This window comes from Siniperca chuatsi, linkage group LG17 (assembly GCF_020085105.1).
Source record: "Siniperca chuatsi isolate FFG_IHB_CAS linkage group LG17, ASM2008510v1, whole genome shotgun sequence".
Classification (NCBI taxonomy): Eukaryota; Metazoa; Chordata; class Actinopteri; order Centrarchiformes; family Sinipercidae; genus Siniperca; species Siniperca chuatsi.
In genome coordinates, this window is record NC_058058.1 from 2,146,892 (window position 1) to 2,396,681 (window position 249,790).

At 41.2% G+C, this 249,790-nt stretch overlaps 15 protein-coding genes and 1 long non-coding RNA gene across 31 annotated transcripts; 3 read left to right on the forward strand and 13 right to left on the reverse strand.

The window, feature by feature from the left end:
• Window positions 1-26,075: 26,075 nt before the first annotated feature.
• On the reverse strand, window positions 26,076-29,785 carry LOC122864692 (uncharacterized membrane protein DDB_G0293934-like). 3 transcript variants are annotated; one of them, XM_044172304.1, is made up of 4 exons: window positions 29,520-29,785; window positions 26,947-27,019; window positions 26,835-26,852; window positions 26,076-26,747 (listed from the first exon to the last, which is right to left on the reverse strand). In XM_044172304.1, exons 2-4 carry the CDS (start codon window positions 26,984-26,986, stop codon window positions 26,209-26,211), a joined length of 597 nt encoding a protein of 198 aa, XP_044028239.1. In that variant the 5' UTR covers window positions 26,987-27,019; window positions 29,520-29,785; the 3' UTR covers window positions 26,076-26,208. The 3 variants fall into 3 exon arrangements, with proteins under 3 accessions (XP_044028239.1, XP_044028238.1, XP_044028237.1); XM_044172303.1 differs by having other exon boundaries at window positions 26,076-26,795; window positions 29,520-29,782; XM_044172302.1 differs by having other exon boundaries at window positions 26,076-26,852; window positions 29,520-29,783.
• Window positions 29,786-32,083: 2,298 nt separating this feature from the next.
• LOC122864691 (mucin-5AC-like) lies at window positions 32,084-36,655 on the reverse strand. Its single transcript, XM_044172300.1, has 2 exons — window positions 36,548-36,655; window positions 32,084-36,484 (listed from the first exon to the last, which is right to left on the reverse strand). Exon 2 carries the CDS (start codon window positions 35,739-35,741, stop codon window positions 33,111-33,113), a length of 2,631 nt encoding a protein of 876 aa, XP_044028235.1. The 5' UTR covers window positions 35,742-36,484; window positions 36,548-36,655; the 3' UTR covers window positions 32,084-33,110.
• A 13,376-nt stretch (window positions 36,656-50,031) lies between these two features.
• On the reverse strand, window positions 50,032-50,932 carry LOC122864693. Its single transcript, XR_006375280.1, has 3 exons — window positions 50,772-50,932; window positions 50,284-50,340; window positions 50,032-50,179 (listed from the first exon to the last, which is right to left on the reverse strand). It is a non-coding gene; the product is annotated as an uncharacterized LOC122864693 (long non-coding RNA).
• Window positions 50,933-55,318: 4,386 nt separating this feature from the next.
• On the reverse strand, window positions 55,319-59,646 carry LOC122864718 (mucin-7-like). Its single transcript, XM_044172329.1, has 6 exons — window positions 59,512-59,646; window positions 58,828-58,884; window positions 58,172-58,720; window positions 57,822-58,112; window positions 55,936-56,018; window positions 55,319-55,390 (listed from the first exon to the last, which is right to left on the reverse strand). Exons 2-6 carry the CDS (start codon window positions 58,865-58,867, stop codon window positions 55,319-55,321), a joined length of 1,035 nt encoding a protein of 344 aa, XP_044028264.1. The 5' UTR covers window positions 58,868-58,884; window positions 59,512-59,646.
• An 8,367-nt stretch (window positions 59,647-68,013) lies between these two features.
• Window positions 68,014-74,803, reverse strand: LOC122864690 (mucin-19-like). Its single transcript, XM_044172299.1, has 3 exons — window positions 74,669-74,803; window positions 73,984-74,040; window positions 68,014-73,876 (listed from the first exon to the last, which is right to left on the reverse strand). The coding sequence occupies exons 2-3, from the start codon at window positions 74,021-74,023 to the stop codon at window positions 68,049-68,051; spliced, it is 5,868 nt and encodes a 1,955-aa protein (XP_044028234.1). The 5' UTR covers window positions 74,024-74,040; window positions 74,669-74,803; the 3' UTR covers window positions 68,014-68,048.
• Window positions 74,804-100,435: 25,632 nt separating this feature from the next.
• LOC122864360 (E3 ubiquitin-protein ligase RING2-A-like) lies at window positions 100,436-109,574 on the forward strand. 4 transcript variants are annotated; one of them, XM_044171685.1, is made up of 8 exons: window positions 100,436-100,521; window positions 100,704-100,757; window positions 102,039-102,140; window positions 102,623-102,783; window positions 103,449-103,673; window positions 104,369-104,689; window positions 105,068-105,296; window positions 107,468-109,574. In XM_044171685.1, the coding sequence occupies exons 3-8, from the start codon at window positions 102,063-102,065 to the stop codon at window positions 107,648-107,650; spliced, it is 1,197 nt and encodes a 398-aa protein (XP_044027620.1). In that variant the 5' UTR covers window positions 100,436-100,521; window positions 100,704-100,757; window positions 102,039-102,062; the 3' UTR covers window positions 107,651-109,574. The 4 variants fall into 4 exon arrangements, with proteins under 4 accessions (XP_044027620.1, XP_044027622.1, XP_044027619.1 ...); XM_044171687.1 differs by having other exon boundaries at window positions 100,437-100,521; window positions 103,449-103,664; XM_044171684.1 differs by adding an exon at window positions 101,274-101,345 and having other exon boundaries at window positions 100,468-100,757.
• A 904-nt stretch (window positions 109,575-110,478) lies between these two features.
• rps18 (ribosomal protein S18) lies at window positions 110,479-116,641 on the reverse strand. The gene is made up of 7 exons (XM_044172570.1): window positions 116,624-116,641; window positions 115,254-115,349; window positions 113,901-113,999; window positions 113,628-113,714; window positions 112,680-112,781; window positions 111,070-111,161; window positions 110,479-110,606 (listed from the first exon to the last, which is right to left on the reverse strand). The coding sequence occupies exons 1-7, from the start codon at window positions 116,624-116,626 to the stop codon at window positions 110,531-110,533; spliced, it is 555 nt and encodes a 184-aa protein (XP_044028505.1). The 5' UTR covers window positions 116,627-116,641; the 3' UTR covers window positions 110,479-110,530.
• vps52 (VPS52 subunit of GARP complex) lies at window positions 115,381-133,038 on the forward strand. 2 transcript variants are annotated; one of them, XM_044172568.1, is made up of 20 exons: window positions 115,381-115,672; window positions 116,265-116,346; window positions 116,694-116,746; window positions 117,126-117,201; window positions 117,860-117,927; window positions 118,905-119,080; window positions 119,192-119,342; window positions 120,649-120,749; window positions 121,258-121,390; window positions 121,885-121,942; window positions 123,468-123,601; window positions 125,081-125,236; window positions 126,391-126,509; window positions 127,051-127,174; window positions 127,320-127,415; window positions 127,858-127,965; window positions 128,201-128,266; window positions 129,856-129,967; window positions 131,282-131,400; window positions 131,625-133,038. In XM_044172568.1, exons 1-20 carry the CDS (start codon window positions 115,577-115,579, stop codon window positions 131,769-131,771), a joined length of 2,175 nt encoding a protein of 724 aa, XP_044028503.1. In that variant the 5' UTR covers window positions 115,381-115,576; the 3' UTR covers window positions 131,772-133,038. The 2 variants fall into 2 exon arrangements, with proteins under 2 accessions (XP_044028503.1, XP_044028504.1); XM_044172569.1 differs by having other exon boundaries at window positions 116,268-116,346.
• Window positions 133,039-133,873: 835 nt separating this feature from the next.
• On the reverse strand, window positions 133,874-141,705 carry lgals17 (galectin 17). Its single transcript, XM_044172577.1, has 7 exons — window positions 141,561-141,705; window positions 140,445-140,488; window positions 137,921-138,286; window positions 136,858-136,948; window positions 135,835-136,013; window positions 134,471-134,518; window positions 133,874-134,340 (listed from the first exon to the last, which is right to left on the reverse strand). Exons 1-7 carry the CDS (start codon window positions 141,584-141,586, stop codon window positions 134,261-134,263), a joined length of 834 nt encoding a protein of 277 aa, XP_044028512.1. The 5' UTR covers window positions 141,587-141,705; the 3' UTR covers window positions 133,874-134,260.
• Window positions 141,706-143,046: 1,341 nt separating this feature from the next.
• LOC122864860 lies at window positions 143,047-154,418 on the forward strand. 2 transcript variants are annotated; one of them, XM_044172578.1, is made up of 5 exons: window positions 143,047-143,437; window positions 144,642-144,995; window positions 147,177-147,287; window positions 151,674-151,735; window positions 153,885-154,418. In XM_044172578.1, the coding sequence occupies exons 1-5, from the start codon at window positions 143,401-143,403 to the stop codon at window positions 154,029-154,031; spliced, it is 711 nt and encodes a 236-aa protein (XP_044028513.1). In that variant the 5' UTR covers window positions 143,047-143,400; the 3' UTR covers window positions 154,032-154,418. The 2 variants fall into 2 exon arrangements, with proteins under 2 accessions (XP_044028513.1, XP_044028514.1); XM_044172579.1 differs by lacking the exon at window positions 147,177-147,287 and having other exon boundaries at window positions 143,050-143,437.
• LOC122864858 lies at window positions 148,766-151,344 on the reverse strand. The gene is made up of 2 exons (XM_044172576.1): window positions 150,799-151,344; window positions 148,766-149,718 (listed from the first exon to the last, which is right to left on the reverse strand). The coding sequence occupies exons 1-2, from the start codon at window positions 151,135-151,137 to the stop codon at window positions 149,209-149,211; spliced, it is 849 nt and encodes a 282-aa protein (XP_044028511.1). The 5' UTR covers window positions 151,138-151,344; the 3' UTR covers window positions 148,766-149,208.
• A 199-nt stretch (window positions 154,419-154,617) lies between the features above and the next one.
• Window positions 154,618-162,977, reverse strand: LOC122864857. 4 transcript variants are annotated; one of them, XM_044172575.1, is made up of 8 exons: window positions 162,610-162,977; window positions 160,644-160,895; window positions 158,266-158,535; window positions 157,723-157,791; window positions 157,195-157,236; window positions 156,989-157,102; window positions 155,794-155,853; window positions 154,618-155,713 (listed from the first exon to the last, which is right to left on the reverse strand). In XM_044172575.1, the coding sequence occupies exons 1-8, from the start codon at window positions 162,944-162,946 to the stop codon at window positions 155,553-155,555; spliced, it is 1,305 nt and encodes a 434-aa protein (XP_044028510.1). In that variant the 5' UTR covers window positions 162,947-162,977; the 3' UTR covers window positions 154,618-155,552. The 4 variants fall into 4 exon arrangements, with proteins under 4 accessions (XP_044028510.1, XP_044028508.1, XP_044028507.1 ...); XM_044172573.1 differs by having other exon boundaries at window positions 162,604-162,977; XM_044172572.1 differs by having other exon boundaries at window positions 160,644-160,898; window positions 162,604-162,977.
• A 14,806-nt stretch (window positions 162,978-177,783) lies between these two features.
• LOC122864862 (hemicentin-2-like) lies at window positions 177,784-184,893 on the reverse strand. Of its 3 annotated transcripts, XM_044172584.1 has the most exons (8): window positions 184,714-184,893; window positions 183,670-183,948; window positions 182,436-182,669; window positions 180,795-180,899; window positions 179,959-180,024; window positions 178,586-178,654; window positions 178,415-178,483; window positions 177,784-178,126 (listed from the first exon to the last, which is right to left on the reverse strand). In XM_044172584.1, the coding sequence occupies exons 1-8, from the start codon at window positions 184,778-184,780 to the stop codon at window positions 178,041-178,043; spliced, it is 975 nt and encodes a 324-aa protein (XP_044028519.1). In that variant the 5' UTR covers window positions 184,781-184,893; the 3' UTR covers window positions 177,784-178,040. The 3 variants fall into 3 exon arrangements, with proteins under 3 accessions (XP_044028519.1, XP_044028520.1, XP_044028521.1); XM_044172585.1 differs by lacking the exon at window positions 178,415-178,483; XM_044172586.1 differs by lacking the exons at window positions 177,784-178,126; window positions 178,415-178,483; window positions 178,586-178,654; window positions 179,959-180,024; window positions 180,795-180,899 and adding an exon at window positions 180,920-181,606.
• Window positions 184,894-190,234: 5,341 nt separating this feature from the next.
• Window positions 190,235-228,709, reverse strand: LOC122864861 (myosin tail region-interacting protein MTI1-like). 3 transcript variants are annotated; one of them, XM_044172581.1, is made up of 8 exons: window positions 228,516-228,708; window positions 198,394-198,669; window positions 197,446-197,679; window positions 196,409-196,612; window positions 195,397-195,501; window positions 194,579-194,644; window positions 193,826-193,858; window positions 190,235-192,422 (listed from the first exon to the last, which is right to left on the reverse strand). In XM_044172581.1, exons 1-8 carry the CDS (start codon window positions 228,667-228,669, stop codon window positions 192,349-192,351), a joined length of 1,146 nt encoding a protein of 381 aa, XP_044028516.1. In that variant the 5' UTR covers window positions 228,670-228,708; the 3' UTR covers window positions 190,235-192,348. The 3 variants fall into 3 exon arrangements, with proteins under 3 accessions (XP_044028516.1, XP_044028517.1, XP_044028518.1); XM_044172582.1 differs by lacking the exon at window positions 228,516-228,708 and adding an exon at window positions 199,429-199,579; XM_044172583.1 differs by lacking the exons at window positions 190,235-192,422; window positions 193,826-193,858; window positions 194,579-194,644; ... (2 more) ...; window positions 197,446-197,679; window positions 198,394-198,669 and adding exons at window positions 222,837-223,441; window positions 224,091-224,144; window positions 224,601-224,663; ... (1 more) ...; window positions 226,682-226,900; window positions 227,408-227,683 and having other exon boundaries at window positions 228,516-228,709.
• Window positions 228,710-231,919: 3,210 nt separating this feature from the next.
• Window positions 231,920-240,128, reverse strand: LOC122864813. The gene is made up of 7 exons (XM_044172495.1): window positions 240,039-240,128; window positions 237,856-237,906; window positions 235,580-235,660; window positions 234,469-234,744; window positions 233,834-233,962; window positions 233,221-233,316; window positions 231,920-232,610 (listed from the first exon to the last, which is right to left on the reverse strand). The coding sequence occupies exons 3-7, from the start codon at window positions 235,644-235,646 to the stop codon at window positions 232,561-232,563; spliced, it is 618 nt and encodes a 205-aa protein (XP_044028430.1). The 5' UTR covers window positions 235,647-235,660; window positions 237,856-237,906; window positions 240,039-240,128; the 3' UTR covers window positions 231,920-232,560.
• Window positions 240,129-243,829: 3,701 nt separating this feature from the next.
• LOC122864812 (hemicentin-2-like) lies at window positions 243,830-247,766 on the reverse strand. Of its 2 annotated transcripts, XM_044172492.1 has the most exons (4): window positions 247,629-247,766; window positions 246,585-246,863; window positions 245,368-245,601; window positions 243,830-244,646 (listed from the first exon to the last, which is right to left on the reverse strand). In XM_044172492.1, exons 1-4 carry the CDS (start codon window positions 247,693-247,695, stop codon window positions 244,450-244,452), a joined length of 777 nt encoding a protein of 258 aa, XP_044028427.1. In that variant the 5' UTR covers window positions 247,696-247,766; the 3' UTR covers window positions 243,830-244,449. The 2 variants fall into 2 exon arrangements, with proteins under 2 accessions (XP_044028427.1, XP_044028429.1); XM_044172494.1 differs by lacking the exons at window positions 243,830-244,646; window positions 245,368-245,601 and adding an exon at window positions 245,709-245,826 and having other exon boundaries at window positions 247,629-247,758.
• Between the last annotated feature and the right edge of the window lie 2,024 nt (window positions 247,767-249,790).

Consider the following 249,790-nt stretch of genomic DNA (forward strand, 5'->3'; position numbering starts at 1 on the left):
CAGGAGTGACGGTCTCATACTGAAACCGTGAATCATCAAGGACACATCAGGCCTGACTGACAGATCTGCAGTCAGGCCTGATGTGCCGAATAGCTGCATCATTTCCTTTTTAAAAGTCAAACTAAAAGTTGTGGTTATTTCCATTATATCAACATTGTGATCATGAGATTATAAAGACAGAATACAGGCACCTGTGGATAGATTAATTGTGTTAATTGTTACTGTTGTAGGGGCTGCTGCACCTGCTGTGTCACAATCCTTACCGCCAGTTGTACTAGTTGATATTAGCGGTGACGAGCCATTATACAGCTGTGCTGCCAATCTGATGAACACGCTGTTGTGTTCAGGCTCGTTTAGCTAGAGCAAAGTCTACCTTTTTTTAATTTCAGGGTAATGGTAAAAGAACGAGGGGTAACGGCAGGGTGATATTAGCACGGCTTCATCAGCTTGTTGTGCAATGGCATGTTAATCTTTATTCTTTTAAGAAAAGCAGTAGCGTTGCTACTAGTGGCTCTCTGTTTGTGGACTGTTTGGTTTATATGTTTGCAATAATCTTGAGAAAGTGTCCTAATAATTAATTCTTATCTGCAACATAGTGTAAGATTATATATGCTTCTACTGGGGTCTGTTTTTAGAATATACACTGATGATACACAGCTTTATTTCCCCTAAAAACAATAAATATATGCATAAAATACATTCATAAGAGAATTCCGTGCTTTAGAGACACAAGCTCTTCTGCAGAAATAGACCAGTCACATGTCCAGTGGACAGCGGCACCCCAGGTACAATGACAGCACACTTTCTCCGGCAGCTGCACCCGCTGGAATTATGGCCACTACCAAAAAATAAAAGATCAACTTTGTATATAAAGGTGCTTTTGTGTGTGTGTGTGTGTGTGTGTGTGTGTGTGTGTAGCCACTGTGTAATACTAGGAGTCGTGACACATTGAGTGAGATGATTTAGTGACGTACTGTCACCATGACAACTTTGCCCACCATCTTAAAACAGTGGTTAAACTTAATTAACCATATTGGTGGTTTCTGACAGTCAATGTATTAACGCATCATTTTGACTGCAGACTTTATTCCAGTGGATCTCCATGGCAACATTACTAGAAGCTGAAACTGCAGGCCTCTACACAGTCAAAGTTAACATGCGGTGCTCTGCTGCGCTCCCACACAGTGACAGGTCAACAGGGCCCAAAGCTCGTACCTCCACTTCCTCTAACCCATGTCCTGTCTGACCGTCTACCTCTTCCCTACTAATGACGGCTCGTAGAGGAGTGCGAAGTGAATATCTCATTAACACAATTATACCAAAAATAATGAACTGGTGACTGTGTGTGTGGGCAGAAGCAGAGCAGAGGGCAGGCCGGACGCAGGCCGGGGACACATATGGTCCACAGTAGACAGGCGTATGGATACATATGCACACAGGCAAGCTGCCAACAGCTGCAATAAAGAGCCGAGCAGAAAGCAGCAGGCTGCAGAGGAGAACCGCGACGCTGCAAACACAAAGAGCTGCACACTCGTAAACAGAGTGAAATTGGTCGGATATAATGCAGCACATCCATGACGCGCACAGATGCTTTGAATTCTGGGAGAAAACACACTTAAACAACATTACTGGACTGAGATCCAGCTGCACACTTTACATACATTAAGGAGGACATTTGCTTTTTGTGACGCCAACTGACTAAGACACTTTATTAATATAAGGTTCGCTAAAGTAAGAAGTATGTAACTGCCTCAACTCAAGGTCCACTTTCTGTAAAGAGTGTAAGACTTTTCCGACACCTGTTTTTGGAGAAATGTTTTTTTAAAAGATACACAACACTTTCAGACTAGCTCTGTCTGGAAAGTTTTGGTAAGATATTGTTAGTCCTAAAATAAGTCTTTTCTCATTAAATACTTCCATTAAACCATAGTGAAAATCCCCCATTTGTGTAGCTTGTGTATTAGTTACACACTCACTCTCCTGTCAGGCTCTTGGAAGCGGTCAGAATGATTTTCTTTGGCAGACTGACAGATTATTCAGACCTCGGTCCGTCTATGCTTTTTGGCCGTATTTATTTTGTAGCCTCTAACTTTCTCTGTCATCACTGATTTTAAACGTGGATATAATCGATCTTGCTGCAGCTGCTGTCAATAACCTGTAGTTTTGTTTATTTTGTGACAATGTCGGGATCATTAAATAATGATTTTATCTGCAGTTCTGCAGCTTGGTCAACAACAAGAAAGAGAAAACTATGTAAATAAGAGCAACTATAGGCCTATCGTGAATTTGGCTGCATTAAAACAAAGTATCTGTGATCACTTTCCTCCTTCTCTGTGAAGACTTTTTAATATCCATTTACTGACTGTACATTACTGCCCTACCTTTAGATTTCAGAAGACTAGTTTTTGGTACATAAACACCAAGTCTAAAACAAATTATATCATCATCATAGCCCACGTTTATTTCCATCGCACCAAATTACGTCTTTGATGCGCAGATTTAACTACCTGCTTGGTTTTGAGCAAATATCTCACACACATTCAGACTTGATGAGGAAATACTTTTATGTTTGGTAAAAAGGAAAAACCTCCCAGACTCCATTAATCATAGAGTCCTGGTTCAAACCTCATGCACCTGCCCTGCTGAAGTGCACAGGGAATCTCCTCAGATTGCAGTGGTGCTGCTTTGTAGCCGATCCTGACCTCTGACCTCTTTACCGTTCCTTCAGAGTGAGATTTTAAAGGCAACGACAAACACGTTCTGGATCTTGATAAACGACAAGGGGGATTGACGTTTACAGCATGAAATTCTGACATGAACAGCACACACGCATACAACACACACATACACACATGCTATAAAGCCGGTTAATGGACAGCGAACACACAAACACACCAATGGTTCACAGGCCACATTGATGTGACAAATAAACTTGCTCTCAGCTCACAGAAACTATAAAACACCATTAAACATGATGTTTACTGTGACTTCCGGCTAATCAACATCGATTTTCTGAAGCAAGTTTCCATCAGAACAGAAACACTTCCATTACAACAAATCTGCGGATGCACAAAGACTCAGAGAGATTTCCTACAGATATTTCTGTCTGTCTACCTGCCAGACGCTCTGTCGTAACTGGACTTTTAGCCAGTTTTAGGCAACATTTTTACAATACGCTTTTTAGATTCTGGGTGTTTTTAATTATATGTTTTAATCGAATAAAGGATTTGAGTCATCGGACGTGGATTTTAAGTTGTTTTCAAGAACCGTTCATTGCGGTGACAATGTGACTCTTCTGTCCTCCAAACAGTGTCGGAGAAACAGATTTTTAACGAAACTGCTCCTTCAGTGTGTTTTGGTCCGGATGTTTTGGAGAGGAGGAGACCTCTGCAGATGGATGTCACCAACCTCAAGAAAGATAAACGTCATCTCTTCGATGTCGCAGGTGCACGGTCCAGAAGGACCACAGTCCAGATTTTGGTCTCGGACACTATCCTGTGGGATCCTGTGTCGCGTCTGCGGCCGTCCTCCTGCTCGACCCCCAACCCTCAGACTACCTGGTCAGAGGTGCTTATAAGAGGCTGGCAAAAGGGAAAACACCAGGTTGTGTCATCACCACCATTGCTCAACATTTCCAGTCGTTTTGCTGCCCTGCCCACTGAGGCCCCCGTTCACCTGCCGGATGTCCCTATGGTTGCCGCTCACAATGACCCCGGCCTGGGCTCGGGCCAAATTCGTACAGGAGCTCAGTCGACCTCAGTCTTTGTCTCGTCTGTTATCCATGAACATCAAACCAACATTACACTCATGCAAGCCCCCCTCCTCATGACATACTGTGAGTCCTAATTATCACCATTTCTCAAGCCACTCAACTGACAATATTAACTATCGCAGAGACTAAGAACTCCCCGAAGAGGATCACAGACATCTCCGAGAGCTACTGTGCAGAAGCACCAAGTCCCGCTGAGGCGTCTATTTATAAAAACTCTCAGTTCAAGTCAGGACACTGCGTGCTCACATGCTCAACTGTACCTGTCCAGGTCAGAAAGAGAACCAATAAGCATTTTTCAGAGAAAGTTCCAATTTAAGGTATGTTATATATCAACATGAATCTGTAACTCTACGGTTACTGTAAAAGCTCGCCCTTCTGACCATCAGATCTCTTCTAAACAAGTCATTTTTAATTAATGATCTTATTTGCACACAAGAACTAGATTTTTTTTTTTACTTTAAACTGAAACATGGTTGCATCAAGCAAGCGCTACTGCTGCCTGAAAAGACGAAGTGGAGGGGGAATAGCCACATTGTTCACAGAATCTTTTCAGGGCAAACAGTTATCTTTTGGTGACTTTGTGTCATTTGAATACCTATGTGCTCTCATTAAATGTTCTGCTAAGCTAATTATTGTCCCTTAAGGGACACTTTCAAGGACCTCATGCCAACTGTCAGACTCTGTAGATGATCTGCTCAATAATTTTAATTCCCAAATGGTAAATATCATGGATGACACTGCTCCAGTAAAAGTTTAGACATTCACCAACAAACAGAAAGCACCATGGAAACAAAATCCAACGGTTAAACTCCATAAAGAATGCCTCTCACATATAATACTAAAATATGCGAAGCAAGACAGCCTTTTTTCTCTAACGTAATCAGTAGATAAACAATACTCGTGTGCTATTTGCAACTGTCGAGAAGTTAACGAACTCTGGCCACAGTTGGAACCTGAACTTCTCTCTGTTAATAATTTTCAGGGGTAAAGGTGATGAAATCAGACGTAATATATCCTCTCAATTACTAACAACTCAACATTTGGAATTACTAGCAACAAAGAGAGGGGAACTCGGCTTTACGTCAGAATTTAGTTACGATAGATAATGAAACTCTGGAAAAAACACTACAGAATCTCAACTCTTCCACTTTTGCCGAAACAACTTTTCAAATCAGTTTTTCACCTCATGCTTAAAATTGTAAATGTATCGGTAGACTTCTGACATGGAGTTTAGGGTCTGAATTCCTTTTAAGTTAGCATCTGTTCCACTCGAACTGGAAAACACTTACAGTTCACATGTTCTTAAAAAAAGCAAAACCCTTAAATATTTGCACGCCCAAAAGGGGAAAAACACTCAATTAAATAAGTTATTTTCAAACAAACAATTTTACACTCACTTAAAATATTGTAATGCTACAAAAACTGATGAATTTACCTGACAATGTCAATGATTTCTTTCCTCAATGGTATGGGCATATGAAACTCTACAATGTAGAGGATATTTGGACTTGCACAATTTTGCAATCATTCAACAATGCCCTTAGGAAATGATCCTCTTCCATGATGCCAATAATCCCAACATTTTGCATGTCTGCATCCTCTGTAGCCTCCAGAAAAAGGACTAAAATAAGACCTTTAGGATCCAAGAGAGATCCAGCTTCAGTGTTGGTATACTGGAGTTTGACAGCTGACATCATTTTTTTATAAAGTTTCTAGACAAAATTATGTGAGACTAGTTTAAAAAAAAATCAACTTCAGTTATATGGACAGTTTGTTTTGTTGTTTTTTTCTGTGTTTTTTTGTAATTTGCAGATTTGTTTTTGTGCATGTGTTAATGTATTAATGTGTGTGGAAGGAGGAAGGGACTAATAACAGTAATTTGACTCATTACCTGTCATTGAGGGATCTCTGATTGTGTTACCCTCTGAATGCATCGGCTCATTAATACACACAGACACAGCTGTTAAGTGTGCTTGGGCAGTTTGATGGACAGCCACGTGTTATCAGAGTTTAAGGAGGACCTCATCACCACCACCGTGCTAATGGACCAGCTGGGGGTGAACCAATCACGCTAATGCACGAGCAACAAAGACCATACAGTAGCTGGAGGAAAAAACAGAAACGCAGTACAATACCCCGGCTTTGAACACTGTTTTCTACATCTGAAGAGGAAGAACACGCACATCCAGGAAGCTCATCAAATTTGATATTTAAGGCAAAAAGAATAATCCACCCAGTTTTAGGCACCATAAGCCCTTTTATTTTAAATACAATGTTTTAAAAACCAGTACAGAGAGTAAACAGAAAATTAATTTCTACTTGTGACCACTGTCACTCTTTTTTTTACCACTGCTTTCTACCAAATCAGTGTGCGTCTCTGTGGCTCCAATTCCCCCTTTTGGTGTTTGTTTATCTTTAAGCATATTGCTTCATCTATTTTGGACTGTGTTCTACATTCTCCTTTTTTCTCCCTGCTGAGTTGTATTACTTTTGCTACGACAGTGATCTAATAATAATGTTTCATCTTATTTTAGAGGAAAGCTCATCTCTGGATAGTGTTGAAGTTATGAGTGATCTGAAGTTAAATGACATATTATAAAGTAAACTATGTATTACACACAAATATACTGTATGTTTCTTTCAAAACTGGCCTTCCAGCTGTTTGGAATCACATTTATTTGAAATTAAAACAGAGATTGGCTCAGTCCAGTGTGTGTTTCTTAAAAATGCAGTTTGTGGATAATTTCACTTTTCGTCTCCTATCTGTGATACAGTTGCTGTCGTTGTAAGTTGCTCTGCCTGAAGCAACCCCCCCCCCCCCCGTTTCTATCATAAAAACATTCGTTCTGTCCATAAATCTGCTGGCTGTATTTTCATGTGGAACCAATGCAACAAGATTAAACTCGTCACACAACTTTTGTCAGTGGTGTGTAATGACTGTCACCTCTGCACCTCCTGATTATAATGGAAAGATGATCTTCAAAGGGAAAATTGTCGTGGGTGTGCAGGTCGCCAGGAATCTGCAGCTGGCCGAAGGGAGTCGCCACCTTCTACTTGTGCAGCTTAAAAAAATATCTAAAGGGCGGGAAAAAAAAACTGAAATCAGATTTTTTTTTTTTTTTCTTTTCCTTCAAACATCAAAGCAGTGAAACAAAATGGAAGCTCGACACACGAGTCAGAGTTAGAGCTGGTGTTTGAGCAGCAGTCCCAGGTCAACCTCATGTGCTAATTACTTCATTACCTTTTGCTGCAGAGAGCTGACGGTTCAGAGGAGGACAGAGTTTATCTTTCATGTAATTTGGCAGAGATTGAGAATGAAATTGCTCTATTGTTCTCATTAATGCTCCTTTATGCAACTCTGAGAGCTTCACAGGAAAATGACTTCTGTTTCTGCTCATTGGGTTGAGTTAGCTGGACAACGGTCTGTGAGTCTGATCAGGAAAATGTTGGATGTACACAAAATGTAACATGCTGTGCAGATGAATCTGAGATCCTGGTGGACTTGATTGTTTACGAAAACTAGAAAAGTGCGCTCGCCTCCAAGATTCCACAATTCTCTAAAATACGTAGAAACATAATAAATGTTTAGAAATCTGCAGCTGGATCTGCATCAAAATCAAGTCAGACAAGAGTTTGAAAGAGAAGGCATTAAAGAGATTCATACCGAGGCCACTGAAAGTTCTGGGTTCTGATTGGATGGAAGGTGTGAAGTAACAGGACAGTATAACCGGACACCTATGCGACTGGGGCTTAGTGGTAAAGCGGGTCGTCCACCCCAGCCCACATATTGAAGTGTCCTTGAGCAAGACACTGAACCCCAAATTGCTCCTGAGGGCTGTGCCTTTAGTGTGTGAATGATTTCCTTTCTTTGAACTGTTGGCACCTGCCATCAGTGTGTGAATGTGATTTGTAGTTGAAGCGCTTTGAGTAGTCGGAAAAGACTAGAAAGGCGTTATATAAGTACAGTCCATTTACCATCTCTGATGCAGGCGTTTGATTGCAGTTCCAAATGAATGTGCCAGTATTAAACTGTAGGTAAAGGCAGCAACAGGCTCAGTTAAAGAGCTTGGTGCTAGGGTTATTTGTGTAACCACACAGAACTACTGAAAAATAGCCTAAACAGCTTCTCAGTGAGAACCAGGTGAATTTGATTAGAAATGTGTTGCATATTTGAATCTGGAAGTCCAAATCAACACAGTAGCAGGAGGAAAGAGGACCTAAATAACGTTAGCTGTGGTGAAGCTGGTAGTCTGAGTCTGAGGGGACAACTGCAGGGGAAACAGGACCAGGGAGGAAATGCGACCAAACACGCACAGAAAATAAAAAGATGTGGAGAATTTAGTCACAGGTAAGACTGTAAAACCTTGTGGACTCCTTCCTGTGTAGCTCGGTGTTGCGTAACAACGCAACCGACAAGAATTCTGAGGCTCGTGAACAATTTTTTCTGATATTTGAAACAGAAAAGCAAGATCAAAATTAGCTATACGTGTAGATGAACGACCACTATTTTTAAGATGATTATACTGTACATATGGCCTTTTTTTGGTAATGCCATATGGTTTGTTGGCAAACCACCCTCCTGTTCGCGTCACGTGGTTCTTAGCCACCACGTCAGTCATTGCCGACTTCAAACCTGTTAGCTGCAATGTAATGAAAGGTGCAAATGTCACCACTGGAATGTTTTTGTGTTTATTCTCCCTAAACAGCCAATGTCCTGACGATACAGATGTTAGCTGTATGCTAGCTATGTGTGGAGGGCATGTTTGTGTGACAGCTCAGACTTCAGTTCTTTGATATTTTCCTCTGGTCTCTCTTCTTTTTCCTCTTTGTGCATTAATGAATCGGAGTTCAACAGGCCCAGGATATTTTAGAACAAAACAAAAAGAGTTCAGGCAAACAAGTGATCAGTGGTTGGTTGTCATGCCAACAAAGTCTGAGATTTGTTAAGGCTCCATTTTGAAATAAAGGCGCCAATAGCTAATTAATTGCTAGTTCATACACTTTGTTTTATGAGAAAGGTAGGTGCCTTTGGTGAGCACCTGGGTGCACTTACAGTTTGTTATTGAACTCAAAGACCAAAATAAGGATTAAGAATACAACACAGATTTTAAAACATGCTGCTAATTACCAGACTATCCTGTACAGTCTATTAGACTTACACACATGGCTGAGAAGCTCCTCGGTGGAGCAAATAAATTAAATCCAATCAACCTTTAAAAACTGGGCCTCAGGCTGTGGAGCAGCTTTAAATAATGCTTCAGTGTTGAGGATGATTGATGGCTGTGTTAGACCGAAGGATTTATTAAATCCATAATAGAGTTGATGTTGCGTCCATAATGAGCTTCCCTGCTTTTAAAAAATAACATCACGAGGAGCGGGGGGAGGGGCCGCACCAGCGCTGTCTTCATCTTTGCCATTTGACCTTCTACAGTAGCAGCGTTTCAGCTGCTCTAATCTTTTCATTTAACCTTTATTAGCTGCAGCTCTCGTGAAGCATGCATAAAAGCCTTTTGCATATGCTGCGCAGAAAAATTACAATCTGCTCTGTTAAAGCTGCAACTCACCAACGGCACAACATCAACACACAGCAGCAGATAAAGGTTTCGTGCATCTGAGTTGGGAAGAGGTTTCTTATCTGTTCCAAAAACAGAGAAATATGCTGCACAAGTAAAACTCATCGTGTGATTTAAATAATTTTTTAAATCACCCAGATTTCACTGGATTGATACATTTTTCAAACGTTGTCGTTTCCTGCTTCAAGAAGACGCCGATCACCACACTTCATGTCTCTAGTGATGATCACAGTGCAGAAATGCTTCCAGTGATAGAAAGAGAATAATGGTAAAATGAACAAAAAACAAAAGTGAAATTGAGCACATCACACATCCCCACCTAAATGTGACTGAACCGCCGTTTGGTTTTCTTTTTCCAACAATTCAACATGCTGCTCTGATTAATTGCCACAAAGTAAATGTATATTTGATCAATCAATAAATGACCTGCTAAGCTGAATTATAAAGATCCTGATCTCTTCATCAATTTAATTACTAGACAACGTTTTAAACATTCAGCTCACACATTAAATATGTGGCCTCTGTGTGATGTAGTGCTTCTGGTCATTTTCCCTGAAGCTTTAATATTCTGTTTCATAACTTTCATAACAAAATTTTTTCTGATGTTAGCAGAGGTGAGAAACTCTCAATAATACTATAATAATTGTTTGTTACAGTCTTTTGACAAACACAGGCTGAAGTAGAGACCAAAATATATTAGACACCATTACAAAGTTGCACTACGCAATGAGGTGATGATGATTATAGCATGAAAACATGAATAAATCCTCACAGCAATAAGAGCCTGAAAATGACCACTAAAAGTTACATATTTTATGAATCATGTCATTCTCCTTCTGTCCTGATAGATTATTAAACATGAAATATGTCTAAACGCTTGACATCACTGAAGATGAAGCTGGTTAAATACATGTTTCCTCCTCCAGAGCATCTTTTCTTTTCAGTCTCTTCTGTTAACAAAATTCCTTTGGTGAGGATAAAGTTGAACTTTAATTAACTTTCAAGAATCAAGTTTTGGAATTTGTGAACCGATTCAAGAAGCCCTACACTCTGGGTGCAGTACCCAACCTGTCCATTAGGAGGTACTGTTGCAGCACCACACACACACACACACACACACACACACACCTGTCTCCTACTGAATGAACTGTGCAGTCGTCTCAACTGTAAACAGCTACAGCCATCCGTCAGCTTACTTCTTCATTCATCCATTCATCCATTCATCCATCTATCCATCTTTTCATGCTTTCATCAGTTCTGCATCCATTCCTCTATTTATTCATCCAGTCAACCATCTGTTCATCTTTCCATACATCTGTCATCTTTTCATTCTTCAACCTACGTACTCACTGATCTGTTTTCAGATCATATTTCATCCATCTATTTATCCTCCATCTATTTATCCATCCATCCATCAATAATACCCCCCCTCAGAGTATGAGGTTTCCATCGAGGTAGCAGATGGCTGTTCACTGTTTGGCAAACCCTTCCCTTTCTTTTTAACACACACACTCACACACACACACACACACACACAGTGATGTGTGGACAACAATATGTGCTGTGTATAATAGGTCACACAGACACATGCTGCACCATTTTTGTTTGCATAAGTGTGTGTGTGTGTGTGTGTGTGTGTTGAGCTGGCAGTCGGACTGACTTTCACCTCCATCAGTGGATCTCCACCTGCAGCGTTCAGTAACCTTGACGTGACCAGACTCGTCATGCAGCTCCTCTGCAACATCCTGAGCAACTAAACATCCAACAGAATCACAACAGAAACAACAAACAACAAGCTGAGCGGTTAGTTAACAACTCCAGCCTCCCGCAGCAGCATCCCTCTCTCTCTTCCTCATCTGTCCCATCTTCCCATCTCTACTCCTGACTGTCGAGGAAACTGGAACACAATCAAAGCAGATAAAAAGATGAAACTTTAACCAAAATACTCCTCCTTGTCTTGAACTTTGAGTTAATGATACCTGTGATGTTGTTATTCTTTGAGCCTCTGGGGAGCAGGAACGTGATCTGGACGTTTCATTTAAATATGGTCTGTAGTTGTCGGGTTAGTTATCTTCCTCTGGACTAAACTGTCGGATGAAAGGACATACTGACATCGCCACAGGAACAACATAATCTATTTGAAAGATCACCGTGATGTATAAACTGTTTCATGGTCTATTTGTTGGGTGGAGTCTCTCAAATTCCAAAATGTTTCCATGGGGGAGCTGACGTTCCCTTGAACTTTTTATCGTAGAAACCTTGACATAGCTCGTTCAAGCCTCCACTGGATCATCGTATCTTCAACTGAGCAGAGAACCTTTGCCTCCCACCAGTGCAAGGCAGAGGGTAAAACAAACGCGCCCTCAACAACAGCTTGAAGTCTGTTTTGTTCTGAGGCCCAGGGCCTTTGGATCTTTGGGACCAACCCTGTCTCCAAGAAATTTCATTTACATACTTCTGAGAAAAACATGATGCTGCCTGAATTACATTTGTATCAACATAACAAGGAAACATTTTTAATTGGTTTACCTGCAAAGTCGCAAAATATCCATCCTGAATGGGTCTGCAAAATGTTCACTTGTAACGTATTTAAAGAGTAACTTAACACCAAATCTCTTTTTTTAGGTAATAAATTAAATATACAGTCACTTTATTACGCTATCTATTGAGCCTGATCCCATTTTATTGTGTTTCTTACAACAGAAGTTACTTTCTTTTTTCCTGAGAAGATCCAGTAAGGCCTGTCAGGGTTTGAATTTAAAGGGGGCGTGGTCAAGCTAAAACAGGGTATTAAGTTGCTCTTGGATTAGTTTTCCATGACAATATCAACTCTTAACAACTACAGCAAGTAACACTTGGTTAGAGTAAGATGGTAATATTATCAATATGGACACTGACTTGAAGCATGAGACATGACGTGTTTGACATTTAACTGAAACCAGCATCTTTGCCTAACCTGAGCCAAAGTGTTTTTGTTGCCTAAATTTAAAACAACACGTCCTCATACCTAAACGACAGAATAGGTTGATTGCCAATGACTCCCAAAATGACATATATGACCGTTCCCCAAAACAGCAACTGGCGTTAAACACGCGGTTAACGTCGTGAAACGGTCACAGTTTGGTTAGGTTTAGGAAATGAGGCACTAGAGGCACAATAAATGAAAATATGGCTCGTAATTAGCTGCTTGCACAGATGACCTACGTTTGTCCGGTCAGGACGGGCTGACTTAAGAGCGCTGCAGGGCTCGGAATGTGGTCTCTGGTTTGAAGTCCTGAACTTCCACCATCCACCCCAACTTCCATGTGGTAAAACAACGTAACGCTTAACGGAACATATTTCAGGCAGCAAATTACATTTCTTCAAAAAGGTAATTGGTAAAACCATTTAGTAGTATGTAAATCAATCAATGCATGGCTTGTGATGCAGCACATGGTGAATCAAATAGTTTAAAACAGGTTTTGCTTAAAATATGATGAACAATGCAGTGTATCCATGAACTGGCTGTAGAATGAATGTTGTGACTGCTGTGTTGAAAAGCAAAACCGACAGTTAAGTGAAAAATGTAAAACACGTACTGCCGCTGATCACCCTGCGGTTCAGTTTCTCTTACTGTAACTTCAACCTTCAACTTGTCTCAGGAAAACAAAGGAAAATAGAAAATCTTTCTTTGTTTTCTGAAGCTCACAGTGTTTCTGCTCATACCTCGCAGCAACAGATCAGTGTTTTCCAGCCTGTTGTAAACTCTGTGTGTTTCCTGCCCAGTCAGAGCGGCTGAGCGGTGGCAGGTGAAGCTGAGTAACCCGAAGAGATAACGGAGAGAGAGAGTGAGATCAGATCTGAGTCCTCATTGGTTCACAGTGTGTTTGAACGCTTCACTGCTGCCGGCATTTGTTTCTGCGCTGTCAGACATGTTGGTCTGCGTTGTTCCCGCCACTGCAGCCAACAGCACGACGCATTAGAAATAACCTTGGAAGGAAGAAACTGTGTGTGTGTGTGTGTGTGTGTGTCAGAGTTTATGTGCCTGTACAGTATTTCTGCCTTTTCCATGCCACAAAATCAAACGTCCTCATTGATTTGAATACATTCTGATCTTAACTGCTTCCCACCTCCCTGCTCTGCCCACATCTTTCTTAAAACCAGAACTCTTCTCTCTTTGGCGACAGGAAACATCAAAGAGGCCGGTTTGATGATTTCCGCCTTTCTCTTAACTCGACAGCGACAGATGCAAAGACCGAAGACCTCAAAAGAAAACAGGCCTGCAGCTGTTGGCACGGCAACCGGAAGGGCATAGCAAACGAAGGAGAAGGCGGCGAGATGAAGACCTCGTACTTCCAAAAGAAAAACACTTAAAAAGCTGCAGGTTTAGCTGATTTTCACACAAAAATAAAAAAAGAAGCCGAAAAAAGAAGAGAGAGATAAGAATAAATGACGGCGGTGAAGATGAAGGTTTTGTCAAAGGGCACAAAAGATGAAAAAAAAGATCAAGGTAAGAGTGAGAAGTGGAAATCAGCTCTCTAGGAATTAAGAGACAAACAGAGCTCTATTTTCACAGAGGTCAAAGTGGAGTGTAGGATGGATGACGAGGTCAGTGTCACCGTCAACAGGTTTCAGGTTCAGGTGAAAAGAAGTATAAACAATTACGAGTGTTAACATGTTTTAGAGGCAGAGATGTCTCAGCTGTTTGTTGCTGGTTGTATGAATAAAGCAGCAGCTGATGGAGGAGGCGGTGCAGCCCTGCAGTCTGACACTGAACAGCCTTTAATGTACAAACAGTGAGGGGATTTTCCATTTTGTTCTTAATCTTCTAAAAGCTTCTGGAAGAGCGGCCATGTTGGCTGCTTTTCAGTCAAAACACATGTTGCCAAAGCATATACTGTACATAAACAGAGCCAAGTAAATATGCAAAATATATGTAAATATGATATGCAGTAGATGAAATGAAACAACACGTTACTGGTCAGTGTGGAACCTTAGACCCGTTATTTAGTTAAGTTTTCAAATGAGCAATTCGTTACTGATAAGCTTTTACTGTGTTTCCCTGTTAAAAAGAAAATCCCCGACGCATTTGCAATGTTCCAGTTTCTTTCCTTCTTCTCGGAGGGTAGCTGTGTACTAGTGGAAGCCTTTACGTCATGGAAGTAAGTAACTAAGCATTGACCTAGTTAACTGGTTGCATGTTTTTTATTTTGTTTTATTTGTTTATTTAACAGGGACATTGAATAGTCATTGACTGACCCAGGGTTAGCTTAACAGCAAAATGTCAGCAGTCCCTGGGCAGGCAAATCCACAAAATAATTATGGCATCAAATGTTAAAATTCAGACAGGGGTACAGAGAATAAACATTGCATAATACTAAACTAAAGCACTTTCCATTTAAAACATTATATCATGCAAAAATGTTGAAACATACGTATACATAACATATGACATGTTGTATGAACTGGTTAGGAATGCATTGAGCCCCAAGACCCTCTTGATATATGTTTACTTGTGGTCAAACATAATCGAGCTGTAAAGGGGATATTGTGCCTGTCATTCCTGTTATTAGCCTGCAGAGTTACAGATTATGGGCTGTAGACTCGGCTATGCAATGACAGTAGAGTCAGTACGGTGTAGTCCCTCATTCGTCCAGGAGTGTTCCATCGTAGAAAAGGTTTCAGTCGTAGTCATCTGGACACTGATTTCAGAATCAAGACGTTTCGGCTCCCATCCGGAAGTCATTCTCAATTGTGAAAATGGTCTGGGAACTCAGAAATTTAAGCTACTCTGTTGCTTAAGCCCCGCCCTCAGGGAGAAGTCTTCCTGAGTCTCTGCTGTTTACCCTGCCTAGTTTCACCTGAAACTGACCTTCTTTTGTTTCCATGATGGCCCAGTAATCAGTAATCAGGCCTATTGTTTTCTTTCTCTTTCAAACCAACTCTTCTCTCCAGAGAGAGTTGGAGTTGGAGTCAAAGAAGCCATTTTTGTGGAAAAAAGAAAACCCCTCTTTAAACAGAAATGGTGGTCTGAGATTCAATTTACCAAACGTTTACCACAGTGTATTAACACCATGGTCAAGCCAATCATATGCTAATCAGGTACTTAACAGTGATGAGGGAGGTGCAGCCAGAAAAACTTTTTTCCCAGCTGTGAGTAGGTCTCTCATTTCATATTTGCACTGCATTGTGGGACAACAGTGTCCAGCAACAGCAAACTCAAAAATCAAGCAGATTTAGTCTGCATCCTCACATTTATGAGTATACAGTATGTTATTTTTTTCCAACGTAAACTTATACAGTCTCTGTCCCTCCTAGCCAATCAAAGTTCCTCTTTCCCTGACTGACATCTGATTGGATCACAGTTCATCAAATGAAGGAATGAAGAAGCTCTCAGAGTGCCATTTTGATTGAAGTGCTCCTCAGCAGCTCTGAAAATCATCTGAAGCCCATTCTGTCATTTCCAAAACAACCGCGAGTCTCTTACAACACCTCGTTATGTTTCGTTTGCTTTGGGGGGTTTTCTTCAGTTCTGAAGAGGTGACATTTTGGAGATTTCCATTCCATCAGCTATAAATTATTTCTTTGTTCCATCTTGTTCTTCAAAGAATAATGAAGCATGGAAGTGTAAAACACACACAGCAGTCTGAAAAAGGCTTTGAAGTGAATGAATCACTTCTCTGCATGTGGTCATGATAACAGTCAGTCTACACACAGCTACTTCTCAGTATGACTCATATATTCTGAAGCTGCTTTACAAGTTATTTATGTCCAAAATACATCGCAGTCTTGTCTTCGCTCTAATGTTTAGACAATATACAGTGTTGTGTATCAGCTTGTTCAGTTCTTCACTGAAACTATATGATGTTTACAATGAGTGAAATATTCAAACCCAAGACTCCATGTGGATTTATGTCGAAAGTGAAGCTGCTGCAGCAGAGTTCAAACATGCAGGGAACTCTGGGTAATGCTGCCCTCTGATGTACGTAACATCCAACTACAACTGATCAGTCATGTGACTCCTCCTGACTCATCAGGTTGTATTTTGTGGCTCAGACAGATCAGAGATCAGCAGACTTTAGGGCCCTGTTCTTCATACGTGGATAACCGAGTTTTCCAGATTAGAACATCGACAATTTCTGGATTTTTTGGTTCTTTGAAGCTGGTTTAAAATTGTGAAAGTGAACTTTTATCTTGTTGTATATTTTATCATATATAAGAATAGGTAACTCTCCATTATGAAAATGAAATTGTGATAATTACACCAACAGATCATAGTGATTTTACAAAAACCTGCATGTTTTCTTCTAAAATCATAATTATATCAGCACTCTTTCATTATAAATCTAAGAAAGCGAGTCATTTGTATCAGAAAATGACTTCATGTTTGGGCTTCACCATAAAACCTCACATGAGCCAGCTAACTGTCAATCAGAGAAGAACCAGAAAATCCAGACTCAAGTCAAATCGCCAATATTCTCATCTTACCCATATAAAGAGAACAAGTCCAGGGATGTGAAGAATGTGTGAGATGTAAACTAAACCTCACCTGCAGCCAAAGAGTTGGGTGGGTAGCTCCAGAATTCGTCACACCTGAAGTGTTTCAGTGTCATCGCCCCTGCTGATATATTATTTTCTTAAACATTTAGAAAAGCCTGTAAGCTGAATATTACGGTTGACAGCTCCTGTTATCAACACAAAACCACAGAGGATGACAAAGACTCAACGTAAATCCCTGGTTTGTTTTTCTATCATCCTTGATCATTTTCTGTTTATTGTTCATTTTCTGGTCAAATAAAGAAACACTTCACTGTCAACAAGACAAAAAGTCTGAAAATGGACAATTAGCAAAGGCCGTAGTGTTTATTTATCTAGTTTCACATCAACTTTTGCTGCTGCAGCAGTTGTTAATCTTCTTGGGCTCCAATCTAACTCAAAAGGATTACTTGTGACAAGCAACACATCACTATCCAGTGTTTAAAAATAAAAATATCATTGTTAACACATAAATTAGTTTGAGTTTCATTTCAATTTCAGTTGAAATTCAGCAGAGTATAAAAATAACATGAAATATAGTGTGTGCAGGTGGATGAAATACCCTGGAGAGGGGCTCATACATCACCCCTGTCAAAATAATATTGGCTGGCTGCCATTGTTCACTTAAAGGAGCCAACTCGTTCGCGATCGACACATCACTAAATGCCTCCGCCTCTCTGCCTCTGTTAAAGCTAAATGGAGGCTGTTAACCCCCGAAAACAAAGCACAGAGGACTACAGTTTAGACAAAGTAGCTTCAAAAAGTTTAAGAACCATTTTCACATCAGTTGCTGCATTCAAGTGTGTTAAACCTGATGACCCTCCCTGGTTTTCTGACGTCTCAGTTGAACCACACACCCTGTTGTTCCTTTTATGTTTGTAACAAGCAGCAGGGCAGCTGAGCACAACAAGGTCACCAAGACTGCTAGAAACAGGACTCCACCCAAAGTCACATTCTTGGAACACAGCTTCCCTCTAAAATATGGAAGCCTATGTGCCATGCCACAACTTGTTTTGGTTTGGAGTTTTTTCATTAGAGAAGGAAAAACTAATGGAGATTAGGTGACCAAGAGAAGCAGCAGTGATTTGCATGTGACAACCCACCAGCGCCAGACAATTATCAGCAAGGTGGCACAGGGTTTTCCTTTTTACATGGTCATAGATCAGCCTTTCTTTTTTTGGTAGTGTAATGTTACTGCATTTTGAGTTTGGCCAGACCGAGGCGGTGTCTCTGCACTGCACGGTGGATCACAGTGGATCTAAAGCGGTATGAAGAGTGAGTTGTTTTGGCATCCCACAGAAAAGGCATTTTGGGGAGAAAGTTAAACAGCAAAAACAAATATGGTCTCCTACACAATTGGAAGGGGAGGGTGAAGCGAAGGGTTTTCGGTTGGTTGCAATCTGCAACTTCACCGCTAAGTGCCACTAATTCCTGCACACTGGACCTTTTTAATTTCACTGTACAGTATATTACTTGACTTCATGAGCTGTTCTTTGTTCATGGCCTGGTCAGAGGGTTTTCTTTTTCTTTTTAGGTGTGGCACGTTCCCTCATAGAAAATAACATTTAGATTAAACCACAGCATGAGCGCAAATGGTTGAAATGATTTACCACAACCATAAATGTCCACTACATTGCATTGTCTGTTGATGGCTCAGTCTGATGGTAACCCCTTGTGGACAGTAACTGCATGAAATGAATTTCCTTATGTCCATAGTGCTAAACACTAGCTAGCTTCAGTGAAAGTAAAACACGCATCATAAGTCTGTGATGATGATGTTAGCATCCCAAACTGTAGTTCCTGTAAGGGAGCACCCACAAAGAAGCTACTCTAAAGAGAACTACCCCCAGGAGTGCCGAGGGGGGACAGGATGACTACCCCATGTGGCCTGACACACAGGTAATGACCGAAGCTAACAGAATATAAACCACGGGTACAGTTTGTGTATGTGGCAAGTTCTTCAAAAACCCTTGAAGATCCATCAAGTGGTGCAAAGCACAGGAGCAAAACCTGGTGAGATGCAGGAGGAGCCAGGCCCAGAGTCACCCCACAATGCCCAGAACCTCCAAGTGCCACAGGCTCCACCCCCAAGCACAAAGTCAGAACTCCGTCGGGTCAAGTGGCCAGCAAGTAGAGAGAGTGGCTCCAGTTCGATGAGGATGTGGAGGGGATCCTTGAAGCCACAGCCAAAGGTGATGTTGACCAACGACTCCAGCTCATGTCATCAATCGTCATCAACATCGCAGCCGAAAGGTAAAGGTTTGGCACTAAGGAGCAACATGTGGCCAGAAACCCTGAGGCTTTGCTGGCCAGTCGTTCTACAGGGCCCTCAAGCTCCTTGGCATCACAGGACTGCACAGTAAGAAAGTCATCAAAAACACCACAGAGGCTGCAGAGAAGGCATCCAGATGGCTATGGATCAAGAGGTGGGATCTGCGGATTATACAGGTCACTTGGACACAAGCCAGGGCCTGATCAACCCTGGGTGAGGGTGTATGATTGTTGAAAGACCCGAAACGCTGATGACTACTGGAACAAATATTTTATAAAGCTGAACAAAACACACTCACATTCTAACAAAAAGTATTTTTCTTATATTCTATCTGAAATTCGGAACCTCCATCCATCCATTATCTATACCCAGTGTGTTTGAACCTGGTCGGAAGAGTAACTAATTTCATTTAATTGTATTTTGTATGGTTAAAATGACTATTAAACAGACAAGATTACACAATTTTCTTTTTGTCTCCAGTGATAGAAAAAATACTCCTTATGTAAACCTTTACCAAATAAAAGTAGTGATAGGTTCCATTTGATTTTTACAGAGAAGCATTGTTGTAACCCCTCCGTGCTACACACATAGAATTGTATAAAAAAAGGCAAGCAAAATAAATGAATTATAAGCAGAACAAGATAGAATCAGAAACACTTGATTAATAGTACAACCTGAACCAGATTCAATATTTAAAAATGTTACAACATTTTTTAAAAAATGCATTAATTTCATGAGCTTCTTGTAACCGTAACGACTGCAAAGCAATGACAGCCATTCAGTAAAAGTCATGGTTTAAAACAAGTACAATGTTTACCCGTGAAGTGTGGCATAGGATGAAGTGTAAAATCTCATGTTGAGTTGGCACATATTTGTGTGACAGCTGAACAAAAACCATCAGTGGACCATAACTGTAGCTGTTCATCTGGCAACAAATCCAGACTGATGTTTTACTGGGCCACACCCTGCCACACCCTGGGGAACTGAACACTGAATCCAGGTAGACATGTTGCTAAGACATGTACCTTGTCCGTGCCTCTTAATTAAGTTGCAATCAGTAATATTTGAATATTTCAAAACAGGCAGAGCAAGACCAGCTGTGTGTAAATCCTGGGAATGCTCCCTGAGTTCCCTAGCGGCTCTGTGTATTTTCTGAAAACGGCCACATTACCAGGCCCCTGAATACTCCCTGGCTGTGTGCATTTCCTGAAAAATCCTGACACTCGCAGCCTCCTGATGTACCTGATGGCTCTGTATATTTGCTGGGAACACACCACACTCCATGGACCCACAACCTACCTGCCGGTTGTGTTTATTTGCTGGGAACACACTTTGAGTTGGGAATGCTTCACCCTACTAAGCCCCCAAGATACCCTCTATAACAATGTATTCACTGGTAATACTGCACTCTCCCAGGTCATCTGAACTGCCTGCTGGCTCTGTGTGTTTGCTGGAAATGTATGGAAGTTTTTATTGGACTTTATTATTTGTAACCCACAGAAGACAATCCACAAATGTGTACCATGATACACAAATATCTCACTACCCACAAATATGTATTTTTTTATTTGTGATGTGGAAAGTCACATCCACAAAAATACAGAGCGATTTGCAAATATGTATAACTTACTCTGTAAAAACATTTTTATTTTCACCTAAAATGCTGTACGTGGATATAACTTTACACATCACAGATAAAAAAGATACATATTTGTGGCTAGTGAGATATTTGTGTATCATGGTACACATTTGTGGCTTGTCTTCTGTGGGTTACAAATATTAAAGTCAATAAAAACTTCCATAGGAATGCTCCACAATATCAGGCATCCTGAACTCTCCCAGCCTGGCTTAAAGGTGCCCCGTGGAGTTTTCTTGTAAACAAACCAAAGGTTTTGTGTACATTCAGTGTTACACAACTGTGTCGAGTGCATTTCCTTCCTTATAAGCCGATTTATTTAGTATTTTAAATCCAGAATTGTTTACATCCATGCTTGCAGTCTTCTTCTTCTGTCTTTGCTGACTAAAACTCCACAACGAACCTTTACCTGCCCGGTAAGTCTGAACAACAAACTGGCTCTGTGTATTCTCTGGCAACGCTTCACTCTGCCAAACCACCTCCTGAACTACATGGCAGCCCTGTGTATTTACTGGGAAGGGTCAGACTCCCAGACCCTTTGAAGTACCTGCCGGATCTGAGTATTTTCTGGGAACACTCCATACTCTCAGGCCTGTTGGACTACCTGCTGACTCTGTATATTCTATGGCAACACATACACCAAAACACCTGTACTTCCTTTCGGCTCTGTGTATTCACTGACAACTTTCCACTCTCCCAGACACCCTGAACCCCTCGCCACAGCTGCACCGTGTCCTCTTATGTTGATAATCTGATAAGGGCTGGGATCGATGCCAGAGGCTTTTCTATTTGCTCTTTTTGTATCAATAAAAAATTTTATAAAATTCAAATAAAAGTGAATTAAACTTAAAAGCAAACCTCTTTAGACCTCTGTTTGTCTGGAAAGATTAAATGAGCATGTACACTCTTTTATTAGGAACAGATCAACACACTTAAACTTGGCACATGCCCAGAATGAAATAGTGTTTTGCTGCAGGGCTTCTTATTTTGTGTTCACCCTCCTGTGTGAAATGGCAATGGCAGTGTTTTTAGACTATTCCTTTTATCAGAGGAATCACTCACAAACTGCAGGAAATAGAGCTTCCAAATAAATAAAAGACATTGAAAGCCACAGTGACAGATTTATTGGCTAATAGACGTTATAAATAAGCAGAGTAAATCAGGTGCAAACACAGATCTATTACTGAACGGCCTACTTGGCACAGGCCCAGGGCCCCAGATCCAGAGCCACTGTTTGAAGCACCTGTGATTATTTCTCATTGGAAAGTCAATCAAACAACCACAAAGAGAAACAAAACAGCTACAAGGAAATGAAAAACGTGCTGACTTTTATCGAAACTGTTTGATCAAGTGGCTTCCAATCTCCATCATTATTAGCTTTTAAGAAAGAGGTTAAACTGTGGAGAAATGGATACAATTACAGTGGTGTGAAAAAGTGTTTGCCCCCTTCCTGATTTCTTTTTTATTTGCATGTTTGTCACACTTAAATGTTTCAGATCATCAAACAAATTTAAATATTAGTCAAAGATAACACAAGTCAACACAAAATGCAGTTTTTAAATGAAGGTTGTTATTATTAATGGAAAACAAAATCCAAACCTACATGGCCCTGTGTGAAAAAGTGATTGCCCTCTAAACCTAATAACTGGTTGGGCCACCCTTAGCAGCAACAACTGCAATCAAGCGTTTGCGATAACTTGCAATGAGTCTTTTACAGCGCTGTGGAGGAATTTTGGCCCACTCATCTATGCAGAATTGTTGTAATTCAGCCACATTGGAGGGTTTTCGAGCATGAACTGCCTTTTTAAGGTCATGCCACAGCATCTCAATAGGATTCAGGTCAGGACTTCGACTAGGCCACTCCAAAGTCTTCATTTTGTTCTTCTTCAGCCATTCAGAGGTGGACTTGCTGGTGTGTTTTAGATCGTTGTCCTGCTGCAGAACCCAAGTTCACTTCAGCTTGAGGTCACGAACAGATGGCCGGACATTCTCCTTCAGGAGTTTTTCTTAGACAGCAGAATTTCATGGTTCCATTTATCACAGCAAGTCTTCCAGGTCCTGAAGCAGCAAAACAGCCCCAGACCATCACACTACCACCACCATATTTTACTGTTGGTTTGATGTTCTTTTTCTGAAATGCGGTGTTTCTTTTACGCCAAATGTAATGGGAAACACACCTTCCAAAAAGTTCAGCTTTTGTCTCGTCAGTCCACAGAGTATTTTCCCAAAAGTCTTAGGGATCATCAAGATGTTTTCTGGCAAAAATGAGATGAGCCTTAATGTTGGTTTTGCTCAGCAGTGGTTTTCGTCTTGGAACTCTGCCATGCAGGCCGGTTGCAGGTTATGAACACTGACCTTAACTGAGGCAAGTGAGGTCTGCAGTTCTTTGGATGTTGTTGTGGGGTCTTTTGTGACCTCTTGGATGAGTCGTTGCTGCACTCTTGGGGTAATTTTGGTTGGCCGGCCACTCCTGGGAAGGTTCACCACTGTTCAATGTTTTCGCCATTTGTGGATAAAAACTCTCATTGTGGTTCGCTGGAGTCCCAAAGCTTTAGAAATGGCTTTATAACCTTTTCCAGACTGATAGATCTCAATTACTTAATATCTCATTTGTTCCTGAATTTCTTTGGATCTCAGCATGATGTCTAGCTTTTGAAGATCTTTTGGTCTACTTCACTTTGTCAGGCAGGTCCTATTTAAGTGATTTCTTGATTGAGAACAGGTGTGGCAGTAATCAGGCCTGGGTGAGGCTAGAGAAATTGAACTCAGGTGTGATAAACCACAGTTAAGATTTAAAAACTGCATTTTGTGTTTACTTGTGTTATCTTTGACTAATATTTAATTTTTTTTGATGATCTGAATCAAGAAGGGGGCAAACACTTTTTCACACCACTGTAGATACTTCTCTTGTCTTTTGAGTTTCAGGTTGAATGTTGGACTGTTCAGCTTTTTTGAATCAAAGGCTTTTTGTCTTTTTTCTCAAACCAAGCGGAAATATGGAAACCATCAGGATCTGAGCTTCTTAATTTGAAGAAATAGCAGACAGGAGAAGTATCTTTCATTAGTTTAGGATGGTTGTCAACTCCACCTGTGTTTGCTTCTTTCCAAACAATAAACTGCCTTGAATAAAAGGTTTTATTTTATTAAAGTTTAATTGATTTTATTTTCTCCTTGTTTCCATTTTAAATGTTGATCTCTTGCATTTCTTTACCTCATGAGAAGTCATTAGACTTGCTGTTGCCCTGCCCTACATTAGTATGGGTTTCTGTTAGAGTCATGTATGACATCATTCCTCCAGCATTGAATGTTGCTGCTCTTCACAGTCAGATACTGTAGAGCTTTCAATACAGTTCAGGCCTGATTGTCCACAGTAGGACTGTTTGTTTTGATCTTTTTGTTGCATATGTCTGGGCTCACCCTTAGTGACGCTGTGAGGAACTTGGAGTAAATCAAATGCTCCGTCATGTTAAAAAGAGCCAGTTGAGGTGGTTCAGCATCTGATCAGGACTCCTCCTGGACTTTCCAGCCACGTACAACTGGGAAGAGACCCTGGAGTGGACCCACAACTAGCTGGAGGTATTATCTGACCAAACACATCGGGAAAACCCAGCAGGAGCTGAAGGATGTAGCTGGGGAGAAGGACATCTGCGTTACCTTACTTAGTCTTCTGTCGCTGCGACCCAGATGCGGATAAGCAGTAAAAAATGGATGGATGGATCTGTAAAGCTGCCCTTTGGAGTTTTTTTGTTAGCAAAGTTCTGTTTACATTCAGTGTTACTCAGCAAAATGTATTGCGTGTATTTCTGAGGTCTAACAAACTTGTTGAATACATTTCCTTCCCCATAAAACATTTGAAAAGCTGCCACCTGTGCATCAGTGGAATATGAAACCATTGGCAAGAATGTGTCTTTTTAACTTATGTAAAGTGTCTCTGAAAAGAGCTCTATGAATGTATTATAATTATTAATTAATATATGAACCTTTGATGCATTAATTTGATTGTCAGGCGTTTGATTGTCTTTGTATCCTCATGGATGTTTTTTCTTTGTGTCTTGTCCCTTCTCACTCTGGTTCCTCTCCTCTCAAATCAGGGTCTACTGGCTTTTTCTAGACCTTTCAACTGCACACAGTCTTGTTTTGTTTTTCCAAGGTCAGGAACTGATGCTTAAAGTGAGACTGCGTCACTCTTGGAAGAAGAAATGAATTCCTTGTCTTCTTACAAGTGAAAAGTTGAATTCACTCTTGCTCAGTTCAACACACTCGAGGGTTTTGATGCTACAGTCTCACTTTGTCTGATAGGACCAGTAGCTTATGGTGGGTAATGTTAGCTAATGTTCGCAAACTTTAGACAGACATTACTTAGTCATTTTACAGAATTTTTAACTCTCCTCTGTTCTTGTGCTGTTAGTACTACGTTTGATTACTTACCATTATCCCACGTGTGACCACAATGGCTGGCAGCAATAGTTTCAAAGCTTTGAAGGTGCTGTGGATAAAATCATAAATGCTGAGCTTGCATGTCAGCAGATCCATCTCTACGTCAATTGAGAAAAATCTGTCCATTGATGAAGACTGTGTGATGTGGTTGAAAGCAGTGGAAAAAGCTTCAACCTGGACATTGACCTTGAAACAGTAATTTGCCAAAAAAATCTCCACTGAAATATTAACTTTGATGTTTAAGTTGTTGTTGGTTGGTTGTTTGCTTGTGTTATGGGAAGTCAATGAAATCTGATCAAACCACACCCACACAGTCCGGATGAAGCAGATTAGATGAGTTTTTTAATATAAAATCTTTTAATAAATATTTATTATATATTCTAAGTTCGTTTTTACCGTTCGTTTTTTAAAGACCTTAGAAATCGTGGTATTTCTTGATAATATGAAATATTCTAGAGTAAATAAGACACAATTACAATTAAAGTAATTATTGAAAAGTTTAAAGAATAACTTTGCAAAACCTTTATTGTAAACCATCTTTTCTTGAAAAGGTATGCAATTAGAGACAGAAAGTTGGCATCAAGTCTATATTAGACAGATTCACTCACCGGCATCTAAACCAGAACATTACAGAATCCTTCCAGTAGGCTACCGATGTTTGGATTAATTACAGACACTTCCAGGAGGGACACGAGTGATGGCATTTTAGAGATTAACAGTACAAACACACACCACGCTACATCCACACACAAACACGAAAATAAACTAGCATATTAACTAATTTAAGGCATCTAAAATCTTGATACAAATAAAATCACTTCATTTACGGGATAAGAACTGCACTTAACACCTTCAACAATATGAGCGAAGTACATGTGTCATCACAGCCACAACGACTGAAATGAGACTCATTTTGTTCATGAGGGCGGAGGAGGGGAGACCACCTGCTGCAGACGTTGTTTTTGTTGTTGGAGTTACTGTTGCTCTAGCTATGGTTGTTGCTCTAGCTGTGGTTGTTGGTGCGGCCGTGGTTGTTGGTGCGGCCGTGGTCGTGGTTGGTGGTGAGGCCGTGGTCGTGGTCGTGGTTGTTGGTGCGGCCGTGGTCGTGGTTGTTGGTGAGGCCGTGGTCGTGGTTGTTGGTGCGGCCGTGGTCGTGGTCGTGGTTGTTGGTGCGGCCGTGGTCGTGGTTGTTGGTGAGGCCGTGGTCGTGGTTGTTGGTGCGGCCGTGGTCGTGGTTGTTGGTGAGGCCGTGGTCGTGGTTGTTGGTGCGGCCGTGGTCGTGGTTGTTGGTGAGGCCGTGGTCGTGGTTGTTGGTGAGGCCGTGGTCGTGGTTGTTGGTGAGGCCGTGGTCGTGGTTGTTGGTGAGGCCGTGGTCGTGGTTGTTGGTGCGGCCGTGGTCGTGGGTTGTTGGTGAGGCCGTGGTCGTGGTTGTTGGTGCGGACGTGGTCGTGGTTGTTGGTGAGGCCGTGGTCGTGGTTGTTGGTGCGGCCGTGGTCGTGGTCGTGGTTGTTGGTGCGGCCGTGGTCGTGGTTGTTGGTGCGGACGTGGTCGTGGTTGTTGGTGCGGACGTGGTCGTGGTTGTTGGTGCGGCCGTGGTCGTGGTTGTTGGTGAGGCCGTGGTCGTGGTGGTCTGTGAGTTGCCAGAGGCTGTTTTGAGTAGAAAATGTTGGATCAGTTTCGCATTTAATCCTACATTTTAAACTCATTTAACAACTTTATTTGGAATGAAAGTTTCTCTTACCAACAAACAGAAGAAGGATGACACAAATCTTTGTAATCATGGTGATGCAGTTGTAGTTTCTCTTTTCTGCTCTCTGAAAAATAAAAGTGGCAATTTTCATCAAGTAAATGAAAAGCTGAAAATGGTTATTTGCATTTTAAACAGAGAAGTATAAGCTGACTGTAAAACTCTTAACTTAAATTGTTTGGTCATATTTTCGGCGCCTATGTCTTTCAATGAACTGCAAATAAAATAACATTTTAAAGCTGCTGAAGCAGTAATTAAAAGAAACACAACAAATAAAAGACCTCCAACCGCTCCTGCTTCTGCCCTGCTAGATAAAAGGTGAGGAATGATTGAATATTGACTACTATAATTTGTCTTCTTTGGCTGACTATTAATCAAGTCGATAATCATGGTCAATGATGAATAAGTAGGGTTGATCAGCATACTTGCCAACCTCCAGACATCATAGCCTCAATCAGGGGCCCAAACCTGACAGTATCTATGGATCTTCCCCCAGAAAATTGTCAATTTCAGAGAGGGTTTTCCTGCATTCTAGTGAATTTATCGCGTAGGCCTAATTTTGTTGTGAAATGTGGAGTCAGGAGGACGGGAGAGAAGGGGGCATTGGGACTCTCGGGACTGTCAACATTGCATGAAAAGTAAATTTAACAGAAAAACACATTGTTCAAAGACCTGCAGGATAATTTTATCTGTGTTGGTCATGTGGCTAATAATCTATCTATCTATCTATCTATCTATCTATCTATCTATCTATCTATCTATCTATCTATCTATCTATCTATCTATCTATCTATCTATCTATCTATCTATCTATCTGTACTTACTGATAAGACTACAAAGGCAATTCATCTTCTGACACCTTGGTAGCTAAATTAAGCTATTATGGTACTGTCTGATAAATAAGAGCTAGGATAAATACCAAGGCACTTTTTTTAGTGGCAGTTCTTGCATCACGTTATCGGTGAGCCTAATTAATCGAAAGGTGTGTGCAAGCCTTTGTCAACTAAAGTCACACAAACTGTGTGCTTTGGACTTTGTCCTGTGTGCAGCGAAAGCCTATTTAACATACAGCCTGTAATTATATTTTCATGAACAAGTGGCTATGAGGCTTCCTCTTATTTGTTGTGAGATAGATTTGAGAAGTGTTGGCAACCCTGTTTAATGGTAACCAAAAATGCAAAATAATGTTATATTAGCTACTAGATTTCAGCACTGAGATACAATTATATTCATGATTGACCTAAAAACATATGATTGGAAATCTTGACGTTTCAGAGGACAGACAGAGCGTCCCCGTAGCCATAGCAACCGCCTGCCTGTGTGCGCAGGCGCCAGAGGAGCGGGAGACGGTGCGCTGCTGCCTGAGGTTACTCTGAGCAGCATGCATGGGAGTAAATTACAATTCAATAGATTTGTGGATATTTCTTGATTTCCCCCTGATGGTCTGAATAACTCGCTGCGCCGCTGTCGTCTTTTCGTGCCGTTACAGATTAGTTTTTCACTAAGTGAGAAAAATGGACGTGTGTCGTGAGAGCGTGTGAAGAGGGTCAACGCGTGAGACTTGGCAGCTCCGAGCTTTCAGACAACTTTGCAATACTTTGATAGCTCTGAATACGAAGTGATAATAAATTGTTGTCAAGATAAACTTAAGTGATAACATCTTCTTTTCATTAAGTGTGAACACCTGTTCTTTTATGACGATTTGTGTTGAAACAACTTCCAGGCTTACATTTAACAATATTATAAATATGGTAGGTATTTTAATTTAAAATGTAAAAGAAATAGTTAAGTTTCTCAACCAAGGAGTCTCCATCCTACAAGGTTATCTTACTGTCCCGACAGATTTCTCAGATGTATTTACATTTTTTGATACATTTGTGATTAAAAAGTAATATGTTTAAATAATAATAGTGTTATGGCAAACTGTATTTGTATAGCACTTTTCATTCAATGCAGCTCACAGTGCTTCACATCAAATTGTAGGAAAATTATTTAAAGGGACAGTTCACCCCAAAATCAAAAATACATATTTCTCCTCTCACCTGTGGAGCTGTTTATCCATCTACATTGTTTTGGTGTGAGTTGCCGAGTTTTGGAGATATTGGGATATTGAGATATCTGCATTTTTTAAATACAATGGGACTATATGGCGCTGTGTGGTGCTCAAAACACCAAAAAAAATACATTTGAAAAACTCAACAGCAACGTCTCTTTCCAGAAATCCTCACCCGGTTACTCAAGATAATCTGTTGTGAGCAGTTTCATGTGGGAACTATCGGTAGAAAGAAAATAGTTCCTACATGAAACTGCTCACAACAAATCTGTCCTGACATATATTGCCAATTGAAAACTCTATTGGGATAAAAGGGTAAAGGTGCAATAAAATGTTGAGAAATCCAGCTTTAAATGCCCATAAACAAAGTCAAGTTTTCAAAATAAAATAGCACAAGTTACCACATAATTTAAAAAATTATTTCTAAATTCTTGCAATACTCATTGCAAAAAAAAAAACTCTTAAAAAAACAAACAAATTGCAATGCTTCATATTGGAGTAATATAGTACTTACAGGTTTATATTCTCTCTTGAATGTCGTCAACTGCTGTGAGTGAAGTTGTGATGTCCTCTGATTTCAGCTCCTCTTTTTATGAGCATTTACATGAGATGACGTCAGACTGAGGGCAAAGGAAAGAGAAATATGTTTAAGTACAGAGTAATGGTAACTCTCGTCATGGATGAGCAAGAACCTTTAAATTACTGGCTCTTTCTCTGCTTTTGTTCCACTGATGACTGACTCACGAACAGACAGAAGTCATTGTAAAAATGGTGAAGTAGAAAGGGGATGATAGTTACGACTTCCCTCCCAAAAAACCTGTTTGTTCACTTGGCGGGAAAACTGTCTGAAAGTTTCTGGCAAGAGTCAGAATAGTCAGTGACCACATCAAAAATCTTACATCGGTATAATCTCTTTATCACGTTCAAAAGCATCAGAGCATCAATCAATCACATTTTTGAAGTTCAGGGTTAATTTTTTACCTTGGAAATAGTAGTTTGACAAAAAAAAAAACAACCTTAGCACAGGGTCCATTTCCTTTCAATGTTCTGAGTAATAAATTACAATACAAATTGCATATAAAAGCTGTAATAAATTATTTATTCTAATACAACTTGCAAAGTAGTTGTAATTAATCCTTTTATTTTAAAAGAATGCTTAAAATATGCTTAATTTGTGTGTGTGTGTGGGGGGGAGAAAAGAAAACGTTAGAGTTATACACATACAGTATACATACAAGCATATACATAGATACAATATGTACTGTACAACTGTACATGTAGCCTATACATACATAAAATAGTTAATAAACAGAATGGTCTCTGTGGGGTCCTGGAGGCTTGAAAAACCTACATGTTGCATACATGCATACACTGATAGTTAACACGTTTTCTTAATCTTATGAGAATTGCTAATAAACAAAATAGTAAGCTGACAGTTGATTGTTATAATGTTGTTATTTTCATATTCAGAGGACATATCAGAGTGTCCTGGTAACACCTACCAGAACAATTGGAGACTGAATAGGAGACTGTTTACAGAACAACCATCCATCCTTCCATTATCTATACCAGTTTATCCGGTTCAGGGTTTGTAGCTGGTCACAATGGAGACCATTCCAGTCTTGCAACAGATTGTGCCTCCCACGTATTTTTATATTCCAGTCAGAGAGCTAAGAATCTGTTTTTCTGAAACATAAATCCCTGGGAAACTTGTAAAAAAAAAACCTTGATTAACAACATTTACTACAGTTTTGGAGATTTTGCCAGAGTCCAAACCAAAGTTTCAAAGAGATTTATTTTCAGGTATATGCATCTATATTTAGTTTTTTCACACCTAATATCACGTTTGCATTTTTCTTGTTAAGTGCAAAGCGAAGAATGTCCACATACTTTAGTGTAGTAATGTAATGCTCCAGTATACAGTAATATTTAATAATTTAATATTATATAAACGCCCCTGCACAAAGCTAGATTTATAACGAAATGGTTTTTCCAGTTTGGTGTGAAGAACTTGACTGGCCTGCACAGAGACCTGATCTCAGTCCCATCCAACACGTCTGGGATGAATTGGAATGCCGACTGTGAGCCAGACCTTATCACCAACATCAGTGAAGGATTTCACTAATGCTCATGTCTGAATGGTAGCAAATTCCTGCAGCAGTTCAACATCTGGTGGAAAGTGAAACCAGAAGAGCGGAGGCTGTTAAAGCAGCAGATTAATACCCATGGTTTTGTGTGTTCAACTATCCCATATGAATGTGTCCACATACTTTTGGCTATGTAGTGTATAGGGACAACTTAGACAGTTTGACATCATTGTATAACTTCTGGTACAAATGGTACAAAAGGTACAAACACATAGTTTAGTCTTCACTAAATGTTTTTTAGTTAAACTATCTTAACTTTGAAGTAAAACCAATGCTAATGGGGGGGGGGATGACCGGTTGAAGCTGTACTGGCTGGGGCAGGGCAGACCTTGGCCGCCGTGTCAAACCTGTTGCAGAACTGGTTGAATTCACTGCCCTTGTCCACATCACCCACTGCTGAAAGCTCAATGTCCTGACAGCAGATCTTCTCCTTTACAACAATGTGACTGGGATTACACCATCTATTGTTTACAAAAATCTGTTCAGTTGCAATGTAAGGAGGCCATCCCTTGTATACACTCCAACTTTTCTCCGAAATTGTATTCCTCGTGGGTCGGAAAACAGAATAATACTAAACACACTTAATATGCAACAAACAAACAAAAAGTTAGTGTCTACAGAGCTACAAGGACTTGCTGCTTTGTAAACTTCTGACATACTACTAGTCAAAGTGACATACTACCAAGATTTAGCAAATAACATAAGATAAGTTAAGCCTTTATTGATCCCCAAAGGGGAAAAACTGGTGTTGCAGTAGCAGAAGGATATAAATAAGTACAAACAAACAGAGAAAGTAAAAAATAATAAAAAAATTAGTGACAAAACATTATTAAGTGCGATAAGGCTATAAAACAGCAGTGGTGTATACCAAAAACCAACCAACTCAGAATTGGCATACGCCACTAGAAAACGAGTGACATACCATCAGCCATATTTCTATCTTGATGTCACTCACATGTTCTAGAACATGCAGTGGGTGTTTTTGGTATAATATTTTGATATTTTGAATAATTGTAAGCATAGCTACAATGAAAATATATACTGTATATATGTCATATATTTTATATTATAATAAAATTTGGAATTTGTATTTACTCATGAACTATCAAAACTCCTTTAAATTATTTATTGGTCAGAAAGTTTTGTTTTTATGGTACGGGTGCATATCTACCTTTACAACTTGTAAAGTTTGTGGTTCTCTTAGACATACATCCCACAGCTGTGCGCTATAGCACTGGAAACAGTTTTTTCTTTCAGATAGTATTTGTTGTTTATTGCGCTATACTTTCTGGAGCATTGTAGGGGTGTATGTTATTCAATAGATGCCAAGTCAACATGGCCTGACCTGACACTAGCAGTCAAATAAAATACCAGTGCGATGCTACAGAATAAATAAAAACATAAGTATACACGGGGTCTTTGCATTTGATGCTTTAATACTTTTAATAGATTTATATTAACATGCACAATAACTGCAGGACATTGCGTGGTGTTTTCATCCAGTGGACCGAAAAGCAGGAATGCAGTTGATTACCAAACCACCAAACTATGGCCTCACAATAGTTGAATCTCTTTGATTACATTACTAATAACAGCTGTTCATGTTGTGGCCACCACATGGCTAATAACTGATTCTGTGTGGATGTTAAGAGCAGAGAGGACTACCTGTATGTTAGCTAGTCATTAATTTGAGGAATAGAGTTGTTATTCAGTGTAATTCGTTAGTGTATCACAGAAAGTCTGTTTTACTAAATGTACAATCAGTACTGAGTATGAAAACCCATAATGTTACTCACAGTTAAAGCAAGTTCAAACTAACAGTCCAACCAAAAGTAGAGATATGATAAATAAAGTCATAATAAATTAGGTCTAGTTTAAATAGTCTCTTTAAATAAAATATATGGTGCATAAAGTGTCAAATGTTGCTGGTATTTAGTCACTTTCTTTCTGTTGAGTTCTTAATTCCAAAGAAGTGCTGTAACAACTGCTATGACTAAAAGGACACTACACGCTGCTGCTGCTGCTGCTGCTGCTGGTGCCGCTGCTGTTGTTCCTGGGGCCACTGTGGTTGTTACTGCATCAGCTGTGGTTGTTGTTGGGACATCTGGGGTTGTTGGTAGAGCAGGTTTGGTTGTTGTTGGGATACCTGTGGTTATTAATGTAGCAGCTGTGGTTGTTGTTAGGACAACTGTGGTTGTTGTTGGAGCAGCTCTGGTTGTTGTTGCTGCTGTTGTAGTGGTTGTTGTTGGAACAGCTGTGGATGTTGTTGGGGCAGCTGTTGTTGTTGGGGCAGTTGTGGTTGTTGTTGGAGCAGCTGTGGTTGATGTTGCTGGGACAGCTGTGGTTGTTGTTCTTGCAGTTGTGGTTGTTTTTTGAGCAGCTGTGGTTGTTGTTTGGGCCACTGTGGTTGTTCTTGCAGCAGATGTGGTGGTTGTTGTTGGGACAGCTGTGGATGTTGTTGGGGCAGCTGTTGTTGTTGTTGGAGCAGCTCTGATTGTTGTTGCTTCAGCTGTAGTTGTTGCCACTGCAGCTAAGATTGTTGTTGTCGCAGCTGTGGTTGTTGTAGCTGCGGCTGTAGTTGTTGTGGGGGCACCCGTGGTTGTTGTTGCTGCAGCAGTGGTTGTTGTTGGGGCAGTTGTGGTTGATGTTGCTGGGACAGCTGTGGTAGTTATTCTTGCAGCTGTGGTTGTTATTTGAGCAGCCGTGGTTGTTTTTTGAGCAGCTGTGGTTGTTGTTTGGGCCACTGTGGTTGTTCTTGCAGCAGACGTGGTTGTTGTCAATGCGGCTGTAATTGTTGTTGGGGCAGCTATGGTTGTTGTTGCTGCAGCTGTGGTTTTTGTGGGGGCATATGTGGTTGTTATTCGAACAGCTATGGTTAATGTTGGTGGGACAACTGTGGTAGTTGTTGGTGCAGCTGTGGTTGTTGTTGCAGCAACTGTGGTACTTGTTGGGACTGCTATGGTTGATGTTGGGGCAGTTGTGGTTGCTGTTGCTGCAGCTGTGGTTGTTAATCTTGCAGCTCTTGCTGTTGTTGGGGCAGCTGTGGTTGTTGTTCCTGTGGTTGTAGTTGTTTTTGTTTGGCTAGCTGTGGGTGTTGTTGCAGCAGCTCTGGTTGTTGTTGCTGCAGTTGTAGTTGTTGTTCGGGGACCTGTGGTTGTTGTTGCTGCATCTGTGGTTGTTTTTGGGGACACTGTGGTTGATGTTGCAGCAGCTCTTGTTAATGTTCGAACAGCTGTGTTTATTTGGGCGGCTGTGGTTTTTGTTGGGGCCGCTGTAGGTGTTGTTCGGTCACCAGTGGTTGTTGTCAGTGCAGCTGTGGATGTTGTTGGAGCAGCTGTGGTTGTTGTTGCAGCACCTGTGGTTGCTGTTGGGACTGCAATGGTTGTTGTTGGGGCAGTTGTGGTTGTTGTTCCTGCAGCTGTGCTTGCTGCTGTTGGGGCAGCTGTGGTTAATGTTGCTGGGACAGCTGTGGATGTTGTTGTGGAAGCTGTGGTTGTTGTTGGGGCCACTGTGGATATTGTTGCAGCAGCTGTCATTGTGGTCGCTGTGCCTGCAGTTCTTGTTGGGGCAGCTGTGGTTGTGGTTGATGCAGCTGTTGTTGTTGGGGCATTTCTGGTTGTTGGTAGAACAGCTGTGGTTGATGTTGCTGGGACTACTGTGGTTGTTCTTGCTGCAGCTGTGTTTGTTATTGCTGCAGCTGTGGTTGTTGTTGTTGGGGCAGCTGTGGTTTGTGGGGCCAGTGTGGTTGTTTTTGCAGAAGCTGTGGTTGTTGGTGGGGCAGTTTTGGTTGTTGCTGGGGCAGCTGTGGTTGTGGTTGCTGGGGCAGCTGTTGATGTTTTTGCTGGGACAACTGTGGTTGTTGTTGGGGCCAGTGTGGTTGATGTTGTTGGTATGGCTGTGGTTGTTGCTGCAACTGTGGCTGTTGTTTGAGCAGCTGTGGTTGTTTTTTGAGCAGCGGTGGTTATTGTTGGGGCCACTGTGGTTGTTGTTGCAGCAGCTGAGGTTGTTGTAACTGCGGCTGTAGTTGTTGTTGCAGCTGTGGTTGTTGTCGGGACTGCTATGGTTCTTGTTGCTGTGGTTGTGATTGTTGTTCCTGCAACTGTGTGTGTTGTTGATGCTGCAGCTGTGGTTTTTAGGGCCAATGTGGTTGTTGTTGCTTCACTTGTGGTTGTTGTTGTTGGGGCAGCTGTGGTTGTTGTTGCTGCAGCTGTGCTCGCTGCAGCTGTGGTTGTTGTCGCTGCCACTGTGGTTAATGTCGATGCAGCTGTGGTTGTTGTTGGAGCAGTTGTGGTTGATTTTGGGGCCAGTGTAGTTTTTGTTGCAGATTCTATGGTTGTCGTTGGTGTAGATGTGGTTGTTGTTGGGACAGTTGTGGTTGTTGTTGGGTCAGCTGTGGTTTTTGTTGTTGGGACATCTGTGGTTGTAATTGGGGTCACTGTGGTTGTTGTTGGAGCACCTGTGGTTGTTGTTGCAGCAACTGTGGTACTTGTTGGGACTGCTATGGTTGATGTTGGGGCAGTTGTGGATGTTGTTGTGGAAGCTGTGGTTGTTGTTGGGGCCACTGTGGATATTGTTGCAGCAGCTGTCATTGTGGTCGCTGTGCCTGCAGTTCTTGTTGGGGCAGCTGTGGTTGTGGTTGATGCAGCTGTTGTTGTTGGGGCATTTCTGGTTGTTGGTAGAACAGCTGTGGTTGATGTTGCTGGGACTACTGTGGTTGTTCTTGCTGCAGCTGTGTTTGTTATTGCTGCAGCTGTGGTTGTTGTTGTTGGGGCAGCTGTGGTTTGTGGGGCCAGTGTGGTTGTTTTTGCAGAAGCTGTGGTTGTTGGTGGGGCAGTTTTGGTTGTTGCTGGGGAAGCTGTGGTTGTGGTTGCTGGGGCAGCTGTTGATGTTTTTGCTGGGACAACTGTGGTTGTTGTTGGGGCCAGTGTGGTTGATGTTGTTGGTATGGCTGTGGTTGTTGCTGCAGTAGATGTTATTGTTGTTGTGGCAGCTGTGGTTGTTTTTGTTGGGGCAACTGTGGTTGATATTGCTGGGATGGCTGTGGTTGTTGCTGCAACTGTGGCTGTTGTTTGAGCAGCTGTGGTTGTTTTTTGAGCAGCGGTGGTTATTGTTGGGGCCACTGTGGTTGTTGTTGCAGCAGCTGAGGTTGTTGTAACTGCGGCTGTAGTTGTTGTTGTTGCAGCTGTGGTTGTTGTCGGGACTACTGTGGTTCTTGTTGCTGTAGTTGTGATTGTTGTTCCTGCAACTGTGTGTGTTGTTGATGCTGCAGCTGTGGTTTTTAGGGCCAATGTGGTTGTTGTTGCTTCACTTGTGGTTGTTGTTGTTGGGGCAGCTGTGGCTGATGTTGCAGCAGCTGTGGTTGATGTCGCTGTGGCTGTAGTTGTTGTTGGGGCACCTGTGGTTGTTGTTGCTGCAGCTGTGCTCGCTGCAGCTGTGGTTGTTGTCGCTGCCACTGTGGTTAATGTCGATGCAGCTGTGGTTGTTGTTGGAGCAGTTGTGGTTGATTTTGGGGCCAGTGTAGTTTTGTTGCAGATTCTATGGTTGTCGTTGGTGTAGATGTGGTTGTTGTTGGGACAGTTGTGGTTGTTGTTGGGTCAGCTGTGGTTTTTGTTGTTGGGACATCTGTGGTTGTAATTGGGGTCACTGTGGTTGTTGTTGGAGCACCTGTGGTTGTTGTTGCTGGGATGGCTGTGGTTGTTGCTGCAACTGTGGTTGTTGTTTGTGCAGCCGTGGTTGTTTTTTGAGCAGCTGTGGTTGTTGTTTGGGCCACTGTGGTTGTTTTTGCAGCAGATGTGGTTGTTGTCAATGCGGCTGTAATTGTTGTTGGGGCAGCTATGGTTGTTGTTGCTGCAGCTGTGGTTTTTGTGGGGGCATATGTGGTTGTTGTTCGAACAGCTATGGTTAATGTTGGTGGGACAACTGTGGTAGTTGTTGGTGCAGCTGTGGTTGTTGTTGCAGCAACTGTGGTACTTGTTGGGACTGCTATGGTTGATGTTGGGGCAGTTGTGGTTGCTGTTGCTGCAGCTGTGGTTGTTAATCTTGCAGCTCTTGCTGTTGTTGGGGCAGCTGTGGTTGTTGTTCCTGTGGTTGTAGTTGTTTTTGTTTGGCTAGCTGTGGGTGTTGTTGCAGCAGCTGTGGTTGTTGTCGCTGCAGTTGTAGTTGTTGTTCGGGGACCTGTGGTTGTTGTTGCTGCATCTGTGGTTGTTTTTGGGGACACTGTGGTTGATGTTGCAGCAGCTCTTGTTAATGTTCGAACAGCTGTGTTTTTTTGAGCGGCTGTGGTTTTTGTTGGGGCCGCTGTAGGTGTTGTTCGGTCACCAGTGGTTGTTGTCAGTGCAGCTGTGGATGTTGTTGGAGCAGCTGTGGTTGTTGTTGCAGCACCTGTGGTTGCTGTTGGGACTGCAATGGTTGTTGTTGGGGCAGTTGTGGTTGTTGTTCCTGCAGCTGTGCTTGCTGCTGTTGGGGCAGCTGTGGTTAATGTTGCTGGGACAGCTGTGGATGTTGTTGTGGAAGCTGTGGTTGTTGTTGGGGCCACTGTGGATATTGTTGCAGCAGCTGTCATTGTGGTCGCTGTGCCTGCAGTTCTTGTTGGGGCAGCTGTGGTTGTGGTTGATGCAGCTGTTGTTGTTGGGGCATTTCTGGTTGTTGGTAGAACAGCTGTGGTTGATGTTGCTGGGACTACTGTGGTTGTTCTTGCTGCAGCTGTGGTTGTTGTTGGGACTGCTATGGTTGATGTTGGGGCAGTTGTGGTTGTTATTGCTGCAGCTGTGGTTGTTGTTGTTGGGGCAGCTGTGGTTTGTGGGGCCAGTGTGGTTGTTTTTGCAGAAGCTGTGGTTGTTGGTGGGGCAGTTTTGGTTGTTGCTGGGGCAGCTGTGGTTGTGGTTGCTGGGGCAGCTGTTGATGTTTTTGCTGGGACAACTGTGGTTGTTGTTGGGGCCAGTGTGGTTGATGTTGTTGGTATGGCTGTGGTTGTTGCTGCAGTAGATGTTATTGTTGTTGTGGCAGCTGTGGTTGTTTTTGTTGGGGCAACGGTGGTTATTGTCGGGGCCACTGTGGTTGTTGCTGCAGCAGCTGAGGTTGTTGTAACTGCGGCTGTAGTTGTTGTTGTTGCAGCTGTGGTTGTGGTCAGGACTGCTGTGGTTCTTGTTGCTGTAGTTGTGATTGTTGTTCCTGCAACTGTGTGTGTTGTTGATGCTGCAGCTGTGGTTTTTAGGGCCAATGTGGTTGTTGTTGCTTCACTTGTGGTTGTTGTTGTTGGGGCAGCTGTGGTTGATGTTGCAGCAGCTGTGGTTGATGTCGCTGTGGCTGTAGTTGTTGTTGGGGCACCTGTGGTTGTTGTTGCTGCAGCTGTGCTCGCTGCAGCTGTGGTTGTTGTCGCTGCCACTGTGGTTAATGTCGATGCAGCTGTGGTTGTTGTTGGAGCAGTTGTGGTTGATTTTGGGGCCAGTGTAGTTTTTGTTGCAGATTCTATGGTTGTCGTTGGTGTAGATGTGGTTGTTGTTGGGACAGTTGTGGTTGTTGTTGGGTCAGCTGTGGTTTTTGTTGTTGGGACATCTGTGGTTGTAATTGGGGTCACTGTGGTTGTTGTTGGAGCACCTGTGGTTGATGTTGCTGGGATGGCTGTGGTTGTTGCTGCAACTGTGGTTGTTGTTTGTGCAGCCGTGGTTGTTTTTTGAGCAGCTGTGGTTGTTGTTTGGGCCACTGTGGTTTTGGTTGCTGCAGCTGTGGTTATTGTTGTTGGGGCCGCTGTCGTTGTTGGGGCCACTGTGGTTGTTGTTACAGAAGCTGTGAGTGTTGTTGGAACAGTTGTTGTTGTTGTTTCGGCAGCTTTGGTTGTTGTTGGGTCAGCTGTTGTACTTGGAGCAGCTGTGGTAGTTGACTGTTTAATGCAAGAGGCTGTTTTGCATTGAGAAAGATACATCAGAGTCACATTTAGATTTGTTTTGTCCTACTTTTCATGGATGATTTTCTTCAGTCAATTATTTTAACTTACCAACAACCAGAAGAAGGATGACATACCTCTTCATCATCATGTTGTCAACAGTCTCTTAGGTAAATGAAAAAATTAGCTCCAGTTCTCACTGAAAATTAGTAACATTACTCTCTAAGACATTTATTCATTAAACTCAGGTTATATAAGTTCAAACTTATATTTACAGCCTTTAGTGAACATAATTATTTATGTTATTCGTTAAACTCGTGTTTTTTAGGAGCATAGTTGTATTTACAGCCATCAGTGTACATCATTTCTTTAATTAATATTAAGAATGAATTATTAAAATGTTTTAACAGTTATAAATTTCTTGGAAAAAAGTTACATTTTACAATACTTTTTCCCAGTGAACCCTTTTAGCTGTACTGCCTGAGTAACTAAGTGATCGACAAGACACATACCTGCCTTCGTCTATTTCTTTTCATTGTTTAAATGGCAGTGTTTCTAAAATTATTATATATCATGTAGTTTTCGTATTGCCATCAAATGTATAACTTACAAAAACATTTTTATTATTTCTACATCAATATCTATCAACATTTCTGTAGATTTAAGATTATAATAATTAATAATTATTTTTTTCCAAGAAGAAAATCCACAAAATGCAGCTAAAATACAATAAAATATCTGTAACATTGGTGATAGCGAATAACCATTTAATTTCAGAGTAAAAGACAAACACTAATATAATTGAAACACTTACAGATTTTTCCACGGTTTGAATTGTCTCCACTGTGATTCCACCTTCTCTCTGTCCTTTGCTGTTTACTTAGTGGTGTCCACCAGTGAGAATACAGCAGCTTTGATAACAGCCCAAAGGGTAAGATGACATCAGAGACATAAATGAAATATATAAATATGTTTTTCAATTTGAATTGAAGGTGTGGCGTACCACGCAATGGCTTATTCATGCGCCTTTTACTAAATAAAGAAACTTGAGTGACAATTTTTGTAGACATGACATTGGATTCAGTTGTTGTGAGAGTATTTATTATTTCAAATTCGCCGTCCCACATTGTTTTGTATTACATTATTTACACATAAAGACCTGTTAAGTATGACATTCTGCACCTATGGACGAGGATGAATTTATTCTTGCCCGAGTGAGTAAGGGTGTGATCACCTTTACAGTTTTCTCTGGTCTAAATTACACCATATCAGTATGAATTGTGCTTTGTGTATTGTCTTTTTTGGGGTTAACAGAGCTTTATTGTGAGCGAGTAATAAAATGTGTGCCATTTTGCATCACACCATAAAAATACAACCATACCCTGGTCACATGCTATTTCTGGGTCTTGTTCTTTGCATAAATTGCCACAGGACTACAATGTCTCATTCACTTTATGCAAAAAAGGTAAAGAAGCTGGTGTGATAACAATGCTTATGTCTGTATTTTAAGACAACATACATGGCGAGATCATGCATGCTCCATACAGAAAGAACCCAGCTGGCCCGGTCAATCCTTGCTGTGAGGTAACAGTGCTGGGGCTGGTTTCACAAAGATATTTCTGACTGGTCTGTAGTGTTAGGCCAGTCTTAATATTGACAGCTCTGCTGCAGGTCTGCACTGTGTTTACATTTTATGCTATGCAAAGTTTTTTCTATTGGTAAGCGTCACTTAAAATGTCCTTATACTTGAATTCTTCCAGAAGGCAAACATTTTCTGCTGTTAATACGGTCAATCTTGTTTTTTAGTTTGAAAAAGGTCTTTATTTGGCCAGAATTCATAGCAAATTAGTTGTACTTAAGATAGTCAAAATCTAGACAGTTATGCGCAACAGATATAGACAAATTTAGACGTGAATTTAGACTGGCTGTTCGACTGGTGTAGATCTAACTAAGTGTATCTTTGTGAACCAGCCCCAGATCGATGAGCCCCCCTGATATTTTTGTCAGTTGCACTCTGGTGAATGGCCAGTTGCTAGACTGCTAGACAGTTTTGGTTTGTTTGCTCAGGCTTTGAGATAATGAAAAATTACATTTGAAGAATTCAACTGCAGCAACAGGTTTCATTAGAACGCTGATTTATAAGAACTATTTCCTCTGTGGAAATAAGTGCCAATGAAAACTGCGGACACAAATGTTGGCACAGAAGGTTACCCTTGCCACAAATATACTGTTCATAGAAGGACTTTCTGCCATATTTCCCACTTCAGTGAACACATTTCATAGATGCAAAAGCTATCACCCATTATCTCTACTACAATCTGAAGACTGAAAACAATTATTCCGTCCCTAACACATCTAGAATAAAGAGGTTTTATTTTGCAAAGATATAGGTACTTTCTAGATTATTAATCACTGTAATCACACGCATAATGACCTCCCTACATAGATACAGAAAAGTGAAATGCTCGGTCCTACCAGAAACAGTGAAACATTTTTGTTTTGGTGAAATCCTCAGAAAATTGCTTCAAATTCTACATAAAATTCTGCTACAGTCATTATCAAAGAATGCACGTCTCAAACATTTCAGCTACATAGACAGGGATTCCCATTATCACCTTGCTGTTTTTATTGATTTTTATTGAACCCCATTCTTCTGCAACACACTGAAACACAAACATTTCATTTCGTTATTCCATAGCATTATTCACTCCTACACCTCCATACCCATCACCATAGTCAATTCATTAACTACTTTAACACAATCTTTGGATAGCTGATTGGTCCAAATGTGTTGCTCTGCCTCTGGGAGCCAGCGAGGGGAATGTTGATATCGCAAAAAAGTTTTTACGCTTGGCTGAGGTGGAAAAGTTGGTGTATCAAGAAAAGCAACAAACTTAGTGAATCAGACTTAGCGAATAAATGACAATGTACATTAGTACTGAAGAGATGAAAGCATCTTCTGCAGTGGTTTCATGGCACCAACTGGAGAATTAGCTCCACCAACTGTTTATCTCTGAACCTACTCCTAATATTCACATAACAGTGATGGTGTCATGGTTTCGGGTTTGTGTTCAGCTTTTTCCTGTATTATTTTGTAGTATGCTGCCTCATGTGTCTTGTGTATTTTTACTTCCTGTCTTTGTTTGCTTTTCCCACCATTTTTGATTATCTGCCTCGCCCTGATTAATTTCACCTGTGTCTCGTCTTCTCCCCTTGCCTGAGTGTATTTAAGTCTGTGTACTGCCTTTGTTCTGTGTCAGTTTGTCTTGGTCATGTGCCTCACGTTCTTGTTGTCTCTACATGTGTTTGTTTCTCTACCTTGGTTATTTGAATTTTCTGCCTACTCCTTATTGGATGTGTTTCCCTGCGTTTGGACTGCTGTCTCCTGGGTTTGATCTCTACCTGCCTGACCACCCCCCTTCTGTTCATTAAATCATTATACTGCACATGTCTGCATTTGGGTCCATTTTGGGTTTTCCTTGTGTACCCTGTTTGGCACAAACGTGATAGATGGATGGAAATGTGTATTAATTAATTAATTACTTCATTCATTCATTCATTTCTTCTGCTGTAATTCAGTTAAAACTGGAACTACATTCGCATGGATGGAAAACTAACTGAAAATTAGTATTCATTAGTTTTTAAGACATATTAGTTAAACTCAGTTTTTGTGCTTACTTATATTTACAGCCATTAATGTACTACATTTAACTACCAAAAGTATTAACACTCATTGTTTGCTTTGTAAGAGGTAACAGATATTTTTGCCAACAAAATTATTCATGCTTTCCCCACCATGTTAGCTGTACCGCCTGGGTAACTACCTAAAATGTATCGACAAGACAGACACCTGCCTTCTAAAATTGTTTTTCATTGGTTAAATGGTTAATAAACAGGACTACAAGATGACATATCATGTAGTTTTCTTTTTGCCACCAATGTAGAACTGAATTTGCTTACTTCTACTACTTTATTATAAACATCATTCACTATAGCTTTGAGACAATACTTCGTCATTTGATCCTAAAAATAAACTCTCAAAATGATTTAAAAGAAAACACATTTGCGAGAAGTACAAGTAGAACACATTTTAGGAAAATATAATACAGGTATGACTGTAGACACACAATCACACACATAAGAAACAATCTACAGGATGCAGCTAAAATACAATAAAATGAATTAAATAACCGTAATATTATTGATAATGACTAACTAATATAATTTTCGAATAAATGACAAACACTAAAATTATATAACTGACACTAACACTTACAGATGTTGTCACAGTTTGAATTGCGTCCACTGTAGTGATTGCACCTGCTCCATGTCCTTTGCTATTTGCTTAGTGGTGTCCACCACTGAGAATACAGCAGCTATAATAACAGCCCAAAGCAGGTAAGATGATATCAGTCTTTACAAAGACATAGATGAAATATGTAAATATGTTTTTCAATTTGAATTGAAGGTGTGGCGTACCATGCAATGGCTTATTCATGCACCATTTTGGGTAATACTTGTGCTAAATGTGAATGTGATATTTGTTATTTCAAACTCATACACCCTACCAAACTGTTTTGTATGGCTTTATGTAAAAGTATGCAAAGTATGAAAGACTGGATTTCCTGTACCTATGGGAGAGAATGGATGTATTCTAGTATTAAGGGTATAAACAACTCTACAGTCTTTCTTCCTTGGTCTGATTTACACCATAACAAAATGAATTGTACTTGTACTTCATTATTGTCTGTTTGGGAACACACAGCCTTATTGTAAGCGACTAATAACAGTAAACATATATTCTTATTATTTATTGTGACTAACGTTACCAAATTATTAATTTCAGTCTCTATTTTTTTTTCTTGCAATCCTGGCATTTGGAACTGATGTTCAGTGCCCGTTCCATGCGGAGACGTATTGAAACACAATTATTTTGGGGGATTTTTTTTACAACATATCCCTTTTTAAGCCTCACCGTGAAAATGGTTTATGAACAACATTATCACACGCAGAACTTATGTTGCAACCTGGGTATCTTATCTTTTTTTTTCATTGAAAATTCTTAGTCTTCTTGAATGATGGACTTTTTGTTTGTGTTTAACAATTCTAAGAATAGTCACAATATACACACGGCAGTACCTCAGCCTTGGTTGCTGTTTATTTGTTAGTGGCACAGTACTGTTTTTAATGCTTATATAGTCTATTTTCTGTAATAGTTTTTGGTATACTTTACAGTCCTTGTAACCTATTTTTGCCTGTAATGACGAACGAATATTATTTTAATGTGTTTCATGAGATGCAAAACCAACATGGGCACTACCAGAAGCAAATATGAGTACAATGCATCATCATACAAAAGACAACAAAGTAAACTCTTGTTCTTTGTATTTCTCACTTTAATACTTTGAATACTTCACATGCCTACTAACATTCACATCCAGATGCAGGCTATTGAGCAATCACCACAATATGCTGCACAGTGTTTCCATCCAGTAAATACCTTACACTGTAATGCAATCAAATACAACAAAACAGAACTATGTATATTAAATAACTCTTTGTTTACATTAGACGTAAGAGTTGTTCATGTTGTTGTGTCCACTAACTATATATGGCTCTTATGGTTGTGTCGATTTTAATAGCAGTCAGTAAAAGTATCAATGTCTGTCTTATATAAGTATATAAGTATTTACAGCAAGTTTATCAGTGTACTTCATTAGTGGATGACATAAGTTCTGTTATCATAAAATTAATTTTGTGTTTGGAAGAAACACTTAAAGCATATTCAAATTTAAGAGATAAATTATAAAATCACAGGTATGGACATAATAAGTATAATAAATTAAAGCAAATCATTCAGTCTCTTTAAGATAAAGAGATAGTATACATATAAAATATAAGTTGCTATTAGTAAGTCTTTTGTTTCATTCCAATTCTTAATTCCAAAGAACTGCTGTAAGAAGTGCAATGACAAGAAGGAAACTTGTTTTGTTGATGACCGCAGAAGAGGCTATGATTGTTGTGGTTGCCGCTGGGGGAGCTGTGGTTGCCGCTGGGGCTACTGTGGTTGCTGCTGGGGCTACTGTGGTTGCTGCTGGGGCAGCTGTGGTTGCTGCTGGGGCTACTGTGGTTGCTGCTGGGGGAGCTGTGGTTGCTGCTGGGGCAGCTGTGGTTGCCGCTGGGGCTACTGTGGTTGCTGCTGGGGCTACTGTGGTTGCCGCTGGGGCAGCTGTGGTTGCCGCTGGGGCTACTGTGGTTGCTGCTGGGGCAGCTGTGGTTGCTCCTGGGGCAGCTGTGGTTGCCGCTTGGGCAGCTGTGGTTGCTCCTGGGGCAGCTGTGGTCGCCGCTGGGGCAGCTGTGGTCGCCCCTGGGGCTACTGTGGTTGCCGCTGGGGCAGCTGTGGTTGGCGCTGGGGCAGCTGTGGTTGCCGCTGGGGCAGCTGTGGTTGCCCCTGGGGCAGCTGTGGTTGCCGCTGGGGCAGCTGTGGTTGCCGCTGGGGCTGCTGTGGTTGCCCCTGGGGCAGCTGTGGTTGCCGCTGGGGCAGCTGTTGTTGCCGCTGGGGCAGCTGTGGTTGCCGCTGGGGCTGCTGTGGTTGCCGCTGGGGCAGCTGTGGTTGCCGCTGGGGCTGCTGTGGTTGCCCCTGGGGCAGCTGTGGTTGCCGCTGGGGCAGCTGTGGTTGCCGCTGGGGCAGCTGTTGTTGCCGCTGGGGCAGCTGTGGTTACCGCTGGAGCAGCTGTGGTTACCGCTGGAGCAGCTGTGGTTGCCGCTGGGGCTACTGTGGTTGCCGCTGGGGCAGCTGTGGTTACTGCTGGGGCAGCTGTGGTTACTGCTGGGGCAGCTGTGGTTGACATCTGTGCGTTGCCTGACGCTGTTCAGCAATATCATGTTTGGATCAGTATAACATTCAGACTTTGATTCCACATGTACAGTAATTTATACAGAATATTTTCTCGGGAATTTATTTCTTAAACTTACCAAGAAACAGAAGAATGATGATACAGATCTTCATCATCATTGTGGGAAGGTGCTTTGCTGTTTAAAAAGTATAATCATTGATTTCTGTTTGATTCAGTTTATTTTACGACAGTTGAATAGTATTTAGTTTTTGACATGACAAATCCGTATCTTAACTACTTGCTGATATTAACCGGCATCATTTTAAATTGCTGAAATACCAAAATGTAATGACACTAGCATACGTTGAAATAAATGTTATCCCTTTCATTATATTATCCACTGCTTCTTTAAGACAATAATAACTTTGTTAGCTGTAAATACAAACTACTATCATTTATTTAGAGTAAAATTATTGATTGGTTCTACGAATTTGGACTGTCATTTTGTTACCGTGAGCATCTACAATGTTTCTGTAATAAAACGGCTCTTTTGTGCATTAATCAAACATTTATGTTAAAAACGACTGTCAAAGACACACAATTATTAGAGCTTAAAAACTGTGGAATCTTTTCCAAATTTCCAAATTTTCTTCCCAAATAAATTGCACAAGGAGCACAAAGAACACTCTTCATATATTGCAACTGTAACACCAATGATAAAGAACAAAACTATAATTTAATAATTACTTTGTAATTGAAGACAGACGGAGAACACAACTTGCATTGATTGAAATTGAAAAAAAAGTCTTTATTAAAATACTTACAGATTTCGTCTGGCGTTGACTTGTCTTCACTGCAGTGACTGAAGAAGACCGTGATGCTCTCTGATTCCACGTGTTCAGTATCCTTTGCTGTTTACTCGTTGATGTACTCCACTAAACAGACAGCAACTTTTTATATCCACACAAAGAAGATAAGATGACATCATGCTCTTAACAAAGATGTAAAAGATTTGCATGAGTAATGTTTTTTTCCTCTGTTTAAGGTGTGGCCACGCCTTTTAATAGCTCAGTCATACGTATTTTATTGACATGTATGACATGTTTAGTGAGTAAAAACTGGTTAAGTGACGTTTTTAGAAACATGACGTTGGATGTAATATTTTGGTAAGGACAGCTTATGGCTTGTTTGTTGTTGTTGAATGTCAAGTATGAAAGACTGGAAGTACCGCACCTTTAGGAGAGGAGACCGACGCATTTCAGCTTGCTTCATCAGGCTCATCACAGAGAACCTTTAAATAGGGTAGGTATGATGCAGAAAAAAATTTGAAAAGGTAAAAAAAATATAAAAGACAAACAATCATATACATCCACAAACATATCAGCCAATGGGACACCCACACATAGATGGGCTGGGTCATGTGCTTCAAAACAATCATATTCACAAACTGGCAGAGAGACGCCATATTTGGTCCCTAAACAGGAGAAGTGCATGTAAGGGGTAGAGGAGGTCTGAACCCAAAGTGTGCCTATTTAATGTGGCGTACTTTAAAAACACATTCTACAAAGTGCTATGTATGTAAATATCAAATGTCTTCAAAATGGAAAAGCTAAGCTAACATATGATAAAAATAAAAAGATTTAACAAATTCATTAAAAAGATGGGAGAGGAGCCCCCCCCCCTCCGCGGGAAATAAACAGTTCGAGTAAAAATATCCAGAATGCTCCCCTCTTTTTTTCTGAGGAAGTTGACATTAGCACCTCTTTGGCTGGACGTAATAACCTAAATGAAATAAGATGAAATGCGATGTCGTACAATTCAACTTGAACATGAATGTGTTTCACGGCAATTTATCCAATAGTGGAGATATTTCAATAAATGCCAAAAATGTCAACCTTCTGCTGACACTAGAGGAAAAGTCAGAGGTACACCAAAGTCATTAGAAAACATGATCTATCAGTCTACGTTTGGGTCTACAGCCAAACATAGATAAACACATACAAAAACTGAACTCATTATTTATTATTGATTTGCTTTTCTCTTTGCTTTATTGCTGGCTTTTTTTTCGTTTTCCTTTAAAGCACTTTGCAACTTTGTTAGCAAAAGTGATACAAAAATAAAGTTTATCCAAGTTTATTTATTATCACGTGCCAAATTGTTTTCATTCAGGACCAGCAGTTAATGAGAAATTGCCAAACTGTTCAAAAATGCCTAATGTTGCGATGTCATTAAAGACGTCAAAGAATCTTCATTGATATTTTTTAACAATTGTAATAGTTACCCTATACATACTGCAGTGCCTCAGCCTTGGTAGCTGTTTATTTGTTAGTGGCACAGTACTGTTTTGAATGCATGTGTATATTATTTAGTGCAATGGCTCTTGGTATACTTTACAGTACTTTGTAGCCTATTTTTGCCTGTAATGACGAACGAAAATTATTTTAATGTGTTTCATGAGATGCAAAACCAACATGGGCACTACCAGAAGCAAATATGAGTACAATGCATCATCATACAAAAGACAACAAAGTAAACTCTTGTTCTTTGTATTTCTCACTTTAATACTTTGAATACTTCACATGCCTACTAACATTGACATCCAGATGCAGGCTATTGAGCAATCACCACAATATGCTGCACAGTGTTTCCATCCAGTAAATACCTTACACTGTAATGCAATCAAATACAACAAAACAGAACTATGTATATTAAATAACTCTTTGTTTACATTAGATGTAGAGCTGTTCATGTTGTTGTGTCCACTAACTATATATGGCTCTTATGGTTGTGTCGATTTTAATAGCAGTCAGTAAAAGTATCAATGTCTGTCTTAAAAGTATTTACAGCAAGTTTATCAGTGTACTTCATCAGTGGATGACAAAAGATCTGTTATCATAAAATTAATTTTGTGTTTGGAAGAAACACTTTAATGCATATTCAAATTTAAGAGATAAATTAGAAAATCACAGCTATGGACATAATAAATAAGTACAATAAATTAATTCAAATCATTCAGTCTCTTTAAGATAAAGAGATAGTATACATATAAAATATAAGTTGCTATTAGTAAGTCTTTTGTTTCATTCCAATTCTTAATTCCAAAGAACTGCTGTAAGAAGTGCAATGACAAGAAGGAAACTTGTTTTGTTGATGACCGCAGAAGAGGCTATGATTGTTGTGGTTGCTGCTGGGGCAGCTGTGGTTGCCGCTGGGGCAGCTGTGGTTGCACCTGGGGCAGCTGTGGATGCTCCTGGGGCTACTGTGGTTGCTGCTGGGGCTACTGTTGTTGCTCCTGGGGCAGCTGTGGTTGCAACTGCTGGGGCAGCTGTGGTTGCACCTGGGGGAGCTGTGGTTGCCGCTGGGGCAGCTGTGGTTACTGCTGGGGCTACTGTGGTTGCTGCTGGGGCAGCTGTGGTTGCTCCTGGGGCAGCTGTGGTTGCTACTGGGGCTACTGTTGTTGCTCCTGGTGCAGCTGTGGTTGCAACTGCTGGGGCAGCTGTGGTTGCTGCTGGGGCAGCTGTGGTTGCTCCTGGTGCAGCTGTGGTTGCTGCTGGGGCTGCTGTTGTTGCTCCTGGGGCAGCTGTGGTTACTGATGGGGCAGCTGTGGTTGCACCTGGGGCAGCTGTGGATGCTCCTGGGGAAGCTGTGGTTGCTGCTGGGGCAGCTGTGGTTGCTCCTGGGGCAGCTGTGGTTGCTACTGGGGCTACTGTTGTTGCTCCTGGGGCAGCTGTGGTTGCAACTGCTGGGGCAGCTGTGGTTGCTGCTGGGGGAGCTGTGGTTGCCGCTGGGGCTGCTGTTGTTACTGCTGGGGGAGCTGTGGTTTCTGCTGGGGCTGCTGTTGTTACTGCTGGGGCAGCTGTGGTTACTGCTGGGGCTACTGTGGTTACTGATGGGGCAGCTGTGGTTACTGATGGGGCAGCTGTGGTTACTGATGGGGCAGCTGTGGTTGCTGCTGGGGCTGCTGTGGTTACTGATGGGGCAGCTGTGGTTACTGATGGGGCAGCTGTGGTTGCTGCTGGGGCAGCTGTGGTTGCTCCTGGGGCAGCTGTGGTTACCGCTGGGGCAGCTGTGGTTACTGCTCCTGGTGCAGCTGTGGTTGCTGCTGGGGCTGCTGTTGTTACTGCTGGGGCAGCTGTGGTTACTGCTGGGGCAGCTGTGGTTGCTGCTGGGGCAGCTGTGGTTGCTGCTGGTGCAGCTGTGGTTGCTCCTGGTGCAGCTGTGGTTGCTGCTGGGGCTGCTGTTGTTACTGCTGGGGCAGCTGTGGTTGCTGCTGGGGCAGCTGTGGTTGACATCTGTGCATTGCCTGACGCTGTTCAGATATCATGTTTGGATCAGTATAATATTCAGACTTTGATTCCACATGTACAGTAATTTATACAGAATATTTTCTTGGGATTTATTTCTTAAACTTACCAACAAACAGAAGAAGGATGATACAGATCTTCATCATCATTGTGGGAAGGTGCTTTGCTGTTTAAAAAAGTATAATCGTTGATTTTTGTTTGTTCATTTATTCATTTATTTATTTATCATTTATTTAGAGTAAAATTATTGATTGGTTCTACGATTTTGGACTGTCATTTTGTTACCGTGATCATCTACAATGTTTCTGTAATAAAACGGCTCTTTTGTGCATTAATCAAACATTTATGTTAAAAACGACTGTCAAAGACACACAATAATTAGAGCTTAAAAACTGTGGAATCTTTTCCAAATTTTCTTCCCAAATAAATTGCACAAGGAGCACAAAGAACACTCTTCACATATTGTAACTGTAACACCAATGATAAAGAACAAAACTATAATTTAATAATTACTTTGTAATTGAAGACAGACGGAGAACATAACTTGATTGAACCATTGATTGAAATTGAAAAAAAAGTCATTATTAAAATACTTACAGATTTCGTCTGGCGTTGACTTGTCTTCACTGCAGTGACTGAAGAAGACCGTGATGCTCTCTGATTCCACGTGTTCAGTATCCTTTGCTGTTTGCTCGTTGATGTACTCCACTAAACAGACAGCAACTTTTTATATCCACACAAAGAAGATAAGATGACATCATGCTCTTAACAAAGACGTAAAAGTTTTGCATGAGTAATGTTTTTTTCCTCTGTTTAAGGTGTGGCCACGCCTTTTAATAGCTCAGTCATACATATTTTATTGACATGTATGACATGTTTAGAGAGTAAAAAAACTGGTTAAATGACTTTTTTAGAAACATGACGTTGGATGTAATATTTTGGTAAGGACAGCTTTTGGCTTGTTGTTTGTTGTTTTATGTCAAGTATGAAAGACTGGAAGTACCGCACCTTTAGGAGAGAATGTATTAACTTTAATGTGAGCGACCAGACTTTTTAAAGGTGTAATCACTTTTCTTTGGTCTGAATTACACCAGAATTAAATAAATTGCATTTTGTATCAAGTCCAAGTCCATCACTTTTCGATTGGACAGTTAGTAGTAGTAGTTTCTCATTTTGTGAAAAATCAACTTTGTGTTTGGTCACTTGTTGGTTTGAACATGATGAGGCCGCTTGGTAGTATCTGTCTGAAACACAGTTTTTGGCTGTGGGATTTGTCTGTTATCCTTCACGCTGTCCACCTTGGTACATGCCTTGCCATAGCAACCTCAGCCACATGGATTTGTTTTAATGTGGACTTTGAAATAATTATAATAATTATCTACATATTTATTTAATTTACATCTTAATCATGCATATTTTTTACATGGTAGTGAATATTTTTTGTAGCCTTAGATGCATCACGTATATCTTTTCATAGATTTAGATGGTATGGCTGATGGCTCTGCACACTTTGTTCCAATAATAAAGCCCATCTTTTGGTCCCTAGACTCTCATCAGGGTTACTGATTTTGAACTGTGAATTTATTTACTTAAACATTTTAATGCTTAGATAAGCCGCCTAGCTTGCGGCATCTTGTTTTTGATGGGGTCCTCACTAGAAGAATTAGTCTTGCAAAACTAGCAAGCTCATTTGCTTGTTGTTTTGCTCTGAAAAAACATCCACTGGGCATCAAGTGAGTCTGGCAGCTGAAAGTTGGACCAGCCGCAAATACATTAACAGTGGCTCCCAAACATTTTAAACCGTGGCACCCCTCCAAAATGACCCTACTTTTGGCCAGCTCAAGTTCAGGTGTTTGGATCGTGTTGAGGGCTTAGATTCATCAGCATTTCTTTGAGCTGTATTTACACTGACAAATCTTTTGTCAAAAATACCATAGAAGGGCTGGTACGAACAAGGAGATGAAAAGAAATCACAACATGGTTGGGTAACACAGGTTCAGCTTTTGAATTCATTCAAGTGGCACGTATTAGATATCTTTTGGTCCATTTCAGAATATTATGTATTCGATTATTGGTTAGAATTAGTGATGCATTAATGTGTTCATCACTTAAATGTTGCAGCTGGTGAAGGAGCTAAGTTTTATTGCTTTATATACTGCTTGGTAGTGTGAGAATTAATGAGAAGAAAAAGGAAGTTTAGCGTCCACCCACTCAGTGACACCGAACCCCCCTCCCTTGGTGGATGAACCACAGCTGACCTATGGAAAACAGTGGGACGGAGGGATGAAAAAGGGAGGGTCAATGGAGAGAAAAGGACTGGGGGGGCAGGACTCCGATAGCGAGGACGAACATGACAAGAAGAGAAGGGAGATGAATAATCAACTCCTCTGGACCATGGGTCATGATCCTGATGGATGGGTGGAGACTCCGATCCAGAGAGTGGCGGGTGTGCTTATAGGCCAATGTGAAGGACACCTGACTCCCACAGAGACGCCACAGGAGTCTAGACGTCTTCCAACATCTCATGGAAACCCCTATGATTTACGAGATAGAAAAAACAAGGTAAACTACACCCGGATGCCCCTACGCGTGGCCAGGAACGGCGCACCAGCTTATGTCCCTTCGCACATAGAGACATGGATGGATTGATGGGAAAACTGCCTCCTCTAGCTAGAGAAGCAGAAGACTGGATTGCAACGTTGGAAAGCCTCACAATGGGAGAAACTCTTTGTGCTGGAGATATGAGAGCCCTCCTGGGAAGAGCAGAGGGGGTACAGGTTGCAAACAAGTTACTTAAGATGGCAGGAATACGATCTGCGGATCCTGATCACAGGCCATTCAACACCTTCAGGAACCTACTGTGGGATACCTTAAGACAAGAATATCCAACTGACAGAAGCATAGAGGGAGTAGGAGATATCAAGATGAACCCTGGAGAAGCAATGCTGGAATATCTGAAGAGAGCAGCCAAACTGTGGGCACAACAAACAGGAGCCAGACATGATTCCAGCGACGCTATACAGGCTCTGTGGAAAATGCAGTGTGTGAAGGGGCTGCCGGAAGAAGTGCAGAAAGCCCTAGTGAGCGTGGTAGGACTCCAGAAAATTACTTACAAACTATGGGTGGAGAACCTCAGCTTGGGATTCACAGAACTACTGAAGGGGCCCGGGGACTAACGCAGGCCAGTTCTTCGCACCTATGACAGAACAAATGGTGGCTTGTGATATCAATGGCAAGACTTACTTGTTACTGGCGGACACTGGAGCCACTTACTCCTCTATAAACTTGCAGTTTCCGCTATCCTCCAGGAGCCTTGCCGTTTTTGGATTCTCAGGGAAGCTTCAGACACAGAATTTCACTGTACCATTGGCAGTGACACATGTAAGCTCCAAGCAGACACTCACTCATCAATTCCTATACGGCCCCGACTGCCCTGTGAACCTCCTCGGAAGAGATCTCCTCTCTAAAATATGCATGAATATATACTGCTGCCCAGATGGTCTCCATCTCTCGACCAACGATCTTCACCAGCCTTGCTATCGTCCATATTCCACGGTGCTACATCTGACTCCGCCTACATCCCCAGCGGAACCACAGACGCGGGTGTAGTGGAAGAGACTGCTCTCCAATGGCCCAGAATCCCCCTGAGTCCAGTACCAGTACATGTTCTGGCTGGATCGCAGCCGACTCCTTTCCCGGCTGGATCGCAGCAGCACCAATCCTTGGCCAATGCTGGATCACCATCACCTCTGTTTCCGGTGGGATCCCTGGAAGTCTCTGCTGTCTCGCAGCAACCTCCTCCGGTCCCTGCTGAGTCGCAGCAGCTCCTTGTTCCCAGCCCTGAAGTTCCCAAGCCGGCTCCCAATTCTGCTGCTCTGTCGCCGGCTCCCAGCCCTGCTGCCTCGCAGCAGCCTCCTCCGGTCCCTGCTGAGTCGCAGCAGCTCCTTGTTCCCAGCCCTGAAGTTCCCAAGCCGGCTCCCAGTTCTGCTGCTCTGTCGCCAGCTCCCAGCCCTGCTGCCTCGCAGCAGCCTCCTCTGGTCCCTGCTGAGTTGCAGCAGCTCCTTGTTCCCAAGCCGGCTCCCAGTCCAGCAGCCCAGAAGCTGGCTCCCAGTCCAGCGGCCCAGAGGCCGGCTCCCTGTCCCAAGGCTCCGTTGCTGGCTCCCTATCCCGAGGCTCAGTCGCCGGCCCCAGGTCCAGCCGCCTCGGTGCCATGCCTTATATGTCCAGCCGTCGCCGGCTCCCCGTTGCGAGGCCCCATCGCCGGCTCCCGGCCCTGTCGCCTCGGTGCCCTGCCTTGATGTCCCGCCGTCGCCGGCTCCACGCCCAGCTGCCCAGTCGCCGGCTCCACACCCTGGCGTCTAGTCGCCGGCTCCCTGTCCTGACGTCTCGTTGCCGGTCTCTGGCCCTACTGTACCGTCATTGGTCCCTGAGCTGATGGGCAGGCCACCAGAAGGATTCCAGCTGACTCCTTTCCCGGCTGGATCGCAGCAGCACCAATCCTTGGCCAATGCTGGATCACCATCACCTCTGTTTCCGATGGGATCTCAGCACAATGTGGAAGTCCCTGCTGGATTGCAGCAGCCTCCTCCAGTCCCTGCTGAGTTGCAGCAGCTCCTTGTCCCCAGCCCTGAAGTTCCCAAGCCGGCTCCCAGTCCTGCTGCTCTGTCGCCAGCTCCCAGCCCTGCTGCCTCGCAGCAGCCTCCTCTGGTCCCTGCTGAGTTGCAGCAGCTCCTTGTTCCCAAGCCGGCTCCCAGTCCAGCAGCCCAGAAGCTGGCTCCCAGTCCAGCGGCCCAGAGGCCGGCTCCCTGTCCCAAGGCTCCGTTGCTGGCTCCCTATCCCGAGGCTCCGTCGCCGGCTCCAGGTCCAGCCGCCTCGGTGCCATGCCTTATATGTCCAGCCGTCGCCGGCTCCCCGTTGCGAGGCCCCATCGCCGGCTCCCGGCCCTGTCGCCTCGGTGCCCTGCCTTGATGTCCCGCCGTCGCCGGCTCCATGCCCAGCTGCCCAGTCACCGGCTCCACACCCTGGCGTCTAGTCGCCGGCTCCCTGTCCTGATGTCTCGTTGCCGGTCTCTGGCCCTACTGTACCATCATTGGTCCCTGAGCTGATGGGCAGGCCACCAGAAGGATTCCGGCCTCCCGAAGGGTTCAGCGTCCGCCGCCGGCCTCCAGAGACTCTCGGTCCTCGCTTTGTTGGTCCTTCTTATTATTAATCTGACTCTGCAAAGTAAGGAGAAAATAGAGTTATCAAAGAAATGTAGTGTAGTAAAAAGTACAGTATTTTCATCTGAATTGTCCTGGAGTTGAGAAGAAGAAAGTAGCAGAAAATGAAAAATACTCAAAAAAGCAAATACAAGTACCTCAAAACTGTACTTAAGTACAGTACTTGATTGAATGCACTTAGTTACTTTCCACCACTGGTGATTGGTAAGGTGCTAGGGACCACTGCTCCACCTGACTGCACCAACAACAAGCGCTCTGTGCTCAAATTGGTCAGAGTCATGAACATGTCATAGAAGTAAAAAAAAATCCGGACTTTCCAGTCTTTGTGTTAAGGCATTGTGAGGCATTCCAGATGCTGCATCAATAACTGTCATCATTGAAGATAAAAACAGGAACAAGGAAATGTTTGTACTGAATGCTTATGTAAAATGTTCACTGTCAACATATTTCATTTGTTTTCAATCTTCTCCTGGTAACTAAAGGGCGATTAGCATTTAATCATTGAAAAACAAAAGCTAAACAACAGAAGACAGTCAGCTGACACTCATTTCAACAGCAAATGTCGATGGTGGACGTTCGTTCATGACCTGTGTGTGGATCTCAAGAATGGTCACGCTCATGTACCCTGTAATATTAGAATGCATACCTAGTTGTTAAAAATACCTAAAGTTTAAATTCCCAGATTATTCCCTAACTTCACATCTTGTTCCTATGTACCTTCATGTATGTACCAGTATGTACTGTAATGGTACACTGTTAGTACAAATAAAATACAAAATATATATACTATAGTAAAATACTTGGCCGAGAAAGCTGATTCTGGGACACACAAATTTCTTGGTTTGCAATGCAATGTGAGAAGTTCTGTTCTTGTTTGATGTTTTGACTCCTCCATCCTGCATTTTCTAACACCATGAGCTAAATGCTAACATCAGCATGTTAACATGCTCAAAATGATAATGCTAGCATGTTGATCTTAGAAGCAGAGTCGGGATTTCCGGGACAACTTCACCCACCTCCAAGGTGCATGGAAAAGGGAAAAACTCTGAAGAGGTCCAAACTCCAGCAACGCTTGTAGTATACAGAACAACTTTATCGTCAGACAAACACGTTTCGGCATGCTTCATCAGGCTCATCACAGAGAACCTTTAAATAGGGTAGGTATGAAGCAGAAAACTTATTGAAAAGGTAAAAAAAAATATAAAAGACAACCAGTCATATACATCCACAAACATATAAGCCAATGGGACACCCACACATAGATGGGTGATGATGTGAACTCATCGTTTATTATTAATTTGCATTTCTCTTTGCTTTACTGTTGGCTTTTTTCTATTTCCTTTAAAGCACTTAAAGCACTGTAACTTTGTTAGCAAAAGTGATACAAAAATAAAGTTTATCCAAGTTTATTTATTATCATGTGCCAAATTGTTTTCATTCAGGACCAGCAGTTAATGAGAAATTGCCAAACTGTTCAAAAATGCCTAATGTTGCGATGTCATTAAAGACGTCAAAGACTCTTCATTGATATTTTTAACAATTGTAATAGTTACACTATACATACTGCAGTGCCTCAGCCTTGGTAGCTGTTTATTTGTTAGTGGCACAGTACTGTTTTGAATGCATGTGTATATTATTTAGTGCAATGGCTCTTGGTATACTTTACAGTACTTTGTAGCCTATTTTTGCCTGTAATGACGAACGAAAATTATTTAAATGTGTTTCATGAGATACAAAACCAACATGGGCACTACCAGAAGCAAATATGAGTACAATGCATCTTCATACAAAAGACAACAAAGTAAACTCTTGTTCTTTGTATTTCTCACTTTAATACTTTGAATACTTTACATGCCTACTAACATTGACATCCAGATGCAGGCTATTGAGCAATCACCACAATATGCTGCACAGTGTTTCCATCCAGTAAATACCTTACACTGTAAAGCAATCAAATACAACAAAACAGAACTATGTATATTAAATAACTCTTTGTTTACATTAGACGTAAGAGTTGTTCATGTTGTTGTGTCCACTAACTATATATGGCTCTTATGGTTGTGTCGATTTTAATAGCAGTCAGTAAAAGTATCAATGTCTGTCTTAAAAGTATTTACAGCAAGTTTATCAGTGTACTTCATCAGTGGATGACAAAAGATCTGTTATCATAAAATTAATTTTGTGTTTGGAAGAAACACTTTAATGCATATTCAAATTTAAGAGATAAATTAGAAAATCACAGCTATGGACATAATAAATAAGTACAATAAATTAATTCAAATCATTCAGTCTCTTTAAGATAAAGAGATAGTATACATATAAAATATAAATTGCTATTAGTAAGTCTTTTGTTTCATTCCAATTCTTAATTCCAAAGAACTGCTGTAAGAAGTGCAATGACAAGAAGGAAACTTGTTTTGTTGATGACCGCAGAAGAGGCTATGATTGTTGTGGTTGCCGCTGGGGGAGCTGTGGTTGCCGCTGGGGCTACTGTGGTTGCCGCTGGGGCTACTGTGGTTGCCGCTGGGGCAGCTGTGGTTGCCGCTGGGGCTACTGTGGTTGCCGCTGGGGGAGCTGTGGTTGCCGCTGGGGCAGCTGTGGTTGCCGCTGGGGCTACTGTGGTTGCTGCTGGTGCTACTGTGGTTGCCGCTGGGGCAGCTGTGGTTGCCGCTGATGGGGCTACTGTGGTTGCCTGTGGCTGGGGCAGCTGTGGTTGCTCCTGGGGCAGCTGTGGTTGCCGCTGGGGCAGCTGTGGTTGCTCCTGGGGGCTGTGGTTGCTCCTGCTCCTGGGCAGCTGTGTTGCTGCTGGGGCTGGGGCAGCTGTGGTCGCTCCTGGGGCAGCTGTGGTTGCCGCTGGGGCAGCTGTGGTCGCCCCTGGGGCAGCTGTGGTCGCCCCTGGGGCTGCTGTGGTCGCCGCTGGGGCAGCTGTGGTCGCCGCTGGGGCAGCTGTGGTCGCCGCTGGGGCTGCTGTGGTTGCTGCTGGGGCTGCTGCCGCTGGGGCAGCTGTGGTTTGCGCTGGGGCAGCTGTGGTTACCGCTGGGGCAGCTGTGGTTGCCGCTGGGGCTACTGTGGTTGCCGCTGGGGCAGCTGTGGTTGCCGCTGGGGCTGCTGTGGTTGCCCCTGGGGCAGCTGTGGTTGCCGCTGGGGCAGCTGTGGTTGCCGCTGGGGCAGCTGTGGTTGCCGCTGGAGAAGCTGTGGTTACCGCTGGGGCAGCTGTGGTTGCCGCTGGGGCTACTGTGGTTGCCGCTGGGGCAGCTGTGGTTACTGCTGGGGCTGCTGTGGTTGCTGCTGGGGCAGCTGTGGTTGACATCTGTGCGTTGCCTGACGCTGTTCAGCAATATCATGTTTGGATCAGTATAACATTCAGACTTTGATTCCACATGTACAGTAATTTATACAGAATATTTTCTCGGGAATTTATTTCTTAAACTTACCAAGAAACAGAAGAATGATGATACAGATCTTCATCATCATTGTGGGAAGGTGCTTTGCTGTTTAAAAAAGTATAATCATTGATTTCTGTTTGATTCAGTTTATTTGCGACAGTTGAATAGTATTTAGTTTTTGACATGACAAATCCGTATCTTAACTACTTGCTGATATTAACCGGCATCATTTTAAATTGCTGAAATACCAAAATGTAATGACACTAGCATACGTTGAAATAAATGTTATCCCTTTCATTATATTATCCACTGCTTCTTTAAGACAATAATAACTTTGTTAGCTGTAAATACAAACTACTATCATTTATTTAGAGTAAAATTATTGATTGGTTCTACGAATTTGGACTGTCATTTTGTTACCGTGAGCATCTACAATGTTTCTGTAATAAAACGGCTCTTTTGTGCATTAATCAAACATTTATGTTAAAAACGACTGTCAAAGACACACAATTATTAGAGCTAAAAACTGTGGAATCTTTTCCAAATTTCCAAATTTTCTTCCCAAATAAATTGCACAAGGAGCACAAAGAACACTCTTCATATATTGCAACTGTAACACCAATGATAAAGAACAAAACTATAATTTAATAATTACTTTGTAATTGAAGACAGACGGAGAACACAACTTGCATTGATTGAAATTGAAAAAAAAGTCTTTATTAAAATACTTACAGATTTCGTCTGGCGTTGACTTGTCTTCACTGCAGTGACTGAAGAAGACCGTGATGCTCTCTGATTCCACGTGTTCAGTATCCTTTGCTGTTTGCTCGTTGATGTACTCCACTAAACAGACAGCAACTTTTTATATCCACACAAAGAAGATAAGATGACATCATGCTCTTAACAAAGATGTAAAAGATTTGCATGAGTAATGTTTTTTTCCTCTGTTTAAGGTGTGGCCACGCCTTTTAATAGCTCAGTCATACGTATTTTATTGACATGTATGACATGTTTAGTGAGTAAAAAAACTGGTTAAGTGACGTTTTTAGAAACATGACGTTGGATGTAATATTTTGGTAAGGACAGCTTATGGCTTGTTTGTTGTTGTTGAATGTCAAGTATGAAAGACTGGAAGTACCGCACCTTTAGGAGAGGAGACCGACGCATTTCAGCTTGGTTCATCAGGCTCATCACAGAGAACCTTTAAATAGGGTAGGTATGATGCAGAAAAAAATTTGAAAAGGTAAAAAAAATATAAAAGACAAACAATCATATACATCCACAAACATATCAGCCAATGGGACACCCACACATAGATGGGCTGGGTCATGTGGCTTCAAAACAATCATATTCACAAACTGGCAGAGAGACGCCATATTTGGTCCCTAAACAGGAGAAGTGCATGTAAGGGGTAGAGGAGGTCTGAACCCAAAGTGTGCCTATTTAATGTGGCGTACTTTAAAAACACATTCTACAAAGTGCTATGTATGTAAATATCAAATGTCTTCAAAATGGAAAAGCTAAGCTAACATATGATAAAAATAAAAAGATTTAACAAATTCATTAAAAAGATGGGAGAGGAGCCCCCCCCCCTCCGCGGGAAATAAACAGTTCGAGTAAAAATATCCAGAATGCTCCCCTCTTTTTTCTGAGGAAGTTGACATTAGCACCTCTTTGGCTGGACGTAATAACCTAAATGAAATAAGATGAAATGCGATGTCGTACAATTCAACTTGAACATGAATGTGTTTCACGGCAATTTATCCAATAGTGGAGATATTTCAATAAATGCCAAAAATGTCAACCTTCTGCTGACACTAGAGGAAAAGTCAGAGGTACAGCAAAGTCATTAGAAAACATGATCTATCAGTCTACGTTTGGGTCTACAGCCAAACATAGATAAACACATACAAAAACTGAACTCATTATTTATTATTGATTTGCTTTTCTCTTTGCTTTATTGCTGGCTTTTTTTTCGTTTTCCTTTAAAGCACTTTGCAACTTTGTTAGCAAAAGTGATACAAAAATAAAGTTTATCCAAGTTTATTTATTATCACGTGCCAAATTGTTTTCATTCAGGACCAGCAGTTAATGAGAAATTGCCAAACTGTTCAAAAATGCCTAATGTTGCGATGTCATTAAAGACGTCAAAGAATCTTCATTGATATTTTTTAACAATTGTAATAGTTACCCTATACATACTGCAGTGCCTCAGCCTTGGTAGCTGTTTATTTGTTAGTGGCACAGTACTGTTTTGAATGCATGTGTATATTATTTAGTGCAATGGCTCTTGGTATACTTTACAGTACTTTGTAGCCTATTTTTGCCTGTAATGACGAACGAAAATTATTTTAATGTGTTTCATGAGATGCAAAACCAACATGGGCACTACCAGAAGCAAATATGAGTACAATGCATCATCATACAAAAGACAACAAAGTAAACTCTTGTTCTTTGTATTTCTCACTTTAATACTTTGAATACTTCACATGCCTACTAACATTGACATCCAGATGCAGGCTATTGAGCAATCACCACAATATGCTGCACAGTGTTTCCATCCAGTAAATACCTTACACTGTAATGCAATCAAATACAACAAAACAGAACTATGTATATTAAATAACTCTTTGTTTACATTAGATGTAGAGCTGTTCATGTTGTTGTGTCCACTAACTATATATGGCTCTTATGGTTGTGTCGATTTTAATAGCAGTCAGTAAAAGTATCAATGTCTGTCTTAAAAGTATTTACAGCAAGTTTATCAGTGTACTTCATCAGTGGATGACAAAAGATCTGTTATCATAAAATTAATTTTGTGTTTGGAAGAAACACTTTAATGCATATTCAAATTTAAGAGATAAATTAGAAAATCACAGCTATGGACATAATAAATAAGTACAATAAATTAATTCAAATCATTCAGTCTCTTTAAGATAAAGAGATAGTATACATATAAAATATAAGTTGCTATTAGTAAGTCTTTTGTTTCATTCCAATTCTTAATTCCAAAGAACTGCTGTAAGAAGTGCAATGACAAGAAGGAAACTTGTTTTGTTGATGACCGCAGAAGAGGCTATGATTGTTGTGGTTGCTGCTGGGGCAGCTGTGGTTGCCGCTGGGGCAGCTGTGGTTGCACCTGGGGCAGCTGTGGATGCTCCTGGGGCTACTGTGGTTGCTGCTGGGGCAGCTGTGGTTGCTGCTGGGGCAGCTGTGGTTGCTACTGGGGCTACTGTTGTTGCTCCTGGGGCAGCTGTGGTTGCAACTGCTGGGGCAGCTGTGGTTGCACCTGGGGGAGCTGTGGTTGCCGCTGGGGCAGCTGTGGTTACTGCTGGGGCTACTGTGGTTGCTGCTGGGGCAGCTGTGGTTGCTCCTGGGGCAGCTGTGGTTGCTACTGGGGCTACTGTTGTTGCTCCTGGTGCAGCTGTGGTTGCAACTGCTGGGGCAGCTGTGGTTGCTCCTGGGGCAGCTGTGGTTGCTACTGGGGCTACTGTTGTTGCTCCTGGGGCAGCTGTGGTTGCAACTGCTGGGGCAGCTGTGGTTGCTGCTGGGGAGCTGTGGTTGCCGCTGGGGCAGCTGTGGTTACTGCTGGGGCTACTGCTGCTGGCTGTGGTTGCTGGGGCAGCTGTGGCTGGGGCTACTGTGGTTGCTCCTGGGCAGCTGCTGGGTTGGTTGCTGCTGGGGCAGCTGCAGCTGTGGTTGCTCCTGGGGCAGCTGTGGTTGCTCCTGGGGCAGCTGTGGTTGCTCCTGGGGCAGCTGTGGTTGCTACTGGGGCTAGCTGTGGTTGCTGCTGGGGCAGCTGTGGTTGCTGCTGGGGCAGCTGTGGTTGCTGCTGGGGCAGCTGTGGTTGCTGCTGGGGCAGCTGTGGTTGCTGCTGGGGCAGCTGTGGTTGCTGCTGGGGCAGCTGTGGTTACTGCTGGGGCAGCTGTGGTTTGACGTATGCATGTTTATAGTAAATGTAAAGACTTGAAGTACACTTAGAAAGAGAAGCTGATCTGCTTCGTTTCAAATAGGCTGTCAAAATTAAATAGAAAGCCATACTGCAATTCAGCTAAAAGCCATCATGATCAGCAAAATTAAAACAATATAAACAACAATTTGTATAAACGAGGACAATAATGCAGTTAACGAAATTAAGAAGCTTTTTAAAGGAAGCATTAAGGTAGTGGTTGACAGTTGTTATAATGGTACTTTAAAAACAACTAGCATGTATTATGTAAATATCAATTCTTAAAATGTTAAAAGTAGTAACTAGAAAAAAATTTAAAAATTACAAAAGTTAGAGAAACCCCTTCATACAAAATAAAGAATCGATACAAATATAGATTTGCTCTTTCTAGGAATCACCATCATGATGTCAATAACCTAAATGATATATGCATGTGTCATAACGAAGTAGAGTAAGTCAAGTTAAGAAATGAAAATTTGCTCATAATGTAAATCAAACTATCAATTACTAAAAGTCTTATTATGTGAATTTCTTCTAATGCTGGCTTGCAAAGAAATAAGACAACATATCACTAATCATAGTTACAGATCATTTAATAGTGCAATGTGGCTTCAGAGATAAAGCATTTGAAAGTAAAAATATGATTTAAAAGAAGTACCATATTCTGATATTTACAATTATTTTATCACGAATGTAGACTAATGTACTGATGATGGTATGTGCAGTATTAAGCAATTTCAATTATGGATTTAATGGTTATATCAACTACAGTGCCTACAGTTGCGTATGACATGATCAAAAGTGCTACTGTTTTGATCATTTAAAAATAGCATCCATCTTAAGTACTACCATAGCAATAGCACATATCTAAGTTCATAGAAACTAAACTAACTGCTTATAATAACCTAAATTTATACTTACTCATAATGCTTTATTTGTTACAAAATAACAAATTGACATTTCACAGTAATATTCAGTTGCCAAGACAATTAACAGATTAAAATTGCATGTCAATGCTAGTTGCGTACTAAATTATTGAATGTTAATTTGTAAATAAAGTACTGTATTCTAACTATTTACCAGTAATGTAAATTAGTGTGCAAGTATTGACATCATATGTAATATTTTTATCAGAACTTTATCCTTTAAGTATTTAAGTATTAATAAGATGACTAATGCAAAAAATTCTGTTGTTCTAAATAAATGTAGTTCAAAAATAAATGCATTAAATTAAGAAACAATTTAACAAAGCTTAGTTGTGTGTCTAAGTAACTATTTATCCAAACACTGATTCTTGATGTGGGGCTATTGATTGCTTTTGTGCTTTTGCTCTGCTGGTCCTCTTTCCGACTCTTGGACTGTTTGTCAAGCACATGTTTGGACTTTGACTATGTATTCTCTGGTTGTTACTTGGGGACTGTGGTTGCTGCTGCAGCTGTGGTTGCTACCTGGGGCAGCTGTGGGCTCTGGGCTTTGCTGTCGGTCAGCTTGGGTATTGCATGTTGTCAGGGCTGTGTGCACTGGAGTGGTTGCTTGCGGGAGCTGTTGTTGCTCTGGGGCAGCTGTGGTTTGTTACTTGGTTCTGGATTGGATCTCCTGGGCAGTTGCGCTGGGCCTTGGTTGGGGACTGTGTTCTTACTTGGTTGCTCTGGGGCGCTGTGTTCATGGGCAGCTGTGTTTACTCTGGTGCATGGCTGTTATTCTGTGGACTGTTTACTTGTGTGACTGTGGTAGATGGGAGCTGGTGCTACTGGGCTGATGGACTGTGTGGAGCTTGTTTTGGGCTGCTGTGGGCACTGTGGTTGCCCTGGGCGAGGCTGTGGTCTGGGGCACTGTGTTGCTCCTGGGGCAGGTCTGTGGGCTGCTGGTGCTGTTGTTGTTGCGCTGTGACTGCTGTTGGTTGCACTGTGGTTCTGCTGGTGCGCTGTGGCGGCTTTCTGTGAGCTGTGGTTCTGCCTGTGGTTACTGCTGGGGCATTGCTGCTGGTTGCTTGGGGCAGCTGTGGTTGCTCGGTCAGTGTTGCCTGGCAGTGGTTCGTGTGTCTTAGCGTTGTTACTGTGTGCAGCTGTGGTTGTGCTGGTGCTGGTCTGCAGCTGGTTACTTAGGACTTGGTTATGTGGCATGTATTCTGTAAGTTGTTGTTGGGCATGTTTTAACTGTTACTAGGCAGCGTTGTTAGTCATTGTGGAGCTGATTTGCTGTGATGATGTGTTCTGTCATGAGTTGCTTTGTGTATTTCTGTTTTGTGGTTGTACGACTGGGACTTAGTTGACTGTGGTCTTCAATTTAATCAAATGTTGTGTAAGAACAAAGACATGTCATAGAAACTTGATTAAGTACAATATTAATTAAATTCTTGATATCAAGGACACGATGAACTTCATTGATTGAAGTTCTTTAAAATATAACGTTGATATTCTTATTGATATGACTGATTGTTTATTGTGGTCAATTTTCTGTCATGTTTATCCGCATGTCATGCTGATGAATGTGCAATGCTTAAAGCTGTACACTGTCTGTAGTTTCGTTGTCTTATTGCTTCCATAAGACAGGACTTTTGTGACTGAGACATGAGAACTAAATGTAGACTTTAGAATGACTGGTTTATGTAGATGAATTGTTGTTGATCTCATGTAAGATACTGAATACTCGTTGGTATTTCTTATGTAACGAGAAGACTGTAAGTTTACTTTGGAGCTTGGTTAACAGTATGCTTGTTGTTTGTTTTTTGCATTATGTAACTACTTGTGAATTACACAAATTGACTTGATTGAGCATCTAGCTTTTAAGACTGTAAAGTTTCTGGTTGTATTTCTGTTAAGTTGCCTTTTTGCCATCATCAACTTTATGCAACTGTTGGAGTAATGGGTTAAATTTGGAATTTCATGATTTTGTCACTTAGTTTTACAGGAGGAATTTTGTTGTGACTTTGTGTCTGTAGTTACTGATGGCAGACTCTTTAAAATGCATCTTTGATGGACCTGAATTAACTGATTTACATTTTTTGTCTACAATTTTTAAAGATACTTTGCATTGTTGTTGCTATCAGTCACTCATTTTGATAACAGCAGTATGCTGTGTTGCCTCTGCAATAACTTTGGTTCATCTTGGTCCTGAAAGTGCAGCCTGTTACTGAAAAGTGGATCTGATTTTACTGTGACTAAGCGCTACTTTGGTCTGTTCTTAGGGGGCCAGGCTTAGTTACAGTCTTTGTGTATTTTACTGAAACATTTATAATGATTAGAGCAGAAAGGTTGAATGATACATGAGTGGAATTATAGTTGGCTAATCAGACTTTAGGTTGTTGGTGCCCTTGTCCATAAAGCCCACTTTGGATTGTTATGTGTGGATCGCTTAGGTGTTAATTGCACTGTATTTTTACTGTATAACAGCTGTATTGCTTTTGTCAATAGAAGTGTACTCATGCAGACTGAGGTACATTGAACTGTGTTGAACACTGGTGGAGATGATGGCTTAGCTAATGGAAGTTGGTGCATGTGCGATGGATTTGACCTGGCAGTAATGCCTTCTGGCCATGCGCATGATGTTGCTACTGTGGAGTGGTTAGCTTATTCATGGGATATTAACAAGCTGATGCTTCACATCTTAAACCTATACTTAGGTGGAAACAGTACTAAATCAGTATCCGATGGTTGGCAGCAGTCAGATAGATTCTTAGGCGATCTGATTTGATGAAAATGTACATAAGTAGAAAGCTGCTAGTGGACACTTAGGGATCTTCTGCTGGAAGATAGCTTGCCTAGAGTATGTAGTGTGTAAGAAGTTCACACTGTGAGCACTTAGATGACAGAATAAGTTAGGAGTAAACCATGAACCTGAATTTACGGATGTAAGACGTATAATACGATGCACCAGGACAAAAGAATTGCCCGAAGTAATTGAATCTGGACATGAATGCCCAATGAGTGATACATGATTACAAGCAAAGCTGGAGACCTGGTAATAGGAGACCCAGTGGAAGTACAAGGTGCATGGAAAGGGAAAAACTCTGAAGAGGTCCAAACTCCAGCAACGCTTGTAGTATACAGAACAACTTTATCGTCAGACAAACACGTTTCGGCATGCTTCATCAGGCTCATCACAGAGAACCTTTAAATAGGGTAGGTATGAAGCAGAAAACTTATTGAAAAGGTAAAAAAAAATATAAAAGACAACCAGTCATATACATCCACAAACATATAAGCCAATGGGACACCCACACATAGATGGGTGATGATGTGAACTCATCGTTTATTATTAATTTGCATTTCTCTTTGCTTTACTGTTGGCTTTTTTCTATTTCCTTTAAAGCACTTAAAGCACTGTAACTTTGTTAGCAAAAGTGATACAAAAATAAAGTTTATCCAAGTTTATTTATTATCATGTGCCAAATTGTTTTCATTCAGGACCAGCAGTTAATGAGAAATTGCCAAACTGTTCAAAAATGCCTAATGTTGCGATGTCATTAAAGACGTCAAAGACTCTTCATTGATATTTTTAACAATTGTAATAGTTACACTATACATACTGCAGTGCCTCAGCCTTGGTAGCTGTTTATTTGTTAGTGGCACAGTACTGTTTTGAATGCATGTGTATATTATTTAGTGCAATGGCTCTTGGTATACTTTACAGTACTTTGTAGCCTATTTTTGCCTGTAATGACGAACGAAAATTATTTAAATGTGTTTCATGAGATACAAAACCAACATGGGCACTACCAGAAGCAAATATGAGTACAATGCATCATCATACAAAAGACAACAAAGTAAACTCTTGTTCTTTGTATTTCTCACTTTAATACTTTGAATACTTTACATGCCTACTAACATTGACATCCAGATGCAGGCTATTGAGCAATCACCACAATATGCTGCACAGTGTTTCCATCCAGTAAATACCTTACACTGTAATGCAATCAAATACAACAAAACAGAACTATGTATATTAAATAACTCTTTGTTTACATTAGACGTAAGAGTTGTTCATGTTGTTGTGTCCACTAACTATATATGGCTCTTATGGTTGTGTCGATTTTAATAGCAGTCAGTAAAAGTATCAATGTCTGTCTTAAATCAAAAGTATTTACAGCAAGTTTATCAGTGTACTTCATTAGTGGATGACAAAAGATCTGTTATCATAAAATTAATTTTGTGTTTGGAAGAAACACTTTAATGCATATTCAAATTTAAGAGATAAATTACAAAATCACAGCTATGGACATAATAAATAAGTCAAATCATTCAGTCTCTTCAAGATAAATAGATAGTATACATATAAAATATAAGTTGCTATTAGTAAGTCTTTTGTTTCATTCCAATTCTTAATTCCAAAGAACTGCTGTAAGAAGTGCAATGACAAGAAGGAAACTTGTTTTGTTGATGACCGCAGAAGAGGCTATGATTGTTGTGGTTGCTGCTGGGGGAGCTGTGGTTGCACCTGGGGCAGCTGTGGATGCTCCTGGGGAAGCTGTGGTTGCTGCTGGGGGAGCTGTGGTTGCCGCTGGGGCAGCTGTGGTTGCTGCTGGGGCAGCTGTGGTTGCTGCTGGGGCAGCTGTGGTTGCTGCTGGGGCAGCTGTGGTTGCTCCTGGGGCAGCTGTGGTTGCTGCTGGGGCTACTGTTGTTGCTCCTGGGGCAGCTGTGGTTGAAACTGATGGGGCTGCTGTGGTTGTTGCTGGGGCAGCTGTGGTTGCTCCGGGTGCAGCTGTGGTTGCTGCTGGGGCTGCTGTTGTTGCTCCTGGGGCAGCTGTGGTTGCAACTGCTGGGGCTGCTGTGGTTGCTGCTGGGACAGCTGTGGTTGCTCCTGGTGCAGCTGTGGTTGCTGCTGGGGCTGCTGTTGTTACTGCTGGGGCAGCTGTGGTTACTGCTGGGGCTACTGTGGTTACTGATGGGGCAGCTGTGGTTGCTGCTGCTGGGGCTGCTGTGGTTACTGATGGGGCAGCTGTGGTTGCTGCTGGGGCTGCTGTTGTTACTGCTGGGGCAGCTGTGGTTACTGATGGGGCAGCTGTGGTTGCTGCTGGGGCAGCTGTGGTTGCTCCTGGGGCAGCTGTGGTTACTGCTGGGGCAGCTGTGGTTGCAACTGCTGGGGCAGTTGTGGTTGCTGCTGGGGCAGCTGTGGTTGCTCCTGGTGCAGCTGTGGTTGCTGCTGGGGCTGCTGTTGTTGCTCCTGGGCCAGCTGTGGTTACTGATGGGGCAGCTGTGGTTGCTGCTGGGGCAGCTGTGGTTGCTCCTGGGGCAGCTGTGGTTACTGCTGGGGCAGCTGTGGTTGCTCCTGGGGCAGCTGTGGTTGCTGCTGGGGCTGCTGTTGTTGCTCCTGGGGCAGCTGTGGTTGCAACTGCTGGGGCAGCTGTGGTTGCTCCTGGGGCTGCTGTGGTTACCGCTGGGGCAGCTGTGGTTGCTCCTGGTGCAGCTGTGGTTGCTGCTGGGGCTGCTGTTGTTACTGCTGGGGCAGCTGTGGTTACTGCTGGGGCAGCTGTGGTTGCTGCTGGGGCAGCTGTGGTTGCTGCTGGGGCAGCTGTGGTTGCTGCTGGGGCTGCTGTTGTTGCTCCTGGGGCAGGTGTGGTTGCAACTGCTGGGGCAGCTGTGGTTGCTGCTGGGGCAGCTGTGGTTGCTCCTGGTGCAGCTGTGGTTGCTCCTGGTGCAGCTGTGGTTGCTGCTGGGGCAGCTGTGGTTGCTCCTGGGGCAGCTGTGGTTACTGATGGGGCAGCTGTGGTTGCAACTGCTGGGGCAGCTGTGGTTGCTCCTGGTGCAGCTGTGGTTGCTGCTGGGGCTGCTGTTGTTGCTCCTGGGCCAGCTGTGGTTTCAACTGCTGGGCCAGCTGTGGTTTCAACTGCTGGGGCAGCTGTGGTTGCTCCTGGTGCAGCTGTGGTTGCTGCTGGTGCAGCTGTGGTTGCTGCTGGGGCTGCTGTTGTTTCTGCTGGGGCAGCTGTGGTTACTGCTGGGGCTACTGTGGTTACTGATGGGGCAGCTGTGGTTGCTGCTGGTGCAGCTGTGGTTGCTGCTGGGGCTGCTGTTGTTGCTGCTGGGGCAGCTGTGGTTACTGATGGGGCAGCTGTGGTTGCTGCTGGGGACGCTGTGTTTGCCGCTGGGGCTGCTGTGGTTGCTACTGGGGCAGCTGTGGTTGCAACTGCTGGGGCAGCTGTGGTTGCTGCTGGGGCAGCTGTGGTTGCTCCTGGTGCAGCTGTGGTTGCTCCTGGTGCAGCTGTGGTTGCTGCTGGGGCTGCTATGGTTACTGCTGGGGCAGCTGTGGTTACTGCTGGGGCTACTGTGGTTACTGATGGGGCAGCTGTGGTTGCTGCTGGGGCTGCTGTGGTTGCTCCTGGTGCAGCTGTGGTTGCTCCTGGGGCTGCTGTGGTTACCGCTGGGGCAGCTGTGGTTGCTCCTGGGGCAGCTGTGGTTGCCGCTGGGGCAGCTGTGGTTGCTGCTGGTGCAGCTGTGGTTGCTGCTGGGGCAGCTGTTGTTGCTGCTGGGGCTGCTGTTGTTGCTCCTGGGGCAGGTGTGGTTGCTGCTGGGGCAGCTGTGGTTGCTCCTGGTGCAGCTGTGGTTGCTCCTGGTGCAGCTGTGGTTGCTGCTGGGGCTGCTGTTGTTACTGCTGGGGCAGCTGTGGTTACTGATGGGGCAGCTGTGGTTGCTGCTGGGGCAGCTGTGGTTGCTCCTGGGGCAGCTGTGGTTACTGCTGGGGCAGCTGTGGTTGCTCCTGGGGCTGCTGTGGTTACTGATGGGGCAGCTGTGGTTGCAACTGCTGGGGCAGCTGTGGTTGCTGCTGGGGCAGCTGTGGTTGCTCCTGGTGCAGCTGTGGTTGCTGCTGGGGCTGCTGTGGTTACTGATGGGGCAGCTGTGGTTACTGCTGGGGCTACTGTGGTTACTGATGGGGCAGCTGTGGTTGCTGCTGGGGCTGCTGTGGTTACCGCTGGGGCAGCTGTGGTTGCTCCTGGGGCAGCTGTGGTTGCTGCTGGGGCAGCTGTGGTTGCTGCTGGTGCAGCTGTGGTTGCTGCTGGGGCTGCTGTTGTTGCTGCTGGGCCTGCTGTTGTTGCTCCTGGGGCAGGTGTGGTTGCAACTGCTGGGGCAGCTGTGGTTGCTGCTGGGGCAGCTGTGGTTGCTCCTGGTGCAGCTGTGGTTGCTCCTGGTGCAGCTGTGGTTGCTGCTGGGGCAGCTGTGGTTGCTCCTGGGGCAGCTGTGGTTACTGATGGGGCAGCTGTGGTTGCAACTGCTGGGGCAGCTGTGGTTGCTCCTGGTGCAGCTGTGGTTGCTGCTGGGGCTGCTGTTGTTGCTCCTGGGCCAGCTGTGGTTTCAACTGCTGGGCCAGCTGTGGTTTCAACTGCTGGGGCAGCTGTGGTTGCTCCTGGTGCAGCTGTGGTTGCTGCTGGTGCAGCTGTGGTTGCTGCTGGGGCTGCTGTTGTTTCTGCTGGGGCAGCTGTGGTTACTGCTGGGGCTACTGTGGTTACTGATGGGGCAGCTGTGGTTGCTGCTGGGGCTGCTGTGGTTGCTCCTGGTGCAGCTGTGGTTGCTCCTGGTGCAGCTGTGGTTGCTGCTGGGGCTGCTGTTGTTACTGCTGGGGCAGCTGTGGTTACTGCTGGGGCTGCTGTGGTTACTGATGGGGCAGCTGTGGTTGCTGCTGGGGCTGCTGTGGTTACTGATGGGGCAGCTGTGGTTGCTGCTGGGGCTGCTGTGGTTGCTCCTGGTGCAGCTGTGGTTGCTCCTGGGGCTGCTGTGGTTACCGCTGGGGCAGCTGTGGTTGCTCCTGGTGCAGCTGTGGTTGCTGCTGGGGCTGCTGTTGTTACTGCTGGGGCAGCTGTGGTTACTGATGGGGCAGCTGTGGTTGCTGCTGGGGCAGCTGTGGTTGCTGCTGGGGCTGCTGTTGTTGCTCCTGGGGCAGCTGTGGTTGCAACTGCTGGGGCAGCTGTGGTTGCTGCTGGGGCAGCTGTGGTTGCTCCTGGTGCAGCTGTGGTTGCTCCTGGTGCAGCTGTGGTTGCTGCTGGGGCTGCTGTGGTTACTGATGGGGCAGCTGTGGTTACTGCTGGGGCTACTGTGGTTACTGATGGGGCAGCTGTGGTTGCTGCTGGGGCAGCTGTGGTTACCGCTGGGGCAGCTGTGGTTGCTCCTGGGGCAGCTGTGGTTGCTGCTGGGGCAGCTGTGGTTGCTGCTGGTGCAGCTGTGGTTGCTGCTGGGGCTGCTGTTGTTGCTGCTGGGCCTGCTGTTGTTGCTCCTGGGGCAGGTGTGGTTGCAACTGCTGGGGCAGCTGTGGTTGCTGCTGGGGCAGCTGTGGTTGCTCCTGGTGCAGCTGTGGTTGCTCCTGGTGCAGCTGTGGTTGCTGCTGGGGCAGCTGTGGTTGCTCCTGGGGCAGCTGTGGTTACTGATGGGGCAGCTGTGGTTGCAACTGCTGGGGCAGCTGTGGTTGCTCCTGGTGCAGCTGTGGTTGCTGCTGGGGCTGCTGTTGTTGCTCCTGGGCCAGCTGTGGTTTCAACTGCTGGGCCAGCTGTGGTTTCAACTGCTGGGGCAGCTGTGGTTGCTCCTGGTGCAGCTGTGGTTGCTCCTGGTGCAGCTGTGGTTGCTGCTGGGGCTGCTGTTGTTTCTGCTGGGGCAGCTGTGGTTACTGCTGGGGCTGCTGTGGTTACTGATGGGGCAGCTGTGGTTGCTGCTGGGGCTGCTGTGGTTGCTCCTGGTGCAGCTGTGGTTGCTCCTGGTGCAGCTGTGGTTGCTGCTGGGGCTGCTGTTGTTACTGCTGGGGCAGCTGTGGTTGCTGCTGGGGCTGCTGTGGTTACTGATGGGGCAGCTGTGGTTGCTGCTGGGGCTGCTGTGGTTACTGATGGGGCAGCTGTGGTTGCTGCTGGGGAAGCTGTGGTTGCTCCTGGTGCAGCTGTGGTTGCTCCTGGGGCTGCTGTGGTTACCGCTGGGGCAGCTGTGGTTGCTCCTGGGGCAGCTGTGGTTGCTGCTGGTGCAGCTGTGGTTGCTGCTGGGGCTGCTGTTGTTGCTGCTGGGGCTGCTGTTGTTGCTCCTGGGGCAGCTGTGGTTGCTGCTGGGGCAGCTGTGGTTGCTCCTGGTGCAGCTGTGGTTGCTGCTGGGGCTGCTGTTGTTACTGCTGGGGCAGCTGTGGTTACTGATGGGGCAGCTGTGGTTGCTGCTGGGGCAGCTGTGGTTGCTGCTGGGGCAGCTGTGGTTGCTCCTGGGGCTGCTGTGGTTACTGATGGGGCAGCTGTGGTTGCAACTGCTGGGGCAGCTGTGTTTGCTGCTGGGGCAGCTGTGGTTGCTCCTGGTGCAGCTGTGGTTGCTGCTGGGGCTGCTGTTGTTGCTCCTGGGGCTGCTGTGGTTTCAACTGCTGGGGCCGCTGTGGTTGCCGCTGGGGCAGCTGTGGTTGCTCCTGGTGCAGCTGTGGTTGCTGCTGGTGCAGCTGTGGTTGCTGCTGGGGCTGCTGTTGTTACTGCTGGGGCAGCTATGGTTACTGCTGGGGCTGCTGTTGTTACTGCTGGGGCAGCTGTGGTTACTGCTGGGGCTACTGTGGTTACTGATGGGGCAGCTGTGGTTGCTGCTGGGGCTGCTGTGGTTGCTCCTGGTGCAGCTGTAGTTGCTCCTGGTGCAGCTGTGGTTGCTGCTGGGGCTGCTGTGGTTACTGATGGGGCAGCTGTGGTTGCTCCTGGGGCAGCTGTGGTTACTGATGGGGCAGCTGTGGTTGCTCCTGGGGCAGCTGTGGTTACTGCTGGGGCAGCTGTGGTTGCTCCTGGGGCAGCTGTGGTTGCTGCTTGGGCAGCTGTTGTTGCTCCTGGGGCAGCTGTGGTTTCTGCTTGGGCAGCTGTTGTTGCTCCTGGGGCAGCTGTGGTTGCTGCTGGGGCTGCTGTTGTTGCTGCTGGGGCAGCTGTGGTTGCTGCTGGGGCAGCTGTGGTTACTGCTGGGGCTACTGTGGTTGCTGCTGGGGCAGCTGTGGTTGCTGCTGGGGCAGCTGTGGTTGCTCCTGGGGCAGCTGTGGTTACTAATGAGGCAGCTGTGGTTGCTGCTGGGGCAGCTGTGGTTACCGCTGGAGCAGCTGTGGTTACCGCTGGAGCAGCTGTGGTTGCCGCTGGGGCTACTGTGGTTGCCGCTGGGGCAGCTGTGGTTACCGCTGGGGCTGCTGTGGTTACTGCTGGGGCAGCTGTGGTTGACATCTGTGCGTTGCCTGACGCTGTTCAGCAATATCATGTTTGGATCAGTATAACATTCAGACTTTGATTCCACATGTACAGTAATTTATACAGAATATTTTCTTGGGAATTTATTTCTTAAACTTACCAACAAACAGAAGAAGGATGATACAGATCTTCATCATCATTGTGGGAAGGTGCTTTGCTGTTTAAAAAAGTATAATTATTGATTTTTGTTTGATTCAGTTTATTTACGACAGTTGAATAGTATTTAGTTTTTGACATGACAAATCCGTATCTTAACTACTTGCTGATATTAACCGGCATCATTTTAAATTGCTGAAATACCAAAATGTAATGACACTAGCATACGTTGAAATAAATGTTACCCCTTTCATTATATTATCCACTGCTTCTTTAAGACAATAATAACTTTGTTAGCTGTAAATACAAACTACTATCATTTATTTAGAGTAAAATTATTGATTGGTTCTACGAATTTGGACTGTCATTTTGTTACCGTGAGCATCTACAATTTTTCTGTAATAAAACGGCTCTTTTGTGCATTAATCAAACATTTATGTTAAAAACGACTGTCAAAGACACACAATAATTAGAGCTTAAAAACTGTGGAATCTTTTCCAAATTTCCAAATTTTCTTCCCAAATAAATTGCACAAGGAGCACAAAGAACACTCTTCATATATTGCAACTGTAACACCAATGATAAAGAACAAAACTATAATTTAATAATTACTTTGTAATTGAAGACAGACGGAGAACACAACTTGCATTGATTGAAATTGAAAAAAAAGTCTTTATTAAAATACTTACAGATTTCGTCTGGCGTTGACTTGTCTTCACTGCAGTGACTGAAGAAGACCGTGATGCTCTCTGATTCCACGTGTTCAGTATCCTTTGCTGTTTGCTCGTTGATGTACTCCACTAAACAGACAGCAACTTTTTATATCCACACAAAGAAGATAAGATGACATCATGCTCTTAACAAAGATGTAAAAGAGTTGCATGAGTATTGTTTTTTTCCTCTGTTTAAGGTGTGGCCACGCCTTTTAATAGCTCAGTCATACATTTTTATTGAAATGAATGACATGTTTAGTGAGTAAAAAACTGGTTAAGGGACATTTTTAGAAACATGACGTTGGATGTAATATTTTGTGGGTTTGTGATGTTTTGAACATTTGTCTATTTTCCTGATAAAGAAAGCTCATGGCTTGTGTTTTTTTGTTTCACACTTATTTTATTTTATACTTACACTTGGAACTTAATTTATTTTCTGACCTGTTTTTATAGTTTTTATAGTGTATTGTATTATATTTTTTGCTAGTACTTCCTCCTGTGTACACTGACGTAAAGGCGAGCTGCTGTAACAAAGAGTTTCCCTTTCGGGTTCAATAAAGTATTTCTGATTCTGATTCTGATTATGTCAAGTATGAAAGACTGGAAGTACCACACCTTTAGGAGAGAATGTATTAACTTTAATGTGAGCGACCAGACTTTTTTAAGGTGTAATCACTTTTCTTTGGTCTGAATTACACCAGAATTATATAAATTGCATTTTGTATCAAAAAATAAATTGCATTTTGTATCAAGTTCAAGTCCATCACTTTTCGATTGGACAGTTAGTAGTAGTATTTTCTCACTTTTTGAAAAATCAACTTTGTGTTTGGTCACTTGTTGGTTTGAACATGATGAGGCCGCTTGGTAGTATCTGTCTGAAACACAGTTTTTGGCTGTGGGATTTGTCTGTTATCCTTCACGCTGTCCACCTTGGTACATGCCTTGCCATAGCAACCTCAGCCACATGGATTTGTTTTAATGTGGACTTTGAAATAATTATAATAATTATCTACATATTTATTCAATTTACATCTTAATCATGCATATTTTTTACATGGTAGTGAATATTTTTTGTAGCCTTAGATGCATCACGTATATCTTTTCATAGATTTAGATGGTATGGCTGATGGCTCTGCACACTTTGTTCCAATAATAAAGCCCATCTTTTGGTCCCTAGACTCTCATCAGGGTTACTGATTTTGAACTGTGAATTTATTTACTTAAACATTTTAATGCTTAGATAAGCCGCCTAGCTTGCGGCATCTTGTTTTTGATGGGGTCCTCACTAGAAGAATTAGTCTTGCAAAACTAGCAAGCTCATTTGCTTGTTGTTTTGCTCTGAAAAAACATCCACTGGGCATCAAGTGAGTCTGGCAGCTGAAAGTTGGACCAGCCGCAAATACATGAACAGTGGCTCCCAAACATTTTAAACCGTGGCACCCCTCCAAAATGACCCTACTTTTGGCCAGCTCAAGTTCAGGTGTTTGGATCGTGTTGAGGGCTTAGATTCATCAGCATTTCTTTGAGCTGTATTTACACTGACAAATCTTTTGTCAAAAATACCATAGAAGGGCTGGTACGAACAAGGAGATGAAAAGAAATCACAACATGGTTGGGTAACACAGGTGAACGCAGTATGTCTGGTTCAGCTTTTGAATTCATTCAAGTGGCATGTATTAGATATCTTTTGGTCCATTTCAGAATATTATGTATTCGATTATTGATTAGAATTAGTGATGCGTTAATATGTTCATCACTTAAATGTTGCAGCTGGTGAAGGAGCTAAGTTTTATTGCTTTATATACTGCTTGGTAGCTTGTGAATTTCCCCCCTTTGATCAATAAATAAATATCTTAACCTTTAATAATACATGCACATACATATACAATGTATTTATTGTTGATTATATTTTGTATTATTAATCTGACTCTGCAAAGTATGGAGCAACTAGAGTTATCAAAGAAATGTAGTGTAGTAAAGTAAAATAAAGTACAGTATTTTCCTCTGAATTGTCCTGGAGTTGAAGCAGAAAGTAGCAGAAAATTAAAAATACTCAAGCAAAGTACAAGTACCTCAAAACTGTACTTAAGTACAGTACTTGATTGAATGTACTTAGTTACTTTCCACCACTGGTGATTGGTAAGGTGCTAGGGACCACTGCTCCACCTGACTGCTCCACCTGACTGCTCCACCTGACTGCTCCAACAACAAATGTTTACATGATAAAAGTTTTGTCAGTGAAAGCGATGGCTTTGCAGACACTTCGAATAATGCGTTAAAATGTCACCTTAATCAGAAGTGGAGAGCAACTGAATACTTTTAGTCAAGTGCTGGTCTTAAGTACTTTTTTTAGATAGTTTTGCTTTACTAGTTAGTATGTTGTTTTGTGAGAGACTTTCTACTTTTCTTCCACTACATTTCAGCAGTAAATATTGTCCTTTCTAATCTAAGTACATTTATCCGATGGCTTTTTTCCCTCCAATCCTGTCTTTCAGTCTTTAAATATTTCAACATCAAAATGCATGCATGCCCAAAATTACATGACAACCTCTTTCACTTCGCAGTTCGTTGAATTACTAAAATGTTTTCTCTGGGTTCTGCTGATGTCCTCTACAGTAAATGAATGCGTTTCTCTTGCAGTTGTTCCTATGACATACTACAATAAACATAGTTTTTTAACACAACTTAAAAAAAGTGACAAGAAAGTGTCTGTGAATTTGTTGATACGTCACAGAACTACAAAATTACAATGACACCTGTTGGGTAAAAGGTTCAGTGTTGGTAAAAGAGGTTAAAGTTTCATTTACAGGAAAATGTTCCATTAGGTCTAAATATTGCAGTGAGACAAGACTTATTAGAAACATGTGGGTGTTTCCTTGATCTCACTGGTAGATAACAAACAGACTCAGAGTGTTTTTGTGCTTGTAAAAATATCCAACATAGCACTGGAGTCAATTATTTTGCATGTGTGACGATGCACACTGACAGTGACACACCTGTACACACCCAGTGCACAGAAATGTCCTTCAGGACTGGATGGTGAATTTCTGCATTAGGTTTTGTTGTCCATGTTGTTCTGGTGTCTATTTATAGTCTCAAGGAAATAAAGCTGTTGCTGTCATGGTATTTCCCCATCTTCACTACGTTTCATATAAATACGCAAATGCTGCATGACTTCAGCTCTTCTTGTTTGTCTTCTTTACCGGTCAACAATTCAGCGTCATACTCTCAACAAGTCAAAGGCATCTAAAATATTACTAGTAGAGATCCAAAGTTTCCAAAGATACCCAATATGTCAGGTTGATTTTGGGGGGACAAGTGTCTAAAATGATACAAAAGACAAAAAGACAAAATTTCCATTTGATGGAAAGGTGTAGCCATCAAAAACATGGTTGATCACGAGATCCATTTAGTAGTAGCTGTTCTGGAGCTTCTGATCTTATCCCACAATCTTCCTCAGCAGATAAGAGTTTGTCCAGATTAGATGGAATCATTTCCGTCTATTTATTTACAAGTAGTTAAACATCGAAAGATAAAACAAAATATAAAAACAAAAATTAAAACATTTGAGTAGGCATAAAAATATTATACAAATGCCAGTTTGTACAGGTGAGTTTGTAAAAGCTTTTTAAAGTTGATGTTGAGGGGGAGTTTGTTCCATAGCGTTGCAGCTAAAACAGTAAAAGCATGTCGTCGCCAACAGTCTGATCATATCTCACAACATGTATGCATGTACAAAATGAATTACAGCTCATGAACAAAGTTACCTTTCTGGAAATTCAAGAGATGTTTGTGCACTATCAACAGCTTGGGAAAGAGAAACAACAAAGATGGCTGCAATTAGTTTTTTCTTATTGTCAAATGTATGCTCCTTTTTCAATGCTGGAACTAGGGAACCTTTTTAGGAACCCTGCATTTTACCTACTTTGAGGAAGCTTTCTCATCCCCCTTTACTAATGCAATACTTCAAAATGCGAATAAAAATACGTTTATGGAAACACGGCTTGCCTGCTGTCTGCTGCTGAGCCGTTAGTGTACAGTGAGTTTTTCAAGCTTTTCTCTGACAACAGCTTCCTGCTGTGGCCGAAAGCGACGCTATGAGAGCGGTGAGAATGAACTGGAACAGTAAAGTTGTGGGCCGGACGGGTAAAAAATGAACCTTACATGGTTGAAGGCGGCCTATTAAAACATTTGGTTGAGATTAAGATTGTAGTCATGGTTAAAAGCAGGCTACATTAATTGTTGGTGTGAGATGGGATGGGAATTTGAGAAAATTCGAACACGCTACACTCTGACCCCCACACCCTTCCTGTTTCATTCTGTTCCTTTAATGTTTAACGTCCTTTAACATTCATTAAACAGCTAATATTACTAGTTACTTGATTCTTCATACAAAACACACTATTAACTCATTAAATATGCTACATTAGCTGTGAGACCTTGCACACCCAAACAGGTGCAGTTATTACGGCTGATTAGACATGCTCAGGAGTTATGCAGTGATGGAGATGTCAGTTGAGCCTCATCTGTACAAAACACGTCTTATAAAATAGTTCAAATCAGTTCAAATGAGCTCCACCTCTCCCAGCTCCATTATAATGCTGCTTACATCTTAATGCATCGATAACTTGACTGATGTAAAAAAAAAAAAAAATTCTCCTTTTTAAACTGTTTTTGGCAAGCCTCTGATCAAGAAAATAACAAGCTTTTTCAGGATTTCGTTGCAAAAGTGCAACAGCAAATATGACCACTTTAATTTGAACACAGTCCATATTATTAGTATGTATTGATATATATAAACTTTTTTTTTTATTTTGAAAATATCCCCCACACCATTAGACCAGCAGCAGCAGCCTGAACCGTTGATACAAGGCGGGATGCATCCATGCTTTCATCTTGTTTACGTCAGTTCTGACCCTGTACCCGAGAATGTCGCAGCAGAAAGCGAGACAGGCAACGTTTATCTTCTATTGCCCAGTTTTGGTGAGCCCCCCTGCCAATTGTAGCCTCAGTAGCTGACAGGAGTGGCACCCGGTGTGGTCTTCTGCTGCTGTAGCCCATCTGCTTCAAGGTTTGACATGTTGACCCTGTCTGCATGCCTAAATGTAAATGTATTGTCTGTAAACACTAACCCTACATGTATAACCCTTAACCTCAACCCTTAACCCTGTAACAGTGTATCCAGTATGTCCAGTATATAGACGCAAAATTGATGAATTTACTCATGACTCAATTTACTCGTGCATTTTTGCAACACTGAAACTAATCCCTTCCAAATCATGTGTATTATACATTTTTATCACTAAACATATTTAGAATAAAGGACAAAAATACTGCAGGTTAAATAGTTACTTGGAAAATAGTTGAAAATTGGTCGAAAAGAGAGAGCTGGCAGTGGGAGACAGTCATGTTGCTTGAACCTGGAATGTGGTATGTTTTACAGTATTGATATTTTCCCACCAAAAACGTTGCTACAACACAGTTTAGCGTCTGTGGTGTTGGGATATGTAATGTTCGTCTGCGCTCAGTCAGTGACAGGTACTACTAGACAGTTTTTAAAAGGTGTTGCAATGTCACATCTGTGGCTCTCTTCTCTTTTCAGGCACAAATTTGAGGTACTTGTACTTCAGAATCAGAATCAGAATCAGAAATCCTTTATTGATCCCCGTAGGGAAACTCTTTGTTACAGTAGCTCGCCTTTACGTCAGTGCACACAGGAGAAAACGATATTATACACTATAAACAGGTCAGAAATAAATTAAGTAACATGTTGGTATAAGTATAAGATAAACTAAGTGTCGAGTACCAAGTGGACTTGAGTATTTTCTTTTTTATGCACATTACAAGTTTTAATCACCTTCTTGTCCTGTTTCGGTGATTCTGAATGTGGCTGTTTCTGATAAACTGAAGGATGAAGTGTTCCTTTATGGGTTGAGAAACTTCTGTTTCTTAAACTAAATAAACTATTTAACATCTGCATAATAGATTCTTTTCATTTTGATACTTTAAGTACATTTTACTGATAATACTTCTGGTCCTTCACTTAAGTACAATTTTAAATGCAGGACTTTTACTTGTAACAGATTGTTTTCTAAAGTAAAAGTAGCAATACCACAATGTAAAAATATGGAAGCGTGTCTAAGACGAATGGATATTAAACTAGTGACTGAATGCAGCGCAGCTCAGCAGCCATCAGCTGACATGATTCACAGAGAAAAGGAAGCGGTGAGCTCTCCTGTAACCCAAAAAGTTTAGACATTGTTGCACAAACAGAATCATGAATTTTTGAAATAGTGAGTAAGTGATTCATTCAATTCTTATATGTACAGAAGTTTATATAAAATGAAGATAAAAGACTAAATATACAAGATAGAGAACATTTTTACAAATACATATATAAATTATTATAATATACTGTATACTGTATCAAATTGAATTATCCGCTAGCCTTTAATATATTATATTTTTAATTTTATATGACACTTTTCCGTCTATTTCACATTTATATGAACTATATAATAGTTTGTATAAATATATATACAGAGATAAATATAGTTTATTATATTTGTTCTACAAACTCTACATGTTCTTTTTTGATTCATTACTCATGAATAAAATTATATGAAATAAAATTATATATCTATAAGTCAGAGGTGAACGAAGTAGGCTACTCAGATCTTTTACTTTAAAGTATAAGTAAAGTCGTTGTAAAGGTATCAGTACCACAGCGTAGAAATACTGTTACAAGTAAAAGTCCTGTATTAAAAATGTTACTTATGTAAAAGTACAAAAGTATAAGCATCAGAATCTCCTTTAAAGTGTTAGGTGTGGCGTCAGGTGTGGCCCCATATAGTGCTTCGCACTTGCCGGCATCAGCTTCACTCCACCCTGCACTGATACGCCATGGGCCTCTACAAGTGTCATATTTGGTGTTAGGCGTAGCGTCAGACGTTGCTCAATAGCGCATACCTGACCATCGTATCTTCACTCAACACCACACCTAACTAGTTAGCTACGTTAGGTGGAGTGCACGTTGGGCAGGCAGGTACGTGTTTACAGAAACCTTCCAGCCCTCATTTCACTCCTGCAGCCAACGGGTTCAGCTGCCTCTGTGAAAACATGTGAAAATCAGCCTCGAAATCACCATAAACCAAGAAAACAACATGAAAACTAACCAAACATAAAGTAGAATTTAAATATAAAAGCAAGAATGTCTAAAAATACACAGAAATGACTCTTATATTGATTATATTTAATATTTATAGTTAAAAATAGTATAAGTCCATGATTGTTATTTTACAAATCAGTAGTCATGTTGTTTTTGCATGTAGATTGCCACATGGAAACATATGTGTTCGTCTCTTTGATTTCAGAAAGTTTAATGACAGGTTAAAAACATGTTGGTAAAGTTCCAAAAACAAATCTAATAACTTTTCACTTGAAATAGGTTAGATTTCATTTTTGGGTAAAAATCACATTTGAAAACCAAAATTGTGCCGAAAGAGCACAAAACCCAAGAAAACAACAATAACTGAAGTGAAATTTGAATACAAATGGTAACTATCTAAAAATATACAGGAAATACTTGACTCTATCTAAAGATATAAGTAACTTTCTCTTATACTGATAATACTGTTATCTAAATAAAAAAAGCGTTGCATATAATAACATACCAATCTCCTCACAACCTGCCTAAAAAATTAACTGTTCTTTAAGAACAGTATGAATGTATGAATGTGGGGGTGAATGTGATATGTAGTTAAAGCTTTGAGTAGTCAGAAAGACTAGAAAGGTCCATTTACCTGTCAACATTTACTGTGAAGTCGTATTCAGTAAAAAATGTCCTGAAGGAAACTCACATTGAGTTCACATCAGTGAACTCGCCTCCTCCCTCAGGGGATTTCATAACAATTTTGATATACTGCATAATGTGGCCAAAAGTATGACATATTTTAGTGTACTGTGTCTGCAATGATATTTTAGGCAACAGCGTGCGTCCAACTTTGTGCCAACAGTTTGTCTCTTTCCTGTTTCAACATGACAACACCCCTAAAGAAATGGTTTTTCCAGTTTGGTGTGAAGCACTTGACTGGCCTGCGCAGAGCCCTGATCTCAGCCCCATCCAACACATTTGGGATGAACTGGAGCGCCGACTGAAACCTCACCACCATCATCAGTGTTGGACCTCGCTGATGCTCTGGTGTCTGAATGGGAGCAAATCCCTGCCGCAGGTTCAACATCTGCTGGAAAGACAAACCAGAGGTGTGGAGGCTGTTAGAGCAGCACATTAAAACCCAATCAGGCCCAGCAGAGCGCTGGAGTCCCGTCGACTGCGTAAGTGAGGCTTGCAAATAAACTCCCTGTCAATCAACATATCGACAGTCCAGGTCCTTCTAAGCAAAATGAGCTGTCATGCTTGGTTGTCGCCCCCTCTTTGTGTGTCACTGTGGGGATCCAATCAATATGTGAGCATCAAAGTTTGGTTGTGTCCAAATCTACTTAATGGCAGAAGAGGATCGAAAGAGTTCACTGAATAGCTGCCTCTGTTTATTTATTCGTTATGATGCTTTTGTACATAATTCACATTCCAGATGTTGACCCCTGACCCCCGTGATGTCAGAAAGATTAGTGACATGTTTGATTTGAGTAAAAACAGGTGTAAAAGTTTCTCTGAGTAAATCTTTGTTGTTTTACATGATCAATTTTTGCCTATTTTATTTATTGGTTATGAGGCTGTTGTTGAGCTCATAGTTGGTGTCAGTTTCACCAAAAACCTCGCCGATGTCTCTGATTCGTCGTGTTGCGGTCCTGTAATCAGCTCTCATATCTGACACCTTCCGAATTCTAAAAGATTTTTTACATTTTGTAAATTTTTTCTAGGCGAACCTAAATTCTGCATGGATATATAATCTATCATAAATCTTGAATACAACCATTCACATCAAATTTTTCTATCTTTTCTAACAGTCCTGGTTATTCTGAAAAAGAAAATGTGCCATAAATCCATATTTGAAGCCAATGAGATTCTTTTTAAGTCGCTGCTAAAGACCCACCTCTTCTTGGCATTCACTCCTCGTTGAACTTGACACCTTGATTTCACTTTCTCTTGTGCTGCTGTTCTTTTAATATGTTTATTGTTTTCTTTTTATGTATTTGTTATTAACGTTTATGTTTGTTTATGTGGTATTTCAGCCGTGGTTGTTTTAAATGTGCTATAAAAATATATTTGACTTTGACTTTGACAGGCTGATGAATGTAAGTTGTGCAAAAACTCAGTTTCCGGCCTGGGACTGACAGCTGTCGCCACAGTGTCGTAATCACATGTTACACCATCACATATGGCTGAAATGATCGGGTGTCCACATATTTGTGACCATGTAGTGTATCTAAGGAAGGTTTGGTTGAACATAGAGCTTCAGAATCTGCCTCGTCTCCTCTTGTGTCACCTGTTTATTATCTGAAGGTGAGTTTAGTCAAATGTTTGGCTTTTAGCAACATCTAGTGAGATCAGCAGCATCTGCAAACCTGCCTCTTTCTCTACAACCCTTTTCTTGTTGTTTTTTACTTTTTTTACCAACTCTAAAGGCCATACAACTCTAAATAATCTGCATAAATAATTATCGATGGAAAAACTGCAACAGCACGTAGGCTGCATATTCAACTCCACCACAACTCAGCTAATGACTTTCATAACGCTCCATGTGCTGTATTTTGTATTCTATTCAATTTTTTACCTGATTGCTTTATTTATTTAGAGACTTGAATGTACAGAACTGATGCCAGTAAACATCTATAAGTGTTGATGTTTAGGCTCAGTGTAGTAGTTTTTCATAGTTTTGATCAAGTTTGCATTCTTGAAACTGTCACTTGGAGTGGCAAAAGCTGCACATTTCAACCATTTGACATTACTTTTAGATATATATTTGGACTTTTCTGCTTGTGTGCAAACTAGTTTTCACTCATTCTCAACAGCAACAGGACAATAAATTTACTAAAGACAGAGGTGAAGGAAGCACAATATTTTACTTAAGAAAAAGTAGAAATACCATAATGTAGAAATACTCTGTTACACGTAAAAATCCTGTATTCAGAATGTTACTTAAGTAAAAGTACAAAAGTATTAGCAGCAAAATATAGCCTACTTAAAGTACAAAAAGTAAAGGTACTCATTATGTGGAATAATAATAATTCAGAATAACATATATTATATTATCGGATTCTAATTATTGAGGCAATAATGTGTTCATCACTGTAATGTTGCATCTGGTAAATGTGGAGCTGATTTTTTACTAAATATGCTGCTGGGTAGCTTGTGAATTTCAGCAAGGGATCAATAAAGTCTCACCTTATAATAATACATCATAATTTATTTGTTGATTATATTTTGTATTATTAATCTGAATCTGCCAAGTAACCAGAGTTATCAAATGAATATGGTGCAATACGTTTCCCTCTGAATTGTAGTGGAGTAAAAGTATAATGTTGCAGAAAATGGAAATACTCAAGTAAAGTACAAGTACCTCAAAATTAAAGTACAGTACTTGAGTAAATGTACTTAGCTACTTTCCACCACCGACTAAAGAGCAACCTCACACCAATATGTAATCCTACTTGTGTCTTTATTTTGCTCCAAAACAAAAATATGTGGATGTATTAAAGTATTTTTACCAAATCATAATTCCACGTACCCCTTGTTGGGAATCGCTGCTGTCTACTGAGTCTTCCTCTGTGGGTTCATTTTGCAATCTGAACACTGATTTCAGTCATGTAGCGCCCTCTAGTGAACCCCCTGGAGGTCTGCGGCGAAGGCGTGGACCCTCCGGAAGCCAGAAGCGGGAACCCCGTGGAAGCCAGAGGCGGGAACCCCCTGGAGGTCTGTGGCTAAGGCGGGAACCCCCTGGAGGCTTGCCAACCAGCTCAGGGAACCGGCGACGATGCAGCAAGACAGGGAGCCGGCGACGGGACATCAGGACTGGACGCCGGCGACGGGGCAGCAGGACTGGACGCCGGCGACGGGACATCAGGACTGGACGCCGGCGACGGGGCAGCAGGGCAAGGAGTCAGCGACGGGATGGCTAAGGAGTGGGCTGGACCGGTGGTGTCCTGGAGTCTGGAACCTGCTCCTCCGGCTGAGAAGCAGGGCACGGCTGCTGTTGTGACCCAGCCGGGAGAGGAGGCGCCTGCGATCCAGCAGGGAGTCCCGGGAGCTGCTGCGATCCAGCCGGGAGAGGAGTCGGTTGCGATCCGATGGTGGGCCGCTGTGCGGCGGAGCAGGTGAGCAGAGTGGTGACGGAGCCGATGAACCTCTGGGTGGAGAATCTGGCGAGCCGCTAGGCGACGGTGCAGGCGAGCGGCTGGGAGGCAGAGCTTTGGTGCAGGCAGGTAGTGGGTTGGTAGACTGAAGAGGTTTCGGTAGAAGTGCGGGCTGAAGACTGGCTGGCGACTTGACATATGGCGGGCCAAACTCTTTCAAGAAGAGTGTTGTGAATCTGCCTAAAGAGTCGATGATGGTCTCGTCACTACTAACTAACACCTTGGAGTGATCAGTAGGAAACTCGTGTGGATACCACTTAAAGATTAGGCAACTCCTCACCAAAAATTCCTCGCAGTCCTCCACTGCGCCTGAGAAGGTCCCTAGTGGTTTCATCTCGCTTTCAAGTGAAGGATGGGTGAGGAGATATTGCTGAACCAGATTCTCCAGGTCCAGGAAGGGGCCATCGGGCCATTATAATGGGTATTTTTTTAAACTATTTTCTAATATTATATAGGCAAAACAATCAATAGATCAATCAAGAAAATAATCCCAATTAACAGTAATACATAATAATAATCTTTATTTGTAGAGCATTTGTCAAAAACCACGATGCAATGATAAAACCAAAATGAAAAACCTTGTGCTAAATAAAAGACATCACTGGAGTTACTGGAGTTAAAGTAAAACAAATCCAATAAAAACAACAAAAAGAAACTTAAAGTGACTTAAGAAGAGATTAAAAGACGATACTTACTCAGCCGGTATTATTTCCTCAGGCAAGTTGTTTCAGAGCCTGAACTGCAAGATGTTGGCAGGAGAAAAATCCAGGGTGTCCTGGTGGTTCAGGAGTTTACCATGTGTTGGCAATATCTCCGGGTCCAGTCCAAGATCTTTGTTGCCCCCTTTCTCGCTCCTCTAATGTTCTGTTTATTCTCTGCTATATCCTGTCTAAGAAAGATCAAAAATGTCCAAAAAACTGTAATAAAATCTTAAAATCCACCTGAAAGCTCACGGGAAAGTTGAGTCATTGGAGCACAATGAGCACACCTCTGGCAGAAGCATCTGGTCTAGCAGCACTTATTGTACATGTGGTCACCAGGTGGCGCTGTAGGAGAGTGAGAGACATGCCATCCTGAACATACAGGCTTCAAAGATCTGATCTTCTCCAAGAAGTAACAATCACACACAAAACGCAAATTGTGTCATTTTGCCGGTGACTATCTTAACAAACTACATGTGTGAGAGATTATATTTAAGTGAATTTATTAGTTAATATAAATTAATGCTATTTATTTCCATGTTTCCATGTTATGCTGGCACATGTGGTCACAGAGGACATTTTCTTTTGTAATTAGAGGTGAATACATATTAACAAAACTCCCAAAAGAAATCAATTTAATTAAATTTTCTCACTTAAAGAACAGTCCGATTATTTTACATTTGAGGAGAAAAAAAAATCGATGTTAAACCAAACCATCATAAAAATTACCAAAACTAATTACCAGTTACCAACCAAAACTAAAGGACTTTCAATAGAAATGCAACGCTATTTAAAAATGTAACAAACTGACTCTTATACTTTTATATCTCAATTAAATGAGGTTAGACCATTTCTATGCTGATTTTTATTACAAGACACCTAGATAGTGTTGCTAGATATCTCTCTTCACTGATTACCTAAAAAAATCTGTAAGAAAATTACAGTTAATTCAGGATTCTGCAAGATCTCGACTATAACAGATCACACCACCCCACTGCTCATGACACTACACTGGCTACATAATGAAGGAAAGAAGAGAAGCAAGCCTTCACCAAAGTACATTCAAGTAATTTCCGTTTATTACACCGGTTAATCTGCCAATTAAAGTGTTTTCCATCTAGCTGCATATTTCTTATTCTTGTTTTACAACAGTTTGTTCAATCTGTAAGTTGTTTTCCATGTTTGTTTCTCCCAGAAGGACAATCGTGCTCACCACCACTGGATTTACACATGTCCAACTCTGCCTTTATATTACACTCTTTTATCTATATTTTAATTATGCGTGCATACAAATAGTGGTGGAGGAAGTATTCAGATCCTTTACTTAAATAAATGTCACAATGACCCAGAGCCCAAAGGGACTCCCAACTTCAAACTTATTAACAATAAATTAAATGTATTAAAATTATTAAAAGGAAAAGCAACAAATCATCACATTTGTGAAGCTGGAACCATGAAATGTTTTTACATGAAAAATGACTGATTGATTAATCGACTAATCTTTTCAGCTGTACTTGTAGAAACTGTTGGAGAGTTTAATTTATAACGAAACATCATATTTTATAAGCTCTTCATTTGTTCTTAATTTGCAAAGTAACGAGTAAAGCTGTCAGAAAAGTCCAATATTTCCCTCTGAATTCTAGCGGAGTAGAAGTAGAAAGTGGCATGAAAGAAAAGACTCAAGTAAAGTACAAGTACCTCAAATGTGAACTTAAGTTCAGTCATTGAGTAATTGTACCTCGTGTCAGTGATTTGCAGTGCAGTTAGTGGAATGTAATTGGAACTTTTTGATCGGCACTCCTGCCTCGATCCTGACAATTTTCTTTTTGTCTTTCGAAATGTCACTTTTAATTTCCATTGCATGAATCTGCTGAGTAGCAATCAGGTCAGCCAAACGGCACAGCATTTTAAGCGGGTGACAATGATAGCCGCCCATTAATTAGTGACTAATTTAATGCATGTTTCATCATGCCAAACAAAACATGTGTACATACAGTACTGCTGCGTTTGGGTGGAAGCACATGTCTACAGTTACACGTGACTACCCACATTCTTTCTGGGACGGCCTGGTGCAACCTCCAGGGTGCATGCTTTTTCTTCTTGTGGGCGACTGGCCAGATGTAGAGGACTTCCCATCACATGCAGACACGTTGAGGAGCTTTAATGGATAGAGGAAACAGTCGGTGGCATTCTAACCAGCTCCACCAAACTCCACCCTCTGAGTACACGTGGAGGAATCCTCACTGAAACTGACTTTTTGTAAAATGAAGACTCTCTTATGTTAGTTTGGCATGTGTGATGCCTTGAAATAAAAAATTAAAAAAAATCCTTATTCATGCCATAGTTACAATCCTGTTCCAACAGCAGCATAATACCTTGAACTCCAGTTAGGCTGTCTGATCGCATGATGCCAGAGCACGTTGATGAGATCAGGACAGAAACATGCAGAACCGTCACTTATGAGTTTTATTAAATCAATCAATCATTTCCATTTGACATCTGGTCACATGCGTCTCATAGCTCTCATAGTTTTTAGAGACAAACGACGCCCATCACAACAGCAAGCAGAGATTGTATACATAAAGCAAGAAAAACAAAAACAAGGCTGTTTTAGTTTGTACTGTCTTGTCCGAGGTTATGGCCTCGGCGTGGGCGCTCATGCCCACTCCAGTGCTTTTTTCCTTCTCAGGTGAAAGCATCCAATATTTACAATATTATATTTTTTTAAAAATAGACAAATGTAAAAAGAGAATTAATATAATTTGTGTAACACAAATATTGTTTTTCTTTCTTACTCCTTCATTCATCTTGTGATCCCTTCAGATTTATCTTGGGACCCCTTGGCAGTTCCGACCCCCATGTTGGGAACCGTGAGAGCAATTTACAGAAACACTTGACTTGTATATAGAAATGTATATGTTGTTGGTCATCGTTGCTTTTTATATATATTTATTATACACCTATTTTTTCACCTACTTATGTACACAATAGTTCTCTGTTTGTTCAGCTTTGTTGTCCTTGTTTTTTGCTGGATGTGTTTCTATTTCCTTGTAAATTGTTCTGTGTGTAACACTGAGAGTAACTTAAAACCAGAGTCAAATACCTTCTAGGTGTACAAATACTTGGCCAATAAAGCTGATTCTGAATCTGATACACAAACAGAGTTCCATCACGCTAGCAAAACAATTAAAGCAAGCAAAGATGCCAGATGGTGGTATTCAGTCAAAACCGAGGGCAAGAAAATGTAGAAAATACGAGGAGGCCTGTCAGTGTGAAAGAGAAGAGGACGTGCAGGCAGTATTAGTTAGACAACACAAAGACACATCACTGTACATGCCAATTATGCCAATAAGACAAGTTCTGCAGAGAAAGCTTAGAGAAGGAAACTCACTTTGTACAAGCTGCATCAAGCTGAAGCAGGCAGGTTTAACAGTTTTCATTTGCACAACAGGAACTTATTTTAGTCTCAAAGGTTCTTTATAATGTTATTTCAGTAAAACTCTTTGATACTAATTTCCACAATATTAATGGTTGATGAATCTTAAATTCACCTGTGGTGAGATGGAGGAGACGCACAACATTTTCAGCTTCCAAAGAAGAAACGACAACGAAGAAGGAAACACTGATTTATTTCAACTTCCTTATCTCCTCACTTCGTTTGTTCAGGTCATTTAGCAACCATGGCAGAGTTTCCATTCTGCACCACACGTTTTCAGGCTGATTCCAGTATGGTAACGCTTTATTTTACGAGTTCATAATGTACTAATCATTTCAGAGGACGTTTTCTGGAAAGAACTGGTGCAAATTATAGAAACAAAGTTTGAAGTTAGTTAGTTGTGAGTTTTTCTTCCTTGAAGAACTGCTGCATATAAAATAAAACGTGCAGAAAATATTACTTTCATGATTCGAGACCTTTTACAGTCCTGGCTAGAGCTCTGCTCTGTACAAGTTTTGTAGTTAGTTATGTATGGTGATTTTATTTATTTGTTATTTCTCATGCTTCATATTGTAAATAGCAGGTGCTCATATATATTATTCTGCCACAGGTAACCCACACGACGATCAGAAAATGATAATCGTATTTACAGTATATTGCTCCTAATGTTCAGTTTCTGCTGACATTGTCGGAAATGTGTAAATTCAGTTCTATGTTCTTTTTACATTTTACTCAATTGAATCAAGTCTGAAGTAATTCATATGCTGACCGAAGTTGGTTTTGCTTTTTCATGTAGTAGTGTGTGTACTCAGTTTTTAGTCTGACTGCATATTGTTGAGTTTGCCAAACTCAAAATACCAAGAAGTTCACTAAACTCTAGCAATTTTTACAGTGTGAATTGACTCAATGTTGATTTTTAGTGTGTGTGTGTGTGTGTGTGTGTGTGTTTGCTGCTGTTAAAGAGATCTCCAGGACCCCTAACAGAACATTAGGGTTTAATACATTTAAGTGTAAATCTGGTCTAAAACCACTGAATGTGAGGCTGAAATCATTTGAGTTGTCAATTCTATATTATGAACAACCGTACATAAAAGTTATCTGGACAGTTTAGAGCATATTCTGTTGCTCGGCTTTCAATTCAATTCAATTTTATTTATATAGCGCCAATTCATAACAGAAGTTCTCTTATTGCACTTTTCCTATAGAGCAGGTCTAGACCGAAGTCTTTATGACATTATTTACAGAGACCCAACAAATCCTTGTGTGTTTTGCAATGATGATATTCAGCAATCCACACTAAATATATATATATATATATATATATATATATATATATGTGTGTGTGTGTGTGTGTGTGTGTGTAATTGGTGGTGGAGAGCATTGTTTTAGACGTTAGTCCAAAATCTTCCATATGTGTGAAACTGGGTTAAGATCTGGTTACTGTAAAGGCGGTAGCATTTTATTCACATCATTTTCATACTTCATATGCAACATAACTAAAACCATGATGGCTGCTGGTTTGATCTGTGACAGACAAATAATAATAATTGTAAAAATAATCTGCTAAAGTGGCAAAATGTTTTATTTGGCTATTCATGCTAGTTATATATTGCTGACTTGCATCAAAGGGAGGAAAGAAATGACCACTGTGTTGCAGACCGAGAGGGACGAGGCTGATTCCCGGGGAGCTGGTCGTTGTCCTCTGAACTGGATTCTGGCTCTGGAGGCTCAAACTTGTATGACTGTGTGAATCCAATGAAGCATCCATTTTTGTTGCAGAGGTGTTTGACAGCTGAGAGAGGCGCATCGTGGTTTCAGCGCCGCCAGCGTTTGAGAGCTGAGAATACCGCTTATTTCTTAAAGACTTCGAGGTGGAGATATTCTGAGAAGCTCCGATAGAAACAAGCAAACTGTACCTGCTGCATGTGTGACGGGGTGCAGGTCTATGGAGTCAGATCAGTCTCGTTAATAATAAATGCACACAGAAGGATTCACAAATGTATTTTATAAATGACTCACTCCAAATAAATACTTTTCAATGCACACAAAAATAATGATCGTTGTATATACATGTAAAACAGAAATCTACAAATATGTGTATTTAAAAGTATTTTCATATTTGGATGTTGTTACATTTCTGTGTGGGGTTTTTTGAGACTTCCTTGACGTGGCATGATTCACAGTATCTGTAGCCAATCAGATGATGATGTAGTTTTGTACCCAGAAGTTAGCATCGCCCTGGTTCTCTCAACAAAAAGCCTATACGATGTTTCCATTGGATTTTGGATTATTGCAGAAAATAAGCTCCGTGGCAAACAAAAGTTTATGGCACTTACACGTTTTGTTCACCAAGATAATCTTCACTTTTAAAGTCTGGATGCAAACGGAGCCGGGTCTGGCTGCAGAAACAACTCATGAAATTTTATGAAAATGAGAATAAAATGATTAAAATAAAATGATGATCAAAATATTTCCATTTAAAGGAATTATCGAGCCGGTTTCGAAACTCCTAAAACCTCACAGTGACATGCACACACACCCTCACACACACAAATAGGAATAAAAGCTATTCCTTTCCTCAGAATACATTTTCCATGAATCATGTGACTACTATTAAAACAACCTATTGTGACGCCTAATCGTCCTGTTCTAAACTTTAATTACTGGTTGCACTATCGCATGAAATGTCACTCAACAAGTTTCACATCTCTATTAACCACACAGAGTGAGTGAACAAGCATCAGAATTAAATTATTTGCCATGTCCAGAAAAGGAAATACTGTACACGTGCACCTCAATCTGGGAGGGATAAGTTTCATGGTGCATAGTGATTATTATTATTATTATTAATTATTCAAAACATTTGTTGACTTCTGATGTCATCATTAACGTCATCTGACTACAAAGCCGTGTATATATAGGAGGTAGAGGAGACCAAGAGACAGATAGCAAAGATAAACCCATGAAGAAGAGAGATACTGCAAGGAAAGGCAAAGAAACAGACAACAGCGCTTCACTTCACCATCACCATCCAAGTAAGTACTTCGCTGAAGATATAAAATCACTTTTGATTTCTCCAACTGCTTTGAAATACACGAATCAGGATTTCTTTGGGGACCCTTTTTCAAGTTTCCCTTTAATTTGGTGAACTCAGTTTTTGCTTTAGTTTAAACCTGTCTCAATATTAGAGTGGGAAAAAAACATTATTTGATTTCTACATTCCAACAAAAATGTCATCAGTTATCTTTTGGTGACAGGTAATCGTAGATGAACGGCTTGTTGCGTTTAAGAATACCAAACATTTGTTGGTTTCTGATGTGAGGATTTGCTGCCATCGTACCGCATGCCAACTCAGCCAGAATCTGTTGCCTTTTGCTTTCCCTCTGTGTTGAGAGTTAGGGCACTGGGACTTTTTGAGTAAAGTTGTCTTATGTTCCCCCTCGGTCGCTCAGTGTTGTCAGTGTGCACAACAAAATGTGCTCTTGTCTTTGATGTTCTCTTAGAGGTCATGTATTTTAGGTTTGAGCTGCTGTTAACTTCAAATGAATTCATAGCACCAGTAAAATCAGGAAAGGTCGGTCTGTTTGTAGTTGGCTATATTCTCTTTTGTGTTAGGTGTAGCTGCATTTACAGTTTGAACTATTACACCGTCCCACCAGCAGAGCTTCCTTTAGTTCTTTCTAGTGAGCCACAGCGGCTCACTTCAACAAGAAACAAGCTTGTATCTTGTTCCCATCACAAGTTGTCATCATTTTTTAACTGCTCGAACGTTTTTTTAAATGTTCAGACCACAGCTTGAAATTCGCCATACCACCTCTCTGAAGTTAGTTCATTCTTTGAATGCGGGTCCAATGGCAAAGAGAATGGGCCAGTTTAACACAAGAGGAAGAGTTTTTGTAATTCAAATTAATTGCATATGACCACTTTATACTGGGACCAAAAGGGAACCCCCAAGGTATTCCCAAACACAGAAGTTTTTTCTCAGCGTCTTCCTGGACTTTCATTGTAATGCCATTGTAATAGTATGTGACAAGTGACACATGCTCACAAACTACAAACAATGTATCCTCAATTAAATTTTAATATAAATCTTCAAAATTATATATGCCCTCTGAGAATGGAAGCAATCTATTATTTTACTGACAATAGTCAGTAATTATTTGTTTAGTTATTTCCAGGGACAATGTACATTTATCAACATCACTGTAAATGTGCCAGTGTTAGCCAAGAGGCTAATTTTAAATAGCTGTTCCTTGGCCAGGTTAAAGATCTCCTCTACTATTTTTCATTTTCTTACAGGAGATGATAAGATATAGTTTTGGAAGAAAAAGCGGTGGAGAACAAAATACAATCACAATGATCATCAAGACTGTTATCGTCGTCGTTATGCTTATTGGTAAGTAATAAAAGTAAAATAATTAAATTAGAAACCCCAACAAAATGTGACAATGTATGACTGAACTCTAACCAAACTCTTAAATGCAAACAGCATCCTACAGCCAGCCTGCTGAAGGAAGCCTGAAACCGAAGTGTCCAAGAAGAACTACCACAATAGCCCCGACAACAACTGTAGCATGTGAGACAGAAGCAGCAGCAGCAGCAGCCGCAGCAACAGCAGCAACAGCAGCAGCAACAGCAGCAACAGCAGCAGCAGCAGCAGCAGCAGCGATAACAGCAGCCACTGCAGGACAAACACCAGCAGCTGCAGAAAATGCTTCAATAGCTGCAATAGCAGCAGCTGCTGTCGCTGCAGCAGTAACAGAAAGGAAAGCATCACCAAAAGAGGCAGCAGAAGCAGCAACCAAAGCAGCGGATGCAGCTACGGCAGCTGCAATAGCAGCGATAGAAGCAACAACAGCAGCACCAGCAGCAACAGCAGCGTTAGCAAAGCAAACCCTTGCGGCATCAATAAAAGCAGCAACAGCAGCAAAAGCAGCAGCAACAGCAGCAACATTAGCAGCAAACATTGAAGCATCACAAACAACACCAGAAACTGCAGCAGCTGCCATAACGGCTGCACAAACAGCAGCAAAAAAAGCAGCAGAAGCAGCAGAAGAACTAAAAGCAATACTTAAAGCAGCAGTCATAGGACCAACACCAGCAGAAACCACAATAAAATTAGCAATAGCTGCAGCTGAGACAGCAGCTGCAAAGGCAGCAGAAACTGCAAACAAAGCTACAGCAGTAGCAGAAACAGCAGCAGAAGTGGTTGCTGCAACAACAGGAGAGAAGGCAGCTGAACTGGCAGCACTATCTAAAGAAAAAGCAAAAGAGGCAATAAATGCAGCAAAAGCAGCCGCTGCCGCAGCGAAGGCAGCCACTGAAGCAGCAGTGCCAACAACAACAACAGCATCAACCACATCGAGCCCCATAACATTGGCACCAAAATCAGCAGCCACAGTGACAGCAGCATCAGCTTCTGCAGCAGGAGCAGCAGCTTCTGTGGCAGCAGCAGCAGCAGCAGCCACTTCAACAGCTGCTGGGGCAAAAACATCTCCAGCTGCAGAAAAAGCAATAAAGGCTGCAAGAGAAGCAGCAAGAGCTGCTACATTAGTGGCAACAGGAGAAGCACCAGCAACCTTGGCGGCAGAAGCAGCAACAAAAGCCGCCCAAGCAGCAGCAGAAGCAGCAGCAGAAGCAGCAGCGCTAGAAGCAACAACAGCACCAGCATCAAAAGCAGGAGCAGTTGCACGACTATCAAATGTAGCATCGATAGCAGCAAAGGCAGCTGAAAAAGCAGCAAAAGCAGCAACAACGGCAGCCTCGGGTAAACCAACAGCAATCGCAGAAACTGCAGAAGCTGAAAAAACAGTGGCTGAAAAATCAATAGATGCAGCAAAAATATTAAAAACAGAATTATCATCTGCCAGTGGGCCAACAGAAGCAGCAACACGTTTATCAATATCAGCAGCACAAGCAGTGGCAGAAATAGCAGAGGCAACAGCACTGACAGCATCAACAGCGACTGGAAATGCAACAACAGAGGGCATCGCAGCAATAATGGCAGCAGCAGCAGAGGCAGCAGCGAGAGCCGCAGCAGCAGCAGCAACTGCAGCAGAAGCCGCACTCCCACATGCAGGCGTCACAGTGCCACAAACTACTGAAGCGCCACAAGCAGCACCAACACCAGAAGCACCACCAGCCACAGAAGGACAAACTGCGGCAGTGACAACATCCACAGCAGCCGCAGCAGCAGCAACAGCAGTAGCAGCCTCAACAGCAGCAGCCGCTGGAGCAACAACATCCAAAGAAGTAGAAGCTGCAGTAAAAGCTGCACAAGTAGCAGCTAGAGCTGCCACATTATTAGCAGCAGGAGAAGCATCAGTAACACTGGCAGCAAACGCAGCCATAAACGCAGCAGAGGCAGCAGAAGCAGCAGCGCTAGCAGCAATACAAGCAGCATTAACAGCACCAGCAGAAACAGCAGATGTAGCAGCACAAATTGCAGAGGCATCATCGAGAGCAGCAATAGCGGCAAGAAAAGCAGCAACAGCAGCAACAAAGGCAGCTTTGAGAACACCAACACCAGAAACATTTACAGCAGCTGCAGAAGCCGCAAAAACAGTGGCACAAGCAGCACAAGGAGCATTAGAAGCGTTATCAGCTGTCACAGCAGAAAAAGCAGCAGAAATGACAGAAGAAACACGTTCGGCAATAGCCGTAGCACAGACAGTGGCAGATATGGCGGAAGCAACAGCAATTACAGCAGAAACAGTGGCAGAAGCTGCAGCAGCAAACAGCACAAACATTTTGACATCAACAGCAAAAGCGGCAGCAAGAGCTGCTACAGCAGCAGCAAAAGCAGCAGAAGGCGCATATCAAGACACAAATGGAACGTCAACAGCAGCAGCACCAGTGATGACAAACGCATCCGGGACAACAGTACCAACAACAGAGGCAGAAGCAAAGGAAGCAGCAGTGGTTGGGTCGACCGCGGCAGCAGCGGCGGCGGCGGCGGCAGCCTCAGCAGCAGCAGCAGCTGCTGGACCAGCGGCATCGGCAGCAGCAGAAAATGCAGCCAAAGCTTCAAAAATAGCAGCAAGAGCTGCCACATTAGTTGCAGCAGGGGCAGCCCCTGTGGAAGTGGCGGTAGACGCAGCAAGAAAAGCAGCTGAAGCGGCCGACGCAGCATCACAAGCAGCAATACAAGCAGCAGCAGCAGCATCACCAGCATCAGCAGCACTACGAGCAGCACAACTAGCAGCATCAGCACTGAAATCAGCACAGGCAGCAAAAACAGCAGCGACAGCAGCGACAACGGCAGCATCTGAAAAAGCAACGCCGAAAACAATGTCGGCAGTTGCACACGCAATAAAAACAGTGGCCGCAGAAGAAGCAGAAGCAGCAGCAGAATTACAGAAAATATTAGCTGGCGCCACAGGGTTAACAGCAGCAGAGCGTGCGTCCATAACGCAGGCACAAGTGGTGGCAGAGATAGCACAAGCAACGGCAACGGCAGCAACTACGGTGGCAGAAACAGCAGTGGAGGCGTTATCGGCTACGACAGCACAAAACGCAGCAGACCTAGCAACAGTAATGGCATCAGCAGCACAGGCGGCAGTAACAGGCGCTTCAGCAGCAGCAACAGCAGCAGCAACAGCAACAGCAACAGAGGTGTTACACACTTTCTCTGGCAACGCAGAATCAGGAGCAGCAGCTCTAGTCAACAACAAAATCAGTCTAATTTCTGTCACAGCGGCTGCCATTGCTGTCGTGCTTCTCTAAAGAGCAACGTAACACAGCTACAGCAGCATGTCAGGATTGATGGACTCATAGGTTAACTGTACAATACAAAGGTATATTTATTATTTTATTCTAATAGTTTACTTATCTAATGTATCGTGTGCATGTCTAAATTATGAAATTTCAATATTTATCTTTTAAAAGTCAGAGAATGGCTGATATTTAAACTTTCAGGTCAAGTGATTGTACTTAGCTGTGTGTGTGTATGTGTGTGTGCAAAATATGTCACAATTCTGTTTATAATTTAAATGAGGTTCCTAATATTGAAGGAAACTTTGTGATTATATGTAATTATATAAATAGCTTGTGCTGTAGTTTATTATTATTATTATTTTAAATTGTGTGTATTTATGATTGTAAAGTTGTGAAAACAAATTTCTGAAAGAAAATGCTAACTTCTTAATCAATAAATGAATGATAACTACATTTTTGCCTCATTCTGTTGCATTCAACCCCTTAACGAGCTCGTCAAACTTCATTTTAAAGTCCAGTGGAGATTCCAAAGTTTCCAAAGACACCAAATATCTCAAAATGAATTTTGGGGCGTCTTGGAATATGAATGTTTGAATATTTCACTCATGCAAACATCATATAGCTTCGATGAAGAGCTGAAACAATACATACATAACAATCTGCATATATTTTTCTCCATTAAAGTGAAACTAAAGGCTTTTAAAAAGATTTTTCAAGTACACATCTTCTTATGCAAAGAGCGATACATAAAACTCAAGAAATTGTTAACACTTTACTTTAAGCTCCTATTTAGCATCTTAAAAGCAGTATATAAAATGTAAAACAACACCAGATTTACACAGATATACGCAGTTAACTCCTCCTGTGAGGCACCCATAAGTCACAACTTGTTGTCAGTTGTGATAAAATAAAATATGTCTTCATAGAAGTTAAAATTGTTGACAAATCCCTTACATTATATTTAAACATATATATAAACACTTCAAATGTCCTCACACCTGATTATAACTCCATTATATTGTGTTATAAACCGTTTATTAAATGTTTCTATACTGCTTATAAATGCTAAATAAAGGGGGTTATTAAACATTTTATATACAACATAAACATGGAAAGTTCTTAAATATGACAAACTAACTGTCATATAAAAATACAAAAACTCATATAATGTGCAGTTTAGTCTGTGGTTGTGAAACAGCACAACAGTTGTTTGTTGTGGTTTTCTACAAATCGTCGCTAACTTGGATTCAAAGTAAAGAAAAAGAAGTATTAGTATAGTCGTGTGAGCACCCTGTGAACTGTCACCTCTGAACGCTCCCTCTGGCTGATCAGAGTGAAGTTTGTCGATGTCCGCGGCTGTTGTTGTGCTTCAGTTAGACTTTGTGGAATCATTATTGCCAGCAGCAGCAGTATCACCCTGAATAATTATACTATCATTTCAACGAACAACTATAAGATAGAATATATTATATGATATAACATATGTGATTTTCCTTTTTGTTATGCATGTTTATGTGTACATATGCATAAATGTACTGCATATGGATGTATTAGTAAAGGTGACAAGTATCATTATATAACTGTTTGTTCTGTTATTGACAATGACAGAAACAGTGACAAACAACTATTGACAAATAGTTAAATGATACAATAGGATTAATCCAAGCTTTGTTAAATTTGAAGGACATAAAAGAGTTAACCAATCACACTAGGTTTGTTGAAATAATAACGGCTACTTTAAATTAATTTCTTTATGTTTACCGGAGTCTGCTTCTCATTTTCTTCTTTATTGTGTTATATTTGCCCATTACTGAGCAACAAGTGTCGCTGTCCACTCAATTTATGTATGTTTCTTTGTATATACTTCCTTTAGGGGTCATTGTGGGATTAAGAAAAGGTCTGCAGATGCATGTATTATGCATATACTGATCTATATTGTATATGATCTTTGACGAGCCACCTCTGAAACACAATTCTGCCATTTTCCAGAAGCCCATCACCTCTTTCATCATGTCACCATTTACAGTGTAAGATTAAATGGAAATGAGCTGCAGCAGCGCCCTGAAGATGTTCAGTTCTTCTTTTTAATAATAAAAAAATGTATTTAATTTATTTATCATTATTATGATAATTAGATTTATTTTATTCCCCCTTCTTCTCTCTCGTCCTCTTCCTCGCACTTGCCTGCACATTCCTCTGGTCACACTTACATACAACTAAAAATCTGTACCAAATTCAAATCGTAACATTTGTTTGTTAAGTCTTACTGTTCTGTGTTATTGTCTGTATATTTTGTCTGTCTAATTTTTCTAATTTGTCACCTTTTTGTACTATGTCGCATTGCTTGTTTTGAAAAGTGCTACACATATTAAAGTTATTATTCTCTGCAACACAACATTTCTATCTATCTATCTATCTATCTATCTATCTATCTATCTATCTATCTATCTATCTATCTATCTATCTATCTATCTATCTATCTATCTATCTATCTATCTATCTATCTCTGTGCATGAGTTTTCCGTTGTAATGCACCGTCTGGCCGCTGGGGGTCACTGCCGCTGAGGAAGGGGCGATGCATCCGCCGAGCAGCCGGGGAGAACGCGAGTTGTTCCGGGAGAAGAAGAAGAAGAATGACGGCTACAGCTAACGTTAGCTAGCAGGTGGGGCTCGAAAAATGTTGCGCTCCAAATCTTTTTGTCATTTTTCTCTTTTGGCGAGGCACAGCCGTAACTACAAATTACTCTGCCCACAGTGTAACGAGTCAGGCAGAAAATAAGCACCAGTGTTTGTTATTAGAGGGATTTATTAAGTAGTTTTTAGGAGGCTGTGTGTGTTTGTGCAGGAGGAGGGGGTCGTGTCTCCGGTCAGCTGTCCGTCAGAAAGCTATAAACCTCAGGTGAGTTTCTAGTTTGATTTCCTGCTCTTCCTACTCTCTAATTTAAAGTCTCTGTCGGGGAATGTGAAGATGTTGCTCTTTATTTGTTAAACGTGCAGACAAAAACAACTTTGCAAACTTGTTTATTGATTGAAACTGTGATGTAGAATCGCTGGTTTGTCCCTGTAAGAAGTTCAAGGTCCAGTGTGTTAGCGGGTCTCAGTAGTGCTTTTTAATCAAAATAAAGATGGATTATCCACTCATAGTGTCAATATAACATCACCCGATGAACATATTGTGTGGCTGCTATGTTTGTGTAGTTCTCTTTATGAACTTTAGTTTAGCTTCATGTTGTTTCTCATAAATGTACTTGAGTGCGTTGAAGTATTGTTTCTTTTACGTGTTTATATTTTAATAGGTTTTGCCCCTCTGGGGATAAATAAAGTATCTATGATCTATCTATCGATCTATAGCTTTATTTTATTTTTAAAGGCTTTGTAATTTCCCCAAACAGCTCCTCACTGTAGTTTTTATCAGACTAACAGGAGGAAACAGTGCATCTGTTGGGGACTATTTTCAGCGGCGGATGAATCCACATGTGGTGCTGTAGTGAGTATTTGGGGCAGCAGGACGGTGTGTGTGGGACTGAGTCAGAATAAACTACAGTGTGTGTGTTCATGGTGATGAAGGAACATGTCACCCAGTGCAGCAGAGCGGCTCGCTGATGTGTTTTTAATAGTTTCTGGACAACGATGGAGGAAGACGATCCATCAGCTGTGATTCACACACACACACACACACACTTGTGGCACAATCAGGAAAACTGTTCCCACAAATTGAGTCTGCATCATTTTGTATGAGATTGGACCATTCTGCAAGTTTGGTTAAATTTCTATAGAAAGGATTGGAAAAGCAAAATCACACCTACACTTAATAATGCTGTGTGTGTGTGTGTGTGTGTGGATACATCAGGCTGCGATACACACACGACACCTGTTAGTAGATACATTCACCGTTCATTTGGGTCTGCAAAGATTGGAGATTTTTTGACATAAGAAAAATATAGAATATCGCCAGACTGAGCCTTCAAGGACTTGTCGCCCATGTTGAGTTTCAAGAACAATGAACTTTGTTTTTCCCCCCCAGACCTTATTAAAAAGTTGAGTTTCAGTGATCTTATTTAAACTTTGGATCATCTCCATGTTTGGTATGGTGTTAGGGACTGAACGCCCTCACAGGTACAGGTGTACAGTTTTAATATGTGTGTGTGTGTGTGTGTGTGTTCTCTCTCTCTCGGTCCAGTGAGGATTGTGGAAAACAGCAGTCATGGCAGCTCCGGTAAACATCCAGACTCCCAGTAAAACCTGGGAGCTGAGTCTGTATGAGCTTCACAGGAGCCCTCAGGTAAACCTGTGTGTGTGTGTGTGTGTGTGTGTGTGTGTGTGTGTGTGTGTGTGAGAGAGAGAGAGAGACCCCACGAATCCTGGGGAGTGTTGTTATACTGTTTATTACTCATTCTGTCATTACAATTTACAAATTAAAAGTCCTCTATTAATCTGTTCTTAATTATGATGTTTTATTATTTTATTAATATAAATTGAGAAAATCAGTCAAATGCTCGTCCTCAGTCCCTCCCAGCCTTAAACTGTGTTTATAACTCTCTCTCTCTCTGCGGGATAGTCCCAATGATAGATGAATCTCAAATTTCACCATTTCCACTGTGAAAATCAGCTAAATGTTTTAGATTTTTTTGGATCGTCCTTTAACATATTTTACACTTCTGTTAATTTCAAAAGGAAGCCGGAGATGAAATTTATAAACATGATGTCGCACTTTTGAGGCGACAGTGTATGATAATACGTGTGTGTGTGTGTGTGTGTATTCAGGAGGCGATCATGGATGGGACGGAGGTGGCGGTGTCTCCGCGCTCTCTGCACAGCGAGCTGATGTGTCCCATCTGTCTGGACATGCTGAAGAACACCATGACGACCAAAGAGTGTCTGCACCGCTTCTGCTCCGACTGCATCGTCACCGCGCTGCGATCAGGGTGAGCACGACACGGCAGCAACTGATCCGTATTTGTTTTGTAGATTAATCGGTTGTTTAGTCAACGAAGGAGAGCGCTAGGTGACGTCTTCAACTTGCTTGTTTTGTCCAGCCAATAGCGGTGGGTCGCATAGATCTTAATGTGGTATCATAATATTGAAAACATTGCAACATGCTGACATATTTACATCAGGACTACAAACAGCAGCAACACACACGGCTGTTATCTGGTTATTAACTTAACCAAACGTCTCGATAAATGACTTTAAACAATTAACTGACTGTCAAATAATATCCTGTCAGTTGACTAATCAATTCATCTTAATCCACACACACACACACACACACAACATTTTCTACGTATAATAAGTGTTGAAAATGAATGTAGAAGATGTGTAAGATGCATGAATCATGACACCTCAGCCTGGTAATTTATTTTATAGCAACAGAATAAAAAAATTAGCATCTTCTAGAAGCTAAAGTTTTATATGAGTTGGATTGCGCTACTTGGTTTTACAGCCTCGAGTCAAACCTGTTTATCGCCTTTATTTCAATTGCAGTGCATTTAAAAAGCACATATTTTGACTGGAATACTGTGCAGATGCTTTAAACTGACCAAGATATGAGCTCAGAACTAACAGGCCGCCATATCGCCTCCCTCCGCAGGAACAAAGAGTGTCCGACCTGCAGGAAGAAGCTGGTCTCCAGGCGTTCGCTGCGCCGAGACTCCAACTTCGACGCGCTGATCTCGAAGATCTACCCGAGCCGGGACGAGTACGAGGCCCACCAGCGCCGCGTCCTGGAGCGACTCAACAGGCTGCACAACAAGGAGGCGCTGAGCTCCAGCATCGAGGAGGGGCTCCGACAGCAGGCCCGCTACAGGTCCGAGAGGTGGGGGAGGAAAGGGGGAGACGGCTGAGGGTCGCATACAGATACAGACGATACTTACAGATTTAGAATCATTTATTTCTCCAAAAACAGACATTCCCATTAGGTTACTTTATCTATAAATAGTTTCTCAGTTAAATATCCAAAATATTTACTATATCACAATATAGTATATCGACATCATAACATGAAATTCACACCTACCGTGATTGACATTTTGGTCTATATCACCCTCCCCTGTTTCCAATTAAAGTGATGCCCAAAAAGTTTTCTTCAGCCAGCAAAGTAAAGTCAAATCTGACTTTATTCAAACTGAATAACTTTAATCAATAACTTGAATTTTTGAGATATTCTAGCTCAAAGATTTTCAATTTTCTTTGGGCTTTAAAGGACGGGTTCACAATTGAAACAGGTTATGCTTGCTGTAATCATTCCTGCTGTTCATACTGGACATTAAAGGATCTCTTTATAATGCACTTCCAATGTTAAGTGATGGGGGACAAAATCCACAGTACTCATTGTTCTTTCTGTCGGTAATAATAACATTTTACTCACCAAGTTAGTATCTGAGATCCGTGAACACGGTGACATCAGTGAAAAGAAGTCTGATGGGCCAAAAAAAAATAAAATCAAGCCGATGAACCAGAATTTCGCCTTAAAGACGGACTGCTGGTCACGTGTTAACCTCCGCCCTGCAGGAACCACCGGGTGAAGAAGCCGACTCAGGAGAGTGACAACACCACCTTCAGTGGTGGGGAAGATAACGGCGACGCCCGCTCACATCTATCTCATGACTCCGCCCCCTCACACACCCCTCACCCCCCCGGTCAGACCCCCTCAGAGGCCGGGCCGAGCCGCAAGCGGCCGCGAGTATCGGACGACGGCTCAGGGCCTGAGGCGGACAGCGGCAGCCCCACCCCTCCGCTGAGACGCCACAAAGAGGGGCCGGGCTCGGAGATAGAGCTGGTGTTCAGACCACACCCGCAGCTGGTCCAAGACCAGGACTACAACCAGACCAGGTGAGCCTGGACCAGAGGGCCAGTTTGCATCTACAGGCGCTGCTTTTAAAAGCTCAAGAACTACCTAACTTGATCATTTTGACACCTGAAACCTTCCTGCATGATTTTTAAAATTTGGTCTTTATTACCAAGATTTAACTCAGTCGCAGATTTCTTCATATTTGGTCTAATATCTGCGAACACTGATAAATCTAAAACTCTGCACTGACAAGAAATGGTGGCCTTTAGCTTGAATGTAAATCAAATTTAACAGTGAATTTGTGCTGTGACTGAATGCATGACTACATGTCACTTTGCCCCTAAAATCAGGAGTGTGTGTGTTTGTCTGAGGAGAAATTCCTGTCATCTTATTTCTTATCAACATTTCTTTCTTTGCAGATATGTGAAGACGACAGCCAACGCCACAGTGGACCATCTGTCTAAATACCTCGCTCTGCGCATCGCTCTGGAGGAGGGACAGACCAACCGAGAGACGGAGGACAGAGGAAGAGAGGAGGGGGGAGGAGAAACTGAAGGAACAGCAGGAAGTGGAGAAGGGCCGACTCTGAGCAACATCAGTGAGAAACAGTACACCATCTACATCATGACGAGAGGAGGACAGTTCTCTGTGAGTAATAAAACCGACACAGTTCAGCTGTTGGCTCTGTCAGATACAGTTTTCAAAACACTCGACCAATCACAAGTTGAAGTTGTTCATATTTCCTTTAATGGACCACTTGCAAACATGCAAGGCAAATAAAAATGTATATTGGTGGAGAAATGAGGCTGATAATTTAACATTTATTTGGTGTGTAACAACATTTGGTATGCAACTAACGATTATTTTCATCTTCAATTTATCTACTCTTTTTCGATGAATCTAATCTTTTATTTAGAAAATGTCAGAAAATAGTGAAAAATGTCCGTCACAGTTTCCCGCGTCTTGTTTTGTCCGATCAACAGTCCAAAACCCAAAGACTTCACATAAGACAAAGAAACTCATCCTCACAATCCACGAGCTGGAACTTGGGAATGTTCTGCATTTTTGCATTATGACAAACACTTAGTCGATTATCAGAATAACGTTCTGTTAATCTGTTTATAGACTAATTGTTTCAGCTCTAGTATATATTTACAGTGCAAATTGCTAATAATTTAATCTTGCATTTAAAAAGTGGCTTGTTTTTCATGCACATCTTTATCAACATCAACTAAATGGAAAAAGGACGAACCCTTTTGATGAAAAACTTAAAATCCTTTTAGTGTGTTCAGACTGAATGCAAAGCTAATTTTAGATGCCGTTGCATGTGAAATCAGTGCAAAGATCCAAGTGAACGCACAAGAGGCAAATTCACCCTCGGCAGCACGAGTTTAAGATGTTTCTACTTTGGCAAAAAAAAGTGCTGCTTGTTCCAAAATGAACATGAATCATGAATTTCAGAGACAAGATGAAAGAGACTGGAAGAAAATAAAAGACAGCTTGAGTTCCTGTTGCATTTTGGGATCTGTCAGTGTGAGTTGGTGTTGCCATTTAGCTGTACGGCTAACGTCTGTACAGTGTGCATATTGGCTGTTGGGGAAGGTAAATACGGACTAACGCACAAATAACGCAGACAAACGTTCGCTTCACGTTCAGTCTGAACACCGTGTTGCCCACTTGGAGACTTTGTCACTAGATTTAACGACTATTCAGACCCTCTTAGTGACTTTATTTCTAAAAGGCGACTAGCGACAAATGTAGCGACTTATTCAGACCATCAGGGAAAAGGCGAGAAATATATTCAATTATATTGTAATTTATTCATTTTATTTGATTTCATTAATTTATTAAATTAAGGTGCTCTCTCCCTCACTGCACTAAGCTGTATGCAGATGAATGCATGAAGGTGTCATCAACATGCAAATGAACGAATGACATCATCTGGCTACTTTTAGCGACTTTTGGAGCTAGTGCTAGCTACTTTCTGCTGAACACAGATCCAGAATAGCAAAATCATCCGTTCGTTCTGTCCAGCGCTTTCAGGTTTCTTCCTTACGTTACGCATCGTCCATTTTATTTGTCCAGGTTTTGAGATATCAGTGCCTCCACCTCAATACAATAGCGCTGAGTGGAATTTCATTTGTGGTGCTCAGAGCAATCTTTCCAGAAACGATAGTCAAGTTTCCGTCCAAATGTAGCGCAAATCTTAACCGAATGTTCAGAAAATCGGCTGAAGAAAATGTGAATTTATGCTGTTTATGTTGTGCGAAGAGTTGGCTCATGGAGATAAGCAGTAGGTGGAGCTAAGTCTCCAGGCAGGTGTCAGGTGCCATTAAACCTTTGTAGAAGACGAGGACACAACGCGATGACGTCATATTTTTAGTCCCTCCAGTGGAAGCTTCGGTGGACGTTTAAGTCCATGCACGTCATGATTAATTCGCCGAGTCTGTTTCTACTGCACTTTGTCGCATTTTCCTAATGTCTCTGTCTCTCGGTTACTTTCTACTGAAGAAATGGCTCCTATAAAAACTGTTGTGTGTTGTGGGGATTATCCAGAGTAGCGGGGACACTGCTGTTGCTGTTGAATTGTTATAACGTAATTTTTCCATTCATCACTATTGTATTGGTGTGGAGGCAGAAATCTCAGAAACATATCTCGGTATGGATAGATACCACTAGATGTAAGCGAGAAAAATGTTTTTTGTGAACTGACCCTTTAATGAACATTACAGCTTAAAGGGGATTTTAGCAGCGGTTGTCTGACACGCTGTTCTTCACTTATTTTTCGTGTTTTCGACTCACCCTTCCTCCCGCCTCAGACGCTGAACGGCTCTCTGACTCTGGAGTTGGTCAACGAGAAATACTGGAAGGTCAGGAAGCCTCTGGAGCTTTACTACGCTCCCACCAAGGACCAGCAGCAACCACAACCGCCACCGCCACAGCAACCGCAACAGAAGTCTCCTCCTCCTCCTCCTCCTCCTCCACCACAGAGGGAGGGGTGAGGCAGAGCAGCGTGCTGCTTTTCTCTCCAACCCTCCTCCCATTTAACCACACGTCTTCTTTTAAAGATTATTATCAGCGTATCTCTTTTAAAAAAAAAAAAAAAAAAAAAAAAAAAGTGCCGGCATTAAGATGGCCGCGTTTGATTTCATCTGCGAAATGAACTGATCATTTCGAATGTGTGAAATCTGACCCGAGACCTGATTTTTGAAGGATTGATCAACAAGTAAAAAAAAAGATCAGCAGCATTGAGGAGAAAACCGCTAAATAACAGCTGGTAAATCTTTTGCTTTTGTCTGCTTTACCGGACGCTGCTCTGGTAAATAACTAGCCTTCATTTGTTGACGCCATCGGGGAGAGGCCTGGGATTATAAACTGTCACTGTGGCCGATGGACCTGGACATGACAAGTGAGATCCCAAGAATCTGCAACTCGTTAGCTTCTGTTTCCCATCAGTTTGAATATCTTATGACTTACAAATACTTAACTACACACATTTAAAAAGACAAAGCTGTGCAAAGTCTCTGCTACTGCCGCTACAACCTTCTCTGATCTGAATGTTTGACAGTTTTTAGTGGGGATGCACCGAAATGCTGGACCGATACCAGTGCTGAAAATAACTATTTGGCCGATAGCCGTTTTTTGTTTTTGTTGTTATTTACCCCCCCCCCCCCCCAACAAAGAAATCTTCATTATAAAAAACCTGAACTGTCAGCCCTTCATCGCACTATCTTTGAATGAGCATAAATTCAATAATACAAATTTATGAAACGACCTTTAATGTAACCTTCTTTCACATGAAAACGTTTCTTTTCAGCTTCAAAAGCCTTTTTAGCTGCTGTACAACAAATACAAAGAACCAACGCAAAATTGAGACGACAGATAAACATCAGCCACTGCCGTCGGTGAATGTCATCCTATTAACGATCGCAGTCCACAGGGGGAATGTCGGCCGATGCCGATATATCGGTGCATCCCTGTTTTTTTAATAAGTTTCAGTTCTGATTCTGAGTGGGATTGTTTTTCCGATACTTACTTTTCTCAAAATAAAAAAAACACATTTTATTTATTTCTCCTGACACAAACAGCCATATTACAAACAATAGAGAATTAAATATGAAAATTGGCAAACGTATTAAGGCAATACCTTTGGAAGCCCATTTCAGCCAGGAAAATAAAAAAAAATTGATGAAAAGTTAGAAATGATTAAAAAAAAATACTCATCAGTCCAAATTGTGAGATTCTAAGTCAACGTCAGTGGGTCGTGAATCAATGTGAGTCAAAATTTAAACTTTTCAAGTCACAATTTTCGTTAAAATGTCAAATTTATTCATTTTTTTTTGGTCAAAATTCTGGGATACTAAGTTTTAACTCTGAGGAAAGTAAAAACTATGAGGAAGGGTTTTTTAGTATGAGATAAGTCAAATGTTTGACTTCCTCAATACATAAAGTTAGTATCTCATAATTTTGACGCAGTATTTCAAGTTTGGCCTGCATTTCACTGCACAGTGTAGAGATATGTCGAGTATGTGACAAATAAACTTGAACTAATAATTGCGAGTGTTTTCGTTTTTGTCATTCCTAACACTACATTCGTTTTCTGTCTCCTGGCGGAAATGAGCTTCCATAAACATCTTGCCGAAGGCAACAGGACCAATAATGAGACGTCGTCACTCAGCCTCACTGTGAAAAGCGGATATGTGCAGCGTCCTACATTCCCTTTAATGTGTACTTTTAAGAGCTCCAAAGATGTGTGCAGGTACCTTTTAACTTGTCTGCTATATTTTACCAAGAAATACCATTTTCCACCTTAAAAGATGTAGCTGTAACACCCACCTTACCTCCTGTTTTTTTCTTCAAACATGCCGAGATGTTCAGTTCGTATCTGTTTTTTCTCCTAAAAAAATAAAAAAATGTTTGCATGAACATTTCTTGCCCTGAAACTCTGTTCACTTAAAAAAGCCGTAAGCTTTAGTTGGGTTTAACCTGAGCTCCTTAACGTTGAGACTCTTTGCTCCACTAATGTCTTTATATTTCCTACAGCCATATAGGTTTTCCCACCTTACTTCAGTTTTTAATAGAATTGAGAATAATGCAATATCTCCTTTTCGTCTGTGGTATAATTGCTCTGTCAGCGATGCAACACAAACTGAATAATCATGATCAGATGTCTGGTGTGAGTAACCAGGTCATGATTCCTGGAAAGAGACGTTGCTGTAGAGTTTGTTTTTTTTGGAGCTTTGAGCACAACAAGCCGAGTGCCATCTAGTTCCATTATATATATATATAAAAAAGGCAGACATCTCTACGGCAACAAACTCGGCAACTCACACAACAATCTAGATGGATAAATAGCGCTACAGGTGAGAGTAAACACGTATTTTAACAGTTGCCTGTTTGGCTCGAGGGAGTGGTGCAACGTCTCCTGTGGCTCTCGAGCAGCTTTGTCGAATCAAAATAATCAGCTCCTCTCTGCTTAGTCTTAACCAGAACGCCGGTGTTACAAAACAGAGGTGTTTTGAAATAAGTGCTGTTTAGGAGGCAGGGAGGGTCTAATGAAAGGCACTATTCTTTTGCATTATGGGAAATGTAGTATCCACTGTTTCTGAAGCTTGACTTGTAGTAGGGACTTAAAGTGAGGATGTCTCAGCCTCTGCTGCTTCAACCGTCGACCTTTTTTGAGCCCCCCCCCGTGGAAGTAACATTAAAATCACACGACTATAAAAATTTAATTCCCAAGAAACAAAGAAGCAAAAGCTTCACCCCGAACTCGAACCTGTGTCTTAAAAACTGACTCCAAAATCTACAAGTGAAACAGCACACCAGGACAGACAGTTTGACAACTGTGGCGTTTTATTGAAACAAAAGGGAAGCAGGGGAGTTTACTTCTTCTTGGACACACCGACGGTGCGACCGCGACGGCCGGTGGTCTTGGTGTGCTGACCGCGCACACGCAGACTGGAAGGAAAAGGAAAAGAGCAGAAGGTTAAAGTTAGAAAGTGCAAAAACATAGCTACATTAGTTTTTTAAAGTTCTGTCAAACTAAGTCAGCTAGAAGAATCAAATAGTACGTCATGTACCAAATTCATCAGATGCCACTTTTACTCGTAATGCTTTATGACAGGAAATCGTGTCCCAACCCTCGAGAGAATTAAAAAAGCCACTTCAGCTTTCTAAGGTAACCCACTCGACTCGTGTGCCTTTAGATTCAAGTTTTTCCAGGACCGCTCTCTCTGCACCGAAGCTCCTCCAATGACCCACTGAGATTTTTATAAAACGCTGTTGTTAACCAAACTTAATAGATTTTGGGCAAAACTGCAATATCTGGTTAAGAGGACGATTAGATGCAGAGACTTTGTTCGTCTCACTTCGGACTGAATAACAATTCTGTCCAAACTGCAGACCAGATCAGATCTCTTACCCCCAGAAGTGCCTGAGACCACGGTGAGCCCTGATCTTCTTCAGCCTCTCCAGATCTTCTCTCAGCTTGTTGTCCAGACCGTTAGCGAGGACCTGAAACGAGACGCAACAGGTTTGTCATGTCATACCACAAACGAGAGGTATTTAAGTGTAGCTGTGCAACCAGTGGCGAATCAGTCTAATACTTTATAAAGGGTTATGGCGCAGGTTAAGGTCTGCACATCATTGGCTGTGTCTCAAATCCATGCTACACACTAACTCAAAGCACGTGTTTTGCAACATATTTACAGCTGACAACACTGAGGCAAACCCTAAACAGTCAGCATGCAGACTCGTGGAGTGTGCTGCTGATGGACATTATTCTGCCACAACGTAACCGATGGTGATCGAACAGCTGCACCTCAGAAAACAAAAACTTTTGGAAAACGTTTTGCCGCTTCTTTGATAAGTTTAATTGTCAGTGGCGTTAGTACAAAAACAGTAAACTGATTACTTGTATAATCCTTTTTTGTTTTTTAAACATAAAACAAACATCTCGATACGGATCGCTTTAACTTGTTTAAGGAATTGTGACCAAGATGCATTCAGAGCAGGACATTTTACTGTGGAAAAATCAACTTGTCAGTGCTCTCTGGTGGACAAGGTAACTGTGACACTGCTATTTCATATACACGGACACCAGCAATAAGCTAATATCGGCAGATTTACTGGCTAGCTCCGATTGTGACAGTGATAGTTTAGCAAAGTGTCATTTGTATGCAGCCTGAATCCAAGGTCTGCCTGAGAGGTTAAACTCAGGGTAAAAAAAAAAAAAGTTGTATTTGTTGAGGATGATCATGTGATATGAACAAAAGCTCCAGAGCAGCTACTAAAATGGACCTTGTGGTGAGATTGTTAACTGTTTAAATCTGTTAGATCTGTTTAAAGTTACAATTTTCTTCATGAAACAGCGAGATGCTTCATCTAAAGAGTGACTGGACGTTTTGTTAGTCTAATGACATTAAGGTTTAACTGACCTGAAGGAAAGCAGCGGACGTCTGTTTATGTAGCTTTTGGTTTACCAGCTCTTCATTCCTACAGTGTCTTTCAACTCACGTGTGTTCATTTCCCACATTGCTCAACCACATGTCACTACAAATTAAGCTTTGGAGAGCATCTGTCATTAAGGTGTTTGACACAAATAAAAAGAAAACCCTTCTCTCTGCCAAAATCAGCAAAAGAACGCTGGCCAACAATACAACGTTTAGTATAAACATGTAGCGACTGCATTGTCAATTTGTAAGAATGTTTTTCAGTTTAACCCGAATTCAAAGCCAACGCCTCTGTAAACGCCGGTGTTGCCAGACCGGGCAGCTACTTTTTATTTGACTGGGTGTGTGAGATGGTTTTGGCCTGTGATCATTTGGCCTACTTGGTTTCTTTTTTGAAGTTTCCTCATAATTTAAATTTTGGTTGTATTCCAGTGAATCAGCCCTTCCTCTTCACCGGTTATGATTGAGACAGAGTTGAGTAAGCTCAACACACAATGACTGATAACTGATGTAAAGGGCTGTCACGTGCTCATAAGTTAAGACAAAGTCATCCCAAATGCTCTGCTGGTTGTCATCTTACCTGGCTGTATTTGCCGTCCTTGACGTCCTTCTGCCTGTTGAGGAACCAGTCAGGGATTTTGTACTGGCGAGGATTCTGCATGATGGTCACCACGCGCTCAACCTGAAAAACAAATACAGCTGTTAATTCACAGGAAAATGCATAAAAAATGTGCCAAAATTAAGAAGTGGAAGCACAAAGCTGATCATGACAGATCACTTCCGGACTTCAACAGAAAACACGGTACGTCACATCCAGACGCCTGACCTGCTGCAGCAGCATCTGCATACATACGACCCCATAGAGTACTTATTAATCCCAATCTCGTCAAAGTCATGAGAAACTTTGCTTTTTGTCTATCAAAATCCTTAGTTGTGTATTGTAATTTATCCATCAAACTGTCTATGCTATTAAAACACACTAATATACAAAATGCATACGGTGGCTGGGGTTGTTGTACTGCTACTGAGGTAAATAAGAATCTGCCGTCTCTGTGACAAGAGATTTTAAGCTTTCAAAATTGAGATAATAGTTTGGTCAATCTGACATCACATAGGAGGCGAATACTATCTCTATGTATTGCTATGTTTAAGTCGGCAGGGCCCCAGACCGACGCTGCTGGAACAACATAAGCAGCGCCGGTCTCTTCACAGTTTAGGTGAAACCAAGTCATGGTGGGGAAAAAGAAACCCTGCCATGAAGAGAAGATGAATACGGTCTTCCCCGGGCTAGCCCTAAAAATACTGATCAGACTTTTACAGCTCTTTGTTTACAAAGTTACACCTAAGGTAAGTCAAACAGCTGTCCTGTGGTCGGGACCATCTAGCGAGATTTTCCACTCGTACAATGTGAAAACGCCAGACAGTTTGACAACTCTTCCTTCAGGTATTAGTCGGTCTACTAAAACTTCTTATCCATTGTTGGGAGTTTTGTCGTTCGAACCCTCGACAGACGCCCAATTCTCCTCACCTCCTCATCGGTCAGCTCTCCGGCCCTCTTGTTGAGGTCGATGTCTGCCTTCCTCAGGACGACATGGGCGTAACGTCTGCCAACACCCTGAGACAGACAGGGACGTTAGCATCATTGTAGGTCATCTCAAATAAATAAGCTGCAAAAATATATTTATGCTCAAATACTGCAAATCAGTCAGTCAGTCTTATACTGAAAATGTAAGGAATGTATGTAAGTGCATGTTAAACCTTCACATACGTAAAGCGCTGTAGATCTCAGAGAAGACCTTACCTTGATGGCAGTGATGGCGAAGGCGATCTTCCTCCTACCATCGATGTTCGTGTTGAGAACACGAAGAATGTGCTGGAACTTCTCGGGGATGACCAGAGACTGAAAACGCAGAACATGCACGTTACCTGGGATGCGTGAATCTCAAAAATCTGCATTTCCACAGCTCGCCATTAGATACGAGCTTGAAATGCTGGATCAATACTGGTGGCGATGCGTATCCAATCCAGAGACATTTACGATAAATGTTGCATTGATGGCAATGTGTTGGTTCTAGTTGCTACTATAGCGGCGAATGAATCCACTTCTGTATTCTCCCCAGGTCATTTTCATCATTTAAACTTTAAAAGTGAAGTTAAATTCAGCAAAATGTGCTCCGGGAAGCCTTTTGGCCGCCTGAAAGACTGTTTCTATCCATCACTACTTTTTCTTTTGACCAAACCTGGTGGCATGTTGACCTTGAAAGGCTGCTGAAAACTGATGTTTAACAATTTCACACTCAACGCACACCAGATCTTGAACTGAAAAGACTAACATCATGAACAAGAAACATAACTTCTGCTGCTGACATCTGTAACGCCAGAGTGGAGCCAAAATAAATGCTTTCACATTATAAGTTTACAAAGCTGTGTTGCCACATCTTACAAAGAGTCAGTGTCCGATCAGTAGTTAGTGTAGGCCAAATACTTAAGAGGTTCATAACTGTGGGTTGGGGAGTTTTCTATCCGTGCATCTGTAGCAGCACTTTTGGCTCCAGTTAGCATAGTTACAAGAGCTATAGCTGCTCTGGCCACCGGCTTTTAGGCATCTCCAAAACGACTTAGACCAATGGAGCTCACTAAACCGCAAACCACAGCAATTCAGCACTTCAACTGATCAGGTTGCCGTGCATTTACTCTGGTGTAAGATCCACTTTGTCTCCCAACGTAATGATCCCAACATGCTTAGCTTAAAGCTAGTTAGCCTTTGCAGCTAGCCACCTTCAATTATGGATTATGGACGTGTCTTTAACTTATTAGCAAGGCCGGTAACGTGAAAGGCGAACTGTCACCGGACAGCGGTTACAGTTATGCTTTAACATGGATATATTTAAACATAAGCCACGGACAGAAAAACAAAGCTGGCTCAACCATCCGCGCTAGTTAGCTGCAATCAGTCGGTACACCTCAGCCCAGCGTTGACAGTAAACTGTTAATACGTCCATTTCTACAACTAATATTACAACAATTCGACATCACTCCGCTTGCACAAGATGTGTAAGATGAATAACAGGTCTAAATGTAATAAACGGGTGCTATTAACACCAGATGATTACGGATTTTAAAACTATTCCAGGTTGATAGAGAATGTACTCACCATCTTGGAAGTAGGTTCCGTGCGAAGAGGAAGCTGCAACGTTCTCGCGAGAGTTTGACCCTGTCGGCGAACGGAAGTCAGTCCCTCACTTTCAATCTGTCCGACAAGAAAGAAACACCGGTTAAATCAAACAAACAAATATATAGCTATGTTAACGTAGTCACACGAAATAAATGTTAATTGATTCGAGGCGTTTTGTCCACTCACACATTATATTATCAAATTGCGGTTCATAAACGCAAGGAGGCTTTTTCGTTTTCGGGGACGAAGAGGCGGAACTGTACATTTGTAGTTTTTTTTGACGTTAGCGTAAATTCGCCGCAATGGCGGAGGGAGCTGTAGCTGCTGTTGGAGCTGTTTCGGATGTAAACACAGCTGGAAACCCGACAGAAATCGCCATGGCCTATTTACAAGACGAGGTGACATTTGATTACTTCTGTTTGAGTCAGTTGTTGTGAAAAGCTAAAATAATTAACGGTTAATGCGCTCTTTCCTTCCTGTGTTCTGTTAGCATTCATAACAAGAGGCAAGCATTATCAATGAACTGTAACGTTAGATGTAGCTGACTGAAGTGTATCTTGCTAGATGAACTGCTAGATGAATTAAAATGTTGTGATAGTAAACAAGATCTTGCCAAATTGTGGATTTTGACAAGCTGTATTCATGTTGCGTGAAGCTAATGTAGCTGTTAGCATCCTGTCAAAACACTGAAAAGCTCAATGATTGTCTGAATGCGCCCTGTGGCAACAAAGTGAAACGTCACTAGTGTTGAAACGATTAGGCTTTTCATCGATAAGTCGATTGACAGAAAATTAGTCGACAGCAATTTTATTCATTAGTCATAAAGTCATCAAGCAAAATGCCAAATGAATCAGTCGATAATGACAATAACCGTTAGTTGTAACTCTAAACATCCTTAATGCGCATGTGTTAGAGATAGACCCATCACCTACGAATACATTAGTTGTCTGAAATAATTATTTGTGTGTGATCATGTCTGTTTTTGTCTAGAAGACTGATGCAGACATCGCTAACCTCAACCTGGGAGAACTGGACCTCACCACTGACGAGTTTATCTTGGATGAAGTGGACAGTAAGGCAGCATTTAGCATTGATATGTGATCAGGATACAAAGGAGAGCAACACAGATGAATGGAGCCTGACACCATCAGCACTGCCTTCTGGGGTTAAAGCGCCTAGGACTTAACCTTAGCAAAGTTTTAGCTGTCACATACAGATATTGAAAGTATATGACATTTTTAACGTGTTTACAACCTGCAGCACAACCTAAACACAAGTTTAAATTCATAACAAAGCTCCTCAGTCAAGGTTTTCCCAGTGTTAAAGAGAAGCTGCAGCTTGGTAAACACCATGTGTTGTCCAGAGTTTCTGTTGGATGTTTAGTTTGACACGAACGCTGTTCCTCTCTGTCTCCTGCAGTCCACATCCAGGCCAATCTGGAAGACGACCTCGTGAAGGAGGCGCTCAAAACGGTGAGAATATCCTGACCTGGCAGCTTGGAGGGAAGGATTTAACAAGGAGGACTGAGAGAGTGGTGACAGCTGAGTATGAGCTGTCATGGCTTCCTGTTGCTGCCTCTAAAAAGACGAGTTTACATGCTCAGCACCTGTTGCTGAATTCCTATCATTTATCTGCTGCCACTGTCATTATTAAACTAAAACGCAATAAGTCCCGTTTTTGTGAGATTAAGTGAGTGAGAAAACACTTTCTTGGGTTCATGAAACCAAATAAAATTCTAATAAGTTAAATTGAAACTGCGTTGACTGTGAGCCAATACTAAGCATGCTTCCTCGGGTTTTCACAGCACACTGTCTGTATTATTAATGTGATGATCTTCACATCTGTTTTCAGGGCGTTGACCTCCGGCAGTACTCCAAACAGGTGGAGTCGGAGCTGCAGAGGATTGAACAGGCCTCCATCAAAGACTGTATCCTTCCTGCTCAAAGTTTGAATGTCATGATGTTATAACGCACTAGAGAGAATTACAGAAACATTTTATTGACTGTTACCTGCTAGTTTGCTAAGCACAAACATTATTTTTAACTTTAATCTCTTTTTTAGGTGATACCTTCTTTCCCTTAATCTCTTTTTTATGCGATACCTTCTTATTGTTTTTCTGCAGGTTGTAGTTTTTTTGCTTAATGGGCAAAATCAGTCCAGTGTTTTGTTTTTTTACAACTAGTATTTATATACTGTATTTTCACCTTTCCTTTTCTAGGAGTATTTCATCTAATGCAACATCCCAAAATACAGATGAAATGGAATAAAAACTCTGCGTCTTGTCATTAAACCAATTAACTAAGCGTGTGTAAAAATACAAAAAGTGCATATATTTATCAGCTGATATACAATATTAAGGTGTGAAAATACTAGTTTTACAAAAACCATATTGATTCACTCCTGTTGAAGTCTTTAAATACAATAATTGTGAGCACATATTCAGCTTTTGTCATAATGTAAGGTTAGGGCTCATTTAGGGTTTTTGTTTTTATTGTAAACAAGTTTTATTCTATTAAACATTTTTTGGGACTGAAAGTGCACACACAGATGATCTGTTGTCGTTTTCCTGATTGTTCACCTGTCAGACATCAAGGAGAGTCAGAACATCGCTCTTCTGCACAACCAGATCACCGCCTGCGACTCCATACTGGAGGTAAGACGAGACGCCTTCATCCTGATCCCACAATCCACTGCATGACGAGGTCAGCGTGAGTCAGTGGAACATATAAAGAATACAGGACAGCAGCTGTGCACATCTGCATTTTATTTTGCTTTGGCCGCTCAGTTTCCCTTGCACCAGATTTAAGTCTGAAAACATCCACTGAGAAATGATTCAGCCTGGTCAGATAACGGACCAATCAGTGAACGTTTAGATGATTGTGTAACTTACTGCCTCTCCAAACTACGGTGGCCCTGAGAGCTCAGTGCACTGCAGCTTCAGAAAACACAAGCAAATGAAGAAAACATATTCACCAATCTGACAACGCGTGTAGCATTTAGAAATAATCTATCCATGAGCTGAATGTTTTTGGTTTTTTTGGTGGGACAGTGTGCGTGTCCCACTCGTGGCCGGGCGTGTTCATCACTTTTTATTGTCCCCTGGAAACAGTTTGGTTGTGTTTTGTCACTTTGCGCATGTGTTTTCAAACTTGCCACCAGTTCCAGATGTTGTAAATATAAAATGAAGCATGATTCTGCAGCCTCGTGCGCCTTTTTGCCCTCATTTTATGTAGAAGATGATTTTGGAGTTTACGAGAAATTTGGCATTGTTTCCAGAAAAGGAATAATTTTTAGTCTCAAAACAACTCTCACCTGCACTTTCCCTTCATGTCACCGTATCTCTTTTTTGTTTCTTTCTGTCTGTGCTCCCACCTTCCTCTTCTGCTCCCCCCACGATGTATCTGTCTTCACTTTGTGGTTTTCAGTGTCTGCTTCATGCTGATTCCCCTAAAAAGATTTACTCAAACTTTCAAGCTCTTTAATTAACTTGTTACACACAAAACCAACCATTTACAAAAGCAAGGAGCATAGAGCTCTGTCCTCTTCCTCCAGTGTGAACAGCAGGAATTTCTATCAATAAAAGTATTTTTAACTTGAAGTTGTTTTCTGTCTGTCCATTCGTTCTTTCAGCGTATGGAGGGCATGCTGAGTGGCTTCCAGAGCGACCTGTCCTCCATCAGCAGTGAGATCCACACTCTGCAGCAGCAGTCGGTCAGCATGAACGTCCGGCTGAAGAACAGGCAGGCGGTACGCAGCCACCTCAGCCAGCTGGTGGACGAGCTGGTGGTGCCCGGAGCCATGATCTCGTAAGTGGGACGGAGAGAGTGGTGGTTCAAAACAGCTGTTAGGACAGTTGAATGAACCGTAGAAGTGTGAAAGAGCGTGTGTTTGTCTGACGTCGTCCCGTGTCGTCGCAGCACCATCCTGGACAGCCCTGTGACGGAGCAGGAGTTTCTGGAGCAGCTCCACGAACTCAACAACAAGATCAACTTCGCCAAAGAGCTGAGCTTCAGAGAGACGCTAGCCTGCTCCGACATCCAGGACATCGTCGACCGACTCAAACTCAAGGTGAGACAGAGAGAGGATATGTATGTTTTTAATTCTTCAAATTTATTAGGATGGAATAACAAGGGCTCCAAGTAAAGATTATTTTCACTGAAATAAAAACTGAAAGATGCTCATCACAGTATCCTACAGCCCAAAGTGACTCCGTCAAATGTGACGGTGTAGTCCCTCATTCGTCCAGGAGTGTTCCATCGTAGAAAAGGTTTCAGTCGTAGTCATCTGGACACTGTTTTCAGAATCAAGACGTTTCGGCTCCCATCCGGAAGTCATTCTCAATTGTGAAAATGGTCTGAGAACTCAGAAATTTAAGCTACCCTGTTGTTTAAGCCCTGCCCTCAGGGAAGAATCTACCTGAGTGTCTGCAGTTACCCTGCCTAGTTTCACCTGAAACTGCCCTTCTTTTGTTTCCATGATGGCCCAGTAATCAGTAATCAGGCCTATTGTTTTCTGGCTGCACCTCCCTCATCACTGTTAAGTACCAGATTAGCATATTTAAACAGAAATGGTGGTCTGAGATTCAACTTGCCAACTGTTTACCACAGTGTATTAGCACCTTGGTCAAGCCAATCATATGCTAATCAGGCACTTAACAGTGATGAGGGAGGTGCAGCCAGAAAACAATAGGCCTGATTACTGATTACTGGGCCATCATGGAAACAAAAGGTCAGTTTCAGGTGAAACTAGGCAGAGTAATCAGCAGATACTCAGGTAGACTCCTCCCCGAGGGCCGAAGCAACACAGAGTAGCTTAAATTTCTGAGTTCTCAGACCATTTTCACAATTGAGAATGACTTCCGGATGGGAGCCGAAACGTCGTGATTCTGAAAACAGTGTCCAGATGACTACGACTGAAACCTTTCCGTCAAATGTCTTGATTTGTCCGACCAACAGTCCAAAACCCAAAAATATTCAATTTACTACAATGTAAAAACAACAAAAGCAGCAAATCCTCACGTTTCAGAACCTGGAAGGATCACATGGATGGTATTTTTGCTTGAAAATGACTTAAACGATAAATCGATTATCAAAATAGTTGAAGATTCATTTTCTGTCGATCGATTAATCGACTAATTGTTTGCATCTCTAAAAATAACAGAAGGAAGTTGGATGAAAAACCATCACTAATGCAAAAACACGGACAGAGATTAAATTATACAAATATCGTGTGCAGCACCTTTCTCTTTAAAGACTCTGTTTTTCTCTTCTTCCATGACAATTGTGGAACAGGCACCTTGTTGTGTATCATCCTTTTACAAATTAAACTCTTGCTGACGTGAAACTATATTAATATTATTTCTGCCTCACTTCAGGCGGTGTCAAAAATCCGAGAGTTCATTCTTCAGAAGATCTACTCCTTCAGGAAGCCGATGACCAACTACCAGATCCCACAGAACACTCTGCTGAAGTACAGGTGAGCACGGCTGCACCTGCTGGTTCTCACTCTCTCTTCAAAGATACTTTACGCTATAAAAATGATGCATCTATCAGCTCCTCTTCTTTATTCAAGTTCTCTATTGGAGATTTTATTGTCTAGATAAACAAAAGTCACAAAATGACAAAGTCCAGGAAAATGCTTACAGCTATTTTTTGTTTCGTGGAACATTTTAGGACTTTGCGTTGCCTTTGAGTGTCATACTTTAACTTTATGCATAGAAATTATCTTTTTTTTTACTACACTACATTAGTTTTGTTAGGAAATTTAACAGAATACAGCTTCAGTTTTGTACCAATGACAATAGAGAATATCTTTACAAGTATTAATTTCTTTTCAAAACCCTTCGTAGTGTAAAAAAGGTCATCTGCAGTTGTAAATGGTGCTCAGAAAGCTGCAGATATTCACACCCTGAACATTTAAACTTCCAGTTTCTGACTGAAAATAACAGCCGATACATTCTGTCCTTTGTTTCTTCTTACTGTAGGTTTTTCTATCAGTTCCTTTTGGCCAACGAGAGAACAGTTGCGAAGGAGATCAGAGACGAGTACGTGGACACGATGAGCAAGATTTACTTCAGTTACTTCAAGTCGTACAGCGGCAGGCTGCTCAAAGTGCAGGTCAGTGGATTCACACAGGAAACCACGAAGTCATGACGGCTGTGAGCTCATTTCTGTTTCATCAAACTCCACACATGTACATCAGTATGAGTCTGTGCCTCGTCCCATGTGCTAAGGCAAGTGCTTCGTCCTAATTTACAGCATAAGGGTACTTTTCTATTCCTTGCATACAACCTTCCTAAGCAAAATGTAGTTTTTTAGCCAAACTGAACATATTTTTCTTCAAATAAATAAATATCAGAAGGCACTCTAAACAGAGAAGTGCTGAATAAAAACAAATAAAAAAGCAGCTAGCTGATATAAAGTGAAATAAAGAGGTTATTTGGTATGTCTTGCAGGGATATTGTATCAGCAGCTAACAGACTGGAGGTCAGTCTGACTGCAGCTGACTGCATTTCTATCACAGCGCCTCTGTGAGCACTACAGATGGTGTTTCAGTCTTTGTGTTTTCCTCTGTTTACATGTGACCTGACATTTCTGCGTCCTGTCTGCAGTATGAGGAGGTTGCAGACAAAGATGACCTGATGGGAGTAGAAGACACAGCCAAGAAAGATATCCTTTAAACTGAGTCTGTGCGTAGCTGAACATATTTAGATATTTGAACCAAGGAATGTTGCGGGTCTAATGTGTGAAAAGGCTTTTGATGCAAATACAAGACCTCGGTTTTTGGATTCCACACTTCAGGCACTTTTCATGAATTTAATTCTTTCAACTTCAATCATGCAAAAAAACAGATTTAGCTGTAAAATCGACAGGATGTGAGCAAATTGTGAGCAAACCAGAGCATGAAGACGGCACATGAAAAAACACAAGCAGCTGTTTTCACCAAACAAGCTCTGACAAACCCACTGTGCACCACCTGCCCAGCAGCAAACAGCAGGCAGACGCAGTCAGAGACGAGCTGCTGAAGAAAGTGGAGCATCTAGCAGCTAAAGAGCCAGATATTTCCCTCAGGAGGTTCTCGGAAAGGACTATATGAGTTGGGAGTCATTAATAGGTACACTTCCATTTAGCACATTCTAGTTAGTCTTTTTAGTCAGTGCACAGTATGTCCGCTGAACGCGCAGAAGCGTGAAATCTGTCAACAGACAAACCTGCACAGAAATATTGCAAATAAAGTTTCCAGAAATAAAAGGAATAATTCATTGATCTGGGTTCAAATGAAACTCTGGAACTTCCTCAACAAATGCTTATAAAGTCAACACAACAAACTAGACTCAAATAACTTACTGCATTGTTGTTACCACCTTGTCGTGAGCGGTTTCATGTGGGAACTGTCGGTAGAAGGAAAATAGTTCCCACATGAAGCTGCTCACAACAGATTATCTTGAGTAACCGGGTCATGATTTCTGGAAAGAGACGTTGCTGTTGAGTTTTTCAAATGTATTTTTTTTGGCGCTCCACATAGTGCCATATAGTCCCATTAGATTCAAAAACTGCAGACATCTCTACGGCCGATCTCTCCAAAACTCAGCAACTCACACCAAAACAATCTGGATGGATAAACAGCGCTACAGGCGACAGGAAAGATATGTGTTTCTGAGTTTGGGGTGAACTGTCCCTTAAGATGAGAATTTTTTGACGTAAAAGATTTTCTTCTCCCCAGAGAAGCCAAAACATAGAACTTTTTCCATTTGAGTGACCGACCACTAAGTGTGAACACCATCAACACAGATAACTGATGCCAGCACTGTGTGAAAAGGGTTTTGGAAATGTGCAAATGAGGTGTTGAGCAGGCAAAGTGCCCTAACATCCTGCACAAAAACAACTTTGGCTCCTCTCCAAGGGACACTGGCACACACAACTGGCAAAGAATGAAAGTAAATGTTTGAATGGGTGAAAAGACACGCACACGTGTGTAGGTGCAGCTGTGACATGCACATGCTCATCTAGTTCAGGTGTGTCTGAACACAGCCATACCTAAGAACACGCATATCAGATAGCTCATTAATGACTCCTGAGGGTAGAAATCTGCGATCTTGTGACCTGCCAACGCCTCGCTTACACAAAGTGAAACTCAAAGTGTGAGAGAAGTCATTTCAGGCGACACGTGAAGCTCCTTGACTTCCTGCTGCAGGTTTCTTCTCCAAACCGTCTCTGAAGAGCAGGAACACCATCTTCACTCTGGGCCAGAGGGGGGCCATCCTGAGTCCTGCTGAGCTGGAGGGGCCGATCCTGGTTCCACATACAGCTCAGAGAGGAGACAGCAGGGTGAGACATCACGAACATTCAGAAACACAACCAGGCTGAGAAATGAACATTTCACCAGCTCTTGGTAGGAGTTACCAGGTTTAAGTCCTTAGTTCGTACTCTTACAGACAAATCACTTTTTATGCGTTTTTAGGCATTATGATTTCGGGTTGTCCGTCCGTCTGTCCCATTCTTGTGAACGCGATATATCTCAGGAGCGCCTTGAGGGAATTTCTTCAAATTTGGCACAAAAGGTCCACTTGGACTCAAGGATGAACTGATTAGAATTTGGTCAAAGGTCAATGTGACATCACAAAACAAGCTTTTGGCCATAACTCAAGAGCTGACGACCATTTTTCACAGTTCAGACTCAGGAGGTCAAGGTCACTGTGACCTCACAATGACCTCGACAAACACATTTTTGGCCATAACTTGCTCTAATTATGACAAAATTTCACACAGATGTTTAGTGGGATACGATGATTCAGTGATGACATTTTTTACCCAAGAGGTCAAACGTCAACTTCACTGTGACATCAAACACCTTTTTTGGCCATTATTCAACACCGTAACTCAGGAACAGAGGGGAAGATTGTGACCATTTTTCACAGTTGGTCGGACACTGAATAGGTGACACTTTTGACTCAGAAGATCAAGGTCACTGTGACCTCAAAATTACCTTGACAAACACATTTTTGGCCATAACTCAAGAATTGATGCGTGAATTGGGCGATTCCTGATTTCACACACTGGGACGACACAATGAGGAAACAATAACTAGCTAGCTAATACTGGCTTTCTTCCATCTCGTCCATTCTGCCTTTAATTTCCTTCCTCATTCTGAATTTCGAGCTTCGTCGGAATCACGTGACAGCAAACAACATATTTGAGTGCGCCTAGCTAATCATGATACTGTGAGTGAGTTTCACTTACAGCTCATAGAGAGGCTTCCCTCTAAAAATGCCAAGAGAAAACAAAAGCACCGCATTTTGTGTAGCTATTCTCTATAAGAATCCATCTTTACATAGTAATCCAGTACATGTGTACCTCATTAGCCAGTACACCTGTGATAATCCTTCATTAATCAGTTCAACAATGTATATTCACTGGAATCATACATACGTGTCATCAGTATAGTGGTAACCTCCACTTAGCCAAAAAATACACTTTATACCTTTTTATTCAATTCCTTCCAACTATTAATAATAATAATAACTTTGTATGTATAGCACCTTTCATGTAGAGGTGCATCCCAAAGTGACCTCGTGTACATGTGTAGCTTCACTCATCAAGGAATCGGCCATCTTCCAGCATGCACTGAGGTGTAGAGGCAAACTGTTGATCAACGCTGACATCTTGTGGCATCCTGAGAGATATTTTGTGAGATAGGTTCCATAATTGAAACTATTTAGACTAATCAGTGAGTGACATTACAGAAAAGAACACAAACAGTATATTAAACATATTTCTCTTTGATTCCTCTCTGTCTCTCTCCTCCAGTATCCCTATGAGATGTTGTTTCGCAGCCAGCACTACGCTCTGCTGGACAACGGCTGCAGAGAGTTCCTCTTCCTCTCCGACTTCTTCATGGTGGCAGGAAACTCCGCCCTCGACCTCTTCAACAGCATCATGGGAAAAACTCTCAGCATGTTCCTGGTACGAACAACGCACCTTCTCTTCTCTGTGTTTTAATGGTCGCAGGTTTGGTCCCTGCAGCAGAGAGCTGTAGGTTTTCATCAACGGCCACAAGTCGACTCAAACCACATTTATTCGTATAGCACAAAATCACACGTTTGTCTAAAAGAATCTGTACAACATACGACACTTTGTATCCTTAAGCCTTGGTGGTACAGTTGACAAAATAGTGCAGTAGACAGTACTGTGCAATAATGGAAATATGATCCATGATGAGTATTATGAGATACCGTAAATACTCAAGTAGTGGTCTGGGCCTTTTAATTACCTCAACTGCAGAGGGTACCACCATTTGCTTCTAATTCCCTGTGTTTGATAAGTATATTTGCTCATATTTTAGTAAGAAGCCTCCTTGTTTTATGATCTGCTCCTGCTTGCCCTGTAAACGTTTTGTTACTGCATTGTGCTATTAATACAAACTCAACACTTCCTGTATCCGTTTCAAATTAAAAAGCCCTCTAGCGTTTCAGTGGACAGAATTGCTTCATTTCCTAACGAGGCTTTTATTGTGAAACATTTGCAGGATCGCGTTGTGGAAAATTCAGTCACTTGCACCTTTGCTATAAGGTACTTCAAATGTAGCTATCGCCATCTTGTGGCACTTATATGTTACAACAATATACAGTTTGGCTGAGCACACATAAATCCACAGTGACTGAAATCTGACAATAACTCTTCCGATCAGCAAAGTGTTGAAACTAGCATGATTTATATGGTTGAATTTATTAAATTAAAGTGATGGAAATGTACATTATGCTTAGTTGGCATGCACATTATATAACAGGCACCAGGAGTTTATCTACCCTTGTTTTTTCCCTGGCCTGTGTTTGTAAGTGGCGACCACGCCCCCAGCCATTATTTGACACATGGCTTTTATTTGAGAAAATATGGTAATTATTTGGTGCTGTTTTTTTCTCTCCTCTGTAAGGTATTGTGTAACTTGAAAAATTAGTTTATTTACTCACTTACATAGTGACATGACGCATAACTGCAAAGATTGTCATGTAAGACTGCGCATGACTTCCTAAATGTTTTTATTTCCATACCTGTATATTTTAGAGCCTAATAACATGGTGTCATATTGTATCATTCAGTAATGTTGTCTGTGTCTGCAGAAGAGTATGTCCACGTATGTGTCCGACTGCTACGACAGCATCGCCGTCTTCCTGTGCATCCACATCATCCTCAGGTTCAGAGCCATCACCGCCAAGAGGAACATCCCTGCTCTCGACAAGTCAGTGTCCCTTTATTGACCGACTGATCAGATTTATTTCAACAGTTAAAAAGAAAACGTTATATTTCTGTTGTTGGAGAAAAAGGGAAAAAAATGCTTAGTTCTCCATGACAACTGTGTGGTTGAATTTCAGCAATTATTGTGAATCAGTTTCAGTGCCTCAAAGGTCTTGAAACTCACTCAGCACATTTTTCACCCAGCAGCAGTAAAATATATATATTTAAAAGTAACTTAGTTGTGTCACAGCCAGGAGGAGCTGCACTGGAAATCCTGCAGAGATGATGCAGAGGCGCATTCTTAAAGTGTTTTGAAACAGGTGGATAAAATCATCTTGTAAGGATTTGATTGAAATCACTATCAGTGTGTTCTTTCACTGGATAAGATATCCAGAAACCCCTCTCTTGAGCTCTCTGCTTACAGTTTTTAAAGAACTGGATTAAGACAATGATGAAGATATTAATGAGTCTCGTGTGTGTGTGTGTGTGTGTGTGTGTGTGTGTGTGTGTGTGTGTGTGTGTGTGTGTGTGTGTGTGTGTGTCAGGTACTGGGAGGCGGTGCTGGAGCTGCTGTGGCCAAGGTTTGAACTGATTCTGGAGATGAACATCCACAGCATCAGAAACACAGACCCTCAGAAACTGGGAGTACTAGACACCAGACCACACTACGTAGGTCTACACACACATATGCACACACACACAGGGACAAGGACAAACACACACATATACACACCCCTCATGTGTTTGATCACACACATATCAGCACACACAGCAGAGCATTTCACTTAAATAAGTGTGTGTTTCTTGGTTTCAGATCACTCGTCGTTATGCGGAGTTTTCATCAGCCATCGTCAGCATCAACCAGACATTTCCCAATGAGAGAACCCACACTCTGCTGGGACAGCTGCTGGTATAACACACACACACACTAATATAAAACTGAATGTCAAAGTGCTTGAAGACAAACACATTTGAAACCAAAAATAAAATTAGCATTCATTCAGAGATAAGAGGTCAGTGTGATCTGCAAGTTATCTGACCTTTTTTAACTACATTTTCACAATAAATTGACCTTTTTGGTTACTTCTCTTTGCTACTTTTGCTCAGAAAACAACAGGTACGGTTTTGAGAAAAATAACTTGGCTGATAATAATAATAATGATAATGATAATAATTTTGTCATAAAACTTAATTAAAGTGTGAGTTTCAAATGAGCAGGCCGGCAGCGACCTGTTTGCAATGTAACATGTTCCACTGAAGTGAATGAAAATGTGCAGACGTTAGATTTTTTTTTTTATCACTCTCTGTGAACTAATGATATTATATGAAAAACATGAATATTTGCTTTCCAGGTTGAGGTGGAAAACTTTGTGCTAAAGATGGCGGCAGAGTTTCCCTCCAGAAGAGACCAACTCATCTTCCTCATCAACAACTACGACATGATGCTCAGTGTCCTCATGGTGAGCTTCAAAACCTGCATGTTCGTGACTCGGCTTCGTGGTGAAGGACCAGATGTTTTTCAAATAGTCAAACATGTCATTTACTTTTTGGTTACCTGTTCTTACGTGGAAATGTTGATCACAGGTCTCGTCATACCTGCCTGAGGTTTTCTTTTATTCTGACCTGTGGGAAATTAAAAAATTCTGCTTTTGGTAAAATCCTTGCGTGATGATTGTTTTTCCCTTGTTCGTCCAGGAGAGGGCAGCCGACGACAGTAAAGAGGTGGAAGGTTTCCAACAGCTGCTTCTGGCCAGGACGCAGGTAAACAACACAGAGGAATTATAAGAAATCTGAGCACAGGAAAGAAGGGAGTGTAACAGGGCTTCAGAGTTTTATTTGAACACACATGCAGGTATATTTAAAAGTGTTAATTGACTCTAGAAACAGGTCAAATTTTAGCAATGAAACAGAGAACTAGAAACTGGTTAAATGGAGATGAAGGTCACAGTTAAACAGCATAGAAGGTGATATCATTAGATTTAGGCAATTTAGAATGACATAATAGAGGTGCAGCCTTGAGTAATGGGCTTAAAAACAAAATTATATAATTCAAGTATTTCTCCGTCGTTTGGTAGCACTTTAGCATTCTCAGTACCTTTTTTATTTAAAACTTTCTTTCTACATATTTCCTTTTATTTTAATGCAATAAATATATACAGATGGGTGACAAATTAAAGGAAAAACCAACATGAAGTGTGTTAGTATGGAGTCAGGCCGCCACGAGCCAAGTCTCGGGAACTCTACTGGAGGGATGAACACCTTTTTCGAAAAGATATTCCCTCATTTGGTGCTTTGATGATGGCGGTGGAGAGCACGTCGGTCCAAAATCTCCCATAGGTGTCCAGTTGGGTTGAGATCTGGTGACTGCGAAGGCCACAGCATATCATTCACATCATCTTCATACTCATCAAACCATTCAGTGAGCCCTCGTGGCATCCTGGAGGAGAGCACCCCCATCAGGATAGAAATGTTTCGTCATAGGATAAAGGCGATCACTCAGGACAACTTTGTATTGATTTGCAGTGACCCTTCCCTCTAAGGGGACACGCTGACCCAAACCATGCCAGCAAAATGCCCCCCACAGCCATAACAGAGCCCCCTGGATCCCCTCACCGTAGGGGTCCAGCATTCAGCGCTGTACTGTTCCCCTGGTGTACGCCACACATGCACTCGCCCACTTGTCGAGAATGTGGTGAAGGATGACTCGTCTGACCAGATCACCCTTTTCCACGTCTCTGTAGACCGGTGCCGATGGTTTGAGCTCTCAAATGTGCATTCATCTTTGTAATGAGGGGTTTCAGCGCTGCAGCCCTGCTGTAACATCCCTCTCTCTGTCACTGTCGACGGACTGTTGTTGCTGGCAGTCTGATCACGTCCAGCATTGACATTCTCAGTCAGCTGAGAAAGAGTCGCCCTTCTGTTTTGTCTTTCATATCGCACTAATGCACGAGCGTCATGTTCTTCAAATGCGCGCTGTCGACCACAATTTCCGACCCTACTGATGTCTTTCCCGCCACTCCAGTCACTGTTCCTACTGAAACACAGCTGAGCAGTCTCTGTGACCGAAGCTCCCGCCGTACGTGCCCCAACAATGAACCCTCTTTCAAAGCCACTTAGATCTTTTCCTCCTGCCATCTTGATACACAATCGGAGTCAGCTGGGCCTGCTCAGCATGTTCATACACGCCACAGAGCATGATTTGGATGTTAATTCCTTAAGTGTACCATGCAGTGCACCTGCATTCGTTATGTTTCCCCACTCATTTATTCAGGTTTTGAAGGTTTGATGTTTTCACGTTTGACCAAAACTAATTTGAAGCCCGTCATGTTTTTTCTTCCTCTCGCCTGCAGGAGTTTATTGAAGAGATTCTGTCTCCCCCCTTCGGAGGGATGATCGCCTTCGTGAAGGAGGCCGAGGCTTTGATGGAGAAAGGGCAGCTGGACCGATTAAAGAACGAGGAAGGTGAGAGGAGTCGATTTGTTTTGGTTTGATGTTTTCTCTTTTATATGTATGTATGTGTATATATCTATCTACATATACATATATACTATCTACATAGAGAGAGAGAGAGAGAGAGAGAGAGAGAGAGAGACTGTGGCTGATCCTGACTCTTCATTTTCCCTGACAGATTTACAATTTATCCAATGACAACAAAAAGAGCGTTCTCTTGTTTTGTAGACATGTTTTTAATGAACGATTGCGGTCAGCACTGACCTCTTGTGACAAATAGATTGCGTTTCCTGTGGCTGCTTCACAATAAAACCCAGTTGAAGTCTTTTAGTGTGAAATGTTAATAAATATATATATATTAAAATCTTATATAAGATTTTTAAAGAAGGATAGAATGGGGAATATCTGGAACAAGCCAAAGCTTAGAAATGACATTAAATTAAAGATTACAGCACAGATCTTTATACTGCCTCTAATGAACAATACAGCCTCACAGAGCTGCTGGTGTGGTTACAGACATGAATTACACTTTATCTTACACACTCACTCAGTTGCTTCTTCTTTAAGTCAACAACATCCTGACTCATCCTAATTTTAGCTTGCACAGGATTCTTTCACTTCGTGGTTTAGTTTTGTTTTACAGAGTAATGAACAGCTTTCCTTCAAAGGCGTTCAGCTGTCCTCTCAGTTTTGTTTCTCCTCTGTCACTCTGAGGCTGCACTGAATTTCCACCTCACTTCATCACTTCGGCTTCCCACATCCTTTCTTGTCTTATCACACTCGCCCTTTTTCCTCTCACATTCGCTGCATCATCAAGTCTGTATTCTCACATGTGAAAGCAGAAACAGCCCGACTGTTTATAGAGGACTGTGTGATGTCACAGCCACACAAGTAAACTAAATAACAAAGTAATTTATTTACAACAAAAGAGCAAAATAATCAAAGCAAATAAGTGGGAGGAAAGTCAGTAGTGTAGAGAGTGGATCAGCGAAAATGTGCTGCATGGAAACAGAATCAACAAAGCAGATGTGTGTGGGGAGAGGAGATCTGCCCAGGGCCTGGCTGCTGCTCTGGCTTATATGCACGGGGCACACCGGGCCCAGGTGTGGGGCAGGTGTGGGGCACACCGGGCCCAGGTGTGTCCCATGCCGCAGATTAACCTCCTGATAGGTCTGCCGTCCTGGAGACAGAGAGCAAAGCAACAGCAGAGCGAACCAAGCAGAGGGGCCGTCACAGTGATCAGTCACCATCATATAGAATTTAATGTTACATGCATTTAACTTCACTGTGTGTGTGTGTGTGTGTGTGTGTGTGTGTCTGCTGCAGCTCGCATCATTCAGCTGGTTCGGGGATTTTCCAGTACGTGGAAACAGTCGGTGGAGTCGATGAGTCAGGACGTCATGAGGTCCTTCACCAACTTCAAAAATGGAACCAGCATCATACAGGTGAGACAGCAGACAGGTGTCGTGCTTTACTCCTGCTAGATTAATCAGCGTATTAATTAGAAATAGTTCTTCATTGGTAAAAACCTGGATATTACTGTCTTATTGAGTGGCTTTCATTCCTTAGTTTAGAGAAAATGTTATATATTTATACTTGTGTGTGTGTGTGTGTGTAAGAGGAAGTGAATGGTGTAATAAGTCATGAACACTTCCTGTTTCTGCTGCAGGGCGCTCTGACCCAGCTGATCCAGTACTACCACGGCTTCCACAAGATCCTGAACCAGCCGACGTTCCGCAGCCTGGCCGTCCGCTCCGAGCTCATCAACCTGCACCACCTCATGGTGGAGGTGAAGAAGCACAAACCCAACTTCTAACAGAGTGGCTTCGTCAGCGGAGAAACCCCCCCCCCCCGGTAAACATCTGCTTCATCAACAAAACGCAGACTGGTTGTTTTTGAAACATGATACCTGAAAACACCTGGAGTCTGGAGGTGTTGACTCCTTCCGGTTTTCTCCTCCTCCCCTTTCAGCTGAAGAACATACTGTACATTTTGGAAAGCATTAACAAAGCAAGACTTTTTCTGCAGTTTCTCTCCAGCTGCAGAAAAAGTCATATAGATCAGTAAGGTTCTACACAGAGACACGAGATCATGTCCTCACTGGATATGAACCAAGTCATTGAGTCACTCTGCATTAAAACATGACCAAACATCTAAAAAGATTAAACGTGGAAAACAATGAGATAACCCTAATAACAATCAGCTGTACGATCACTGCTTGTCTGTAACAGATTTAATTAAATAATCAGTTAGACTTGAAGTTATGTTCCTTCAGATTTCAGCCCTGGTTGGTTTGGGACCCCTGTGGTCACTGATGGGAACTGCAGGTGCATTTTACTACCACAAGAAGATGAACTGGTGTATCTGTTTATCGTGCAGCCAAAAAACAAACGAGTTGTTTTAATAAAAAAAGTCAGTCAATAATCTGCCTTTTTCCATCATGCGATGAGCAACCTCCATCTGATTTCACGCTGCACACAGAGCAAGTAGTTTTCCACCCAACAGCAGGGACACAGTAAAAGGAGTTGGTTATGTTTCTGAGGAGTTCATCCAGCAGCTTACTGTGGCCGATCCTGACTCTTCATTTTCCCTGACAGACGTACATTTGATCCAATGACAACAAAAAGAGCGTTCTCTTGTTTAGCAGACAGTGAGGCTAATGTCTATCACATCAAATAACAATCGGTAACACTGGATTAAAGGCTGCATCGTTTCCTCGTGTGTGTGAAGGTAATTTGATTCGAGCGCAGGAATGGCAGACCACGCCACTAACAATGAAAACTACTATATAGGGAGGGGAAAAGGCCAACCATACATAGTGATTAAAATGTTAATGATTATATCTTTTGAAAAGACATTTTAAAACAAAATACTAGTGTAACAGTTTCCTATTTTATGATGAAAATATAAAAACAGAAAGAAGTTTAGTAAAGCGACAAAAAAACCCAGCTTGTCCGTGGGTCAAAAGGTATGAGAATTTGGACTTTGATCATGAAACACTGAACAGAAAACACTGTTTGTTTTTCTTTTGTCTTTGTTTTTTTAATTTAATCCAGAAGAGGAACTCATACACTGATAATATTTGATTTGCAACACTGCACTAGTGAGAGAGAAACTCTTGCAAACACATTACTTGAACAACTGTTGCTTTTTTGTCCATCTGTGATGCAGCTTGAGACGCAGATGAGACTGACCTTTAAAGGAGAAAGCTGGTGATATTCTGTATTTTTCATGAAAAGACCCAAACCAACAATGTGTTAGTCCGTCTCTCAATACTTAGACTTCCTGTCTGTGTCTCTCAGCTCCGAGCCCATTGGTTCTTACTGAAGACGTATATTTTAAAAAAACCTCACAAATATAGTTTCATGTTTCAAAAAGGCTCAGTAATTTCCTTAAACAGCTGCTCGCTGTAGTTTTAATCAAACAAACAGGAGGAAACAGAGCATCTGTTGGGGACTATTTCCAGCGGCGGATGAATCCACATGTGGTGCTGTAGTGAGTGTTTGGGGCAGCAGGACGGTGTGTGTGGGGCTGAGTCAGAATAAACTACAGTGTGTGTGTTCGTGGTGATGAAGGAACATGTCAGCCAGTGCAGCAGAGCGGCTCGCTGATGTGTTTTAATAGTTTCTGGACAACGATGGAGGAAGACGATCCATCAGCTGTGACACACACACACATTTTAGTAGATACATTCAGTGTTGGTTTGGCTCTGCACATGGCATTTAATGACAAGAGGAAAGATATTGAATACCACCAATCATCAAGTTTGTTATAACACACTGAGGGAGCGAATGTGTGCCTTTGCTCATTTATTTGTACAGAGTTGGTGTTGCATTTGTGTGAATCTGTATGTGAAGTCGTTCCAGTGTGAGCCAACAGTCTGTGGACTTAAAAATGAATCATGGAAATACGACAGGATTGTGTTTGCTTGTTTTATTTTCAGCTCTTTTAGATTGAGTTAATTGAAATAAAGCAAAGAGACGAACTAATAATTGCACCACTTCACAAAAGAATATTAGATTGTTTATAAATACTATGAATAATATTAATCACATCACAACAAATTACACCAAAAAGGCCAACATATTTTACAATGCTGTTGATAAACTAAACCCATGGCTGTCTGGAGGAGGACAGAAAGTCTTAATTACATTCATATTTAATGGGTTAAGATCTGCAGAAATGCTAGTTGATAGAGTAAAAACCAGTCTTGCTGTCCACTTTCATCCCACAAAGACCTAGGTGCTGCTCGTTGGTCTATTTCTGAACTTCTGAGCTATGTAGCTATTTTGCAAAGGAAATTTCTCAGAGATGAAGAATTTGGAAACTCGTGACAAGAACAGACAAGGTGAGAAGTGCTGAGCAGCTGCTTTTGGCAGCATCATCTGGAAAGATAAGATTTAGAGGTTTTAGAGAGGGTTATTCCAGGTCAAGAATGTTTTAAACATCTTTCCCTTCATGTGAGTCTTCCTAAGGTCTGGATCATTTGCCAGAATAGAAATGTCATTTTCTCACCTGCTGGTACTTGATTTTCCTGAATCTGGTGGAGAGCTGTGGATCTTTCTGCAAAACAGTGAGCAGTTACATCAGTTACATGTGATAATGACGCAAATCATAATAAAAAAAAGATTTAACAGCTTGAGGAAAGATTTTATGCTAAAACACACTTGTCGTGCCAGTCAAGACAAACTGTTTTTAACGACTCAGTAAACCCGAGTTAGACCCAAAGGCGCGACTCAGAGACCAGACAGGTAAAGTAAAACGTTCAGCTTTACTCGTAGTCAGAAAACAGGCGAGGATCAATACCAGGCGAACTTGTCCAGCTGGGGAGCAGGCAAAGGGGGAGAAGGCCTAACGGCAGGGAGGGAGGGTAAAAGGATTGTCCGCTAAGTAGCAAGCACATTAGACGACGTGAAGGAGTGTGAATGGGAATATATACTGCAAGGCTAATGAGGAAATGGGAGCAGGTGTACAGGTGGGTGGGGGGAGGATAGGTGATGTGAACGGTGGGAACACAGGGGTCACTGCAGGGCAGGAGGGAGCGGCAGGATCAGGCTCATGTATGGCACAGGCAGAGCGCAGGTGTGGCACGAGAATCATGCTGACAACTGTAGAGACGCCTCATTTAACAACATGGGACATGTTCTCACTCCATTTAAGGTTCATGAAGCGAAACCTAAAAGGCCACTTCACCAGTTTTCAACCGTACGTTTAACAATAGAAGAAAAAAAACTTTTCAACAAAGCATTTCCTGATCTGTGATTTAATCCATATTCACAATGGACTGGAATTACCAGGGGACATGTGCAGTTTAGAAATGTACTCCCCATGCCTGACATTAAAAGCATCACAACCTTACCATTTACTAATGTACCTGCCTTTTATATTCCATCTCACAATTAACTTGTCTCTTAACAGTTTCCATTTCACAGTTGTTTCGATTTAAACGCAGCTCTGTTATATTCAAACATCTGTCAGCGGTGTGCCACCTTAAAATGAAATTAAATCCAACCCAAAGAGCAGCAGCAAGAGCTCTGATTGGCCAGACTCCTGCCAACACATAGAAGCTGACCATGTGCAAAAGTTTCCAAACCTTCTATTATTTATTAATGTGCTAATTCTTTCATTTTCAGTTTTCCTAAAGCTTAAGGTGACATCTTCAAAATGTCTTGTTTTGTACAACCAACAGTCCCAAAGCCAAATACATTCAGTTTATAAAGACATAAAACAGAGAAAAGCAGAAAATCCTCACATTTGAGAAGCTGGAACCAGAGAATATTTGGTAAATAACCTAAACGATCAATTATCAAAATTGCTGGAGACTTATTGGCTTATAGATTAGTCAACTAATGCCCCAGGAGGTAAAGTAGGCCTCTCACCTTCCACAGAGAGCTGCACGGTGCTGACAGCGAGGCCCTGTTCATCCAGAACTTTGTACGTTCCTTCGTCTGAGCTCTTTAACTTCCTTATTGTCAGCTGCTCTCTCAGTGGATGTTTCTCCAGACGCTCACTGTCTTCATCCCCCCTCATCCACAGGTTCGACCACTCCGAGCTGTTCCTGTGGAGCAACGGTTAGTAACCGTTAGAATGAGGCAAAAACAGACACTGCCAAAACATAAAAACCAGGCTTAGTGCCTGCCAGCGCCCCCTAGAGACTGCAAAGTTCATTAGAGCCACACAAAATGTAAGTGTTGGATGTAAGTGGGTCTTTATCCTTTGTGCATCCTTTAGAATCTTTTGTCCTTGACATTACTGTTGCTGCAACAAAACATCTAACTGTGCTGCAGTTATGTACAAGCAACAAAAGGGACCACAAAGACAAAGACAGCAGCCAACTGGGCGTCCTTGTGACTCCGCATAAGAAAAGCCTGAAGTGACTCATTAAATGTTCTGTTTACTAAATGCTCTAAAAAAAGACGTTTGACGTATGAATGCGACATCATGGTTCCTGTGTCTGTATTTACAGTAAATGTCCCAGCAAAGGATTGGCTGTTATACTTGCTTACGATTATGACTTCTATAAAATAAGTTGATAAATGTGTTTACAGTACATGACAAGACCTAATTTGAAAAATAGTCTTTTTTTTTCCCAAAACCCACATGCTTCTGTCTGCATTTAGCCTCTATTTTGTAAGCAGACGTCATAGGGTGAATCAGGAGCCTGTACAAATGACTGTTTGCTGTAACCAGCAGTTTTTTTTTTGGGCGGGGGGGGTTAGGTAACTTGAGGGTGGAAGCAGAGACAAGACAGGAAAATAAGTGATGAGAGTAGGTGAAGTGTGTAAAGAAGAAATGAAGAGGAGAAAAAGGATGGAGGAGGTGAATGTAGACACATTTTGTTTTTATATTTGGTTTATTTTACTTTAGGGGGAAAAGTGTTTGTTCGTACGTAAGCAGCTCACCTGCCCTGGAAGACCACTCTCACAGAGTGACGAGTGTGGAGATCCAGAACTAAGTCCTCACCTGGACTGTGAGACTGTAAGGATTTGTGGTCTAAGAGAGAAAACAAAACCAAATTCATCAACATTCGGATCAAAACCATCCAGAGTAAAGACCTCGGCATTGTTAAAGACAAATAAAAATGAGACTACATGGAGATTAAATTAGAAAAAGATATGATGACAAAAGAAATAAAAGAAACAGTTTACCAAAGTAGAATGAAAACAAAAGACGAGACACGAGACAAGATAACAGTAAATGAGAAAATCTTATCTTAAATTAGAGTTTAGATGGACTGGAAAGGGGGACAAAAAAAACAGACGAGAAAGGAAAACAGATATGAGGGTAGATGAGGAGAAAGGTGGAGATAGACGAAAAATGACGTGCTAAAAAACAGGAAGGAAAGAAAAGATGATTCAGGAGAGCAATGGAGGAAGGATGAGATGAGACAAATTAGACAGTATACAGAAACAGATGAATGAAAAGAAAGAAAAACAGATGAAAAGATGAGATTACATGAGATGAGAAGCGTTCGATACTAGAGTAGAACAAAAAGACAAGAGGGGAGACGGAGGATCAGAAAGGAGATGAGATGAGAAAATTAGGTGAGATTTGAAAATGACAATCATGTGAGATGAGAAACAGAAGAAATTTTGAAATGAGGGATGAGATTACAATACCTGATTAGAGCGGGTGGAATGAGAAAGAGGACGTGAAACAAGATGGAAACATGAGAAAGGACAGCACATGGCATAATGGAGAAGGAAAGAGTAGACGGTATGAGAGTGGACAACATGAGAGAAGTCATTAGAGTAGACACATAAGAAACGTCGAGGAGATGAGATGAAAAATTAAGATAACAATAAAACAGATCAGAAAAAAGAAGAGAGGTGGAAAAGGAACAACCTGAGAAGACAATGGAACAAAAACCAGAGAGAATAACAGAAAAGAAGAAAGATGAGGGTATGAGATGAAGAAACTAAAGAAGAGATGAGGAAAAAGAATAGAAAGATAACCCCAACTAACCAAACACAGACAGCTTGACGCTCTGAATGAAGACCCTGGTTTTTTTGGACCTCACTCCGTCAACCACCATGAAGCTCTCGTATCTCCCCGAGTCTCCGATCTGAACGTCGCTGATGATCAGGGAACAATCCCCGGACCCGAGCCTGTCCTCAGGAACCTCCGCCCGGCCCTCGAACTCCTCCGCCTGCCACTTCTGCTCTCCCCGCAGCTCGAACACGGTGTCGGCCGGGGTCGTCCACTGGATGTGGCAGGCGGACGGGGCCACGTCCCCCAGACGAGGCTTCCAGCTGCAGGGAAGGACCGCCTGGTTTCCCACGCTGGAGCTGACGGACTGGAAATGGCTGGCGGAGGACAGGGAAGAGGAGTCTGGAAGAAGAGAGGCATTGAAGGAGGAAATAGAGGAAAATCTCACCAGTTCGGAGGTCTTTTAGAGGATATGTTCTGTTAAAGAAATATATATGACGAGGTGACCCCAGTGGTGGAAAGTGACCAAGTATATATACTCAAGTACAATTTTGAGATACTTGTACTTTACTCAGGTATTTCCATTTTATGCTGCTTTATATTTCTACTCCACTACTACAGGGACATATCGTACCTTTGACTCCAATACATCTATTTAACAGCTGGAGATACTTGTTTTTACCTTAAAAAATGTACAATATAAGCTTACAAAATGCGACACATTGCTAAATTTAAACCAGTAGTTCTCAAACTTTTTGGCTTGTGACCCTTTACAAAAAAAGCAGTGTGTAGTTGGAGCTCCTCGTCATATTTCAGATGACATTTCCCATCTAAACTTGTCAGAAGGTTTCATTTAAACAATTGTTCAAGGCCCAAATTGGTCACTTTATCCAATATTTCTGTTTTTTCTTCTTTCCTCTCCCATTAAGCATCTCACGACCCCTCAGATTTATCTGGTGACCCTTTGGAGGGGGCCCGACCCCTAGGTTGGGAACCGCTGGCCTAAACTATCTAAAAAATAGCTCCACCTCGAGCAGCTACAATAGTAAAAGGCTGCTCTAATGCATGCATCAGTATTAATCTGATAATATCAGATGTAAAAAAATCACAGGAGACATTTTAATATTTCTGAAATGTTCCTACTTTAAGTACATTTTAAATTTTAGAAGAAGGATTTTTACTTATACCGGAGTACTTTCATTTTGCTGTATTGGTACCTTTACTTAAGTAAAAGGATCTGAGTACTTCTTCTGCCACCGGGTGACCTACTATATTAAGATGTTATATTGAGAAAAAGAGTTCCAATATAAGACAATAATCAGTGTGTTGACAGATATTAATATGTTTTATTCTCGTCGACAGATAGCGGGGGTTCGGTTCTCTTCTTGTGGAACATTAAGCTCTTACTATTGTCTTGACTTCCTGTCCCTTCACTGCCATTTCTCTTGTGATTTCAGTTACTAAAAGAGAGAGAGAGAGATTGTAGCTTTTGCACGTTTGACAAAACAATCCCAACTCGAGGTCCACTTACTAGCATTTTCCAGAGCTTTCAACCATCACGCGGCCTTCATCAGCAGATGGCGTCTGCTTAGTTGTCATGGAGATGGATCTGTTGACATGCAAGCTCAGGAGCTGTTATGATTTCAAAGCACTTACAGCAACTTCTCGTTCATGCTGGCTTAAACACTAAGCATCACTTCGTTCTTGACTTAGTTGAAAATGGGTGTAATACGGTTGAAAGCCCCGGTGAAAGCAGGTGGACCTTGAGTTGGGATTGCTGTATCAAACTTCAAGGTCAAGAATTAACTTTGGTCCTTAACTTTTAAGCCACCGCGGGCATGAAATCCTGAAACTGCGCTCAAAACATGTTATTATAATACAAAATGTTTCTGTGTAACAAAAAAAGAGAGAGCGACAAACACAAAAAGCCTATAAAAGACATTTTCTGAGTACATACATTTTTACTTTATGTGTCGTCGCACGAAGACTGTAGCAGACTGTCGCTTTTATTAAGAAATCCGCATTACACATTATTATATGTTCATTATTCTCACACGACTGTAACCGAGGAAACTGAGATTCGGGGAATGCCACTGCAACAATATACAGGGTGCGATTTATCCTTCAGAGTCGAGCTGCACGAAAATACATTTTTATCAGTGTTTATTTTTAAAACCAGTTCAAAGTGATATCACAGAACATTTTGTCTCCTCTACTGCAGCATCGATATGTAAAATATTAAAACTGCACTGGGAATTGGTCTTAACTTTCACGATTTAACACATGATGTGATTTATTTCTGTGACTTTTTGCTGTTGCATTGGACGATTAGTAAATATTGAGTTTTATGACCTTAAACCTCAGTTAACCCTGAGGTACGAGGACCTCTAATGGCGCTCAGGTGACTCGTGCAGAGCACAGCAGCTGCGGTCGGACGAAACAACGGGTGCAGATTAAAGCACAGCTGCTGTGGACACAACAGTGGGGGTTAAACCTGTTTTAAACCTTAAACCGCAGCTAAGCTAATGACAGAGCAACAGCCACGTAAGCTCATACTCACCAACTAAACTGCCAACCAGGACACAGTGTAGATGTATGAAAAACCTGGAAGAATCACAGGACACACGAGAAAACAGCAGCCATGAGTCTCTGGCAACACACCACGCCTGCTTCTTCTGTCACACATTCATCACAATAAATAAATAAGCTTTTATACGAGTTTTTAAGGAATATAATTAGCACACAACAGCAGAAGGAAGCTGTCTTTTTTCATCATAAGATTATTTTAAAGGATAGAAGATTTAGTGAAGATAGAGTTCAGTTTTTTTTCCTCCACAGGTGTGAAAAGCTTTATGAAACCATTTTATTATTTTTTATTTAAAAAAAAAAACAACAAACATTCAGAATTTTGTCTCAATGATAAAACTAACAAACATGATTTGAGATGTACATATTTATTCAATAAGTGAAGCTTTCAACTTCTTGATGCAGGGTGGGGTCGCAGCAGATCTGACTGATATACTGTATATATTCAGATTTAGTTTTATCTATCTATCTATCTATCGATAGATATATATATATATATATATATATATATAGTTGATTAAATGTGTTTTGAATTATTAATCTTTTTTCCATAATTATAAAATGATTATCATTAAAAATAATAAGTTTGGATTTGACACGTTTTTAAAAACACTTCAGCTCCTGTTCTTAATATTTCCTGCATGCGCTGAATGTGTTTGTTTCTGTTATCTGTTTTTAATCACCCTGTTGTAATGTGAAGCTCACTTGGCGTCACTGCCCCCCCAGTGAGGCCAGCTGACTCTGACTGAAGCAGACGGAACCGAGCGGTCGGTAGGTTTCGTTTCTGGACGCCTCTCGGTTTCCTCGGTAATGAAACAACAGCTGACTCTCCGCGCGCCGCGCCACGCTTAGTGCAGCCGCGAGCTGCAAAGGTCCTGAAGTGGACCTGGACCAAATGACGCCGACTGACCTCTTCAGAGCCCTGGAGCTTAGTTACGGCCGTATTTAATGAAAAAAGCTACGTCCGATTTTCATGCATAGACACATGGTAAATAAGAAATAAAAAATAAAAAAATAAAACCAGGTGTAAACACTCCAGCTGACTGTGAAGGAAGCGTTTAGTTTCAGAGTAAAGTGCACAGATTCTCACCAGTGTCGCCCTCTGAGAGTTTTCATGATGCCTGCTGTTTGGAAACTCAGTTCAGTCCAGCTTCTCTTTCCTCCGCGCTGTTTCAGAAAGTGTGTTTACCCTCAGTCCACACCAGCCTTTATCACCTCCACCTCCACAGCTGACGACTTCCTGTCTGCTCCACCAAAACAAAAGCACCAAGAGGTGTCCAATGACGTCGCAGAGCTCAGCTGTGCTGAACTGAGAGGCTTTGTTTCTTTGATGTTATCTTTCTGACATTAATGTTAAAATGAGTTTTTATTACCGTTGCTTTTTGTGAAGCACTTTTCAAAAGTGCTCTACAAATAAAGATGATTATAGTGCGAGCAGGTTGGAGCGGGTGGAGAAAGGTGTCAGGTGTGGTGTGTGAGCAGGTGGAGGAAAATCTAGAGAGATGGAGGTCTGAATGAAGCTCAGCCGCAGTTAGACAGAATACAGGTGCGTCAGTGAGAGGGACCCAGGTGGGACGGTGAGGTCACAGGGAGCAGAGGTGAAGACGGTGCAGGACTTTAAGTACTTAGGGTCAACGGCTCAGAGCGATGGAGACTGTGGAGAAGAGGTGAAGAGGCGAGTGCGAGCAGGTTGGAGCAGGTGGAGAAAAGCGTCAGGTGTGTTGTGTGATAAAAGAGTCTCAGCGAGAATGAAAGGAAACTTAAGCTTAAGATGTTGAGGTTCTCTTTGGGAGGGACGAGGACGGACAGGATCAGGAACGAGGACATCAGAGGGACAGCTCGTGTTAGATGTTTCGGAGATAAAGTCAGAGAGGACAGATCGAGGTGGTTCGGACGTGTTCAGAGGAGAGACTGTGAATATATTGGTAGAAGGACGCTGAGGCTGGAGCTGCCAGGCAGGAGGTCTAGAGGAAGACCAAAGAGGAGGATTATGGATGTAGTGAGAGAGGACATGAAGCTAACTGGTGCGAGTGAAGAGGACGCAGAGGACAGGGTTAGATGGAGGCACGTGATTCGCTGTGGCGACCCCTGAAAGGGAACAGCCGAAAGGAAGAGAAGAAGAAATAAAGATGATTATATATGAATTTTCTACATTCCTGTAATTACTAAAGGTGACGGAAAGAGCTTTCAATGTGGCAGCTTTCTCATTTCATCTGTTGAAGGTAGACCAAAGGCACTTCAATACGTGAAAACACCTTTGTCAATGTCGTCATTCCACTTTAATATTAATTCAGTGATCGAGGGAAATCACCTATGAAGCCCCAAGAAATATAAAAAAAAACCCAAACAGATTTTTATACTTTATTTTCACAGGATATTAACTTGTTTACTATCCTCTGAAAACAAGCTATGTAATGTTTTCCCAAGCAGATCTAGTCCATTTGATAATAATTTGTTCCAACAAGTAAACATTTTGTTCTCACGAAACAAAAATAAATAAATAAATAAATAAAAAAGCCTGGGGATTTCCTTTCTCCTTTAAAACCACCAGGGACATTTTGTTTGGGCTTTTAATTTGAAGCATTTCCGGTTTTTCCGACATAAACAGATTGACTGATCTCCGCAGAAACGAAACCTAACGACTGCAGTTTGATATCAGCAAAGTGTGTGTGCGTGTGTGCGTGCGTGTGTTTGTGCGTGTGCGTGTGCGTGTGTGTGTGTGTTTTCAGTGAAAAGTGTGAGTGGTTAGTGGAAAATCTTCACTTTTGTGCTCCAAGAAAGACATGTCGGTGGTCTGTACTGCCTGCTCTGCTGCATAATAAAGTCCCCGCTCACTTCCTCCCACTAAAATCAGTTTGTTCACTCAGCCTGCTGATCTGACCTCCTGCTCCTGCAGCTCGTGAACTAAACCTGGAGAATATTTGTACTAAATGATGGCAGGTGTCACATGGATCCTCACTGTGCTTTGTAAGTTAAAGATTGTTTTATATTTGTATTTGCTGATTTAAATGCAGGCCGGGCACCAGGCTTCACCACTCACTGTGGGCACTGTGTGGACAAAGCCAAGGACTGCTGGGGTGAGATAAGGCTCGATGTAGAGGCGTATCGTTGTCTATGTTATGTCTGGTTTTGCTTATTTTGTTTATGCTCCTGATTTTCACTCACGATGCTCATGAATCAGGCGGCTGTGGTGAAGTCACACACCTAAAAATACCAGAAGCCAAACTGAAAGAAAACAAGCTGGCAGGAACATCTGTCACCTGAATGTGTCCTCACGCCCATTTCTCCGCGGCACAGCCTGGTTCGGGCCGTCCTGGTCTGGACCGGGACAGGCTGATGCTGTAGGCTCAGCTGGATGGTCCCGAGGTCCTAACAGGACAGGCACGTCCTTACATCTGCAGACGACACGGCTGCTGCTTCGTGGAAACGGCGTGGGCCTGTGGTCAGTCATTTAGCAGAGGTCACAAGTTGTTTTATTGACTTCAAAGGACAACACGCAGACGTTGTGGAGAGCCACGGGTTCCTCGGGACTCATATTGATAAGAAACTGAGCGCTGATGGAAACACTGAGGCAATGTGCAAGAAGGGGATAACAAAGGCCGTATTTTCTGCTGAGGTCAAATGTTTTTAGTGTTGTATTTTACAGATCCATCATGGAATCAGTCCTTAGCTGCTCACTGATTTGTTGCTATGGAAATCTAAACGTATCAAACAGGAATTAACAGGTAGAAATTGTCAGGCAGCGGGTAAAATCACTGGTTTACAGCAGACGAATCACACAGAAAGCTCAACCCTTCATATCAAACCCAAACCATCGTCTCCTTAATGAATTTCACATCCTCCCCTCGGGTCAGAGCCGCATGAAGTATTGATCCCCTGTGCAATAAGTGCTCTTAATTCTACTACATTAGAAACTGCCTCCTGGCTCCTCACACAGCTTAGCGTTTTATTCTTCGTGTTGCAGCTCTTGTTGCTTTTATCATAAAAGGGTGTATGATGAAAGCAACAAAAGCTGCAACACGAAGAATCAAGCTGAAGAAACCGTTTTTGTGCTGGGAGGTTTTGGTCCTGATGGACCGCAGCCTCAGTATCTTGGGGCCCCTTCAAGATCAAGTACCCTAATAACTGTAATCAGCCACATGATACTGACCTTCCTCCTTGACCTCCTCAGGTGTCGCAGGATGTTACCTATCTTCAGCCTCACCTGTTCTCCGCTCTGCCCGGGTCGGGCAGAACGTCTCTCTGACCTGTAACCTGACGTCCAGCAGCGAGATCACCTGGTACCGTCTGCGCTCAGAGCAGCTGCTGCCTCTGCTGACGGTTAAATCGAGTAAAGTGGGAGAAGATACGGTCGACTTTCACACTGCAAACAACAGTCGCGTCAACAATAATGGAGATCTGGAGAGAGGCCTGGTCGGCCTGGAGATCCTGGAGGTGGAGGAGGAGGACGGCGGGCTGTATTTCTGCACCGGGCGGTGTGCAGGAGCTGTTTGTGTTAACAGAGGAATTCATGTGGCTGTTGATGGTAAGAAGGAAAACTGGAGCACAAATCAAAGAGCTTAAACATCTTCATCATACAGCAGTGCTTTGAGCTAAATGCTAACGTCAGCATGCTAACACGCTCACAGTGACAATACTAACATTCTGATGCTAAGCAGGTATAATGTTTGCCACGATCACCATCTTAGTTTAGCGTGTTAGCATGCTATTATTTGGTGATTAGCATTAAACACAAACAGCTGAGGCTGATGGGCACGTCATTAGCTTTGCAGGTAATCGACATACACGAAAGATCTGGACAAACTGAAATTTCGATCTGTTGATGGCGCCGAAGTTATTACAATTCATCCTGAGGGAGACATGAATGTGTGAACCAAATGTCACGGCAACACATCCAATAGTTTGTTAGTTGACACGTTTCACTGAAAGCCAGAACTGTCAACCTGTTGGTGGCGCTAGAGGAAAAGGCAGAGGATCACCAAAGTCAGGAGGATTCATCCTCTGGGAACCATGAACGTCGAAACAAACTTTCATGGCAATCGGTCCAATCGCTGTTGAGAGATTCCAGTCTGAGCCAAAGCGGTGGACCGACCATGTGACCGACCAGCATTGTCATCGTAGCTTGGCTGAAACAAGCTGAACAACTGGAGCGAAGAAAGAAGCAAGGCAGACATATGGCAGACGAAAAACATAAAGAGTTTTCATGATTTTATGGTCAGAATTACAATAAATGATTCTGCAGGACGTTGCATAAATAAATCTATGCAGAAAAGTTTTAATCAAGCAATCGTTAAGATATAAACAGAATCAAGTTCTGACGCATCTGAAAGGGGAATGTTGTATGTTGCTTATACTGAGTGAAAGGGTCAAACGCAGTTACTCCATGTTTCTGCACCAATACATCAGACATGAAATATGAAAATGAAATGACGTGAAAATTTCCACATGACTCGTGCGTCATTCTCAACATTTCCCCGAAGTTTAGTCTGACATATTTGTTATCTTTGGGAACGTTGAGCTCTCCGCTGGAATCTAAAAACAAAACCTCTGTGGGTTTGAACAAAGCTTGAACAAAACAATACTTGCAAAGTTTGTAAAGCTGGACACACTGGCACATGTCCATCACAGGTGAATCATTATGACAGAATCATACTCTTTGTATGTAGATGTCAACTTAAAAAACAAAGAAACGAATTAACCCTTTCATTTACAATAACTAGATTTGAAATAGTAAGAAGCTGAAGACTGAATAAATGGCGCTGCTTAGCTGAGATAAAGGTCATGGTGGCATTTCTGTGGAAAAGAGTAGTTTCAGTAATGACAATGTTTCTTCTAAAGTGATGTAAAGCCTGATCAGCGGCGCTGCCTTGGCAGGAAATAGAGGTTTTGATGCGTTGGTTTTTTTTTTGTCAGTTACCGAAAGACTGTTATTAACCAAATATAAACACGGCTGTTATACAGACAACATCCACCAAGCTCTGATCCGCTTTCTGGGTTTATTTCAGTTAGAGAGTTATTTCATTAGTCTTTCTGAAAGACCTGTCCGCATTCTGTTAAATGAGTTTCTACTGTACTGGACAGGAACGCTTCATTATTTCGACTAAGATAAACCAACAGTTCTTTCTTTTAGCCTTCACAGCTCCAGCTCCCATGAGCAAAAAGTAGCCAGGTGCTCAGATGTTGCTGTGCAGGACTGATCTATCTTAAAATATGGACACCAGATCCAAGGAGCATGTTTCGGTTTTTAGGAAAGACAGAAAAAAGACACTTAAAAGAAAAGACATCGTCGAGGCTAGTGGCTAGCTTGACGTTAACGTTTGTAGGCCTAAAGGGAGCAGGACTTCAACTCTTTACTATCCATCTTTTCCTCTCTTCACCCGATGATGTTTGGAATAGTTTTTATTGATTAACAACCAGAAAGGGTCCGGCCCCCTAATTGCATTTACTTATTTCATTTGGTTTCAAACCTGTCAGATGTTTCTCAAAAACAGACTTTCAATGTTGCTGTGGTTTACAGGGAAATGATACTGAGTGCTGAAAAGAAACTGAAGCTCTTTTCTGCACTCTGGTGGTGTTTGGGATTCATTCAAGCTGACACAAACAGTTATATTTCCAAAATTTAGAACATTACAGTTGGAAAGGAAGACCAGAAGTCGAAAACGAAATCCATCAGTTAATGAACTGTTCCCGTGTTTTGTGTCTCCAGGAGTTGACCGGGAGTCAGCCAGGCAGCCATGTTGGTGTCTGGGCATCTGTGTCCTTCCAGCTTTACTCGCCCTCTGTTTGGTCTTCATCGTTGGATTCTACCTGTGCTCAGGTGTGTGGTTGGGTGTGTGTTCGTGTCCTCTACTTCTATCTTTGTGAGGACCAAAAGTTTAGACACTGAGAGAGAGGGCGTGTTTGGAACGTGGGGACATTTTGTCCGGTCTTCACTTCTTCAAAGCGCTGTTTGGAGTTTAAGACGTAGAATTTAGTTTAGGTCAAGATTAGGGATTGGTTGGATTTGAGCATGTAGTTGTGATCCTTGAGGTTATTGCTATGTATGTCCACAAAGGTCCTCAATTTAAGTACAAACCATGGATTGTAAACAGTCAATGGTACAAACAAGTGTGTGTTTGGGTCAGTGTCTCCACCCAGTGGTGAAGAGCAGATAATTACATTTACTCAAGTACTGCACATACGTACACTTTTGAGGTACTTACTTGAGTAATTCCATGTAATGCTACTTTCTACTTCTACATGTTGGAGGCAGATATCATAGTTTTCACTCCACTACATTTATTTGACAGCTTTTGCTACTAGTTACTTTGCAGATTTAAGTTACTCATGCTAAATTTAATAAACTAATAAACTGTAACGTAATATTATAGATTAATTACCCAGCAGTATATAATGTAGTTACACCTTTACCAGCTGCAACATTAAAGTAATGCTTAACCATTAATGCCTCCATATTTATAATAAGAAGAATTTATAAAATATCTGATTCTGAAATGAGCCATTCTGCATGATGAGTGCTTTTAGTTTTGGCACTTTAAGTATATTTTAATTCTCATACTTTTACTTAAGTCAAATTTTGAACGCAGGACTTTTACTTGTAACAGAATATTTCTACACTGTGGTGTTGCTCCTTTTACTTAAGTAAAAGATCAGAGTACTCCTCCACCATTGCTCTCAGTATGTTGTTTGAGCGCATATATGTACTGTTCAATCAAGTTTAAAATATGTCTTAATATATATATATATATATATATATATATATATATATATATATATATACACACACAATAATATATATTAAGACATATTTTAAACTTGATCTTGTATTTCTTGACCTGAAATCTGTAATACTAGAATAATAAAACTAATTTTGGTTTGTCAACACACAAGTTCACCAGGTATTGATCATCAACCCAAGTAATAGTTCAATTATGGTCATTTTGTGCAACAAGGAAGAAAAAAAAAGATAGGTAACAATTAAAATCTGCAAAATTCTCTTCTTTAAATGAAAACTAGAACAATTCTGAATGTCACTACTTTGGCAACAGTTAAAGCTCACTATCAGAACTATTTGTTTCCTACAAGAAATAAACTTTCCACTAGATGGCAGCACAATCACCCTCTCAGATGCAACAGGCCTCAGACTCTTCCAAGTGGACCGGTTTGAATGTTGCATCTTGCTTTCTCGTTCCCACGGTCTTTTCTTACATTTGAACACATCATGCAGAGAAGTTGGTTTGATCGTTGCTGCTCGGATTTATGTTCAGTGTCTACAGATGAAACAACAGCCGCATGTTCATTTTATTTTTATTTTCTAGTATTTACACCCACCAATTGTAACACCAACTGTGTCAAACAAATCCCCAAAGTTAAATTGTTAACTAGTGCTTGTTTATACATGAATCTCAAAATAAGGCAGCTGAAGGCAAAGCAGGTCAGCAGAAAGTCCCTAATACTGTAAGTCGGAAGCAGGACATTGAGGGGAAAAAGCAGAAAAAACAAAAAAAAGCCCGGTTTGTTTGTTATTCATACATCCCCCAACAAACATACAGGACCTCTGTGAGTCTTGAGCAAACTCTGAAACACAGCTTTTATACTCTTCAGTAGGATTTACTTGATCTCAGTGGAGAAGTGTGAAATCATTTTTTGTGAGGTTTTTTTGTTGATAATCAAGAAAACTTGAATTTATTTCCCCGATAACTCCCAAGAAGGTTTTATAGGTTTCCCCAGAGCTGGATTCACACCTGCATCAGCAGCAGCCCGTACGGTCGGATGGACTCCTGCACGATGGCCCTGGTCTGGACATCGTTGCAGACTTCAGGGATGTAGACCAACCAGATGTCTTCTCTCTGGCACTTGTTCCTCTTCTTTGGGTTGATGCGGTTCTGAAGAACCACTTTGTACGTCTTCCCATCCACTTTGGACTTAAACCTCTTGCAGTACTTCTCCGCCATCTTGATGTCTGGTGTGGAGTACACCCCTCTGCCCCTCGTCTCCTTGGTGACCAGACACGCCGCCGCGGCATCCAGAAACTGTGGCTCATCGGCGGGGCTCTCGCCGCGGGTCAGGATGATGCCGAGGGAGCCGTCCATGTTGTGTCCGTTGTAGGAGACAGGCCAGGCGTCCTTCCCCGTCCCGAGCCAGCAATCCCCGCCATCATACTTCTGCATGACCCGCAGGGCGGCCCGGTTCCACCCACAGGGACGAATGTACTGCTCGTTACCACGCAGGAACTTGGTGTCGCCATCCTGGAGGCGGACAGAGGGGGTCACAGGGTTCATTTCCTCCCTCCCTCATTTCCTCACTCACTTCCTCATTTAATCACTCACTCACTTCCTCCCGCCCTCTCTCACTCACTTCCTCATTTAATCACTCACTCACTTCCTCCCGCCCTCCCTCTCTCACTCCCTCCCTCATTCATACACTCACTCACTCACTCACTTCCTCATTTAATCACTCCTTCACTTCCTCCCTCCCTCATTTCCTCACTCTCTTCCTCATTTACTCACTCCTTCACTTCCTCCCTCCCTCATTCATACACTCACTCACTCACTCTCTTCCTCATTTAATCACTCCTTCACTTCCTCCCTCCCTCATTTCCTCACTCTCTTCCTCATTTACTCACTCCTTCACTTCCTCCCTCCCTCATTCATACACTCACTCACTCACTCTCTTCCTCATTTAATCACTCCTTCACTTCCTCCCTCCCTCATTTCCTCACTCTCTTCCTCATTTAATCACTCACTCACTTCCTCCCGCCCTCTCTCACTCACTTCCTCATTTAATCACTCACTCACTTCCTCCCTCCCTCCCTCTCTCACTCCCTCCCTCATTCCTACACTCACTCACTCACTCACTTCCTCATTTAATCACTCCTTCACTTCCTCCCTCCCTCATTTCCTCACTCTCTTCCTCATTTACTCACTCCTTCACTTCCTCCCTCCCTCATTCATACACTCACTCACTCACTCTCTTCCTCATTTAATCACTCCTTCACTTCCTCCCTCCCTCATTTCCTCACTCTCTTCCTCATTTAATCACTCCTTCATTTCCTCCCTCCCTCCCTCATTCATACACTCACTCACTTCCTCCCTCCCTCACTTCCTTCCTTCCTCCCTCACTTCAGTATATTCTATTAGCCTCACATGTGACATTTTGCCCAAACAAAAGAAAATTACATCCAAACAAGTAATACTACTACAACTATACAAATACTATATTAACTGTATCGTGCTGTTTAAGTTATCTTACCATTATTCTACATCAAAGCAGAAAGTTAAAAAGAGAGTGTCAGGCTTGCGTCACCTGACCTCAGGTTTCTTTCTCACCTTTATGTTGGTGAAGTCGTAGTCGTACTGAGGATGGAAGAAGTCCTGAGGGTTGATCTTCACCGTGGCTCTGAGGCTCTCCTCCGGCCCAGCGGTGGAGGGGCCTTCGCCCAGTGCAGGGGGGGAGCTGTACATGTCCTGGTCGTCCAGGTCCTGCAGGGATAAAGTCCCTATACTGGGGTACTCCAGCTCTTTAAACCCCTCCTGCTTGTAAAACTGCTTGAGCACCACGATGTTGACAAAGTCCTGCGGGGTGAGCTGGGAGGCTCCACTGGTCGGCTCGACGTTGCAGCCGGAGAGAGCTGACAGGGCCTCCAAACACAGCTTAGTGTCTGGCATGCTGACAGGAGGAGGCAGCAGAGGAGAAAGGTTGCTCTTCTTTGAAGGAAAAATTGTCCTTTTCTCTTTTCCGAGTTTGCCGGGGGGTTTTTGAAGAAAAGGTAGAACAATAAGAGGTAGAAGTCTCTTTTTGCCGGCTGCTTCGACACAAACAACTCACCCTAGTTTCACTTTCACTTCCTGATTGTGAGTCAGTTACTAAAAGTCACAGCCTGCTCCCGTCTGAGGGCTGGGCTTCTGTCTTGGTTGTTTGTCCAGGACACACATTAAATGACCTCATTCATTCATTTGATTACTCACTCACTTATAGATTCAAGAAGGGTTTCAAAATGATTCATATTTTATACAAAATTCAATACTGGATTCAGAGTCAATGAAATGCTATTGAACCCCAATCCTCTTTAAACCAGATTCAAGTAGAAAATCAGCTGTTTGGCAGGTGGATTGTGTAATCTTCCCACCTTGCTGACTTCTTGGTGTTAAACTTTAACTGCTGACCCGGCCTCATGCTCAATCACCTTCTGCTTTCTGTCCAGGTAAACCAGCTGTTTGCTGCTGTAATTCCCTGAGAAGCAACACAAGTCGGAGGGTCACAGAGGTCAGTAGATGGCGACACGTCACATCCTGTGTTTACTCCTCGACAACATCTGATATATTTTCCATTAAATGCAAAAAACAGCTCTGCTCTTTTTCATTTCAAGCAATTTCAACTAAATCATTTACTCCACTAAATATATCAGTTTCCATGTAAAGATGTAACATTCAACATGAGATAAACACTAATATTATCTTCCTGGCTTCTTTCTTCCATCCAGCCTCTTCTTCCTCCTCCTTCCTTCTTCAGCTGCCCAAAACTAGAAATATGAAGTTTTCACCAAACCGCAAAACTAAACCCATTTTTACTGCTAACTGTTGGCTAAAAGCAGCGGTGGAAGAAGTACTCTGATCTTTTACTTAAGTAAAAGTATGTAGACACATGAAAGTCCTGCGTTCAAAGTTTTACTTAAGTAAAAGTATGAGAATTAAAATATACCTAAAGTACCAAAAGTTAAAGCACTCATCATGCAGAATGGCTCATTTCAGAATCAGATATTTTATAAATTCTTCTTATTATAAATATGGAGGCATTAATGGTTAAGCATTACTTTAATGTTGCAGCTGGTAAAGGTGTAACTACATTATATACTGCTGGGTAATTAATCTATAATATTACGTTACAGTTTATTAGTTTATTAAATTTAGCATGAGTAACTTGAATCTGCAAAGTAACTAGTAGCAAAAGCTGTCAGATAAATGTAGTGGAGTGAAAACTATGATATCTGCCTCCAACATGTAGAAGTAGAAAGTAGCATTACATGGAATTACTCAAGTAAGTACCTCAAAAGTGTACGTATGTGCAGTACTTGAGTAAATGTAATTATCTGCTCTTCACCACTGGGTGGAGACACTGACCCATTATAATCGTCGATGCATTAACGTGTTCATCACTTTAATGTTGCAGCTGGTGAAGGTGGAGCTCATTTTAATTACTTTATGTTCTGCCGGGTAGCTTGTGAATTTCCCCTCGGTGATCAATAAAGTTTTATCTTAACCTATAATAATACATCATAATGTATTTGTTTATTATATTTTATATTAATTATCTGAATCTTCAAAGTAAATAAATAAAGTGGAGTAAAAAGTGCAATATTTCCCTCTGAAATGTGGTGGAGTAAAAGTGTAAAGTAGCAGAAGTACTTCAGAAATGTATTTAAGTACAGAACTTGAGTGGATATACTTAGTTACTTTCAACAACTGTCTAAAAGTCTAGTGAACATGTGGAAACATCAGTGGTGGAAGAAGAGTTGTGCACTTTGACCTTTGACCTCCGTAATACTTTACTGTGGAGCTGTTTGTCAGCTGCTGAGGATAAAACCGTCGGCACGCTGTTTGCATCACAGTGAAAGATCATGCAGACGTTTCAGCTACTTTCTGGTCAGTCGCAGTGCTGACACGTTTCCTGCATTTATTTTGTACCTGGAAATACTGAAAGATTTACTAATATCTATATTGATAAAGGTTGACATCTGCCAGCATCATTAGTGTGCCACAAAAGCATACAGAATATGCCTTTAAACGTTATTTAATTAAATGTTGATTAAGTATCTGACACATTGAAATAACAGCTGCAGCTGCTTAATCTGACACCTTATTTCTCATGAGCTACTTGATCCAAATACTGAAGGTTGTGAATCAAAAATGTTAAGTTTATTAAGCTTAAATTATGATATGATATGATATGAATGAAAGATTAAGTGGGAGAATGTTGAACTGTTAGACTATGACTCTTCTCCTGCCCCGTGGACTCCGAATCTAAATCAATGCTTTACATTAATGCACATTTTTGAATTCCACATGTTCTCATACTTCATACTGTGAACATTTGCACGTTCTTCAGTAAATATTTTGCACATTCGATCCTCTTCGTTTGAAACACTGTGCAGCTCTTTTTGTTTTAAAAACATATATGTGACATATTTTTCAGATTTTGAATATTTTATATATTTTTACATTTTTTCAATTGTAAATTTCTATTTTTATATTTATGACTCTTGACCTTAGCAGTACTTGTTTTTACTTTTCTCTTACTATGTTTATTGCGACTGCACCAAAATAGCAAGGCAGATTCCTTGTGTGAAAACCTATTTGTGGCTGAAGCTGCAGCGACCTGCTGAACCTGCAGTTTAATCAGTTTTCTGTCTCTGCAGGACGCGTCTTTGCACTATTCCAGCCTAAAGCATGCGGACAAGCCCCGCCCCTCTGGCCGAGGAGGGACAGGATTGGTCAAGGAGGAAGTCACGTACTCGTCAGTGACCAGTTGCAAGAACCAAGACGGATCACATGGCCACAGATAGCTCCTTGCTGTTTTAGTATTCATGTTTTTAACAGCAGAAAGAGAGAGGGGGGAGGACACGCAGCAAAGGGCCCCGGGCCAGCCTTGATACGTGGTACGCGCTCTACCAGGTGAGCTACCAGGGCGCCCCTAAAATATGATTTTTAAAGCTATTTCACTGATCTTTTTTCATATTCTTTTGCTTCTTTACAATCATTTACGTACACAAGTGCACCACAGAAGAATGTTAAAATACTTGCACATAATGACAGAAAGTTTATTTGTAGCTACGCACCCTGTATGGAGTAATAAGCATCCACTGTTTTTAAGCTCTTCTTGTACTTCGTTGTTGTTCATTTGTATCTGTTAACAATTTGTTTTCATTTTTAATAAATCCATTCTGATGTAACACGCTCCTGTCATTTACATGAACATAAGGTTTCAAAAAATTGATGAGATGAGTTAAGCTTTACTTGTACTGATAATGATACAATCCTTGGGCACTACTTTAAAAAAAAGTTACACGTGTCTTGTGTATAAAAAGCCAGAACAATGTAATTGACACAGCTTGCCTGCAGCTGAAGCTCAGAGGATTTTGCTGGAAGTGCTTGATTTTGTTTGTGGTGCTAAAACTGTTAAAAAATAACACTTCTATAACTCAAAAGCAACGTGTTTCTTTTTGAACAAACCTCCAAGTTTCTCACGATGATCGACCCACCTTACTGCCCACAGTTTTCATTCCAAACTATTTTTCACCAAATGTAATAAAATACTGAAAACTGTCCAAAGTAAGATCAGTGAATTATTATATTAGTATCCAGGACATTATTTTGAAAAATATGAGCTGGAAAAACAATAGATTAGCTCCTCTTCATCACTCACATAAGACCGATCGGAGTACAACTTTGCATCTTTGTAGTTTGAATCAATAGTTTTTTTGAGAGCCGAGGAAAGTCCTTGTTTGTTAAAGTTTGTTTGTCCATAAAAATGTCTAGTTGTGAACTTTACAAAGAGATAATCCGATAATATAATATAATTGAGAGTAATAATAGGAGCTGGAATGAATGAAAATGTTTCATGAAACCATTTGTATAAACATTTTTTTAATGGAACAGTTCTACATTTTGGGAAATGTGCTTATTCGCTTTCTTGTTGAGAGTTAGATGAGGACCGATATCGCAGCCGGTTAGCTTAGCTTAGCATAAAGACTGGAAAGAGCTAGCGTGACTCTGTCCAAAGGTAAATCCATCTACCATCTCCTCTAAATCTCACAGATTAACACATTTGTCTTGTTTGATTCGTACAAAAAACTAAAAGTAAAATATGCCGGACTATTTCTTGGCCGGGACTGGTAACTTCCTGCCTGGAAACCTCACAGTGACGACAAGACACCAGGTCTGGTATCAATCCTGTCATCTAACTCTGAAAGTGCATTTACATGTGGTTAAGATCAAAACAGCCTCTCATGGTTTCATATGTAGCATTTCATCCCTCTGCTGCGTGTTCGAGACAGGATGCAGTAGACTGTGCTGCTGTTTGGTTTCTATCTGGCGGCAGGTCTGGTGATGACAGAGGAGTAGATGACATCATGGTGGCTCTGATCCGGTGGAGTCTTGCTGGGTCTCTCCCTCCAGTTCTGTCGGCCCAGAGAGGCATAATGGATGGTCTCCTCCGGCAGAGACGCGCTCACATAAACCTCACACTCTGCAGAGAGACGGGTGAGTGTATTTAATGTGACAACACACCTGAGGATTAATGAAACGTGCCATGTCTCATGGTGTTACCCGTTTGTTTGGACGTCTTCCATGGCTGCAGCTCAGTGTCTTCGTGCCTCTGTGCTGCTGCTGCAGACAAAACAGAAGAAGCAGATCAACTTACAGAAGGCAGTAGTTTGCTTGTATCACTGATAACTCACTCGAATTCTTTTCTGAAAAGAAAAATCTTTAAAATTTTGGAAAGATAAGAAGGAAACATATTGAGCTTAACTGATGTGAAGGTTATAATGTACCCAACAAAAGGGTTTTTAATGATGGGTCGAGGAAGTTTCTTAAACTTAAAAAAGGAAGATATGATATTTTCACCCAAAACAGATGTCATGTTTTTACACATATGGAGGGACATACCGGACTTGACAAGAAATAGATACATGAATGAATTTGGCAGTAAATAATATTGTAAAATTAAACAAAATGAACAATGAAATTGAGAAACAGAAGTTGTAGAATGTGGAAAATAACAGAGAAAAATCTGTCTAATGCACAAACAAAAAGTCTCCTAATGTCTTTAAACTTTGCAATTTTTAAAACGTTTTTCAATCCAGAGGTTGTTAAACCACAGCCGAGGTTCAGACTACATGATATAAGCCTGATAACAGGCACTTTGTGCGTCGGGAACGAAAATGGGTGTCGGGTGTGACAAGTCAGATACTTTATCCCGTGTAGTGCATGCTGGGAGTGATGCTGATGGTGCTGCGAGGTGGTGTGAAGTGTGAAACAGAGGAAAGGTCAACACAGGACAGCCAGTATTGAACTTCGGACACCATTGTTTTTTTACATTTTTGTTCTCAGAAGTCGGTCAACTCCTTCCCGATGACATCACACAGGTCGTGAAAAGCTATGATTGGTCAGGGACCAGCGTGAAGTCTCGTGTCTCTCAGCCGAGTCACGGCAAGAATTTATGACTATGACTATAATAATCTGACACGGTGAGCATTTTAACAGACAAAAATATTGTGAAACCATTTGTATAAACATTTTTTTTTAAAGGAACAGTTTTAGGAAATTTGCTTATTTGCTTTCTTGTTGAGAGTTAGATGAGGATCGATATTGCATGTCTCATGTCTGTACTGTGAATATGTAGTGTGAACCCGGCATTGTGTAACCCATATTTTGTAACAATTTTTTTAACAATTTTTTTTTTCATTTGTACCAAATGTAGGAATAATGACACTTGTGGCTTTCCATAGATTAGTCCACCTACCTGCACGTCCGTATTTCTTCTTCCTCCTGCACTTCACGCTGGTCAGTAAAACACAGACGGCAGCCATGAGGAGGATCATTAACCCCAACCCGACGACAACAGCCACCAGCAGGGCTGAGAGAGACCACAGACAGAACATCTGGTCAAACTGTAAACACTAAACTTCATGTATGAGTCAGTAAGTGAAGCGTATGTAGCTGACCAACCGTTCTCAGGTCTCTTCTTCTTCTTCTTTATTTCAACCCCATCTGATACACAACAGGAACGAGATGAAAGACACAAATCCAAACTGAGGTCATAAACTATTAATACAGTTTATTTCCAAACTGTTTTCACTGAGTTTTCAAGTACAACAATGGAAGTTATAGACATACAAATGACATGTGGAACATGTGATAAGGGTTTGTTCCAATAACAGAAACAACTGCACATTTGTCCACCATGAACTGGATTATAAAAATAAAATAAAAATGCACAAAATTGGATACAACATACATAGAACTGCTACCTTTAGACAAGTAAAATAATTATGATTAAAGCTTAAAGTTTAGTGACTAAAACCAGTTTTAGCAAAATGCCATGTATGGGTCATGGATAAATAAATTAAAACTTAGAAGAGGAACTCTGGTTCTTTATGCCTCACTTATATCTGTCATGGTGGGTGAACTGATTTCTTCCCTCACTTCAGTTATGTGTCCTCGGGCTGGTGTTAATGTGGTGTAAACAAATCCTACCTGTGTTCATCACAGCAGGTGTTGCAGTTGTACTGGTGGTTTGCTGGATGCTGGTCGGCTCTGGCTGCACTGATTAATCCAAAAAAATAAAAAAAATCTTTTTAATAACTTAGAACAAGTTGTTGTTCTTCTCACGGCTCATGCAAAACATAAGTATCTGCTCAATCTGTTCCTTTGAATGTGAACAGAGTACAGTTTTTAATATAATATAAACAATGTTCAGCTGAACAGAAACAGTCTAAGTCTAATTAAGGATAATTAATGGAAACAATTACAGTAAATGCACAATAAAATGAACAGTGCAGAACAATAACACAGGATGGAACGAAGAAAAAGTCTAAAGTCCAAACCTGAAAATAAATAAATGATTAATGAAGTTAAAGTTTACATTCGATCCTGTTTGTTTTGGAAACATAGGACAATGAGCTTTTGCTAGTGTTTTTTTGAATAGATTAAAATGACTTTGTAAATCAACTTCTACAGGAAAATTTACATGAAATCAAGTAATTAAAATCCAGGTGAACAAACATTAAAATAACTCGCCTGTCAGGACAGTGACTCTGGCCAGCAGCTTTCCGTTGCACAGATACTCTCCAGCGTCTTCTGGCTGCAGGTCCTGGATCTGCAGGGCATCGTTCTCATAGCTGAGCCGGCTCCCCTCCTTCTCTGGTGTCACCGTGCCGTTTCTGAACCGGGTGAAGATGGCCTCCCGCCTCCCTCCTTCCCTCCGGTGAATCCACCTCTGTTTGGGTTTGGAGGAGCCGCTGCAGGGGAGCAGCAGCGTCCGGCCTGCAGACACCATGAAGTCATGGCCTGAGGGGGCAGAAACAAAGAGGAATTATGAGTATTTGTCATTGTGTTTGTCAACTAGTTTTATATTACACAATGGAAGGGATTTTCCGTCCGGTATTTTTATTTTTACGTAAAAACACAACCACAGCTAACCTGGTTGGCAGGTGCTTCTTTTACCTGCCCTTTATTAGCGACCGACCTTCAGTGTAACTTGCATTAGACTAATCAAAAAGCAAAATTAAAACTGATGTCACACTACAGACCAGTGTAAAATATCTGTAAACCAGCCCCTGATACTGAATCTAAACTTCTTCACCTCGAGGAGAAAACATTTAGGAGGACAGCACAGTTGAGTAACGCCACATGTAAGATTTCCTTTCTCAGTTAACCAGCCGAGTGTCTGCATGTGGCTATGTTCTGGCATTAGTGGTTCAAACGTGGCCCAACACCTCTCAAGTTCCCATGAAATGTGTCATCACAATTATCTATATCATTAACAATAAAAACCCTTAAGCTATATGTCTAATCTTAACCTTTGTCTTCAAGCTAACACTCTACCAGCAAAAATCTATATTCTGTTGTCATTTTCAATTTAAAATTTTATTTTACCTCTAAAAGTGCAACTTGCTTAAACTCCAAGGCTCATGTTCATACATTTTGACGTGGGTGGTGTTTGTGACAAATTCAGACTGTGGGAACATTGACTTTTAAACCTTCCAATGAAGTCTCTCCCTTGGCACTTCCAGCCCTCAACATCCTCTTTTACGCAAAAAATGTCATAACATCTTTCACAACTTCATCAGGGATTTACTTCCCTCTAGACAGCCAGTGCCAGCCAGTGGTTTCTGTTTATTTGGAAATCAGTTGCAGTATAGGTCATAAACCCCGCCCCCTCCATTTTAGTAGATGGGAGCCAAACAAGCCAAACAAAAAAATCTAAGTACACGTCAAATACAATTTTTTCTGTCATTTTAGGTAGTTCTTATCACGCTGATGTATGTTCAAGTGTTCATTTTTAAGTTAAGTTTGGCAGACTCTGGCTCCAAATGACATCACCAGTGCAAGATGGCAGCTCCTGTACATTGGGAGGAAGTGGAGACGCGTCATCCTTGTTTATATACATGTCTATGGTTAGTGCTAGTGTGACCATTACAGAAGATTCAGATGACTTTTCTGATCTGCCACCTCTGTGGTTAAGGTTTGGTTCCATTCTGGGCTACTGTAGAAACATGGAGGTTCAACATGGCGGCCTCTGTGGAAGGGGACCCGCTCCTTCTGTAGATATAAATGACTTATTCTAAAGGTAATGAAAACACAACGATTCTTATTTTCAGATGATTGTAGACTAATGATAACCTACTTATGAATATTATTTATTGTATTTTATCTTAACTTTTACATTTTGAAGACACTTGCACTTGTGTTTAGACCTCCTCTATACAACCCCTTAGATGCACTTCTCCTGTTAAAGTGTCGCCCATGTCCATTATTGGGAAATCCCATCACCTCTCTGTCAGTTAGGGAATGTGAGTGGCCTGAAGCCAAATGACCATATACCCATCCCATCTAGGTGTATGTTTGTGAAAGACTGGTTTTTCTGCTTCATACCTACCCTATTTAAATGTTCTTTATGATGTGTTTTATGATGACCCCGATGAAAGCAACAAGCTGAAATGCGTTGGTCTGACGATAAAGTTTTTCTGTATACTACAAGTGTTGCTGGAGTTTGGACCTCTTCAGACTTTTTACCATTTGGTTATTAAAGAATTGTGACCAATATATGTCCTGAGACTGTCAGTCCTCTCTGGTGGACAAAATATTTAATGGACACACTCTTTAGATGACCTCAAAAATATCGTTGGCATTTCTGTACTGCAATTACATGTTACTTCTTAGCCAATATACATACACCAATACCAGTATATCTGTAATGACATAATATCTGCTGATGACAAACAAATAAAGCCTAATTGTTCCCTTTGATAGATCAACTCCTGTATCTGAGGCAAGTTTCAAGTCTCTGACCTAATTACCAATGTAATATTAAGTAATAATCAGTCCAACTGTTTAAAGACACACTTATCCCTCATTCCCATAATGCACCACTCATAGTTCCACCTCCTGTGTACCTGTTAGCACCTGCAGCTCGGCCACCAGCCGCTGGTTGCAGTGATACTCCCCGCTGTCAGAGTCATCGAGCTGCAGGAGGCGGAGGCTGCCGTCAGGCTGCAGACGGTAGCGTTGGGGGTCCTCGTTGGTCTCGTAGCTGCCCTGTCGGGTTACCAGGACCTTCCTGTCCTGATGACTCCAGACCACATCAGAGCTGTCAGAGCCCCACTGCAGGCAGACGTGGTGATCCTCCGGCACTGAAAACCGGATCACTGCTGGAGGACAGAAACAGATGTTAAACTCCCTGAAAACCTGAAGCAGCTCCTAATGTAGGCTCTGGTTTCTACTTATCTCATCTGTTTTTTTAATCCTATTTTTTGTACTTTTGATTGCCTGATTTTACTCAACTTGTTGTTGTTTGCATTTCTAAAATGTTTTAGTTATCTTGATTTTTCCACATAAACAATTCGAAGAACCTTGTAACTTTGTTTTGAAGGATGCAGTATAAATAAAGTTTAAATATTTATATCAATTTTTATATAATTATATATGCATATAACTACTGTTATAAAACTAAAAACATGTTTTATGTTTCTATATTGCTAGACTGTTTAATTTTAGAAAAAAGAAAACATTACCAGTTCCAATACAATACATATTGTGTATCTGCTGGTTTTCTGACAGTGGTGAAGGAAGTTTTCAGTTAAATAAGGAGTAGGAGAATTTTCTCAACCCATTAAAGGAACACTTCATCAATCAGTTTATCAGAAACATTCAAAACCACCACATTTGGATATACATGTTTTTTTAATGTACAGTAAGGGTATGAAAAATTAACTAAAGCTGTGACAAATGTAGTGGAGTAAAAAGTACAATACTTGCCTCTGAGTTGCATAAAATAGAAATACTCAAGTAAAGTACAAGTATCTCGAATTTGTACTTAAGTACAATACTTGAGTAAATGTACTTAGTTTACATTCCACCACTGATTTGAGTACAATATATACTAATTTAAATATTTAAACACATGACTTCATGTTTTTCTGAAATGTTTTGTGCATCATTTTATATACATTTGACATATGTGTTCTACATTTACCAGCTGCTGTTTTAGATGCAGAGCTGTGTCACTCATATCCTGCTGTTGGTCAGTTTTTAGCCTTGTTTCCTGTTTTATCTGTCATTCCTCTTTTATCTCATGGAAGCATTCTCACTGTCATCCAGTCAGCCTCAAATAGCAACGCAGGAAACATACAGTCAGACAGAATTGAACAGAAGTAGAATGATTTAAAATGCGCAAAAATGTTTTTTCGACGAAAGAATTAAAAGTTTTACTGTGAATAATAAAACTGTATGGGGAAAGATGTAAGGGCCGAAAGTCAAATACTTGTTTTCATTTTTAAATACCATTTACATGTATTAACAGAAAATATTGTCATTAAAATTTTGTTGATTTTGATTTTTGTGTTTTCTTTTTAGTTGAAGACAATTTAAGCTCCTTTATGGATGTGGAAAGGGCTCAAAAATTGATATTGTTTGTTATCTAAGATGCTTTTTTTCTCACCGTTTGTGGTTTATTGTATGTAAAAGATTTTGCATCACAATCTTTCACTATAAAGTGACTTTTAAAACTATTACGAAAAATCTTCTTTCCGTTGAGTCAAACAATTTGTTGGTGTTTTATTGCGACAAAAGTCTTTAAGTTCCAAAAATATACATTTATTCTGAAGTATTTAATCGTAAACTTTGAAAGAATTTGGTCAAATGTAACTTTCATTTGACATGAGAAGCCAACATATGAGGAAATACATGACTGAGATAAATGTAACACACCAACACAGTAAACAACAATACAACACTATAATAAAATGGCCGTCATTATAGATTTAAGATTATGAAAATGCTTTTGAAACATGAATCCAAAGCAAATACAAAACTACTGTTGATATTAAAACATTAATGTATGAATATGGTATCCACCTGTACCTGTGGCGTTTTCACCGCAGCAGATCAGAACTGTGTGCAGGAACCAAACGTGGCAGAAGATCATCAAACTGAACATCTTCGGATACAAACCATCAAACTGTGCTGCTGATCTGACTGGAGCTTCAGTGTGTGAGACGCTTTTCCACTCATCCCTGCTGTTCTTCTTCCTCTTCCCTGAACAGTGACTCTGGGAAGAACTGAGTGTCTTGGTCCTGGAAAAATGGGGATTTGAGCTGCTGCCTTCAATACTGACTGTAAATGTCAGAATCACTTGGTAAGAGATTAATGTAACTGAAGAATAAGGATGCAATATGTTACATCTAAATTCTGGAAACATTAAAATAATTCTGAATTTAAAGGTTTAGAGAAAAGATTTTCTATTTTACATTTAAATTTCCCTTTCCATTTTCAAATTGCTTTCAATATCAGTTTCTTTGTTTGAGTTTATTTGTTCTCTTGATTACAGTTAACTTGCCATTTTCCCCTTTAACGTTTATTCTGGGTAAAAGTATCCTCCACAGAAGTGTTCAGATGTAGCTGTCAATCAAAGCCCAAAAAACGAGAAGGATTATTTTATTAACTTGTAGAAACTTGTGAAATTGTAAATATGGAGATTAGAATAACCAAATTTAAAAACATTCAATTGTCTTGAATAATTTACAATAATATATTAATAATTCATAGTTCAGCTGAAACACAATTGATTATACAACACAAATGACACAGTTATTGGATCAATGTCCAGTTAGCAGGAGGAGGTGACGACACATTCTTTGTTTGGTCCTGAGGATTTCCTGTAAAACAAAGTCAAATATGATACGTCCCAAATGTCACATTCATCTAAACGGTTTTAATGTAGAATTAACAGAACTAAGTTTTCTTTTCCATATTTTCCTAAAGAACAACTCTTACAGAAGTAATTATTTACCTGACTGAAGTTCGTTATTCAGGTGAAACTATGTGGAGTCATTCATCTGTGACCTGGTGGATCGAGAGAAATTACAAACAGGCAACTGAATTAATCCACAATTTCAGATCACTATCACTTTCACTTATCACTATTTACCCATAGCTGTCTGCTTGTGTGTTTTTGTAATTATTCCCATCACAGAACATTTCATGGAAAGATGCTTTGGATAAAAGTGTCCACCACAGAATCGAGGCACAACAACTAATGACTAACACGTCATTAGCTTTAAATTACTTTCTGCACATGAAAATAGAAAACTGCTTTTTCCACATCGTGAAAGATTTACGTGAAAGAGAAACAGGAAATAACATCAACAATGGAAAAAATTCTCGAGTTGGTGGAGACCAAAAACAGAGCTAAAAGGAGAGTGAATATTTATATTCATCAGGTGGACACAAACACAACTCCAGGGAAATTAAATGTTGCTCTGTAACTGCTGGATATGTAAGTAGAAAAATGTTTGCTAATACATTGGCCAAAACAACTTCATAAGCTTGTGGTAACTTTCAGGACTCAGGACTCTGTCTGTTTTCCCTCTTAGTGCTGAAAAATCGCTAAATGTAGCTTTCAGTTTCAGCAAATTGTCTTTTCTCAACATTATTGTATTCTATCATTTTAACTACTTAATGTTTAGAGCTAAAATGATGTGAATAAATAGGCACCTAGTTTGGTGGTTGGTTTAAACCATTTTTAGGTAAAAATACCAAATATGACAAATATGAATATATACAGTATAACTAACCAAATATATATCACAAGAATGAATTGAGGTCGGACTGTGGGACAATAGTTAAGTATTGATGAAAGCTCTTTACCGGTCTCGTTTCCCAGTGCTGGGAGTTCACGGATGATGGAGTATGTGAGATCATGTTGGTTTGATCCATCTAGAAATCAGAAATACTTTATTGATCCCCGAAGGGAAACTCTTTGTTACAGCAGCTCGCCTTTACGTCAGCGCACACAGGAGAAAGTACTAGCAAAAAATATAATACAATACACTATAAAAACAGGTCAGAAAATAATTTAGTACCAGGTGGGTATGAGTATAAGATAAAATTAAGAAATTAAAACATTTATTCAACAAGCATTTATTGAGCTGAACTTTTACCCCAGTTGTTGACTAATTCCAGTTTTTCCAAAACATCTTGTACATGTTTCAGGAGCGTTTTTAAAACCCAAACTGTATATAACTGCCAGACAGACCACAAATACAGAAGGGCAGTGTTTTTTTTTTTTTTTTTTTTTTTAAATAAGGGACAGCTCGTATTTCTCACCTGATATAGGTTCAAACACCAATCCATCTGTTATCTCAGCATAGACCACCTCAACCCTTCGTTCATCACTTTCTACCAAACAAGAGCATAAATGTCGCAAGGTTATTAATTCAGTGCACACTCACTGATTATCTGCTTTAAAGACCAAATGACAAATGCAAAAATAATTCACACGTCAAAATTGATGTCATAAGTAAAACAAAAGAAAAACATTTTCATATAATTTTACCAAGAAAAATGTTATTATGGCAATCACTGACATCACCTGTTATCCATTTAAAAGATAATGTTATGTGTTGCGTGTTGTGTTAAATATTCTGTGTAGTTAAAGATAGTAAAAAGTTTATTTATATTTATAATTTATAACTACAACTTTCAAAGTTTGTTTTCACTGAAATTTAATTTGATTGAAAATTATTTCCATTAATGCATTTTCAGATATATTCCAGGTCATATTTCATTCACCTCGTCTTTTGATCCTGCATCTCCAAGTGAGGAAGAGGATGATGATAATGATGAAGAGGAGGGGGAGGAGTATACTAATCACCAAAACAGCAGCTGGAAGAAAAAAATAAACAAAACTCATAGTAACTCACATAGTAACACAATACATTCAGACATGATGCTGAACTGCGTTGAACTGCATTTCCCATGATGCAATTGCCATTATCAAATCTAAGGTAGCTGAAAACATCTGTCACATACGTAAAGAGCAAATTTAATTTACAATAGTTACTTGTGGGATTCTGTTGAGAAATGTTGATCTCAAGTTTACTTTTTAATTTACATTTGTAAATTAATTGAGTATCCTGGTAACGAGGCTATTCAGTCACTGAAAGGTAACACGTTAATTCCCCAAATTAACAACAGCCACGTGTCCTAAACCTTCTCTGTTCACTAAATGTCTTTGCAACGATCAATAAGTCTTTAAAAAATTTTATTTCACTCACATGTGGCTGTAGGTTAATCCTTTTTGTTGTGAGTTGCGTGGCAACAGTGTTCTCATGACTTAAATCACTTTAACAACACAATTTTGATCGTATCCATTGTATCTGAAGGCAGCACTGTCACATTCTGCGCCTCTGTCCCTCCCTCCAGCCACATTCGTCCCCAGGCCCCTTCACTGCCATTCTCCACCTGTCCACCTGTTTCCCCTTTCCCTCACCTACCCTCCCTTAATCAGCCTGGCAGTATATTTACCAGCCAAATCGTCAGTGTTACTATGTGCTTCGTTACCAGCACCTGCCTGCCTAATCCACAGACTACTGATTCTTTGCTTAACCCCTTTGGATAAGTTTTCCTGTTCGGACTGCCTTCCCGGTTTTAACCCTCGCCTGCCTTGCGACTCTGTAAACTTGTGCATCTTCTCAATTAAATCACTGAACGGGTCTTGTCTGCCTGCTTTGTCTGCGTTTGGGTCCCATCCCAGTTGCCTCGGTTGCGCTCACCAACCGTGACAAGCTTTGAAGGTGCCCTGTGTACTTTTTTTAAACAAACTTTGGTTTCTGTTTACATTCAGTGTTGCTCACCAAAACACATTATGCACATTAAATGCATTTCCTTCCTCATAAAATATATTTTTTTAAGTTTGAAACCTGCATTGTTTACATCCATGTTTACTTGTCTTCTTCTTCCGTGCCATTGTTGACACATTGCTGCGTTATGTGTTACTGCAACAGAAGAGTGAGGGAGCAACAACTGTAGGCCTGGTGGCTCCGTGTGTGACGTGGAGGACACTGACCACCGCTCACTGTAGCATGGACGGAGACGTACAGCTGGCTAACAGCCATGAGCCGCTACTGTCAGACTCTGTGTGTCTCTAAGACAGGGAATCTGCTGGAGCTTTGACCATCACTAGAAGCACATTTATGTCTCTTTGAGAGAGTCACTGTGTTGTAGCTTATCTAGCAGCTACTACGAGAGGTTCTCCGCTGTGTGTGTCTGTGGGGGAGTGTCAGTACATAGTCATAGCCCTGCTGTGTATCAGTACTTAGCTGTAGCCCTGCTGTTTATCGCGGTTAAAGTTAGGCCTACTGTTCGTCAGCTCCAAGTATCTTTTTAAGCTCTGAATACAGCTCAGTTATCAGCGCATGTGTTGTGTTTACTGAAGAGGAAAATATCTCCTTCATGTACAACGTTGTTTTTCCACGAGCGCTCATCAGTCTTACTAATGCTAATGCAACCAGCAGGGGGGTCAACATAGGCTACGTAATAGACCTCTGATGTAGCTTAGTCTTGCCTATTTAGTCACAGGTAGCAGTGAGGGGCCGGAGAAATTAAAGATCCAAGCAGACACATACTAGCTAATTTAGAGCAGAAAAAGCTTTTTTTTTTTGTTATACACACACAATATGAATTTTGTAACATCATATGCCAACAAGAATATATGTGAATATGTGTACAGTAAAAAAGACTTCTTTAACTACTCTAGCTAAGTTTGGCCCTTTCTCAGAACTGTCACCTTTTTCATCCCAGTGGAGTTTGCAGGCCTGAATACCATCAGCAGGAATGAATGTGTCGCGTATCACCTGCGTGCTTGCGAGTGTGAGTGTGCATCCTCGTGCCCATGCACGACAACCACCACAACGTGGACACACCCATAAAAACATTGCTCTACAGCGTTACTAGTGGTCAAAAACTCCACTGGGTGCCTTTGCCCTTTCAGTGGCATTGAAGGTCATAGACATATTTGCTGTTCAATCTTTGTAGGATTTATATCTCTGCATCTGCATTTATCTTAGCTATATTATAGTGTATTATATTTTGATTGCACATCTCTTATTTCTTACTAGAAATAATTGTCTCGTTGTGGACTTACTTATTATTTCTATTAGTACTTCTATTCCTGTGTGCAGACGTGACAGTGAGCAGCTGTAACGAAAGAGTTTCCCCTCGGGGATCAATAAAGTATTTCTGATTCTGATTTCTGATTCTGCTCTCCATGTTTGAATAACTGCTTTATTTTCCTTTTAGCATTTAAAATATTTCTTCCCACGTTTATTTATTTACATTTATTTTAAAATGTAAACTTGTTAAAACTCTAACAAGGTTAATTTATATTAACTATATAAGCAGTCATATTATTTCTCACAGTTCAACTTGAGCCCATGTTTTTTCCCCATGTTCTCCAACCATATCTGAGACATTTTGTCTGCATTAAAAAGTTTGTCTGTATTAGCTAATGTCAGTAGAAACTGTGATGCAGTTAGGTATCTCCAAGACTTCTTGTCTCTCACCTTTCTCAGACTGTTCATCTTTGGTCACATTCAGATACGCAGCTGGTTTTCCATAACAGTAGTAGAGTCCAGCATCATCAGGCTGCACGTCTGTTATAGTCAACGTCTTTTCCTCAGCTGAATATCGAGCATGCCCATCTGTCTTATTTTGATTGGAAACAGTGGTGTTTGTTCCTCTGTTTTCTCTGATCCACGTTGCAACAGGTGGATTATCAACACCAGAGGGGCATGTAAGATTGACGTTGGTTCTTACTACTGCAGTGAGTCTGGCTGTTCCTGTACATGACAAAAAATAGTCAAGGAGTGAGTAAAAACTTAGATTTCAAGTTTTAAGAAGCACCATCATTAAATGCTCATGTATTCAGGATAAAGTTGTATGAAGAGTTTTGTCCCAAAACATGATTTCCTTTAAGGAACTGATTCCTGTTCTTACCCAGAGGGGGGAGGACTAGCATGGTCAAAGTACGTTTACTCAAGTGCTGTACTTAATTCTGAGGTACTTGTTCATACCCTGCTAGAAGATCTGTGAAGATTTTAAACGTGAATGTTTGTGATGAGCTGAAGGATGAAGAGTTTCCTTCGTGTGCTGAGAAAACTCTCCTCCTCCTGAAGCTGAATAAACTCTTTAACCCCCCCTCGGATCAGCTGGGAAACGCATCGTCACAGAGCTGAAAACAGGCTGTTTCTCTGAGCTCAGGGAGACTTTTTGGAGATACGTGGTTCTCACAGGACAGCAACGCTACAAACACGTGATGATCTTATAGACCATGATGCATTGCTGCAGGTTAAACTACCCAACAGTATATAAAGCAGTTAAAATGAGCTCAACCTGAAACATCTGCAGCAGTAAAATGCAACACACACATTAATGCAGGAGGAATATGAATCCAGAAACATCAGATATAATAAACACTGACAGGGAACACTTTACTGCACAAAGAGATTTGAATGCAGGACAGAGTGTGATATTAATACTTTTACTGAAGTAAAGGATCTTATTCTTACAATTGGAAAAATTGGGAATTACTAAATAAAGTTCTCTTCGTCACTGAATGATCAGACAGTGACGTTTACAACTGTCCAACATGTATTATGTGAATTCAAATGTAGAGAAGCACAAAAGCAAATAATACTTCTATAAAGAAATTAATTCAATTTAATTAACAGAAATTAGTTATGAACACAGTCTAATCTTACTAGTCAATGGAGGATGAATGTAAAACATAATTTTTCATTATTATTATCTAAGAAATTAATTAGTATATTTTTACAAATTAAAAATATTATAGTTTTACAAAAGTTGAGTTATTGAAGGTAAAAACACATTTACATCTAAAATATACTACTTTATTAATATGCAGATGAATTTCTCACACCAATACTCAACAAAATTGACTTTACATGAAACATTTAGTAGGAAGACATGATTTTGAAACAGAGAGAGAAAACAGAAAGCAGAACAACTTTATTAAAGTTTGATGTTACCTGATGGGATCACCGTCAGCTCCACAGCCGGTTCATTATTACAGAAGTATCTTCCAGCGTCTGAGACGGTAACTCTGCTAATGTGAAGTGACTTATCTGCCAATGAACTGTATCGTTTGCCTGGGTCATTGTGTCTTATATCTCCGTCAGCTTCAACTGTAAGTATGTCAACTTTGTTTCCATTAATCTCTCTGCTCCACAGAGTGAGGACATCGCAGAGAGATGGAGGCCTTCTCCTCAAATACTTGATGGATTATTTCTGCAAAAGAAACACAAATTACATAAATTAAATAAGATAAATAAGAATCTGTTTTTAGAATGTCAGCATCTAATAATGCAGTATTTTATAGTGTAAATATACAGTTTTGTAACATGCACGTTGTCGTAAGGGGTGCTGTATGGAGGTATGTGGACCCAAAAGCAGATGACGAGGAAGCGGTCTCAGGGTGAAGTAGCCAGATGACTACCGTGTTTATTGTGGGGTGGAATGCAGGCAAGAACAGGCAGAGGTGAGCAGACAGGTAATGAGCAGACAAAAGCCAAACAAGGTCCACAGGAGAACAAAGAATCCAACACAACTTACAGAGACAATGCTCGGCAGGAACAACACCACATGTACAACAATGATCCAACACAGAACAAAGAAGAGACCCAGACTAAATACCCCAGGGGAGGTGACACAACGAGACTCAGGTGCAAACAATCAAGGGAGGGCCAACAATCAAAACTGGAGGGAAAACACAGACAGGAAGTAAAAACACAAGACACACAAGGGAAAGAGAATACTACAAAATAAACCAGGAAGTGACAACACCAAAACTACCACATACATATCATCATCATTGTTAAATATAAACCTGCACACTGCATATGCTGTAAATAGACATGTATACATGCATATATTGTACATAACCACCTACCTCATGTATATAAAGTAATCTATTACCATATTTATTCCAGCGCTCTTGTTTTCTTGCGTATGTTGTTGCTTTTTCTTTCACCTACTTATATGTATATTGTAGTTAAATGTTTGTGTTTACCTATCTTTGTTCAATGTTGCTGTCCTTGATTTTAACTGTATGTTTATTTCCATCTCCCTGTAAATTGTTCTGTGTGTAACACTGAGAGCAACTTTAAACTAGAGTCAAATTCCTTATATGTGTTTACATACTTGGTCAATAAAGTTGATTCTTAATATGTCCTTTTTAATCTGTGTTTGTACGATATAAATCAGCTATATAAATATATTACTGACACAAGCAGCAAGCCCAGAACGTAGCAAGACCTCAGAGTAGTGTGGCCTTCATGTACATAATGACTAGTTCAAACACATTGTTGTTAAATTATTCTACAAACAAAAGTGCATAAAATATAAAGTATTAAGACAGGTGAGATAAAGTCCATCCATCCATCTTCTTCCGCTTATCCGGGGCCGGGTCGCGGGGGCAGCAGTCTAAGCAGGGACTCCCAGACTTCCTTCGCCCCAGACACTTCCTCCAGCTCCTCCGGGGGGATCCCGAGGCGTTCCCAGGCCAGCCGAGAGACATAGTCCCTCCAGCGTGTCCTGGGTCTTCCCCGGGGCCGCCTCCCAGTGGGACATGCCCAGAACACCTCCCGAGGGAGGCGTCCAGGAGGCATCCGGATCAGATGCCCTAGCCACCTCAGCTGGCTCCTCTCGACGTGGAGGAGCAGCGGCTCTACTCGAGCTCCCCGTGTGACTGAGCTCCTCACCCTATCTCTAAGGGAGCGCCCAGCCACTCGGCGGAGGAAGCCCATTTCGCCGCTTGTATCCGCGATCTTGTCCTTTCGGTCACTACCCAAAGCTCATGACCATAGGTGAGGGCAGGAGCGTAGATTGACCGTAAATCGAGAGCTTTGTCTTTCGACTCAGCTCCTTCTTTACCACAACGGTCCGATACAGCGCCCGCATCACTGCAGACGCTGCACCGATCCGCCTGTCAATCTCACGCTCCATCCGTCCCTCACTCGTGAACAAGACCCCGAGATACTTAAACTCCTCCACTTGGGGCAAGGACTCCCCACCCACGCGAAGAGAGCAAACCACCTTTTTCCGGTCAAGAACCATGGCCTCAGATTTGGAAGAGCTGATTCTCATCCCAGCTGCTTCACACTCGGCTGCAAACCGTCCCAGTGCATGCTGCAGGTCCTGGTTTGAAGAAGCCATCAGAACGACATCATCTGCAAACAGCAGAGATGAGATCCTGTGGTTCCCAAAACGGACACCCTCCGGCCCCTGACTGCGCCTAGAAATTCTGTCCATATAAATTATGAACAGAACCGGTGACAAAGGGCAGCCCTGGCGGAGTCCAACATGCACCGGGAACAGGTCTGACTTACTGCCGGCAATGCGAACACAGCTCCTGCTCCGGTTATACAGGGACCGGACAGCCCTTAGCAAAGGGCCCCGGACCCCATACTCCCAGAGCACTCCCCACAAAGCGCCCCGGGGCACACGGTCGAATGCCTTCTCCAGATCAACAAAGCACATGTGGACTGGTTGGGCAAACTCCCATGAACCCTCGAGCACCCGATGGAGAGCATAGAGCTGGTCCAGTGTTCCACGACCGGGGACGAAACCACTCTGCTCCTCCTGAATCCGAGGTTCGACTATCGGACGAATTCTCCTCTCCAGTACCCTGGAATAGACCTTACCGGGAGGCTGAGAAGTGTGATCCCTCTGTGATTGGAACACACCCTCCGGTCCCCCTTCTTATACAGAGGGACCACCACCCCGGTCTGCCAGTCCAGAGGCACTGTCCCAGACCGCGCACGCGATGTTGCAGAGACGTGTCAGCCAAGACAGTCCCACAACATCCAGAGACTTAAGATACTCAGGACGGATCTCATCCACCCCGAAGCCTTGCCACCAAGGAGCTTGCCAACAACCTCAGTGACTTGGCCAGGGTGATGGATGAATCCGCCTCCGGTCCCCAGCCTCCGCTTCCTCTTCGGAAGACGTGACAGCGGGATTGAGGAGATCCTCAAAGTATTCCTTCCACCGTCCGACAACATCCCCAGTCGAGGTCAACAGCTCTCCACCCGCACTGCGTACAAGGTGTTGGTGAAGAACTGCTTCCCCCTCCTGAGCCGTCGGACGGTTTGCCAGAATTTCTTTGAGGCCGACCGATAGTCCTCCTCCATGGCCTCTCCGAACCTCTCCCAGTCCTGAGTTTTTGCCTCTGTGACCGCACGGGCTGCAGCACGCTTAGCCTGCCGGTACCTGTCAGCTGCCTCGGGAGTCCCACGAGCCAACAAGGCCCGATAGGACTCCTTCTTCAGCCTGACGGCATCCCCTTACTTCGGCGTCCACCACCGTGTTCGGGGATTGCCGCCGCGACAGGCACCAGAAACCTTGCGGCCACAGCTACGAGCCGCGCATCGACAATGGAGGTGGAAAACATGGTCCACTCAGACTCAATGTCCCCAACCTCCCCCGGGATCTGGGAGAAGCTCTCCCGGAGGTGTGAGTTGTAGACCCTGCTGACAGAGGGCTCCGCCAGACGTTCCCAGCAGACCCTCACGATATGCTTGGGCCTGCCAAGTCTGTCCGGCTTCCTCCCCGCCAGCGGATCCAACTCACCACCAGGTGGTGATCGGTTGACAGCTCCGCCCCTCTCTTCACCCGAGTGTCCAAGACACGCGCGGCCGGAGGTCAGATGATACGACAACAAAGTCGATCATCGACCTCCCGCCTAGGTGTCCTGGTGCCACGTGCACTGATGGACACCCTTGTGCTTGAACATGGTGTTAGTTATGGACAAACTGTAACTAGCACAGAAGTCCAACAACTGAACACCGCTCGGGTTCAGATCAGGGGGGCCGTTCCTTCCGATTACCCCTCTCCAGGTGTCACTGTCGTTGCCCACGTGGGCGTTGAAGTCCCCCAGTAGAACAACGGAGTCCCAGGGTGGTGCACTATCTAGTACCCCTCCCAGGGACTCCAAGAAGGCCTGGTACTCTGCACTGCTGTTCGGCCCGTAGGCCGCCACAACGGTGAGAGACCTGTTCCCCACCCGGAGGCGGAGGGACGCGACCCTCTCGTTCACTGGGGTAAACTCCAACACGTGACGGCTGAGCTGTGGGGCTATGAGCAGGCCCACACCAGCCCGCCGCCTCTCCCCGCCCGGCAACGCCAGAGAAATGGAGCGACCAGCCCCTCTCGAGGAGACGGGTTCCAGAGCCCAGGCTGTGCGTGGAGGCGAGGCCGACTATATCTAGCCGGTAACGCTCAACCTCCCGCACAAGCTCAGGCTCCTTCCCCCAGCGAAGTGACATTCCATGTCCCTAGAGCCAGTTTCTGTGTCCGGAGATCTGGCGCGCCGGCCCCTGCCTTCGACTGCCGCCCAGATCTCTCTGCACCGCCCCTTACGGATCCTCCTGCGGGTGGTGGGTCCACGGGAGGGCGGCCCCACGCCGCTCCTTCGGGCTGTGCCCGGCCGGGCCCGTGGGGAAAGGCCCGGCCACCAGGCGCTCGCCGTCGGGCACCCACCCCAGGCCTGGCTCCAGGGTGGGGCCCGGTAGCGCCAATCCGGGCGACGTAACTGGCCTTGATTTTAAATACTCCATAAGGGTCTTCTGAACCGCTCTTGGTCTGACCCGTCACCCTGGACCTGTTTGCCATGGGTGACCCTACCAGGGGCATACAGCCCCAGGCAACATAGCTCCCAGGGTCATTCGGGTACTCAAACCCCTCCACCACGTTAAGGTGGCGGTTCAAGGAGGGGTGAGATAAAGTAATGCACATAATAACAGATTAAGTTGAAAAGTCCTTACCTGCAGTGACATTACAGCCCAGAACGAAGGCTAACAGGCAGCTGTAGATCTTCATCTTCAGACAGACTGAAATGACAGAATAATGTCAAAATGACGACATTTTCTGTGTGAGCTGAGAACAGGAAACGCTGGGTGTATACGTGTTTCTCAAAAAAAGAAACAACATTTCTCAACACATCTTAGTGGCTTTTTTTTTTTTTAAGTAATACTAATGTTTCCTGTGTCTACTAATGTGATGAGAACAACTGTGACAAACCTCACTGATAAACTCAATGTGTGGGCTCATTTCTGCTGCGTTCTGGGTTTATCTGCATCGATAGAAGCCTGATATGAGACGGAATTGCAGTGATCGTGTCTTGTCTGATCAAAGCAGGCAAAACTATGTGTTAGAAAAAGACAGTTGTGTTTACACCGAAACGGCACTGGAGCAAGTTTTCCTTGTGAAACGAGACACAAAGATGTCTTTAAGCAAAGCCTTCAATCCCTGAACCCCACCAGTGAAGCTGCCCAGTGGACGTTGAGACGCAGCTCCTGATGTGAATTGCGGTGTTTTGTTATTGGACCTCTGTGCTGGTTGTAACCAACACTGTGTATGTTTGCAGACCTCCTCAGGCCAAAGATCAATCACATCTTAGGCCCCATTTACACTTACAGGAGTCTCGTAGCCACATAAAATCCAGATGAGATAGTGGTTTAGTTTAGCTAGTGTTTGCTAACAACCATCCATAACCCCAACATATGAATGAATCTTATTTACGAAATACGAGCGCGACAAAAGTTTCATCGTCTTCACGGCTCTAGCTCACGCTGCTGTCTCACGCATACAGATCATTCAGTGGCTGAACTGATCGGGGATCAGATGTATTTGATCGTATGTGTAGGAATGGCTGGAGCCACTTTTCCTTGTTGTTTTTATGAGACAAAGAACAAACGAGCCAGAACATGGAGGTATTATGAACATCAGACAGTGAGTGGCTGTTTCCACACACTGTCTGATGTTTACTGATGTAGTTACACAATGGGAGGAGGAAGACGGACGCATGAGCCTCAAACCTCCTCCAGAGGTGGTTTGAACAATCGGATTTTGGTCCCTCTTGAATGCTTATTGGATGCATTTACACTGAGCTTGTTTCAGATCAGTGACGCATGAAGTGACTCACTGTAAACGGGATCTTAGTAATACCATCATTTCTGTGGCCGTATGTCTTGGACAATAAAAGTGAGGGGGATTATCCCCAGTGGAATTTACAGAAAGATGGTTGTTAAATACTAAAAATGTCAGCGTTGATGATTAGGAGTGTGAGAATCTATTGCTGGCTCAAATGTAGTTACACAATTCCTCTTGCTGCTCAAATCATCTGTTACGCTCTCATGTCTGTCCTCCCTTGCGCACAAATCTGAGGCTAAGAATAAAGTACACAGAGGAAATGAACATCTGTGAGTGTGGGTGTGAGAGACGGAAAACAGCTTACGTGTCCACCCAGCGAGGCTGTTTTGTGCTGTAGATGCAACATTTAGTATGCAGACTGTGAAACAGGAAGAAAAACGTGAAAGCAAAACTTTGATGAAGTTTGATGTCACCTGATGAGGTCACCGTCAGTTCCACAGCTGGTTCATTATTACAGAAGTCTGAAACACGAACTCTGTATTTTTAACAGTGTTTTTAGAATACTTTCCTTTTACTGTGCAAATGAATCCAGAGGTCAAAAAAGTCTTTCCACACACTGAAGTTCATTTTGAAACACAAGCTTTAATTCAGCAGAACACATGTAACTTTATCCAGGAAACAGGCGGATGAAAACGAGTTACATACAAACACAAAGCAGAAATGAACTTGTGTGCATCATTTGTTAATGATGCACAAAAATAGAAATAGGGAAGGGTGTAGCAATCATGTAAGTCAGTGGTAGATAATGGGTAGAGAGCAATGTGAAGTGGAAGTGGGATGTCAGCAAAGGAAGATGTTTTGCATGATATCACATTATGAAGCAGTAAGTAGTAAGCATGAAGGAAGAAAACTTTATTCTAAATCGCATTTTTAATCATGCAGATTGCTAAAAAATCCAGCCCTGCAACGTAACCCTACTTAACAGTATATTATCTGTTTCCCACCATGTGTTTCAAACGTTTTAGTGTTTTTTATTAATTAAAGTCTGGTTTTAGTGGCCTTTAACAAACAGTTACCATGATGTCTTAGCGTGCTGCAGCGCTAGTAAAACATAATAGGAGCTTAACTAAATCACTAAAAGTTTCTTATATCTGTAGTAGATACTCATGTATTTTAGATTATGGATGGTAAACCAAGGAACATGTTTCACTTTTTTGACTCTGTTGTAATCATCTATTGCATGTCTGTCCTGAAGACTCCTCTGTTGCTCTTCCTCAGGTTTCTTCCATTTTTTCTGTGTTAAAATGTTCTTTTTTTGGGGGGTGAGTTTTCCTTATCTGAACTGAGGGTGTTGATGCTGTACAGATTTAAAGCCCCTTGTGGCAAATTTGTGATTTGTGATATTGGGCTATTTTAATGAGAATTTACTTAACTTGAATTGACTAATGACTAAGTCGCTACCATATAGGGGCCCAAAAGTGACACAGGAAATAAATAAATGAAAAAATAAATGACAGTGATTAATTAAAAATAAATAAATAAATACATTTTAACATACAATATTTTCCTCAACAAGTCCGCCAACCTATACGACCACATAGGTGGTTTGTTCCTACCCTCTACTATGACCCACAGGAGCGTTTCCTTAATTTGCGCCCCTACCAGTGGCAGTTGAGGGCGGGCTGCAAGCATACGTTACATACGTTAAACACGTGGTTTAGGCAAAAAAACGACTTGGTTAGGCTTAGGAAAAGATCATGGTTTGGGTTCAAATAAGTACGTATGTCACGTAACTAACGTGAATTAAGTTACGTAAGTCACATACGTTATGTAACTTAAAACTTTTTGGTCACTTTTGGACTTTTGGTTCGACGTGGGACACGAAGCCCAGTCTCCTGGGTGAAAGTCCTTTTTTGTTTGTGCCATCCATCCAACCCACCACCTCCATAAGCGGGCTTTCTAGCTCTTTATACTACGTCACCTGACTTCCTGGTTGGCTCCCGTCATAATTACCACAACCACTAGAGGTCGCACCCTACAATAAATGTAAACATGGGTCGTAATAAGCTGCTTGCACAAACGACCTATATGGACGTTTTTCTGGTGAGGACAGTCTGATTTTTCTGTATTTCTTCATTCATTTATTTATTTCCACTTTTTTATTTAATTTATTTATGTAGACATTTATTTTTATCCACATTTATTTATTTATGTATTTGTTTGTCCTTTATGATAATAAGGGAGGCTGTCACACATCGACATCATGGTCCTGCTTTGCTCTCATTGGCTGATCAATGACAGAGTGTATTAATTTGAGTTTCTTTTATTGTTAATCAACATATAATGCATATAATACATATTCCAAAGGTAAATTTCATGGAGCTTTAAAAGCTAATTTTACATGCGAACTGAGACATTTCATATGTTATGTAGTGGTTTCGTATGTGAACCACATCACATTTGGGAATGACATGAGTATCTTAAAATTAAAAACTTCCAAAACGGAAAAATAAGCTTTTTTCCCCTCCGTACTTTCCTCTAAACAACAAGTCTCTACTGACAGGTCAAACTATAGATTGGTCATTGTTGTTTCCAGGTGCTTTCGGTTTCTCCAGTAAGAAATATGTGTTGTCACTAAGCTGCGTCGAACCTGCGGATTGAGAACATAAATTACAGTTAACAGAATTTGGGTGAAAATTATTTCCATCTGCTTCCCATTCAGTATTTTGATGATAGAGATTTTTGTTTCTGTTATTGCCAATTTTAAATTTAAGTGGCTGTATGAATGGGGGAACTCCAATGTAACAGTTACAAAATACGTGAGTTCTGGTGACTATATAGCTTTTGTAGATGTGTAATTTGCTCCTCTTTTATTTTGTTTTATTTGGAAAAACAAATGCAATCCGCCGTTTAACGTATCTCATGTTATAATGGTTACCTTTATTATTTCCTCTAAGTAAAGTGTTGTCGATCAAGGAATATGGGGACTCATTAGAAAGAAATGTGTCTGTAGAAAGAAATTAAATAGAATAAATATAAATTGTATGCAACCAGAAATATTTCACCAGAATATTTGGTTCAACGTTAAAATGTGTGAGTGTAACTTTACCAGTCTTCTTTTCCACTGGTGGAAGATCAGGGATGGTGGAATACGTGGGCTCATTTTGATTTGATCCATCTATTAAAACATTTACCAACAAGCATTAATAACCAGAACCAACTTACAGCAACTTTTCAGACTAATTTTACACCACAGGCATTGATACCTAATTAGAAAGCTGTAGCCATCAATACAGGATTAATCCGATTTATAAAGTGAGACAAGAAAGAAGAAGGAGAAGAGCCCTGATTGAAGATTTGTTTCAATAACTGCTGCTAACTCAATTCATGAGTCAACAATAATTGTGACGCAGCATCTCATAGTTACGCGATCTGTGTCTTATAATTACAGAAAAACTAAGCTGAGTCAGCGATATCCTGTAGTCATGAGATCATTTTCTCGTTTACTTTGTAATGATGAGATACGAATCTTGTGAAAAAAATGTAAACGTGAATATCAATCTTCACCATTTCAGATGACCACGATGACACCACCTAATTTAACCCTCCATTTGATGCGTTGAAAGATATTCATATCAATGACTAATACTATATAACACTAGATGACACGACACAATTTGTATGTTGATATTGCTCAGGCAGCCTAAATCGTCAGAAATGTTCAGGTACATGTATCATATCTACATAATATCAGTCCGCCAGTCCAACTTACTTCTCTTTCTGTGTCATTATTTGCTGTTAGCAGCAAGTACACTTGGACCTGAGATGCTTCCATAGAAATGCAATCCCATAAAAGAGCTGGTCACAAGCATCGGTTAGTGCCGATGTAGCATCTGATGTTATGAGTCGTGTGTCTGATAAATGAAATAAACCACGAGCAGAGATGACTCTGTTAGCATTTGGCTAACACTCCGTATGGCTCTCCTTACCTGAGCCGAATACCACAACAGCCTCATCAGTTCCTGTGACTACATTAATAAGATTCTCGTAATTATCAGATCCCTAGCCAATCTAATTACGAGATAAATATCTAGTGATTATGAGACAACGATCTTGTACTTAATGTAAGAGATAATGAGTCAGAATTATATTGGTAAGTATAAGTATGTAAATCTGAATTACCAGATACTGTCAGTATTTTTTTCCTTTCATGAATTCAGCGCAATGCTGTACAGCTGGAAGCTCTATCCCGATTTAAAATGTTTACATACTAAACCCCCAAAACACCCAAAGAGAGTCAGATTTTTTTCTGCTTTTCTTAAAGGTAGTAAAATATACTACATTTTAAGTCATTTTAATTTAGCATTTTGTAGCAACAATATTAAATATTTAAGGCCTGGTCACACCATTGTTGAATTGTTTACTGACGGGGGCGAAATAGAAAAAGGAAGTTGTCTGTCCGGAAAACTTCTTATTTCTCACCCTTTGTAGGCTGAAACTCTAATCCATCCTCTATCTCATCATAGACAGGGCAACTTTCTTCACTTCCTGAAAAAGAACGGAAGTGAACGTCACAATATTAGTAATCCAGTTAGTAATCATGATTATCTGCTTTAAAGTCTGACGACAAACAGGCTGCCTTTGATGCCAGATAGTTGAGGGGCGAGTTAATCTGCGCAAATTTGTGACGTTGACCAATAGCAAGCCATCTTGACATTGCTATCCTTTAAGGGAGTGGAGAGTCGGAGAGTCCAAAATGGAGGATGCTATCGTAGTTTATTAGCTGAGTGTCACCATCCAGTTTTATGGAAGCTGCTCTGTCAGAGTATAAACTGCTCAGAGACAGTATTTCACACACAGTTAGGAGACAGCAGTCGATGGTACAAATCCATCTTTGGAATAAACTGTGAGAACTTATTACTTTGTCCCAACTGGGCTAAGCTAACAAGCTGAGAGCTTCATTTTCCTTCTTTGATTATTTTTTAATTAATTAAATGTACAACAATGAACAAAATTCCAGGGGGGAGCACAGTAAAGAGAAAAGAGAAAGAAGCATGGAGCGCTTATGTGACTGGCTAGTGTGTCAGCGGTTAGCTCACTACCTACAGCAGTTCACCAACCAGCCCTGTGAGTATGTCACCAAGTTTTAGCTGTTTTTGCATGGGGACAATCGCATATCGTACTGTGTAAGAATATGTATATATACATATATCTTATGTATATATACATATATGTTTCATTTATTAGTTAATCTTCTCAACTTTCTATTCATTAAATTTCAGTTTGAATACATTTTTTCTTTGTATGTATGTACATACCTTGTTTTTTAAACCTGCATCTCCAAGTAAAGTAGATGATGATGAGGAGGAGGATGAGGAAGGGGACAGCTATTCCAAACACCAAACCAAGGGGTGGTTTCTTGTCTTTAGGAGACAAAACAGACAAATTAGAATTAATAATTTATAAAATATTGCATGTTATACACAGTACAGGGGAGCAGTGGACACAAACACAGCTTGTCTTACAGCAGAAATCAAACATCAAACACAAAGAGAGTATTATTATATAAAGTACAGTATGTAATTATGTGCATATGTAATTTCAACATAATTACATACACTAGATTATGTAGGCCTATCTGAATTTTGAATTGTAATATCTTAGTTTGAGATATCCCAAAAGATAATTAAGATATCTTTCAGTGCTCTGAATTAAATCTTTAACAGAAATTAGAACTAGTCAGAACTACATTGAAGATATCTTGAATTTGCTTTAATGTAAATGGAGGTATCTGGTATTCACATTTCAAATATTCATTACAATTCAAAATTAAATTGTAGATATCTCTAATTATATTCTCCATATAAAATTCATTCTTACGAGTCAAAATGTAATTAAAGAAATTAATTAAGCCTTTGACTGGTCATAAATGCACTCTTGACGTCAGGTTTCTTGTTGTGACTTTGTTTCTTTGTTGTAGTTGTATCAGTGTTTGCCAGAGTCGGCGTTAATGATACAGATGTTGCTGCTGGAGGAGGTGCTGCTGCCGTCGATGTTGTTCTTGCTTCTGTTTGTCTTGCTGAAGGCGTATTTGGAGTTGTTGGTGTTGAGGTTGCTGTGGCCTTTTTACCTTCAGTGTGAGATAGAGGACGTACAATACAGGGCACATTGTTTGCCATATTTTACCAATGTAATACAGAAGTCACAAAATCATTCACCATTTTTGAAAAAGGAACACCACTTTCATTTCATGAGTTGTCTACCAACAATGTTCTCACGACTAAAACCACTTTTCATGCAGAGCGTGTTGTGTGCTCGACTTCCCATATTAGACTGCAACCTCACAAGTTCCATTTGTACGCACTGTTTAATCTGCCCTAGACTCTTACTGAATATCTCTTTGTCTCTATATTCTTTGAATGACTGCTTTATAATTCTTTTTGCATTAATTTTTTTTATTTGTTTGTCTTTGAGTTCTTGTCTCTCAGCTCTCTCAGGGTGATCACCTTTCAACAATTTACCAATTTAATATTGAGATCTGTTTCATCTTACTCTTGTCCTTTCTTCCTTTCTTTCCGGGTTCCTTGATGTGACTTTGTTTCTTTGTTGTAGTCGTATCAGTGTTTGCTGGCACCGATGAATCCGTCTTTCCATTGACATTGCATGAACTTGTGCTGCCTCTAAAATTCACTTCATGTTAGAGGTCCTTTTAGGTGGATTTTATTACCATGGGACAGAGCCTGTTTTTAGTCTTTATGCTAAGCTAACCAGCTGCTGGCTGTAGCTTCGTATTTACCATAAAGACATTAAAGTGGTATCAATCATTTTATCAAACTGTTAGCAAGAAAGTGAAATAGCATATTTCTAAAAAATGTCGAATGATTCTTTTAAATAATTGCTTTACTCTGCCTTACTATCGCCCAAATTTCAGTGTTCCTCTCTGACTTGTAGTCTCTCACCTTTGGTCACATTCAGATACACAGCTGGTTTTCCATCACAGTAGTAAAGTCCAGAGTCAACAGGCTGCACGTCTGCTATAGTCAACGTCTTGTTAACTGGTGAAACATAAAACCTTCTTTGTTGTTGTATTTCACCAGTGTCTCTGCTCCATGTTGGAACATCTGATCCTCCAACATCAGGAGGGCATTTCAGAGTGACGCTGGTCCTCTCTGTAGCAGTGAGTCTGACTGTCCCTGAACACAACATAGAAAACCAGATTCAAGTTATAACGCACCATCATAAACTCATCACACATATTCAGTATAAAGTCGCTGGCCATGTGAAGAATCTTTCCAAAAACAGAAACTGACACGTTACTTCGCAGAGGTATTGTCATTTCAAGTGTTCTCCATGAATAAGTTCCTGAATGAGGTTTTAGAGGAGAGGACTTAATTTGGCGTCATCTTTCTCATGTGACTCTACATGAACAAGAGGACTTGTTTCTTTTACAGGATTTAAACAGAAAGTCTCGAGATATCATTTTCCTGTGTGAGACCTGTGCACCACCATAAACATTCAGTTTAAACAAACACACCAGAAGTGAAAACACACAATTTACATACACGAAACAATTACAAATGGCATTCGAAATGCTTCAGTATAATGTTTTAAAATCTTCTGAAGAAATAACAGATCTGAATTTCAAAGTTTGTTGTAACTCATTCTCTTTGTGAGGAGCTCAGTTTGAACAGAAAGTGTAAATGTCTTGTGACATTATTATTACTGTACTGAGATGTGATCAGAGATAGTTTGGCAGTTTGTTGCAGTTTTAAAGATAAATAATGAAGTAATGTATTTGATTCAATGTTAAGTGAAGCATGTTAAAATCTTTAAATAAATAAAAATAAAATTACTAACAAAACAAATACACAGAAATGCAGAAGAACAACAAAAAGCTTCTCAACGACAGTAACAGGAAGTAAATGTTAAAAATGAATTACCTTCTGTTCCTGCCAATCTAATGTAGCATGAAATTAAAACCTGATTTTGAGTAAGTATTCAAATTATAAGTAATGATTGTATTATATATTGTAAAATAGTTGTTATTAAAGGTAAAAAACACATTTTATTAATGTTCTGATGTGTTTCTATTATTAAAGATTAAGAAACATGGAACATTTATCTCAGAGACATGATTCTGAAACAGAGAGAGAAAACAGAAAGCAGAACAACTTTATTAAAGTTTGATGTTACCTGATGGGATCACCGTCAGCTCCACAGCCGGTTCATTATTACAGAAGTATCTTCCAGTGTCTGAGACGGCAGCTCTGCGAATGTGAAGAGACTTATCTGCCAATGAACTGTATCGTCTGCCTGGGTCATTGTGTCTTATATCTCCGTCACCATCAACTGTAAGTATGTCAACTTTGTTTCCATTAATCTCTCTGCTCCACGTCACTTTACCCTCCACAGAGTGAGGACATCGCAGAGGAGAGATGGAGGCCTTCTCCTCAAATACTTCATGGATTATTTCTGCAAAAGAAACACAGATTACAATAAATAAGGATGTGTTTTCAGAATGTCAGCATATCTGTTATTGCAAGGAACTCAAAAGTGGTTTACTATCAGTCAGAATCACATTTAACTGAGTGCTCATTGAATGTGACCTTGTTAAATGAATTTGAACTTGGTGTTGTCACATTATAACCAGACTTTCACACTAACGATGCACGGGAGGGTTGTTTTCAGAGCAGGTTTAACATCTGCACGAGTGGAAGTGGAGTAAATTTCCACAAAGTGTTCGACCCAAAGTTCAACCAACTTTAACTCTGACCGCTAAATATCCCGGCATCTACGCTGAGTGTCCAGTGGCATTCTGACAGACAGGAGGTGGAGATTCGACCAACAGTTATATCGTCACACTACAATAATAACGGACTTTATTGGCATAAAAGCAACAAGCAAATATCTGAGCAGATGAGGATATGACTTTAGAAAATATGTTGTTTACTATTCCATTGAATTAAAGCTTAATTATCTGTAGTTGAATCGATCTGTATCCTTAAAGCATTAAAGTAGCACATTATTCACGTAAATCTGTCAAGACTGTTTACACACTTCCAGAGGTAATGGTTGTCTCTTCTTGCTCTTCACACAAATTTTCGAATTTCCTGTGAACATTTGCTAGGAGTTGAACTACAAACATCACGCACTCTGTGAAATGATAAAAAGTTAAACACTATTAAAACTGATGAGAGACAGTGTTGCACAGAATGGATTCATTTGAAAAGTCCTCACCTGCAGTGACATTACAGCCTAGAGCAAAGGCTAACAGGCAGCCGCAGATATTCACCCTCATCTTCATACAGACTGAAGTGACTGAACAGACAAACAGTGACCACAGCTTCTGTTTGAGCTGAGAACAGGAACTCAGCTGCCTGGCTGTTAAAGTGTCTTCCTCTAACAAAAAACCACAGATGAATGAAAGAAACTCAAACTACATCAACTGAAAATCCATGAAAGAAAACATTACTTTGCAATGAGAAGTTATTAAAATGAAACAAGTGGAGATGAAATATTAAAAAAGAAATTCAGTAACCACAATTCAATTAACCAAAATAAAATGGTAAAAACTGAACAATGAGAGCAAACAGCAGACCTGCCAAACAAAGAAAGACAAACAAAACCACCTCATTTTGGGTGAACAAAGTTTCAGACTATATTTAGACTTTGATGGTTTCACAAGAATTTCCCAGCCACTGTTTAGAGCTGTAGCTAACCACACACAGCTACGAAACACCACACCCTTGATGGTGAGTGCGGAAACGTGCAACTAAGTGTTATTAGGTGGAAAGACTTGTGTTATTTTTACACCTGCAGATCAGAGCAGTTAAACATGTTTACACTTGATAAGAAATGAATTCCTCTTTGTTAGCCTTCTTTTATGATATTTTACTGTAAGTACACATGAAAAATGTGCAAGAAAGCCGAATGAAAAAAGTTTGTGACTTTAAAGCATAATTGTGTAATTAAAAGACTTTTTTAAAGGCGGACTTAGAATAAACTGATATCAACCCACAGTGCTGTTTTACATCATCACTCTGTGACAAAGCATTGGAGTTTTTATTCTAATTAAAGTGCTGTAATTGCCTCATTATATACATGAAATACAATGCTAACATGCTGATGTTTACCATATTCACCATCTTAGTTTAGCGTGTTAGCATGCTAAGATTAGTAAATTACTACCAAACACCACAGCTGTGGACTGTAGAGAGATGAAACGGAGGACTTGGACTTGTCTGCTGGGAGACTCGACGTGCTTGAGAGTTGAAGTGAAAAAGGTGAGGAGACTTAACTTGTTGATCCATAAATATTGTAAAGTGCTGTGCGGTGCTTATTATGGTGATATGGGCAATGTCTCCATTTAACACACACTTTGATTCGCAGCAGGTGGCACCAGAGTTCAGATCAGAGAAATTAGCCTTTCATACAATTGAATCAACTTCTTCATATCCACCATCGCCTATATTCCTCCCTGCAGCCATGCAAATGATTCAGGAGCACTTAATGTGTCAGTTCCTTCTTTTGATATAAATTATCAATGCGTTTTCACTTGTCTATTGTAGTATTACCTATTTTCCATGCTGCCTGCCTCCCTGCCTATCCAAATACAAAATACAGCTGTATTGGCATTACCTCATCATTGTTTGGGGTCTCACAGACCCAACTAATAATAATAATAATAATACGAATTGCAAAATCAACCAATTTGTTCTTTACATTTGTTTTTTCTTTTCATTCAGTTTTCCTTCTTTTTGCAAAAACTGGATTTGCACATTTCATGAGGGTAAAAATACAGAAATGTTAAATGGGCTATTCATGAACAAATATGATAACTTTGTTTTTCAAAATGTAATTTAAAGACAAAGAAATGTACAGTACAATTCTAATAAAATTAGGAGAAGTATCAAAAATGCTAAGTGTGTTCTCTGAGTAAATGATAAGAGACATCCAAATGGAAACTCAATACATATTTACAACTCTTACAACAACTATTTATAAATGAATGTTTAATTCATTAACAGCCAAAATAAGACAGTCTTTGTGTGTGGGAGGAAACCGGAGTACCCGGGGTAAACCCATGCCATCACGGTATGAAAATCAGACTCCACACAGCAGGGTCAGGCCCGGGAATCGAACCCTCATCTTCTTGTGTGAGGTCGGATTTTCATACCGTGTGGCCCTAATAGAGCCGGAGTTGCCCTAAAAAACTGAAACGTGATACGACCGCATCACATTTCAGCTTTCCAAAGCGCTTCAGAAGCAGGTTTCTTCTCTTAGGGCTTCATGTTGTCTTCTGATGGTCTCTTTCTTGGCCTTCATCGCTGTACACTTCCCCTCCAGAGCTTTTTCTTTGTCTACTTTTTTATTCAGCTTCTGGAGTTCTCTACGAAGGGCGTCAGTCTGCCAGCTCATGGCGTCTTTCTCCACTTTCAGTGAATTGTACATGATGGCCAAAACCTTTTCACCTTGGAGTGCGTTGCGGAGCTCCTGAACCTTGAGTTGCAGAGCACAGTTTTCTCGGCTCAGGGCTTCGTTCTCTGCTTTTGTCACATTGTTCTTCTCCTCCAAAGCTTGTTCCTTTGAGAGCTTTTTCTCCAGCTGCTCAAGTTCATTTTGCAGAGTTTGGTTTTGGTTGGTTAGAGCTTTCTTCTGTGCCTTCATTGACTTATAATTTGCCTTAAAAACACTCAGATTTCCGAGGTTCTCGTTGAAAATCTGAATTTCTTCAGTCACTCTGTGGTTTTTTTGCTTCAAGGCGTCTGTCTGCTCCTTCAGCACATCATGCTTGTACCGCCAGTCTTCTTCATTTAGAAGCTTCTTGTAGATCTCCGAATGTGTTTTAATCAGGACTCTACTTTGTGCCAGCATGACTTTCTCCTCAGCTTCCAGTTCTTTGTATTTGTCCTTTAAAGTTTTTCGAATCTGGAGCTGTCTGTTGACGGCCTGGATTTGCTCTTGCAAATTGTCGTTTTCTCTCCTCAAAACGTCCATGTGGTCCATCCTGTCCCTGCACAGGTCATCCCAGATCTTTACATTTTCATACTCTTTGTTGAGACCCTGGAGATCCTGCCTCAGGGCGTCATTTTGACGGCTCATGGCCTCTTTTGACACTTTTATTGCGTCGTTCATTTTGTGCAAAGCTTTTTCATTCTGGAGCTCTTTGTAGATCTCCTGAATCTCATGTAGCAAAGCGTCATTCTGATGGCTAATCGCCACCTTCTCGGCTTTCGCGACATTGTAGGATTCATTCAAAGCTTTGACGTGTTGATGCCTCTCCTTGAGCCCCACGATTTCCTCTTGCATGGCGTTGTTTTGCTGGTTCATCGCCTCTGTCGCCTTTTTCATTGCAGCGCACATTTCCTCCAAAGCAGTTTCATGTTGGAGTTTTTCCTGCAGGTCCTGAGTTTCTTTCTTGAGCTCCTCATGCTCTTGTCTCACGGCTTCACTCTCTGCTTTCAGTTCATTAAACCTGTTCTCAGAGGCTTTGTCATTTAGCCTTTTCTTGAGGTTTTGAATGTTTTGTCGCAGAGTGTCACTTTGACGGTCCAACGCCTCATTTGACGCTTTTGTAGTTTTATACATTGCATCTATAGTGCTATGATTTTTGACCTTGTCACAGAGCTCCCTCACTTCTTTTTGAAGGGAGATACATTTTTCTCTTGCAGTCTTTTCCTCTGCCTTCATTGTATCATATGTTGTCTCCAAACTTTCACAGCTGTTGATCTGTCTCTTGAGCTTGTGAATTTGGAGGTGCAGGGCCTTAAGTTGTTGGTTGATGGACTGCAGGCTCACATTCATGGCATCGTAGTCGCTACCCATACCTCTTTGTTCCTGGTGGAGGTCCATGTTGTTGTTCTCCGAGGACTCCTGAGGAGGGACGGTCTGTTGGTCACAACTCATTTTTTGCTCTGTTAAAGCTCGTCAGTAAAGAAAAACAAACACTTGTCTCTGTTTGCCACGGAAATACAGTAAAAAGCTGTTATTGTCAGTGTTGAAGAGAAAATAACCAAGCCACAGTACAATCGAGGTGAAAATACTCAGTGTCAGTGAGAGATGTGTTCGTGAGTAGAATGTTTCAGCCAGAACGCTGACTGTAGATCAGAGTACAGGACGTGACCTCACTGCCAGTTCTAGAATGGAACAGCTGAATGATGCTGACAATGCAGTACTGTATGCAGCCAGTAGGGGGCGCTGGCAACAATGAACTGTGGGACCCTCCTGACCCCCCCACCCCCATATACATTGTGTATGCACCCTTTTACCTTCAAGTACCCATCAAGTACAATGCACACAGCACACTACATGTAGCAGATTCATTAAACTGTATTTTCCCTAAATACAGTTTAGGCAAATACAGTGTCCATCCACTTTGACTGCGCTTGAGCACCAAGCACCATCGATGTAAACACAGAGTCCTCCGCCTTTCATCCCGCCGGAGTCTTGCGTTTCTTCCTTGGCTGAAAAGATGAGACTGAAAGTTCATTCTTGACCTTTTAAACAGGAGTTAACAAAACAATCTCATCTCTAATGGACCTTGTGGTGAGATTGTTTTGCTTTCAATCTCAAGTATATATATTATACTCCATCATTTTACTCTGCCTTATGCACTTTATTTGACTTCAAACTCAGATCATGTATTGCACTCGGGTGTTTTGATGCGCTTATTTGATTGGGTAAATAAAAGTGTAGCACGGGCCACGGAAGAACCCATTCAATTTTGGAGCGAATCCATGGCAAAAAAATAAAACATTTTTGACTTCCTCCATTTTCACACAAAAGTAAAATTTCATACTGAGCTGATTCAATTTAATTCAGTTTTATTTATATAGTGCCAAATCATAACAGAAGTTATCTCAGGGCACTTTTCATAAAGCGCAGGTGAAAAACTGTGACTCTATAATTTTAAATTGCTTTTGTAGAAATACACTCACTGTGGCTTAGAGGCAGAGCTGGTCGCCCACTAATCAGAAGATCAGCGGTTTGGTCTCCGGCTTCCCCCAGCCCGCATGAACCCCAAACTGCTCCCGAAGACTGTGCCATCTGTGTGTGAATGGGGTGAATGACATGTAGTGTAATTTAATTATTATTTACAATAATTTCCATGAGCAAGCACTTGGCGACAGTGGCAAGGAAAAACTACCTTTAAGAGGCAGAAACCGCGAGCAGAACCAGACTCAGGGTGGGAGAGAGACCAGGAGGAAAGAGAGCATACAGTAGCACAATGCAAGTTCCACATATAGATGCAAAGTAATAGTAATGCTAATGGTAGTGGTATAATAATAATATTTGTATTTCTAAAAAAAAATAGTAATCATAATTATAGCGATAATAGTAACAAGGCCAATAACAACAACTGTAGTAGCAGTTGTCGAGCAGGAACACGGGGGCAGCAGGTGGCCCACAACCACAGATCCAGACTCTGCAGCTCCGGAAGCAGAAGTACCTGCTGAAAGCGACAGAAGGAGAGAGGAGAGAGACGAGAAAGCACAAAACTACGGGAGAGAGAAGATGTCGAGTTAGTAACATGCAGTAATGGGATAAGAATGTGAAGACTGTCTCCCGGCAGTCTAGGCCATAACTAACTCACTATAAGCTTTATCAAAGAGGAAAGTCTTAAGCCTACTCTTAAATGTGGAGATGATGTCTGCCTCCAAACTCAAACTGGGACCTGATTCCACAGGAGAGGATGAGTGAACGTGATGTGCATGAAATAATGAAAACAAAATTTAACTCAAATGTTCAGGTGGTTTTTTTTAATAAAATAAATCATGACAAATACATTTACAAAAAGATTTAAACTCAAACAAAGAAACAAGGCATGAGAAGGTTTTCTATTTATTTATAATAAAAAAAACAGGTCAGAATCTACAAACCACAGATTATATTATGTATAATGTATATGTATATATATATGTATTGTGACACAGATGTATTGTAATGTCACAAATTCATCTATTATTGGCCTGTGTAAGGAAATGATGTGGTTTAGGTAAAATAACGTAGCTACTATTTACATAAAACATAATGTTTAGTTTTTCTTATTTATTATTGTTAATCAAAATATAAGACATATAATACACGTTCCAAAGGTACATTTCATGGAGCTTTAAGGCACACTTGTAAGATAAAAAAAATTCATGTAAAATGTAATTTTCCACATGTGAAAAAGCTAGTTTTACATGTTACCATTATGTTGTGATTTCCTATGTGAACCAAAGTTTCATATATGAGAATGACATGAGCGTCTTAAAATTCACATGTAATAAGACACGTGCTTTTTTCCTAAGAGGCAAATTTGTATATATGATATATTTCTATAAATAAACTTACAGTGCGCAAGTATTTAATGAGTTCACATTTAATAACATACCGGCCTTAATGAGGAGCCAATAATTAAAGTTACTGGTAACACTTTACAATAAAGGTACAAAACATTTTGAGGAGCTACCAGGGAACAAATGAGGAACGAATGAGGAAATAACTGCTAGTAAACCATTAGTTAACGGGCAGTTCTTGAGTAACTCCTAATCAAATTTTATAGAGTAGCTAATGATTACTTAATAGAGAAACGACAATTCTGCGGCCCTGTCTTCTAGAAATTACATTTGTATATTACTAAGTTGTTTTTCTAATTACATTGTGATGACAACGTAATCGCTGCCTGGATTATATTCAGAGACAATGTTTCTTTTTGTGAAAGAAACAGTACAGTTATGTACTGCACTGGAGGTGGTTGGGGTGGACGGTGGGTGTACAAAGTGCAGGACTGCCACACCAGAATCCAGGGTTCACGTCTAGACTCCTATGGTTAAATTAGCCAACAATGCACTGTGGTTAAGTTTAGGGAAAGACTGTGATTTTGATTACTAACTAACTCGTCAAATACTGCCACTTGGTCAGCGGCCCACCTCTTCAAAATGTGACGCTGTAGGTACCCCTCTAGCATCATTTCTGGACTCGCAGGGCTCTGCGGTCAAGTTAGCAACAATAAATATGCTACGTCCGGTCAAGTTAGCAATAATAAATGCGCAACGTCGTTGCCATTTTGGGGTCCGGTATCCAGTTCTTATAATACATCCATGACACCGCCCCACCACCTCCATATGCAGACTTCTGCGCTCTGTAAACGACATCACCTGAATTTGAAGACAGGCGCATCCAGAAATGACGCTGGAGGGTTACCTACAGTGTCATATTTTGAAGCAGAAGGGACACTGACCAAGCTTCAGTATTTGACGACTTGGGAGTGAGAACTGGTCGCAATAACATAACCATGAAAAAAATGATAAATGCTGTAGTCACTATGAGTGGATATTGTAGCCTATTATTTTGGCAGAAAATAAACTAAAAGGTTATGTTGTCAGTGAAGGTTTTGCTGATACTTTAGTATCAACATTTTTGCGACTTGGCAGGTATGTTAATTAACAACATTTCTTCAATAGAATTCAATAGAAAATGTAATTCGGTCGGCATTACATTTCCCTCAAAATGTATTTGCTGTTGCAAATTAGTTGTAATTTCTAGGAGACAGGGCTGGATATTGTGTTAATGAACTAATATGTTATTAATTGTTCATGGGTATTTGTGAATCCTTATAATGGTCCTTACGTAATGCATAGTTCTTGATTATTTCTGAATAATGTGCTAAACAGCACCTATTAGTTTCTTTTTTTTGTGCCCCCTCAAGTAAAGTGGTGTCAATCAAGGAATATGGGGACTCATTAGGTAGAAATGTGTCCGTGGAAAGAAATTAAATATAATGAATATAAATAGTATGTATCCAGAAATATATCACCAGAATATTTGGTTCAACCTTAAAATGTGTGAGTGTAAATGTTGGTGAGAGCTCAGTAGGGAGCTCAGGCTTTACCAGTCTTCTTTTCCACTGGTGACAAGATCAGGGATGGTGGAATACGTCGGCTCATTTTCATTTGATCCATCTATTAAACATTTACCAACAAACATTAATGACCAGAACCAACTTACAGCAACAGGTACTGATACCCAATTAAAATATTCGCACTTGCTTTAGAAAGAGATGAGATAGTTTTCTAGTTTTCTTTGTAATGATGAGACACAAATCTTGAAATCATGTGAAACGTGAATATCAATCTTCACCATTTCAGAAGACCAACCAGCAATGATACTGCCTAATTTAAGCCTCTGTTTCCCGTGCCAGATGCAGTGGCTCTGGCGGCATCTGTGGATGAAGGAGGGCGTCTTTGCCAAATGTCAAGATGGATAAGTAAAAATAAAAGAAGAGGGGTGCAGAGAAGATGTGGGCCAAAAAAATTAAGAATCTAGATGCGGATGCTGCCAAATGTGCACAAATCACAGATACGTTTGCTGCAGAGGCTGCAGCAGTAGCTTCAGCATCTACGACGACAGCAGTAACATTACTCATCATGCAGCAACAGGTGGAAGGGGGAGAGGTGGCTGGCCATGTGAGGAGCAGTGTGACAGGGAAGCAGAGGAACTGAGTGAGCAGGAGGAGAGTGTAGTTGAAGCGATAAGCAGGAAGTAGCATGCATCCTCTACTGCTGGTCAGTCAATGCCAAATAGCTTTCAATGCCAAATAGCATAGCATAAGCTATTTGGCATTGAGGCATTGTTTTTGTAGCCCAGCAAAGTAAACTTTACTTCCTAAACACATACGGTGCTTGGAAGGGTGCGTTTGATTTATTGTTCCTTTTCTATTTTTTCACAAGCAACCCATACACTTTACTGACGTCATTTGCACCGGGCAAGGATGAATGATAAATGATTCCACCAAAATTCCATAAAGGCTTAAAAAATTTAATGTGTGTTCAGGGATGCATGAAGCTGGGGGCCGGAGTAGAACAATATTAGACCTAAGATGCTTCCATAGAAATGTAATTCAATGAAAGAGCTGGTCACAAGCAGCGTTTTGGCTCATTAGTTAATGCCACGAGCAGAGATGACTTTGTTAGCATTTGGCTAACACTCCGTATGGCTCTCCTTACCTGAGCCAAATACCACAACAGCCTCATCAGTTCCTGTGACTACATTAATAAGATTCTCGTAATTATCAGCTCCCTAGCCAATCTAATTACGAGATAGATATCTAGTGATTATGAGACAACGATCTTGTACTTAATGTAAGAGATAATGAGTTAAAATTATATTAAAGTATGTACGTCAGAATTGCAAGATACTGTCAGTATTTATTTCTTTTCATGAATTCAGTGCAATGCCGTACAGCTGGAAGCTCTATCCCGATTTAAAATGTTTACATACAAAAACCCCCAAAAACATCCAAAGAGAGTCAGATTTGTTTTCTGCTTTTCTTAAAGGTAGTGTGAAAATATTTGTAATTATTTACCTGAAACATCTGGCATGTAGTATGCATCTATACCTGCCAAAACAAAAGAAGAACATTAAACTTGTTTAAGGTTCAGTTGTATCTTCTCGGTTGTTTTGTAAGACACAGAAAAATATAAATACATTTTTGTTCATGAAGATATAAAAAAGTGCAAAATAACATTCATAAAGATCGATACACTGTATAGTAAAAACATGAAATCTTTGGTTCAAGTCATATAAATCAGACTCGCACCTACACAAGCGGGTGCCCCCCTTTTAAGCACTGTAAATCCCAACACCTGAAACATCTGGCATGCAGGCTATACCTGCCAACACTAAACATGTTGTTTAAGGTTCTGTTGTATCTTCTCGGTTGTTTCGTAAGACACAGAAAAATATAAATACATTTTTGTTTATGAAGATATAAAAAAGTTGAAAATAACATTCATATGGATGGATACACTGTACAGTAGCAAAATAACATTTTTGGTTCAAGTCGTATAAAGTAGGAGATATGACTACTTTTTTGGCTACTGCCTTTAGCGCCTTGAGTTACAGTTCGAGAAACGGGTTAAAATTGTGTTTATCATGTAGAAGATGGAATGTTTTTGGATTCAGAAGGACAGAAGAGTCATAAATGTCACAATACTCACTGCACATGAATGCAAGCACAAATAACACAGTGGAGAATTTAATCTGACATCAATCTCGATCATAATAAAAAAGGAAGTTGTCTGTCTTTTTAAAAAAAGGAAAATTTATTATTTCTCACCCTTTGTAGGCTGAAACTCTAATCCATCCTCTATCTCATCATAGACAGGGTACCTTTCTTCACATCCTGAAAAAGATTGTGAACGTCACAATATTAGTAATCCAATTAGTAATCATGATTATCTGCTTTAAAGTCTGACGACAAACAGGCTGCCTTTGATGCCAGATACCTAGGGGACAAGTTAGTCTGTGCAAAGTTGTGACGTTGACCAATAGCAAGCCATCTTGACAGTGCTGACATTTAAGGGAGTGGAGAGTCGGAGAGTCCAAAATGGAGGATACTATAGTAGCTTATTAGCTGAGTGTCACCATCCAGTTTTATGGAAGCTGTTCTGTAAACTGCTCAGAGACGGTGTTTCACACACAGTTAGGAGACAGCAGTCGATGGTACAAATCCATCTTTGGAATAAACTGTGAGAACTTGTTACTTAGTCCCCAACTGAGCTAAGCTAACAAGCTGAGAGCTTCATTTAATTATTTTTTAATTAATTAAATGTACAACAATGAACAAAATTCCAGGGGGGAGCACAGTAAAGAGAAAAGAGAAAGAAGCATGGAGCGCTTATGTGACTGGCTAGTGTGTCAGCGGTTAGCTCACTACCTACAGCAGTTCACCAACCAGCCCTGTGAGTACGTCACCAAGTTTTAGCTGTTTTTGCATGGGGGCAATCGCATATCGTACTGTGTAAGAATATGTATATATATACATATATCTTATGTATATATACATATATATTTCATTTATTAGTTCATCTTCTTAACTTTCTATTCATTAAATTTCAGTTTGAATACATTTTTTCTTTGTATGTATGTACATACCTTGTTTTTTAAACCTGCATCTCCAAGTAAAGTAGATGATGATGAGGAGAAGGATGAGGAAGGGGACAACTATTCCAAACACCAAACCAAGAGGTGGTTTCTTGTCTTTAGGAGACAAAGAAGACAAATTAGAATTAATAACTTATAACATATTGCATGTTATACACAGTACAGGGGAGCAGTGGACACAAACACAGCTTGTCTTACAGCACAAATCAAACATCAAACACAAAGAGAGTATTATTATATAAAGTACAGTATGTAATTATGTGCATATGTAATTTCAACATAATTACATACACTAGATTCTGTAGGCCTATCTGAATTTTGACTTAGTTTATCTTAGTTTGAGATATCCCAAAAGATAATTAAGATATCTTTCAGTGCTCTGAATTAAATCTTTAACAGAAATTAGAACTAGTCAGAACTACATTGAAGATATCTTGAATTTGCATTAATGTAAATGGAGGTATCTGGTATTCACATTTTAAATATTCATTACAATTCAAAATTAAATCGTAAATATCTCTAATTAGATTCTCCATATACAATTCATTCTTACGAGTCAAAATGTAATTAAAGAAATTAATTAAGCCTTTGACTGGTCATAAATGCATTGTTGACTTTTAATGTAAATCCTGTAAATCTAAAATGCTATATTTTACCAGTGTAATACAGAAGTCACAAAATCATTCACCATTTTTGAAAAAGGAACACCACTTTCATTTCATTAGTTGTCTACCAACAATGTTCTCACAACTAAAACCACTTTCATGCAGAGCGTGTTGTGTGCTTGACTTCCCATATTAGACTGCAAGACTGTGTTTAATCTGCCTTAGACTCTTACTGAATATCTCTGCATCTTTTTCTTTGAATGACTGCTAAAAAATTCTTTTTGCATTTAATTTTTAATTTTTATTTGTTTGTCTTTGAGTTCTTGTCTCTCAGCTCTCTCAGAGTGGTCACCTTTTATCAATTTAACAATTTAATATTGAGTTCTATTTCATCTTACCCTTGTCGTTTTTTCCCCCAGGTTTCTTGTTGTGACTTTGTTTCTTTGTTGTAGTTGTATCAGTGTTTGCCGGAGTCGGTGTTAATGATACAGATATTGCTGCTGGAGGAGGTGCTGCTGCCGTCGATGTTGTTCTTGCTTCTGTTTGTCTTGCTGAAGGCGTATTTGGAGTTGTTAGTTTTGAGGTTGCTATGGCCTTGTTACCTTCAGTGTGAGATAGAGGACGTACAATACAGGGCACATTGTTTGCCATATTTTACCAATGTAATACAGAATGTCACAAAATCATTCACCATTTTTGAAAAAGGAACACCACTTTCATTTTATGAGTTGTTTACCAACAATGTTCTCACAACTAAAACCACTTTCATGCAGAGCATGTTGTGTGCTCGACTTCCCATATTAGACTGCAACCTCACAAGTTCCATTTGTACGCACTGTTTAATCTGCCCTAGACTCTTACTGAATATTTCTGCATCTTTTTCTTTGAATGACTGCTTTATAATTCTTTTTGCATTTAAAGTGTTTTTTTTTACTTGTATGTCTTTGAGTTCTTGTCTCTCAGCTCTCTCAGACTGATCACCTTTCAACAATTTACCAATTTAATATTGAGATCTGTTTCATCTTACCCTTGTTCTTTTTCTTTCCGGGTTCCTTGATGTGACTTTGTTTCTTTGTTGTAGTCATATCAGTGTTTGCTGGTGCCGATGAATCCGTCTTTCCATTGACATTGCATGAACTTGTGCTACCTCTAAAATTCACTTCATGTTAGAGGTCCTTTTAGGTGGATTTTATTACCATGGGACAGAGCCTGTTTCTAGTCTTTATGCTAAGCTAACCAGCTGCTGGCTGTAGCTTCGTATTTACCGTACAGACATATACAATAAATGTGGTATCAATCGTTTTATCAAACTGTCAGCAAGAAAATGAAAAGGCATATTTCTAATAAATGTCGAATGATTCCTTTAAATAATTGCTTTACTCTGCCTTACTATCGCCCAAATTTCAGTGTTCCTCTCTGACTTGTAGTCTCTCACCTTTGGTCACATTCAGATACACAGCTGGTTTTCCATCACAGTAGTAAAGTCCAGAGTCACCAGGCTGCACGTCTGCTATAGTCAACGTCTTGTCAACTGGTGAAACATAAAACCTTCTTTGTTGTTGTATTTCACCAGTGTCTCTGCTCCATGTTGGAACATCTGATCCTCCAACATCAGGAGGGCATTTCAGAGTGACGCTGGTCCTCTCTGTAGCAGTGAGTCTGACTGTCCCTGAACACAACATAGAAAACCAGATTCAAGTTATAACGCACCATCATAAACTCATCACACATATTCAGTATAAAGTCGCTGGCCATGTGAAGAATCTTTCCAAAAACAGAAACTGACACGTTACTTTGCAGAGGTATTGTCATTTCAAGTGTTCTCCATGAATAAGTTCCTGAATGAGGTTTTAGAGGAGAGGACTTCATTTGGTGTCATCTTTCTCATGTGACTCTACATGAACAAGAGGACTTGTTTCTTTTACAGTATTTAAACAGAAAGTCTCGAGATATAATTTTCCTGTGTGAGACCTGTGCACTACCATAAACATTCAGTTTAAACAAACACACCAGAAGTGAAAACACACAATTTACATACACGAAACAATTACAAATGGCATTCGAAATGCTTCAGTATAATGTTTTAAAATCTTCTGAAGAAATAACAGATCTGAATTTCAAAGTTTGTTGTAACTCATTCTCTTTGTGAGGAGCTCAGTATGAATAGAAAGTGTAAATGTCTTGTGACATTATTATTACTGTATTGAGATGTGATCAGAGATAGTTTGTTTGGCAGATTGTTGCAGTTAGAATAAAGATAAATAATGAAGTAATGTATTTGATTCAATGTTAAGTGAAGCATGTTAAAATCTTTAAATAAATAAAAATAAAATTACTAACAGAAAACAGAAAGCAGAACAACTTTATTAAAGTTTGATGTTACCTGATGGGATCACCGTCAGCTCCACAGCCGGTTCATTATTACAGAAGTATCTTCCAGTGTCTGAGACGGTAACTCTGCGAATGTGAAGTGTCTTATCTGCCTCTGAACCGTATCGTCTGCCTGGGTCATTGTGTCTCATCTCCCTGTCACCATCAACTGTAAATATGTCAACTTTGTTTCCATTAATCTCTCTGCTCCACGTCACTTTACCCTCCACAGAGTGAGGACATCGCAGAGAGATGGAGGCCTTCTCCTCAAATACTTCATGGATTATTTCTGCAAAAGAAACACAAATTACATAAATTAGGATCTGTTTTCAGAATGTCAGCATATCTGTTATTGCAAGGAACTCAAAAGTGGTTTACTATCAGTCAGAATCACATTTAACTGAGTGCTCATTGAATGTGACCTTGTTAAATGAATTTGAACTTGGTGTTGTCACATTATAACCAGACTTTCACACTAACGATGCACAGGAGGGTTGTTTTCAGAGCAGGTTTAACATCTGCACGAGTGGAAGTGGAGTAAATTTCCACAAAGTGTTCGACCCAAAGTTCAACCAACTTTAACTCTGACCGCTAAATATCCCGGCATCTACGCTGAGTGTCCAGTGGCATTCTGACAGACAGGAGGTGGAGATTCGACCAACAGTTATATCGTCACACTACAATAATAACAGACTTTATTGGCATAAAAGCAACAAGCAAATATCTGAGCAGATGAGGATATGACTTTAGAAAATATGTTGTTTACTATTCCATTGAACTAAAGCTTAATTATCTGTAGTTGAATCGATCTGTATCCTTAAAGCATTAAAGTAGCACATTATTCACGTAAATCTGTCAAGACTGTTTACACACTTCCAGAGGTAATGGTTGTCTCTTCTTGCACTTTACTTCACACAAATTTTCGAATTTCCTGTGAACATTTGCTAGGAGTTGAACTACAAACATCACGCACACTAAAAAGTTAAACACTATTAAAACTGATGAGAGACAGTGTTGCACAGAATGGATTCATTTGAAAAGTCCTCACCTGCAGTGACATTACAGCCTAGAGCAAAGGCTAACAGGCAGCCGCAGATATTCACCCTCATCTTCATACAGACTGAAGTGACTGAACAGACAAACAGTGACCACAGCTTCTGTCTGAGCTGAGAACAGGAACTCAGCTGTCATGAATGTCTTTGTCTCGTTCTGTGGTTCATGAATACCGATCTTTCCTCTCATTTGAACGTCAAGTATGATCGTATTTAAGGCACAACGCATACAGTCACTCAGATGATGGACTTTCTTGCTATTAGTTATTAATGTTTTTACAAATCAGACCCACAGATCTGTTTAATCATAATTAGAGTCATAATTCTCACTTGATGTGAAAGTGTTTAATTCCGCTGTATTACTGTGTTGTATGTATTAAACAGCAGTATTAGAAGCATGGACGGATTATGAGACAACGGGCCCCTGGGCACAGATATTTAAAACGGCCACCCGACCCTCCTACATAGGAGCAAGACATCCAGTCTGAAAGAGTCTCTTTGCAGGTGATGCCCAGGGGCCCAAGGGGTCATGTGCCCAGTAGGCCCATTCACTAATCCATCCATGATTAGAAGTAGCATTATGATGCAACCGAAGTTACAGTGATTCCATCTGTTGTCTGGTCATAGAAGAAGTAACTGTATGTCTTATAAAGTAATGGCTAATGTGTTAATGGTAACTTCAGCATGCAGCAGACACAGAGCAACATGCTCATTCAGTTGGAGTGGCGTTTGTGTCCACCTGATGAATCTAAGTTCAATATTGATTCATTCTCCTTTTAGCTGTTTTGGTCTCCAGCAACTCATATATCTGGTTATTTATCTTATCGCCGTTAATGGACTCTAACAAGCAGATAAAAGAAACTCAAACTACATCAACTGAAAATCCATGAAAGAAAACATTACTTTTGAAATGAGAAGTTATTAAAATGAAACAAGTGGAGATTAAATATTAAAAAATAAATTCAATAACCACAATTCAATTAACCAAAATAAAATGGTAAAAACTGAACAATGAGAGCCAACAGCAGACCTGCCAAACAAAGAAAGACAAACAAAACCACCTCATCTTGGGTGAACAAAGTTCATGATGGTTTCAACACAAGAATTTCCCAGCCACTGTTTAGAGCTGTAGCTAACCACACATAGCTACGAAACACCACACTCTTGATGGTGAGTGCGGAAACGTGCAACTAAGTGTTATTAGGTGGAAAGACTTGTGTTATTTTTACACCTGCAGATCAGAGCAGTTAAACATGTTTACACTTGATAAGAAATTAATTCCTCTTTGTTAGCCTTCTTTTATGATATTTTACTGTAAGTACACATGAAAAATGTGCAAGAAAGCCGAATGAAACAGAGGTAAAAGTTTGTGACTTTAAAGCATAATTGTGTAATTAAAAGACTTTTTTAAAGGCGGACTTAGAATAAACTGATATCAACCCACAGTGCTGTTTTACATCATCACTCGGTGACAAAGCATTGGAGTTTTTATTCTAATTAAAGTGCTGTAATTGCATTGAAAGAGCAGAGACTGTGTTGTGTAGAACTAGTGGCAATGGCTGGCAGCAAAAACAACTGAAACAGTAACGTTAAAGATTTATTATCTGTGAATTGTCCCAGTAACTTCATCATGACATAGCGGTTGTATGAGCTAAATGCTAAAAATGTGCTGAAAATGACAATGCTAACATACTGATGTTTACCATATTCACCATCTTAGTTTAGCGTGTTAGCTTGTCTGGACTTGTCTGCTGGGAGACTCGACGTACTTGAGAGTTGAAGTGAAAAAGGTGAAGAGACTTTACTTGTTGATCCATAAATATTGTAGGTGGCACCAGAGTTCAGATCAGAGAAATTAGCCTTTCATCATACAATTGAATCAGCTTCTTCATCTCCACCATTGCCTATATTCCTCCCTGCAGCCATGCAAATGATTCTGAAGCACAAATCACTTAATGTGTCAGTTCCTTAAGTTGTTAAAACATCTGCCACCCATAGGGGTGCTAATTTAAGAAACGCCCCTGTGGGTTGTATTAGAGGGTAAGAACATACGACCTATGTGGTTGTTAAGAGTCATATCAAAATGGGAACTCAATACATATTTACACCTATCTCTTACAACAACTGTTTATTAGTGAAAAATGTATTCATGAATAGCAAAATTAAGAAAGTCTTTGGGTGTGTGAGGAAACCCGAGTACCCGGTTTAAACCCCCTGTCACATTTCAGTAACAAGGGAGAGGACCTAAACGCAGAGCAGTTTTAGTGAAAAGAACAAGGCTAACTCAGGTTACAGGCAGGCAGTGGTCACAATCCAAAAGACCATAAACGAAGGTACACCACAAATAGAACATAAATCCAAGAAACACAGAACACCAGTGTCAGGAAGCTTAACACACATCCAACAACGATCTGACACAGAACAGATGAAGACACAGACTTAAATACACTCAGGTAGGGGAGACAATGGGACACAGGGGAAGCCAATTGACACAGGTGAAAACAATCACAGCAATCAAAGATAGGAAGCAAAACTAACAGACACATGAGGGAAGGAGAATATTTCAAAATAAAACAGGAAATAACAAAGCCAAAACCATGACAGTACTCCCCCAGATGGTTCCCAGACATCCCTTAAACAAAAAGTCCAACACAACAGTTCAAACCGAGCTGAGTGGGTGGAGGGGGTCCAGAGGAGGGAACAGCCAAGCAAAAGATCTCAGGCGGACGGCTCAAGATCAGGACAGAAGAGCAGAGCAGGTCCGGGGGATGACCAGATGTGTGGAGCAACTCAGGAGGTCGGCACCGAAGAACCCCTCTGGAGCCCAGTGGCACTGCCGGAGATCAAGACTGGAGTCTAACGACTGACGGAGCTTGCACCTGGAGTGCAGAACTGGAGGCCGGCAACAGAGATACTGGCAGAAGAGCTGGTGGAGCCAGGAAACCAGGAGGCTGATGCTGAACATAAACTGGATGTTGCTGCAGCCCAGGGCCTGGTGATTTTAGTAGCTTCGACACCAATGGCTGTTGCAGCTCGACAGGAAGTTCAGGAGACCGCTGCAGCCCAGGGAGATCAGGAGGCTGCTGCAGCTAAACAGGAAGTTCAGGAGACCGCTGCGGCCCAGGGAGTTCAATGGGACGATCAAGAAGTTGCTGCAGCTCAAGGGATTCAGGAGAGTTGCAGCACAGGAAGTTCAGGGTGGTCAGAAGGCTGTTGCAACTCAGGAACTGGTGAAAGCAGGCGCTCAGGAAGAGAGTTCAGCTACGACTCTGCAGGAACAGGGGACTGCAGCAGTTCAGGGGCCAGTGATTGCAGTTCTGGGGAACCTCTTGTTCCGGCCCAACGGGAGCAAGAGGTGGTTCCGGCCCAAGCGGAGCAGGAGGTGGTTGCGGCCCAAGCGGAGCAGGAGGTGGTTGCGGCATAACCGGAGTAGGAAGGGGGGCATCGGCCCAACCGGAGCAGGAGGTGGCTGCTGCGATCCAGCAGTGGCAGGAGTGTGCTGCAGCACAGAGTTCAGGAAACTGCTGCAGCCCAGGAGATTCAGGAGTGTGCTCCAGTACAGCACTGGCATGGCATCCCCGGATGCAGGACTGAAAAAATCACCGTGGCACTGGGCAGCTGAGTCTCTGTGGCGCTGGGTAGCAGGGAGGACAAGCAGCTGGGGAGCGGGGAGGACGAACAACAGTGAGGCACGACGTCGGCGGGAGCCACGCTTCCCTCTGGAGGTATTTCCCAAACAGGAACAGGCTGAGGCGCAGACGTATTCGATATGTACATGATTAACAATAGCACAGTTTCAGATTTTGAAAACCCCTGATGTAAGTGAAACACTGAGGTAATGAGGAACATTTCCATAGTTTTGTGGTATGACTACTATCTATGAGGCACATTTGTGTCATTGTTTAGCATTATACATAATCTACTGCACACGATTAGCTGGTATAGAACACAGAGCAGACTTTAAACTGAATTTACTTAGAAATGGTACAGCAAAATGGAAAAAGGGAAGGATGTGGGCATCAATGAAGTCATTGGTGTGTGGTGCAGGGTCGGGTGGAGAGTAGGTGTCAAGTGTGACATCATGCAAAGGAAAAACGACAACAAATTCTTTAGAATAAAATCATAAACAGTCTGGACATTCCTCTGAATTAGTTAGTAATGCTGATTGGCTGATATTGACCATGAGTTTTGCAGAATACCTAAAGCTGCTATAATCAATGTTTTTGTATTAACAATGGATCTAATGACTAAATGTCATGATGTGTTGCTCATCGTGACAAACCCACTGAGAATTATCACCAAACACTGTTTTGTTTAATGATCTGCAACTTTACTTGTTTAGGTCACTCTCACCGCTCTAAATGGCGTAGTTTCCAGCAGCAGGAGGAGGCAGGTGTTTTTAGCAGGGTATAAATAGGCTAGTGTGGTTACCAAGCTGACACTATGCTGCATCTGATGTGTGTGGTCTGTTTCCTAGTACCAGAACTAATAATACATAAGACGACAACAAAGACGGACCAGAGAGTTGTTTTTTTTATTCACCTACTGTACACTACCTGCTCAGCAGCAAACAACAGACAGACACAGTTAGAGACTAGCTGGTGAACATAGTGGAGCATTTAGTTGCTAAAGAGCCAGATATTTCCTTCAGGAGTTGCTAGAGGCCAAAAACAGAGCTAAAAGAGAGAGGATATTGGATTTAGATTCATCAGGTGACGCAAACACCACTCATATTGCTCTGTGTCTGCTGGATGTGGAAGAAACAACATGGACATATCAACTTAAAAGGTGACAACATGTCTTGTTGTGCTTATAAATTGTTTCCACTGCCCCCAAATGGCCAAATGAGCAATCCAGTTAATGCAGACTGAAGAAAATTTTATGGTTTGTCTCCCAACTCTGCTCGCCTGTTAGTTAACAAGAGTTGGTTACCAGTTCCTCTATTTTGAGACAGGATTCCTTCTTTCTCAGGACTATTAGTATACAGTGTACACCACACTTATTTTCATTTTTACATATTTTTTCACAACTCAACCTTTCATTTAATCTTCACCAAATGTGCTAACTATTTGGATGAACCTGAAAAAAGTCAATTTCTTTTTTGATATGCAGGTAACAGCCGTATAATTCCTATAATGTTTACACAACTGCCGTAACGCCTGAATCCATTTGCCAGTTTCAGCTAAATTCACATGACTTGTACATAAATCAACTGTACCATCCTGAAACATCAAATTTGATTTGAACTTATTTCAGCTGTAAGTGGTGCTATGGAAACATCACATATTTAAACGGCTTTAACTCAGTGATCATGAGTCTGACTCACATGAAAGTTTGCACAAATTATCCATGTACAAAACACAAACAGGGTTTAGGTGTTCTCCATAACTAACTTTATTTTAATAAAGATTGATTTTTGTATTCATATAACCTCTTTTATATGACAATAGAATGGACTCTGATTCTTTCCGAAAGAAAACAAATAAGCATGCTTCCCAAAATGTTGAACTTTTCCTTTAATTAGAACATATTCTGATGCAAAGCAGCTGAAGATAAATAAAAATATAAGATTGACAATAACATATGAGAAGAGCATTGCAAGTATTCAGATCCTTTACTCCAATAAAAGTGCTAATACCACACTGTAAAATTACTCTATTACAAGTAAAAGTCCTGCATTGAAAATGTTACTTAAGTAAAAGTACGTAATTATAATCAGGAAAATGTACTTAAAGTATTAAAAGTAAAAGTACTCAAAGCAGAAAAATGTCCCCTGTGACTGTTATATATTATATCATCAGATTATTATTCCTCATGCATTAATGTAAAAGTAGGATGTTACTGCTGTAGCTGGTTGAGGTGGAGCTCATTGTGAACTGTTTTGTACCAGACTGCAACTAATGATTATTTTCATTATGGATTAATCTACTGATTATTTTCTCCATTAATCGATTGATTGATTGGTTTGTAAAAATTCAGAAAATAGTGGGACATGCCGTCACAACGACCCAGAGCCCAAAGTGACGCTTTCACAATGCTTGCTTTGTCCAACCAACAGTCCAAACCTCAACATTATTACAAAATAAATAAATAAATAAATAAATAAGACAATAAGCAGCGAATCTTCACATTTGTGTAGCTGGAACCATGAAAAATGACAAACGATTATCAAAATAGTTGCCACTTAATTTTCTGTCAGTCGACTAATTGATTAATCCACTAATTGTTTCAGCTGTACTTTAGTTTAATTAAATCACATTAAGATAAGCAGGTGGTTTTCCATCACAATAGTTAAGTCCTGAGTCACCAGGCTGCACGTCTGTTATAGTCAACTTCTTGTCCACAGGTGAAACATAAAACCGTCTTCCCTTCCCATTTTGACTGACAACAGTATTAGTTTGTCCACCAATATCTCTTTTCCATGTTGTAACATGTGATCCTCCAACATCAGGAGGGAATGTCAGAGTGACGCTGGTCCTCTTCTGTAGTAGTTAGTCTGGTTCTTCCTGTAGGCTACAAAACAAACATGCTAGATGAGTAAAAAACAAGATTCATGCTTTATAATGCACCATCACTAACTGCATTAAGATAAAATCACTGGCTGTGTGAAGAGTTTAGATAGCACTTTGCATTCCATTCCAATCATCCGTTTATGTTTATGTTGTGGGTTTGCGACTTCTGCAACAGCGCTACTCTGCGCATGCGCTGAAAGTGACCATTGCATGTAACCTACCTGACAAGACCTTGCAGAGCGAAAAAGTGGAATTATAATGATTTGTGAGGAGATTTAATGTTTATGACAGATATTAACTTTTACTATCCCACCAACAGTGTTGACAGACAACCTCTAGCCTGCAAGATAATCATTTAGGCATTATTAGACCAGAAACACACACATTAGACAGTCCGTCTGTCATCAATGATGAACCTGGTTATTATCTCTGATTAAAAGAACTTTTCCAACATATTTTTTTTCAAATTCCTTCAAATTTACTGTCATTTTCAGTTTCAAAACTTTCAAAAACAATTTTTAATATGCGTGCTCCCGCAGACACCCTTTATAAGTCGTAACTATTGCTTTAAGTCATTACCACCAAACCAAACCTGCCTGATGAACTCAGATTTGCAAAATCACACTCTTCTTTTAAAGGTCCAGTGTGTAGGATTTAGTGGCATCTAGCACTGAAATTGCACCTTGCAACCATTTGAATACAGCTCGCCTCACCCTCCCCTTCCAAGCGTGTAGGAGAAACTACGGTGGCGGCAAAATTTTGCAAAGGTTTGTTTGAATCATCTAACCACCCCACCCACCTCCTTACTTTGTCGCTCTTTACATTACGTCACCTTATTTCATAAAGGCTTTCTGGCAGCGCTGTGTGTCTTATCCAGACGCTAAAGGGTAGCCTACCTCGTCGCACTTATATGATGCCGAGGGGCGTGACAAAACGTTGGTATTTGACACCCTGGGAATGAGAACGAGCTGCATTAACATACCCTGTAATCACTGAACCCTTTATAAAGGATGCCTCATTAGAAAGTGGTACCACGTTGTTAATTGGTGTTTCGACATTAGAAATCAGTAAATACAATACCTCAAGAGGACAAGAGGACCTCACAGTATAGTGCAGATTACATATGAAGAGTTCATTTGCAAAAACCTATAAACGCCATTGTTAAAATGAATAAACCAACGTGACGTAACTTAACTAACATAACTAACGTACTTATTTTAACCCGAACCACGATCTTTTCCTAAACCTAAGCAAGAGGTTTTGGTGCCTAAACCTAACCAAACTGCAACCGTTGCTGTTAACCACGTGTTTATTATTGTTACCATGACGACGAAGGTCCGGTACACCTGTCGCTGGTTCTCTCCAAAGGTCATAAATGTCATTTTGGGGTCATTGGCAAACGGCCTATTCTGTCGTTTAGGTTTGAGGACATGTTGGAAATATCAGTGTAATGCCTTCGGAATCACAATAAAATTACTGTCAAAATTCCACTTTATATTTTGTGATCGCTTACCTGGAAACACAGATGGTAGTTTTGATATAATAACCATTAATCAGGGCTGGAAAGTGTTATTATTATTGAGCTGGAATGAAAAATGCTACCAGACAAAAAAAACAGTTACCTGGGATCACCGTCAATTCTGCAGCCAGTTCATTATTACAGAAGTATCTTCCAGTGTCGTAGACATTGGCCCTGAGAATGTGCAGCGATTTATCTGCTAACGAGCTGTATCCTTTATACGGTTTATGAATGAGTCTTATGTCCCGGTCTCCATCAACTATAAGTATGTCGACTTTGTTTCCGTTCCTCTCTCTGCTCCACGTCACTTTATGCTTCACAGAGTGAGGACAAGGCAGAGTGATGGAGTCCTTCTCCTTGATTTTTTTATGCATTATTTCTGTTAAAGAGACACAGTTTGCAGTTAAGTTACAGAAGACGGTATTTATAATATTGTGAGTAGTTGTGTCTACCAGGTGATTTACCAGCAGAATAATATGAAATTGTCAAAATTGAGCAGTGAGCAGACAATCAATATGACCGTGTTGGTACAGAAGAAATGGAAATTTGATCTAAAATTTCACGACAACTGAGCAAACTCCATCTGCTGATGAAGACGATGTGAAATAACCAAAAGCTCCAGAACAACTACTAAATGGACCTTGTAGTGAAGTTGTTTTCTCAAACGTTGGCAACTATTTTCTATTAAGGCACCCTATATAAGTCATAACTATTGCTTTATTAATGGTTTATACCATATTAATGGTTTATACTATCAATAAGTCATTACCACCAAACCTGCCTGATGAACTCAGATTTGCATAATCACACTCTTTCGTTTAAAGGTCCAGTGTGTAGGATTTAGTGGCATCTAGCGCTGAAATTGCACCTTGCAACCATTTGAATACCGCTCGCCTCACCCTCCCCTTCCAAGCGTGTAGGAGAAACTACGGTGGCGGCAAAATTTTGCAAAGGTTTGTTTGAATCATCTAACCACCCCACCCACCTCCTTACTTTGTCGCTGTTTACATTACGTCACCTTATTTCATAAAGGCTTTCTGGCAGCGCTGTGTGTCTTATCCAGACGCTAAAGGGTAGCCTACCTCGTGCGTTCTTATATATGATGCCGAGGGGCGTGACAAAACGTTGGTATTTGACACCCTGGGAATGAGAACGAGCTGCATTAACATACCCTGTAATCACTGAACCCTTTATAAAGGATGCCTCATTAGAAAGTGGTACCACGTTGTTAATTGGTGTTTCGACATTAGAAATCAGTAAATACAATACCTCAAGAGGACAAGAGGACCTCACAGTATAGTGCAGACTACATATGAAGAGTTCATTTGCAAAAACCTATAAACGCCATTGTTAAAATGAATAAACCAACGTGGCGTAACTTAACTAACATAACTAACGTGTACTTATTTTAACCCGAACCACGATCTTTTCCTAAACCTAAGCAAGAGGTTTTGGTGCCTAAACCTAACCAAACTGCAACCGTTGCTGTTAACCACGTGTTTATTATTGTTACCATGACGACGAAGGTCCGGTACACCTGTCGCTGGTTCTCTCCAAAGGTCATAAATGTCATTTTGGGGGTCATTGGCAAACGGCCTATTCTGTCGTTTAGGTTTGAGGACATGTTGGAAATATCAGTGTAATGCCTTCGGAATCACAATAAAATTACTGTCAAAATTCCACTTTATATTTTGTGATCGCTTACCTGGAAACACAGATGGTAGTTTTGATATAATAACCATTAATCAGGGCTGGAAAGTGTTATTATTATTGAGCTGGAATGAAAAATGCTACCAGACAAAAAAAACAGTTACCTGGGATCACCGTCAGTTCTGCAGCCAGTTCATTATTACAGAAGTATCTTCCAGTGTCGTAGACATTGGCCCTGAGAATGTGCAGCGATTTATCTGCTAACGAGCTGTATCCTTTATACGGTTTATGAATGAGTCTTATGTCCCGGTCTCCATCAACTATAAGTATGTCGACTTTGTTTCCGTTCCTCTCTCTGCTCCACGTCACTTTATGCTTCACAGAGTGAGGACAAGGCAGAGTGATGGAGTCCTTCTCCTTGATTTTTATGCATTATTTCTGTTAAAGAGACACAGTTTGCAGTTAAGTTACAGAAGACGGTATTTATAATATTGTGAGTAGTTGTGTCTACCAGGTGATTTACCAGCAGAATAATATGAAATTGTCAAAATTGAGCAGTGAGCAGATAATCAATATGACCGTGTTGGTACAGAAGAAATGGAAATTTGATCTAAAATTTCACGACAACTGAGCAAACTCCATCTGCTGATGAAGACGATGTGAAATAACCAAAAGCTCCAGAACAACTACTAAATGGACCTTGTAGTGAAGTTGTTTTCTCAAACGTTGGCAACTATTTTCTATTAAGGCACCCTATATAAGTCATAACTATTGCTTTATTAATGGTTTATACCATATTAATGGTTTATACTATCAATAAGTCATTACCACCAAACCTGCCTGATGAACTCAGATTTGCATAATCACACTCTTTCGTTTAAAGGTCCAGTGTGTAGGATTTAGTGGCATCTAGCGCTGAAATTGCACTTTGCAACCATTTGAATACCGCTCGCCTCACCCTCCCCTTCCAAGCGTGTAGGAGAAACTACGGTGGCGGCAAAATTTTGCAAAGGTTTGTTTGAATCATCTAACCACCCCACCCACCTCCTTACTTTGTCGCTGTTTACATTACGTCACCTTATTTCATAAAGGCTTTCTGGCAGCGCTGTGTGTCTTATCCAGACGCTAAAGGGTAGCCTACCTCATGCGTTCTTATATGATGCCGAGGGGCGTGACAAAACGTTGGTATTTGACACCCTGGGAATGAGAACGAGCTGCATTAACATACCCTGTAATCACTGAACCCTTTATAAAGGATGCCTCATTAGAAAGTGGTACCACGTTGTTAATTGGTGTTTCGACATTAGAAATCAGTAAATACAATACCTCAAGAGGACAAGAGGACCTCACAGTATAGTGCAGACTACATATGAAGAGTTCATTTGCAAAAACCTATAAACGCCATTGTTAAAATGAATAAACCAACGTGACGTAACTTAACTAACATAACTAACGTACTTATTTTAACCCGAACCACGATCTTTTCCTAAACCTAAGCAAGAGGTTTTGGTGCCTAAACCTAACCAAACTGCAACCGTTGCTGTTAACCACGTGTTTATTATTGTTACCATGACGACGAAGGTCCGGTACACCTGTCGCTGGTTCTCTCCAAAGGTCATAAATGTCATTTTGGGGGTCATTGGCAAACGGCCTATTCTGTCGTTTAGGTTTGAGGACATGTTGGAAATATCAGTGTAATGCCTTCGGAATCACAATAAAATTACTGTCAAAATTCCACTTTATATTTTGTGATCGCTTACCTGGAAACACAGATGGTAGTTTTGATATAATAACCATTAATCAGGGCTGGAAAGTGTTATTATTATTGAGCTGGAATGAAAAATGCTACCAGACAAAAAAAACAGTTACCTGGGATCACCGTCAATTCTGCAGCCAGTTCATTATTACAGAAGTATCTTCCAGTGTCGTAGACATTGGCCCTGAGAATGTGCAGCGATTTATCTGCTAACGAGCTGTATCCTTTATACGGTTTATGAATGAGTCTTATGTCCCGGTCTCCATCAACTATAAGTATGTCGACTTTGTTTCCGTTTCTCTCTCTGCTCCACGTCACTTTATGCTTCACAGAGTGAGGACAAGGCAGAGTGATGGAGTCCTTCTCCTTGATTTTTTTATGCATTATTTCTGTTAAAGAGACACAGTTTGCAGTTAAGTTACAGAAGACGGTATTTATAATATTGTGAGTAGTTGTGTCTACCAGGTGATTTACCAGCAGAATAATATGAAATTGTCAAAATTGAGCAGTGAGCAGACAATCAATATGACCGTGTTGGTACAGAAGAAATGGAAATTTGATCTAAAATTTCACGACAACTGAGCAAACTCCATCTGCTGATGAAGACGATGTGAAATAACCAAAAGCTCCAGAACAACTACTAAATAGACCTTGTAGTGAAGTTGTTTTCTCAAACGTTGGCAACTATTTTCTATTAAGGCACCCTATATAAGTCATAACTATTGCTTTATTAATGGTTTATACCATATTAATGGTTTATACTATCAATAAGTCATTACCACCAAACCTGCCTGATGAACTCAGATTTGCATAATCACACTCTTTCGTTTAAAGGTCCAGTGTGTAGGATTTAGTGGCATTTAGCGCTGAAATTGCACCTTGCAACCATTTGAATACAGCTCGCCTCACCCTCCCCTTCCAAGCGTGTAGGAGAAACTACGGTGGCGGCAAAATTTTGCAAAGGTTTGTTTGAATCATCTAACCACCCCACCCACCTCCTTACTTTGTCGCTCTTTACATTACGTCACCTTATTTCATAAAGGCTTTCTGGCAGCGCTGTGTGTCTTATCCAGACGCTAAAGGGTAGCCTACCTCGTATGCACTTATATGATGCCGAGGGGCGTGACAAAACGTTGGTATTTGACACCCTGGGAATGAGAACGAGCTGCATTAACATACCCTGTAATCACTGAACCCTTTATAAAGGATGCCTCATTAGAAAGTGGTACCACGTTGTTAATTGGTGTTTCGACATTAGAAATCAGTAAATACAATACCTCAAGAGGACAAGAGGACCTCACAGTATAGTGCAGACTACATATGAAGAGTTCATTTGCAAAAACCTATAAACGCCATTGTTAAAATGAATAAACCAACGTGGACGTAACTTAACTAACATAACTAACGTACTTATTTTAACCCGAACCACGATCTTTTCCTAAACCTAAGCAAGAAGTTTTGGTGCCTAAACCTAACCAAACTGCAACCGTTTGCTGTTAACCACGTGTTTATTATTGTTACCATGACGACGAAGGTCCGTACACCTGTCGCTGGTTCTCTCCAAAGGTCATAAATGTCATTTTGGGGTCATTGGCAAACGGCCTATTCTGTCGTTTAGGTTTGAGGACATGTTGGAAATATCAGTGTAATGCCTTCGGAATCACAATAAAATTACTGTCAAAATTCCACTTTATATTTTGTGATCGCTTACCTGGAAACACAGATGGTAGTTTTGATATAATAACCATTAATCAGGGCTGGAAAGTGTTATTATTATTGAGCTGGAATGAAAAATGCTACCAGACAAAAAAAACAGTTACCTGGGATCACCGTCAGTTCTGCAGCCAGTTCATTATTACAGAAGTATCTTCCAGTGTCGTAGACATTGGCCCTGAGAATGTGCAGCGATTTATCTGCTAACGAGCTGTATCCTTTATACGGTTTATGAATGAGTCTTATGTCCCGGTCTCCATCAACTATAAGTATGTCGACTTTGTTTCCGTTCCTCTCTCTCTGCTCCACGTCACTTTATGCTTCACAGAGTGAGGACAAGGCAGAGTGATGGAGTCCTTCTCCTTGATTTTTTATGCATTATTTCTGTTAAAGAGACACAGTTTGCAGTTAAGTTACAGAAGACGGTATTTATAATATTGTGAGTAGTTGTGTCTACCAGGTGATTTACCAGCAGAATAATATGAAATTGTCAAAATTGAGCAGTGAGCAGATAATCAATATGACCGTGTTGGTACAGAAGAAATGGAAATTTGATCTAAAATTTCACGACAACTGAGCAAACTCCATCTGCTGATGAAGACGATGTGAAATAACCAAAAGCTCCAGAACAACTACTAAATGGACCTTGTAGTGAAGTTGTTTTCTCAAACGTTGCAACTATTTTCTATTAAGGCAACAATTTAACTATTGCTTTATTAATGGTTTATACCATATTAATGGTTTATACTATCAATAAGTCATTACCACCAAACCTGCCTGATGAACTCAGATTTGCATAATCACACTCTTTTTTAAAGGTCCAGTGTGTAGGATTTAGTGGCATCTAGCGCTGAAATTGCACTTTGCAACCATTTGAACACCGCTCGCTCTCACCCTCCCCTTCCAAGCGTGTAGGAGAAACTACGGTGGCGGCAAAATTTTGCAAAGGTTTGTTTGAATCATCTAACCACCCCACCCACCTCCTTACTTTGTCGCTGTTTACATTACGTCACCTTATTTCATAAAGGCTTTCTGGCAGCGCTGTGTGTCTTATCCAGACGCTAAAGGGTAGCCTACCTCATGCGTTCTTATATGATGCCGAGGGGCGTGACAAAACGTTGGTATTTGACACCCTGGGAATGAGAACGAGCTGCATTAACATACCCTGTAATCACTGAACCCTTTATAAAGGATGCCTCATTAGAAAGTGGTACCACGTTGTTAATTGGTGTTTCGACATTAGAAATCAGTAAATACAATACCTCAAGAGGACAAGAGGACCTCACAGTATAGTGCAGACTACATATGAAGAGTTCATTTGCAAAAACCTATAAACGCCATTGTTAAAATGAATAAACCAACGTGGACGTAACTTAACTAACATAACTAACGTACTTATTTTAACCCGAACCACGATCTTTTCCTAAACCTAAGCAAGAGGTTTTGGTGCCTAAACCTAACCAAACTGCAACCGTTGCTGTTAACCACGTGTTTATTATTGTTACCATGACGACGAAGGTCCGTACACCTGTCGCTGGTTCTCTCCAAAGGTCATAAATGTCATTTTGGGGGTCATTGGCAAACGGCCTATTCTGTCGTTTAGGTTTGAGGACATGTTGGAAATATCAGTGTAATGCCTTCGGAATCACAATAAAATTACTGTCAAAATTCCACTTTATATTTTGTGATCGCTTACCTGGAAACACAGATGGTAGTTTTGATATAATAACCATTAATCAGGGCTGGAAAGTGTTATTATTATTGAGCTGGAATGAAAAATGCTACCAGACAAAAAAACAGTTACCTGGGATCACCGTCAATTCTGCAGCCAGTTCATTATTACAGAAGTATCTTCCAGTGTCGTGAGACATTGGCCCTGAGAATGTGCAGCGATTTATCTGCTAACGAGCTGTATCCTTTATACGGTTTATGAATGAGTCTTATGTCCCGGTCTCCATCAACTATAAGTATGTCGACTTTGTTTCCGTTCTCTCTCTGCTCCACGTCACTTTATGCTTCACAGAGTGAGGACAAGGCAGAGTGATGGAGTCCTTCTCCTTGATTTTTTATGCATTATTTCTGTTAAAGAGACACAGTTTGCAGTTAAGTTACAGAAGACGGTATTTATAATATTGTGAGTAGTTGTGTCTACCAGGTGATTTACCAGCAGAATAATATGAAATTGTCAAAATTGAGCAGTGAGCAGACAATCAATATGACCGTGTTGGTACAGAAGAAATGGAAATTTGATCTAAAATTTCACGACAACTGAGCAAACTCCATCTGCTGATGAAGACGATGTGAAATAACCAAAAGCTCCAGAACAACTACTAAATAGACCTTGTAGTGAAGTTGTTTTCTCAAACGTTGGCAACTATTTTCTATTAAGGCACCCTATATAAGTCATAACTATTGCTTTATTAATGGTTTATACCATATTAATGGTTTATACTATCAATAAGTCATTACCACCAAACCTGCCTGATGAACTCAGATTTGCATAATCACACTCTTTCGTTTAAAGGTCCAGTGTGTAGGATTTAGTGGCATTTAGCACTGAAATTGCACCTTGCAACCATTTGAATACAGCTCGCCTCACCCTCCCCTTCCAAGCGTGTAGGAGAAACTACGGTGGCGGCAAAATTTTGCAAAGGTTTGTTTGAATCATCTAACCACCCCACCCACCTCCTTACTTTGTCGCTCTTTACATTACGTCACCTTATTTCATAAAGGCTTTCTGGCAGCGCTGTGTGTCTTATCCAGACGCTAAAGGGTAGCCTACCTCGTGCGTACTTATATGATGCCGAGGGGCGTGACAAAACGTTGGTATTTGACACCCTGGGAATGAGAACGAGCTGCATTAACATACCCTGTAATCACTGAACCCTTTATAAAGGATGCCTCATTAGAAAGTGGTACCACGTTGTTAATTGGTGTTTCGACATTAGAAATCAGTAAATACAATACCTCAAGAGGACAAGAGGACCTCACAGTATAGTGCAGACTACATATGAAGAGTTCATTTGCAAAAACCTATAAACGCCATTGTTAAAATGAATAAACCAACGTGACGTAACTTAACTAACATAACTAACTAACGACTTATTTTAACCCGAACCACGATCTTTTCCTAAACCTAAGCAAGAAGTTTTGGTGCCTAAACCTAACCAAACTGCAACCGTTGCTGTTAACCACGTGTTTATTATTGTTACCATGACGGCGAAGGTCCGTACACCTGTCGCTGGTTCTCTCCAAAGGTCATAAATGTCATTTTGGGGTCATTGGCAAACGGCCTATTCTGTCGTTTAGGTTTGAGGACATGTTGGAAATATCAGTGTAATGCCTTCGGAATCACAATAAAATTACTGTCAAAATTCCACTTTATATTTTGTGATCGCTACCTGGAAACACAGATGGTAGTTTTGATATAATAACCATTAATCAGGGCTGGAAAGTGTTATTATTATTGAGCTGGAATGAAAAATGCTACCAGACAAAAAAACAGTTACCTGGGATCACCGTCAGTTCTGCAGCCAGTTCATTATTACAGAAGTATCTTCCAGTGTCGTAGACATTGGCCCTGAGAATGTGCAGCGATTTATCTGCTAACGAGCTGTATCCTTTATACGGTTTATGAATGAGTCTTATGTCCCGGTCTCCATCAACTATAAGTATGTCGACTTTGTTTCCGTTCCTCTCTCTGCTCCACGTCACTTTACGCTTCACAGAGTGAGGACAAGGCAGAGTGATGGAGTCCTTCTCCTTGATTTTTTTATGCATTATTTCTGTTAAAGAGACACAGTTTGCAGTTAAGTTACAGAAGACGGTATTTATAATATTGTGAGTAGTTGTGTCTACCAGGTGATTTACCAGCAGAATAATATGAAATTGTCAAAATTGAGCAGTGAGCAGACAATCAATATGACCGTGTTGGTACAGAAGAAATAGAAATTTGATCTAAAATTTCACGACAACTGGGCAAACTCCATCTGCTGATGAAGACGATGTGATATAACCAAAAGCTCCAGAACAACTACTAAATGGACCTTGTGGTGAGGTTGTTTTCTCAACAATTTCTTTATTAATGGTTTATACCATATTGATGGTTTATACTATCAATAAGTCATTACCACCAAACCTGCCTGATGAACTCAGATTTGCAAAATCAGACTCTTATAAAGGTCCAGTTTGTAGGATTTAGTGGCATCTAGCAGTGAAATTGCACTTTGCAACCATTTGAACACCGCTCGCCTCACCCTCCCCTTCCAAGCGTGTAGGAGAAACTACGGTGGCGGCAAAATTTCCATCAAAAGTCTTTTTTAAAACCTTATTTAATTTGGGTAATTTCTATGCATGTCTGTATTTAAGTGTATTTATGTTTTCTCCTGTATCTGTCTGTGACTGAAAATCACTGTGGAATCTCTGTGGTATATGAATAAACTTTATTATTATTCATTATGATAATAAATAATTTACTAATACATTATAAATCAGTTAGAATCCATTAATTTAGTAGACCTTTGAATGGTGTTCATCCTTCCTCACACTTGCTTTTTCTTTTTTATCTCTTTAATTCATCAGGATGACCTCTCCAATGGACTTTTAGACCACTTGTCATGGTTTTGGGTCTTGGGTTTTGTTATTTACTGTTTTGTGTTGTAGTGTGCTGACTCATGTGTCTTGTGTAGTTTTGCTTCCTGTCTTTAGAAATGGCACCAGCCGAAGGAATTTTTCACAAACTAGCAACCCAGAACTTGTTCTTCTTAATGGCTCATAACATACCCTGTAATCACTAAACTCTTATAAAGGATGCCTTCAGATTTTCAACATTTACATATACAAGCCTACATATGTACTGTATGAAATTAACCCCTTGATATGGATCGCAGTTGAAGAACAATTGAACAATTTACAATCTATTAAAACATGTAAAAATAAACAAGTAGTACTTCACAAAATAACATTGAAAAAAAATTAAAACTCCTTACCTGCACTGGCATTACAGGCCAGAACAATGGCTAACAGGAAGTAGATGTTCATCCTCGACCTGTTGCAGACTGACATGAACCAACACTCGGACCACAGCTTTTGTCTGAGCTCTCAGCAGCAAGCTGTGTTGGTGTATTTGTGGACGTCAAACAAGAAGCCACAACCTGCCTCATTTGAATGTGTGAACATAAGTCACTAACAACAAACACTGTGTTGGTGTTGGAAAGTATTATGTGTTTTCCCAAATTAGACCAGCCGTAACAGATTAGCAGCCCCCGGTTTGATGTGCTGTCTTATCTCATATGAATTACGCATTCAGATATTTTACTTTGGCACTACTGTTACTGGTGCATTCTGGCCAGATTTAATTATTTTCTTCATAAAAACAAGATTTGATCTTGAAAATTAGGAAAATAATGTTCTCTTAAGCATGATACTCCAAGCAAACTTCATTTAACCATAGTAAGTATCACACAGTAATTGTAGGCTACAGTATGTTGAGAAAATAGGGTTGAAACTGCAGACTTAAGCCCATATCACAGATTATTATTACTTGTATAAATGTGGTATGAACAGTTCATTGGTGACTACCTATAATAATCACTACAGATTCATGTGTATGTACAGTTGTTGGCTCAATTATTTGTAAAAATGTTTCAAAATATGCATGAGAGACATGGGGCCCAGAGAGACTGATTATGTATAGTGCCCAGACTATGTTGCAACACCCCTAATCAATCAATGAGTCAAATCTATGACTAATCATTTTTCTCAAAACTACCCACAGGGAAGTTTTCAAAAATTCAACAGAGAAGATGATACCATGGAAATCATTTTGTTGTGGCTGCTAAAAAACACAACACTTAAATAGCCCTGTCTCTTTGAACCTGCGTCTCTCTCCTTTCTGCTGGAAGTAGTTTGTCATCTGAAGCCCACAACATCTGACTACATCCCCTCACTCCTACTGAAAGAGGCGTTTGATGTTGTGGGCCCCAGCATCCTGTCTATCATTAATTGTTGCCTTTTACCTCTTGTTTTAAAAACAAACCAACTTGGACCCAAATGTTTTATTTCATTTTAGACCCATTTCCAAGCTTCCATTTTTATCCCAAATTCTGGAAAAAGTTGTCTACCAGCAACTCCATCCCTTTTTACGCAAGAATGAAATATTTGTGTCGTATGGCGAGGTGCTATAGGCAGGTATGTGGACCCAAAAGCAGATGACGAGGAAGCGGAAGTAGCTGGATGACTACCGTGTTTATTGTTGGGTGGAATGTAGGCAAGAACAGGCAGAGGTGAGCAGACAGGTAATGAGCAGACAAAATCCAAAAATGGTCCACCGGAGAACAAAGAATCCAAGATAACACAGTCAAGGGCTTGGCAAGGAACAACACCATGTGTAACACAATGATCAGACCCAGAACAAAGAAAAGACCAAGACTAAATACCCAAGGGGAGGTGAGACAACGAGACACAGGTGCAAACAATCAAGGGAGGACCAACAATCAAAACTGGAGGGAAAACACAGACAGGAAGTAAAAACACAAGACACACAAGGGAAGGAGACTACTACAAAATAAAACAGGAAGTGTCAACACCAAAACTACCACAGTACCCCCCTCTCAAGGGACGGCTCCCAGACGTCCCAAACAAGTCAAAAACGTTCCCTTCTGAAACAAGTTCACAACAGTCCAAATCAAGCCGGGTGGGTGGAGGGGGTCCGGAGGAGGGATTCAAGGGCCAGGTGGGAGACTTGGGGCGGATGGCCCGGGGCTGGACAGGTGCGGAGCTGGGGACCTCGGGCGGACGGCCCGGGCTTGGCAGGTGCGGAGCTGAGGACCTCGGGCGGACGGCCCGGGCTTGGCAGGTGCGGAGCTGAGGACCTCGGGCGGACGGCCCGGGGGCTGGACAGGTGCGTAGCTGGGGACCTCAGAGCTGATCTCCGGAGGCCGGCGACGAACATGGAGCCCTTCTGGAGGCCGGCGACGAACACGGAGAGTCACTGGAGGCCGGCGACGAAGACTGAGCCCTTCTGGAGGCCGGCGACAAACACGGAGAGTCACTGGAGGCCGGCGACGAAGACCGAGCCCTTCTGGAGGCCGGCGACAAACACGGAGAGTCACTGGAGGCCGGCGACGAAGACCGAGCCCTTCTGGAGGCCGGTGACGAAGGCCGAGCCCTTCTGGAGGCCGGCGACGAAGGCCGAGCCCTTCTGGAGGCCGGCGACGAAGACCGAGAGTCTCTTGAGGCCAATGGCGAGGACTGACCCCTTCTGGAGGCCTGCCCATCCACTCAGGGACCAATGGCGGTACAGCGGGGCTGGGAACCAGCAACGAGACGTCAGGACGGGGAGCCGGCGACTGGATACCAGGGCGTGGAGCCGGCGACGGCGGGACATCAAGACAGGGCGGCGAGGCGGTTGGGCCTGGAGCCGGTAGCAAGGCGGCTGGACATGGAGCCGGCTCTGGAGCAGGGGGCTGCTGCGACCCAGCAGGGACTGGAGCAAGGGGCTGCTGCGACCCAGCAGGGACTGGAGCCGGCGTGGCAGCAGGACATGGCACTGGCGACTGGACCTCCGGACATGGTGCTGTCTTCGGAACCTCAGGCCTGGGAGTAAGGAGCTGCTGTGATCCAGCCGGGAAACGAGTCGGCTGCGATCCAGCCGGGAAACGAGTCGGCTGCGATCCAGCAGAGAGTTCAGGGAACTGCTGCGATCCAGCCGGGAAACGAGTCGGCTGCGATCCAGCAGAGAGTTCAGGGAACTGCTGCGATCCAGCAGGGGGTCCAGGGGGCTGCTGAGGTTCGGCGGAGAGTCCAGGGTGCGGCTGATATCCAGTGGCGGGGGCGAGGACAGGGTGCGGCTGCGATCCGGCGGCGGCAGGGTGCGGCTGCGATCCAGCGGCGGCAGGGTGCGGCTGCGATCCAGCGGCGGAAGGGAGGAATGGCTGGAGCCATCCAGCAAAGACAGGGAAGAATGGCTGGAGCCATCCAGCAGAGACCGGGAGCGATGGCTCCTGCCATCCAGCAGAGACCGGGAGCGATGGCTCCTGCCATCCAGCAGAGACCGGGAGCGATGGCTCCTGCCATCCAGCAGAGACAGGGAGTGGTGGAGAGTGACCGGAATCTGTAGGCGAGGTGGTGCCGGCTGTTGAGAGCTGGGTGGTGAGTCGGGAGACCTGCTGGGTTAGCTGTGTGATTTGGGAAACCATGGCCTTTCTGCTGTCTGTCAGAGTCTGGAGTAACTGTTCGTGCTGGCTTAGCAGAACCTCTCTGTTAGCCAGTGCTAAGTGGTAGGGTACTACCTCCGGGTCGTTACCTGCTGGGTCCATGTTTGGTCGGATCATTCTGTCGTATGGCGAGGTGCTATAGGCAGGTATGTGGACCCAAAAGCAGATGACGAGGAAGCGGAAGTAGCTGGATGACTACCGTGTTTATTGTTGGGTGGAATGTAGGCAAGAACAGGCAGAGGTGAGCAGACAGGTAATGAGCAGACAAAATCCAAAAATGGTCCACCGGAGAACAAAGAATCCAAGATAACACCGTCAAGGGCTTGGCAAGGAACAACACCATGTGTAACACAATGATCCGACCCAGAACAAAGAAAAGACCAAGACTAAATACCCAAGGGGAGGTGAGACAACGAGACACAGGTGCAAACAATCAAGGGAGGACCAACAATCAAAACTGGAGGGAAAACACAGACAGGAAGTAAAAACACAAGACACACAAGGGAAGGAGACTACTACAAAATAAAACAGGAAGTGTCAACACCAAAACTACCACAATTTGAAGCTTTCCAGTCTGGTTTTAGGTAGCACCATAGCGCTGAATCTGCTCTTTTAAAAGTTCACAATGATCTATTGCAAGCAGCAGACAACAGGGGCTATTCTAGTACTCTTAGATCTTAGTGCGACATTTGAAATGGCTGACCACAAGCTGCTTATTACCAGACTTGAACAATGTGGGTTGGGATCAAGGGAACAGCCCTAAAATGGCTAAAAGTTTCTCTGTTAGCATGGGGAATGCTTCTTCCTCCTCGGCCCCCTTTCCCTGTGGGGTTCCTCAGGGCTCTGTTCTTGCATCTCTCCTCTTTTCTCTATATATGCTCCCACTGTGTCCCCTCATTAGGAAGCATCCATTGCTTTGCGTACAATACCCAGCTTTACCTCCCGCTAAAATGCCGCAGCCTCTATTTGACTGTTTCCAGGACAGTGAAGACTGGATGTCCCAAAACTTAACTAGATGTTAAATGAACTTAAAACTGAGGTGGTTCTCTTTTGCCCCACCAGCACTCTGTGCGAAGCTCGGCCCACTGTCATCCTTTGAGAAACCACATGCAAATAACCATGGGATGATTTTTGACTCAGCATTTAAATTTGACAAACAGTGGTGGGAGGCAATTTCTTCCAACTGCGAGCCTTAGCCAAAGTAAAACACTTCCTATCATTCCAAGATTGTGAAAAAGTAACCCATGCTTTTATTACCGCTCGCCTTGACTACTGTAACTCCTTGTGAATAGGAGCAAGTCTTCACACTTCTGCAGTATGTGCAGAACGCTGCTGCGAGGTTTTTAACTGGTTCCCGTAAGCGTAAGGTTCCCGTTCTCCCGTACTTGCCTCCCTCTACTGGCTTCCTCTCAGTTTTAGAATCAATTTTAAAACATTACTTTTTGTATAAAAAGCACTTTATGGATTGGCTCCCCATCATCTATCTGACCTTTTAACGCCTTATACCTCAATTAGGTCACTCACGTCCACTGACCTGTCATTTCTGGTCCGAAGCTCAGGGGTGACTGTGCCTTCTCAGTTGTGGACCCCAGTCTGTGCCCCACCACATCAGATCTGCCCCCTCGACTAAGTCATTCAAAGCTCAGCTCAAGACCCACCTCCTTTTCTTCAGCTTTTAGTTGTACCTAAATTGCTATTATTTTATCTTGCTCTCTGCCTGGTTATATGCATGATTGGTTGTTTTCTTCTGCGTATGTATTGTAAAGCACTTTGGTCAGCCCATGTTGTTTTAAACGTGCTATAGAAAGAAATTTGACTCGACTTGACTTAAAAGGAAAAAAGAACATTTAAGATTAGAAGCATCATGGCTTTAAAAAAAACGGTATTTCAGTATTTCAGTTATTTGTAAAAAAGGAAGATAAATGTGTGCAAAGAAAACTCAGTATATATGTTTTTTAATTAAAGAATCCATGGTAAATATATTTACAAGGAATGTACAACACAAGGCACAAGAAGGCATTTTCTCTACTTGAGTCTGAGCATTTTTTATTTAAAAATATATTTTTAAAAACAGGAAGATGTTTAGACTCATCAATAGTGAAGGGCTTTCATTCTAAAAGTTACTGGAAGCAAAACATTATTGGTATCCATTGGTCACATTCAATCCACTAATGTTACAAATCAATCCAGTGTTACCTTTATAAGCAAATACTGTTTAGACAAAATATTTACAGTACATACTGCAGCTAGTTATTCTGACTTAAAATATATCGAGTTAAATGTAAATTTCAAACAGCTTTAACCCTTTACTTCTAACCATGGATGGATTACTGAGCAGGTCTACTGAGCTCAGGCCCAGGTGGAAAGTTGATCAAACGACTACAACAGATGCAAAACAGCTACAGAAAGACTCAACTACAAAGAGGCACGAAACAACTACGAAGAGACACAAAACGACTACAAAGAGATACAAACACAGCTTTTTCTCTTTCAGTCCAGAGGGGTGGGGGGTGGGGGGGTCTTTTACATGTCTGGGCCCTAAAACATGTCAGGTGAAACTATGTAAATATTGTTCACTGTTGTTTCCAGGTGCTTTGGGTTTCCCCAGTAAAACATACGTGGAGTCCTTCAGCTGTGATGTACCTGTTGATTGAGGAAAAATTACAGTCAGTAGAATTCATAATTCATTTCTGTTCGTGTCATCTACAGTTTTAAAATTAGAGTTGCTATGCGAAAGACTTATACTGTACAATGTGTTCTGGTGACTGTAGAGGTTTTGTAGATGTGCCATTCGCTCTCCTTTTTTTTTTTTTGCTGTATTAGGAAATACAAACTGTCTCTTTATGTACGTTATTTTAAGGTAACACATTAAATGCCTCCCATCCAACGTAAAAGCTAGCTTCGGATTAAAGTCACCTTTTTTATTTCCATCAGGCTTTGGGTTGCCAATCAAAGAATATGGCGAGTCATTAGTTACAGATGTCTACAGAGAAAAACAATAACTGACACTGGTGCAACACAGGTGTACAGAACATTTTAATTATCTCCTAATTATGACTAATTAGGAGGAAGTTTTTCCATTCTAATAATGAAATATATGTCTTGAAATGATGAAACACTTAAACATGGTTAATCATCGACAGGAGACTGAGCCACGATGACACGTTTGTTTTTATTTCTTCCTTATCCCAAAATAAAGCCTTTACCCTGTGGTGCTAAACACGAGAGGACACGGACAGTTAAGTTTGTCTGCGTTTCTTTATGGTGGCGGAGAAATGTTTTTATTACTTACGTGCAAAAGTGGTCATGGGCTGTGCAGCTGTTGGTCCAGCTGAGCTTCCTACACCTGCCAAAGAAAGAAGAGTTAACACGAAACTGGATGTTGAAGACTGAATCATTTCTAAATGCATTACTGTGAATGAAGGTATAAAAACATTCATATAGATAAATACACTTGGTGATAAAACTTTTCAAATTTTCACACGTTGTACAAATTGAGCTTGGAGATATGTCTCTTCAGGCTACCATCTTGGTTTGGACTGAAAAAGTGAGTTGCAACTTGGCAAACAGTTTAAAAATCGTATTTATTGTGCAGTGGATGGAATATTTTTTCGATCCAGATGGACAGAAGAGTTCTGAAGATTCTAGAAATTCCCTTAAACTTGCATTAAGTGTTTCTGGGTTTTTGAAAGACTGGCAGGAATTCGTGTTTCAAAAAAACTTTGCTTTGCTTGCTCTGAGTTTAACTTAAGATCAGTCTTGATCATAATAGAAAAGGTAAAATATAAAATTAATTTCTTACCATTTGTAGTTGGAGACACTAATCCATTCAGTATCTCATCATAGATGTATGTTTCTTCATTTCCTGCCACACGAGATTGTGAACATCATAATATTAATAATCCAGCGAATAATCAGTGATTAACTGCTTTAAAGTCTGATGGCAGGCCGACTGTGATTCCATCCAGCTGTGAAAACCAGGGCTGTATTCAAAGAGCTGGATATGATGCCACCACTCAGTGGCCACTCGCAGTACTGCAGCAAAAAAATTCTCAGCAGCCCAAAAAGTGTTTCAACCATAGAACTCCATTATAAAAGAGATGTCTGTGAAACGGTGAAACGGCACACCTCCAACTGTAAACAAGGTCAGTTTTTACTCTTTGTATTAAGTTTCAAGCTGTTGTTATCTGTTGTTGCAAAGTAATGCGTCTGTGGGGCCGAGCAGGCAGGGCCAGGGAGAGAAACACAAATGAGCATGTGCAGTGGGCGAGAAAACCTTTTTGGCTTATGCAGTCAATTCACTGGAGCTGAACGAGCGCCTTCATGGAGTCCAGTTCTTATAATACAAATTACAACAAATTTAAGCTACAAACTCGGTAAGATTGTGACATTTACAATTTACAGTTTTCTTTTATTATGAAGCCCCTGAAACTGACGAAAGGCAGTAAACAGTTATCAGAAAAGTCAGAAATGTAACTGAATACATCAAGTTTCACTGTTTATATAGAGACTACATGACGTTTAAATGTGAGAGATGTGCTAGTGAGAGATAATGGAAGAGTAAAAGAAGTTAAAGCAGCTATAAACAATATTTTACAATAATGTGACAATGTAAAAAGAGGTTGCTCGTAGTGATGAACCTACAAATGATTATCAGCTGAATCTGCAGCTCCCCTCGGCTTTACGGAGCTTTAATGTGAGTTTCAGCTCACTGTTCATCTGTCCGGCTCACAACTTTACTGTCCTGGTTCCCTCTCAGCGCTCTCAGAGCGTCGTTGTCAGAGAAAAGGCTGTAAAAAGCCACTGAACACAACCTGCTCAGCAGCAAACAGCGATAATTTATCTTACATTGTATCCAGAATCACTCTGTTTACCATGTATTGTGGTGTATACATTTTTACCATTTTATTAGGATGTCTGAACTGAACTCTGAATAAATATATGCACCATAGTGCCCAAAAAATCTGTCAGTGATGACACAAAATGATGATTGACTGCTTACTAATGCATAAACTATTGAGTGTCTACAGGAAGTAGTGAATGAATGAACGAGGGAGTGATTGAGATAAAAGTCCAGGTCAGGCTTTATTTACCTCGTCTGTTGGACCTGTGTCTCCTAAAGGACAAGACGATGATGATGAGGATGAGGATGAGGACGAGGAGGAGGCCGGTAGTTATTCCAAACACCAAACCATGCTGTAGTTGCTGGTCTTCAGGAGCAGCTGGAAGACAAAGTGAAAATTCATACAAAAATATAACAGTACATACAGATATAATGCTTGTCAGATATACAGTAGTACAACAGCTGTTTCTGGTTAAACACAGGGATCTCGCACTTTAACAAAAAGCTCTCTCTCTGTAGGATCCTTTCCACGATGTTATCAGACACGCAGAACAGCAATCTGAGCCTGTCAGTGGCAGAAACGAGCACTTTTAGTGAACTTACATTGACGGTGTACAATTGCCCAGAAGGGCCACTGTTTGGGGGGAAAACAATCTGAGATACAGAGAATTTATTCATAATATTACAAGAAAAAAAATGTATGTTTTGAGAACAAAGTAGTCTTTTTTATTAGAAAAAAGAGCCAGCGAGCCCACTGGCCTTTAATCACTTTCCGGTGCCAGGACTGCGTACTTTAGCTCAGCTGTCTCGAGGTAACCAAATTGTGCTGACTCATACATCATGTAACTGCTTTCATGTTAATATCCTAACATCTCTGATAATAAGGTGCTTATTGGTGAAACCTATAACTTACATGTGTCATCCACATCCCTCACCGACACGCACAGCTCACTGCTCTCACCTGATTACTCCAACAACAGATTCAAATATTCCAACTATTTTTCTCATAATATGTAACATATGCACTAACGTCATCATACCTGTGTTTACCAGCGGTGTTGATGGTGCTGGAAGAGGTGGAGGCGTGGTTCGTCTTGTTGTTGGAGGTGGAGGTGGTGTTCGCCTTGTTGTTGGAGGTGAAGGTGGTGTTGATGGTGCTGGAAGAGGTGGAGGCGTGGTTCGTCTTGTTGTTGGAGGTGGAGGTGGTGTTGTTGTTGTAGTTTTTGGTGTTGTCGTCATTGTTGGTGGTACCTTATGACCTTTAGTGAAGGACGGAGGAAACAACAGAGAACTGAAGTCATGATGTCACTTCCTGTCTAGCCTCTGTAACTCAATGCAGTCTCTCATTCAGCATTTCAGTTCCTGAGGTTTACTCTCCATATTCTCAGACAAACCGGCTCCACTTCAACACTTGCTATTAGAAACGGAAACCTTTGTGATTTTAACAAAGTTAAACAACGATTACTTTGTGAGCACAGAAACAAACTACAGCTCCCATGAAAAGATCCAAGTCTGGCAGTGTGGAACGTCATCGTAACTTTGTTTCGGCCATTTCCATAAAAATTCATCCAAGTTCTCTTCTAAGATCATTTATTCAACTTTTTAGCTGTAAACTCTGTTTAAAAACTGTTACAGCATCTGCTAAGTGAAACTAGTTATTTATGCTTTTGTTCATGCTGTACATCCAACATTTAGTAGGAAGACGTGATTATGAAACAGAGAGAGAAAACAGAAAGCAGAACAACTTTATTAAAGTTTGATGTTACCTGATGGGATCACCGTCAGCTCCACAGCCGGTTCATTATTACAGAAGTATCTTCCAGTGTCTGAGACGGCAGCTCTGCGAATGTGAAGTGTCTTATCTGCCAATGAACTGTATCGTCTGCGTGGGTCATTGTGTCTTATATCTCCGTCAGCTTCAACTGTAAGTATGTCAACTTTGTTTCCATTAATCTCTCTGCTCCACGTCACTTTACCCTCCACAGAGTGAGGACATCGCAGAGAGATGGAGGCCTTCTCCCTGATTATTTTCTGCTGTATTTCTGTAAAAGAAACACATTTTCAATAAATATGCATGCATTTCAAGAAAAGTAGTATTTCTGCTATTGTGAGGAACGCTCAGATCTATGTTCACCGTTAGAGTCAGAACAACATTAATCTGTATTATACAGTGGATGGACACTGAAGAAGGCCACTGTTATAATTTATACTTAATTAAACGCTGACCCCTGACTATGCTGTCCTCACCAGGCTTGTCCAGAGGCACTTTGACAGTCCAGAGGTAGAATTTTATCGGAGTCAAACTTCATTTCAGTCTAATTTAGTCTAATCCACTTATTTATCGAGAAAGACATGAGCACATGTTTGACAGAGTGGATCCCAAGTTATAAAATATGTTGTTTGTTGACACATTCAGATTCAAATGGAGCTTAGCCATCTGTAGTTCAGTTCTGAAGCTGCTCTGTGTGATGTTCAGACCAGAAAGCTTTGACATAAATCGAATTAAATCTCTTTAGAGTTCGTCCACACTAAGTTTAACTTGTAAACTCATCTTTTTCTCCACGTCTCAGCCCTCCGTCCAGACTAAAATGTTTTTATCGCCACAAAACAGGTTTTCTGAAAGTGTAGTGTGTGGCCGTAAAGTTAAACAGACGACCTTTAGTCACCTCCAACTTCTCTTTCATTTTCAGTGTCAGTGTTCAGTAGCCAAATACACAGCAGAGCTGTTGACATGAACCTGTATTAATATTAATATTATAAAATTATTTTATCAGCAGCGCAGCAGCTTGAGCATGACTGAGGGTTTGTGGGTCGTGATTAAATAACTATTTCAGACTCGTTGAATGAAATAAACAATAATTCAGAAGTTCTTACCTGCAGTGACATTACAGCCCAGAACAAAGGCTAACAGGCAGCTGTAGATCTTCATCCTCGTCCTCATACAGACTGAAATGACTGAGCAGACAAACACTGTTTTATTCTGAGCTGAGAAAAGGAACTCAGCTGCCTGGACGTGTAAACCCCACATTCTCACCTTTATTTTTTGGTCTTTTTGTGGTCGATGAGCACTGATGGATCCTGTTGTTTAAATATACAGTATGATCACATTTCCCTCACAACTAATTCTGTGCCAGTACAAGACAGAAACTCAAATGACCTTTTGAGCATGTTGTTGAACATGTTAACAAACAGCTGGCTACTTCCACATCCAGCAGACACAGAGCAACATTAGCATCCCATTGGAGAGCAGCAATAGCCATCACAGCTGAAAACTGAACTAAACGCAGAGAGCAGACGTGCTAAACAACAAAAACAAAACCACATTTTGAGAAAAAGTTTCCAGCCGCCCACAGAGCTAACCACACATACACTGACATCATGCTCTGCTGATGCTGAACTGAAGGAAAACATGCAACTTGTTGTTAGCTGAAAACAGTTTGGTGTGTTGTCTTACACTGGCAGCAAAAAGTGAGCACGGAAAGATCACAGCAGTAAAACAGATGATGTTAACACCTGACACGCATTTTATTCCACTTTGTTAATCTCCTTTTAAGATATTTTAAGTCCACAAAACTCTTTTGTAGTTTTTGGAACAATGTGTCCTTGATTTCAAAATGGCTTCTCATTTTAGGCGGCACCCCGATGATTTTGTCAGCTGAAATGAAAACTCTCTGTAGCATATTTTGTTAAATCCTATAAAATAGTTTTAAAACCACCTTGTTTTAAAATGAGAACCCTGTAAAAGGGTCATAAACATAAACTTAGTGGCTAGATATTAGTAATATGCTATAGCTAAAGAACACAGACATTATAAAGTATTCTTACTTCTTTATCCGTGTAGAAGACGTGAACATTAAGTGCATCTTGCTAGTATTGCAAGGTGGAGCTAGTTAGTCCTACTATTGTAAGTATGATGAGGAAAATGTAACATCAGACTGTTATTTCGTTCTGACATAAGCTTGTTTGGATGCTAACTCACTATAGAAAAACACACTTGGACAAACAACAGTGGTTAGATTTATGCTTTATTGTGCATATCATATATTTTCCAACAGTATGTTTCACTTTTACAACAGTAAAGGTAAATATCAGCTGTGTTGGGCACATGATGCTATCTCGGGTAAGCAGTTTGGCTGGGGGGTGAACTTCCCCCAAATCCAATAAAGAACGTTAGCTTAAACTCTGATAGCATTCAGGACCGGCTCCCACGCATGTTTTGTTATCCTAGGATGGCGCCGGAAAGTTTTGCCTTGACCACACCCCAGACTAATTTCATTGGTCGCCCATCAATGGATCTGGTATTAATCTCACACGGGTCCTAAGCAAGTCTCACCTCATAATGTTAGGATATTACAGCTAACGTGCAAATTCAGTTTCATCCCTGATCATCGGTGTATCCAGTTAGCGAGCTATCGCCGCCATTTCATCTGATATCTGTCAAACAAACTTAAATCCTGACTTCCAAAAGTGCACGTTCTCCTGTCCCTGCTTGGACGTCTGTGAAGTACATCTGTAATCTTGTATCACTAAGTCGTTTTGTTTCACTGTAATAACAGCATTAACGTTGCACATTATCTACTACACACTGATTGTCAGGTAGCACTGCTGGCTCTGTCTCCTTCCTTGACACACTGTATCCAAAGATGATATCTAACAGTCTACAAACTGAATTCAACCTGAATTAGAAAAGTCAGAAGCTCATTATTATTCGATTTTTTCAAGCAAGTATTTGCTTTGTCAAGACTTTCATAATGTATTAGTTTTATAATGACTGTCCGACAGCATACCTGCATAGAATGACAAGGTTTAAGATGAAACTCTCATTTTATTCCTGTTTGTAACAAGCTATGTGTAAAGTGCTTTGCTGGATATTTACAATGCCAGTTAGCAAGACTTAAAGGAGCAGTGTGTGGGATTTAGTGGCATCTAGCGGTGAAATTACACTTTGCAACCATTTGAATACCGCTCGCCTCACCCTCCCCTTCCAAGTGCGTAGGAGAAACTACGGTGGCCGAAAACTGGCGAAAAACGCAAACGACCCTATCTAGAGCCAGTGTCTGGTTCGTCCGTTCTGGGCTACATGGCGGTGCAACATGGCGGCCTCCGTGGAAGGGGACCCGCTCCCTCTGTAGATATAAACGGCTCATTCTAAGGTAACGAAAACACAACCATTCTTATTTTCTGGTGATCATACACTCATGAAAACATACTTATCAATATTATATTCCATTTCTGCCGATAGCTCCTCCTAAATGTTACACACTGGACCTTTAAAGCTGAAAATAGACTGGTGAGTCTCTTGGCACTGGTGAGTGCTGGTCTGATTATTATTGTGATTACACGACGGGTGTTTTGACCTCCTTTGCCCAGCACCATGTAGGGAAATATATGTTTTATAGACTGATCTGAGAAGAATCTCCTCATCAACTTTAGATCGGATAATTCAGTGTTTTGTTGTTTGTTAAACTGATTTCATTTTCTTTGTGATTGAGAGATGATAATTACGTCGAAATGTATTATAGCAATAAGGCCAACAATACATGCATTCAATGTGTCTGTGCGTATTTAGCCTTTACTGTAACGCGACTGCATTCAGTTCATTCAGTGTGTTGGAAGTTTTCCGGAAACGTTACATGTCTCTTTCAAACAATCTTTATATAATGAGGTGCATATCTTTAGAATGAATTATTAATTACAGTATATCACCATTTCTTACAGTGCGACAATAAACAAGAGTCTAATAATCCACTGAGCTACTTTCACTATGTTAACATTCATTTTCACACAGCACTCCTTAAGTGTAAACCTTAAATTTGCCCCGTGGAGGGATTCTGGTCTCGTATGATCATCAAATTATTGCTTTGATGTTTTGCACTCACTGTCAGCAGAATTTAATCCAGAAAAGGAGATGTAACAGAGCTCACAAGGTCTTGAGAACGATGTTAAGACACAGAAGAGAAGGATGTGGAAATCACTTGCTGTGTAGTGCGACGTTAAGTCAAGAGCATTGTGAGAAGTGAGCTTTGGTGCAAAGAAAAAAACATTTCATTACTGGAAACAACACATACAAGTCTGCAGAATCCTCTGAACTTGTGAATGAACCAGCTGAATGACAGCACAGTCCTCCTTAGCAGAGGTAACAAAGGCCACGACACAAAAAAAAGAGAATAGAAAAGAGTATGTAGAAAGAGAAAGACTGCTGCGCTGAGCAGGACGTCCTCCAGCTCTGTCGACCAGACACCTGTGAGGAAACACGAGGACAGAGCAGGAAACATCACAAACAGTTCAGAACACCAAATAGAAAAGCTCTCGTGGACTAGGGTTTAAAATAAGCGTTTAAAATGAGACGTCATAACTTCAAGGCAATTTTAACACCTGCTGCGATGTCACTGATGTTCAAGACACACAAACAGCAGTTGAACTTTGAACTCATCTTAACTGTATTTAACTTTTTCTAAAGTCTGTGCAGCAGCAGAAATGGTGGAAGCAGTAGGGCTGTCACCTTTTTGTTTTGTGTTCAAACGAATTCAAACCAACACGTAATGTGTTCGAATGAATGTGAACGCAACCCACATAGTGTAAAGTGTGAGATACAGCGAGCTGTGACTGTCACATAAGCATGTGTGGCCATGTGCAGGACAAGGCAAACTACTTCACACGGCCTGTTGCACTTACAGACTGTGAATTTGAATTCAAACAGGTCATTACAGTTGAAATATTTAATATTTCCCACATTCAGACAAATGCTCGCTTGTAGTTTCAGCAGTATGTCAGAGGCATCAGTGGTAGAAGGTGTAACAGTAGTGTCTGCAGTAGTCACAGTGTTGGAAGCAGGATGACTGTTTACTGTCGGACTGTTTGAGGATGAGTGCTGATGACTGTTCAGTTTTTACCGCTCTTGTTTCTGTGTGATGGAGGATCAGAGATCATTTTCTGTTTCTGTTGTGTGCCGCTTCTGTTTCTGTCGAGCTGCAAAAGAGACAAACATGGAGATGATGGGCGATATTTATATTTAACTTCTGTTGCAACATTTAAAACAACGTGTTTATGGTAATTATTAGGAACATGTGATGGTTATTCATGACTTCCAACTCAGTTTGTCTGTTTGGTTGTTTGTTAGCAGAATATCTAAAAAATTACTTTTTCACTTTCAGTGATATCTGGTAGAAAGTTGGGACAAGGAACAAGTGATTAGATTTTGGTGCAGATCCAATAGTAGCAATACTGCCACCATGTGGCCGTCCATAGAGCACTTTACAGTGCAGTTATAATTCCTGAACTGTGAAGTTTAGAAACTTTGATCAGTGCTGTCAGTTTGACATTTCACCTGTAGGTGGTGCTACAGCAGCTCACTAGTCTGATGACATTTCGTTCAGATGACATTTTGCACAATTCATCTTTATACAAAGTCGAGGTATAGAGTGCTTGCTAGTTGTTTACGATATCAAGCTGTTTCTGGTGTTATGAGTAAAGTTTTTTCCAAATTTGAAAATCTCGAGTCTCTTTTGAGTTTCAAAACATTAGAACTGTTGAATATTTTCAAATGCATAAAACCACTTGCAGGTCAAACAGTGCTCACCTTTTCTCCAGGTAATGACAGTGATGCTGATCATGATGATTAAAGAGAGTATCACAATCACCGCATGAACAGACGTTTGCCACAGGTAAGGAGCAGCTGGAAGACAAGGAAGCATTCATAATCAGACCCTCATCCATCACCAGTTACAATCAGTGTTCATTTGTCTTGGTACAAAATGTAATACTGTAAAGAACATAATGTATCTTCTTAACATAGCTGAGTGTTTTAAACAGCAAACATCACTGGAGAGACACAGGGCGGTAGCTATTCCAAACACCAAACCAAGAAGTGGTTGCTAAAATAAAAGGGAACATACAGACTAATGGATGGCATATATAATACAGGGTAATAGCAACAAAACCATCGACTTCAGAAAGAGTCTTAATCCTTTGCTCATTAAGTCGGAGGTCGATCACTCATTGTTGAGTGGTGGAAACTGGAGACGTTCCTGTAATGATCAGACATATTGTAAAGACATCATGAGCTGAATCGTGCATCACTGCATGCTATACACTGTTGAATATTGTATAAACCTGTTAAGTCTTACTCGTTTTCTTGCCGTGTTTCTTTTTGAGTTGTTTTGTAAAACTTTGTTTCTCTAACGTCGTCATACCTGTGTTTACCAGCGGTGTTGATGGTGCTGGAAGAGGTGGAGGTGTGGTTCGTCTTGTTGTTGGAGGTGGAGGTGGTGTTGTTGTTGTAGTTTTTGGTGTTGTCGTCATTGTTGGTGGTACCTTATGACCTTTAGTGAAGGACGGAGGAAACAACAGAGAACTGAAGTCATGATGTCACTTCCTGTCTAGCCTCTGTAACTCAATGCAGTCTCTCATTCAGCATTTCAGTTCCTGAGGTTTACTCTCCATATTCTCAGACAAACCGGCTCCACTTCAACACTTGCTATTAGAAACGGAAACCTTCGTGATTTTAACAAAGTTAAACAACGATTACTTTGTGAGCACAGAAACAAACTACAGCTCCCATGAAAAGTTGCAAGTCTGGCAGTGTGGATCGTCATCGTAACTTTGTTTCGGCCATTTCCATAAAATTCATCCAAGTTCTCTTCTAAGATCATTTATTCAACTTTTTAGCTGTAAACTCTGTTTAAAAACTGTTACAGCATCTGCTAAGTGAAACTAGTTATTTATGCTTTTGTTCATGCTGTACATCCAACATTTAGTAGGAAGACATGATTATGGAACAGAGAGAGAAAACAGAAAGCAGAACAACTTTATTAAAGTTTGATGTTACCTGATGGGATCACCGTCAGCTCCATAGCCAGTTCATTATTACAGAAGTATCTTCCAGTGTCTGAGACGGCAGCTCTGCTAATGTGAAGTGACTTATCTGCCAATGAACTGTATCGTCTGCCTGGGTCATTGTGTCTTATATCTCCGTCAGGATCAGCTGTAATTATGTCAACTTTGTTTCCATTAATCTCTCTGCTCCACGTCACTTTACCCTCCACAGAGTGAGGACATCGCAGAGAGATGGAGGCCTTCTCCCTGATTATTTTCTGCTGTATTTCTGTAAAAGAAACACATTTTCAATAAATATGCATGCATTTCAAGAAAAGTAGTATTTCTGCTATTGTGAGGAACGCTCAGATCTATGTTCACCGTTAGAGTCAGAACAACATTAATCTGTATTATACAGTGGATGGACACTGAAGAAGGCCACTGTTATAATTTATACTTAATTAAACGCTGACCCCTGACTATGCTGTCCTCACCAGGCTTGTCCAGAGGCACTTTGACAGTCCAGAGGTAGAATTTTATCGGAGTCAAACTTCATTTCAGTCTAATTTAGTCTAATCCACTTATTTATCGAGAAAGTCATGAGCACATGTTTGACAGAGTGGATCCCAAGTTATAAAATATGTTGTTTGTTGACACATTCAGATTCAAATGGAGCTTAGCCATCTGTAGTTCAGTTCTGAAGCTGCTCTGTGTGATGTTCAGACCAGAAAGCTTTGACATAAATCGAATTAAATCTCTTTAGAGTTCATCCACACTAAGTTTAACTTGTAAACGCATCTTTTTCTCCACGTCTCAGCCCTCCGTCCAGAATAAAATGGCGTTTTTATCGCTACAAAACAGGTTTTCTGAAAGTGTAGTGTGTGGCCGTAAAGTTAAACAGACGACCTTTAGTCACCTCCAACTTCTCTTTCATTTTCAGTGTCAGTGTTCAGTAGCCAAATACACAGCAGAGCTGTTGACATGAACCTGTATTAATATTAATATTATAAAATAATTTTATCAGCAGCGCAGCAGCTTGAGCATGACTGAGGGTTTGTGGGTCGTGATTAAATAACTATTTCAGACTCGTTGAATGAAATAAACAATAATTCAGAAGTTCTTACCTGCAGTGACATTACAGCCCAGAACAAAGGCTAACAGGCAGCTGTAGATCTTCATCCTCGTCCTCATACAGACTGAAATGACTGAGCAGACAAACACTGTTTTATTCTGAGCTGAGGAAAGGAACTCAGCTGCCTGGACGTGTAAACCCCACATTCTCACCTTTATTTTTTTTTGGTCTTTTTGCGGTCGATGAGCACTGATGGATCCTGTTGTTTAAATATACAGTATGATCACATTTCCCTCACAACTAATTCTGTGCCAGTACAAGACAGAAACTCAAATGACCTTTTGAGCATGTTGTTGAACATGTTAACAAACAGCTGGCTACTTCCACATCCAGCAGACACAGAGCAACATTAGCATCCCATTGGAGAGCAGCAATAGCCATCACAGCTGAAAACTGAACTAAACGCAGAGAGCAGACGTGCTAAACAACAAAAACAAAACCACATTTTGAGAAAAAGTTTCCAGCCGCCCACAGAGCTAACCACACATACACTGACATCATGCTCTGCTGATGCTGAACTGAAGGAAAACATGCAACTTGTTGTTAGCTGAAAACAGTTTGGTGTGTTGTCTTACACTGGCAGCAAAAAGTGAGCACGGAAAGATCAGAGCAGTAAAACAGATGATGTTAACACCTGACACGCATTTTATTCCACTTTGTTAATCTCCTTTTAAGATATTTTAAGTCCACAAAACTCTTTTGTAGTTTTTGGAACAATGTGTCCTTGATTTCAAAATGGCTTCTCATTTCTCACCCCGATGATTTTGTCAGCTGAAATGAAAACTGTCTGTAGCATATTTTGTTAATTCCTATAAAATAGTTTTAAAACCACCTTGTTTTAAAACGAGAACCCTGTAAAAGGGTCATAAACATAAACTTAGTGGCTAGATATTAGTAATATGCTATAGCTAAAGAACACAGACATTATAAAGTATTCTTACTTCTTTATCCGTGTAGACGACGTGAACATTAAGTGCATTGTTCTTGTATTGCAAGGTGGAGCTAGTTAGCCCTACTATTGTAAGTATGATGAGGAAAATGTAACATCAGACTGTTATTTCGTTCTGACATAAGCTTGTTTGGATGCTAACTCACTATAGAAAAACACACTTGGGTCCTAAGCAAGTCTCACCTCATAATGTTAGGATATTACAGCTAACGTGCAAATTCAGTTTCATCCCTGATCATCGGTGCCTTCAGCAGGTCTGTTACCCCACCTAAAGAGCAAACTGGGGGAGGCACTGTGTATTGAAGGAAATCTCCTTAATAACATTTAATACATTAAATAAGTTTAGTGTCTTTGAGGTTTATGAAGTGTATCCAGTTAGCGAGCTATCGCCGCCATTTCATCTGATATCTGTCAAACGAACTTATATCCTGACTTCCAAAAGTGCTCCTGTCCCTGCTTCGCCCTCACCCTTTCCTGACTGTTGGAAGCGTAGGCAGGAATTCAGCTCCTCGGGGGCGACCAATGACATTAGTCCAGGCCGTGGTCAAGGCAAAACTTTCCGTGGCTATTCTTGGATAACAAAACTCGCAAGCAGTAAACAGCACAAAGGAAGTGAACGTCTGACGCCTGTGTGTAAAAGACTGAGAGACAGCGCATGCAAAACAAAACTATTTTAAAAGAAGGGTGTTTGAACACTTTTGTGACAAACTAATAGGACCACTGCACGTCTGTGAAGTACATCTGTAATCTTGTATCACTAAGTCGTTTTGTTTCACTGTAATAACAGCATTAACGTTGCACATTATCTACTACACACTGATTGTCAGGTAGCACTGCTGGCTCTGTCTCCTTCCTTGACACACTGTACCTAAAGATGATAACTAATAGTCAACCTAAATTCAACCTGAATTTGACGAATCAGACTCTGCCCTTTTCTGCCAACAGCATATCTAAAGTCATCCTATTCTGCCAGGCCATAAGAGAAGTCGGTCCCAATTGTTCCTCTTAGGCCACAGAGGCCTGGTTGGCGAAAAGGGTGCCACGGCCGACCCCTAGGGTCGGCCATGACAGTTAGGGCTTCTCAACTCTTTTGGTCAAGTTCTCAGTTTTATCTTTTAGAGCCCTTACTCATATTCAGCCAATTCAGTTCTAACCTCCACTAATGTGCGTGAGGGTGGGGGTTGTACACAATGTGTCAGGTGGTGCCAAATTGCTCCAGCATTTGTTTTTACCTGGACTGTGTGGGAGGTACACTCAACCACTTCTAAAGGTCCTGTCCACTTTCTCTTATAAACTTTTACTCGTACACAATCCCCTACCTGTACTGCTGGAGTCTCGGCAATGGTTGCTTTGGGTTCGGCCAGCTGTACCTGTTTACACAAAATGCGGGTCAAGTTAGTCAATGCAATCATGTATTTGTCATAGTCAATCTGCCAGACATCCAGAGGGGGCATATGACCTCCCTCTCTGGGTGGCCCTGGCATTGGCCTGCCTGTCAGCAACTCATGGGGTGTCAAGTGTGTCTTGGCCCCTGGGGAGGTTCTCATGGACATAAGTGCCAAAGGCAGTGCATCCCCCCAATTGAGCTTTGTACCAAAACAGTGATCTTTCTTTTCAGAGTCTGGTTAGCTCTTTCCACCAAACTTTGCCAAACCAGGATGATACACTGCTCCAAATCTATGTTATTCCCAGTGCTTTTTCCACCTCCCCCAGCTGTTTGTTTCTGAAATGTGAGCCGTTATCTGAGCATACACTGCGTGGAACCCCATATCTCGGTATTAGCTAATTTTTCAACCATTTTACCATTACATCTGCTGAATCTTTCTTGCACGGTATTGCTTCTACCCACTTAGTGAATCTGTCCACCATCACCAGCAAGTAACGGTAACCTTTTGTTCTGTTTTCTGCACCCATGTCGGTGAAGTCAATCGTGATGTTTTTGAATGGTGCTTCTAGTACTGGAAACCTTCTCATTGGGCATTTGTATGCCTGCTTAGGGTTGTGTCCATTGCAAGTGTAGTCACATAGTTCTCCACTATGGCTGTCATGTGGGGATGCCACCAGCATCCTTCAATGTTCTTCCATATTTGCTTCTTGTTCTAATGAGCTGGTCCGTGTGCTTGTTTGAGTAGTAGCTGACAAAGTTTGGCAGGAGCCACTATTCTTCCATTATGAGCTCTCCACAGGTCTTCCTTCTTTGTTGCTCCTTTCCGGTGCTCCTGCTTGTTCTTGCATGTCAATGATGTCTTTCTCTGTTAGTTCTGGTAGTTGTTCAACAGTGACAGACATCTGTCTTGGTGTGTATCCTCCCGCCTTCTTGGCCGCTAAGTCTGCAGCATAATTTCCTTTGGCTATGCTGGTGTCTAGTTTCTGGTGTCCTTTGCATTTCATCACGGCCACAGCTGCAGGCAGTAGTACTGCTCTTACCAGTTTTTCTAGCTGTGCTCGGTGCTTTACTAGAGTGTTGGCTGTAGTCAGGAAGTTCCTTCTGACCCACTGTGGTCCATTCCCATGTACAGCTCCATGTCCATAGGCTGAGTCTGTGTAGCTGTTCAATCTTTTTCCTTCAGACAACTCCAGGCCAACTTGTTAAGGCCACCACTTCAGCTAGCTCTGCTGAGGCTGGTTGTGGTTGAAGACCTTGGTCTATTGTGTGATGCGTCTTTGTATGTGGATCCTGTTTTACTACAGCATAAGAGGACACATTTCCACTGTCTCCTCTGTAGCAGCATCCATCTGTGAACAGGACCACCTCTGGGTTTTATAGAGGTTCTGTATCCAGATCTTCCCTCGTCACTTACTAATGTTAACAACACAATATCTTTGTAAGACACAGTTGGACGATCTACCTAGGGGGCGTAGCACGTCTCCCCAGTCACTCATGTCCACGAGAACAACCCAACATTACACTGCTCAATTTCACAAATCCACCAACATTGCGATTCTCAACACTGCATTTTAAAACACACAGCAATTTTCATCACACTTACTACATTTTCTATTAAGATCCACACTATTTCACCATCAAGTCAATTTAAATTTCAAAATTAATTATTTTGTCTTATTATATTTATTCTGTTTAGCTTTATTTGCTTTTATAGTGATACTACTTCATTCCCAATAGTAATTGTTCACTTTATTCCCAAAAAACACACTTTCATTTTTTTCTAGTGCTCCTTTAAGTTATTTTTTAACCCAATTGTTTCACATTCATTCCCCTTTTTATGTCTACCTCCCATACATTAATGACACATGCACTCAATATTATTATACACACAAATCCCCAGATAAGTCATTAATGTCTCTCACTCACTCTTAGGGACTCTAACCCTATTTTGGCCTTAGCTTTTGATTCTCCAATTCACCAGTCGCTTGTTTGTTCAATGTAGTTATTTATATTATAAGATTTAGACTGTAATTTCCTCACCTCCTCCTCACTCACTTTTAATTTGGTATTAGTCAATGCACAGAATTTGGTTGTTAACAACAGGTTTCTGCTTACCTTTTCTTTGAGGGCGCCCGGTGAGTGACGAGGAATCCAGAAACACAGAGCCGGTCCTGCTGGCAAAAACCTCAGCAGTGGACGCTGTCGAATTTTCTTCTTTTCTTCCTCAGCAAATCACGTTGGGGTCACCAAATTTGTCAGCACATTAGTTTATTTGCAAAAGAAAAGTCTGGAGAGAAGCTATTCCTTAATTTGGCATTTATTATAGCATTGGAGGATCAAAAGCATCTTGAACAAGGATCTTTTCGATTTAGAAAACCACAGTCAGCACGCTGTTAATCTGTAGTCATCACCCTAAAAAAGAATGCTATTATTAACATTACACAGAGTTTTAAATGAGAATGTACAACTATCTGATAGGTTTCTACAGAGGTGGGGAGGAGCTGTGGTTTAGACTTAGCTCTCCCTTCGGTGGTGCACAGGCTGGTCCCAGCCTCTTGGCACACGAGTCCACCCTTCATGTGGAGACAGCGTCCTATTGGAGGAATCCTACACTCCTTCTGTTTGTAAGTTGCTAAAGTCTCTGCTTCGTTCCCCACAACTGATACTTCTCTCATGGCCATTACAAGACATACTGTCCTCAGTACATGATGTTCTTTCTGATATCCCTGTTTCTTTGTATAAATGTAAGCCTGTTTGCAACAGCTAAAAAAACTTTCCCCTGCAGTCAGCAGGACAACACTTTGAATTGGTAAGCCTCATGCCCTGCGTGTGTGTGTGTGCGTACAAGAGTTTCAATACGGTATTAATATAATAGGCAAGCAATCTTCGTTTAAATTTTTTGATTCTAACAGGTAATTTTAAGTCTAATAATCCACTGAGATACTTTCACTATGTTAAAATCCTTTTTCATACAGCACTCCTTAAGTGTAAACCTTAAATTTGCCCCTTGGAGGGATTCTGGTCATCAAATTATTTAAAATGCTTATTTTTGGTTTTCTGTCATTGCTTTGATGTTTTGCACTCGCTGTCAGCAGAATTTAAGCCAGAAAAGGAGATGTAACAAGGTCTTGAGAACGATGTTAAGACACAGAAGAGAAGGATGTGGAAATCACTTGCTGTGTAGTGCGATGTTAAGTTAAGAGCATTGTGAGAAGTGAGCTATGATGCAAAGAAAAAAACATTTCATTACTGGAAACAACACATACAGGTCGGCAGAATCCTCTGAACTTGTGAATGAACCAGCTGAATGACAGCACAGTCCTCCTTAGCAGAGGTAACAAAGGCCACGACAAAAAACCCCAAAACAAGAGTATGTAGAAAGAGAAAGACTGCTGCACTGAGCAGGACGTCCTCCAGCTCTGTCGACCAGACACCTGTGAGGAAACACGAGGACAGAGCAGGAAACATCACAAACAGTTCAGAACACCAAATAGAAAAGCTCTCGTGGACTAGTTCCCAAGCTCCTCGCCTGCCCAGACTCCAACTTGTTCCCCAGATCGGCTCGCTCCCTGTGGCGGACCGGCCACTGTGTCGGGGTAGGGGGTTTTCGGCCCTCGGGAGCTGGCCGTGGAGGGGGCGTACTGTCACAGATATGCCAGGCCTCACAGCCAGTAATCACCCACACCTGCTACCAGTCACACTCCTGCTCCCCATCAGTCCCAATCAGCCAGTACAAAAACACACTATTCACCTCAGTCAGTGTCCAACCTTGTTCAGACATAGGACTCCTCAACCTACCGCTAGATCGCATCATTCCAGTCCCCCGTGGGTTCTCCAGTCCCTGATTACCTCCAGTGACCTCCCTACATCCACTTTGCCTATTTCCACACTCTCCACTCCTGGCTATCACCCAATAAAGAACATTCCTGTCCACCTCTGTGTCCCCTGCCTGCTAGTTACTGTAACATCCTGCTGCTGCACAGACTTTAGAAAAAGTTAAATACAGTTAAGATGAGTTCAAAGTTCAACTGCTGTTTGTGTGTCTTGAACATCAGTGACATCGCAGCAGGTGTTAAAATTGCCTAGAAGTTATGACGTGTCAGTCTGTCAGGTATTTAGTGTGTTTTCAAGAGCAGGGTGGAAGGATCTTTTTCTGTGACCAATTTTGGAGCAAAGCAGAAAAGAAACTGAGAACCAACAAAGACAGAAAAATATAGATCAAAACAGTTTTGGGACTTTAGCTTAAAGTCCCAATTAGTGTCCATCAACCATTAAACATATGGTTCAATTAAGAAGTCAAAACCCCTCAGAGACGTCCCCCTCTCCTCCTCCTCTAACCTGTTGTATCTAAATTTAGGTTTAGACTAGAGCAAAACCTCTGAATAAATTAGGAAAAAAGGAAATCATCTTTAGTGTTGTAAAATCACCGACCACCCAGGAAATAATAATACAAACAGCCTCAAAGTTTAGTTAGAGAAACCACGGAGGACTGGCATGATGCGATCTAGCGGTAGGTTGAGGAGTCCTATGTCTGAACAAGGTTGGACACTGACTAAGGTGAGTAGTGTGTTTTTGTACTGGCTGTGATTGGGACTGATGGGGAGCAGGAGTGTGATTGGGAGCAGGTGTGGGTGATTACTGCCTGTGAGGCCTGGCATAACTGTGACAGAAATGGTAGAAGCAGTAGGGCTGTCACCTTTTTGTTTTGTGTTCAAACGAATTCAAACCAACACGTAATGTGTTCGAATTAATGTGAACGCAACCCACATAGTGTAAAGTGTGAGATACAGCGAGCTGTGACTGTCACATAAGCATGTGTGGCCATGTGCAGGACAAGGCAAACTACTTCACACGGCCTGTTGCACTTACAGACTGTGAATTTGAATTCAAACAGGTCATTACAGTTGAAATATTTAATATTTCCCACATTCAGACAAATGCTCGCTTGTAGTTTCAGCAGTATGTCAGAGGCATCAGTGGTAGAAGGTGTAACAGTAGTGTCTGCAGTAGTCACAGTGTTGGAAGCAGGATGACTGTTTACTGTCGGACTGTTTGAGGATGAGTGCTGATGACTGTTCAGTTTTTACCGCTCTTGTTTCTGTGTGATGGAGGATCAGAGATCATTTTCTGTTTCTGTTGTGTGCCGCTTCTGTTTCTGTCGAGCTGCAAAAGAGACAAACATGGAGATGATGGGCGATAATTTTATTTAACTTCTGTTGCAACATTTAAAACAACGTGTTTATGGTAATTATTAGGAACATGTGATGGTTATTCATGACTTCCAACTCAGTTTGTCTGTTTGGTTGTTTGTTAGCAGAATATCTAAAAAATTACTTTTTCACTTTCAGTGATATCTGGTAGAAAGTTGGGACAAGGAACAAGTGATTAGATTTTGGTGCAGATCCAATAGTAGCAATACTGCCACCATGTGGCCGTCCATAGAGCACTTTACAGTGCAGTTATAATTCCTGAACTGTGAAGTTTAGAAACTTTGATCAGTGCTGTCAGTTTGACATTTCACCTGTAGGTGGTGCTACAGCAGCTCACTAGTCTGATGACATTTCGTTCAGATGAGATTTTGCACAATTCATCTTTATACAAAGTCGAGGTATAGAGTGCTTGCTAGTTGTTTATGATATCAAGCTGTTTCTGTTTTTTCCAAATTTGAAAATCTCGAGTCTCTTTTGAGTTTCAAAACATTAGAACTGTTGAATATTTTCAGATGCATAAAACCACTTGCAGGTCAAACAGTGCTCACCTTTTCTCCAGGTAATCACAGTGATGCTGATCATGATGATTAAAGAGAGTATCACAATCACGGCACGAACAGATGTTTGCCACAGGTAAGGAGCAGCTGGAAGACAAGGAAGCATTCATAATCAGACCCTCATCCATCACCAGTTACAATCAGTGTTCATTTGTCTTGGTACAAAATGTAATACTGTAAAGAACTAACATAGAAACACAATTTATATAGACATGATGCATCTTTTTAACATAGCTGAAGGCCATTTGAACAATAAAGTTAGCTAAATATGTCATCATTGCTCACAAGGATGAAGGAACTAGAAGTTAAAATTTTGTATCCCCACAACAATCAGTAACACTCATCTTGTCGCGTTAAAATATCCTTTAGAAAAACTTGCCCAAAAATACCAGCAGGACCAGACGTTTTTGGCTTGTGTCTGAATGTGTGTTCACATACTAAGTAATCTCCAGTGTCCTGAAACAAAGAGACCTTCTCATCATTAACGCTCCCACACTGCTGTCGTGAATAAGTACTACTGTAAACTGCCACCTTGAAATGCTCTTATTGCAGTAATACAACTTTTTCTTCCAATTACTTTTCCAGCTGTGTGACAAAACCTGTAAACAAAAACTATGCAGGTGGTTCGACAACTGCTTTGATCAGATATGCAGGCATGTACACTGACGTGCATTTATAATTTCAGTGTTATGACAGACAGTGATATTTACATATTGGAATTGATTTGTTGTAAATTCCGATGTACCTACAAGTGAAAATTTAACAAACATTAAACATTAAGATCTGTTTTATCTTATTCATTAAATTGCACTTTCTGTTTCTGGGTTTCTTAGCGTGACTCTGTTTCTTCATGGTTGTACAGTCGTAGTCTGTTTTTGTCAGTGTTGTTGATGGTACAGTTGCTGCTGCTGTTTGTGTTGTTGCAGTTGTAGCTGACGGTGTATTCTTCTTACCTTCTGTGTGGAATAGTTGAAATGTGAATTACAAGGTAGAAGATGCAAATTACAATAGCTAATTTCATACAAAAACATTTGAAAAAGAACAGGCCCACTTTCATTTTTGTAATAAGGTTTCAACGACGGAGTTCTCACGACTGCAAACATTTGAATGCAGCACATGCTGTGTACTCAACATCCCATGTTGAAAATACAACCTCACGTATAATTTAAAGACAGCATTAAGCTTATACTCTACATATAGATGGAGTACTAAACAAACCTACAGGGGGCCCCGGGGCCGGAGCCTCTGTTAAAAGTGACTGTTAATATTTCTTGTTGAAAAGTCAAACGACTTCAAAGAGACACAACATGAAGTCATTTTCTGTCTAGAGAAAATATATTCAACAGGGCAAAAAATGCATGTCATAATACAGAATGTGACCCAATAATTCACCACGTCCACTTTTTGTGGTGAGTGGTCGAGCTACAGAGTTCTCACAACAGAAGCCACTTGAACACAGAGCAGGATGTGTACGTTACTTCCTATTTAGTAGAAACCGTCTCTTGACATTTATTTGAAGTCAGCATTAAACCTTCTCTCTAGTCTGTACTGTAGGTTATAAAAATATTTACAGTATACTGTTCTGCATTTGTATGTAGTTATACCTCTTCTTGTTTGAAGAGCTGCTTTTCTTTTCTTTAGCCAATTAAAATGTCTGTTGTCTCTCAGATTTCTCACCTTTGATCACATTCAGATACACAGCTGGTTTTCCATCACAGTAGTAAAGTCCAGAGTCACCAGGCTGCACGTCTGCTATAGTCAACGTCTTGTTAACTGGTGAAACATAAAACCTTCTTTGTTGTTGTATTTCACCAGTGTCTCTGCTCCATGTTGGAACATCTGATCCTCCAACATCAGGAGGGCATTTCAGAGTGACGCCGGTCCTCTCTGTAGCAGTGAGTCTGACTGTCCCTGAACACAACATAGAAAACCAGATTCAAGTTATAACGCACCATCATAAACTCATCACACATATTCAGTATAAAGTCGCTGGCCATGTGAAGAATCTTTCCAAAAACAGAAACTGACACGTTACTTCGCAGAGGTATTGTCATTTCAAGTGTTCTCCATGAATAAGTTCCTGAATGAGGTTTTAGAGGAGAGGACTTCATTTGGCGTCATCTTTCTCATGTGACTCTACATGAACAAGAGGACTTGTTTCTTTTACAGTATTTAAACAGAAAGTCTCAAGAGATCATTTTCCTGTGTGCGACCTGTGCACCACCATAAACATTCAGTTTAAACACACACACCAGAAGTGAAAACACACAATTTACATACACGAAACAATTACAAATGGCATTCGAAATGCTTCAGTATAATGTTTTAAAATCTTCTGAAGAAATAACAGATCTGAATTTCAAAGTTTGTTGTAACTCATTCTCTTTGTGAGGAGCTCAGTTTGAACAGAAAGTGTAAATGTCTTGTGACATTATTATTACTGTACTGAGATGTGATCAGAGATAGTTTGGCAGTTTGTTGCAGTTTTATAGATAAATAACGAAGTAATGTATTTGATTCAATGTTAAGTGAAGCATGTTAAAATCTTTAAATAAATAAAAATAAATTACTAACAAAACAAATACACAGAAATGCAGAAGAACAACAAAAAGCTTCTCAACGACAGTAACAGGAAGTAAATGTTAAAAATGAATTACCTTCTGTTCATGTTCTTCATGAAATTAAAACCTGATTTTGAGTAAGTATTCAAGTAATGATTGTATTATATATTGTGAAATAGTTGTTATTAAAGGTAAAAAACACATTTTATTAATGTTCCGATGTGTTTCTATTATTAAAGATTAAGAAACATGGAACATTTATCTCAGAGACATGATTCTGAAACAGAGAGAGAAAACAGAAAGCAGAACAACTTTATTAAAGTTTGATGTTACCTGATGGGATCACCGTCAGCTCCACAGCCGGTTCATTATTACAGAAGTATCTTCCAGTGTCTGAGACGGCAGCTCTGCGAATGTGAAGTGACTTATCATTCAATGAACTGTATCGTCTGCCTGGGTCATTGTGTCTTATATCTCCGTCACCATCAACTGTAAGTATGTCAACTTTGTTTCCATTAATCTCTCTGCTCCACGTCACTTTACCCTCCACAGAGTGAGGACATCGCAGAGGAGAGATGGAGGCCTTCTCCTCAAATACTTCATGGATTATTTCTGCAAAAGAAACACAGATTACAATAAATAAGGATCTGTTTTCAGAATGTCAGCATATCTGTTATTGCAAGGAACTCAAAAGTGGTTTACTATCAGTCAGAATCACATTTAACTGAGTGCTCATTGAATGTGACCTTGTTAAATGAATTTGAACTTGGTGTTGTCACATTATAACCAGACTTTCACACTAACGATGCACGGGAGGGTTGTTTTCAGAGCAGGTTTAACATCTGCACGAGTGGAAGTGGAGTAAATTTCCACAAAGTGTTCGACCCAAAGTTCAACCAACTTTAACTCTGACCGCTAAATATCCCGGCATCTACGCTGAGTGTCCAGTGGCATTCTGACAGACAGGAGGTGGAGATTCGACCAACAGTTATATCGTCACACTACAATAATAACGGACTTTATTGGCATAAAAGCAACAAGCAAATATCTGAGCAGATGAGGATATGACTTTAGAAAATATGTTGTTTACTATTCCATTGAATTAAAGCTTAATTATCTGTAGTTGAATCGATCTGTATCCTTAAAGCATTAAAGTAGCACATTATTCACGTAAATCTGTCAAGACTGTTTACACACTTCCAGAGGTAATGGTTGTCTCTTCTTGCTCTTCACACAAATCTTCGAATTTCCTGTGAACATTTGCTAGGAGTTGAACTACAAACATCACGCACTCTGTGAAATGATAAAAAGTTAAACACTATTAAAACTGATGAGAGACAGTGTTGCACAGAATGGATTCATTTGAAAAGTCCTCACCTGCAGTGACATTACAGCCTAGAGCAAAGGCTAACAGGCAGCCGCAGATATTCACCCTCATCTTCATACAGACTGAAGTGACTGATCAGACAAACAGTGACCACAGCTTCTGTCTGAGCTGAGAACAGGAACTCAGCTGCCTGGGTGTTAAAGTGTCTTCCTCTAACAAAAAACCACAGTGTCAAGTCACTTTATTTATATAGAGCCCAATATCACAATTCACAAATTTGCCTCTGGGGGTTTTACAATCTGTACAGCACCCTCTGTCCTTAGACCCTTGCCTGAGATAAGGCAAAACTCCTCAAAAAACCCTTTAACGGGGAATCAATGGAAGAAACCTCAGGAAGAGCAGACAGGACAGGAAACAGATGTCGTGGTTACAGAATAGACCAAATTACAATATGGACTAATGATGACAAAATTATAAATATATTGTAACATATATGAAGTATATACAGCTGTGCTTGTGTGACACAAACAGACAGAGAGTTACAAGAAAGTAACTCAAATGATTGACTTACTAGTCATGTCATAGTGCAGCAGTACAAGAAAGGGGTACAATTGGAAAGAGATTTTTTGAAAAAGAGACAAAATAAAATTTAAAAAATGTCTCTCCCATGTTTATCTCAGGCAACAGAATGCATAACAACTTTATGCAGGAAACAAAGTGGTTCAGTCAAATTTAAAACGAGACAATGAGAATGAGAAAATTACACTTGGGCAGAAATAAACTGACCTTACTTAGAAATGGTGGAGCAAAATGGAGAAAGGGAAGGATGTGAGCATCAGTGAAGTCATTGGTGTGTGGTGCAGGGTCGGGTGGAGAGTAGGTGTCAAGTGTGACATCATGCAAAGGAACAACAACTACAACAACAAATTCTTTAGAATAAAATCATACCAGTCTGCACATTCCTCTGAATTTGTTCAGTTCAGAACTTATTTTTGCAGCAAGGCAGCATAAAAACATGAAACATAAACACACTGAAACAACTGAAGGCATTAAAAGTGCTGTACTATGTACGCAATTCAGAATAAACAAAGGGTGTATGATAAAAGCAACAAAAGCTGCAACACGAAGAATCAAGCTTAGAAGAATAAAACGCTAAGCTGTGTGAGGAGCCAGGAGGCAGTTTCTAATGTATTAGAATTAAGAGCACTTATTGCACAGGGGATCAATACTTGAACGTCTTGCTGACACCTCATTTTTGGAAACATGCAGCTCTGACCCGAGGGGAGGATGTGAAATTCATTAAAGAGACGATGGTTTGGGTTTGATATGAAGGGTTGAGCTTTCTGTGTGATTCGTCTGACAGAGAAGCTGCTGCTCACCAGTGATTTTACCATGTTTCCCAGTTTATTGTTAGTTTATGTTGTGCTCCACACAGACAGCGTCTTTGCATGCTAACTAACTCCTTTTAACGTTATCCTAAACAGATCATACACGTACACCTCTAGTTTGGCCCTTAAAGACAACCACACATGCTTTCCTGTTCTGACCACACACACACACACACACACACACACACACACACACACCCCTTTGTTCTGTAGTTTAGTATTTAGAGTTAGACTTCACATTGTGTGTTTTTGCTTTATTATCTTTAATAAATACTTGTGTATAATTATTCTGGCTTCTTTAATGTTTCACTAGAGTGAGTAATTTGCCAACCTCTTCTATATTGAACTCCAAATCTTTCAACCTACTAGCTATTAATGGTAATTCTGGTTATAGTTATTCATTTAATTATTAATCTGAGTTCCAAATTGAGACTGAATCATTTAATTGGCTATCATTTCTCTTCTTTAAGAAAAGTGGTGCCCCCGAGGACTTTATTCATTAAAGTTATTTATGATTATCTTTGACAATTCTGATAGCCATAGGGTCCCCCCCCTTTAACCATTGTGAATCCAAACATATGCCTTCTGTGCTAAAACTATGTGACTCACTATGACTTAATACGTGGTATTAAATATAATAATAATAGTACTAGTTTTCATGTTGTTTCATTCGGAGATGTATTTTTTAACCTTTAATGGAGCTAGGCTAGCAGTTTCCCTCTGCTTCCAGTCTTTGTGCTAAGCTAGGCTAAACCTGGGCCGATCTCTGTAATGGACGCACAGAAATTAAACTGATATCATCTTCTCCCTTGACTGGTTAGGGC

Excerpts from the sequence above, each read along its gene's own strand:
- rps18 (XM_044172570.1), bottom strand. Across the intron at positions 114,000-115,253 it reads CGGAACCTACTTCCAAGATG|TCTCTGGTCATCCCCGAGAA; the intron begins GTGAGTACATTC and ends CTGCGTTTTCAG. Across the intron at positions 111,162-112,679 it reads AGGACGGCAAATACAGCCAG|GTCCTCGCTAACGGTCTGGA; the intron begins GTAAGATGACAA and ends GTCTCGTTTCAG.
- LOC122864692 (XM_044172302.1), bottom strand. The coding sequence starts at position 26,986 with ATGATTACAAAGATTTGTGTCATCCTTCTTCTGTTTGTTG. Across the intron at positions 26,853-26,946 it reads CATCCTTCTTCTGTTTGTTG|CCTCTGGCAACTCACAGACC; the intron begins GTAAGAGAAACT and ends TACTCAAAACAG.
- LOC122864857 (XM_044172572.1), bottom strand. The coding sequence starts at position 162,946 with ATGTTTCCAGAATTTAGATGTAACATATTGCATCCTTATTCTTCAGTT. Across the intron at positions 157,792-158,265 it reads CAGAGTCACTGTCCTGACAG|TGCAGCCAGAGCCGACCAGC; the intron begins GCGAGTTATTTT and ends TGGATTAATCAG. Across the intron at positions 157,237-157,722 it reads ACCTGCTGTGATGAACACAG|ATGGGGTTGAAATAAAGAAG; the intron begins GTAGGATTTGTT and ends GTTGTGTATCAG.
- LOC122864862 (XM_044172584.1), bottom strand. The coding sequence starts at position 184,780 with ATGAAGATGAGGGTGAATATCTGCGGCTGCCTGTTAGCCTTTGCTCTA. Across the intron at positions 182,670-183,669 it reads GCTGACGGTGATCCCATCAG|GGACAGTCAGACTCACTGCT; the intron begins GTAACATCAAAC and ends TGTTGTGTTCAG. Across the intron at positions 178,655-179,958 it reads AGAGTTTCAGCCTACAAAGG|ATGGATCAAATCAAAATGAG; the intron begins GTGAGAAATAAG and ends ATGTTTTAATAG.
- vps52 (XM_044172568.1), top strand. The coding sequence starts at position 115,577 with ATGGCGGAGGGAGCTGTAGCTGCTGTTGGAGCTGTTTCGGATGTAAAC. Across the intron at positions 117,928-118,904 it reads CCTGCGACTCCATACTGGAG|CGTATGGAGGGCATGCTGAG; the intron begins GTAAGACGAGAC and ends TCGTTCTTTCAG. Across the intron at positions 125,237-126,390 it reads AAACTCTCAGCATGTTCCTG|AAGAGTATGTCCACGTATGT; the intron begins GTACGAACAACG and ends CTGTGTCTGCAG.
- LOC122864860 (XM_044172578.1), top strand. The coding sequence starts at position 143,401 with ATGATGGCAGGTGTCACATGGATCCTCACTGTGCTTT. Across the intron at positions 143,438-144,641 it reads ATGGATCCTCACTGTGCTTT|GTGTCGCAGGATGTTACCTA; the intron begins GTAAGTTAAAGA and ends TGACCTCCTCAG. Across the intron at positions 151,736-153,884 it reads CAAGTCGGAGGGTCACAGAG|GACGCGTCTTTGCACTATTC; the intron begins GTCAGTAGATGG and ends CTGTCTCTGCAG.
- LOC122864691 (XM_044172300.1), bottom strand. The coding sequence starts at position 35,741 with ATGACAGCTGCTGCAACAATATCCACAGTGGCCCCAACAACAACCACA.
- LOC122864690 (XM_044172299.1), bottom strand. The coding sequence starts at position 74,023 with ATGATGATGAAGATCTGTATCATCCTTCTTCTGTTTGTTG. Across the intron at positions 73,877-73,983 it reads CATCCTTCTTCTGTTTGTTG|CGTCAGGCAACGCACAGATG; the intron begins GTAAGTTTAAGA and ends ATTGCTGAACAG.
- LOC122864360 (XM_044171685.1), top strand. The coding sequence starts at position 102,063 with ATGGCAGCTCCGGTAAACATCCAGACTCCCAGTAAAACCTGGGAGCTG. Across the intron at positions 102,141-102,622 it reads AGCTTCACAGGAGCCCTCAG|GAGGCGATCATGGATGGGAC; the intron begins GTAAACCTGTGT and ends GTGTGTATTCAG. Across the intron at positions 104,690-105,067 it reads CAGGACTACAACCAGACCAG|ATATGTGAAGACGACAGCCA; the intron begins GTGAGCCTGGAC and ends CTTTCTTTGCAG.
- LOC122864861 (XM_044172581.1), bottom strand. The coding sequence starts at position 228,669 with ATGTGGGGTTTACACGTCCAGGCAGCTGAGTTCCTTTTCTCAGCTCAG. Across the intron at positions 196,613-197,445 it reads GTATCTGAATGTGACCAAAG|GTAACAAGGCCATAGCAACC; the intron begins GTGAGAGACTAC and ends CTCACACTGAAG. Across the intron at positions 193,859-194,578 it reads AGAGTTTCAGCCTACAAAGG|GTATAGATGCATACTACATG; the intron begins GTGAGAAATAAT and ends TTGTTTTGGCAG.
- lgals17 (XM_044172577.1), bottom strand. The coding sequence starts at position 141,586 with ATGAAAACTCTCAGAGGGCGACACTG. Across the intron at positions 136,014-136,857 it reads AGAGTGGTCTTCCAGGGCAG|GAACAGCTCGGAGTGGTCGA; the intron begins GTGAGCTGCTTA and ends GTTGCTCCACAG. Across the intron at positions 134,341-134,470 it reads GGAAAATCAAGTACCAGCAG|ATGATGCTGCCAAAAGCAGC; the intron begins GTGAGAAAATGA and ends TTATCTTTCCAG.
- LOC122864813 (XM_044172495.1), bottom strand. The coding sequence starts at position 235,646 with ATGAGGACGAGGATGAAGATCTACAGCTGCCTGTTAGCCTTTGTTCTG. Across the intron at positions 234,745-235,579 it reads GGGCTGTAATGTCACTGCAG|AAATACAGCAGAAAATAATC; the intron begins GTAAGAACTTCT and ends TTTCTTTTACAG. Across the intron at positions 233,317-233,833 it reads AACACCGCTGGTAAACACAG|CTGCTCCTTACCTGTGGCAA; the intron begins GTATGACGACGT and ends CTTGTCTTCCAG.
- LOC122864858 (XM_044172576.1), bottom strand. The coding sequence starts at position 151,137 with ATGCCAGACACTAAGCTGTGTTTGGAGGCCCTGTCAGCTCTCTCCGGC. Across the intron at positions 149,719-150,798 it reads ACGACTTCACCAACATAAAG|GATGGCGACACCAAGTTCCT; the intron begins GTGAGAAAGAAA and ends GTCCGCCTCCAG.
- LOC122864718 (XM_044172329.1), bottom strand. The coding sequence starts at position 58,867 with ATGATGATGAAGATCTGTATCATCATTCTTCTGTTTCTTG. Across the intron at positions 58,721-58,827 it reads CATCATTCTTCTGTTTCTTG|CGTCAGGCAACGCACAGATG; the intron begins GTAAGTTTAAGA and ends ATTGCTGAACAG. Across the intron at positions 56,019-57,821 it reads CAATCATAGCCTCTTCTGCG|GGTACATGAGCGTGACCATT; the intron begins GTCATCAACAAA and ends CTAATATTACAG.
- LOC122864812 (XM_044172492.1), bottom strand. The coding sequence starts at position 247,695 with ATGAAGATGAGGGTGAATATCTGCGGCTGCCTGTTAGCCTTTGCTCTA. Across the intron at positions 246,864-247,628 it reads AGGCTGTAATGTCACTGCAG|AAATAATCCATGAAGTATTT; the intron begins GTGAGGACTTTT and ends TTTCTTTTGCAG. Across the intron at positions 245,602-246,584 it reads GCTGACGGTGATCCCATCAG|GGACAGTCAGACTCACTGCT; the intron begins GTAACATCAAAC and ends TGTTGTGTTCAG.